Source organism: Pezoporus occidentalis, unplaced genomic scaffold (assembly GCF_034315485.1).
Source record: "Pezoporus occidentalis ecotype Australia unplaced genomic scaffold, CSIRO_AGI_Poc_V1 ctg65, whole genome shotgun sequence".
Taxonomy (NCBI): Eukaryota; Metazoa; Chordata; class Aves; order Psittaciformes; family Psittacidae; genus Pezoporus; species Pezoporus occidentalis.
The window spans coordinates 3073250-3352656 of record NW_026915998.1 but is presented as its reverse complement, the minus strand read 5'-3'; the positions used below and the strand labels follow the sequence as shown (position 1 = coordinate 3352656).

Sequence of the window (279407 nt, the reverse complement as noted above, 5' to 3'; positions counted from 1 at the left end):
CGAACGGTACAATGGACTGTTAAAAACTACACTGAGAGCGATGGGTGGGGGAACTTTCAAGCATTGGGATACACACTTACCAAAGGCCACCTGGTTGGTCAACACCAGAGGATCTGCCAACAGGGCTGGCCCAGCCCAGTCAGAACTGTTACATATTGTAGAGGGGGACAAAGTTCCCGTGGTGCATATGAAGAATTTGCTGGGAAAGACAGTCTGGGTAATTCCTGCTTCAGGTAAAGGCAAACCCACTCGTGGGATTGCTTTTGCTCAGGGACCTGGATATACTTGGTGGGTAATGCGGGAAGATGGGGAAGTCCGATGTATACCTCAAGGGGATTTGATTTTAGGGGAAAACAGCCAGTGAACTCAATTGTATGCTGTTGCCTGCTGTGTAATGCTTTTATAGCCCATCAACTAGATGTCTCCAGGTCACCAGCGACTGGCCCTGACTTCCCTCCAGCCATCATCCCAACAGAGAATGAACTTTGAACATCATGGACCGAATGGACTCGGCAGCATTATAGGGATTGGTCCATGCACTAAGAAAATGATTTTTCCTCTTGGTCTGTATGTATATGGATGTATATATGTGGGAGAGCGATGGTGTATTGAAAAATGTGGGATCTGAGCACGACGTGAATGGTATGGAATAAGGGGTGGATAATGTCCTGGGTTCCGCAGTAGCAGTCATGTTTTTCCTTTGTGTTAACTGGTACAGTGCTGTGTTTTGACTTCCAGTTTGAGAACAGTGTTGGTGAAGCCGATGTTCTCGGTTGTTGCTAAGTGATGTTTACCCTGACCAAGGACTCTGTGAGGCTCATGCTCTGCCAGGGAGGAGGGGAGGCTGTGAGGAAGCAGAGACGGGGCGCCTGACCCGGGCTAGCCGGGGAGGTATTCCATACCACAGCACGTCATGCCCGGGGTGAGGGGTAACTGGGAGTGACCCGGAAGGACAGGGGTTTCCGGGTGGAGCTCGTTTCTCTTGGCCGGTGGTATCGTATTCTCTTCCCTTGTTATTTTCCCTTATCATTGTTGTAGCTGATAGTAGCGGTGGTGATTTGTTGCTGGACTGTTTTTGTCTCAACCCGTAGGAGTTGCACTCTCTCGATCCTCCTCCCCGTTCCTCCGGGAGCGGGGAAGGGGAGAGCCCCGGTGCGGGGAGGCAGGGGGGGAGACGGACACGGACCTCGATTGTTGTCAGCTCGGCACCACTCACTGGGAGTGAGTGAACAAGCTACCTGACTGGGTTTAAACCACGACAATTAACATCCAGGTACATCCAAGGCACAGGGTTGTAACCATGTAGTGACCCAACTGGACTGGTGCACTTGTCCTGTCTGTTGTCTTGAGGCTCTAGTGAGAAGTACCAGTTGAGCCGCCAAGCACAGATTTAAGAAACTAGTTTTAGGCAGCTGATGGATATTGTGCTGGATATCCAGACTGGATATTCTGTTTCTGGATACAGCTCCCAAGAATAAACAACTGCTGTAATCACAGTAAAATAAATAGTTTATTACAGTTGAATAATGTTGGTTCTAATTACAGTATCATTGATGTATTTTTCTATTAGGGGAAGATTTCCACTTATTCTTTTTTATATTTATTTACCCAAAACATAATACTCAGCATGATATTTGCAATTGAGCTGCCGCTGCTCTCTTTTTAATGCCAGTTTTACAGCTGGGTTGTTAGGCAAAGTTGATCTCACATCCTTCCTCAAATCAAACAGGTATCAGCCTTGCCCAGACAACTGCCCTCATAAAGGGGCTCTTCCTGCATGTTCTAGGGTTAAATCCCTTACAACTGCTCTAGTGTCTAGCCTTTTCCAAGGGATTAAAAAGCTTTCTGGATCAGACCTAACAGGCATTCAGCTTTGTTCTCAATGCTCAGCTAGCTGAATGAGGAAACTGAGGTTGATATTTTGGTACATAACTGGCTTTTTTTTTTTTTTGCCAAGGAGATACCTTATGGATTAGCACTTAGTTCTTCCAAGTCATTTTTCCCATTGGCACTGCAGGGGAAAACTGCACTGTTTAAATATGGGACAGGCCAGGAGTTGAATAAGCAACAGCTTTATTTCCTAGTCTATGCTGCTGGCTACCTGCAAAATCCCAATAATGTGAGACTAAGCTGCAATAATATCACATATGCTGGTAAAGGTAAAAACAAAACAAAACAAAACAAAACAGCAAATACCCCTGTTCTTCCTCTCTGCATCTAAGCTCGTGCTGACTGCTCCTCCTCACCCAGCTCCCATACACTTGGTTGTGCAGATGTGCGCTGAGGATGTGGGTAATCCAAGATTGTAACCTGAAACCTTTACAGATACTGCTATGCCAGGAGTGCGTTACATGGGAAAACAGAGCAAGTCTTACTATTTATTCAGGCACCCTATAGTAAAACCAAGCTCAGCAAGAAAAGGACGATGACAACAAATCTGTAAACTGCTGTTTAACAGTGTAACCCCTTCAGCAATGATGACAACACAACTCTATAACCTCAGCAAACAACCACAAGCACAGGTGGGTGAACCACAATGCTACAAGGGCCATGCCTAGAAGGCTGCTTAAAACCTGTCAGACCCTTTCACCCAAGATTCAAGTTCTCTAGGTAAAAGAAAGGGAGTTAGAAGATCATTTATTGATCTCCCATGCCTTTAAGAACACAACCTCTACATGCTAGGACTGACATATTCACCGAGAGAAAGCTTTAATGCCCTTTTTTCCTCCCACCTTTTCTTGAAACTGTTGCTACAGACAGCACCAAGACGTGAAGGGGCTTCTTGATGCACAGAAATGATGTATTAAAATACATCCAAGGACTGAAAAAGTTTGCCTTACACTTGGAATAGATTCCCAGCAGGTAAGAAGGGGAGACTGGTGGCACAGGAGTGCAGCCATCACTGATCCATGCAGGAGAGACAGAAACACATTCAGGGATTTGAGACGACCAGGAGTTTTCTGGAGGTTGCATGGGAAACCGGGAACCAAATCCAGGGTCTGACACCTCCTCTGGTGAAACTGCCAGTGACTTCAAACACCATTGACTTGTAACAGCAAGGACAATTTACACGAGCTGAAGACCTGCCCCCAGGAGTCCTGCCTGGCCGCCTCTGCTCTTACTACTGGAGATCAATGACTCTTACAGGTCAGATTTTTTGTTTTGTTTTGTCAGGCTTAGATTGTTTCTTTGTACACTGCTGAGATCAAATCAATTACTTTCCACTCCAACCATCTGACCAAAGTAATTCTAATGGAGCAGAAAGCAGAAATTCAGATAAAAGAAGGGACAACGTATTTTTCACTGTTATCTTTGTGCTGAGCATGATAAAGAAGGAATGAAGGCTGAAATAAAAATCATTCTTAATAACTCCCCCTCACATAAGAGTAATGATCTTAATTCCCACATTTTGTCTTTGTTGTGGAGATTGGGGGACATGAGTTTAGATGGAAGATGAACCCTGTAAGTCTTCAAAGGAAGAGCACTTATAACAGACATCCTGTTTCCCTGTTAATCATATCCAGGAAAACTATTATTTTGGAACACAAATGCATTTTCCAGCTACCTTAATACCATTTTTACTGTTCAGCCACATGAAAAATTACCTAACCTGTTGGAATGGATTTCTTGACCCACACATAGCTACATTAAAGGGTGTAATTTAATGCAATCTAACTAAATTAGCACCAATTAGGCAGGCTAAATTAAAGGGCATGTCACTAATAAATTTTATGCTAAACATATTACTGATAATAAGCTCACTAAAAATTGCATAATGAAATAAAATATTCTTTTTAACATTGCTCAGTCTAAATATGAACATATAAAAAGTCATGAAATAATGAAATACAGTATGCTAATTCCCAGTTGCCTTTCAGGATAACATCATAGCAGTATTAAAATGCACCGATTATGGTGGTGTTTAAAAACAACGGGTCAAGTCCCACAGGGAAACAGAAAGCCAGGCTAGATTCCATGCAATATCCAGGATCCTGGTCATGCAAACATTCACATGTATGTGCCCAGGTCCTTTGAACTCAGCAAGTCTGATCTTGTACAGCACATCGTGGTCTTGCTGGTGTGTCTGCTCAGAGAGCTGAATCATAACATGTACCAGGGTTTCACAGACTGAAGGCATTGGTGTCCATGTTCTCAGCTATGCCCCAACAAACATCTGGGAGGGGTGTAAATGAGCCATTTTTGTCTCCATTCATTTTCATCCTCAGGGAAGCTCAGAACTCTTGGATGCCCCTCGTTCCCAAGGACTACCAAGGTACTAAATATTGCCAATCAACCTGGTTACATCCCCACTTAATGCACATGTCCTCTGCTGGGTGGACTCAGAGGTTTATGACCCTTTTGCATCTTCTTTCTGACAAAAAATGATCAAAAGGCCAGACAAGCTCTGGCACTTCTATGTACAATTCATATATCAGATATTTATTAATCAGTAATAAAGTAAATCAGGGATAGTAAAGTGGAAGTGACAGCTTTATTAAGACAGACCAATATATCCTGAATAGTAATGAGAAGGGGCTTCTGGAGCACGTTCTCTGCATAATGAGGGCCAACATTAACTAATTAGGGCCCTCAGCATGGTCCTTGCTCACTTAGTTATCTTTTCTCACACAGGTAGTCTAAAGTTAATAGGCCCATTCAGGTGAATAACATTTGTAAAAGGATGTTCTAGCCTCAAATTCCCTGTCTTCAGCTCCTGTGCAAAAATCAGAACCCCAAAAATACTTTGAGGCAGAAACAGAGGTATTGTTTTAATAAACTCAAATAATTCTGTAGAAAACCTGCATTTGATGGATTCTGTTCATGCCATAGGAAAAATAAGAGGCATTACGACACTGTGCAGTGTCCACTGAGAAGTGCCAAAAGCACCTGCAAACTTGGCTTTTCCTGCTCGAGTGCTTCCACTGTTCAAATAGATTTTAAAATAGCTAAGAAACCAAGCCAAACAACCACTGTTACTCAAAGGCTCCTTCCAGATTGTATGAAAACAAACCAGCATCAAAAATGGTGAATTGCCATCTATGCACACTTTACTATATGAGGAACTGAAAAATGAGTGACCTCAGACTGGTGCATATTTTCAGGTAAGATGTTGGCTTTGGAACAAAAGGGACATATTAAATTGTTTTAGGAGTGCTGTGGTTTTATTTTAAAATAAATGAATTCCTGATTTTTAGATTTTTTTCCCATCCAGTCTTTAGGTCTCCACCCATGTGGACACAAATTGCCATTATTTTATTTACTTAATAAGAGCTTTGAGGCTATTACCCCTGCAGGATCTTGCCCATAGGAGACAGGAATACTTCGGTACAGGACGCTTCCATTCATTGCGCACTGTGCAGCATAAAGCCCCAGATGGTGGCTGCATCTCTGCAGTGTTCTTGCTAAAACGAAAGCAGCCCTCTAAACATAGTGCTTGACTATAATTTCAAAAACAATACACAAGTGATTTGTTCTCTTTAAAAAGAATTATCAGTTTGGTTCATTAACCTATAGCCATACAAAAGCAGGAGTCAATTACGTTGCCACATCAGATGTGTGTAAAGATAATTACCCTGAAAAGAAGATGTAAAGGTGTCCATAAAGGCAGTGAAATGTGACCTATTAAATCAAGCTGTAACCTACTATGGGTCAAAAAACACATTTGTAGGGCCAACAGGCTCATGGCAATGGCCAATCTAGCATGAATTCTGCAGGTGTCTTTTTCAAATAAACATGAAACCCACCCTTTTCATCCTGCAATGTTACTGTCCTCTTACCTTCCATACATACTTTACTTGACACACATGCACAAACAACCCACATGTACAAACAACTCACACGTACAAACGACACACACAAATGTCCCTTCAAAATTATGCAGAACATCACACCATGTCTGAGCAGTTAAACAGCAAATAAGACACAGAAAATAAGCAACAGAAAATCCGCAAGGAGCACCATTACCCTGCTGTTTTACCGGGCATTTCACATTGCTATTAGTCTCTCCATCATCTTACACAAAGTACCCTATCCTTAGTAAGTTAAATCTGCATTGGAGTCAATGATCCAAGTCAAGATCTGACCGAGATGTCTATGACGACCGATTAAAATCTTGTAAACATCCTGAAATTCTTATTTCATGAAATTTTCTAATGCTAATTTGAAGTCACTAAAAAAATGCATAAAAATTTCACACGACCTTGTTTGGCTGTGTCTAACATCTGAGTGATGTTCCTTTTGACTGATTCAAACCCCTTCATTTCCAGTAAGCACCTCTAATATCTGAAGAACCTTACTTAACCAGTTTAGATTATATTTCGCCTCATTTGTACTCACTGCAACAAATGTGCTGAAAAAAATCTGCCTTATATCACATGCTAAAAAATATCAGTATTATTGAGACTTCTCAGAAAGCCTCCCCTCTGGATGACTCCAAGTAACCTTCTGGGTTATACCGGGCTTGATTCTGCGTTCACTTGCACCAGAGGTCTAATCAGAAGTAGTTAAAGGGAAGCCACCCGAGTTCTTTCATGGCAATCCCAGGAGAACTGATTCTGTAATTAAACTTGCGAATTTTTAAACAGACGTATTGCATTAATACAGGTGAACAGAACTGAAGCAGAAACACTGATGGCTTGTAAGCAGCTCCAGCACAGCACTGAAGCTGGCAGCAGCATTAGTTTGGGAAGCAGATGTATGGATGACTTATAAAGCTGCTGTCTCCATGATCCTTACTCCAGTTACTTCAACAGAGCGAGGCCAGATGACCACTTGAAGGGGCTCACTCCTGAAGGGGGCAAAGAAATGTGCTGCAATCTATGCAATCCACAAATAAATCATGAGAAACATACGCTGAATCACCAGGGTTAATGGTGTAAAATCCAGATATTTAGGTAAAGAACCAAAGCTGAAGCATTTAGTTTTTAAATGTATTTACATTATTAAAAACATGGATCTGATGAAGTTATCCATGAGGGAAAGAACATATACTCTCAGAAATCATCTACACACAGATGCTTTCACCCTGGACTGGGCAGCTTTGCATGTAACAAAACCCCACCTCTGCCTCCTTCAAAGTTATTATATTTTAACTAACATACTCCATACTCTTTATATCCTTCACGTTCCATAGTTGGCTTTTAACTCTTCTAAAAATAACAGTCATTAAAGGAGGCACAGAGATGTTCCATTCTCTTTGCTGAATCTGAATTCACACCAGCTCTGTCAACGAAGGTTGGCCACAAACCTGTCTGCAGCAGGTGTGAGGCCAAGCTCCTTTCTGGAGAATTAGTCTCATCTATCATATACATTTGTTTTGGGTTAACCAGTACATTGCTCACAGAGAAAGAAATTGAGAAGCCTCCCACCCAGTGCAGGAGAAGTCTAAAGTATTGGTCAGTAAAGTAAAATGATTCTGCAGAGGTATCTGTGGAGACAAATTGCCCACTTATCCACCTTAATTTGTAAGACACATCAGGCATCATATAAGACATTCCTAAGGGAGTAAGTCACCTTCATAATCATCATAGAGGTGAGAATGTTGGGCAAACACTAACTAAAGCAAAAGAAAAAATCGTTTTCTTCAAGGAAACACAATTAAACACAAAGTTCAACAAATGAAGTCTTAGCAAATCCAGTATCCAGTGTTTGCTCTCCTATGCAGATCTCTATCTGCGTACATGGTTTTTAAGAAAAACACACTTAATGTCGTTATGATGACAGCAATACTATTCTCCATGTTCCTTCTTTTTCTTAAGCAATTCCAGAGAAGAAATTAGGTATTGATTCTCTCCCTACCTATGTCATCTTTTCTCTTTAAAAGATTCACGGCTTTCAGGCTTTAGTTCCACAAACCAGTAGGTAGCATCTAAACAAGATTCACTTTTCTGAAAGGAGCCCTGATTGTTATTAATTTTTCTGGGTTTCTTTTTTGTGTTTGGTTGGGTTTTTTTCCAAAGTATTTCTGAACTGCCTTTCTAGAGAAGCTGGGAATTAAACATCTTCAAGTTTCACAGGACAAAGCCAAGCTAGCTGCTCCTTCACACTCACACCAGACCAGTCAGTGATGCTCAAACAGTCCCCTACAAGCCAGGCAACCAATTTCAAATTTCAATCCCCAGCTGACATTTAATGATCTTGCAGAGAGAACAGCGGCTCCAACACACTCAGAGATTTGCACCAGAATAACCAAGACCACCCTGGTGTTTACAATACTGACAAGGTATGGGACAGGTTAAGGTTCAGATCTCTGACTTGAGTTCAAGGGAGTGGGAGCATGCCATCCACATCACAAGTAAGTGCTCTGATTGCCGGATGGGGCATGGTTCCTCATGGCTCTTACACCAAAATGGTGTCCCTCTCCTGTCCAAACAGGTACATGTGTTACACTGGAAATCCCTTGTGCTCCCTGAAAGCATGCTAATCTTTACCATCACTTTGCTGATGTGAAACACCAAAGTGGCATCAGTGGCTGCAGTCTCCAATCTGAGACTGATTAACCAGAATTGGCCAGAGCAGGGGTGTAATACCACCTCTGGTTTACCACGGTTTTACCTGTAAATGATAAACTTTAATCCCAAGAAATTCACTTGTGATATTGGGAGGTCCTGTCCTGTAGAATGAATTCCATCAGAAATAAACAGTTTATTGTTGAGGCACATGTGAACTGGAGCACCTAAGCGGACTTCAGTGGAGGTGGGCTGATTTATGTCAGCTGAAGATCTGCTCATGTTTCCGTAAGAAAAGACAAAACAGACTCTTCTTCTGATCAAGAGGTGGAATTCACTTAATGAGGAAGAGCTAAAATCCATAGAGACACTAATGGTTAATATCAGGTATGTCAATCAAAATCCATTAATGTTGAGTTGCTAATTTGATTTGTGAAATACTGTAACAAAGATTCATATAATTTTTCCATAAGGGATATTTGTTGGATATTAAATTAACCTGGAGGATGTTGTCCTGTTTTCCAACTAAGAAATATATTCACAATAGTTTACTACCCAGGGTGAGTATAGAAGAAAGAGAAAAGTGTTTGGTTTAACATTTGTATTTACTCTAGCTATGTTTCATTTAAATTTACCTTTAGCTTTCTATAAAATAACTTAAAAAACAGGTTCTTGGCAAATTTAATTTCAAAAGCCAAAAAACTTCAGAGTTCTGCTTTAAAGAGAAGTAGGTACTTAACAGACCATTCTGATCCATGAATTCTCTTGCTGGCACAAGGCTATATACATTTTGGTATCATTTGTAACTAGGCTTATGCTTTAGGAAATTGCAAGATGATTGTTTTGCCAGAAGTACATTGCTCTCTGTACAGTTGGCTCTACACTAAATACATCAAAATCACTCTAAAACTTATAATTAAACTCTTTTTAGTGTAACAATAAGAAGGCACTGAAAATTAACTGATTAGCATAGAATCACAGAATAGTTAGGGTTGGAAAGGACCTTAAGATCGCCTAGTTCCAACCACCCTGCCATGGGCAGGGACACCTCACACTAAACCATCTCACCCAAGGCTTTGTCCAACCTGGCCTTGAACACTGCCAGGGATGGAGCATTCACAACTTCCCTGGGCAACCCATTCCAGTGCCTCACCACCCTAACAATAAAGAACTTCTTCCTTATATCCAATCTAAACTTCCCCTGTTAAAGTTTTAACCCATTACCCCTTGTCCTGTCACTGCAGTCCCTAATGAAGAGTCCCTCCCCAGCATCCCTATAGGCCCCTTCAGATGGCATTCCTTCCCTCCAGCGTATCAACCGAACCACACAGCTTGGTATCATCAGCAAACTTGCACTGGATTAGTGAATTAGCACTCAATCCCACTGTCCATGTCACTGACAAAGATGTTGAACAAGACCGGTCCCAACACCGATCCCTGAAGGACACCACTCGTTACTGGTCTCCAGCCGGACATGGAGCCATTGACCACAACTCTTTGCGTGCGGCCATCCAGCCAGTTCTTTATCCACCGAGTGGTCCACCTATCAAATGGATGTCTCTCCAATTTAGAGACAAGGATGTGGTATGGAACAGTGTCGAACGCTTTGCACAAGTCCAAGCAGTATCATAAACAACTACAGCTAAAGACTTAATTTACGTTTTATAGCTACAATAAAATTCTTAATTTGGGAAAGAAATATATGGAAATGGGCATTAATGTGAAAGAGCAGCCCTTCAAGCAACTGTATATATTTATATGTGGCCACTTCTAGGCTTTGGGCAAGTAAGTATGTATGCAGGAGTGAACTCTGGTTTTACACAGAAGACCAGTGCCAGGACTACACTGTGCTGACATAAACCAGACTTCAGGTGAGCTAATACTATCCTGTACACTTTGATCCGCCCTTCTTGAGCATCAGCTATATGATATTTCTAGTTGCCAGTTTATTTCCTTTAGCAATGTTTTCCTCAAAATCACAGCAGCTCATATTTACCATTTTAGGGACTACATTGCACAAACTCTGCACCAAGTGCCTCTGCACTCCCTCATTTAAGTGGGACACTCCCCAGGAGAAACAGCACTAATTTACAGCCCTTCTGGCAGCACTGTGCCCATAGAAATGCTATGGTTTAGTTTAATTTTAACCACACTGGATATTTTTGTTTCAGCTAACATAAAAACTCACTTCTCATTCATATTTGTCAGTATTTTGTTTTTATGTAAAATAATAATAATCATCATGATAATAATAATTCCAGATGTTTGTGTAAAGGCAGCTCATTAAATCACAGTTGTGCACTCTTCCATGTTGTAATTTTCTCAGATAAATTTCCTTTTCTTTAAGCAGGTAATAAATACATAAAGCTTTTCTATCTATATATCTTTTAATCGACTGCAGTCATTTAACCTAGACCCTCTAACCAGATTAATAATAGAAAATGTGTCATAACAATTCCTTACCACAGCATGAATTATCATTATTGTTTTGGCATTGAAAATCCTTTCTGCTACCTCAAATTACCCTTCTTTTCAACAGTGCACAATACATGAATCACTTCCCTAATCCTACATGTTACTGAAAATCACATCCCAGTACAATAGAGCCATCTGACAAGCTACTTTCTGACAGCATGCTGAACTACTGTGGTGGTGAATTCCCAGAGACCCTCTGGATCTGCTTCATTAATAAAAGTTGCAACTTAAAGCCAGAGGAGGAACGGCTCAGAGCCTGTGAGAATCCAGCCAAAGGCTGAAGTTCACATCCCAGCTCTTCCCATCATCCTTAACATCATGGAAACAGTTTTCCTTATGCCAATGAGGTGTTAAGCAGACAAACGTCATTAGAGCTCCAGTTATACCTCTTTTGAAATCTAAAAATCTAAACATATGGATTTTTTTTTTACAGCTGGGGACAATTACAGTGCTGTTTCTAAACACCATGGATGTGTACTTGTACCGTATATATACACACAAGCTCTGATCCTCAGCTGCCTGGTAAATCAGTCAAATTTGACGATGTGAAGCAAGTTGTGCTGGATTTATAGCAACTGAGAATCCAGCCCTCCAGTTTGCAGCCCTACGTAAAGGATGAATGATCTATAGAATAAGGATATAGTTGAGAACTAATGAATTAAAATTTTTATTCTGATACTGACACCTCCAGTGCTGTCAAGCTAGCTCTTTCTTACAGCTACTTCATAAAACATATTTTCTTCCCTGGGACTTGAGCAGCAAAACCTGTGTTCACAGTGAAGCCAGGGGCAAAAATGAGAAGAAACTTCCTCACAAAGGGCACAGGTTTGTACAAGTAGAATGCTTTCAAGAGGAATGTGCTGAAAAGTAAATTAAAATTAGGTTGCATGAGTATTAGATTGGCACAATCCTCCCAGGTGCCTGGCACCTTTAATTTGCTGCTCCAGATCTTGCTCTTCTCAGGATCAAATCCTGGTGTGGTAAATGGTTTGCTCAGTGACATAATGCACACTTACAATGTTTAAATGACAGTAATTAGGTGCCTGGACTTAGGCCCTGCATCAAAAAATACGCTTCCAAACATCTAGAACACGCTAACAAAAAGTTACTGATTACATATCTTATTATTGTTTTTGAAAAGCTATAAAACCATCTGCCCTCTTTAAGATCTTCTAATCAGAACCAACTTGTGCTTCTACCAGACAAGTTATTTAGGCAACTTTTTATTGCAACAAACCAGTGTTCATCAAAAGTGGCATATTTTTAACACTAATTCTAATTATAAGAAGCAGTGCATTTTGTGTGCTTTCCAATTATGCATGAGAAAAGTCAGCGTAAGTGTCCTCTCTTATCATAATTATCTGTTTCTAATTTCAATTTTGGCTATGACTTTGCACTCAGTGATCTAAATGTAAATGTTCCTGTCAGATAAAGATTAATTTGATTTAAGCCCTCTTTGTTCTAATTATATATTCTATTTCTGCTCACCATGCAAGTTTCATTTGAAGCCACATCTGTATTTTATCACAACAATGAAGAAATTCTGTGGTATTTAAAAAGGTAACTACAGGATTTCAGCTAGTCCTGTCAGGCATTGTTATGACAGTGTATGCTAGGACTGTGCCAAATGAATTAATATTTTAGCTGACTAATTTAAGGATTACTGTAATTATTACTTGAGTATTAAAGTATGTGAACTTTTATCAAATGAAATAAAACTTGTTGCCCTAATTGCTCCCTTTACTCCTAAGGAAACATGACCTTTATGGGCTTTGAACCTGAGCACACTGAGAATACTGAGTGATACCCCATAGGCAGAATAGGATCTTTAATATGGAGAGAAGATAATTTTATCTCTAAGAGGGAACATACCTCCCTGGGGCTTTGAGCTACCTGGTCTAGTGGAAGGTGTCCCTACCCACGGCAGGGGGGGGAACTAGATGATCTTTAAGGTCCTTTCCAACCCTAATTATTCTACGATTCTATATTTTCCTGTTTGGAAATCAAGGTTTGGGGGATACTCTGGAGAGATTTCTTTCATTGAGCACATCAACACTGTGTGGGCATCCCAGGAAGAAGGTAAAACAGAAATAATGGGTGGTTAATTCTGCTGTATTTTTGCACTTTTGTGTAGAGTCTCACACAGCCATCTAAATTACACGTTTTGCAGGGCTTGCTCTGCAGGGAAAACTTCAAGGGCATAGGCAAGTCCCAGCTTTGACCAAAATGGGATACAACTCACCAGCCATATCTTCTGACAAAGCTCTTCTGGAGGTAGCAAGAGCCTATGCTTTGGCAGAGGCGTGATTCAAATATGACCATGACTACTGTGTCTGACTTTGCTTGCATTCACATCCTGGAACAATATGCTTTCCCATCAAAACCATGACAAGTGAGGGCTCCTGGTGTCGAGTCAGGTCTCTGGGCACAGCTCAGGGGGTTTCTTGTATGTCTAACATAAACGGAGTTCATATCCCAGCCCTACTGCTAGTAGGATTGGTAAATACTACTGCTTTCACAAAACTTATGGCAACTTTAACAGCATTCAACAGCTTTACTGACACTTGGTTGAAATTGCCCTACCAAATTAAAGCCAGGATACACATGGACACAACCACATGAAGAAGTCTGACTACTAAGACTTGAAACTTTGAAGGCTTCTTTGCAGCATGCAGACGTTGTGGCAGTTCCTTTTCTGCAGTTGCAGAAGTCTGGCTTTCCATCCAGAGTCTGTTTCTAGCTCATCCTCTTAGCTGCTGTCTCCTCCCAGACCTTATTTCTTTCCCCTCTCCTCAGGAACAGCCATACGTACCTACCTGCTGTAAGACTCCCAGAGAACAAATGACTGCACCTAATTTTCAAACTATAAAATCTCTAGGATTCATCAGAAAGCTAAAAATAAATAAATAAATTTATTTGAATATTAAAAATAAGAAATGCTCAGGGCAACTTTACTTTCTCAATAAAGACCCAGCAAGGCTAACTATTATCCAATTAGCGCAGTGGTGCAACATCCCTTTTTAACAGTTTTCTCCTGACATTTTTGTCCACCTCAGAGGGCAACCACTCAAACGACCTAACTACTTGACAGATCAAGACTTAGACACTTACCACTCACTGATATTTAGACTTCCAACTTGATCTGTGCCAACTGCTGTCTTAGATGCTGACTCTGAGCATGCCAAGGCTGCAAGCTGGCAGGTAAGTACTTCTGACTGGCCACTGGCTCCAGAATGTATTAACAGCATCATCTGACTATTTTATGGCATTGAGAAAAACTAAGCCTGAAAGTACTTTTTACACAACATCTCATCACTTCATTCCATTATTTACAAATGCAAGATGGGATGCATACAAAAGCATTATTTGGGTTATAAACAGTTTTTTGATATTTTTTTCATTTATAAGAACATTGCTGGTTTACTTGCCAAAACAAAAATGCACTGCTGGAATATTGCTGTGGTCTCAGCACAGTGTTTCTGGACAAGGGGTGACCTTCTGTACCTTTTATCTGGAGGAATTTGGCCCAGAGAGGCAGAAATCAAACAACATGTGATTCAGCGTTGCTGCAGAACCCGTCACCTCTCATCAGCTCATGATTTAGTGTAACCTGAACAGGGACAGCCCTGCTATTTTGTATAGGAACCAACATGACATTATCCAGAGCCAGGAGGTCATTGGTTTAAATCTCAACTAATCTGATGTGTCAGACCAAAGGCTCAGATTAGGCAGTTGGAGAAAATAGAAACATTCCTCTGCAATTTAATATCATAATTAACTACGGACAAAGGGTACAACTACTTCAAAAGAAATAAAGCTTTAACAACAAAAGATAATGGGTCAAATTTGCTGTTGGTATAAACTGCCAGAACTATGCTGATCTCGCAGATCTCTGCCAGCTTTCACTAGTGGCAAATGAGGCTACAATTAATTAATTTCAGGGATCAAACTCCAATGAATTCTTCATTGCTGAAATAATCCAGCTGGAGATGTGTGTGTGCAGACAAACACTTTATAGTATCATTGCAGCAGTACTTCAGTTATCAAATGACAGACAGTGAGAGGAACAGCAGCAACAGTTTGGGAGTAATAGGTAAATTTGCCTATTAATTTTTAGTCCATCTTTTAAAACCAGTCTGATGCTTATTGCTGCCAGAAAAATAGTCTGCAGACTGGGGAGACAGAAAGGATATGTATTGTAAAGTTTTACTTACAAGTCAAAATACTCCTGATAAACTAATGCCTTTCATTGAAATGGGTTGGACTACATCCATCTGCAGATGAATATTGGCTGCATGTGCTTTCCTGGAGAGAATGCACTAAAATGATTGATCCAGTGATTAAAAGAAACACATTAGTAAAAATGTCTATCATAAATTTATAATGTGCATTTTTAAACAAAAATATCTCTGAATCATTATAAACATCATTAAAAAATGAACAGTGGGAGCAATTTCAGGATACTTGCTACCTTGTCCTGCAGATCCGATTTATCTGAGCTCTTGCCTAAACAGAATGGCCATTGGAGTTTGTCCAGGTTTATCTGGGACAAAATATATTCTTCAGAAACAAAGTCTTGATTCAGGAAAGCATTTAAACACAGGCTAGGTGTGGTTTCAATGTTAGGACCTTGATTTGACAAGTACTTGTAGACTTTTAACAAAAATATAGTCTGCTCAAGTTTAATTTAATAGCTTAAATACTCCAAGTTAAGCATTTATGTCAAGTGTTTGATAGGAGAGGGGTCTAACATGTATTTTTCATTTTGGTTTTGAAGACACGAACAGTTAAATAATAACTGAAACATTGGCAAATGTGTTAGAAAATTTGTATAACAGGATAAAATCCAGTTTTCCCTAGAGCCCTCCATAAACCCATAACTCAACATCAGGTACTTCTGATCAAGAGAATACCTCTGGATTGATACAAATGTAATGGGAATAACACTGACATGTTGCTCCTACCTCCTAAATATATTGTGGGTAAAAAAACACCATAACAAAAGTATCTGGGAACGACTAAGGTTGATTGCTTCTGAATGACCTTAAATGTCTCTTCCTAATTCTACAGCATTGCCCCCTGCTCTGAACTATGGAGTTGCCTCTTAAATTCATTCTTATTTGCAGCAGCAGTCTCCTTTGGCAATTTACAACCACACTTAAAATTTACCCCATAGTGTGTAATTTTCAGTGCAAAAAACATGAACTACAAAGCAGCCACAGAACTAAAGCAGCTAGCAAAATAATTTCTACTCATGGTTTCTCCTTCAGAATTTAAAATACTGTCACCCCAAGGCAGATTCTTTTCACACAGAACAAGAAGAGTATCTTCCATGACTTTGGCATACAAAAAATATAATTAAAAACGCATAGTCTGGAAACAAATGAATTTTGACAGTTTCCTACTTACTAAATCCTTGCTATCCCAGCAGCAAAAAGCTGTATCACCACTGCCTCCCTGATGTAAGCCAAGCAAGATGGCAGAATTACTCATTCCCTGAACTACTCCATCTCTACCTTTTGTAGATTAATTAGAAAAAGGATACTGTGCTTCCCAGGTAAATGGGTGACAGGACAATTGTTCTTGAGATGAACGATATTAACTGCAGCAAACGGCAAGGAAGAAAAAGTGGATTTTAATGCTGTTGAAAATTATGGCCTTAAGAAATGTAGTGGATGACTAAAAGTCCTCTATTCAATGAAGAAATCATTGAGAAGGTTTTGGCAGGATGTCAAAAACTGCATTTAAAAGGACAATTAAAGCAGTATAATGCAAACGCTATAATTAGAACCATATCTGGTTGAGCAACATACTAGTTGTCTTCCAGGCTGTTAGAAGAAAAATTCCCCATGAACTGTTGCCAGTGTTTATTGGCCTATTTACCAAATAATACAGATTTAGCAAGAAAATGAATTTTGTTACTGTAAAGATTAAGTGAAAAAATTGCATGCATCTTTGTACCCTCAAAAATTCTTCTCTGATAATCATTTACCCCCCACAAATAACTTGACTTACATATCCATATGTTTATATTATTTTATGGGGACAATGACTGAAGTCCCCCTTCCAATTATGCAAACTCAGGCCTGCTCCCATTAAGGTGTCAGAGTTCTGTCCAGTTTAAGCCAGCACAGCTTAATTTGCACCAGTTGAGAAAGAGCCCAGAATTTGAAGTGGAACATGGGAAACCTGCCAGAAGTACTACAGTGAGCCCAAATTTCACCCACAGAAAACAAATCAGGGCATCCATATGATGCAGGAACTATGGAAGCAGTAAAATGAGAGGAATTGAAAAGTTAGTGAACACAAGCTTTAAACGGGAGTTTCATGATCTTGGAAGACATATAAGAAGAACATTTAAAGTCAAATGCAAATTACTTTGATGACAACCCTCTCTCTTTGGGAAAAAATGAAGCCCCGATTCAGCACAGTGCTTTAAGAGTTAACCAGGTGGTTGAGCAAGTTACTAAATCAGGCACTTTCAAAACTGGGAGTGGTGTGAGCAGCATCAGCGCTCAGAGAGGACCTTTCTACATGCTCCTCCGAGGAACCTCCTGCAGGCTGACACAAGAGGGGCTGGCACTGACAGAGGGCAGGCAGCAGCCATGCATGTCATCTCTGATGGAAGTGAGCTGCATTCTCCTTTCACCATCGACACTGGCAGAACAACCCTGGAGCTGCCGGGAGCATGGTGGCACATTCTGCTTACTGCCAGCCCAGGCGGGAAGATCCGTTACATGCCGCAATGTCTGAAGTACCTATAGAAGCCCACAAGCCACTGAAGCTCCATGTGCTCTGGGGCATGTCTAATACAGGACTTCAAAGCTTTGAAAAAGCTGAATTTCCTGACGATTATCTGAACCAAATTTCAGAATCTTTTGAAGATGGTTTGTCTCTGCTCAGGGGGTCCCTTTTACAAGGCACTGTGAGAAGTTACAATTGCTTAACCTCATGCAATAATTTTACAGTGTGCTTTCCCTTCTCAGTGCTCTTGTCCCCACCACAGAAATTAGGGATCCCAATGTGCTGGCTATCTGAGAACGAAGGAACATGAGGAACCACATGGAAACCATGAGGAGAGTCTAGTTTTCCATTCTGAGCCTGGGAATTCTGCAGTTTGGATACACTACCTTGTGTTCGATACTGCCTCTTGGTGGAAAAAAGCTGTTATACATTGCAAAGTTTAATTGTTCAGAGAAGCTTCTGATCTGGTCTTATCTGAATTTAAAATAAAATCACATGGAGTTTCTCGTAACATGGAGTTTTATTTCCTATGGGAGCACTTCTATGGAGGAATAGGCAGGGGAACACATAGAACTAGATGCAAATTCCAGTGGTACAAAGAATCATAATGTTCAGCAGAGTGATTATATCGTGCACAATGCAAGCTCCAGCAGAGAAAATCCACCCATACACGTTTCTCCTCCTGAAGAAAAAGCGTAACATTGAGGCTTAAACCTTCCTGGTTTCCCTCTTTCTCCCACTCTGGACTGCATAAATTCTATAGCATATTTTACTTTTCTTTATAGGTCCCAATTGTCTAGGTGAGATAGAGGTTTCTTTCCTAACCCAAGGAATCAGATGTTATTCTCAGCAGTAAAACATTACAAAACAATGGATAGCCTATTAAGAATACATCTCCCTCACAAGCAGTGCTACCCTACAACCCAGACCACAAAGAATGTAAGCAACAAATTTCACAGATACTGTAACCATAGAGCTAAATAATAAGTGTATTACCTTTAGCAATGTATTGCCTTATACCCAAGAAATATAATAGGTATTAGTAAAATACTCCTCTTTGTACATGACAGATTACTTCAGATTATTTCAGCATTATTGAGACCTCTGGAAGAGTAAAAAAAATAGAAAAAAGAAAAAAAGAAAAAGGAAGAAATATATCCCAAATCTGTAAAGGTCAGCAAGTAACTGTTAACCTTGGAGGGGGAGAAATAGTCAGTATTTTTACCGACAGCGCTCCGAGCCTCTTGTAAATCATATTCATATTCACATACTTAAGCATTAATTTACATACTTAATTTCTGACAGGTTGACAACTGTAGTCCTTCTATCCTCTTGGTGTAAAGTAAGAAGTCAATTGCTATTCAGTGTATCAGTTACTGTGGTAGTGCCACTAACTGTATTTTATATAATGTGCTATCTGCAGAAAAGCAGATAAGAATTTGATTTAACATCCAATTAAAAGCCGTCATTGAAAAATTACTTCAAATAAGCCTTTTATTTTCTTTAATCAGTCCTCAATTCAAGCCTTCCTCGGACCTACTGAACCAAGCATCAGGACTCATGAATTTTGATTAAAAAATTTGAGCCCATTTCTAAGTTAAGCAGATTTTTTTTTGTTGCACTGTTTGATAGAAATTTAATAAATCTATGAATCCTTGCCAGCGTCATTTATCATCTTTTTTTCCGCAAGACTGGCCTATTATGCCTCAGCAGTAAATTATGAGGAAGCCAGCAAACCAAAACTTTTCAGTCCAATACTGAAGAAGAGATATAATCACTTGCATTGAACCATATAATTATAGTAGAATATGAATCTCTGAAACATTAGGTCCTGTTTTGAATATGTAATGCCCATGCTTTGAGAGCCTACAAAGATTTCTAGCTGATCTAATATAGCTCAGTTTAGCATCATATTGAACAATTTGCTGTTAATGAAAATGACAGCAAAACCCATAAACAACAAGCTGGGAGACTCAGTAAGAGTTATTAGGGAAATTTCCCTGTCTTTGGAAGAACAGATCAGAAAATCAGTCACCTTTTAGGATTCTGAGTCAACCATGTCCGTTCTGAACAAACACAAGGAGCTTAACCTGGGGCTACAGTCCCTGCTTAGCAGAATAGTCCAGAACCCCCACACTCACTCTGGCCAGGCAGGGTACACACAGTACACTGCATGGATTGCCCTGAAGCTACATACACGTTGGTCAGCTGATTAATACCAAATGTGTGCAAGCAAAGATGTCACACAGCTGCTCTGCAGAGGGTCCAACAGTATCTCATCTCTCCTTTGGGAAAATTAAGCAAAAAAAAAAATCTTTAATTTCTTTAGCCATCAAAAAAGGTGGGGTTAAGTCTGTTTTTTTCTCTCACCTAAGCTTGTTCTTCTGCCATGACTGTAAATGGAATCCTCAGACTATCTTAAGACTGACTTTGTAAAATAATCATACTTGTCCAAACTTCAAGTTTTTCCCTAATATGAAAATGTACTGGACTCTATTCTGGCTAATCCAATGAACTGTGGACTGTGTCAGAAGTGTTCCCTGCTGTAAAGCAAAATCAGTTTCTTATTCTACTTTCAAACCACACTGGGTGTGTGTGAGTCTGATGATATATTCATTCAAAAAAGAAAAAAGCTTGAAAGGAAAGGTTAGGCTGAGCCGTAAGAAAATTAAGTACTAATGCACAAACAAGGATGGATATTCAAAGGGTGAAAACAGAATTTTAAATGAAAAAGCCTGTCAAGTACTCAGGAATTAATTAAGAATAGATCTAAAGTAGATGAACATTCTACTTGAGCAGCCGTAGTATCATCAAACTTTTGCTAATAAAGCAGCCATTTCTTCTGACACTATCTCCTGAAGATTGATATTTCTTACATCATACCTGCTCTACCACCTCTGAATTGAGGACGCATTTTGTGATCCTGTAGTTACGAGTGTGTAAATGTGTGTTATTTCAGTACTATAACATCAAAGACTGCTAAAATTGATGCTCAACTGGGAGATTCTTCTGACAACTGAGCTGCAGGAGACCAAAAGGTCCCCACACAACAGCTGGTTTCACAAATCTGTAATATGACTTCTTTATATATCAAACTCCTGCACAGAAGACAGCAGGTATGAAGTTAGTTTGCAACCGAAGTACCTATCACGTGCAACCAAGTTAATCTTTGCAAATTCAGCTGGTGTACAAACACTGGATCCAACCACTCTTCTGGCACTCCTGGTATAAATCAGTCCAGCCACCAGCCTCAGTTTATTTTACAGATGTCTCTCCATCAGACAGAGCTAGACACAACTGCAAAGCCTCAGAGCATGTCTTGGAGAAACAGCCCAACAGTTCCAGATTTCACAAATACCTGGTCAGGAAAGCATGCAAGCGTCTGGCTGGTGAAAAGCTGCCAATCAGCTCTGCAGCTTTAAATAGTTTAAGAGCTTCTTAAAGTGAAAATAATGCAAATTGCATTTCCCCTGATCCATGGCAGGGAACAAAACTTTTTTTTTTTTTTCCCTTTAATAAGGTTGGTAAACGAAGTGTAACCATACCTGCTAAATTACCTAACTGATGATCTCCTGGCACAGAGAAGGATTTCTGCCCAATAAAAACAAAACTGCCCATTGTGGGACATTTTGTATTAGACTCAGAGGAGTGCAGGGAATAGAGTTTCCTGCCCTGATTTTGATGCTCTCTACAGGAATTGCCCTCTGGCCCCTTGGCAGGAACTCCATGACCCAGCTGAGCTTTCTACTGAATAGCTCAGCAGGGTGCAGGAGCCAGTTGCATGGCTTCACATGGTGCAGAAAGCTGTGGAGCTTTTCTCCTGAACAGCACCTCGGCCATTTTGAAACATCTGTAATAGCTAGAATTCATGGGATGAGGGGGGAGAAGAAGGGAGGGGGGGAGAAATGCTCCAGCTGTTACATCTCTGCTGAATCTTTTTTATTCCCGTCTACTGCCCTCATGATGATTTTGAAGGACACCAAATGGTTTCCATTATTCAGAATGAAATAACATCTGCTCAACAAATATTGTTACTCCTTGGGAAGCACCTCATTCAAGCAGCAGCTCTCTTTACAACATTACAATACAACACACTTTATTTTATACAGTATCCAGAAAACAGTCTCACAGACACACCAGAGAAATAAAGGGGAGGAAGTAGCAATAGCTGCAAACAAAAAGAAAATGAAGATGGTGTTTGAAGAAAATATCTTGTTCTGTAGTTGAAGAAGATGTCCCATACTTGTAGATAGCTCAATGACCTCTCTTCAGTGTACCAGCTAATAAAGAAAGAAGGAAAACTGTCATGAGGAGGTGGCCATGCTGGGAGAGGGTATGTGAGCAGATGGACATGAGGTCAGTAGTGTGGAATAAGTCCAAAGAGATCAGGTTTGAGTTTTATTTAGACTTAAACTAAAAGCTAAGAAAGAGGAATGGAAGTTACTGAGCCCCACTTTCACTGAACAGAAATAAGCTTGGAGAGCTGAATTTTGAAGATTTGACTTCCCATTTCTGATAGGCATGTACAGGATAGGAGCTACCAGCACTCAGCTGTTAATGAAATCAAAATGTCCTTTTTGGCTGCTTGTTTTTTCACAACATATTTGATGGAGCTGACAAACTCAATAATCCAAAAACTGGGTGGCATTTAACATAGTAGCTTGGGTGCTGGCAAACCACTGCCTGGATACTTGCTGGACTGTGCCCCATGACTTAGTCAAATACAGATCTCTTTTTCCAGTTTAATTAAAATGTTAAAAATAACACAAGGATAAGAATACGCCTGTCTCCCTAGTATGGGGACACCTCTATCTGTGTATTTTCATTTGCTACTATCAGCATCATTTGGATGAGGAATTAAAGAGAGAAATACGATTATATGGAGGCATATTCCAGCATTAAAATAATGTAGGGTCACACTTTTTGGCTTCATAATTTCTTTTTGTTCAGGGAACAAATGAATTTAGCAACATTGCCAACATTTCAATTTACTGAGGCTTCACTAATCCTGCAATTCCTCAGCACCTGTCAGAAGGGCACCGAAGGCTTCCCAGGACTCTGCCTATGGAGATGCAGTCATCAAGTTACAAGAGAAAGCACAGACAACTGTACAGATGACCTCAGAAGAGATCTTTGTAACAGATAATCCCAGGAGTTATTTATTGTACTTCTGGCAAGTAACCATTTAACCAGCTTTAGGGTCAATTTTTGCAGTAGAGATAACATCTATCTAATGTGTATAATTTCTGTGTAATCTCAAGTTGTATCATTTGTACATATTTGTGTAGTCATTATAAAGCTCGTATGGTTAATGTTATCTACACCTTCACGTAATGTGCCAGGTGACGTAACCTGTAGTTTTTAAAGACATCATGACATTTACAGGTCTATTTCCACAGCTATTAAAAACTGTTTAGAGGCACATAAAGAAATATACTTAGATTATTAAAAAAAGTCTTTCAAAGTTTATGTTTTTTAAATGTTGATTCTACAACAGTGTGCCAATTCTTACAGATTTTGATTAGTGAACAGGGGACTAATAAGTATTTTACTCAGTAATTCATAGTGGTTTCAGCCTCAAAAGAAAAGCAGAAGACATTTTCAGCTGTTTGAAAACCACAGAATTCTAACATATATTCGAGAAGTCAGATCTTTAACAGTCACCTCTAGCTTTTGTTTATTTGCATGTCTAAACTGTATTTTGAGAGAGGTAAAAAGCCTCAGATGTTATCTGAATTTCCAAAAGATTACTTTCAAAATGCTGTTTTTCAATTTCTGCTATCAAGTTTTACTTTAGATTACATTAAAGCATGTCTGCATGCTATATTATTTCAACATTACCACTGTGCTTAGAGGAACAGCTTAAAAATAATGCGTTTAAGGATCGCTTACTGCAAAGGAAGAAACTTGGCTCCACAAACATAACAATTTAGGCTGCTGGTAACCTCCAGTTCATCACCTAAACAAACTTGCTGGCTGGCCACATCAGGAAGGTGTCTCCCTGTATGGGCTTTAGCCTCTCCTCCATGTAATACCCCCAACAGCAGAGGAACCTCATTAACAGCAAAACCTGGGGACACTGTCACCAAAGTTCACCCCATGGCACTTGCTTGTGCCAGGACACATCCTCTGAGTTGCGCATTGAAGATGAATGAGAGTTTTGGGACAAGACAAAACAGAAGAAACAGTAACTAAAGCAAGGACAGGACACAAAAACCCCACAGAGCAGCGGGAGCAGCAGGCACAGCAGAGGTAGGAACAGACTGACGTTCAACATTCCGAGTCATTCAGATTAATGAGCTCCAGAAATGTGGGGTCCCACTGTATTAATATCCATTACATAATGTGCTTCCTCCCCCTGTAAATAGAGGATTCAGGATGCCTAGGTATAGACAGTCTCTCACTGAAGATAATGGGCCCAAACTGATTTTGGACACAGGTCCCTTTCCCTGGAGACAGTTCCTAATGATGTCCAATGTTACAAAGGCATGACAAAAATATAAAGCAGTCACATTAGCCCAGATAGATCTTTCACAATTACCTTGACTCCTGAAAGAATTCCATCATGTCTTATTCATAAAATTTGTTATTTTTCTCTTTTTGCACTTACGCAGCCTTTCTACTTCACTCCATTTTACTATAAATGGAATATACACTTACTTTTATGGGCACAGCAAACTGTCTTAAATAGAAGAAGCTAATTCCTCTCAAAGGCTGTTCTTGATTTTAGTTTTCTTTCCTAACAGTTAATTGTACCACGAGCGTTTTATAAAATTATACTACTGGAAATTGCTAATAGTGCAAATGCATAATTACAATGGATGTGGATGTTTTCTAAATAAAGGTTCCAATCTGATATTTACTCCTGCTGGAAACTCTGGAAAGGCTTTGCTTCCTATTTGTGCTTGTCTCCATCCAACTAGGTGAGGGTCTGTCCCAAAACAAATTAGTATTTTGTCAGCCATACTGTCAAATTAAAACATTTCTTTATGCTTGTGAGACTGAAAGCCACAATTTTCAAACATTAATTACATTCTCTGGTGGTGGGGAGTGCATACATACACACCGATACATTAAGAAGATGGCAGCTTTCCAAAAAAGCCTAGCAGCCAAAAAAAATTAAACACTAGTAATTTATGAAGAATGATCGAGTTTTAAGAAAATATGAACTTTTTGCTTAACTGCATTTTTTAAATACAGAATGAAAGAAAAATAACTGGGTTTCCTGGCAGAATCTGAAGAGGGAAACAGAGCTTTTGAAACATCCAGGAATGCTTTTGCTGAAACCACTGGTGTCTGATAAGAAGGAGTGCAACAAAATCATTATGTCTTTCTCTTGAGGACCTTTCTTACCCCTGTAACCAGTGAAGCTGCCTGTGGGACACTCACTGCAGGACCTCCTGGACATGCACCACCTGAGAAAGCTCAGGCAGAAGCAAGCACGCTTCCCTATACCACATTAAAGAGCACTAAGTCATGCCAAACGCAGCAGGCCAAGCAATCAGCACAGACAAAACCAGCAGATCCTCCATCCTCACTCCTGGCTGCCTGCTTATGCCTCCACCTGCACATTTTACAACATCATTTGAATCCAATTGAACCAGTACAGCCGTGAAACAAACAGGCAGAGGGGACTGATGGCTCAGGTGATAGGAGCAGCAACAACAAAGCCTGTTAAGCTCCTGCTGCTTAGCTAAAATACCTGGTAAAAGACCTGGTAATAAAGTGTAGAAGAACAGTGAAATAAACGAATAAAGTCATGGACTGTTTTGCTGAGCGACGGGATGAAAGAGATGCAGCGGTGTGTTTACTTGGGAAGATCCCCTGGTCGGGCTCCCAGCCCTTGGTAGACCTGCTGGCTTTATCTCTGCTCATTGGGAAAGGGGAATATGCTGGGCTGGGGAAGGTACACAGGGAACCCACAGTTAGCACCTAATGTGGGTTGCAGCTCTACCAGGATTTTGTTTTTTGCTCCCTGTGCTGCAGGCAAACCCCACCACTAGCCAAACAATACCCACCACACCAGTAATGGTGTCAGCATGGAATAAACTGTTGCAGAAATTAGTCTTGGGCTCTAATGACTATTTGATTGTGGGGCAGATTTGGATCCCTGTACAAGCCTGATTGAGTCAAAGACATTAATATTAACACAGAAGGATTTGGCTGTATGTTTGTATATTTTGTTCTAATAATGCTCCAGGACAAACTCAGAGGAACGACATCTGCAATATTTACAGTGACAAAGTGCTAGCATAATGTGCCTCTCTCGGTGCTGAACAATTTGTAAATGTCTCATTAAAATGTACTTTTTGTTCCTTCCCTCTTCACCTTAAACTGGTTTGTCTCCTTGGTTTTCACCATTTCCTGGGCGAAAATGTCAAATTGCACAGTACCAAAACAGCCACTCTAGTTTGGGTTTTTCAGTTTTTCAGACATCCTTACCTGCACTATTCTGACATTCTGTGGTCAGAAGACTGGTTTTGAAACTCACGTCTTCAGCATGATTTGAAATTTCCATTTTGGCTTATTTCTAGGATGGGCTACTTATAACTACTACAGTTGTCTCTAATAACACAAATTAGATATAATAATATAAGCAAATATTGTACCAGCACAGTTTGCTGTGGTAACATTCTACCACTACATGCTTACACTTTCAGTGTGTGAATACAGGTGAAATGGAATCTTCAATCTATTTCAAAACAATGAGAGGAAAAATGATGTCAGATGCAATCTAAACAAAGTCAAAGAGTAACTAAAAATTACGGAGAAGAAACATACAAGTCTGGTATTGCATGTCCAGCAGTACCTTTAAATGGCTTTATTACTTGCCATCTGTTCTGCCATTTTCCCTTGGTATTTATACACTTATACAAAATTCTTCTTATATATATGCAACATATTCATTTTTACAGTAACAAATCAAATATAACAGCCAAAATGTACTTTATTTTTATACAAAAGATATGACCAAAAATAGAGTGTAAAAAAGGTAGGGATGCAGGACTGTTCTTGACCATTGAATAATCCTTTTCATACGTTCAATAAATGGACCAAGGAAGGGGAGCATGCCTCCAGCCAGGCAGGGTTTTACTATTCTCCCATGGAACATCCACCCACTCTGTTCCCGTTACATTTCTTTGCAGCTTCTGATTGCAGGAGAATATAAAAACTGTAACTAGGTAAGACTGAAATGAAGCAGGGATAGAGCAAAGCCATAAAATTGGGATGCAAACTTTCCCAAAGTCTGAAGGTGTTTGAACCCAAGATTTTGGCTCAGGCCCATCTTTAATTTGAAGCAGCATCTGGCAGGCCAAATGCTTTGCAAACGCTGGCACTATGAAAGATGAAGTCTCATGCGACACAGCATATTGGAAGAAACACTTCCTCCGTGGAGGAAGCCGGGTCACACAGGAATGGTGAATGCAGGAAAGCTGGAAGTTGCAGCTGCACAGAGAGACCCAAGCTCCCAACATCCCTGTGGTGCTCCCTTCAAAGAAGAAAAGACCTCCTGCTTTGGTTCATGTCACGCTTGTCCTCCCTGCTGATCCTCTTGTTCTCACCCCTATTCTTTTCATGAGACTTAAACCCCATCCAACTCAGGGACACAACTGCCAAGAAACCGGCTCTACGTGGCCTGTGTCGCTGCACTCAACAGCCCAGCTTCTCCCAAGCCAAGCGCTGTGTCCTGAACTACCAGAGCCCATTACAGGATCCTAGCAGTCTTTTCATGCCTGATTTTTAAAAGCATTTAGGTGCCTAAGAATACATCAGGATGCCTAAAGGGATTTTCCTTAGGATTAGAAGATATTTCAAAAGTACCTTGAGTCTGGTGTTCCCAGTGACTTGGACAGTCCTGAGCATTTCTGAAAACCTCACACAGTATTATCCACATCCTCACACATATGCACAAGCTTGGTCTTCCAGCCTTAAACTCCCAGTTTCCCACCCAAAACTGACAGATGCTTTATCCTGGTATTTGATCATTTAGTGTTAATTGATACTAAATTATAACCGAAAAGTCTATCTGTGTATTTTAACACTTTGGATGTGACTGAAAATAAGTGGCTTATTAACTGCTGTTAGGAACACTTCACAATAGGATCTGCATTTTTCTAGAACTCTGTAATTAAAGTATGTACTAACGTGACCACAACATTTTTGAACAGCTGGCACATAAAGCTGAAAAAATAATTAGTTTTCAATAAAAAAGTTGCTTTTTATTACCCAGGCAAAGTTCTCCAGTGACTTTTAAGGATCTGCCAAGTGAAATACAAAAATGAAAATAGAGTCTCTATGCTGGCTGTTAGCCAAGCTGAATGAAACACGAATATGCTGATTTGTGCCAAGTATTAGACATGCTGAACTGAGGCAAAGTGGTTAAGTATCTCCCCAGGTTGAATGTTACACAAAACAGTGTATCTCCCCCCAAAAACGCTGCACTCGGGGGCTCACCGCTGTGGCTTTCACTTGTTTTATCCCAGAAGCCAAGAAATGAAAAAGTGGTTCAGAAGACAACTGAAATATTTCTCTACAAGAAGCTGAGACCCTTGGCAGCAAAACCTCTGTATCTGGGTTTAACTGGTACATAATTTGGGGTAGGGGAAAGAAAACCTAGTCACACACAGGAGGTTGCGGCCCAGTGCCACTCTCTGACAAGAGAAGCTGCCCCAGGCTCACCTGGTTGTGCAAGGTGCCCCAAGAGCATCCCCTGACAGCCCCACCACCCTGTAAGCACAGCCCTACACAGCTTCTGTACGTGGAGTAGAGCAGGGATAAGCCTCAAATGCAGCATATATTTTGCCACCTTGGCTTTGCTGATTAAAAAAAAAAAAAAAAAAAAAAGGTGCTTGAGAGTCTTTTTTTATTTTATCTTATGAAATCTATAGTCCCCACAGCTGTATCTGAGAACGAGGGGATGGATCTTACTCAGATAATGGCTTTTTATGTGGTTCTTCTCACTACTACTCCAGCAAACTCTCCTTGCATTTATATCAATGTCTTTAAATACAGCAACTTACACAGAATAATAAGGGAGCCACTAAAAGCAGGTGACTTCATTGGTGTGTGCTCAAACAAGAGGCTCTACAAGGAGCTGAGATCTATGGCAGCAAAACCTCTATGTTTGGTTTTAACTGTTGAATAGCTGCAGGTAGAGGAAAGCAAACCCAGTAACAAATAAAAGACTGCAACCTAATGGTGCTCAGACAACAGGCACATGAAAGCTACAGCAATTTATGGCCATACTGAAAGTCTTCCCAAGTTTCCCAGGTGTCTTAACCTTCCTCATCACTTGACAAGCAGTGAAAAGATAAAAAGTAAGAGAAGCTGTGATTTCTTCCCATCTCTCATTTTATCATTACCATTTAATTCCCAACTACTTAAAGAAATGATCACTTGGAAGCTTACAATTTATCGTTCATGGGTATTGGGAAAATACAGTGACAGTTCTCCCAAGTTACATGATGGAATGCAACTGGCAATTGAGTGCTTATCTGAAAGCACCAAATACTCCATGATTCAAGCCAGGACCTAAAGGTACTTTGGCCCACTCCACAGCTGAGTTATTTTTATGGTAGTTTGTCTACTGATTTACTACTATTGTAAAATGAATTCTAAGATTTGCTTGAACATTTGTGTTTGAAGTTGAGGGGAAAATAGCTTCATTAGCAAAGGCTGAATCTAATAAAACGGAAATAAGTTGTCTGTTCCCCAACCCCCACCTACAAGCTCATAACAATCAGGCAAATTGTGGCAAGTAAGTTCCAAGGATAGGGGAAAAAGAGGCAGATTTGTACTTCATGCTCCAATAAGGACAATTACCATGCTATTGTTAATTTAATATATAAATAAAAGCAGGATGGAAATATATTTCAGAATTCAGGTATTCACAGAACAATGCTAAAGCAAGCCAAACCTGGAACCAGTTACTTCAAAATCCATTTTAATTAAAACACATGGGCTATTTTCAGGTGGATAAAATCACAGTGGCTTCAATGGCAAAAGGCCAACTGAAGCTGCGTTTGCACACGGAGTAACCTGGTGTTAAATCATTGCAGCAAAGGTGCTCTGTCCAAAAGGCTTTCAAGTATCACAAGTAAAATAAGTCTGGGTTGCTTAAATTCTTACAGCTGATCCCCTTTCATGGAAAAAGCCAATTACAGATCACAGATGTCTAGACTAATCCTTTTAAATATCACAGAGGCAGGAAATAAAGTGAAAGTGCAATAAATGACAATTTGTATGGCTTGGGTAGTGGTGGAGTAAGATGGCACATGAAAAACAAACAAAAAAAGCCTCAAACGTACAAAGGAAAAGTAAAAGCTTATATTAACATTCAAGCTCAGTGTGGTAAGACTGGAGACCATGGGCTAGACAGTTCTGATTTACAGCCTGTAGATCCCTTTCAACTGCATGGAGAAAAATTAAGCACAGAATGCCTGCCTGCACTATTGAATTACTTCTTTCTCCTCCTTTCACCTCCTTTCCCTTTATTTAGTGCATTTTATTCCAAGTTTTGTATAATTTCTGAAGTTTATTTCAATCAAGGGAAAGGAAAATTCTGATTTCTAATAGTGTCTGCATCTTTCCAAGGCATATGTCTGGTAATTAGCATGGCGGGATCATTAGCATAAATATACAAAGAAGTTTGATTTTAGAACATGAATACCATTTTTGCTGTGGAGCAATATAGGACAGGTGACAGGCCCAGCTGGGAAACCTCTTTTTCATTTTTCTGTGACCACAAATCAGACATCTTGGGCTCACAGCAGGACAGGCTCTACTGGCAGTAATTGGCACCATCTGTAGCTGTCAGAGCAGTGCCTGGCATTCCAGCATTTCATCTTTCCAGTCAAGGCATTCATCACTAGTCCAAAACTCAGCCAGCTGACACTGAAAGATTAACTTGCATTGATTTGCTTGGATAAGCTCGCCTGTGCCTCAGTTGGTACTGAACGTTCCTGTTTAATAGCCATCACCATCACAAGATGTTTACAAGGTGATTTTCTACTTAGCTTTTTCCATTCCCCTTCTTGGTCCTAATGTGTTTTCAATTATTATAATTTAGGAGATAGTGAATTAAAAGAAAGGAAAGTGAACGTAGCCAGCAATCAGAGTGAGACTTAATGAAAGGATTACAAATTCACAGTGGTGGCTGTTTACTGGTTTTAAATGAGTAGTTTCTCCCACCCCTCTGTGTGTCAAGAGACAAAACTTGTTGATTTGGGGGCTCAGCAACAGACCGAGTCTCCTCCAGCTGTCAGTCTGCATAAAAAACCTAAATGAAACTGTTATTATTTTCAAATGTAATTTTCCAGTACTCAGGTAATTTGGTTTACATTTTCCAGGAAAGCTTTATGGTAGCTATACCAGATGCAAAGTTCAATCTCTTTCTCTTAATCACCTAACGCTATACCTACTTACCACTGTTTTTAAGCCTCTGATGTGTTCAAAATCCAGAGCTTAACCATTCATAGTCATGCAAGGGTCATTACTATTTCAATTTAGAAAGCTAATGTGTTCCTTAGAATGTTTTGGGGTGAATAAACTGCAATCTGAATGTTTCAAATTCATGTCTGTTTTTGCAATTGACAGCCAAATATAAGGACTTTTCACGCAAACCTAAGACAGCAAAAATTTGTGAGTCTTATTTAAACAACCATCCTCTTTCTTGAAAAACAAAGTAAAGATTCCTTTGTGAGTAAAGGGGATTATTACAAGTTTTTTTAATCACCTATTATAACTCTACCAAAATCCTGCTCAGAAATCCCTATTACTTCTCTCTCCTAGTCACCTTCTCATTAGTGGCTTATTTCCCATAGCACAGGTGATGTGTGTCACAGCCCACAGAACATGTCCACATGGGGCTCATTGGTACTTGTAGGTATTTGGGAGAGATACCCACGAATATCACCGGTATGAATAGGCTCATTGGAGCAGTGAGGTACATCAACACAGGCAGAGCAGGGTGCTCAGACAGCTTTGCAGCATCAAGCACCTCCGCTGCTTCCCAAGGTAGGGGGGTATGGCACTGCATCAATGAAAGCCAACTGACACACTGCACTGGGCTACACAGACATGCCCAAAGGATGTCCTGCTCACGTGGCAGCACCTCTGGAAAGAAAAACTGGACAGCAGAGTGTTCACAGATAGCACGCATTGGGAGCGTGTGTTCACGAACAAGTGGGACACCATGGGAAGAAAATGGGTCAGAAAGGGTTTGCACAGCCCAACTGTGAGGTCCTGGGGGGGAATGGGACAACAGATCCATCTGTCAAAGCCCAACGTTTGGCTTTGGGGATGGCAACCTCATCTGGGCATGGGAGCTCTGTAAAAGGATGAAAGCAGACAAAACAGGAGCTCAGCCAGGGGCCAGAGGCTCCAGGCAAAGCTGAACTTGCACTCCTGAAAGTGAAGGTTTTGACCCTGAAAATAGGGTATTTCAGTTAAAAGTGAATATTGTGGCTATGATTAGTGGTGCCTGTCCAAGCTCTGACATAGACTGCCCTGAGAACATCTCACCTTAGAGCCACATGTTAAACTAAGCCTGCAACTTAGTGAGGTTTGTCCCTTTTAGCACACAAAAATAGGCATTTTCTCTCTTTTTGACATGCAGACAGGATGTAAAATACTCCATCAAACAGAAAAGAACAGTAATATTTAAAATAGCTGATAGAAATTACACACATTTTAAGCTTTGTTAAAAGCATTTCATCTACTACAGAACACCCATGAGTGTTTGCAACACATCTGTGGAATAAAATAAAGAGTTGAAGCATAAAACAGTATTAAGTCATCTGGTTTGTAGGGATTTTTGTATTAGATCTTGTTCATTTATTAAGTGTAACGTGATAGTGGCCAGTGATTAATACAGTGTGGTGGGAGTGATGTAACAGGAAAGATAAAAATGGATAGCATAAGTGGAGAAGAGGTTGGAGATGTGGAGGGGGTACATCAGGAGGGTTAGGATAAAGAGGTTAGTGTTTACAGTATCTGAGTGTGACTGATTTCCTTTAGAATGGGGTTTAGGAGGATTTACTCTTTCAGTCGGTGATTATATCCCACAGGATGTCCCAGGTGAGGGGAGAGAGCACAGTTACTGTTTTGAGACAGATACTGCCCGTAGCACCAACATGTTCAAAACATTTTTTTGCCTCTGTGGGGAGTGAGATTTTGGTTGCCTCCACCTGTACTGAAACAGAGCTCACTGGGTTGCCCCACTGTGAGCCTGGCTTGGGGCAGACGAGGCAGAAGGGATGCTCTGTGGATGAGGAGTAGTGCTGAGAAGGGAGTGACTGGATGATTTGTAAATCCCTGCTATTAATTAATGGATACAGCTGCCTTTGGCAAGAAAGCAACCTTAGCTATCAACAGTGGTGACTGACAACGATCTAAAATAGAAGGAATTTATCCAGAAAGTCTCACTGCTCTCAGATACGTGTTCTACCATGGCTGTTGACACCGGTCACATGTAACTCTATTTGGGATGGATCCTTTCTTAGGCTTGAAACAGAAACTGTAAAACTAAGTTGGTAACCATATGTCCTGTAGGAGAATGCTCATGAATTTAGCTACACTTGTGCTCACCGTGCAACTACATTAACACCATATCAAAGAGTATTTCTACTCTAGGGCCTGTGCGTTTCTCACACGGGTCAGATTTTCAAAAGCGTTCAGCATCAGCACATTCCACTGTGGAGGTCTGGCCAGATTTTCAAAAGAGATCCGGTCACCCAGGAACATCTATTGAGTACCTAAACCTAAGGGAAAGGTAAGGGATATTCTGAGCTGACTACATGGTTCAACTGAAATTTTTACGGTATGATCATGGTGATTCAAGTTGCGTGATGTGATGTCAACACACACGAAAAGCACAGAAGAAAGGAAAATGCTCAAGGTCAGCCATGGCAGCACAGTGAGCCAATGTGCTGACAGCCAAAGGTTTTATTTCTAGTAAGCATACTTGACAGGTTTCACCCAGAACAGCCAGGAACATAAAAACCATTGCTGCTCAGAGGGAGGGAGTGGGAACTGCTCAGGGGAATCAGATTTCTGCATAGACTTTAACATATACAGAAGGTGACTAAAGGAATTAGGCCAGCCGAGATTGCTCCAAGGGGATAAGAAGATCCGTGGTGAGATGGAAATGCTTCTGGATTGTTCTAACCCCTCTTTTTCTATACATTTTCAATTATTATTAAAACAAACTGTACTTTTGTTTCCAAATAAAGGCTGTCTTGTTACTAGAGTTGCAGCTGGGCATGTACCCACGGCAGAAGACCCACTGCCCTAACTCCCCCATGATGGAGCATTACATGGAATCAAGCATAATGGAATCAAGCAGCATCTGCTTACTATCAGAGGAACTACAGGAGTAAAGACCTTTACATTTTTAAGAGAGCAATAAAATTATTTTTAAAAGTATTTACATTTACCTAGCAAGCATTAGAATAAATCTACCAACTTTGAAGACACAGTGCTAGCTCACAAGATTTACACAGAGTTCTGAGACATTTGGTGCTTCGCCTAAAGCCTAAGCTACTACATCATTTATTCACATGAAGAACTTAGTTTTAGTTTATTTAAGAGCTTTCCAGCTTATGCAGTCTCAGAGAAAAGCTTCAGAATGTTACCCTTATTCATTTGGAAACCAGAAAGCAAATAATAGCACATAAGATCTTATTACTTTTTTAAATGTCATGATAACTATGCCAGTCTCATGATTTTTTGAGTAAGAATATTTGTCTCTTTCTTTCTTTTTTTTAAAAGTGCTTGTCGGTGCCAACATCCAGTTTGATAAATGGTTGGTTGTAAATGCAGGCGTGGACTTCTGGCATTACAAACCACGTTTTTCAAAATCATTACTGGTCTGTGCAGCTTGATTAGAGGAAGTCCAAGTTGAATTTCAAAACTGCTGAGTGTTTTTTGTGAAACTCAGGCTCCTTTCAGGGTCCCTTAGCTTGTCCTGTTTTCTCCTAAAATAAGCATTTGAACTTGCCCATTGTACCTGAATACATTAGATCCAAGCATGCATTAGAGTGGAGTATAGAACAGCCACACAGCTCTGAAACTCCGAACAAAATAGAGTTCCCTGGAACTGCTGGATTAATCTACTTCAGGTACATTCTGGAATAACATAGCACAATTTTCTTCTCCTTCCAACAGCAAGCTTCTACCCATAAAAAAACACTATGGAAGGATAAATTCGGAAAATCCATAGCACAACCCTAATTTATAAGAGATGAAGGTGTTTGTGTATGTTAAACTCAGTAATAATGATAAGAAAATATTTGAAAACAGAGAGTCTGATACGGTGTTTTAAGTGCTTCACATGGCATAACTTTTATTACGGAGTCTTGTCTGCCTTTCACTACATCCATGTTGTCCTAATTAATGCCAGAAAGATTTATGTGTGCATATAGAGGGAAAAATGTACCTCTATGTGTTTGCAGCCTCACCTGTTATCTTTCCCTTGCCATTATCGAGCAACTTCCCTTCCAAAGAACAACATTTATAGCTCACTGGTAAATATAAGGCAGATAAATTTTGTGTACTGAAGCAACATGAGTACGAAGTTGGTCTGACTCAATTGTATCAAACCAGCTGAAACAGACATTGTGTACACAACCGGCACATCTCTGGTTGCAAAGTTTTCATAAGGAAAAATTCCTCTGGGCAAAAGAAGTCAAAACATTAGGATGAAATACACTAGATCTCAGGAAATTCCTTTGCAATTATTAGGATCTCCACAAAAATGAACCATTAAAAAGCAATCCTTACTTTTCAATCCTATCAGCTATAGCACATCATCATAAGTTTACATAACTCTTAAAACCAGATACAAAATGTCAACAGACTGCAGCTGAATGCACCACAGATACAGAATACTCTTGCAGAAGGTTTCATTAAGTCTAACATGATTTACGGGACTTAAGACACATTGCCTCAAGATTTTTATATCACTGCAGTAAGTACCCCAGGGATGTTTCGACCCACTCAAAATTGTTTTAGCCGTGCTATTACCTGGGTCAGAACTGATGGCAGCATATATCAATTAAATTGTAGCCGTTTAATACCTGCTCCTATGCATCTGGTCACTCAGAGATTCACATCCTAAGATTTCCATACCCTAAAAAGAATATTAAAACAGAGCTTTGGAATGGGCTGAGGTTACCTCATTTATTTAAGAAGCAACCTTAAAGAAATTACATTGGGAGACTATATCCATTCAGATTACAGATGACCGCTCCATTCACCAAGGAGACTGGTAACGCTTCCTTTTTCTGATTACTGCTAAATGTTTTGCTTTGACCACACTGAAGATTACAGTGCAGCACTGTAACTAATTAGGAACAGTGGACTGTAGACTTCTTGGTAAACTGAACTAGTACCACTGACTAACTCCTGCTTAGGATATGATCCCTCATTTTTTAATTATTTTGAATCCTGTTAAACAGAAAGCATTTAAAAAATAGTGCCACTTCAGTATTTTCTCCTACCTACAGTCAGAAATACATCGGTGTTATTTCTGTATAGAGAGGTAACTACAGCTAATGACTACATCAATGTTAATCACTCTGTGTATTTTATATGACATGACAGTAGGGTACATCTGCTTTGCTGCAAGTTGTTAATAATCAATTTGATTGGCACTGAATTTGTCCCTGAAACTTACTCAGGTAGAGGATAAGTGCCCCTGTGACATAATTTTATTATTCAAGACAAGTTTTATCCCAAATTTCTCAGCAGTGCAACACAACATGGTTACAGCTGCCTTTTTAGTAACACCTGAGAGGCTTAATCTCTAAGGTCAGGAATTTTGTCAGGTGTCAAAAGATGAGGAGGCATCTGAGGAACATCTGTTGCTTTCTTCTCTGCTGTAGGAGTGTGAAGGGTTTAGACTGCTAGAAATACTGGATTTGGTACCTGGTGTATGCAGCAGGAGACAGTTTACAGCCAAGTTTACAGCCAAATGACTTTACACTGACTCAGAGAGAAACCTAAGGTCACTGATGTATTGTCTGTGGTCATGCACTTATGATCCATGTGCTACTCTGTACCTGTTACTTCATACAGGTGCCATTTTTAGCATAAGAAAAACAGGACATCAGCAAAAGACAGAGTCAGTCTCTACAAAGCTCTCCTCTGCTTCTTCAAACACTTTGCGTATCTGTAACAGAGTGCCTTACCTGAGCAAAAATAATATGAGCTTTCAAGACCTCTTGCTCCCCACTTGCGAGTGCCAAGATGTGAAACAGGAACAAAGACAATCCAGTGTAAACACTAAAAATGTGGTTAAGCCTCATGATCAAGGAAAGCACTGGGCTTCATAATATTCTGTTAGTGCAAAGGCCTGAACACATAAACCCACTCAAAGTCTCACTTGCACATTATATGGCAATAGCATTTTTACAATAAAGCTATTAAAGCTCTACAAATCCTTAATAAAAGAAGAAACAAGGGCTGTAAGGGCAGAAAGCTACAGGATTTGCCCTCCAAACTTTCCAGTGGGGGAAATCCATCTCTTTTATCATAACTGTGTGCAGCTTTACAGTGGTCCTGCTTCTGCATGAATTTCAGAATACATTTATTAGAAAATTCATTACATGAAACATTTATCCCATGAATAAATTAGAGACTCTGAAATACAGTGCAATAAAACTTTTCCTGCTAGAAAGATTTTTATGGGTGAAATAATGTGAAAATTAGTAACATTAAATATGATTCTCCTTAACCCAGAATAGTCACCACACAATTATTTTGACATGTTCTGGCATACATCATCATAGATCTAGTCAAATAGTGTTACAGAACAGATTTTGAAACCTTTCACAAAGTGTCAAGGAACACACGAAAAAGAGCAGTGGAGAGCTTTCAATCCCAAATTGCTGAAGAGAGCAAATTTTACCACTATATTCAAGAAAAGCAGGATGACTTTTTTTCAGAATGGTTTTAATTCAGTTTTTGAGTGAATGAGCCAACAGTTTTACTCTTGTCTCTGATGTGTATGATACCCTAGCATGGGGAAAACGCAATTAAGGCAAGTCTCCATATGTGTTAAAATATGAAGTGTTGAGGCACTGGATCATTTCTCTACTAAAATCCCCGAAACTTACTATGCATACAAAGCTGCTCTGTGCCATTACATTGACCACAGATAAATGCCACTGACAGAGCATTAGTGCTAGCTTCCTGGGGGCATGATCCCACCACCCTCCTTCATGCCAAACAGGTAACTGCATGTGTTGAAAGAAGATGCCACTCCCCATGGGTGAACGCACACAGAATTTTAAACCCTTATTGGAAGGTATAGTACTACATCAGTACACACTGAAATGTAGTTTCAAGCTAGAAGAATTACAAGGCAGGTGAGATCTCTCCCCTGCTCTTTGAACCTGATCACAGAAAACAACCTCATCTTGGACAAAAAAATCTTACATTTTATATGACTAAAATCTGGTGGGATGAAGCACACTGTGAGGATTTCAACCTAACTTCAGATAGGAGAATCTCCTTATCCTATGCTTTCCCAAGTCTGATGGAACTGCCACATGTCACAGAGCTGCCACACCACACTCAGCTGCTTCAAAACACTAGTGCCAAGCTTGCAAAAGAAGTGTCTCTGCTTTGGAGTGCTTGTTTGTAAAAGAAAACAGTTTTTTCTTTTTGTTTTATTGTGGAAGGTTTTTAGGGGAAGAGGGACTGGATCCATGTATTTTCTTTGGGCATTTCCTTATTCATAGATTTTTGTCTAGTTAGGTGGATCTTGGGTTTTGGCAGACTAACAGCAGACTTTGTTTATTGCCTATTTTGAAGAACAGACATTTGCATGGAGCCTTTCTGGAGGTGTTCCTTTCCAGACTCAAGTGATTAAACAAATGTTTATGAGTATTAAAGTATGTATCTCTCTTAGAAGGGAAAAAACTGATGCAACTGAGAGTACAAGGCTGCAGAGCACCCTGTGCACATCAGCTATTCCAACCCCAGAGTGCATGAGCATGACTACATTCAGAGGAGTTAAATCAGACACCCTTGAATGCTTTATCTCCCTCTCTCTCTGTTTGGTTTCCCACAGCATAACTTTACACATTACCTCATGACATCTTTATAGTGCTGAGGAAAATGATTAGACTCCAGTCCTTGAAAAATCACAAACACAGACTCATTTGTAGCATTTGGCTGCTCTAATTAGCACATCACTGAGGGGTAATGAATAGAAGTCTGTGAAGAAACTTAAAAATTAGTATCACTAGCAATGTTAGAGTAAAAATCAGAACTGTAACAGTACTCACAGGATTTTGGTAATTACTGGATACTCCCTATATAAGGTCTGTCACTTGATCCTAAGGGACTCTAGGCCTTCAACAAGCCCCAGAGGCCCAATATTCCACCCCAATAAATGAGGCTTACAAGGTTCACTCAGAGTTAAAGACAGTATCACAACTCTATTGTTCTTGCTTTCTTTTTTTTTAACGGTGGTTTTTAAACTGCATGGAATTAGACAACCTTCTTTTGTATGTTAATCACTGGACTCCTCCATCTGTGATGAGGTATTATGGTTTCCATGTGTGTGAAAGCATGGAAATTACATCACTCCAGCAACCAAATGTGCAAGGACACATGGATTCCTAAAGCCCAACAAACAGCTGCAGTATCTATGTTAGACAAGGTCCTTTTACCATTTCAACAATCTCAAAGGAATTGAAAGGTGCATTTGGAGAGGTAATCAGAAAGAAGGGAAATGTTTCATGGGATGGAAAGAAACCTTGACCAGGGGCAATGCCTTCACCCGCTCCTGCCCAAGCTCTCAGGCACCATCCACCAGCCCACGAGCAATGGCAGCACAGAGCAAATCTGCAGCGAAATATGTGCACTGTACCCCTGAAAAACAGGGTTACCACAGCAGCCTTCAGGAAAAGCCAAGCTGGCTTTTTGCAGCTTCTGGAAGAGGTGCTGGCCTGGCACTTCAGAGATTCCTCCCTCAGCTAAGCAAGGCTACTTCTTCCCTTACAGAGGGAAGCTTTCAATTCTGACCCATTCGCAACCTGATGTAAAGGGGCTCTGGTCTGTAGTTTATAAAGTATTTTTTAAAAGGACCCTCAGGATCAACAACTTTTATTGCAAATTTCAGTTGCACCATACACTTACAAAGCTAAATTAAGCTGAGGTCTAAGTGTCATGACCCTTTCCTCTTACCTATCCCCTTCTTTCCATCTTCCACGATTTTGGGGTTTTCTCTAAGTGATTTCACTCTTAAAAAAAAAAAAAAAAAAAAGAAAAAATAGAAAAGAAAAGAAACAAGAACCGAATTCTGTATATAAACACTGGCAGCTTTCAGACTTGCTTTTCATCCTGAACCTAATGGGCAAAGAGCGTCAGTGCATTCGCAAGCTTTTCCAAGTGAGCCTAGAGGGGCCTGTTTACCAGAGATCGAATCTCTGGCAAACAGCACATTGCAGCTCTTCAAACAAACTGAAATTATGACCTTATGTTATTGTTTCTCAACAACCCAAACCTTTGATGTAAACTAATGTTGACCTTTCCAGCATAAATTTGACATGAAGCCACTTTTGTCTAAAATGCCCTACGAAAATTCAGCTCCAGTCTTATTGGAGAAAGCCTTTTTATGGGATAATAAATAATAGATAATAAACAACTGGAGCCAATTTAGTCATTGGGATATTTTATTTTCCTGACTGGCTATCATAATGGATCTTTTCTACCTTGGCTTGTGTAGGGCTGTCTCACACAGCACTGTGGGCCCATCAAACCTAAGCCAAACACTTGTGAAGTCAATGAAAAAACTTCTCAACAATTCCAGGTCTTCAGTCTGTGTGTGAAGCCCAGATTACAACTAAATTAAACTGCATAAATCCCATGGACCTCTGTGCATTTTATATATAAGGAGATATGCCCACTGCCCACCTTAGCTTTAGGTGGGTGTCCAAGGTAAGCAGGTGTCTCCAGAAATGAGACCACATCATTTGGGCAGTCAGGCTCCTAACTGAGCCTCAGCAAGAGCTTACTTCTGTCACCTACAGAAAGCACAGAGAAGTGGGCTCATAATATAAGCACCTTTCCTCTATTGAATGGCTGACTCCACTCACTCTTTTTCCAACATGCCCAACGGTGGTTATCTGCACGGCTTCTTACGCTGCCCAAGAGCCATTGATGACTGAGCTGTGTATGTAAACTGCCCATTGTCTTCCAACAACATATTTCATTTTTCATGACTACTGTCTAACCCTTATTGTTTTGCTTATTAATTTGTAAAGTAGAACTAGGGGCTCAACAGAAAAAATGGAAGATAATTCTGTTAATTTTTCAAAGTGCTGCTATTAATATTTAGTGGTCTCCTCTCCAGTTTAGCAGTTTTAAATACCAGAAATTTAGTTGGAGAATCCAGATAAAAAATGAACAACCTTTATGTGGAGTCCATTAACTAATGCTAAATCAAAGTGCCATTGAAATGGAATTAGAGGGATGTGTATAAAAAAGAACACGTGATGAGCACATGGCTACAACATGAATCCATTACGGTAAGTATTCTTCCAGTAAGAGCAAATGAATTCATTCTGACCACACACTTAAAGCCAAATCTATTTTTTTTTTTTTTAAATAAATGTCAAAATATCATCTCACTGTTAAACTAAGCATACTATCTTTTGCTGGGCCAAAAGATTCATAAGACAGTGCTTCAGTGTTAAAAATGTAATTCACTATATACCACTATAATTCACAATATAATTACTATATATCAAATAGTAAGAGCCTCACTTTCTCACACAGATTTTGCACTCCAAATTGGGGATTCCACCCACAGCTAAGCCTGTTACAGTAATCTGTTTTGCTGCATGACACACTCTTAAAGTGTCTGAATTCTTTTCTGCAGAAAGCTTGTGTTGCTTCCCTCTATGCCAAACTGAGTAACTATGAGCAAGCTACAAAACCAAAGTGATGAACCCAAGCATTAAAGGTAAGCTTCCCTGACAGCATCGCATTGCCTAACCTAATAACCGCTTTCAGAAAGGAGCATAACTATCACTTGAAATAACTACCCCATAATATCAAAAATAGTAAGCCTTGGGTTACAGTTTTATTCTTGCCCCCAAACTAAAGGCCATACATTTTCTGGAGAGCAGAGATCCATACAAATAAAACACACACTTCTGAATTTCACTCGCTAATCATAAAGCAAGCCCCATGCAAATCCCAAAACAGCAATGACAAATTTCATGGGTTGGTCATGGCAAAAATGGCAGATTTCACAGCATGACACTGATTAAAAGACATTGACAGAAATATCACAAATAAAGACATTTTAGCTGCCAAGAAAAGTAGGTTTTTAAGTACTGAAGGCTTTCTTTATTAATACAGTTGTCCTGGATGGATATTCCCCAAAGCAGCAAAACAGTCACTAAAACAAATCTGTAGCACAAAAATACTTCCAATTTCAGAAATATTTTCCAAAGGAGATCAGTCTCCCTAATTCTTAGTTTAGATAACTCCTGAATAATGAAGCAGACACCAATCCAGGGTGACAAATCTGAGTCTAGGCTTCCCTGAACTGGCACCTCAAGTCTTTATGCCTATATGACTATGAAGGTGCATTACACCCTTCTGCACAAGAAGAAATACCAAGCCTAGTGTCAGACTTCCCATTTGTTTTAGAGGTATTGACTAATCAGTCATTGCACTGTAGGTCCAATATCCAACTGCTTGTCCAAAATTTAGGAACAATTCAAAGCCACATAAAATACAGCTGCTTTAGGGTTTGTATAAAGAAAGGCTAAAAGTAGCTTGTTTGACTGCAAAACCCCTCTGCTTTGGTGTGAGAGTGGAGTTTCCATCTAACCTCAGAGCTGAACCCAAGAACAACTGAAGCTCAAGTCTCTATTGCAGCCCAGGGGCTCTGGTGGGAACCCAGAATTTGCACATTGGAAAGTCGTGTTCTCCTGCCTCACCCATTTCCTTCCTGCTGTTCTCCTCCATGCCCTGTGAAAGAGGCTGGAGAGAGAAATGATGTTTCTGGAGAAAAATAACCCAAACTGCTTACTATAACATTATCCTGTGCTCTGTGACTCCTTTAGGAATCAAAATTTGAATTCCATGTGAAAACCCGATTTAAAAAAAAGAAAAAAAAATTTCTCTAAGTCAGGGAAAAACATGGTCAAGATCAAAATAGAAATTCCAGGGAATCATAATAATTTTAAAGATAAAGTTATAAATACTATGATACTATGTTCCAGAAATAGGTTTAACAACTCAAAATACTCGTTTCTGAGAATGACATATGCTTCCTTTCAATTTGAGAAAACCGCAATATATTCCACTTATTCACTAAACCACGTGTATTCCAGTCCATTCATTACTGTATCAATTCTTATTCCTAATGTGGTCCTTTACTGCATGTTTCTTTTAGAACTGGAAAGGACATGGTCTCCTATGAGAGCTCAGGACCATGAAGACAATGCAGAGAATTTTGTGAGAGGAACATCAGAGATCATTCCATTTCCATAGGGAAGGATCCATATGGATACTCTGAAAACAAACCTCTTATGGGGCACCTCTAAGCAAGAGAAACTTGGATGTCCTGCCCTCCAAAAAACACAGTGTTATCACCTCAGTCAAGGAAAATTAATGCAGCATATTTGGAACAGGGAATTAACCTGAGGCTCTTACACATAACCGAGGCCCAGAAAAGTACAACATTCACAATATGCTGGCTACTATTGCTTTATAGAATCTCTTATTAACAAATAGCAGCACAAGCCAAAGAAAACTTCATAAAAATTAATGTTTCTAGCACTTGGTGAAGAAACGGAGCCAATCCCTCATGAAGAAACAAAAAATGACCCCATCATTCATTTCTCAGAGGGAGGCAGCAATTTCACGGGGTAGTAGCCACACAAGGGACAAAACTAAGATCTACTTCATCGTTATCTACATCCCTGATCTGATTATCAGTATCTGATCAGATGAAGGTGGTGTTCAGATTTACTGTGAACTTTAAACCCTCATTTAGGTTCAAGACATTAAGTCAACAGGCTGTTGACCAACTGTGGAAAACTACACCAGAGCTGGTTTAAGGTCAGGTGTGGAAAGAAGCACGCACTTCTGGGGTTTGAGTTTTCTCTCTCTTCTCACACAGAACAAAGATTAATTAATATCTATTTCAAATCATTTCACCTGTCAGTCTAATGCTCTGATTCTTCCTATGACAGACCCTGGCCTCTAGCAAGGTGGATTCAAAAATCTCTTCCAAGTATCAGCAGTACACATATGGCATGATGGACATTTTTCAAAGCCTACTGCACCCCTACATTCTTCTTGATTGCTCAACACATTGGCAGTCATTACTGTAGCAACTTATTTCAAGCCAAGAGATATAAATGTCTCTCTGTGCTGACTGGCAGGGTGCTGTAAAACAACGCAGCCAGGCAATCAAACACACAGAGTCAGACTCCCTCTTCCTCCACAGGGAGACAGTAGGTATTTTCAGTGGTATAGCTGGGGCTGATTGTCATCAATCAAGACTTGGATGCCCAGTCCATCCCCACATGTAAGTATGCTGAGTGAAAGGCCAATCTAATTCACAAGGATCATTTGGGCAACTCCTGAAACTTTATTAGATTAACTTTTTGGACAAAACAATAGAAATAATCAGTTCATCAATTCAGGAAAAGATCTCAAAAGTTGAAATGCTTCCAAAATTAGATCTTCTCTGCTTTTAAAGGTAAGCACATGGAAAACATTTGATTCTTATTTATTACCAGTTAAATTTATGTCCCTTATTTCACCAGAAACTACGAGACTTCACAAAAGTGTATCTTATTTCACTGATCTTTAATAACCTGAAAACCGGTAACAGAATCCTATAATGAAGCACCCCATATACTGTAAATTAAAAATAAATAAGAGACCTCAAAGAGGTTTTCTTCAAAAGCAGCTTCGGTTTAGTGTTTCATTTTATATATACACTAGGAGAGACATCTGTAAACATTTCTAAAGTATAATGCAAAGGAAACAGCTATGTTATTATCTATTCTAAGCACATGGTTCAACATTTGTTTATGCAAACTATATAATTGGAAACTCTGTCCATTTTCTGCTTGTGCTAAATATTCTGTGTATAAATACTTTTCATAGTAGATAAATAGGGTTTTTATTTAGGTCTTATCACCTTCATATTACATATTCATTGATTTCTAAACTGCCTTAAACAGCTCTGTAGATGTGAAACATTATGAATTCAGTTCTGGCACCTTGGTATTAAATTTGCATATCAGGTCACGCACCGCTTGACATACATGCAAAATTGCACTGCGGCTATTTTATTACAACCCACAAAAAGATATTCAGAAACCACATGCAGCATCAAAATAAATTAAAATGGATAAAAGACCCAATAGTGAGCCACATTTTTTTTATTGTTTAGTAGTGCCTAAAGCCATTTATATGTTCTAGTCAATAAACAAAAGTTAGACTAAAACAATTTCTAGTCTTTCTGTTATTATATTTTAATTGTAGGGGTGAATATATTTCTTTGTCCCTTTACCAACCATATCCTACTTAAAGTTTGACTTCTTTGAAATTGTGTGCTATAAAAAGTAATGTATATGGATCACTGGAAAGCCTTCATGTTTCTCTGTGCACGTCAGAATGTATACAGACACTGTGTATCAAGAGTCAGACATACAAAGCAATATATTTGTCTAGTTGATTTCGTATCTGAAATGTTTTTGTAACTTACTGTGTATGCCAAGAATGCATTTGCATGGAGACTCTGAATTTACTCAAAGTTAAAAGTGCGTCAGTCAACGCTGTTCAGATATTACAATATCGTCAAAATATACCTACTAACTACATTAGGTGGTTCATCTGCAAATTACCCTCTTTATATTCAGTAAGCTGTAGTAAGACATTAGAAAACTAAATAGTAGGGGACACATTTCCAATTGCCCCTCACTACAGCTCCATTTCACTGTCTGCAGAGTTTCGGGATAAATTATTTGGCATTTCCATTCGCTTGTTCCCAGGCCACACTCACTTGGCTGCTGAGGTACCTCAACATGCCTGCAAATCAGGGACTAAGGTGTATGAACTCACATGAGCAGGATGGTGCCAGCCCCGAGCAGGAGCAGAAGGTCCCAGTGAATGTGGCCAGCACGGCCACCTCTCCCAGCCCTCTTCCCATGCAACAACCAAGAGGGTGGGCACTGTGAGGAGCTATCGTGCAGCTGGAAGGAATTCCCATAAAGTCAACCAGAGCTTGTGCCAGGAGCTTCTGCTGCATGCCCAGTGCCGCAACTGCTTTTATCACTATTTGAAAAGCCACAGCGACCTTCCATGTAGAAGCAGGCAGTACAAGCATCATCTCACTCTACACTGGTTAACAAGTACCTGTGACCACAGAAGGGAGCCCGGCTTCCTCAAGCAGCTCAGCCCTGGACCCCGCACTAGAACCTTGGACCTGCTGCACCCCTGCAGACCTGCAAGGGCTCAGGCAGAAACACGCTCAAAGACCAATGGCTGTGTTTCCCAAGACTCCTCCTAGCCTGCCAGGGCACACAGCAGAGTTGAGTTGACTTTACCCACATGTGTTGTGCTCAACCACTGAAGACCCTTAAACTTGCGAGATCCACTGGAAAAAATGGCTGGGGGGTGTGTGTTTAAGAGATGCAGCAGTGTCTTCTAAACTGTATATTCCATGAAATCAGGGCAACAGCCCAGACAAGGGAAAACCTGTCATTAACACACAGCAAATTTGAAAGTGTATTTTACTGGGCTGGTCTAAACTCAAGCTAACATGAAAACCAGATGGCAGAGCGGCCAGATAAAGTCAGTAACCAGCCTTCACCCACAGAAATAAAGCAGGCGATGCTTGCACTGGTCAGTATCAGCTGCTTGGGGCCTCAACCTAAACCAGTTTCTAAGTTTGCTCTGTTTCTTCTCCAGACATCACAAAAGGAACCTGAAGCTCTCCACTCCTTAAGAAAAACACTTGCTGAACTCAGGGGAAAAGGATCAGAGCCTCATCTGTAGTAGCTGGCAGAGGCAGACAAACCTCTTAAGAGACCTGCTTGACTGCAGTGAAAATCTAAGCTAATCAGGACTACTATCTTTATAGCACAAACCTTAAAAAATCGACATAATATAACAAATTGGTTCAAAGCACTGCTGCAGACCACCATGCTAAATTCCCACATCCTTAGCAGTTTGTAAAAATGTTTAATTTATGTTTATGTATTCTTATTCAAAATGTTAGTTAACAGCCTGTAGGGACCTGGTAATAGGATCCTTTTTTCTTTTTTATGTTTATTAGCTACATTAATGACTGTTTCTGCAATTCTGCTACAAAGACTTGCGTTAATGAACACCAATTAATTCTGAAATGATTTTAAACAAAGGGTGATGAGAATAACCAATCAACCATGACAGTGTAAAGAGCAAGCAAGCTGCTGTGACCTAATTTTTCTGTGTTGATTCTTTGCTGTCAGATTGTATTGTTATTCTTTAAGAACACCTATAGATTTTGCATATACATACTATAATATTGTAATTTTGGAAATGCTCTGTTACTTTTCAACATGGGAAATTACTCCATTTAAACTACAGGTTTCAATAATACTGGCTTACAAACTGCAAACACCTCAGAGGTCAGGCGTATCTCCACCAGCACTAGAAGGAGCTTAGTGGTTTCAGCTTCTTAAAACGGAAGATATGAGGGCTGGCTCAAACACTTGCAAGATTTGGTCTTCCAGACAGAAACATAGCAAAGAACCATCTCTCTAGTTCACACTGTTTAGAGGCATCATATCCATGAATCTACTTATTTATTTTCCCAACAAAATAATTTTTCAGCTATTTAATTCAATTACAAGGACCTCAGTATAAAAAATTCCCTGAAACTGGCAACAAGTCGAGTGATTGCACTCCTGAAATAAAACAAATATGAGTCAAATCTGACCCAAAAAGTAAACAGACCATGCAGGCAGATGTGACTTATGTGCCTATTGAGTGAACAACCACAAAAAAAGCCAACACTATTCTAAATTTAAACAAAATGAACTTAAATGAAGAAATGCCATTTGTATTTACACCTGGTACCTACTTAGGGTATGTGCTTCCATTGCAAGAGCCTTCCATGTAACAAAAGCTAGATATTTTAAAATTTCTATAAACCATAGTATACAAACAGATCAAATTCTACCATTTCATTTTGTAATGGACATACAGCAGGGAATGGACCTTGCTTATTTATGGTTCATTCATACACGTCCTCTTTAGTCCCAACATCCTAAGTGACACTAAATTTATCACAAAAAGTCATGTTTATTGGACAGAGTATAAAACAGATTCAGTGAAATTCAGCAAAAAAGGAGCCCCATATCTTAAGTAACAAACTGTATAACTACTGACAAGCGCATACATGCAATACTACATCTTAACAGAGGAAGCATTCGTATGAATATCTATTGATCTTTGTTTTTCATGACCCTTTGTAAGTAGGATCCTCAGCCACCCCTTTCTCCAGTCCACCTGCCCAGTCACATCTCCTGTGAGCTTGTCTTCATATCCCCAGCCATGCTGGCAAACCTCCTGAGCTTCTAACAGGCACTCCGAAAGTCTAAATCCTGATGAAACCTAAGCCAATTAAATTCCTTAAGTAAGGACCACAAGCTTTGGTGCTGAAGCTGAGACAACTGCCCCTTCCATCCCTTATCTGAGGAACAAGAGCAGGGAAATGTTTATGGGACAATACATGAGGTTCTGCTCTGAGAGCTACACCTGGAAAGGTATTTCAGGTGTTCACTAACCTACTCCAAATCCAAATCCGAGATCAGCATTTAGCCTCCTCTTTGCAACACGAGATGCTCTCAGTTTCCCATGGGGATGTGTTTTATGCCTCAGAGAAGCACAGCTGAAGTAAATTCCTTGGAAAGAAAGGACAGAAGAAGAATGGGACAAGCAGCTCTGGCATACAAATCCTTTTGTTCAGTTCTCTATATGCAATACAGAGACACTTCTATTCTTCACACTGTAAGAAAAACATTCTTCTGAAACAGCACTAAGGGCTGTATGAATTTTACTGGGAGACACTCATATTTATTGCAGTATGCTTCTTGAGTAAAGACAGAGGGCTGGGTCCGCAGAGGCACAAAATGAGATGATGCCTGTATGAAATACAGGCACAGATTGAGGCTATGTTTGGAAGACAGCAATCCATTTCAGCCACCTTCCCTCCAAACACAGATGCCAGCCTCTCCTGACCTGCAGTGCTGGCTGATCTGCGAGTAGGATTCCTCCCTCAAGCCAACACCAAACTATGTGTTCTTGACTTGTACCAGCCCTGGCAAGCATTTTGGTAGCATAATGTCAGGGGGTTGAGAGTGAAGTATCAGCATTCAGCAAACCCGGTTTTCCAGTGTCCATTTACTGAAGTCACTCCATATTGTTGCTGACTGATTTATACTTATAATGATAAAAGATTTGCATTAACATTCAGCCCTCTACAAAGGGTTTATTACTGAAATGCCAAATTAACCATAGCTGTAATGACCCTATTTTATAATGCACACATTTCAGGCACTTTTGCAAACGGTTTAAAAAAAAATGGAGCCGTTAAATTATGCTGCTAACATAATATGAATGTGTCATCACACCCTATCAAGCAATTTCATATCAAACAGAGATGTGATATGGAATTTTGCTGTTATAATACAAAAGAAGGAACTTAGAGAAAAAAGTGCAATACTAGAACAATGATGACCACCTTACATTCCACACCCTGGAATACCTTTCAGTTATGAGAAAGCCTAATGGACAGATGAAAGATAAAGATGGACTGACATCTTATTAGTTCTCTTTTTCTTTGGTTTGTATATATTAAATGGAGGGTCTCAAATTTACCATGTGATTTCAACCAGAAAAGCTGCTGCATGAAACAACTGATATTTCAACCCTAAAGAAACCTTACTTTCAAACACTGAGTCTTCAGGCTTTCCATCATCATATTTCTGTATGCATTATCCTGCTAACAACGCAATATACAGAAAGGACAAAATGTCAGCTCTCGATGGAAATGAACTCACCACCCTTCAACATCCAACAATCAGACCTTGCTTAATTTAAATGTGTTAGATCATCAGTCTATTATTCCTCCAGCTTTTTATAATAATTTCTAACATTGGCCAGACATTGTACACCTGGCTGGAAAATGTTTCTTTTTAAACAATGCAAGAACTAACCAATATGTAAACCTAATAATTAAATTACATTTAGCTGCTGGCCATTGTTATTCTGCACCATTTTCCCACAGAGGGAGCTTTAGCGATCCGATTTTAAACAGCAATCTAGCAGAACACTTTTCATTGCCTGTGACTGTTGCGCACAATAAATTGGCTCACATCAGATTTGACTCTAATTTGGGTTTCAGAACAGTTAATTTGAACTTAAGCACCTACGGAAAGGCTGTTAACAAGAGGCGTCCACACTGGAATTCTTCTCATAGCTGTGCTGCTTACATCACTCAACAAGAGCTCCTTATAGATCTCATACGCATCCTAGCATGCCACTTGCAGTGCTGTGCATGGCACAAAACAACTTATCAGATATTTAACGATGCCAAAGGAAAATAACAGGGATATACACAATGGATTCTTGCTATATGCATGCCAAGCAAAAGTAAATGTGTTTCAAAGACATAGCTACCTTGCAACTCAATCACCCCAGGATTAATTGTACCTTAGTCCTTTATTGTAGCATTTTGGTGTTCAGCAAAGCATGTACAGTCAAATTCTGCCCATTCATAAGTTACCAAGAGATCCATGGAAAATCTAAAGGCTGAATTTCATCATCATTAGCTATTACATTAATAGCACTAATGTCTTAAATCTTAATATTCTGGCTCATTAGCTTAGGTAAAAGACTATCAATGTAAAAGGTGTGTTTTAGCCAATCAACAAAATTTATAAAGGCTTTTGTTTTCTGGTTAGTGCAGACACTAAATCATAATAATTCTATAATTAATAAAGATAATATCATCTAACAATATAAGATCTACTATCACACTGGCTTAGACAGAGCTTAACTTAATTTTACTCTATCGCAGATCAAGCCTGTTATCCCCATCCATATGCAGTTGGTTGATGAACTTTTTTTTTCCCTACCAAAAGTACAATAAATCTAGAAGAGACTGAAGGGAATCTGTGGGTTTGTTGGGTTTTGATTTGTTTGTTTTCAAACATATGTCAGGAAACAAATTGTTCCAAGAAGGGCTCAGAAATTGCTCATTTAAGGGACAATGCTGCCTGGAGAAAACAAAATTAAAAGTATACAGAATGCATCTCAACAACCAAGATACTCTGGTGGTCAGAGGCAGACTCCTGATATTTTGGCACCTCATTAAACATCCCCTGTTGTCTCTGGTGCCTAAATGCGATCACAAAAAGCAGTACAGCCCAGACTGCTAAGCAGAAATCATGCAAACAGACTATCAGAAAGGAGAGTCCACTGTGAATATGTTACAGGTCTAAGTTTGGCTCATTATTATACAGTAAACTAGAGCCAGGACCTACAGTCTAAACCCAAATGTAAATTCTATATAGTTATATACAGAAAACACCGTGGTATCAAGGTAAATTTGTAAATGCCATTTTGAGAAGATTCCAGCTACAAAGTCAAGCATTATTACAGCATCAGTTACAGACACCGCCACAGCTCCAAGTTCTGGTTGTGCGGATTGGGGGGACGTGTGTGCATTTTCTGTTGCCAAGTATAAAGAGTCAAAACATGCCCAGAGTTGTACTTGAATGACTAGGAATAGGAATACATTGCAAAACTACATACTAGATACATTATTAACTTGACTGTGTTTGAATATCACCCCTTTGTCATCCTGCATTGAATTATGAACTTATTTTAACTTCAGATGTATTTAAAATAATTAGCAATAGTAACACTAACATTTTATTTTACAATTAAAATATGTTCCTTACTGTTTTTTCTTGTGTACTTGTTCATTTCCCCCAGACATAAGTAATGTGTAGACAGATACATTGTTTATTTACGACCCCAGTGACAGTTAATGTGGCATATGCGCCTACAATGTTTGACAGATAAAATGAGTTATTTACAGAAGCTGGGTTTATTATGTATGAATACTGAAGCAGCTATAGTATTTGGAAACTTCTCCATTTATTTTCCCAAGAGCTTGTTTCAGTGAAAGTTGTGGTGTTTTGAAGTGGTATATACGAGGACAAGCACAAATACTCAGTCCAGCCCAATCTATAATGCAGTTGTCATCTGTATGTGCTAATTTCAGAGCCTTTTTTTTCTGAATTTATTTTTTCAGGTCTTGATCCAAACACTACTGAAATCAATGACAAGTTCTCTATAAGCAACTGTGGGTCTGGAATTCAGTCCTTTAAAAGAAAATCTGCAGAAGTTCCTCTCTGGGTCTCACTGTTTGCCATAATATGAAGTAGGTACAGATGTATGGGGGAAACAGAGAACACTTTTCATCTATTAAGCTTGATTACAAAGGGTCAAAAATTGTTTCCACTGGAGCCAAAAATAAAAATTACGCTGACTTTGGCAGGAGCACAAATTGATCCCCCTGGAGAAAATGCATTGATCTTTATGTTTTAGTAAATAAACTCAGAAGCTCAGACACCAGATTTTGAAATAATTCTTATACCTCTTTTACTTAAAGCCAAATGTGCAATACTGATGTGCTGTGGGGACTTATTTTTTTTTTGCCCCCAACAGTCTCCTTTACTCCATTTTCTGTCCTCTAGTTTTGGAATGGTTCAGAACATTCCCACAAAACGCTGCAGACAATGTCAGTGATTGCTGCTCACTGCCCTGGGTCTAAACCTGCTGCCTAGGAAGCACAGTGCTAGTTGTGCAAGCACATTATGCAAGATGCTGCAACTTTAGGAGCCCAGTGTCAAAGGTAATCCCTAAGGAGAGTTGTGTAACAGCCACATGCAAAAATGCCAGTGCTGGCTTTTCCTTGTTTAAGTGCTGTTCTCTTTTTTTCTAACCAAAAAAAAAACAACAAACAAAACTCTTTAATTTTCCTGTTATTTTTCCCCAAGCACAATCTCAACGGAGCTGTGTGCAAATTTTGCTTGATTTTCAAATGGCTTTATACACATCCTCTGTGATATATATTTTTATCCTTTATTGTATATATTTTTATACACACCTACAAACCCTTGCCATAGCTATCCAGGCATCAAAACTTTTGGAACCCTTTCAAGGAATATTTGTGCTGCCTGATGTGGGCAGACCTGAGTTATCTCAGCCTGTGTTTCAGGCTGGAAAAAAAACAAGTGTAAACCTGAGCTGAAGCTCTCAGCACAGTTTATTAGCTCAGACACAGAGCTGTGGTAAATGCAGACCTGTGGCTTTTATTCTTTCCTCGGAGCAGAGAAAGCAATAATTCACAAAGCAAAGCTCTGTTCCAAAATACCTGCTATGTTCTTTGCCCAATGTGACACTCAATCCAAGGTGAGACTTTGCTGCAAAGACGTGGGATTACAATAATCCATATGCAAAGTCCAGCCATCACCACTCTAAAAGTACATGAAAAATGGTGAGAGAACACATTTGAATAGCTTCTCTAACATACACAAATACAGAAGCTTTGGTTTTACACCTTATACATGTGCACCATAATCACCTCAAGGTTTAAGAGCAGCTTGCTAACTCAAAGCTTCCTAACAGAAGGTATCAGATTGTTCCTCAGGTGCCAAACACTCAAAATGTTCAGGCTTTTCTATGACAACAGAGTACAGGTTGTGCTGCTGTCACAGCCACAGCTATTTGCAATGTGCATCTGATGGCATGTAAGAGGAAACTGGAGCAGGGCAGGAGTCTAATGCACAGCTTACCTCTCCTTAGAGTGGATGCATTCATGATCTGATCTAAAATCACACTATTGTGGTCACTTCTACCCCCTGCAACTGGTGCAGACAAGTCACAGGAAGAGGCTAAGAGACTTGAGTCAGGCAAGAGAATATTCTCCAGGTTTCCCATGTCCAGGTGGGCACTCCTCCTGCTGCTGCCTCCTCCAGGCAGCCAGAGTCCAGCACCCTGCCTTTGGGTGAATACCTGCCTTGCTCTTCCCTTGCGCTTTTCCCCTTCTCAGGCCTTTATCTTTGTCATGTCCACCAAAGCATTGACGCCTTCACTTTTCTGCTCTTCTACCTAAAAACTACAGTGTCTTCCTCTGTTCTCCTACCTAAAAACTACAGTGTCTTCCTCTGTTCTCCTCCAGCTCCCGAGGCACACAGCTCTGCTCACTACACTGCGGGCCACAAGCCAAGCTCTTTTCCTTCCCTCCTCTGATCCCCACATTGCAGACCCACACCCTTCCCCACAGCAGGGGAGACAGTAAGTGCTGGGAGCCATGGGACACCAGCACTGTGGACAAAGCTTATCTTGCTTCATTTTAAGTGAGACTAAGCGTGAAAGTAGCTACGGGAACAAAGAGGAATTTAAGAAGTAATTGTACGATCCCGCTCAACAAAGGACAAACAAGCAGTGCCAGTAAAAAAATTGAGCATTGAACAGAACAGAAAGCATTCAGCTGAAAACCAGTTCCCTAGGGCCTCACTTTTGGAGGGAGGACCAGAAACAATTGTTAGGGCCTGTGGTATTTGTCTGTATTCAGGGCCAAAATCAGAAACCAGATGCAGTGAAGATCTCCACGTGGCTTTATGTCACAGGAGAGAAGGCAACAACATACCTAATTCCTTTCCACTTTCATCATGTGTGTTCTATTGTGAAACCAAAGCACAGCGCCAGGGAAAGCCTTTTCAGCCTCTGTATGGCAAGTGTGGATGTAGATGTAGCTGTAAGTGGTCATATGACTCTCTATGTACTGCTTATCTGTAATTTTACGTCTGGATTTGTGCATATGCACACACAGAGAAAACAAACTGATGATATTGATGCCAGAAAAACAATAATCTATGAAGTCCACAAAAGCTCAAGCTCAAAACGCAGCACAGCAGTCAGCTTTACTGCCAGTACTTTGGAGAAACAGGTACATACAGAAAGAGGAATGAGATGCAATCTGCAAGAGCCCCGCAAAGAAGAAACAGCCTGGTTCTGGAGAAGCCCAGGCAGAGGCTCTATTAGTTGGGAGTCAGATAATGCACATTCTAGGGGTTCCCCCATGTCCTCTGCCACAGCCTCCTACTGGTGCTCACACCTTCAGTTCCAGCTGCTCTTCATCAGATCTCCTGTTTTGCCAATACAACCTGCCACATTTTTACTTGCAGAGGTGCCTTCAGCCTGGGCTCCAAGTCCACTAGTGAAAACAAACCCACTTGTCTTTCTGTGCCGAGCCCCACACCTGGGACAGCTGTGGAAGCACCCCCACTATGCTCCACTGCCACAGGCTTGGTCTCTGCCTGTGCTTCTTTCTCTCTCTCTCCCCCCGCCATTACAACAAAATACCATGGGTAATCCTAGACAGTGCCAAGTAAACACTCCCGCCGTTATACACAGGCTTGCTATCATAAGGGAGTTATGTTCAAGTGAACTTTTTATTAAGGGCATACACAGAGATACCATCTCTTCTTTCTGCCTCTGGCTGTTGACTTTAAACCTGGAAATCCCACTCAATAAGGATTTCTGACAGCACCTAAGTCCAAGGCGGCTTGCAGTACAGCACTGTACCAAAATAGTTTAAAACCCAGCTTACTGCAATCGCATCTTTACTCACCATGCGGTGCCCCATATTAGCTGATGGGAAAAAAAGTGAAATACAGGGCTTTTACATAGTCAGGATCGCAAGTTGTCCTCGTTAAAGGACAATCCTTACAATGGCTCAGCTGTGAACAGTATTTCCTATGTATTTGACACAAACAGCCTTTTCTTCAGCATCAGAGCTGCATGTCTTCTTATTCCAGCTATTTGTTCTTGAACAAACATATTTATTGTGGCTCATGAAAGGGGAAATCCCTTTCTCTGTTCCCTTCTGTCCTTCAGTGACCTGACATGTGCCTCACCCTAGAAACCAAAATGACTGGAGGAGCCAAGAACATGGCGAATTGTTCTGGGCTCCCACTTCTGAAACCACATGCAAGATTTGTTATGGAAAACCTCCCACACTAGGCTGTAAAAATCCACTCCCTTTTTTATGTGCTTTGTTATGAAAGTTGCCTCTATCACTTGCAGAAGTTCTCCCTTCTCAAAGAGATACACTTAGGCTGTCCCTGCAGAGATGGAGCCTATGGTGAGGGGAAAGCAGTCTTCTCTGTTCTTGCTGCCCCCTCATATGGGTGTTTAAGGTGTTCTTATAGGCAAGCTACAGAAGTCAGTCACCCTTTCTGAAACACTATGACTGTTAATCTTATCCCAGGTCACTGGCACCTATGCTGGTGTCAGAGAATTAAGCTCTATCTATGTTAGTAAGAAGCACAACACAACAAGGGCTGATCTGTGAGGAAGGGTTGGTGCCAAGCAGCCAGTGAACACAGTGTGTATGTGTCTTGGGGAACAGGAGGCGAGAAAAAGGGCTGCATGGCACTAGTCTGACTTCTCCTGAGCACCAGAGAACATCTGGAGCGTGTTACGGGCATCCCTGCAGAGCATCTCTTGTTTTCCTTTCAACCTAAAGAAACTCAGTTGACTTACCCTGAGACCACTCCCCAGTGAACCACAAAGCAACTGGGCAAGATCAGATTTGTTTCCAAAGTGTGCTCCTAAGATAAACTGAAATGCTAACAGAAATGCACTCTTTTCTTTCTAGCACCTGGCTCTTGAAACCAAGCAAAGTCAACATTAATATATTCCTGATTTAGCTAAACAACTGAAATCTCGTTTCTCATCTGAAGTCTTATTATGATTATCATAATATTATTATATAACATACATATTATAGCTGTTTCTGAAAAAGTGGGATGAGAATTATAAGTAAATAGGCCATTTCTCACAAGATCTGATACTGGGAGTAGGGACTTAAAAGTATGTAGCACACTCATAAAAGCAGAAAAAAAAACATTATTGAAATAAATCAAATATCTTCAATATATCAAAGTATAGTAAAAACTGTAGCAAACAATTTTCTTGATGAAACGCAGGTGCAGTTACATTTTAATAAAAAGTGTTTACCAAAACAGCATTTGCAAATTTTAATTTTTCTTCTCTGAAGAACAATAATTCTGTGTATCCCTGCTACAGCCTACTCCTGCTGCCAGTCCTAAATAAGTTTTATTCAGATTGATCATTTATGGCCCAATTTTGCTGCTTCTATTCAAAATCAGGAAACCTCAGTCCTCATGTGGAATTAGTGGAGTTACTTGCACAGCAACACCAATATCAAATGGTAAGACAGGTCTAACCTGGCTGTAGTTTACAATCACCTCCACAGTCCTTAGAGAAGGGTCTGCTCCTAACTCTGGGCTAATTCTGTTTATGTGGAGTACAGCAAATCAAGTATTTTATGTTTTAAGGAATTGGCAAGAGCCAGTTTATCATAACATGGAGGGGAAAAAGCAACAGCAGTTTTAAATACAAATTTAAATGTGTTTCTTTGTATTTGCATGCAGAAGCTTTCTGAGCAAAGCCCCGCCACCATTCCACTCTGCAGAGTCATCTTTTATCTGGTGGTGGAAGAACGAGTCTGTGACAATGAAAAAATGTCACCCATTGGCACACACAGCGCATATCACCCCAGTGGCTTTTTGTGACTCCACAGACCTTAGGACACTTTAATGGTAAAGTTTTGCTTTCAGAAACACTGGCAAAGCACTATATCCTTCACTTCCAAATTTGGATGTGCAAACCATTTGTGGTCCATAACACAGTGCATACTCCTCGCCATGAAACCATGTTAAACAGTGACCTCTGTGATCATGGTTATTGTACAGCAAATGATGTGGTTGCTAGGATAATTGCTTCAAATAAAAATTAGTCTTTTTAATATTTCCCTAGCTAAATTTGTGCCACACTTCATGTCAATGTGTTAACTGCACGTGTTGGTTGGAAGAAATGTTGTTACAATCTCTCCTTCTTCCCAAAGCAAAATATACTGAGGAGTTTTACTTCACAAGAAGGCTGCCTCTCAAAGCTACTCCTGGATATAAAGAGGGGCTCAAAATCAAACATATTCAAGTGTCACTACAACGTGCTAGTAGAAATTATGTATTTTTTGAAATGTTTTTAGTTCTGAGGACATGGAAGTTAGGGTTTCTTGGCATTAAAAAGGATTAAACCCCACAGACAGGTTACTGATGAGGACATGAAGCCTTCATTTAGAATCAGCTCTAAGTAATAAAATCCAACTCCTGACTCCCAACAAGTGACCTGAGGATCTCTACAGTTTCCCAAGTTTACAAAGGGTACATGTCAGTGTTTTAAAATATTTAAAAAAGAATTATCTCAATATTTATATTTAAAATACTGGCAAATGTAAATGGGCGCCTGGATATTTACAAACAGCAGAAGTAACTGCAAGCTTGTCTTGTGGATTTAAGTGTCACAGCTTGTGGCTCAGTGAAATATAACCCAACAAGTTTACACATCTGGGGGATATAACAATGGGTAATTATTCTGAGGAAGCATGCAAGGGAAAGCAGCATGTATTAACTGAAATATGTTTAGACTGGCAGCATTAATTGGTAGTATTAATGGGGATTGGGGCTTATACCTATGATCACTGTCTCCTCTCAGCGATCTTTGCGAATCCAAGCAGAAACAGGCTCATTAGCCTGGAAAGTGACTGAACCTGTACTTACGTTGCCTCTTCCTCCCTCCACTCCCTCAACCTTTTTCCTATGCTCAGTGTTGTATTACAAACGGCTACTTGAACAGCAACCACAGAAAAAGTCAAAATCAACACCTACCTTCTTCTTAAGCTCCCTGTGCTGGATGTACACAAAATCATCCCCACTAATGTGAATGTGGGAGATCAACCGTGGGATGCAACTTCAGGAAACCTCTTGGAGGTGGCTTCTACATATTCTTTTGTCATTCCTCCCTAGGAAAAGAAATAGGTCCTTCCTACTCTGTGGGCCAACTGTGGCCTCTATCCTCAGCTACGAGTTAGGTATCTACAATGCTACCACAGATATCTCTACCTCCCCTTGTGTGTTTTAATTTAAGAGTCCAGTTGCTCATTTACGTACTTAAATAAATTTATGCTGCTCTCAAGTCTCAGCATGAGAGACTGGGAAAAAAAGTCTGCAGTGACCCAGCAGGAAGAGAAAGGCAAAAGTGATTCTTCTACTCACAATGGGAGACCTGGTGTTGGTACTTGCTACATCATCATGATTTTCAAAGGAGAAATTTTAAAACTTCCTTTGGCCTGAGATGAAACTCTCAGCATTTTAAAACTGTTTTTCTCTCACCTTATTAGATGATTTAATGTTTCTTTTAAAATGGGAAATGGTATCACTCCCTCTGCCATAATGAAAGCCTGGTTTAGATTGTTTTATTACACAGTTTTAAGTGCATACTGCTATTGCATTTCATAGGAGTATATATACATTTACCTTTCTAAAACACATAGTATATTATGTTGCAATTAAAAGCCCACAAACTCAATCTGATATTTCTTCATTAATTTATTCCCAAGCCAATATGTATTTTAATGTTCCAAACCATTGCTAATTAACACATGGAAATATTTTAACATGGATTTTGATTAATTCCATTTAACAGTCTAACCAGTGCTAAAACATATGTGGTGTGTCATTTCTTTCTTTTGAGGAAGGCATTGGCATTAAATCTTTCAATCTTCCTGAGCACCAAATGCTAATTTCAGGAAGATTAAATAACAGACTGCAGCTATGGTTTCCTTTCTTTACTTCCCAGAAGGTGAAATGAACATATTTATGTGGGAGGAATTTCTTTACTGCACAAGCCAAAATACAGAAATTAGATCTTTTTTTTCTAGCATTGCTAATACACTAGCAATCGCCTGCCAACTAAATAACTTTAACCTATAGCTGCAGTTCATGGCGAGTTGCCAAGTTGTATGTTCAACTTTCTTTCACTCTTTTTTTTATTAAAGTATTCCCATATGATGTTTTCACTTGCAGCTCCCAAATGTTTTTCCATACGTGAATCGGAGACTACCAGTTTATAGTGGGGTGGCTCTGCTCATGAAGCTGGAAATGCTCATAGAAGACCCTCCTCTGATTTTCACACTTTGAAGGTATGTTATAAATATGATTCACACGGTATTGCTGTAATGGCTTAAAATCTGAGTCTTTTTCTGAGTGCCAACGAACTAAGCACACAGAATATCCACAAGTATGCATGCAAGTTAGTGTCTTGCACATGTAAAAACAGAAAAACGCAGAGCAGGAGGAGGCTGCCTTCTGGACCACAGGTTAATTGCTTGTATATTGCATACAGATTTTCACAAGATGGAGTCTGATGAGTTTAGGAACAGCTAAGCACTTCTGCTCTTGAGATTCCCAGCAGAAAGCCAACCATACCTGGGTACTGTAGTTCTTCTTCCCCCTATAGTGAGTCCAGTTTCCTTGTTTTCACTTCCATTGTCCATTCTCTGCTTCATGGTTAGCATGTTCCTACTGAAAGCTGAAGGAAAGGTTCACTGCATGTTCAGATCACACCTACATCTCCTTCATGACCACCACACCTCTGTTGCATAAGTGATTTTTTCTTCCTATTCTTTCCCTAGGCTTTATCTTACTTGTTGCAATATTCTTTGTAAATCTTGCATCAGCTTAACAATATATGGCACTATCCCTCCTCCTTTACCTTTCACTAGCTGTATTTCAGTCTCAATTGCTAACAGCATTCAGAACAGTGGTTTGTGTTTCACTTCCTGTTACCTCTATGATACCTAATCACACTTTCTGCACCATTCAGCCGCCCGGATTCCTGAGAGAGCATTCCAGTTGTTTCTTAGTGATCTACACCTACCAGATAAAGAAAAGTCTAATATTCTACTTGGCCACCATTGGAATCAGGATTAGAACTTCTCTGAGTCTACACTTACACCCTCTGATTGTCAAGTATTTTCTTTATGCCCCTTTTTATACACTTAAGAGGCATGTGTTGGGTGTAATTTCATAATGTTCACTAAATGAGTGATCCTGGGAGAAAGTCAATTACAGCTACAGCAAGAGTCCCCACTCCTGTTGAAGAACCAGAGGCTGTCCTGAGAAGCCTCAGGTTCAGTCCCAGCCATGAATCACAGAAGCTGCCACTGCCCATGTAGAAGTGTGTGCATTAGAGTCTTGCCTGTACTTGAAAAAAAAGTGACTTATATGTTCTCAGACTATTTAAAACTTAATTCCTCTGCTATCTACAGAGAAAAGAAAGAATAATTTGTAGAAAAGTACCCAAAAGTTATGACAGGAAAGAGCTGTAGGTAGGTTCTTTCAAACTAGCCATGTGTTGCTTTGAAGGTTTGCATCAAGTAAAGTAGTATTTAACATAGCTGATGGGAAAGTTTACAAATGGCCATTCATTCCAGCAAAGAAGGCCAAATGCTGATACCTGCCAATCCTATTCTCAGTAAGAAGCATGCAGGCTCTTCCCAGAGTGAAAACACACATCATAAAAAATTCAAATACCCGCAAATGGTATTTTCTCATCTTTTCTTACATGAGCATTCTTTGTTTTACAATTCATAGAGAATATATTTATTAAAGCAGGTCATCTTCCAGAAAAGTATTAACGAAGGGCGCAAAGGCTCCAACTTGGTTACACCTGCCAGACTGCTCCTAGGAGAACATCCTTGTTAACTGACAACTAAGTAGACTATCAATATCCAAGAGCATCCTTCCTTATGCATTTGTATGCCAGATGGATGGAAGCAAGATGCTGAAAAATTACCAACTAAAAAACATTATTCAAAAAGTACATTACCAGTCAATGTGAAGATACCACAACACTTAACACTGTTTTCATATGGCCTGTGATGTTTTTGTTAAATTAATAGGAGGAAACAGAAAAGATGTCGTTTCAGCTATAGAAAAGCAGCCATGATAGTGCTTTTCCATTATATATCTAAAAAAATTTTCCTCTAAGGGTGCAAAATAAATATTATAACCCCCTGTCCTAGTCATATGCTCCATGGCACTGAGGACTACTCAAATGGGAAACAGAGATTGATAAAGATTTCTGCCTCCTTCTTGATTAAAAAACCTCTACAAATTATACTGGCTATAAGTACCAAAGTGAGTGTCCTACAGTCACACACAAAATCTACTGGCAGAGTTATGAATACACCCTACAGACTCCCCTTCAGATGTTAAATGATACCTCCGTATCTTTGCTCTACCAAAACAAATTCTCCTCCTCCTCTCCCCAAAGCCTTTGAGGTCATTTTACTTTGTGACATTTCCTATGACACCATTGGAATAACAGCATTTCTTACACTTAACTTGGACCAATAACAAGCCACTTACAAGCAGCTCCTCTGGCACTGGGAGCTTTCAAAAAGTGTTGTGGGTTTTCTTTAAACAAAATGAAACAAAGACTTTTCAACGCACACTGAGACTGACTCTTCACAAATAGAGGAATTCTGAGAATATACAGGTTCAAATAGAGGTTCATTGAGATTATTTTTTTCTTCCTCCCAACAAGAAAAGGTTAGAAGTAGCTTAAAAAAACAAAACCATAAAACTACTAACAAATGCACAACGAGAAAGAAGCTATCTAGGCCTTCCTTCCCCAACCCAAGTATATGTGGTCAGTTCTTTTAAGCACACCTATTCAAGTCACTTAAGTGCACTGTTCTGCAGTCTGATGTGAAATGCAAAGTTCCCATTGGTCATAGTAATTCAAAATCAAGCCTAAATACGCTTATTTATGTTTGATTTAGAATAGGCAAGCTGTCCTCTTGCCATCCCTGCAAAATAGCTTTGCTAGCAACTGTCCAAGCAACCGGACAGTAGTCTTTAAAAGGCCACAATAAGAGGTCTTCAGTCGAGTGGTGTCATATGGTCTTCATTTAGAAGTATCACAAGAACATTACTTCTCACAGTATTTACAAATGAAAAACATATGGCTGTAACCTGTAATACTGTAAGAAATACTGCTCTTTGGGTTTGTTTTTTGGCCTCAGACTTTTGAAATACGAACCAAGCAAAGGGATTTCAGCTTAATGCAGGATTCAGTCCATTCTTCTTCAGAGCTCAGTCTGGGAGACAGCTATAGATCTGCATCTGAAAAAAGTGATTTACCCACAACTATGGTAATGTACTATAGCTGGCAACTAAAGTAGCACATATATCAAAAAAGGTGTGGGGGGGTGGTTAATTAAAGACATCTACTTTCTATTTAATTGGGAAAAAAAAAGCTACTAAATTCGCTTTGGTTCCTATAGGGTTTTATAAGTCATACATAAGCCTCTTGCATTTACTGTTTAGGCTCAGTCAATATGGTTATCTACCTGTCAATTTTTTTTTTTTGCTCTTTAATGCAGAAAGAGAGCAGCCTTTTTTATAGCTAGCTCAGAAAGTACTAAGCTAATCAATACATGTGGTGATAATAGAATGATTTGAAACATGTAACAGAAGCTTATCACTTCACAGAATACTGAACCCGTCAAAATATTTTCCTAGAAGTAAAGTGAAAATAGAAGTTCTTCGTTTTTTATTACTTAAGTGGGTGGTGACATAGATGTTGTAGGCCTTTTGGATTTGTTCCTAGCTTTGTATTTTTGGGAAAATTTGGTGCATGAGCATTTGCTACTTTGTAGGAACGTGAGGCCAATTGTGCAGTGAGATTTAAAAACTCTGCCTTGAGAATCAAGCATTACCTTAATTGCCCTTTATTCCCCACCCCTAAACATGTAACAGAAATCCATGCACTGTTCTGGATAACCGTGCATAAGTCTTTCCAGGAACGCATCTTCTGATGATCCTGCAGACTTTAAAATGCTCTGCTTTATTCAGTACTCTCAGTGATTTGTGCTCAAGCCCGATCTGAAAAGTACAGGCTTTCTTTCAGCTATCTCCTGTTGAGTTAGTTGATTTGAAATAATTTGTAAGCATCTGATTCCTAGAGGTTTAAATACACATACATGTATCAAGATCCTGGATTTTAATGCAGCAGAGAGAAGATCAGCTGTTATTGTGGTCTCTAACCTCCACTTTTCTGAAGAAATGCACAGGATTTAACTAAGCAGTTCTCTTTGAGTGGTAACAATCACCTGCCATCATACAATTTAAGTAGGTGGCATTCTACACAACACAAAAGATCTTTGCAATGTCCCAGGCTTACCACAATTTTCCAAACATTAAATGTAAGCTCAAAAATTTTATATATATATAAAAGTGCATATGTAAATACAGGCTAAAGAGATGAGAGTTAATAAGAAAGGAACAGGAAATAATGTTTACAGCTGGAGGCTTTCTATCAATTTTTCTATCAGTTCTAGCTCCAGGGCTGTTCTTATTAATTCTGTGTCATGATATCTGGCGCATTTCTGCATATCCCCCTGAAGTCACACAATGGCCTTATGGCTTTCCAGTTCTGAAAGGTCTACTTCACAATTTCTGACTGAGGCAGCCAAGCCTGGGTGCTAGTGGTTACACTGGGTTTTGCTCAAGGCACCAAACCATTAAATTGTTTGCCTTTACTCTTAGAAAAGACTTCTGATAAGTAAAACAAAGGAGAAGGGTAAAAGAAATCATGAGGATCACAAAATCATAAAGAAATTCTTATAGGTCACAAATGAAAGTTTAGAGACTCTGCTGTCCCCATTTCTCTACCAGAAATGGCCACACATGGTGCAGCCAGGTCTGAACCAGCTCCGTGGGGGTGAGTCAAGATCTGGAAATCACACAACAGCATCCACTCAGAGGCAAGAATGAATCCATGGGTGCAAAAATGCTGCTAACACGTCCGGACCCAGCCTGGTAAGTCTGTGTGAACTTGCCATGAATCTCTACAAACTCAGAAATCACTAAACCACAATCCATTGCACAGTAGAAACATGCCAGCAGCAAGGCATTAACAATGTTGTCTGTTCCAGAGGAGCCGAAAGATGGATGGGCATCTCTGAGGGCAGAATTGGGCCCAGGGAGCGAGCAAAGATTCTTACAGCAACACCTCAAGTGACACAAATTATGTTATAAAATTGATCACTTCCTGACACGTGCCAAAATGCTTCCAGGGCACTCAACATCCTCTTCCATTAAGCCATGATAAATGAGACCATATTTCCGCATCAGCCTGAAATCATCTTTTAAATCTGCTTGCTCAAATATTTGGCTACTTATTCCCCTCCTTCTCCTTAAGATAGCGAAACCTGTCTTTTTCAACTTTGCCCATCCTAATAGGTGCCATTATTGCAGGATCATTACTTAGGAATTTTATTTCTTCACAGAACTCTTCATCTTAAGAGCATATAAAATTCTAAGACAAAAACATTTAGTGTGCAAATCTCTATACATACACTCTATACACGTCTCTATACACACAGTCAGCAACACAAGGACAAAGGAGACTTACAGAACAAATTATGGAGGAGTGCCCCCAGAACTAACTTTCCTACTGCTAGTTTGAAGTTCACCACCATCACCTGGAACAGTGTTAGGATGGAAACCCAGGGAGCAGGAGCAAAATTGTTTCAAGCAGATCACTACGGCTCGATGTGGCTAGGGAAGGTTCATAAATTGATAAGCACCACCAAAGGATCATAAGCCTCCACATTAATTGTATAAAGATTACAACAGAGCCACTCACTGCAGTCATTCTGAAAATGTTATGGGTTTCACAGGTGTGCACTGTCAGTTCTGATTAAGCTTAAACTAAACCAGTTATCTATAATGTTGGATTGGAAGGAGTTTTATTGCTGAACACAGGGTAAATCAAATTCAGGATACACATCTGTGGAAAAACACATAGGGTCAAAGTTCACAGTCCTGACACAGGTGAAAAAAAAAAATCCAACCCTCCAAACTCAGGAGGAGATTTGCCTGTAAGAGATCCATCAGTCTGGCTATTGTCAGATGGTCCGTATTGGGAAGAAAAGTTATTCATCACCTTAACACAGCTTTGGGTTTTCTTTCCCCCTTCAAATTATTGTTCACTCACAAAATGCAGACTGCTTTAAGATTATTATCTGCATTCATTTCTAAAGTGCCTAGAGTTTACCATTTATCTGAACAAAAATGAATTAATTATATACCTTTTTTACTGTACACGCTATAAACTAAAGCAGCTATAGCAACAAGTTCCTAATGCAATTTTTCCATCTGTGCGACTAGGAATCTTTCCAAAAACAACAGTTCACATCAGAGTTTCTTAGAGTTATGCAAAAAGACTGTGGGCGAAGTCCTGTACCCAAAAAACCATTGCTAACAAGTGAATTGATTTCAACGGTGCCAGGATTTCATTCACTCTAAAAATTAAAGGAAAAAATAGTTCTTAATAGTTGATACAAGTTGCAAAAGGTATGTTCCATTTCCAAAAATACTTCTTATTGATGCTGCACTTTAAAGTCCCTCTATTGACTCACAGTGCTAATAGATGGCAAGAGCGAAAAAATGTATTTGCTTTTACAACATCATTATTTCCTTTGCATGCAATTATTTACTTGCCAAACAATGCTAGCGACAAATCGCAACAGACTATGAAGCCATCTACATCAGCAGATTTTTAACCTAAGGTAAAAATAAACAGAAACATCTGTAAAGTAATCTTGTACAAAGCTACGTTTATTAACAAATACAGTTTCTAATAAAACACCATCTGCAAGCAACCCTCAGCTTCCACTTGATATAAATAGGCCTTTTACTGTTTTCAGATGCAGTTCCCAGAAAATTATTCCAAGCTCTACTGCAAAACACATCAGTCTTTGTTGCTGCCTGGAATGTTAATAAATAACATCAAGTTTTTAAATAGTCAAACAAATTATTGGCTTGAAACAATTATTCCAATAGAAAAAGCTGACCTTTTGCAATAAAGTGGCTTAAGAATGCATTGCTCCTCTTTCCTGGTATAAAAATATTACCAAGGAGGGAAATATCTGGGGGGAAACAGAAAGCTATGAAAACCCCATATTGCAGTTCTACTCATATGTATGTTATAAACCTATCTTGCAAAGGTTACTGCTTTAGAAAAAATCAGAATAAGAGAAAAAGTATACAGAGTGTAAATAGGTCAGTTGGTATCCATACTAGACATCTGTGCTTGGAATGGACATGAACATGAACCAACTAAAATGTTCCTCACAGGACTACTGTATTGACCAGCAATACAAAATTCAACAGCTTAAACTGTTGGTAGCAGAGGCTGGGACAGAATCCCAAAATTAAGAGCTCTTCTGAATGCATAAAAGCTTTAATGGGACACATTTTCATAAGCATTACTCAGAACTAGAGGCACATTAATTCCATTAAAAGCAATGAGAATTTAGCAAACTCTGTAAATAAACTCCTTGCTGGTAGAACTATTTAGTACCACTAAATTTGAACACTGCCACTTTTCCTTAGAGCTCAGCACAGCAATCTTTCTATCAAACTAGCTTGTAGCTGGAAATGCAAGATTGAAAACTGCAGATGAACTGAGATATTAGAGTTCTCTGTCCAAAATTCAAGCTGGTATAAATATATTACACCAAAACAGATCTCACCTTTTAATATTCATCAGAAAAGAGCAGTGTTAGTATTCCAAACTGCTTTTAAAACTTCATTAAATATTGCTACTTGGACTATCACAAACAAACTTTGCCAACAGTAGTCATGCACATTCTAGAAAAAAAAGAATGGTTTAGACTGTAATTACAGGAAATGGACCTGCATATTTCTAGTGAAACATATCCAGTGCATGAAATAAGCAGTACTAGAGAGAAGATATTTTAAACCACTTACTTCATTAACAGGAGGAATGGTGAGCTTTGGTACTTTGTTCTTTGAATTAGGTGCGTTCACTTTTCCTTCCAGCAGTGTTCCAAAGGACTGATTTCCATATCCACTCTCAATTTCTATCGGAGGTTTCAGTTCAGGTGAGTCATTGGGTACCTGGTCCTGACCGTCCATAGGCCTGACATAGGCTGTAGGCTTTTGCTGGACCATGCTGTTCTTGCAGTGAAGTCCTGGTGGGAAATTCTGAGACGAAAGACTGTTGTTTGCAGATAACAACGAAGTGGAAGGAAGTGGAGATCCAGGACCATGACCTACAAATTCAAGCTCTGCAGGCGACTTCGAATGACTGTTTTCTTTGTAAGTATGTTCTCCAGGTGCTGACTTGGAATGAGTGTGCCTCCTCGAATGTGAAGATGCTGCCACAGAATTTGCTTCCTCAGTTCCTCCGCTTTTATGCTGCTCACTCTGACAATTATAGAGGTCTTCATACCTGCCCTGGGCCTGGTCATGAGAGGAGCTATGCTTTGTCCGACTCTGCTGACTACTGGATTGGCTTGGCTGGGCCCCACTAGAGTTGTGACCACTACGTGACCAGTCTGTCCTCGACTTTCTGCTGCTCTGGTGACTGTGTAGCAAAGTAGAATTAGATGACAAGGAAGAAGGTGGAGGCATTGATGTCGATGAGTGGCCACTGATCTGATGAGATGGGATCATCCTGTTCCTTGGTTCTGGGAAAAAGTTCTGTTCATTTTTGTCAATGGGTGTCTGTGGGACAGAATTCTTTGGGATTCCTACAAGGTGGCTCTGGTTGGAATGGTTGGTTAACAGGTCCTTCATCTCATCATAATTTCCCAGTGTGTTCTGGACACGGTTTGCAAGGGCATCACCTTTATTTGTCTAAAATATCAAGAAAATAAATGAAGCAAAAGAGTGAGTACATTCCTGATTACAATTTGCTGCTCAGAATAGTTGCCTTAGAAGACAGCAAATGTTAGCTCTTTAATGGTGTCACGCTGACATTTAATTTAATTTCAATTACATTTTGCATATGTTATGTAAGAAAAACCTATCAATAACTGTGTTGAAAGAATCTCTTGAAACAGGCTTGCATGAGTAACACTTGTATACTGCTTCCCATTTTCTTAAATATGCTCTCAGAGAAGTGTCTAAATTGCATCAGTTACGGATGTTAGGAGCAAAATAAGCTGGTTTTATGTCAGAGATGTTGGGCTTGTACATTTCATACCGTGCAAAACATGCATGCGCAATTACTGGCTACTAAGCATTTGAATTGCAATCACACAGTTTATTTAAGTATGTTATTGCTCTATCAACCCCTTGACCCACAGTCCAGAAATAGAACCTGGCTAGTCTGCAATAAACACATGATCTCTTCACTTCAGTGTAACTCCAATTACTTTTCATTAGAGGGTTCAGGTTGACCTGAGGTATCCAGCATCTCAACCTAGAAAACGCTTCTTCCCACTCAAATACTACAGTAACTTCAAGTAAAAGACCATTCAAAAATATTTTCTTACAGAACATAAATAGATACGATTGCTACATTCTTAAGTACTAGGATTCTTCCGTTGTCTGCAGGCTGGTTGTATTTGTGAGTCCCACTTTTCTCTGAATTCCAGTAATAAGTAAACACTGACTCATCTGCGTTTCACTGCTATTAGACCTTTGAAGCATCAAGTGGTTTTTTTTCTTTTTTTTGGGGGGGGTGTTTTTTTTTTTCCTCTTTCACTTGTGAAAAGCTGGACAAATAAGCTTGAAGCTATAATTAACATGCAGCTAATTTCCTTTCTCTTCCTGTTCTAACTCACCCCACAGAGACACAAAGTACCAGCCTTCTTACTGACCTTTATGTTCCACTGAAATGACCAGCAGAGAACCAAAACAACTTATTCCCCACGCTTATTACTTTATAAGACTCAAAGGATAAAACCAAAGCAAAACTATAGTTCCTGTTCAAGCAGACGGTTAACTTCTACACTCTGGAATTAAATGACAAAGTTGTAGTGTATGTAAGATACCACAGGATACAACCAGCTATGCTTTCACTTATGTTTGGGTTTTTTTTCACTCTATACAGCAGTGCCACAGTTCAAAGACGCCCTAACACCAGGCCATAAAGATGGGGAAAGGCAGCACTATGAGCTTGTGCTTGGTTAGAGTGTCACACTTCATTCCTCGATGAGGGATCCTAGGTGCCACTGATCCCATTTTCCTCAAGTATTAAGCAGAAGTTTGAGCGATGAAAAAAATCCATGAATGGATTTCTCCTGAAATATCTGCTTATATTACCCACTGATGAACTAGTCAGGAGATGAGAAGAATATTGCAGAAAGATTTTTTTTTTCCTTAGTACTGCACAGGCCATAAAAAAATGTTTTAAAAAGAAGATAATAATGCAAATTTCCTTTTGCTCATTCTCAGGGATTGTAATATACATTACCATTGCACTGAGGCAGTGATTTAAAAATCAACTGTTCAGTGTTGTTCTCATCTGTATACGTTTTGCCAGTGCTCCTAACTGACACAGTTAATAATCCCAGTCGTGGAGAACCACAACTTTTTTATTCACTAAGTAAGTCCCTAGGTTGGTCATTTTAGTGGCAAAAATTATATTCTAGCTAAGCTAAGAATAAGCTCTTTGTATATGAGCCCTCTCCTTCAACTGGGTTGCACAATGAGCTGTTTGGGCAGCAGCCAAAACCAGGCTCTCTCTGTTCAACCCCCAAATTTAAAACAAGGAGATTCCATTGTGCTTAAGGGCCCAGCAGGAATTATGATGCTAAGTCTAAACACTTACATACTTGTTCTGTTCCTCCTTCTCCAAACACTTTAACTCCTTATGGAGTAGCACAGGGGAAACAGATGAGTATCAAAAAAAGCCTGACCACCAGCCTTCACCTCTGCTTCAGCTACACTTCCAGGGTGCGTTTAGCTTATTTTCCAGAAAGCAAAAGTTTGGTTTTTTTTATTAAAAGGAAAAAAAGAAAGTACTGCCAACATATCATCACTAGAACACTTCAACATCACAGCATATTAAATGGCTCTTGTCTAGATCCTCACAGAAAGAATCAATATTTTAATTTGCATGTAGAGCTTTTCAATCATTTCTGTGTTGGAGGTATCTGATTCTGCCTATTTTCTTTTACATGTCACAATGATAAATACAATTTTGCTTGACACTAACTGTTTTCTGCAGAATGCGAACATTCTGCAGACAAAAGCCACTGTACAAATATAAAGCATTATTATTTGTAATCATTTACTGGGAGCATTAATAAAAAATAAATTTCCAGAAAAGCACAGAGATTAAATTAATTTACACATCCTTAGCATATTAAGTGCACTAAAGCTCATATCCAATAGTTATTGAAGTCAATGGAAGGATTATTGCTCTCTTCAATGGCCTTTGGACTAGACTGCAAAGCAAAAAACACATAGTGAATGCAAACAGTTATTTGACTTACGCTTAAATAAAACTAGAACACGCACAAATAAGACTGGAGTTTTGTATTGCCACCTGAACAAGACTGGGTGTGTAGTGCAGTGTACTACCTGCATTTAAGCTATAAAGCACAACATTAATGTTTTTATTTTATTTACTCAACATATTCAGGGTTCTGGTGAGAAGCAGAGTATTCTTGACAAGTTGGGATACCAGCAAGATAAACACAACATTCAGTCATAATTTGTGGTTGCTCTTTTTTACTTCCAGATCTGGGACAATTTCTACCTTCATATTCTGGATAATTGACTTATTTCTTAAAGGATAACTCCGCACATCTTGCTTTCTGAACAGCACGTTAAATCACAATTTTGCCACCATTAAGGAAATGAAGCATTTTCTGAGAATTCCAAGGTATAAATTATATGCCTGGTTTGTGACTCATGCATAGGAGCCTTCCCCATCATTCTAGGCTCTTGTTAATTCAGGAAATGTACACCTTCCTACCTCTGGTTCTATTGCTTTCTACAAGTATCTGTAATACAATCCTATTGGAAGACCAATTTGCTAGCTAGCTATTATTGCATTCTAGGTTAACAAAGAAAAGAATTAAGGCATTTAAACTTGTAGGTCCAATTTACGAGGGTTTTGTGAAAATTTGCATGAAGCTTGAGGTTTCATAACTCATTCACTTTCTCATGCCTCATAGTTAAACTAACCTCTGTGGGTTAGAAGCCTGAGATTTATTTGTTTTTTTTGAGGGGCTTTACCTGAAAAAGATAAATGATTTAACATGCATAAAAGGCTCCCCAATGGAAATGCTTCCCATTGTGTTCTCTTTCTCAAGCTGACCTCTTCTGAGGCGATTCCTTTTAAAGGCAACAAAAAATACTCCTACTGCTTTCTCTAAACACTCATCTCTGAAAGCCTTTACTAATTCAAAACATTAAACAGTATCAACAACTCAGTGCTAAAATTGCAGCTTGTCTCAGGAAAACTTTGACATTGCTTTTTCAAATGTCTGTTGTCACTGTCTGATCACTACTGCAAAATCAAGCATTAGCAGGTTGCACCAGAGTTCGAGGGCAAGACCTGCAACCCACTTGCACTAAAGGGCAACACAGACCTCGCTGCCCGACCTCCCTGAAATAATGCTGGATGTCATCATGTTGTCAAAACATTGTCATTGTTTCCCCACATGAGACAGCAGAGCTTGAAAAGAACATTTTTATCTTTTAATAAGCATGTACCAATGTATTTTATACACCCACAGATACCTCTTTTCATGTATGTGTACACATTCATATACTACAAGGAATAGACATAGGAACACGCACTTGTCCAAAACCATAATGATCACCCAAGTTTTATTTGACAGAGGGATAGAAAGGAAGATGTTGCAACAGCTAGAGCAAAGAGATGACAGATGGAGGCGGATACTCCACACATCTCATGATACAAAATGGCAGTAAACTCCATGCGAAAACGGACAGGTTTTAATACCCCCAACCTCAGAGCAATCTTACACAGCTGCTAGCTGTTCAGCCTTTAAAACATCAAAACAGCAGTTGTGGTATTCCCTACTCTAATAGTCCTTTCTGGGTTTCTGTGGAAACACACTGAGGAAGGAATGATAAACAAGGAAGGACACTAGGTCTGGGAATAAAAGAAAGGAAAAGAGATATTTTCTGACACCTGATATTCCCAACCTTTCCTTTGTTGCTGTAGTCCACATCTTCCTTCACATCCCTTGAGCTAGCCCCTCTGAGGATGTGAACCTTGTGCTCACCACAGGCCACAACAGTTGACTGCTAGGCAGTGCTTAATCTCCTCCTGTTCCCACTGAGAGCACCCAAAAGAGACAAGATGGGATACCTTGTCAGCTTGCTGTGTGTGCCAGGCCTTGAGCCCCATCCACACAGAAACATCTGTTTGTCTCAAAATGGAAGACGAATTCAAACTGAACGTGCAGCACATCTCACCTCATGGCCTCTTCATTTTATTTTAGAATTAACATGGACAGAACCCCAAGAATTTAATTTTGCACTTGCCTAAGAACACAAATCACTACATTATCCACTAGGAGTTAGATTCAGTTTTCACTAGTTCCTAGGAATCTGTGCTGTGTCTTGTTCTTAGCAATGCTCACCCCTGGTAGTGTTCAAAGGCCAGGTTGGACAGAGGCTTGGGTGACATGGTCTAGTGTGAGGCATCCCACTAGGGGGATTGGAACTAGATGAACTTGAGGTCCTTTCCAACCCTAACCATCTTAGGATACCAAGGAAATAACAATCTATCACTTGGTCCTTCCCCCCCCCCCCCCAGTATAAAATGTAGGCAAGCCCCAGCTTCCCTATTCAGTCTTTAGTTCTCTTTGTTTTGCATATTTAAGACAGATGTAACTGGCTTACATGCAACTTCCTCCTAATTTTTATCTTTCGCAATTTATAATTACAATGCTTTTTTAAGATAGTAATACATTATGTTTTGCTCAATCCCACAGATTTGACAAACTTCTCTGCCAAGCAGGTGAAAAGCAATTTAAAAACCCAATCTGCTCAGGAAAATCACCAGGATGGTCTTTTTTTGTTTTGTTTTCAGTTGTTCTATTTTTGACAAAATGTGTGCTCTGTGTATTCTTGGTGCAAACACATACACACTAACAGATGCAAAATCAGGTATTACCATTCATATTGGGGGTGGGAACAGCGGTGTGGTGGTTTTAGTTCCTGACACAAAATTTTGCAGTGATTTACACTGACCACTTAAAATGAACAACAATGTTTGCATGACCTGCAGGAAATTTCAACAAAATCAGTTCAGAGTAAGTTATTATTCCCACAAAGGTGCTAAAATGTGGTCCAGTGCAGAAATAGTGTATTGATTGGATTTCTATAAAAATAAACCAAAAAGAAGCCACAATCAAACTGTCCTAGTGCAGAGTCCTTATTTGTCTGAATAAGTCTGTCATGGGTGAGTGAAATGCACCTCACTCAAAAGAGAGAAGCAGCAATATGTTTTATTGAGGTAAAATAATAATTTGAGAGAGTTCAATAAGTTTGATGGAATTTAACACAATTTAACAGAGGTTTGCCAAGGTTCAGTAAGTTTGAAGCAAGGTTCGAAAGCAAGGTTTACCATATTGATTACTACATGGAAGAAACATACTAAGGAAAATGACTTAAAATGATTCACACAGAGACTAGAGATGCAAAGAGCATGGAGGACCCTACATGAGGTTCAAAGTGGACCCCCTTGCTTTCTAAACTCCTTTTGGAGCCTAGGGGTGGCTGGTTCCAAACTTAGTCCCAAACTTGGTCAACAGTTCATGTCTAATGGAATTAACCATAAATATTTACACTAACTACACAGATTAGTAACACTTCATATTATTAATTCAGCATGCTATCAATCACTTACCAAGGAGCTTTAGCAGGTAAGGTATCTCTTTGCCTTGGGTAAGGAAGGATCTCATAGTCTCAAGTACAGGATCTCAAACCCTGAGACATCCCTGCTCAAAGGGGAGAGTTACCTGATGTGCAGTCCAGCTGCAATTCGGGGAGAGTTCAAACTGGGCCCATGCTGATGGCAATATTTATAGGGTGAAGTAGCTCGCTACTAGTCAACAGCACAGACAAGATAGATGTCTTTGCTTTAGCTCTGATATCTTGCTCGGTACTTCAGCTATCTTGCATTTCTGAGTTTTGAAACCACCTTTTGAAATACTTTTCAAGACACCTCCGCTCCCTTGCATGTGAGCCAGGGGCTTTCCAGCTCCAAGTTCACCCTAAGGACGTGAGGCCTGTCGCTCCTTAGTCAGCCTGAACCAAAGTACAGCTAGGAGTCAAGTGTAATCTATCACACTCTCCCAGTCTATAATTATTAGGCACCATTTGATAATAATTCTAGTCTTTCCTCCTCCTTTTCGGGCAATTTTCAAAGAGCCCTCATCCTCCCTACAGCTGCTAACAATGTAAAATGGAAAGATGAAGTGGTGGCCTTTCAATGGATGTCACTGATTGGGAGGAGAAAGAGATATGGAAATTTACATTCTGATGAATTCTTCAGGGAATGGCTTACAGAAAATCAAAGCAGCAGAAATCATAAAGGGGGACATCCCTTGGTGATGAAAATCTCAGGCAGCAAAGCTCCTTCGAGAGAATAAGTCTTGTCATAAGTCCCTTTCATACCCTTGTTACGCTCCCCAAAGATTCAGACAGTCTCCCAAAAGACTTCTGTGGATGGTTATGATTGCACAAGAAAGCTTACGAGCTCGTTATCTATAAGAGGACATTGGTTTTAACAACTCAGGTATATTTTCTTCTTAAAAATAAAAGGACCAAGTGCTAGCTTTGTAAGTATGAACTCAATTGTAGACATATCAGCTGCACGCATTTCTACCACAGGAGTTTGCTGTGTGTTTACAGGAAGAAATCTTGACCTGTACTCTAACAAAAACTCTGATCCTGCAAATGATAGCATGAAACGCTGGGCAGAGCGTTCAGTTTGCTCTGCTGCCATGTGCTGATCTGGATAAATAGTGTGTTCAAAAGTGTAACTACCACGGCAGATGTGGTACTTTCTTTTCTTACAGGTGAAGAGAAGCTTTATTGGTATTTGTAAAATGCATTCAGGTAAAAGGTATTCTGAAAACATAAAACACAACAATGCAATTTACCTTGTAGGGTTCCCCAAATAGGTTAAAACCTGAAGCAAAGAGATCTTCATCTTGTTGGACCTCCTGGTTCCTTCTCTCCCATTCTTTCCGCTTAAGCGCACTCCGGTCTTGCTCATAGTGACTGAAGAGGAGAAAGACACAAAAAAGACACATTATTTTCCCCATTATTTAGTTACATGTTCATTACTATCAGTAAGAGCAGCAAAACACCAGAAACAATGCAACTCCTGGGAACAATTCTGAAAGAAAGAAACAGCAACTGAATAATTTACCCAAATGTAAATTTGCAATCATAATAATATGTGAAATTGGGCAGGAGGACCGTCAGTACACTGCTGAAGTGAAAACAGACAAAAATTCTCTTTTCAAATTAAGAGAGCACTATGCAGAAGAGTAAAACACATTTTGATGTATTTGTATGAACTGTCTGTAGAATACATGCGCCACACGCACACAAACACAAACCTGTGCCCACAATGAATGTGTCTTTGCAGAGATAGCAAATGCAAAGTTAGGAAAGCACCACAACACCTTCAAATCCATTTAACGGTGTCACACTTGTCTCTATCCGTCCCATCGCTTCAGTTCAGCCTCGTGTGATTGAGACCACCTAATTCTGTCCCCTGTACTTGTTAAAATTTATGTACGGTTGGATTGTGAATGTCAAGGGGGTTTTAAAATGTGTTTTTGTAGCAGGCTCCCGGAACAGGCTTCAGGGTAGTTGATTCCAGTATCAGATAGTTTTACAAACAAACAAACAGAAAAGGATCTAGCACCTCAGCATAGCAATGGCAAGTGGCACTTATCTGTACGTCAGCTTACTTTGTGCACCTGCCAGACCTAAATGACAAGCTGAGAGACACATTCACTTCTCCCCTGAATAGCACTGAAGTACTTTGGTCTCTTGGCTTTGCAAACTACCTCCTGCTCCTCTGAGGGAAAAGATATAATTAAAAACCTAAAGGAGGGAGAAAAATGGAAAGAGGAAAGGGAAAGATGCACGCTTCAACTTGCACTGACAACCTCTCATGCGACAAGCATAAAGGGACACTTCTGTGTTTTCAGCCCAGATTTGATTTGTTATGAAGCTTTTGGCTCTGCTTTGTGTCAGCTAATTAGCTACCAAATTCCAGACGACAATTTGAATAGCAGGTTCAGCATAAGCACTAACATTATTCCTTATGAGCAGATTCCAGACATATGTGCACACATCCATGCGCACCCTCCATGTACAAATGCAAACATACAAACATACGTATTACATATGTAACAAAGAACACTTAATTCTCCCATCTCTGGCAAGAATGAATTAAATCTCCATAGAGCTCCACTGCACTTGGAAGATAACCAAATATCTACAACTTTTGCCTTTTTAGCTCAGCATGATGTTGTATTGAAAGCTTCACACCGAGAGATATAATGAGGAATGAACTGCACAGTGATGAGGCTTTAACAGTGTATAAAGTCACTGATTTCTGAGTGAAACCACAATTACTAATTTGAAGCACCAGCTAATTAAAACCACAGCTATGTATTTAGCCTCTTGTTATACCTACTGCAGTTTATAATTATGAGGACCTCTTTATCTACTCAATTAAAGTTCTTATGATTCAGGCAGGTTGTGTTTGAACCTGCAAGCCCTGCAGAGAGCACAGGAAAGCGTATGTCTGTTGCTTGATGACTCCACGTATCCTTACACTCATATACTTGGTTTTGTACAGGGAAGGAAAGAAAAAACACACTAATGCCACAATAAGATCCCTAAATACAAAATATTAATTAATAATTGCTTTAAGCAACTCAAGATCACTTGGTTTGGATTGAAAAAGGCTTAAATACGGCTTGCACACCAAATGCAAAGCCACCTACACACAGGCTGAGCTGAATCATTTCCATCCACCTTTTTCTTTCACAAGTTAGAAGGCTGAAAAGACGCCACAGTTCATTTATTTTATTTATTGGTGACATCACTCCTCCACCATCAAGCTCCAGAACACTGTTACAATCATTCTCAGTATTTCTGCAGAAGCTATAGTACTACTTGCTGGTTTCCTGAGAAATTTGGAAGGGAAATTTCTGTAAGCAGCAGTCATTTTATTATATTATATGTGATCATATTGCTGACACAATACTGCAAACCACAAATGACGTGTTCACTAAAAGGTATAGGGGAGCACAAGCCTCCCCCCTTTCATGTCCTAAGTTAAGATTTAAATACACAGGTATGGGAATAGATGCCTACAAACTGTTTCCCAAATTGGTACATGAAGATGAGGACAAGGTTGAGTCCAACTCTCTCCGCAATTTTTCTGTCATAGGATGCTGCTTTAGACCTGGAATAACTCAGCCCAGGAGCAGCAGGAACACTCTGTATTCACCCCTCTCATGGGAGATCTTTCCAGGGAGTCCTTCGAGCAGTGTGACCCACTGACTGCATGACTCTTAGTCTCAACACCAGCAGAGTGGATCTAGTGTAAGCAGGATTTCACGTCCTGTGTAAGTAATCTTTGCTTACAGGAGCAGTCCTAGCCCAGGCACTGCCAGCATCCACTTCAGAAAGAATTATTCATTAAAGTTAGAGCTGTGTTTTACGGCTTCCCAAATGGCAACCTTGGCCCAGAGCTCCAGGGTAAAATAGTGGGCCCACTCAAATCAAGCAGGATCAGGCCACTGAATGCACTGATCCCAGAATAATAGATTACAGGCACAGAACAGGTCTCACCCCTCACATGAGGTTCTAGCACTCTTATCTAAAAGCTAGCTCTGGTCTCAAGCATGCAAAGTATTTAGGGAACCAAGTGAGGCATTTTGCCATACCCCATCTGAGAAAAAGCAGCAAAGGCTCTAAGACTATTGAGATATGGTTTATGACACATTACAAAACCACAAATAAAAAACACTGAAAACAGCAGTAATTCAAAGTGGCATAACCACTTTAAAGGACATTAAGCTAAGCTAAGACATTATTTACAAAGTTAACTGCAAAAGGTTGAAAAAACCGTTTTCAAGCACAAAGTGAAGTATTTCTCTATTAGTGAATGTGTTTACGAAAGTTATATACTCCATGCACCCAAGAAGTGAGTACAGCAGACCCCAATGCTGTTCACCTACCACCAAACTGTGAGCATCCATTTTACAGCACAAGCAAAGCCCTAAGTGTATTGCTACCTCTGCATCAGTTCAAACCTCTCTCTTGTTCTCTTAGCGAGAACAAACAAAAAATAAAGGTTCAGTTTGAACTTTCCACTCACACAGTCACACGGCAGCCTTAAGTGTCCAAAGTATAAGTTCAAAAGGAAGTGCTTTGCTCACCCTGTCAGGTCAATTACTTGGCTTATTTCTCTGCACATGTACTTTTGCTATAGGAATGCTTGACAGGATGCTGATTGTGGCTTTGGAAAGTCAAATATTATAAGATCATACACAGATTAGGATAACAATTTCTTTGGATCCCTGTAATCCAAAGCGGGATGCTGATTAGATCTTAAGGCTGCAGTCCACTGAGAACCTATTGGGATGCTCTCCAGAAACTCTTAATGTGGCCACAATGCAATCTCTGGGACTTATGTTTAATATTTAGTTTAACTAATGTTCTGTGAAATACAGATATGTGATTAGTGGTGAAGGTGTCAGTGAAAACTACAGTCAGATACCAGGAGGAACACCAGAGTTCAGTCTGTCTCATTAGTATAAGAAATACTTCATGACTGTTCTAAAGCCAGGAGAGCAGGAAATCACAAATACAGACTTTCACAAATATTTCTTAAAGAGATTTAGAAGTAAACAGCTGCAGGCCATGATACAGTACCAAAGAAGGCAGCTATTACGTGACAATGTAGTTTAAATACATGAGCTTTATTGGTTTTACCATTTATGACATTAATAATTGAATTTGAATGGGGAAGTCTGTATAAAATATGAGAAGATCAGAAATGGTGAGCAGTAAGAACGTTTAAGAAGCAGATGAGACCACTGATCCACAAATTACCAGCATGCTGGATTTGGCAGAAAGAATAGTAACCATAACTGTATTATAGGTTTGGGATGTTTAACATTGGGCAGGCTGCTAGTGCATTCTGAATAACGGTATTTGATGCTTAATCACAGAATCGTAGAATAGTTAGGGTTGGAAAGAACCTTAAGATCATCTAGTTCCAACACCCTGATCAGACCAGCAGACATCCATTTGTCATCATTCTCAGCTACGGACACCCTAAGAGACAGGGGTGAGCTGATGTGCTGTGACAGGCCAGGTGCTCAGCCTGTATGAATCTGCAGATCATCAGTGAGATCCATGGAGCTTCACCTTTTCACCCTCACCATGGGCCACAATGGCTGCAGGGACAATCTGGACCAGACTGCAGAGAATGGAGCTGAGAGGTGAGAAGGGGGCTAAGGCAGGAGAAAGCAGTTATCAAGGCAAAAGCAGGCATGTGCATAGGTTTTGGACTGGAAGCTAAAAATGTGGATCTGGCAGCAAGAGACGAAGTCAGACACATACTGTCTATAAGACGAACTACAGCAATAAAATTCAGGGCACTGGAAAAGACAGTGTTAGTGTCAGTGGTGAAAGTGAGAGGACGTGGTGCAAAAGATCTGGAGGGAAAAGAAAAAGCCTTTTAGGACAGACTACAACATAGCAGGAGGTTAGAAGGAAGCATTAAAGGAAAGCTGATGAAATAAGACCAACAGCTAAAGGCTGAAACCTAGCATTTGGGGTTTGTCTTCAAGGATGTGCTAAGCCACTGAAGTAGTCTCCCAAAGCGCGGAAGACTAAGCAAGGAAGACAAGAGCCTGAAAGACAAGAGAAAGAGTAGAAGAAAGAAATCAGACCAAATGTGATGGGGTAGTCACTGTGATAGGAAGAAAAAGTAGGAAACAAAAGAAAATTAATTATCAAACACCTAATGTTGCAGAAAAAAAACATGAATGAGAACAGCATATCACTCTGTTGATTCAGTCAAAACAACAAAAGCCCAACAGGAAAAGAATCAATAAAAAAGATGGAGCAGAGAGGATTTATACTAGTGACAGAATACACCCATGGGGACAAATGAACAACATTCAAGGAAAACAGCATTTATCCACAAGTTAGGGAAGAAGTAGTCACTGTTCTCAGTAACTTGTCTGAATTCGTAGAAATGCACACTATGATCAAATCAAAGATCCCCCTGTACTAGTTCTGCCACCCCCCCCCCCCCCCCAAATATCAGATATGCCTAAAAGATGAAAGAAGTTCTCAAACTGAAATGTTTGCGATTTGTGGAAACAAGAAATAAACACAAGCTTCTAAACTAAGACACTGTGGATATAAAATGTCTCTCCCAAGGTTATTTCTTCCTAGCTCTGACTTTGGGATGGAATCATTGCTTGTCACAAGCACTCAAGAAGCCAATTCGGAAACAGGGCTTCCTCGAGAACTAACTCATGTGCCTGCAGAAGGCATTAAACATCCCAAATCAAAAACCACTCATGAATGTTTTTACTTGCATGAGAAATTCAACTCAGGTCCATGAGAATATTCCCATGCTTAAAAAATCACATTAAAATTCGCTTGCTTTTCCACATTAGGGCAATTCTTTCTCAATGCCAGTAAAACTGTAAGGCAAAAGGCACTTCACCCTATAATCAACTAGGTAAAAGACTCCTTCTAGAAAATACATTACATCAGGAATTCACCTCTGTATAACTCCAGATTTATCTCACCATACCTCCACCGATTTCATGTAAAAGCGGAGTATCACAATACTATATAAGGGAAGGAGAACACACTTCCCTGGTACATTCAGACTCTCCCACTATGCACTATGGCGTTTCAATATATTTTTTGCAAATTATAACAAAAAAAAAAAAGAAAAAAAAGAAAAAAGAAGCCTTAGGTCTTAAATTTCATTGCGGATCTTAAAATGTTTTCAGTAAATGAGGAGAATTTCAAAACCTGACCTATAAGCATAAATATGACCAACTTAATGTTGTTAATGTTCCCTGCTGATCTGAAGTCTCTGTTTCACTTAATGATAACACCCTAACCAGGGTGTTGGGCACTTAAAATAGTGAAACTCCTCTTTCTCTATCAGCACTGAACCTACATCTTTGTCCCGGTAATTTTAGTACCTGACAGAGACCAATCAAGCCATAATAGAACAGCTTTACAGCTCCTCACTATCTTTCCTATTTAACATTTACTTTAGTGTTGTGTTCTTCTTCATAGCATGAACAGTTGCTGGAAGCACCTAGCACAGAACATATCCATAACTGCACTTAAAGATAAATGATTTATTTTAAAATATAGAATATTCTGTCTTTGATGTTCAACAGTTCTGTAGACAAGCACTTGAAATGGTCACTGGTTATCTATCCACATGAGCTAAATCTCTTAACAATTTGCATTAAAAACAATGCCATTCCTGTAGCATATTTGATAGGGAATACAGAAGATTAAAGTCGCTGAACAAAACAACACCCAAGAGACCCCTGGGCAATTTATGGAAATTTAAGTTAGAAGGCTAAGGGTTTGGCTCGTATTTGTCATATTCTTCATTCTTTTTATCCCACCCCCCCAAGTACCTAGAAAATGTGATTTTCACTCAGTTTTCTTCTCTTTTTGGTATTATGCAACCCCAAACCTTTCCTTAAATGTGAATTTGGAAGGAACGATTCTGAAGAAATGGATGACAGAGATAAGCTCCTGAATAGTAAGGATATAAATAGATGCCGTTTCAAAGGGGAGCATTTATTGTTTCCTGTATCATAGCACATTGTCTTTCAATATGATTAGTTATCAGTCTGAGTTATCAAAAACTGGGATGAAATAAAGCACTTACACAGTTATGCTTCATTGATGTCAGCTAGGGGAGCATGAAAATCTCCATGAAGTTGGGTAATTGATGTGTAAATCAGAGCTCAATCACTCTGTAATAGAAATGGTCCCACTGCAAGCATGGCTGTTGAACAGTATTGCAGATGGGTGCGCAGGAAATAGAGAAACAGAGGCAAGATAAGACTTACTTATTCAAAATTATAATAACTGGCAATTTATACAATTTTCTTTTCAAGAGCGAAGGGCTGTCAGATATATTTAAATGCAATCTGCAGACCACTATATTTGGATATCGTTATTTGGCAATAATTAACTGTTTCTGCTTTATTAAAATGCTTGGGGACACTGCTATGGATATTTAAAAAGCAAATTAAATGAACATGTTCATCCTTTGAAAGGCAACATGTGTAAATGACATCAGCAATTGTAATTTGGTTAACAATGTGTGCTCAAGGTATGTTTTGGAGTCCTATTACAGTCTTCTTGTCAGTTCAGATTTGCAGTATTGAAAACAGAAAGCAAAACCAAAGGAAAAGCAGAGGAAGGAGGAAGGGAGGGAAGGAAGAAAACTAAGAGAAAAATGGTTATAACCACACTTTCAAAAGGACCTTAAAAGACACACAGCCATTAGAACATCAGTCACATAAATTAGCTTTCCAAAATGCAGCATTTCTAAGAGTAAACATATGATGCATAAATAAAAGAACCAGTTAAGATAACTTCAGGAGGTTATTTCTGTTGTATTTTTTTCTTTTAATAAATGAATGCACATTCTGGCATTAATATGAACTTCCCAGACACCTGGAATCTAGTTATAACTTCCCCTAAACCACGGATAAACTGGAACAAACTTTGATGAATGTGAAATTTATGAACATTTTTGGCATCTAATGAACTACATGGGAGCTGGATTAGGAAGCTTTATTAGACAGGTAATGTGCTGTGACTGTGAGGGGATGCTGATTACTACAAGTGGGTTGAACAGGGAATAAGGTTCAATCTGAACTCCAAATTTCATTGTCCTTACGAGTTTAACAGGATATGACAGTTCCTTCTGTTCAAATTTTTTTGTTGGTTTTAAAATTTTGTTGATCTCCTGGAACTTGAAGTTTCTTCAAAATTCACTGATAGCATAATTCAAATGTACTTCACTGCATAGCTTCCTATTGGCTTCCTAGTTCCCATCAAACTCCACCTGCCCATCAGCACCAGCATTCTATGTTAGTGCTACAGATGACACAGTTTTGTTTACTTGCATGTTATGCATTATTCTTTATACACACCGACAGAAAACAGCATAGTACTGCGACAAAGTGTGTATTTGTACATACATCACTCCCAAGGCATAAAACTAAGTGATGCAATTAAAGATCTGACAATGCTTGTGACAGTTCCTTTACCTGGATACTTCAAATTATGAAAAAATCTTGAAAATTTCCAAGGTTCTTTTTAGAAACATACCATTTTCAAAGATGAAAATATATTTTAATGTATGTAAATGCAAAATAATTATTCTCACTCAACGCGTACAGATCGAATTCTTAAATCTGAGCTGAAAACTATCTGAGTTTTCAGCTTTTTGGAACTCTACTTTTATTTTTACCTTTTTCATATTTATAATTCAAAAATTTCTTTGCTATTGCCACTCAAAACCTTCTGGGGCACCTGAAGGATGCTCCCTTAAAAAGGGAGTCCACACATTTGTATTTTCTTGAAATACTGGCAATGATACGCAACATAGCTAATAGAAATAAATCTAGCCATTAAAAACCATTTAAAAACCATTACAGAGCAATCATTGATTAACATTGATTAACATAACCTTCTGGAAACAGATGAATCAGCAGTCTCAACTACTTGAGTATTTTATCACAGAAGTGCTTCCCTGTTATTCCTACAGCTCTAATAAATGCATTCATTTACTAACAGGCACCTCTACTCCCTGGAGCATTTTCACATGCTGTGCAGCTCTTTAACCACATGTTCTTAAACTTAACGTGTGCTGAAGAATACCACCAACAGGAAAACTAGGAGTTCAGCAGGATGACATTTCATTCATCAATTTTAGACTGAAGGGGAAGTGCACACAGGTCTTTGAGTGCAGTGCACACATACAGACTGATCCAAAGATCCAAACACACAGAAAAATAGTACCATAAGCCTAATATGATTTAACTGATTGTTACTTAGGACACTGTTTGACTAGAGAAATTATCTTCTAAATAAATTACTCTTCTCTCAGTTGAAACCCTATATAATTGCTTCCATTTGTTGTAGTAATATCTACTAGAAAGGAGAGAGATAATCAAATAAATGCAAGGTACTTTCATTTCAGATTCAAGTAAACACACATCCCCTTTTCCGTGCTGTTGTGACATATATTACCCATCTTGGGCACTACCAAATTGCAGGCAATGCAATGAGTTTGTAGAGTTCATAAGAGTTCATGGTCATCAGCTTGGAAAGAACCTAGAATGTTTCAAACTCCAGATTTTAAGCTTTCTTCCACTAGACTGTAAAAAGCCTCACAACAACAAGGTGTTTGTTACACAGCTTCAGGAAAGAAAAATAATATTTTATACTTATTTTTTCTAGCTAGATTCAGAGTCAGCAGGTCAACGGATTATCATAATCATTGGCTTCTAAGTGAGGAAGATAATTCATAACAAATACTGCTCATGTCTCCAGCAAACATATAATATTTATTCCTCATTTATAAACAAGAGTGTAAAGTGTGACAAAATTATTTAACCAAAGCAGCACAAAGTTCATCAGCATTGCTGAGGTTTACATCCTCTCTAAGGGCATAGTTCATCTTCAACTGATGCTATTGGCAATTTTCCCAGTGAATTCAATGAGGGTTGGATGGGACCTAGTCATTTAATAATGACAAAAAAGCCAGGTCTCGTAACACAACCAGCTCTAAGCAGCAGCAACTTGCTGGTACAAACTAGCTTTTCTGTCATATTCCTCCTGCCAACAAAAATTTTTTTACCCACTGCCAAGTGTTTAAAAAGTCTTAAGTACAAACCAGCATGTCAGAGACACATAGCTTCTATGGTCATTATTTACAACTGATACAAGCAGATACCGATTGCATAGACATCCTGGGTTGACAAATGCAAATAAAATGAAATTTAGGATTGTCTTCATAAAAAAAGAAAAAAGAAAACAAAAATTAAATGAGATACCAAATAAGCTTCCAAATCTACCCCACAGGCCATTATCACTTTGAGTTAAAGCACAATTTTCTTAAGTGATGCTAGAGATTGTACACAGAACATCTCAACCAACTTACTGGGGAACAATGAAATCTGCCTCTATCCCACAGTAAGTACTCACACACACACACCCCCCAGGCAGCAGATCCCAGACCTTGTCACTGAGAGAAAGTAAAGTGAATGTACCATGCTTCCTGAAACAACACCACCCTTAAATTTAACTCAACATGGGAGCGCTGTGCTATTAGGGATATGGCACGTAGGTGTTACTGCCACAAGTTTGAAATGTTCCCTGGGATTTGAAAACTAAAAATGAGCACTTAAAAAAGCAAATTCACTTCTTCAGACAAAGCAAATCATAACAGAGTCTTATTTAGACTGGCCAAAACTACAATCTCATGTCTGAAATTACTTGAATTTTTAAGGTGGGTGTGATGCAAATGACTATCCCAGTACTGCAGTTTTCAGCGCCAAATAGAAACTGTATCTGTTTCCCTAATCATGCTTTGAATGTGTTTGAAATCTCACATGTATAACTGACTTCATGAATGACAGAAATATCACAATGAAGAAAATACAGTCATTTAAGGGCAAATTCCCAGAAGAAAGTAAGACCAAAGCTGTGTTTAACCCTCCCACCTCTGACAACAGCCAACCACAAATGCCCAGTTAATCCCTCAAGAAAAGAGCAAAGCACTCCCCGAAATACTGACATTGCCTTGAGAGATTTTTGGCATATGAAGCTACGTGTTAAGTACAAAGGACGTGATGTCTTTATATTTAACACCTCTAGAAGCCTTTTCGCCAAAGAATGATCTCAAACAGAATACTCTCTGGCAAAGAGTTTCACAACACATCTGAAAATTATCACTTTACCTCAAATTAGGTTTATCACTCACATAGGCTGAAAACCTCATTGATTTAACAATATTGTTTGTATTTTACTGAACATGTAAGAACAGAATTCACATGCACCTGGGGGGTACCTGCACTTATAACAGGCAAACAGGCAGCGAGCTCCTGCGCTCTTCAGTGTCTGGACAATCTCAGGCGCACATCCCATAGCAGTATCCCTTGCATTTTCAAGACCAGACACGTGGATTACTGCATCCTCAATAACAGTTATTTATACTCTAAATACTTTGTATTTCTGTCCCCTTCTGCTTCAATCAGCAAATTAATACCACTTATTTTCATAACATGAATACAATGTGCCACTTAACAAAAGTGCATCCTTTTTACATTCCCTACCATCAGCCATTTGTCTAATAGAAATATTATACTATGCAACATGCAAATATTAAAATGCAATGTAAGTTGACTCATATTCACTGGAGGCTGGCTCATTCCAGCACATTTCAGTATTTAATAATAAAATAGTCTACTGTAAAAATATGTAAAATAGCTTCCATCCTGCTTTAATACTCACTTAACATGAGAAGAAAGCGAATGCAATGTTGTTTAAATATTAAACATTACATTTCTTCTTTTGATTATTAAAGTATTATTAAAGCTAAATGAAAATGTGTTTGCAGCCTCCTTCTTCTGAAGTCTTGCAGGTCACTGTTATCACTGATATTTTGTCCCTCTAGCTAGCTTCTTTGGGGGATCTCAAAGCTCGTTTCAGATCAGAGCAAGTGATGTCTGATTATATTGGTGGAAGGAGCAACTGCTGTCAAGAAAAACAACTGGGGGAATGAAAGTTTAAGTGAGTCAATGACGGTCATTCAAGAAGCAAGAGATGGCTGAGGGAAGAAAACCGAGGAGCCTGACTCTCAGACATTAAACTTCACTGTAAGACCAGGTGTAACTTGCAACCATTCATCCACCACTAAACTCTGAGATGACAACCATCAAGTTGAAATTTAAGACTATCTAACAATACTATACAGCAAGAAGGAATTATCTTTATGTGCGTTTCCAGAACACTGGGTCATACACCCGCGAGACACTCCTGCTGAATGTCACTGGGAGAGGTCAGCAGGGCTGTTCTTATTACATTTGTTGGAAGGATGGAGTGTATCGAATGATTTAATTTTGTGTAGTGCCCCACTTACTTTGACAAACTGATACTGCACAGGGCATAATGTCATTAGGTGATTAAAGTACCAGAGCACTCAGCTTCCCACCTCCTTTCATAACAAGTGATACTGCAGCAGGCTCAAAACGGAGAAGAGCTGCGGCTGCAGAGGCAATACAGGCCCAGTAGCATTAAAACACCAACCTCCTCTCACCAGGAACTCCCATTCTGGCAGTGACCAAGAACAAGCTTCCTAGTCTGCCTGAGAGAATCTACCTTCCCCTCAGCCTCCTGAAGCACTTCCAGCACTGGCAACAGCCCAAAACTGCATGTGACCTCCAAGCATCGTGTCCGCGGTCCTCTAACCCCAACAGCAAAAGGACCAAGTTAAGCTGTATTGACAGTGAAGCAACATGATGCAATCATGACAGTATGATGTACTTCCACTTTTCAGCTGGTATTGCCTTTGAAAATAACTAACACTGAGCTCTCCTCATTATGCCAAATGTATTAAAACCTCAGTACCCACGGTAGGAAATGTGTGCTTTGTCACACACACTCTTTAATGTGACAGAAATACAAATTTATGTTTTCTTTCATACAAATACCTAATGGGGTTTGAATAAAATAAAATCTGCACATTGCCATGTGGAAATTAATTTTAAAGAACTGTTTATCAATTTAATTCCTCTGATAGTAACAGACAGATTTATGAGGCAATTAACTAAATATTTGTTTTTTCACATTTCAATTCATTATAGTAAATTAACAATTTTCCACTTGAAGGTCTTACATCCCTACACTGAAAGCCTGAAAAAAGTGTGTAACACTGTGGGTCCAGGAAGAATTCTCTGATTTTACAGTGTAGATTATTCTCCTCACATTAACATACTGTACGTAATTTGAACCCCCCCACATTTCTGTACTACCCAGAACCTGTCATTCTTTAAATGCCAGTTTCAAGCAACCAGACATAAATAAAGAATAATTACAGCTCTAAAGCCAATGTAACATCTGTTCAAGCAAACAATCCTACAGAGACAATTTTATAGCCACAAAACACCTACCTGGGTTAAGACAAGCCTGAGAGACAAACCCAAGTGCATTGACAGATTTAGCCTGGCCTCCTGAGCCACAATCCCTACATCATACAGCATGCCCTAAAAGACCTGATGGAAGGAGCAAAATTAACCAAGCTCAAAATTAACATAAACACCCAGTAAAAAGTTCCTGCAGACAGGGTCAACTGTTACTCTAAGATAGCTCATCTCTGTGGCCAGCACAAATGTGGTTTCCAGTGTGTCAGACAGGAGCGCACAGTGCCTTGTGCCAACAGCCTCTACAGCAATCTGCATATCATTAGCTACAAGCCCCATGACTGCACATGTAGAGCCACATTTCACATCTACCTTAACTTATTTTGATGATTTAAACATTTTAATTAATGATTTCTGCTCAAGGAGGTCATCTGGCCATGGCCTCGTGGATCTCTTCACCATTGCAGGCCGGTTATTAAACACATTAAGTTCTGTCAGAAGACAGAACTACAGCTTTATGTTCTTTTAACTGGTATTGTACCAAATTAGTATCAGGAGGCATATACTCTATGAATACAAAAGCATCTATTTATATGACTCCTTAGTTTCTTTTCTCCTCTGTGTTAGCATTTCTCTGTCTGAACAAAATAGCCTTGGTCCCTCCATACGTCAGCTGGCCTTTATGGAGAGCAGATGTATCAACACTTACTGATCTCACAGGTTTCTGCCAGGTCAACTCATCAAGGATGAATCCTGAGGAAACTGTTCCAACTACATTCCTCAGTTCTGCACAGATTCTGGCTCATTCCTTGAACAGAATATAGCTTGCTCGCTTTTTAAAAATGATTCTGTTAATTCACTGGATTACAGCACAATCACATCAGAGCATTAGTATAAATAGGATTTTTGTAGCCAGATCTGATCTAGAAGATTTAACATTTTACAGGCCTCTATCTCGTAATGCTAACAGAAATCATCAGGTGAAAGAAGATGGAACTGCCTATCACACCAAATGATGAGAACTTGCAATTAATCAGATAAATCGCTCATTTTTTTCCCATTAATATTTACAAATTTGGTAACAATAATGGGGAACAAAGGCTCTCCTGACACATTAACTCAGAACTTCACGCAAACACTAGTTAAGCAGGTAACTGCCACTAGCAATACACATTCCCAATTGAGAAACCGAGGCACAGAAAGATGAAAGCACTTGCTCATGGCCACAGGATGAACCACTGGCAGCTGTGGGAATGGAACCACTTCCCATTGCCCATGTCTTAGTCCTGTTACCTACAACTCCATTAACCTCCCTATTTAATGGTAAGAAGCTACTATTACAGCATCTCTATTTGTACTGTCTACCAGAATATATACTCCCCATGCATCCTGTTGTAAAGGCTAAAACCTACATTGAATGTCACCATTAATACTCTATTTATAGTGTTTGTCTCTTTCTAGTTCTAATGCCAGCACCAGCAAGGTAAGACTTCAATTTTAGCACTCAGGAGGCTAATAATTATCAAATTAATAAAACACAAATGTTAGAGTACTCCAACTGGCTAGTTGAGAGGCATTAATTCTTGATAAATGCTCCCTACATTATTATTTATCAAGTTCGTAAGCACTGTGCCGTATGGCATCCTATCAATCTACCAGGTTAAAACAGATGAAATACAAGCACGGTATTTGAGAACTGTTAAAAACGCAGACAGCAAATTGGTACTGCTCTTTATCCTTTTTACTTTAAAAAAAATAAGTAAAGCAGTAAATCAGTGCCCTCAGTACAGGGCATCTTCTGGAGACTAATGATGGGCTGGGATAGATGGCCCTCACTTGTACTTTACGTTACCAACTCCTCCTATCTGATCATTATTTCCCCAGGAAATGCCTTTTGCTTCAATAGCTTTTACTTTAATAGATCACCAGTGAGAGAAAAAAAAAAAGCATGCACTAGGAATGAACTACTGAACAGCCTCTTGAGTTGCATCTGCCACAATTTGCACATAAAGACTGTACAGGTGACTCGCAAAGGCCTTTTTAATTGCACTCCAGGACACACACACACCCCCTTCCCCCAACCCTTATCATGATAATAAAGGCAGCCAGTGGGCAAAATTTGTGATGCTCCTTATAAGCTTGCAGAGAATGTTTGGAAAGGTTCTTTAAGATGCTTTCCACAAGCTCTCATACATTAAAAAGTGCGGGATCCTGAGCCTTAATTAAGAGCTTCTTTTTAACAGTGTGGATTTCTGATACATGAAACAGCATTAGGCCCCTGTTTTATCTTGAGGGGAAGGGAATGGCAGGAGAGCAGAAGAAAACAAGCTTTCAACCCCCACTTAAATAGCAAAAAAATCCTAAAAGAGCACATGACCAACTCCGCATTCTGTTTTCAAGACACGTTTAATATCAGGATGCTGTGGAGAGGCCCCGCATCACTCAAGTTTCATTATCATTACAAAATATAGCAGAACGCCTTTACTCAGAAGTTTATTATCATAAATAATTAAAAGAAAACTATCCTTATGATATGAAATAAATGAACAAAGTACATTCTAGGAAGCATTTGTTCTAGGGTTTATAAAACAGCTATAGCTGTTTGCTGGCTCCCTACATCAGAAAGTTCTAGAATTTGCAATCACTCTCCTGATCATTAGTCCGAATCCAGAAAATTTTACTGCAGCTGGCTTAAACAACTCATTCTGTCAAAAACAGGACTGTAAGTGCTCTTTACTAGTTGCATATGCAGCGTACATTTTTATGATAACTCAGAATATGTGATAGCAAGATGTTAAAAGAAAATCAAAGCATAGGATTCCTGAGGAAAGAAAAAAAAAAAAAAAGGAGATATTCTAGCTCTAAAATTAAAAGGATTGTCTGATTTCTAATTACAAAAATATGCCAAGGTACGGATGAAACGATTAAATCTCCACAATACTCATGCTAACAGTATATTGTTCTCATAAGCTTGAAAGTGTTGGGCGCACTTGTGTTCTTTGAAGTTTTGCTTTGTTCCTTTGACTTATTTTATGCAGGTCAAAGATCACCATCACTGCACATATCTGTCATTGAAGGATAATAACGCTACAACTCAGTATGGAAGCAGGCTAGGCTGGCATGTTAAACTAGCAACAGACACATCAATCTTGCTATTCTTGAAGACCGTGCAGGTCAGCGCCGGGAGGTTCAAACTCAGAACTAATGATAGTTACTAGTTGCTGCATCTTGATGCACCAGGTTAGGTCTCTCTTCTTTTGAGCAGCCTGTCTCTGTGGACAAGCAAAACAAGACAGGAAAGCAAATTATCCTCCTTATCCAGCAAACTCTGAAAGAACCCTACTGGAGAGGAGCAAGACTGCAGGGAAGCACATGGAGACCTATGGCAGTGAAAAAGAGCTTTCCAGGGAAAAGACTGGGAAATTGGAAGAGTTATCAGCAGTTCAGTAATCACCATAATTTGGATTGGAACTGGAAATACTACTATTATTTGTGCAGTAACACAGAATGTGCACTATTGAAGCAAACCTATTGTCAGCTGAGCAACTCATAAACACCAACCAACAGGCAGGTCAGCATATAATCCCTCACTCATCAACTAGAAGTAAGTTTTCTTGCATATTACTTGACCTTGAAAACTGGGAGTCGAAAAGGTTTTGTTTATACCTAAGAAACCAGTGGCCAGTATGAACACTTGATGCATTTACCTGCCAGTCCTTTGCATGCAGCAAGTATAATTACACAAACCCAGGGGGTTATGGTACCTGATGAAATTCCAATCCTTGTTTTACACCTACCAACAAACAAAATCAAGGTATGCTTACAACAGAGCAGCCATATTCCTGCCTCAAAATGAAACCTGTGTGCCATGCCAAACATAAGAATTTTATACATTAAGACAATGGCATTTCTTAGTGCCAAAACAAGGGGAGGAGAGGTGACATTTATCTTTAGTGCTCATACCTTTACTTGTCAACACAAGGTTGCAGTGTTAAACACCAAAGAGGACAGCTTTGCTGAAGGTTTCTTTGGTTCAGTTGAGCCAGATTTCAGGGAAGGTATAGATGTGCAGATGCGTTTACACTGCACCAGTTTCTTTAATGCCCGCAGCTTACACTTCCCACCACCTGGGCTGCCAGAGAGTAAAATTTAAAAGAAACATACCATGTAAAAATTGCACATGTAAGTGCTTGAGAAACCCAGGAGGCAAATAGATATCTTTTGTGTTGAGACTGCTGCAGTGTTTTAAAGCAAGGAGAGGAAAGGAGGCTTGCAGATGAAACAATGAGCTTAACGGGCTACACTTTTCTCATACAACATGGAAATAGAAATTGCAAAAACGAGAAGAGTGCATTTGTTTCTAGTTCCACTGGGTCATCATCTCCTCCAGGTGCCTAAAGGCAAGTACCACATTCCAGTATACAGTTTCTATTCTTTGAATCCCAAGCAAAGCCCAACAGCCTTGTGGATCAACTTTCCCTCTTTGTGCACCAAAACGAAATCCCTTCAAAATGAAGTGGAAGGTCTCTGCCGACTTAAGTGAACACTGAATCAGGACCCACTACCTTCAAAGGATGGCTTTATTTTGCAGACAGTATTTATCAAAATCACATCAAAATACATAATGTAACAGACAAGCATAACGTACTTTTAGACATGACACACACATGTATATATAGTACCTTCTTTACATAGATATTTCCATTGAATCATTATTAAGAATGTGGGTGTGGGGGGATCTCTTCACCCTCAAAGCACCCATGTACTACTACTATTCCCTTGGGAAACTGCTCAGAGAGCTCAGTACTCTGGGAACCAGCTACAGCTGTGTTATAATAAAGAAACCATGTATGGTTTCACATTCACAATAAAAAACAAATCCACTTAAAATGTGGAACTAGTGAGAGAAACACATTAATATATGTAGGATTTTTTTTTAATGGAAAACTGAACAGAGCCGTCATCGGTTCCTCTGTAACCACAGCACGTAACACCTCAGAATCACTGCTGAAGCGACACAAGGAAAAAAAAGAAAAATAGAGAAATAACTCTGAAATTACTAAAGCCAGTTTGATGCCCAGAACACAGCTGACCTCAGAATCAAACAAGCTGCTGGTCTGTCAGGGCACAAGATGAAATACCTTGCAAGGGTTTAAATTCGAATTCTAGCTCAGGAGTTTCTCTTGATATCAAAGTAGCTTCTTCGGAAAGCAAATGAAGTACATTACCTCTAGTAATGGTAGCCATTTACTCCATGAAAAGCCTTGAGAGAGCTCTCACACAGGACAGCCTATGTTTTATTAAAACCCTTTGTATACTTTTATTTTCAGGTCATATAATGTGAAGGACAAAGGATTCGCTTAAACTTTTTAAAGCATTCTGATTTTATCGAGGATTAGTTGTTCGGATTCTTCAATAATTCAAGCTTCATCCTAACAATATGCTATGTTTAAATGTGAGCAGCATAAAAGCAGAACATATTTACAACATATTTCTACTGAATCCCAAATGCTCAGCACAAACAAACCACTGGCAATACAATCAATATGAAGACCTCACCAAGATCTTCAATTATTCACATTTGTTGTTTATACTAAATAGAATCTCAGTACAATAAAAACTTATTCAATTGTATGGCATGGGGATATAGCTACGTCTGCCGATAGGTAGTTATTCTGCTATTGTGAATGAGAAACAGAAAGAGGGAGACACATGTTCTTTCTTTACTCATGGTTCTACAGTTATATCAAATAAAAAACTGTGACTGCCTTGTGCCCTAGAGTTGGCCAGAAAAGCCAACTAAGCTGTGCATACAGATGCCTTGTTTTGCAATTGTGGTCTACTGTGTATATTTAAAGTAACAAATAACATATATTTAAAAATAAACCTCAAATTAATTAAAATCATGCAGTTATCAAGGTGCATCTATTGGGAACCAGTTGTTTTAACGCTTATTTTGGCATTATACAAAGCAAATACATAACCTTTACCTGAAACACTGGGTAGGATCAGAGGTCATGAGACCTGATCCACAGAGGTCAATACTGAGACATGTTAGGAAACATGTATGACAGAGGGACCAAGAAGGAAAAGCAACTATAGGTTTATTTTGTATTTCTGCTAATGACTGAAAATTCAGGGCTTTTTAGAGAAGTGATGCTTGACACAGAGACATGAATTTCCCTCCATTTGCCAGATGAAACATACTGCTTTGTTTTGCTTCTTCATCATGATGCACTTTTCAGTCTTCTCAATAGGAATGAACAATTCCTGATACTGAACTGCTCAATCAAACAAAAGTGGGCCTCCCCTGCTTAGCTGGTTTATTCCCTACCTCCCTTAACGCTTGGAAAGGATTCAGACAAGAGCTACAAGAGCGTCTGGAAAAACTTGCCTTACAAGGAGAGCCTACAGCTCAGTCTATTTAGTTCATAAAGGAGAAGGTTAAGAGGCAACCTGATCACAGACTGTGAATACTTACATAGGAAAGAGATTGCTGAGAGCAGATGGGTATTTAATCTAGCAGAAAAAGGCGTAACAAGATCCAGTGCTTGGAAGCTGAAGCCAGTCAAATTCAAACCAGTTTATGCAGCATCAATTTTCAACGATAACAAAATAATAACTATTTTAACAACTTAACTAGAAAAGCAGGGGATTCACTGCCATTTGCAGCCTTTAAACAAGCACTGGAAGTCTTTCTTAAAGACACACTACAGCAGAGGGGGTTGGCAAAAGCCCTGATAGAAGGGATGAAATGAAGTCTTCTCCAGCCAAGTAGCACAGCTTTCCCCTGCCTCTGCTCTCCTTTGGGTGGGCTACTCACTTGCTGCTCTGTAGTCGTGCCTGTGGGGTATGAGCTGCTGGGAAAGCTGGACCTGTCATAAATGGCCTCTTCCAACCCCATGACACTCATCACAGGAACACAACAAAACCGCACGATCAGAAGTTTCCAATGTATGCTCACACTGCCATTTTCAAACTTGTGCACAGAAAGATGCTGTGAAGTTCTAAGCAACAATACAGATTAAGATTTGGAAAGGATCTTCAGTGAAAAACATAAAACTCATCCTGGCAGACACAGGAGATACAAAGTGATGCGCCTGAACCCATCAGCATTACACTGGTCCACAGCCAGCCACTATGCATATACATTCTGACCCATCAAAACGTACTGGGCCATTCCATTGCCTTCCCCCCGACAGTCCTCTCTGCACAAGCAGCAGCTGCCCATCTGCAACTGGACAACTGTGAAGGTACACCTTGTGTAACAGCTGTGCACTGCATTGCAACTTCCTCAGTAAGGACCAGACTGACTTGTTTCAGGCAGCAATGCAATAGTTAAATATTTATTGAGTTGCTGGGAAGAATACCATCAAACTAGTTTATATCTTACTGTATTTCCTTCCCATTCAAACTGTATTAGGCTGCATACCATTTTATCACTTCACAATGCCACAAACTACCTTTTAATGAAAACCAAAGCTTTTCAATGCAAAGCCCCGTATCGTAATCCAGAAGAACTTTTCTTATCTATTTCAACAGCAAATCTTTAGTGGCAACCACATGTTATTGTATTCTAGGGATTGAGACTTTTGTATGAACATGCTGATTTTCTCCTTGAGACATATATAATCAGCATTTTGTGCCAAGAAACACTTAAGCCAACAGAGACTTATACCATTCTGAAATGTTGTTGGAATTGAAAATGTGTATTTTGGCTTATTTCCTTAAGCCTGCAATAGCAGGAATTTCTTTGGTTTTTTTTTTATTATTTTATTTTTGACTTCATTCTCAAACTCTTAGAGATTGAACAAAAAGTCAAAACACGTGTTCTGAAAGAAAGCAGCAATACCAATAAAATAATTCGTTCTGATACAGCAGTGCTGCCTAATGAGGAGCCCTCCTGGGATATGGACATTGACCTCAGAAATAATTTGATCACTTCTGCCGTTGTCCATGTATTCTGCACTGTCTACTCAGGAGTAGGCAGCTGTGGAAGTGGAAAGGGATGCACTTTTTTATGTGAGTGGGTGACTATCGATCTTATACATCAGAAACGGAGGAAACAAAACCAAACAAGTGTCTATTTGTGTATTTCAGCAGCTCCCGAATGTCAGTTTACTGCTTAGAGGAGTTCAGGAGTAACATGTTCAGTATTCAGAGAGCATCCTGTCACATTTGCTGCAACAGATATTTTTAACTCCCTTTTGCTCCATATGTAGAATGCGCAAACACACAAAAGAATGTCTTAATTGGTCCTGCTTTATATAAATGAATAATGGGCTAAATGGGTTGAAGAGAATGTCATATTTATCTCTCCACTGAGGAAAGACATCATGATTCAGAAACAGCGAAGCCAAGAGGATTCAGAGCCTTACTCACAAGTGGAATATATATCTCCTGTCAATACATTATGTATTCCATTTCTACTACAGCCCCCTAAAGGCACAAATAGAAAAAAGAGAAGCAAATTCTAAATGTTTCATTTCTGCTCAACATATATTCATGGATGTGAGAGGTTTTTATACTTGCTTTCAGGACTTAGGAATCAAATCTCTTGAGCTCTTTATTTTACAGAGTTTTTGTAAATACTAAACTCTCCAGTGTTAGTTTCATCACTTGGCATTACTATTGCCAAAAGAGATTTTATATTCCTAGGAAGAAAAGGCACGAGTAACACAAAAAAGGCCTAAACTTGCCTTTACTCACATGAGCAATCCCACTCAAACCAGCAGCTCTACACGGCAGCTACAGCATTTTTGCAATTAAGCAAATACTTCTTACCAGGCATGGAAAAGCATTGTAAGCAAATAAAATCCCAAACCAGTAATACACAAAGAACTGGGGGGGGGGGGGGGGGGGGGGGGGGGGGGGGTGTCCTGCTTACATGCTTCCACATATGACTACTGATTGAAAACCTATGTAAACAACATGTGGAAATTTCTGTTTAATCCTCCTCTCAAAAACACAAGCATCACCAAAGAAACTCTAAGCAAAAGCAGGATGTGCAAGACTGGGCTGGTACTTTGATTCTGCTGATTCTGGAAGCTGGTATTTTCAAGTGCTGCCGGTCTGGTTGGATTTTATAATTACACTAAGCAGAAAGCAACTCACCCCGCCAGGCACGGAATCACTTTTAGAGCTGGTGGAAAAGTGGAACATCCCATTTCCATTAATCTGGCTCATACCTGCAGATTCATAGATGGCATTAGCAGAGCCCCGCTTTCAGCCAGAGTGGAAGTTCAGCCTTGTGCTGCATTAACTTGAGCATGACAGAGTGAAAATGCAGGAAGGATTGCAGAAAAAAAAAAGTCATCTGGTAATATTTTTTCAGCAGAAGGAAAAGCTTTACAAAATGTAGAGGTTCAGTTATTCCCAAAGCAGTGTTTTGTTAGTAGCATAGCTGTGCATACAGTGCCATGGCTGGAGGATCTGCCTTGCCCACGGCAAGTAAGGTAAAGCCTCAGGCACATGTAATTTAAAATTCATTCCTACTCTAGCAGACAACTTCAGACCAGCACCTATGTTTATTTTATAAATACAGCACTCTCAATTTGCATTCCTGTGGTCCCTAGGAGCTAACACCAAACCCATCTTATGTTCTAGATGTGTTTTAGGCAATAATACACAATTGTGTCTTTAAAATCCATCACCATGGGTTGCAAAGGATCCCTCTGTGCTCTCACATCAGCCCAAGCCTACAGTCATTTCCTACTGGCCACTGTGGAGCACTTCCCACTAGGCAGTGGCATTGCTGGCAGAAGGTGTTTGCTAGATTGTGCTCAAGCCAATAAAACATGGCCCTCACACTGTGTATTTTAAATACTGTTTCTTAATTAAAATGAAAAGAAGGTTCCCCAAACTTCAATAATTCTGGACTCTGCAGACAGCTACTAAAGGTGAGCTCATGCACAGTATTTGGGGGTGCTAAACAAAAACAATGGGCAATTCCTTCCACCCCCATTTCATTACCTTAGTAGCTACAATACTGCATATTTTAAAAACCAGATAAATGTCAGTAATGACTGTTCTTAATTTAAAACCATCAGTCTGTGTTAGGAGTAAAATTCTAAATCTCTGGGATCAGGCTGCCCCACTACCACTGGCAGTATTGCAGATCTATGATGGAGACTTAATACCAGTTTCTGCTCAAAGCAGCCAACAGCAGAGCAGCAACATCATTTGCAAGACAAATATGAAATTTAGATGGTGAGCCATATCCGTATCAAATTATATCAAACCCTGGTTTCCACAAGTTTATATATGCTTTCAACGAGTTACTGTAAGAAGTAAAGAAATGTCAGCTCCAGGAACTGCTTATTCAATTTAGCATAGTATCAATAGTGAATACTTTTACTGACATTTCAACTAATGTTATTTTTCTCTTAAAACTATAAATCCTGGACAAAAATATGTGGTACAGTCACCTACTGATTTCTATACAGCAGGCTGGTAAGTAAATGGAATTAGTAACTGTAGAAGATGCCATTTTCCAAACACCATTTACAAATGAATCTTGATTTCTAAACGAAAATAAATGCCTGACACACCACAGTAACTAATACACATTATCCACCAGATTGCCCCAGTTGGGTTCTTAACCATAAATAGTCGGACAGCACAAAGGTAAATAGGTGAATTTACTGCTGGATGACTCTGTAAATTACTCATTCAGAACACCTATACCCCAAACTATACCTACAGGCATTTGAGACAAACACAATGGCACAGTCTCAGTAACAAGAGAAGACAAGTGAAATCTGAACTGCTTGAATGTTTGACACGGACACTTCATTTTATTAAACCTTAAAAGTATAAATACTATCATAGAATGTGAAAATTTGCAGTTATCGGATCAGGGATTAATAACAAATATTTCACCACCGTACTGCAAAACTGTTCAGCACAATTAGTCACACGTAAACACCTTAAAAAGCAAAAGAATTAATTTGGGGTTTCATCTGACCAGCAGCTCTTAGAAACTACAAATTGGGATTTCCAGGAGTAAGGCTCACACATCCAATAATTACTAGAAGTCAGTTTGCTGCAAAGCAAGATAATATAAACTAAAAGGACAAGGTATCAAACAATTTATTGTGTCCCAAGGACTTGGACATGACAGTGAAGACTTGTGTAAATCTTTAATTGTTTTATTCAACCACAGTTCAGATACCAAATAGTTACAACTCCACCTAATACAAACGGTTCTGCTGGACATGTTCTTATCAAGCATGCACTAGCATGAGATGTATTGGACACACAATAAACCCCTGTGCACTAAGTCAGGCATAGGAGTGCTCAACATTCAACAGCTACAAGGATTTAAAAGCATCTTTGTTTTTCCTTTCTATAGCTATGTATTTACTGAAAGTGAGACAAGTTTGTGGGGTTTAATCCATTTTAATTCCTCTGATTCAGACTGTATCAGTCAAATTGCTTTGCTTCTGAAGAAGATGGCAGGAGAGCTCAGATATAAAGACAAAGCCAGAAAAGGAAACACAAGATTCAGCCAAGGGTGGTGTATAGTAAAGAAACTATTCAAATTTCCAGAATAATATCTGGTTATTAACTGTACTCACATTATAAGAAAAGATATTATGCATGCTGATGTGACTTAAGATCCCATCTAACCCCTTGGAAAAGCAACTTTCTCTTTCTTCAGCTGCACTTGGCAAGTAAAGAAGATATAAGCAACAGGATAAGTCTGGCTTGTGCTTCTAGGACACTGTGCAATATTTGCTTCCACTGTTCTACAATCAGTTAATAGTGAGCTTCAACTTTATTAGCTCTAGAAATGCACTCAAGAGCTGAGGTGGTGATAGCAGTCTACACTAAACACATAGGCTTTCTTTGTAGTAAACAGCATAAAGGAGACTCCAAGGGTGAATCATTTCAGCCTTAAATGCATTTTAATTGCCTTCCTTCTTCCACGAAGGAAGTCCACATGATCAGACATTCAAAATTTAGCAAGAGGAGCCATGTCCTAAGTCTAAGGAGAAATGTATTTAAAGAAAGGGAAGAAAATACTCCTCTTGGAATGTTTTTCTGTGCATAGGTGTGTTAAGTCCCCACATCCCTACACACCTGTGTGGTGCGACAAATTACCATGCCAGCCATTTGATTTGGCAGTGGGTAGAATCAAAGGTTTTAAAACCTTCAAAATGCAAATGAGCAATGATGCATCTGAAGCCATATCCCTTTGAGTGAAATTCAGGCATCCATCTCATTCTTCGCTCTGGCTTCATCAGACCATGTTTTTGTGTATGCTCCAAACACACCCATGCACAGCCAAACCAAGGGTTTTTTCCAAAGCAGTACTAGCTCTCCATGAATGAATTCCCATGCTGGGAACCGGTCTTGCAGGTCTGTTTCAAACAGAGCGATGCTTCCAGTGGAGTCCAGCTGTCACGATTCTACCTCATGCAGATGGTCTAACTCATTCCTTCATGGGTATTATCCGAGTTGCAGCGGGGGCAATGTGTAACAGACTGAGCTCTTGCCACATTGTGAGAAAGGTAAATTGTCAACAAACATTTCCTACATCTGATATCTTTTGTATGGAGAGCTACGCTTTTAATAAAGAAGCAGCTGCCACTGCTGAACGATTAATCAATACTGGTAAGCTGACATCTTAAGAACTTGCTGAACTAAAGCTTTTCTTTTCCTCCTGCATTTACAAATAAAGTGCTCACTATTTGACTAAAGCCTGTCTACTTGACTGGAAAATATCAGAGTCCTATTTAAATGACATTTGCAGAGAATGAGATTTTATCCTGGTCGCTGCTCCTTATCGCTAATAATAACATCAGATTAGTGGATTTAGGCCAGCCGAGTAGCAATGCCTTTTCTGATCCCTTCTTAAAGCAGTTCTTTCCATCTGTCTAGCCAAGCTTTCCTCTGCTTGCACGGGCCAACGATTAGGTCTTAAAGGGAGCTTCAATTGATACCATGTGGGATATCTATACAGGGGTTCATTGTGTTGCTAAATTCCAGCCAAGACATTTATCAACTCTGACTGCTGCTTACTTCAAAAGAGCAAAACACCTGGATTTTACAGGTATAAACAACCCTAGACCTTGTTGCCTTCTTGAATAACAACAATTAGATAATGCAGTTTTAAAAACACATAATTTGCTTTAATATTTGTTTTCCAAATAAGATATGGGATCAGACACTAAGCTCACATCAAACAATATATGACTCCACCGAGTACTGCAGAGTACTTCAGACACAACTTTGCACATTCAGAATCTGTCCCACAACCTGTCAATTAATGGGTGACTTACACAGTGCAGCTTGTTAGTGACAGCGGGTTTCAATCAGGGCTTCTGAGGTAATGACTGAGCAACGTGGGCACAGACAGAAAAAACACAGCACACACCCCATATACGCTCACAGTGCAGTAAAACTTCTTTTAAGGACAATTACTGGTTTGGTCATCATTGTTTTTATCAGTAGCCGAGTTCAGCAGCATCAGTAAGATGTAAAGCCCAAATGCCAAACACTGTCTGTAAAAATACTAAAGCCAATTATAAAGTAAATATATATTTTATTTCTCCTCCCCTTTTTGTGGTTTTTATTTTAAAGGTCATCTTGCATTCCTAGCTAGGCCACTTACAGTACATTAATAACTGACATTTCCTCTTCTTGATATATAATGCAGGCCTGACAATTGCTGTGCACTAAAGATAAGATGTGAAACCAGTAGTTCTCATGAGAAAACCAGCATTTCTAGATCTTGCAAATCTCCTCACTCCTGTGCTTGTTTAGTTTTTAACAAGGTCTTGCTCATACCTAACCTTGACCAAAAAAGTGTTTCCACATGGCAGTCAGGCTCATGCCAAGCACAGCTACACACAGAAAGTTGCCTGACTTAATCAAGCAATGGTGGAGACATGAAATGAATATTTAGCAAGGTCAAAGTCAGATAGCTCTGTGAGAAGCAGCAATTGCTGACAGTTGAATGAACAGCACACAAATCTGGGATCCTATTTTAATACCTACATATTTTTACTATTTGTCATCCTGTTAACAAAATTGCATTAAAACACAATATTAGAGAACTAAGAACATTTTTATGGAAGGGATACAACCTACTGTATATTTATGCATGTCATAAAGCCCATAATGTATCTTGCATGAGACCATTTATCTTCATTTCATAGGGTCACAACAAGTACACACTACTTTTCCTTCAGGAAGCCTGTAGCATATTGAGCCAGGCATCAGTCATAATAAGAAGCAAAAAGACAAACTTATTTCATTAAAAAATAATGCATGAAGTAAAATGGAGAACTCCAAATTTTTTTAATTAACAGGACTGTGAGCATCACCTATCTTTGAAAACAGCAAATTGGAATTAATCATGTTTCAAGACCAAGTTAATACTCTCTCTTTCTTCCACAAAATGACGGATTGATCTAAATCTAGTTATTTCATGCAAAACTAGGTTAAATACTCTGGATCTTTATGACCACACAGAAAGCATTCTCATACAGCAATTGTATTTCTGTTGCTGGGTAAGCCACAGTAAGTCCAAACGCAAGCTATCAAATCAGGACAGAATCTCTAAGTCTTAAGTACAAAACGTTTGCCTGGTGAAGTTTTCATAGGAACAAATACCGAATTTGCCTGCTTTTTGAATGTGCCCGGTCATTCACACCCAGTAACAGCACCATCTATCACACACACCCCCTTCTTCATGCGCACATGAAGTCACAGCCAGCCAAGGCCAACCTACCCCACTGCACTCACCAGCAGCACCACTCAGACCATCAACAGGCTGCTCCCATGTCTAGTGCCACGACCCCAGCTGCAGAGGGTGGCTTGAACATAGGCTGCTCCTACTACATGGTCTTTCAAGCTCCCTTTCTTGGGGAGCATGACAGCAGCCTATCACATATACTCCAGACACGGTCAGGACTGGAAGATACCAGGCACGTTTCTCCATGAGAAGAGATGCTCATCTCTAGTGTTTCGGAGGTATCTGAGTGTTAGGGTCTCCAAGTCTGCTCATGTGCATGTAACTATCAGAAATTATGCTATTCTTTTTTCCTTTTATATATATTTATATCTATATATATGAATTACCATGTACAGAAACATGCTGGTATCTCAGGATGGCCATAAACCATTCTATCTCTGTGACCATGAAAAACACTGTTAATGTCTCAGTATTCTTGGATAATGAGGAGTATTAGCAGTATAATAAATTATGACAAACATAATTTTAACCTTTTCTAGGTTCATATTTTATTTTGCATACATACATATACTGAAGCTTTCTTATAGTTCAACCATCAATATTTAACATCCCAGTTCAATATCCTGAGTTAAAGGTTTATCCACTGTCTGAAGGTAATGTGAACAAAGGCCATATCTGTTTGCACATTGAAAAAGAGCTACACACTGTCAAACATGGATCTATACAACTGCCAAAGAACTGGCAATAAATGCTGGGTTTAGTGAGAAAAGCTGGTGACTGGGTTTTTACAAGTTGTCAATGACATCTGATTTGGTGAGTCTTCCAGTTCAACACAGACTGCAGCACACCACCACCCCGATTAGACTCTGGCAAGGTTTCCTCCCCCCTCCCAGTTCAGTTTTGTATAAAACCTTAAAGAACTTCCTGCTAGCAAAAAGACAACTGCAGGGTATGTGGTCATACAAATATAATCAGGCTCCTGGGGGGAGCAGAGGTCCTCATGCGTCCATTTTTATGGATTATTTTTTAATCCTCAGGAGTGTGATTCTTTCACACCCCCCTCTCCTATTTTGCCTTACTGCTTAATCAGCTACCGGATGAAACGTACTTCTGTTTGTACCAACTTTATGTCTACTGTAATTGCCCTGAGTTGCAGTTCCAAGAAGAAAAAAATGGATCAAATAACTACATATATTTTGTTTGATTAATCATGAAAAAATCATTAAGGGATTAAAGTGAAACCATTTTACTCCTGTTGATCATGTTCAGCAATTTGGAATTACTTTATGATCCTGATCAATGTAATTAATGAGAATGGCTGTTAATTAGTTACACTAGCAGGTGGGCCACAAAAAACGTATTCTCTTCATACTGCAGAATATCATGCCATTAGAATTTGTGTTGATTCTGTAGCATTCAGAGTAGGAGTTTTAAGACTGCACAGGACCATGGTCTTTGGATTCTCAGCACACACTCCACACACACTCATATGCACACTCTGCCACACAAAATTACTGCCATAAAGGCACCACGGTCACACAGCTGCTTGCAGATTTAAGACCATAACCAAACCTTCTTCTTTTTGCGATTCTCTTCTTTATGACAAGTCCCTACACCGGCTCTTATAGCAAACCCTCCTACTGGTACTTCAGGAACAAAACAGGCTTCAAAGTAACTGGGGCTTCACCCTCAGCATCCTGATAATTCAGTCCCTCTCATCTGGTCCTTTCTAGTCTCTCCCTAAGGAGAGGGCTTTCTTCAAGAGAAATAACCTCTTGGGTGTGAACCTGAGACAGACAATAAAGGTGTTAACTGCTCGGCAGTGCTATGGAGCTAATTAGCAGTACTAAGAGTTTAAGGGAGGTTTTGATTACCATGGGGTCTATGGAGGATCCCCATCCCCAAGGAATACAGGCAGCTTAATGCCCTTTTTTTATTTTTTTTCTCCTTTTCTGAGAAAAATAAAAACTGAATTGCGGTGTGGAAAAATGAGTATTTATACAGTGTGATACAGCTCAGATTTTCATTTCCTGTAGGACCAAAGTAGACAGTATAACATTACTCAAACTGAGGGAGTGGCACAGCTTCTAGAATCCCCCTCCAGCCAACTTACAGATTGGGTCTAAACACAGCAGCAACTGGACAGCATGAACAGTCTCACAAAGGCAGAAACCAGTTCACTGTTTGAAAGACAACGCAGAGAAAGGGAGGTATGGGCACAGTAACAGACTGGGCAGGACAGGGCAAGAGGAGAGGACACAGCACATCTGAGCATAAAACTTCTGCCCCCTTTTTTCCAACAAGAACTTGATGAAAGTCAATGACAGCCCCTCTTGCTCTGCAGCCTGGTTTGTCCAGGCATCTGTAGAGTTTTTGTCCTTCCTTCTCATAATATGTACATGAGCCTATGTATAAAACTCTTTATGACAAGCATTTGGCTACACCTTTTAGTCACACACAACTACACTGCTGTACTAAGACAAAACTACACCTGATAACCATTAAACTTAAAATATTCTTTTCAAAAACATGTGGCCATGAGGTTAAAAAAAAAAACACCTTCATATGTCATCTTTAAATATCAAAATGACAAATGCATTTAAAATAAAGATTTGAACTTACTATTTGGAGATGAAGAACATTCAAGATTAGAGACCCAAAAGGCAGAAGTGGGTGAACAGAAGAGTTCCAAGACATGTGGCCAAGCCATTGCATTTGCTTTAGGTAGGGAAACTCCAGGTAAGCTTGAGCTCCTGATCAATCCCTGACATACTGGGTCAGCCCATGTCGCTGAACTACACTGTTTGTAGAAGGCTTTTTCACTAATAGCATCAGAAAGAAGGCAAGCGCTGTCTCTCTTTAAAAGAGACTGACAGGTCAGTGAATGAAGGACAGCAGAGCAAAACTAGTATTAAGAACCTTAGGGGTGAGCAACCCTGCCTGTTTTTAGCAGGACTCACATTTACAGAGCTCTTCAACAGATGTGACCGCTCATCACTAGGGCCATCTAGGTGTAAGAGGAAAGGCTGTGTTTTAGAGAGAGTGCTCCTCAACAAAAAGAACAAATTCCCTATTGAGAGAAGGAGAGGGAAAAAAAAATAAAATCACCATTGTGTCTATAACATCTTAATGATAATCCCAATGGACTGGATCCAAATTGTAAAGAATCAGCCTCAGTCTAACCTGCTAGTTTCTGCACTAAATATTCCATGTACATAACTGTCGGCTTGAGCCAGTGCATATTGGCCTCTTCAGATGAAAGAAAATTGGTGTCGGCAGCCTCCTGAGCACATTTTAATAATCAGCCTGATCATGGGTGCATGGCAGCTGCTCGATTGATGGTGTTAGACAGCGAATAAAGAAAGATGCCAGCAGTGCCCTCAGATCTGACATAACGAGGGAAACATCAGTCATTTGGCTAAAAGGCTCATAAAGGCTCCATCAGCTGTGACACAGGAGTCTGTCTTATGCAAAGCTAATGAGGAAATGTGGCAGTGTTAGCATTCTCTTTAGACAGTAACAAGTTGCGAGTGAGCTGCATTTTAGATGAAAAATCCAGCTGAAAACAGAGCAGTTTTCATGATCTTTGCTTGAACTGATGTCTAGGAAAGACTGTTAGAAATCGAAAGATTTTGAAAAGGCTTCAGTGCAGCCATTCCCAATCACAGTATCCTGTATATTGATTCCCAATTGATACCATGTGTATCAGTACATGAGGTTTATCTCCTCTGACTAGACTGTGATGATCCTCACCATGGGTCTCTGACTCACACATGCTGCTGTTCCTCCCATTAATACTGGGAACTACTGGGTGTCCAGTGGTCACCAATTAGGAAGGTCTGGGCACAAAAAGGGCTTTATAATTTTCTGTGCAGACCTGAATGGGAAGTAGCGAAGACACAGCTGCACAACTCAGTCCTGCACTGGTCTGCTGCTTTGCTCCCTTCAGGGCTCTGGAAGCAGTGGTTTGGAGTTATCTGAGAACAGTGCCCATCTCTGCTACGTGAATATTTTAAAGCAGTCATCCTCCAGGAGGGTAGAAGCACCTAACCCTGCCCCTGTATTGGGTTGCAGATGCAGACTGTGAGATCAGTATACCCAGGAGCTGTCAGAAGGGCTGCTCTGGAGAATAAGGTAACAGAAGGGAAGTGGGGAAGAGGAGACAAGCAGATGAACTTTCACTTTCAGTCAAATTTCCATTTCTAACAACTTCTTCCATTTCAGCTTCCTAGCATGTTGATATATTACACTAATTATAAAAGTGACCTTCTCCCCTTGTACATTTTTTCTTCCTACCACTGCTACAGTCGATAGATTTACAGTCTAGTTTTATTTCTGTGTATGCCATGAGAGCCATTCCAACAGCAACAGGGCATTAGGAAAAAAACAGTCAAAAGGTAATTAGAAATCTTGCTGAAATGTTATGTTTGTTACGTGAGGATTACAATGAATGATTCAACGAGCCTCAAAGTTCATCCTTAACATTGATAAGTGGGTTTCTGCCAAGAATTGCACAGCTGGTGACAGCAGGGATTCAGGGTTTGGGAGGGACACACACTTCTAAGGTGAAATTGGAGACAAGGATTAGAATCAAGGAAAACAAAGGAGGTCTTTATTCCTGGAAATGTTAAAGTCATTTTTCAGTGGCAAAGGAAATGCCATTTTTATAGCACATACCTAATCTTTCCCTAGTTTTGATAGCAGATGTTTAGTTATATAGGTAGAAAGTGGAACTCTCATGTTAAAACAAAGAAAATGGCCATCAGGTTTTCCGACTTTGCTCCTCAGTCACAGCAGTCCTGCGCTGTCCTGTGCCCTTTTGCGTGCCACTTTATCTACCTGCACCTCCAGCTCCATATTAACAAAGCAACTAGAAAAATAAAATTACACTGATAAACAGGGTTATCTTGGAATACAAAGAGTGTCAAAACAGAGATCCCAGCACAGAGGGACTGCAGACACAGAGAAGTTTCCCCCAAGTCCTGACTTTATATTCTAGACTGTTCCTGTCTGTCCGAAGTTAAGCTGCTAATTGCAGCAGTAATATAGAAACATAACCTGCCTGAAAAAGCCATCTGCTTAAACAACTTCTTTTCCTAAGAGGTTGTCCGCAAGTACTCTCAACTGCTGTAAGTAACATTTCATTTTTCTTAGCGGTCCACCTCAATTGGTTTTTATCAGTCCTCTGAATGACCATTTACAGCAAGTTTCAAAACAATATTCATGGTCTATAGCTGCTATTGAGGTTAATTAATAATGTTTCTGAAGACTGTTGAGATTTTTGAATGAAAGGTTACACACTGTGTACCAGTGCTTCACTGTCTATTAGAGGAGAAAAAAAAGACATGTTTTCTTATGAAAATTAATTCTCTGGCCTCCATTTAGGCCTCTGTGCTGTAAGTTAACTTCATCTAACTGCTTTCTTTGTAGTAGTGACTTACAGATCAGAATACCTTTCCTGGGAAGAGACTGCAAAATTGCACCAGCACTTCAGAGCACCCTGTCAGCATCAGAGTTACACTGCAAATAGTCTAAGTGCACGATTTTCTAACAATAGGGCTTTATTTCTGCTGAAAGTTAATATCACTGAGGTATTTCACTTTTATCTAGCTCCATTTGCACTTCTATTTGCTTGGTAATGTGGCTTTACCAAGTTATACTAATACAAATTATTGATTATTGTTTTGGGACACATTCTTTTTTCAACTTAAACTTTAGAGTTGCACAATTTGTATGTGGTATTTTTCTTGGTTTACTTTCTACAATGTATCTGGTATAACCACACTGCCACTTACTATAATGTTTTAGGTTAGGGTATATACTGCCTAGTTTGTGAGAAGTCAGTTGAATTTTCCCGAGAAATAAATGCTTGCCCTAAAGCCATTTTTGCAAAATACTAAATGGCAAACAATTACAATGCTTATGCTAAGCTCCATGTTAACAGCTGCATGTATTACAGACTGACATACCGAACATTGATACACCAGTGTCTGTGCAGAACGTATTTAAAGCCATATTTCAAAGCTTGTAACATGCCAACATGCAAATTAATAAATTCTTCTTTCCAAATGTCACCGGCATGGTGATTTCCTGCCAGCCTGAGCGTCATTCTCCTGAAGCAGTAACACAGTCAATCTCCTCTGAATCCTATCTCCCCTGCTTCCTGCAGGGTCCCCGGGAGTTTATGATTCATATTCAGAAAGCTGTATGCAGCAGCCTTTTGGGGATATATATTAATGAAGAAATTTTCTCACGCCAGAGCTGCCTCTTTATTGGAGTACGAAGGGTACAGTCTGTTCTGAGCAGCTTTTTAATTTCTCATAATTAACCCTGCCAGAATTAACATCAGAGGCATCACTGACAGCAAATTAAAGAAGCCACATCAGCAAAATTAAAGCTTTTTCTATCTCTCCCTCTCCCTCCTCCCATTTTCAGCCTCCCTCTCCCGCCTTTTTGTGTGTGTGTTTAAAGAAGAAAGTTCTCCAAGTCTGTCAAGACGATCATCTTGTCATTGCACTAAGAGCCCTGCTGAGATAGGTATGATTAGAGCATTTTCAGACTTCCCTGCTGCTAATACCAACCTATTTCAGCTCTTAACTGGCCACGTGCCATGTAGATTTGTGGCAAAGATCCATGGTTTCAGTTTCTTTCACTCTATGAGGTACAGTGGTTCACCTGATCTCCACTGTGAGCTGATGGAACCAAGATCTAAAGCCCACTGCAGCATTCAGACAGTCTCGTCTACTGACAATGTATTAAAAGACAGATCAGCTGCGCTTTGAGCCTCTTTAATCTAGCTTCATACCAGCCCCTTTTACACAATCCTGGACAGATGATGAAAACAGACTATGAACACCAAGATAACCAAACAAACACAATTTTTCTTCTGTTAAGCCAGAAATAAATGTGTTAAGTTTTGATATTCCTGCAGCCACTTCAATGTAGAAATTCAGAGAAGGAGAAAAGGGATGGACTATCAATCTCCTACCTGATTATTTTCACTGCATGTCTGAGAGGAGAAAGGGATCCCAGAGAAAGCCCAATTCAGTGAATGCCATTATAAGAATTACAGTTCAAGCCCACCTGCCCCATGTGAGTGCTCTGAGAATCAAGGCTCCAGAGATCAAGCCCTAGATTGGCTTACACAAATATCTTCCCCCCTCATTTGATCTTTTGGTGAAAACTGACAAATTAATACAGCTGAAAGGTCTAACAAAGGCAAGATATGATAAGACTACTGCTGTTACAGTCACATGTGAAGTTCAGTGATAAACTAAAAATCAGTGCCCTTTATTCATCTATCTACCAATTTTTGTGGAAATCATATTTACTGATCCTCTTATTCCCTCAGTCTAACACAGACTTTCTTTGGCAATGAATGAAACTTGTGATCATGGTCATTTTGCTTTCTGCAGGAAAGAACCTAACCCACATACACCCTTCCACAGGATCATGACAGGAGATGATGATTTCAATAGCCCACAAGGAGAATTTCCAGTGCTACCCCACTACTCTGTACTTGCTTCTTTTCACACTGCCTTCTTCCCAGGGGCCTGGCATTGTACCCTACTTAAAATTTCAACTGCTAAAACGCCTGCCTGTACTTCAAAATGTCCCTGTAAAGAAAGATACAAATTTGGCAGTATATGGTACACAAAATACCTTCCATCGAATACATGGCATGATGTTATTGTAAAATGTCAATCTCAAAAGCCCAAATCCACAAAGCCAGTAATGTTTTCAGAGATTTGATGGCTTAAGAACAAGAGTAGGGATTTCCATCAATAGGGGGTAGAAGTCAGGGAGAACACAGTGGTTATGAGCAAGTATGTGACAGCTAACAGAGGTGCACACACACTTCCCGCGACAAACCACAGATCGCATTGTAAAACACTGCAGTTGGTGTAGCATTGGAAATGTGCCATTGCAACCAGAACGATGATCTGCTGCTTGCATTGTCATCTGACTTGATAGGCACTGTTCGAACACAATCTGTGAGCAATTTTAGTTTGCCACAGAGACCACCAGAGGGTAAGAATCTGCTTTACATTCAGCACTCTGAAAGGTCGCAGCAATGATGGTACTGCAGATTACTTGCAGATATGACAGCAGCATCAGTTGTTTGAGACTATAATATTAAGTGCTTGTATGTGTCGCTATGTAAGAATGCATGCATAGTTCTGTGAGAAGGAAACTAAATAACTGCTAAATAACTTTCTGTATTAAAACTGGGAGACAACTGGATTTTTGCAAAAGTTGTCATTAAAATTACTTCTGTGACTAGGGAAGCATAACAATCCTGAGTGGGAATGACTCTAGGACAGTACTGGTACCACGATTATATCATATCAGTTCACAATGGAAAAAGGAAATCATATATACATATATACACACTATACACACACACACACTTATTATATCACTAACATAGAAAATGAGAAGAGCCAGACATGCCCAGATGACAATTCACCCCAGCTGCTTTTGTGTGAATACCAGAGCCATGGTCCTGAAACCAGAACAGTCAGTTGGACTCATCAGTAAATTGCCTTGCATGCAGCTACAGTCTGGACCATATTCTTGTCCCCCTTTAACTTCTCTAATCGCTCTAAAAGTCTGAAGGACACTGAGCATTTTAATTAACTCCCTGCGACTCTTAGGATCATAGAACAGAATCATAGAATAATTAGGGTTGGAAAGGACCTTAAGATCATCTAGTTCCAACCCCCCTGCCATGCGTAGGGACACCTTACGCTAAACCATATCACCCAAGGCCTCGTTCAACCTGGTCTTGAACACTGCCAGGGATGGAGCATTCACAATCTCCCTGGGCAACCCATTCCAGGGCCTCACCACCCTAACAGGAAAGAATTTCCTTCTTATATCCAATCTAAACTTCCCCTGTTTAAGTTTTAACCTGTTACCCCTTGTCCTATCACTACAGTCCCTAATGAAGAGTCCCTCTCCAGCATCCCTATAGGCCCTCTTCAGATACTGGAAGGCTGCTCTGAGGTCTCCACGCAGCCTTCTCTTCTCCAGGCTGAACAGCCCCAACTTCCTCAGCCTGTCTTCATACGGGAGGTGCTCCAGTCCCCTGATCATCCTCGTGGCCCTTCTCTGGACTTGTTCCAACAGTTCCATGTCCTTTTTATGTTGAGAACACCAGAACTGCACACAATACTCCAGGTGAGGTCTCACGAGAGCAAAGTAGAGGGGCAGGATCACCTCCTTCGACCTGCTGGTTACACTCCTTTTGATGCAGCCCAGGATACGGTTGGCTTTCTGGGCTGCAAGCGCACACTGAAGCCGGCTCATGTTCATTTCCTCATCAGCCAGCATCCCCAACTCCTTCTCTGCAGGGCTGCTCTGAATCTCTTCTCTGCCCAACCTGTAGCTGTGCCTACACTGACCCAGGTGTAGGACCTTGCACTTGGCATGGTTAAACTCCATGAGGTTGGCATCAGCCCACCTCACAAGTGTGTCGAGGTCCCTCTGGATGGCATTCCTTCCCTCCAGGGTATCAATCGAACCACATAGCTTGGTGTCATCGGCAAACTTGCTGAGGGCGCACTCAATCCCACTGTCCATGTCACAGACAAAGATGTTAAACAAGACCGGTCCCAACACCGATCCCTGAGGAACACCACTCGTTACTGGTCTCCAGCTGGACATTGAGCCATTGACCACAACTCTTTCTGTGCGGCCATCTAGCCAGAGATGCTACATTGAGAAGATTATCAACTGCATGGGATTTCTGGGGTTGAGTCCTGAAAATCTTTGGGTAATTATGAGGTGTTTCCATTAGGCAGCAGATATTTACACATCTTTCTGAGTTTATCCTCTTGATTTTATGACTATTTCCATCACTAACATACATCTTTTTAAAGGTCTACAGATGGACAACTTAGCTGGGAGTGCTATAGTGTAATAAGCCAGGAAAGAGGGAATACACATGAAAAGGAACAGCTAAACAATGCTCAGAGCAACTGGGAAGGTATTTAGAGCTTAGTGTAGAGAAATCTCTGAAGCCATTTGTTCTGTGTATGGCTGCAATAAAAGCAAAAGCAACAAGGACACAGAGATGCATCAACAAAAGGCTGCAATACAAATCATAGGAAGTAAGATGACTTCTCTAATAACTGCTTCACAACTGGAATTCTGTCCACAGTTGTTAAGAATCACACATGACAGTTAGCTTTACTGCAGAGGGGGTGCAACTTTAAAAACCTTGAACCACCTTGGCTACTTAAAGATATGTTGTCAAGACAGGCCAATGTGACTGAATTAATTCCTGCTAGGAAAGGACTGAAGTATTTCATTTTATATTAGGAAAATTTTGAATACACCAGAGGGTTGTGGGAGAGGGAGATAACTTGTTCATTACCAGTTTAAATAAAAATACAAAAACCAAGCTGTGGGCATCATTTCACATTTGGAAATCAAGAGCCAGTATCTGCTATCAGTGACAGCTATAAAACTCTCAATGACTTCAATGAAAGCTGCAAATGTGCATCTAATTGAGGAATCTGGATCACAAAATGTAAAGAAAAATCATTTTGCTTAGAGAGTAATGAATATGCCATATTATGTTGCCAAGTAATATTCCTGTCACAAAGTCTCAATGAGTTTATGAAACAGATTGATATTTTTATTAGTAGAGAGTAGATTGAAAGAGAGCAACAAAACAAAATGAGGATGAAAAAAAGGTAAAAGAAAGCAGGCTTACTGGGCCAAATGGCTTTTTCATGTTCATAAATTGCTAAGTGTATTTCTAATTAATTTCCCAATTCAAACAGCTAGAAATAAAATACAGAGGCTTTAGAGTGTGCGGTGAACTCAGGAGAGACTCTATAGACTTGGACAAATAATAGTATAAAATGGTTTATGAAACCATAGGGTTTATGGTCTATAAATAACTTCCACGTATTTTTATTCTTTACACGTACAATATTACTGAGGACTGGATGATAGCTTTTCACTGCTGCCTGGTTGACTTCTTCCACATACATACCCAAGGTAATGACGATATTGATCCTGAAGAGACATTTTTTGAGACAGATAAAAAAGCCACACAACTGAACTAATAGAAAGGGGCTAGCAACTTAGTGGTAAAGCTGTGGTCATTTAAGTGAACGGCAATTGGCTATACAGTTTAAAACCTACATCCTGGTATCTTCAGGGGCCTGGGATGAAGAAGAGAAAAAAAGAAAAGGGAAGGGGAAAAGTAAGACATCTGAAAGATGATTTATGGCAGTTAGTGCCTTTAAGGGCCCCTTAGATAACTACCATGTAAATTTTTAGACATCCAAATATTATTTAAATTGAGAAATATATAAGAGATGTGTATTTGTCAGTGTAAACAAGAGACACACTGAGAAAATGCTTCTGATCTTTAGGACTTACAGCATGCTCTTTTTTGGCTAAGTGTGCAATTCAAAACGTGCCTAATTCCTAAAATCCATATATGTGACACTGCCTGGGTTTCCATGACTACTGCTCTGAAAACCACATTAATTATTCAAGAGGTCCATGCCATTCTCCCTGTGTTCCATAAGGAATGCTGGGAAGCACTGTCTGCCTTTATAGAGCAATACAGATATTTAAAAGGACTGCATCGCTGTCTGTAAATACCACAAATATTTTCTTACAGCACTATGACATCTGCATGACAGGTCCCATAAATATTATTTAAACACTCTAGTACATCAGTACTAATACCCCAAAACAAAACCCCAAACAAAAAAAAAAACACCCTACAACACAAAAACCAAATCCCCCCAAAACAGAAAAACTCCTCAGCTTTTTTTCCTTCTCTATTTCAACAGTTTCCAAAAAGGTGCTTTAATTCTAGTCTCTGTTTATCATCCCGGTATAATCCTATTTTAAACAAAGTCAACTAGCTCACATGCAGCAGGGATTAATCGCCTGTGTTTTTCTAGAGGATATAGTTTCAAATTGTGAAACATTAAATCAAATTTCTCACATCAGCTGTGACTAAGCAGCTGTTTGCCGTATCTGTTGATCTCTGTATATTTTAATAACCATAATCAGTGCAAGGAACATTCTTTACAGATAACGTTATCAAAACACACTGTAACAAAGTAAGGAATGTCAGTGCTCGAGCAGTACATACCACCGCCGACGTCCTGTCACAGCAAAACGGTCAGTGCCAATCACAACAGAGCAGCACTGGCGCATTACAGGGCCAATTACTCAAAGGCAGAGAAGAAAGGGAAGTAGGCCAGATCCTCTGCTCAGTGGAAGCAAGACAATAGAGTTACCCCAGATTTATACCTGTGTGACTGAAAGCATAATCTGGCCCAGCATCAATCTTCCCGACACAGAGTCGCCTGGGATCTCAGACTGGCATATATGTAATACTCAGACAGCCCTTATGGAAGAGGTCTAGAGAATGAGAGAGAAAATGATAGCTTTTCTGCAGAATTTTGTAAGTCAAACCACTATATAAAATGCCACTGCTGAGTTATATTCTAGATCTCAATTAAATGCTCTATATTTATATTCCTTCCACATTTTAGTTGTAAAAAAAATATTATCTATTAATGTCTATATGTTCAGCGAATATTTTTTCTGTTTGAAAAAAAGAAAAACAAACAAAAAACTATTTCTTTTTACTTTCCAGAATCTCCAACTTGCAGCCCTATTAATATTCTCCAGTAACATCTACAGATTATCGGAACATGCTGCTGACCTTTTACCTGAAGCGGGGATTTAAATAGTAAGGATGATTCTGAATTTCCCCAAAGCATGGGTACAGCCTTCCTTTAGTCTTGTCACCACAGAAAAAAAAGCCAAGTGAACAACAGGGAAAACAGCACTTCAGATTCAAAGCTTATCGAAGTCAGACTACCATGAACAGATCCCAGACTGACACTCCCTGAGCATGATCAAATATACAGCAGTAAGCAAAAGAAGTGCAGAAACGTTTTTAAGTCTCAGAACCACGGGAACACACACCATGCCTGTGCATGCCTCTCCCAGTGTACTCTCTCTTTATGGTACTCCTCACACTCACAAAATTTTATGAGCTGGTCTGCATCCTGATGCTGGTCACAGTATAGTGGTGGTGCAGAAGTAGGATCCAGGACTGAGATAGCAGCTCTGTCCAATGATCTCCCACACCCTGCATCACCAACTTACCATCTCTCAACATCTGCCTCCTTCTCCTAATGTTTGCTGGATGAAAATCTCTCCCCCTCTGGCTGTGTACAGCACCCAGCACAATCCTCATCCTCCCGCAGTTTAGCTGGAACGTGAAGACCTTGTTATAATGCTTCTAATACACTATAGATCCAATAATAATTTCCAGTTGCCTATTTCCAGGGTTTGTTTGTGGTTTGTTGGGTTTTTTTATCTTCCTCTTGAACATATTTCACCAACAGGGCACCATCGTTACTATTATTATTTACTATTCATATTGCAGCTGCAGCACCCACAGTGCACATTCTTTATTGCTCCCAAGTTCTTACTTGCCATACAAAGTGCTCCATCGAAATACAGATAAAAAGTAATTTCCTCAAGAGCAAGGTGTGAACTGAGCATACTTAATTGTGCACTGTTATATCAACTGCATAATGCTGCAATAAAATTCCAAAACAATGTGATTAAAAATTATACCAAACGAGGATACCAAGGTGCCATAGCCAGTCAAAGCACATTTATCCAATCTAAATTATATGCTAAGCAAATAAAATAAACATGCAATTTGCTAATTAAAGTGCACTCTCATGTATCCTGTAACCATCATAAATTATACAGCAACATTTAATTTTTTGACTGTTTAGCAATGTTTATGACTGCTTTACTAAATTAAACATAGAATGAAGGGGGCAAATTAGTAGGAAAGCACTGCTTCCCCCCTCTCATTTCCTTTTAGATTTATTTTTCCCCTTTCTTTTTTGTTGTTTTTTTTTAATAATCGTACCTTCCTACAACAGTATTTTAACTCTCCATTTTTACTTCCAAATGTATGTTGCATCCAATTCAATGACAACTATTTGCTTTTGCAAATTTTCTCCAGTAAGGAAGTCAGAACATTTGGTTTCTCTCATTTGAATAATCATTTAATAAGAACACGATGCTCAAAGTCGCCACATTTGGCCAGTGACATAAATGGTGGTGGTTTTTCCCCTAAAATAAGACAAAGATTTTCAACCTTTTCATTTCACCCAAAGCAGCCTGCCCAAATCACAAACGGCAGCTGACTGGCTTCTACTCGAAGCTGAGCTTTCCATCATCTGGAGTCAACCGCTGAAGGCATTCCTGGATCCCACTCAAGGGGAACTGTGAACAGTTGGGGTTTGTTTTCTTTTAAAATACAAGAAAAGTCTCAGACTCTGTTTGCCTGGCAACCAGGTCAGCTGTGTTTCAGACTTCTCAGAAATAATGTTTTATCCAGAATATGGCCAGGTAAAAAGAAGGGGAAGTGGGGGAGGAAAGCAGTGTTCAATCTCCTACTTGATTGCTTTGCAGCTTCTCTGAAAAATACAACAGGATTAGTTATGGGATCTGACTCTTATCCCAGTTTTTCTCTCACCTGTTTTCCATATCACTTCTTCCCTTTGCACTTGCAAGAAAGGCAAAATGCCAATAATTAATAGAGTATGGAGACAAAGTGGTTTATTTTCATAATCATGCCCAATACCCAAAGATTAACATTCCTCAAAATTGTCCATCTATCTGAACTTTAGAGATCATCTACAACTAACATGCTTTTGTAAGTTAAAACGAGAGCAACAGACCACAGGACAACCTTTGTAGTTGGCCAGTGTTACCTCTAACAATCAAACATAAATAAATGTTCAGTGAGATTAGCCTTGGAGCTGATGTTCTATACCCAACTGTTATCTGTGAACTCCGTCAACCACCCTGTACTGCTGGCACACTCAGTCCTCTACAAATGTGGAGTTAATCACAGACTATTTAGCCTTCCTTGGTAGCAGTGCTGCTTAGACAGTTGGGCAGATCCTAACACATTCTGTATTCTAAAGAAATGCAAATCCAAACCAACATACGACTGCCAAGACAATGCAAGAGCTTTATACAACTGTAAAGATAATTAAGGGCAAGAAAATCTTTCAGTTGAAGCCAGCCACCACTCCAGCAAGTCCCAAATGGCTGTATCCAAACAGAGTACAAAAACTACTACTGTCACCACCTTCTTAGAGGTCCGAGTGCTTTGTTGGAAATGTACAAGATTAACATCCTAATGTAGGTAAATTCACTCAAAACTCTTAATCTTTGCAGAGCTGGGTTTTTTTTTCTAGAATATACTAGAAATTAATGCATATGCTAGAAGACATTTGTTGGCAGATGCTCTCTGCACAGAGTGCAGCTTCTAACAACAAAGCAACTGAGGAATACTTTCTCCAAACCTTTTAGTTGCCCTTTAGAAAAATAATATTGTTTCATACATGCCTTCCTTGTACAGCAACTGAGATGAGCATATTTGTACTTTGTTGGCTACGTTGCCTTTTTAATTAGAATTACCTTGCTAGAAGGATCAGTGATTTTGCTGCTCTATGCGCAGTGCTGCTCAATTTGCAGTTTTGCTGCAAGACTTTTTCCCTTAGAAATACTCCTAAATTCCCATCTTCAGTGAAAACTGCCTCTCACTAGAACAAGGAAATAGTTTTGCTATCTAATCTGCCTCCTGAAACCTTGCCTAAAGACAGCTCCTGCTTCATTGATAATTTATTTTTTTGAAAATGGAGGAAAAATGCATTTCTTTTTGTCTTTCAGACCATCCTTTTTCTAATTTTTCCTGCTGACTGGCATTTAATAATATTGCTTCTGCAATGAACAGAAAGAATTACATTTTCTTGAAAACAAAATGTTGCAATTTTATTTTCTTTAAAAGCAATTTCTTCTTTTTACACATGTACAGAGATACGTTAGCTAGAAAATATCCATTATGCCTTGCCCATGGGGGGTGTGACACCATCTCTCAAACCTCTGCTTATGCCTTGTGATGTAAAATAATTTTAAGTACTAGACAGAAACAGTCCCTGCAACCCTGCAGGTTTAAGGATGAATCATATTTTCTGCTCTGTGAATTATGTCTCCATCTGCTTTGATGTTTAGAATTGGAACCAGATCTTGGACTAAGAAAGTTGATGCCAACAGCTTGTGAAGCCAGTGCCCATCAAAAATATGTGGTGGTTTTAAACTGAATGGCCCGTGTCAGTAAGTATTGTCAGGCTGAACACTCCAGTGCAGAGAAACAATGTGCTAATTGAGATGCACAATTCAGGGCTTATAAAATGGATTTCCTTAGCACAGGTGAGGTTCTAGACTCAGTAATATATGTGGTCCAGCTGTTTATCAAATTTAGCACATTTACATATGACCTCCTTCAATCCCTCCTCCCCTCCTGCCTGGCTGAGAAAAATCAATAGTGCTTTGTTGTGGGGTTATGAGAAATTCCAGAAGTGCAAGATAAGCTACTCTCCCTGTTCAACCCTAATAGCCAATGGAGCTCAAGGGAACTCACAATTTCCAGGGCTATGGCTCACTATTTCTGTGTTGTTATGACCTAAGGATATTTTAATGCTGGGAAAAAAATAGTCGTCATCATTTCCAAATTTCTCCCTGCAAGATACTTATATATGTCCTGGGAAGCCTTCCTATGAGGCCTGAACTCTTGGACAAATGGAATGAGATAGACTCCCACCTTTTCTTCCTCCTCCCAACATGTAGCAGCAAACTTACTTTTAAAGTGAAAAACAGTAGCAGAAAGTATTTTCAATTAATTCCCAAATTACTTAGGAGATCCCATTTTATACAAAAAAAAACAACAACAACATAGCTAAGTTATAATGCAGTTCAAGCCCCTTGTTTGTAGAGTGGGATTCTTCTCTGTTTCAGCTTTGTAAAGTCAAAGTAACACCACAGGACTGAATTACTGAATTCTATTACACCAGGTTTCCAGAACATAAAGGAAACCACAGCCCTGCCTGATGACCTCTGCGGGATTTTTGCCTAAGTGATTATTGCAAGATAAAGCCTTTTGATATAAAGAGGAATGAAACTGAATTTTGAAAGAAAAATGTGTAACAGAAAATGCAAGGCAATTATCTGATTACTAGTAGGAAGAGGTACAGAGCCACAATGTATAATGTTCAAGGGATTATCCAGCTTTGAACAATGCTTGCTTAACAGCTGCTACTGAACTGTGGTTTGTGTACTTGGCAGAGAGTTTCATTAATGATAATCTACAGTGTTTACAGCCCATAGGCCTCTAAATATGTTAAGAACCTTTTTTATTTGTATTTTATAATCCTTTTCCCTTATGTTTTATGTTTTTCTTGATATTTTTTGAGATCTGAGGAGGTTTATGTTTCAAAATGATTCATTCGCCTCTGACAACTGCAGAGCAAGATTGCAGTAAATGTTCCCTTGTTATCAAGATTATGTATTTATAAACAGAAAGGAAAACCATCTAAATTCATTCCAGGGTTCGGATCACCACCAGCTAATACATTCAGATGCCAATATACAGTGTTCCATTGTTTACATGCAAAAGTAAATGTCAAACAGAGGTGTCTTTGCCAGTTACCAAATATTCCTCAGTCACTTCTTGGATCCGTCAGGTTGCAGCAAATTGAAACTGCCTTATTTTTGACATTGCATTTGACCTGAGCTTCATTTAGAGGAATCCTGTGATTATTTTGAAGGTACTGTATTGATTAAGACTTAGATTTGCTTTAGAATTTGATTTTCAAATGTTTCCCTAATCTGCTCTTTATGGAAACACTTAGGTAACACTAGGAAAACAGAACATAATTAAGAATATAATTCTGTTGTGGAGGGGATTATGTATTATGTAGTACATTAGGAAGAAGATCATGATTCAAAAGGCAAGTCACTGAGTCCTGGCTGTAATCATTTTGACACACGGTATTTCAGTGGCCATGATTCTCTCGTGATAAAACCAAAGGGGATAATTGCTTCATAGCAATTAACATAGTTAATTTTGATACAGGACAGCACACTTTTCCTTCAGTATTTTTCCCCTCTTTTGTCCTCTCCCCCTTTTTAACATCCGATTTGTGCCCGCTCCCGTTGCAGCCGGTTTCCCATCTCAGAGATGCTCAGTCACCAGGAGCCCTCCTGCCAGGCTGCATCCCCCAGGGGACGTGGCAGTGCAAAGAACCTTCTTCACCCACAGCAGTGCAAACCAGAGACTCCCCATGATGTGTTATCCTCATTCCAGTTGGTACCACAGGGGCAGGAACACAGCAGCTCAAGCCACTGGAGGGTTGGGTTTTTTACCCTGGCCCTCCAGTGTGCTGAGCTGCTGAGCCAGCCTCACTAAAATGTACACTTGAAAGAAATCCTTTCCCCTCCTGATCACTATTGGTTTCTATAGAAACAAGAAGGAATCTGTTCTTCTCTAAATTTTCCCCCCTAATGCTTTTTGCAGTACTGTAGGAAACCATGCATATTTTTTTTTCACCAATTTTTTTCTAGACTCCCCAGCCCTCCATTTATAGCCTCATTCATCCAATTAAAGAACAATAGATTAGATAAAAATGGGCACGGGGTTTAAATTTTAAGCAACTCAATCCCATGCATTAACTATCTGTGGTCAATCCATCTCTCCTGGGTCATTTTATGACTCAAGCATTTCAAAGTAAATATTTTAAAACAACAGTACATCACAAGAGCTAAAAGGGGTCAAGAGGATATTTACTTAACCACTAGTTGACTTTTTAACTTAGAAATATTTCAGCAGTTACTGTATTTAATTTAAATCCATCTCTGCAGCATCCCCATAAATTACTCTAAAACTCCAGGGTTCCCATCCACATTGTGAGTCACCACCCCAATGCCTGCAACTTCTTATTATTTAGATAACTGTGATGTTTGCTTGCTTTGTTATTGTGCCCTTCTCCAGAGACTGCATTTGCACAGGAATTGCTAAGGCTTGTAAATATTGTATCTGCCTTGTTGTAATCACTAGGCAAATACACTTGCAGTCAGTCATATAAAAAAAACTAAGAGCTGTTGAGTCGTGAAAAATTTCTCTAACAGAGGTCTGACTTTAAAAAATTAGAGAAGAAAATCTTTACAACAAGCAGACTAACAGAGAGTACACTAACCAGAAGTGAAAGCAGTAATACAAAGATGTTATTCGGGGTCTGCTGTTCTCTCCGATCAGAGAAGGGAGCAATAATCATTATTCACACCGTGATGACGCTATATAATGCTTTTTTTTATAAAAACAATAATGGGCACTCATTTTCAGTGCACATAAATAACTTCCTTTTATAGTCAACTTATATTTACTCGCACGTTTACTTGGGAAGTTTAATATTCATGCACATACAAATCACTTACTGTAGGTAGGGAGTTGAACTAAACAGAATAGAGGTTGATTATATTAGGAGATTGCAGATGGGACCAAATTGATTCCTGATGTCGTTCTAACACAGTAAAGTGACACCCAGGACAGCTTCTGTCCAGTGAGTCTGAAGGAAGAATTCAATACAAATGCTGGTTTTGCTACAGCACTAGTGTCTGCATCTCTGCAAAGATGACAACGGGACAGTCATGGAGCTGCCATCTGTGAAGAGTTTCTTGTCTTCTAATCCTATGTTAGCCCTGGTGCATTTTTGCTTTAAACAAATTAAAATCCTTCTGCAGGTGCAAAGAATGTTATGAGAGTTGTAAACTGAGAAAGTGCTGTGTCAGATTCATCCCTACTTAAACTTAAGTCAGCACAGAATTCTTGTGCCACTATATATAATGTTGTGACTTTCAGCACCATCTTTTGAGGATCTAGCACAATGATGTGCAGCGCTGAGGTCACCTCAAAGCCCTTGGTGTGTCTGATTAAGGTTAAGGCTTTCACTCAAAAAGATACCTTTTTACTCAAAAACAGAAGAAAAAGAAAAAAGTATTTCTTGTATTGTTTCTTTCAATAAATAACTTTTTCTTGTTAGATTCAAGATAACAGCTCAAATGCAAAACTCAATTCAATGCAGAGCTGAAGAGAAAAAAGTCAGTCATTTTTTTCTTGCAAAACAGTTAGTCCCATCATAGAACAAGCTGTTCAGTATTAATTGTTTTACATTGCCATAACTGACACATTTTAAATTTCTTATAAAAATAATTACAAATTGTTTGTTCCATGGGCACTAATCACACAAGATGTCATCAATTTTCATGAGGTTTTGCTCCATTTTACCATTGAAACACAGTGTCAAAAAAGAACCATTTTCAGCATCAAATCTTGTTCTGCTTTGGAACATTCATGCATTATGCGGAAAAACAGAGAGGGAAAAAAAAGCAAAGCCAAAAAACAAACAAACTGCAACAGTCCCAGCACAGACTCCTCTAAGGCTAACATGAGGAAAAAGGTAAATGACTGGATTGCTTATTCCAGCGCTCAGCAGTCATTCAATGATACACTGATATTAACAAGGATGGAAGTGTCAAATGCCTGATGATCTGCCAAAAAATTGTATGGGTACCTCCTATGCATTTTCTCTTTCTGTCTTTCCAGGGGGAAATAACTCTGTACATCTTCATGCACAGAAACCTGTTTTCACAGACATGTTGGCCAAAGGAGGGGCAGGAATTTTCATGTTGAGAACCAGGAGAAAAACATGTGCCACAGCTAACTTTCACTGTCATATCTAGAAAACATTTAATATGTGCCAAATTTGAAAACAACAGATGTATGGTAGAGTGCAAGACTCACAATATTAACGGTCACTTCTGCGATAGTAGGAAATATCTCTCTGCCAACATCAGACTGTACTGAGGCCTAATTGTACCTAACATGGTAGTGGGGTAAGAAAAGCCACCCTACTGAAATTATACAACTTCTAGAAAGCAAACAAAAACCAAAAAGCAAGCACCCTTTACAAGCAGATACTCTATTCTGCTAACAGCAGAATGTGCCTTTATTCTTTACCTTATTCCCAGTTTCCCTTACATTTAACTCCAGGTCCACTTGTGTGTGGCCATCTCCAGCTCTCCTGAACACTGTTAACTGAAGAACCACCTATTTGCTGTGGCCGCTATTAGGAGATTATGTAGCAAAACAAGAATATCCAGTTGTTGGTCATTGATTTATCTATAAAACAGTAACTGTAAAAATGATAGAAGAGGTTCTGTACAAGACAGTCTTGTGAAGCAGTTTATTACTTAAGCATTAATGACCCGTTTAGAGGTCTTTACTGGTCAGGTAATGACCAGCTAAAGGAGTTAAGGGCCTGAGGCAAAGCACTCTAATAAAACCCTGGATGCAGCATGTGCTTGGTTCCTCCAAATTCTATTAGGAAAGAGAGGCGTAAAGGGTAATGAAAGACATGTCCAAGAAGCACTCATATCAGCCCTCTCATTTTATATTTGGCATAACACACATGGCTTTATTCCAGCGGCACAAATCATTCCTTGTTTATACTACCACCTATCACAGAGAAGAGCAGTAACTACAGCTGAAAATGGGCAGTCATGATGTTAAGGACCCTGCTGCTTTGGGCAAACAAACCTTCCTCCAACTGAAGGAACCAGTCCTTCTATTCGAGCAACCAGTATCCTTTGCCCCTACAGAGAACACATGTTCAAAAGAAAACAAGGGAGCCAATATGCTGACAGACTTTTCAGCCAGTCCTAAATCCTACTACTACTAAATCCTACTATTTAGGATGGAGAGGATTAAGTGTGTTCTATATTCCCATGCAATGCTACTTGACAGTGAATGTCCCTTTGCTCTTTAGTGTTTGCATTATGAGGAATGACATATTAAAACAGGAGTTTAATATTGATACCTCCACTCTGAGACAGAACAGCTGTATATATATATACTTGCCAGTAAATTAGAAGCCAAGGGTTGGAACGGTACTCAGGGCCTCACTCTTGGCTTCAGAGGCAGGTAGAACACTTGGGCCCACATAACCGCATCTCACTATTACAGCCCCACAGCATCATTGATTTTGGTCCTGATTTATGGCATCATTTGTTCTTGATAAGAGCCACTTGCCAGTACTTCTCAGAAAGAAGTAAAATACAGTCTAAGACTGGAAATTAGAAAGAAGAGAAGGTAAGAGACTTAGAACTGCTAAAAAATGTCCAGAGATTCCCGCATTTGCAGGATGAGACATTCTAGGTACAAGCACATTTATTTGCTCACCTTTTATTACTGTCTCATCAATAGCAAAATGAGGATAAAGAGCATTCTGATGACTTAGTCAAAAAGTTATTTAATTTCACTCTCACTTGTATGGCCATAGTAAATTTCAAATGTTTATTTTAAAAGTTACTCTGTAACTTTACATAACTAGTTATAATAGCTTCTTTAGAGTATTTCCAAATTTTTGTGTAAACAGCCTTTTAAGCCATATTCAAGGCTTGTTTCAGACCTTAACAATCCTTCAGAGCCATTGTAGATAATCATATAAAAACAGATTAAGCCAAATTTAAGTTTAACTCCCATACCGAGTAGAAAAATGCTGGCTTCATATGTATCCCTTCCAATTCGTATGTATCCCTTCCAATTTTCAAGGTCAAGTATCTCAGGGCTTTATTGCAGACCATCCGAAGCGATCACAGCACAGTCTAGGCATTTACTGAACTGAAATTTTCCATCAAAAGCAGGCAGAGTAGAAAACATACATCGTATTAAATGGATACAATGATTTCTACAGCTATACACTTTGAAGGCCTAGGGATACAAAAACTAAAATTCAGGCCCTAACTAGAAGTTTATTCCGGGAATGCAGCACAAAGCCTGAACCCAAACCAGGAGATTTCTTAATTTTTTAAAGCAAAATTATAAACTTTTGCAACACAGGGTTAACAACAAAAGTGCTGACACAACAGTAAGTATGTAGTAGTGCCTGCAAGCAGTGCTATAATTAATCTAAGTATACTGTCATTACACTAAATGCTGCTTCTGCAGGATCATTCCATTCGCTTTTCCTCAGATAACATGCAGTTTATTTCCAATCATGTACATTTCCAGCCGTGGCATGATTTGCTAAAGAAACATTAGGTCTTGAAGCAATATCTTAATCAAATCAGAATTTTCTTCTATAAAACAAATCTTTGGCTTTGGGAGAATTAGTAACATCTAATGCCTTAGGATAGAGATGTGAAACTGTGAGCTGAAAAATGCACTGCTGGAGACCATACTCAGCCTGCTTGCTTCTAGCCATTTACAAGTACATCTATCTAACCTCCTACCTACACACCTACACTTTATATGGTCATAAACCACCAATGCAATACCTAAATTATACCCTGAAAACTCCAGGTTTGAAATGGGTTGTATGAAAATTCACCTCATGTGGTTTATTCATTTCTGCAGGAATAGAAGGCTCTGATTCCTTTTGGATGGAACTCATTTAAACAAAGCCCAACAGCAAACAGCTATAAATTAAAGCATTATTGGTATTTATGCAAAGAGACACATGTAAACTGAGGGAGGTCTGCGTAAAAGGCTTAAAAAAGGAGAACTAGAATCTTTAACATGAAAAACTAACAGCATTTACAAAGTTATTAAGTACTTTGTGACCTAATACTTTCAAATACATATACAAGGGAATGAAAAAAAATGGTATCGTGTCTGGAAATCTGTTTATTCACATGTATTTAAGGTTTTTCCCCTACTGCTTCCCACATCCACTAAGGTCATACTGTCTTAATAAGCTAAGAAAATATGGGAACAGAATAAATTTAAGTATTTCACTACATCTATCTGAACCTGGTAATTTATAAAGGATAGACATCTATCCAGATTATATTCACTTCAGTCTAAACTATAAGCTACATTTGAAACAACTGTCTGCTTCAGGAACTTTATAACCAAACTACCATGATTATGTTTACAGATTTGAAGTACAGATACCAGAATTACTTGTTCTTTACTTTTGATATGCAGATCATTTATTAAAGACCAATCAGAATTCTACAGCAAGATTTCTATAATAGCAGTATTAACAAAGAATTTGCATCCTTTATTAATGAAAAGCACTTTGTAAGACTGTTAAGACTCTGCAATGTAGTGCTGGGTAAATTCATATACAGAAACTGACAAAATTCCACAGTATAAGTCAATGGCAAGACTAGAAGCCATGGCCACAGGGCCAGCACAGACCACGGAGCTATTCAGCAGCTTCACCCTTTGCAAACAGCCAAGTTGCAACAGCAAGAATTAGATAAAATATCTTCAGAAGAACATGTGTTTAAAAGGCATGAACACCATCAAGCAGATGCAGCACAATCATTCATGCTAAGACTATTGTGGTGCAAAGTCAAGTTATGTTTCTCCACCAATGAATGTATTTCATCTAGTAACAAAGAATACCACAGTACTCACACACATATATTCAGAAAAGCCACAAAACATGCCTGATAACTACTCTACATTTCAAGAGTGAATAATGATTACAGACATATAGTCCCAACCTATAGCGTATCAAAACCTAAAACAAAGTCATATTAACAAAATAATCATTCTTTCATACCTAAAGATGGCAGTCCACAAATACTTTAATTTAGCAGTAATTTTGCTCCCCTCCTTGTGTTGACAGTGGCATTCAGGCAGAGAGATCAGGAAATTAATCTGGCTGCAAAGTAATTTTCCTCCCTCCCATTCCCACGCCACCCCTGAATAAATAAATAAATAAACAAACAAACAAATAAGAGAATGTTTTCGGCAGGATGATCTGCTTTGTCTGATTCACAACATGACATCCTAAAAGCTAGCACCAGCACAAGGCAGACAGAATAAATGCATAGCTGGGGTAAGGCTGGAAGGCAAGATACCATTTGTCCTGGCAGCCTGTGCATGTGTCAAGATTTCAAGTGAATGAAGAAATTGACACCTAAAACTGACAGTGTCTAGGCCAAGGATATTTTACAGATGCTTAAAAAAATATCCAAGGTTCCTTATCCCTTTTGTCTTTTCAAGCTCCCACTTTAGAAATCCAAATACCTCCGGCTTGGATAACCACACATACAACATGACTGTAACACCTAACAACGTTACCGTGTCCTTGGTGCCAGCAGCAGTAGGCACATCAGACTGTTACTACAGAACTGGAATGGCCAAGCTATGCTTGCTCTATTACAGCTTGTAGGTATACCTGTAGTAAGGAAAATTAGATAACATCTACAGAACATACTTATGGAGCCCACCAATTTGCTTGGTGGAATAATTCTCCTAAATATAGAGACCGCCAGAAAGCTGCTAAAAAGGAAGATCTGAAGCCAATGTTCTAAAACATTCAGAAAAGAAGTGATCAAGGGTGCACTGTCTGTCCCCTGGTGACTGAAGATAGATGCCAGCAGTAAGAGACCAGGCAGTTAAATTGTGTGCCAGGTCACATTCCACCTCTAGCCACACCTGGCTAACCCTCCACATCACTATGTCACAAGCATGCCTGAGAGCATAGATGAGTGCAGCAGGTTTTGGGAGCCAGAAACAAGTTCTCACCTACTGCCTCCACATCCACTTAATCCACCTTCACACTTTTAACACCCTTTTCTCAGCAGTGTGGAAGATCTGCTAAAACCAAAAGGAACAAATGACACTGAGAAACAGCTCTGGACACAAAGCACCCCACTGTGGTACGAAAGTCATGTTTGCATAGGTCCTGATGAACCTTACAGGCAATGCACATGCTCCCGTGTTACAACAGCAGCTCACATCTGTCAGCCAAGACTGTAAGTAGTGATCCTGACTATTCTGTCCAATTCCTATCTGCTAAAAAAACATATAAACACTTTCAACCAAAGACCCAACCAACCCCCTTCAGGTGACTCCCAGGCCACAAGGCTGCAGGATCAGACTTACTTCTGGCGCTGTGACTGCTGCATTTTCGGTTGTGTTGTAGGTCATTGTGTTGTAGGCAGGTGCATGAGGCCGGTTTCTTCAGGATACCCTCTCCCAGGCGAGGGCAGCAGGCTCTGCCCCCTCAGGGTGCCAAGAGCCCCAAAGCCATGCTCTGTCACCAGGATATTACAGAAAAGCCAAAGTACCATTACGGCAGAAACATTTTGTTGAGGGTTTTGTCAGTTTTAAGGAAACAAGATGGGCTCAGATGTCTTGTATGAGACGGCTGTAGGCACTAGATCATTAGTGGGCAGATACAGCCCTGAGTCAGAGCCTTATGCCAGCCCTAAAAGGCTGGAGCTCAAACATCACCGGGGATCTTGCGTTTGCTAGTGGCTAAATCTAGTGATTAGTCAGCACCGAGAGCTGCTGAATCACTCTTCAAAGGCACCTATCTCCCTGCTTACATCAGCGAGGCAGGCACTGCACTTCACGTAAATAGTCTGGGCTGTCCATCTACGGCCAGTACCCTTTTCCCAAGCTTGCAAAATGCCTGAACTATGGTACATAAGCCTGAGCTCTGACTTGCCAGAATATGCATGCTAATAAAATAATAATATCGACATGCATAACAAAAAGAATCATATAACTTTTTATCAGTTGTTCATATATTTTTTGTGATAAAAATGTAACGTAATATTTAACTTCTGTCCTAACAATCATTAATATATTTAAACATCTTTTAAAGTTCTTTTCAATTCAGATTTTATCTCTCATTATTAATTGTTTGGCTATTAATTATTTTGGATTAAATTAATGTAGGCATTGATATTCATAGAAGAAAAATTACACAGGAAGCAGATGAGACAATTAGCATGAATTACTGCAATAAGCCCAAACTCCCCAAAATCTCTGCATCATAAAAAATTGCCTTTGACAAAAAAAAAAAGCAAGATTAAAATCATATTTTCTTACTGTAATTCTTTAACAATTTTACTGACCATGACAGACTTCACCCAGCTAAATCTGAATTCTGTCAACTCTCATTGTAACAAAACCCAGTCTTAGAGATAAGGTGCTCTCCACAAGGGCCAAACAAAAGCAAATCAATATTTTCTACCTAAAGGACAAACTCTGAGTCAGGAACTGTGTGAGGAAAATCTTTAGCCAATTCTTAGAGGAAACTAACTACTTGGAAATACATAATAAGCAATTAAACTTCTTGCTTCAGAATTTAACTGGAGTTTTAAAATGTGGCACTTATTTTCTCACGCTAGTGGATGAAAAGAAGTGTCAGTAGCACTTTAAAATGAGGCACAGAACAGAAAATACTTATGAAATAGAAATATTAATAAAGACAAACTTCTGTTCCTTAGTGATGGAACTGAACAAAAGGCATATTGGTGCACAGTGGCTTTGTCCATGACAGAATTTTGGTATTGTTCAAATATCCACTTTGTCAGAAAATGGGTGTTAAGCCCTGTGCAAAGAATATCTCTGACAATTTTCTTCCTTTTTGTTTCCTTTTTAGATCTGAAATCAATTAAACGATAATTAAGAATTGATTTTGGAATGCTTAATCCTGCACATTTGTGCAATTTTTTAAAGTTGGGGTTTGGTTGTTTGAGGGTTTTGGGTTTTTTTTTGCTTCTAGGGAGATTTAAGTATCATTGAACAAAATCCCCAGAGCTTTTCTTCCCAAACAGTGAGACTTATAACAGAGAGGCAAATCCTACTCTCCCTATTTAGAGAAGTGCTCCTATCAAAGTCAACAACACTGCAGCATCCTTTAAAAGCAACAGAGCTTACACTGTTATCACCCACTGGAGTCAACAGGAGTGCCAGGAGAATGATAAACAGAGCTGTGTTTCAGAAGTACTTTAACACCAAAACAGAGACAAATTAGAAACACTTAGGAGGGGTGTGTATAAGTAAGGTTAATCCAATTCCACAGAATGTTGCAGTTCAGTTCAGATCTCCAATCTGTCCACTCACAGTGCGGCAAAAAGTCAATATATGTATTTCAAGAACTATCAGTAACTTCCCCACTAAATCCTGGTTGTACTACAAACACGTGAGAGTTCAAAAAGATGCAGGTTACATCAAACAAACAGAAACATCTAATATGTCCGTACTTGAAGACTGTGAGAAGGACCTCATCTGACCACGAGAGGGAGAACTGAATCACACACATTGTTTTTTCACATGTAGTTCCATGTCAAATTAAGCTCATAAGAAGTGCATTCACAAGTTCAGTATAGCCAGGTGAGCCACCACATAGCACTGAGATTCCTGCCTTCACACACTTAAGAGAGGGAGAACAAAACCAAATCCCAGGACCTCTCGTTTACTGATGGATACTGAAGCACAGTCAGGGATGGTGAAGTCATGAGGGACACAACATTTGAAAACAAGCAGGGTCTGAGTTTTCATAAGGAACTTAGGAAAGATTCAGGAAAGCTGTAACTGAGACTTTTTTTCAGATTCAGACGTGCTTTGTGGTTTTCACCTCAAAATAAGATGCTGGTGTGTACTCTTGGGGCTACCTATTTCTGTAGTCCCACTTCACGTGTGCCACTTGTGCTCCAACATCTGAGCAAGTGACTAGCTTTTAGACACTAGGTTTAGCTTTCAATGCTCCTGCCAGTTTGGATTTTGCCTACTAAAAAGCCTCCTACTCCTCACATGAAAGATGGCTACAGTTATGACCAGAGCCCCCCAAAAATTTAGAATCTCCCAGTGATAAGTATTTTCCATGAAGAACACGAGACACTGAAACCTGACCTTTTCCTCCAGTCTGCAGACCCAGAGCTTGCTGATAACCCCTTTCAGGCATGCTACAAAGTTCGTATGTTTTTTTTGGGCGCTGTAGAAGTCACAGACTGAGCGATGTATGAGGCTGTCATGAGAGGTTTATGATTATTACATTTATTGCTGCTGATAGCAGTAACTAAGAGCAATCTCCACTGTACAAGGCTTTGCAGATCTGCAATAAGTTCTTATGTTCTGCTTGCACTTCTCCAAGCACAGAAACACAAAGTAATTGAAGTAAATAAATAAATTACAACATGTGGGGTTTTTCACCCAGCTTCAAAACACAGTCCTATTCCTCATTTTTCAGGATCAACCATTACTCATGCTCACTCCTGAGGATTGGCTTTATTTACAAAAGAACTCATAACCATATGACAAAGTCTGTCTCAAAGCCTCCCTATGTTATTTGTGACTGGAATGATCACAGACCATTTATGAGAATGTGAGGCAGCATTAAGTATAGAGCATATTTTGGTTGTTGGCCAGAATGTCTGGACCTTTTACTGTACTCAAATGTATTATGCTAATCTCCACACACTGAAGGGAAATGGGAAAAAAGCTCTGTTCAAGCAAAGAACGTCACAGCAGACGTGACTCGGTCCCAAACCTTACTTGTCAGCAGATAGATCTGGAAACCCCATCCCAAGCCAATAATAGTCTCTTAATCCACTGATGTGTAATGAATGGCTACTGATCTCATCACCAAAACAACAATACAAGATTTACATCCTGCTGCTTCTGAGGCATGCAGTTATTTTTGTCTCTTGTGGTTTGAATTCCTTTTTGGTTTTAGAACATGGCTAAAATCTAATCCTACATACAGAAACTACTTACAAAAGCCAACCTGCATCTGACATGCAACAGCAATACGGGAACACCTGAGCCACATTTACTATGCCACTGCAGCTACAACAAAATTAATGAGCTGACCTATCTGAGGAGGGAGTCAAAATAAACTTCTCCTGTGGAATAGGGAAAGCTTTGTTCAGAAATAGATCTGTTTAGATTATTTCATATTATAAAGTTGCATATACTTAAGCATAGAAGAGGGCATTTTTAAATCCAAGACACAGAAAACCAATTGCCATTAAGTTACTATGCCACAGCAGTACTGAACCTAGGAAAACCACAGCTGACCAGCCCATTTTCCAACTGTGTGGAAAAACCAGCTGCAACTGGATCACCCTGTGATGCTGCAAACAGGCATCTTCAGAACCTACAGGTATACTGTACCTTTGTGGTAATACACATGCCATACACTGTGCATGCATGTATATGTCACGCATATAAATTTCTTTCCTGTATTATCATCCAGCATATAAACAATACCAGCATCTACAGAGGTGTGTATACCCCTATATGAGTTCTCCAAAGCCTGAGAACACCCCTAGCACACAATCAGGACCTGTTTATGGACAGTGTATTCTAGATAGACGTGCAGAATGCACTCAAAGTGGCAGAGCTGGTACGTCCCCCAAGCTATGCGGCAGGGCGGGGCGGGGCTGGGCAGGGCAGCAGGGCTCCCACGTCTCTTCCCTGTCCCTGCAGCAGGGCATGATAGACAGGGCTGGAAGGCACAACCACCACGTCCCTTATCAAAGGGTTTGTTCACAGGCAAAAGGAGAAAGGTCCTGCCCTGTCTGCACTGACACAGTCAAATCCGTTTGTTTAAGTGAGTGCTTTCTGGAAGCTCAAAAATCTGTGAAGAAGTTTTAACGAGTTTTGCAAGTCCTGCTGAAAGCAGAAGTTCTCAATGGACCAAGTAAAGCCAGCCAGTGATACTAGAAAATACCAATACCAGCACTTCTGATAAGCAGGTTAACCTGTAATGCTTCAGCTACTATGCCTGGTGTCACTAACTGCTTCATCCTGAGTGTAATTGACTCCAGGGGAAAACAAAAGCGGGGATTTTGTTTTGTTTTGACAAATCCACTGCAAGGCACCACACTAAGATGCCAAAGGCTACTTTGTATTTACAATGCTGATGATACACACAACTCAGAAGTTTCCTGACCTCAAGTACAAACACAACATGAAAGGTGATACATCAAACTGACACTATCACAGCTAGGGAAAAAAAAAAAAAAAAGAAAGAAAGAAAAGAAAAACACCTCAGATTTATCCCAGGCTTGCCTGCCTAGCATAAATGCCAACATCAAGCTATGCAGGCTTTGTTATATCGCTGCTTAAAAGTTCTGTGAGACAGCACAAGGGCAAAACAGTCCAGAGCCAAACAGAAAGTGTTTCCAAACATTAGATTGCAAGAAGAGGAGGAAGAAACCTGACGAAGCTGGAAAATAACTTTAAGTTCACAGAAGCAACAGCACATTCAGGCCTCCATTACCTTCCCTTCAACTTTGTGCCTCGTCTCGCCTCCTATCTGCAGGCTATCAGCACCCCTCTGTTTATTGTCCCTATACCTTTTTTTCCACCATACTGTTGTGTATGCGTGAGCCCTATCCCCGCTACAGTTTCAAAGGATTTCACGCAAGGCCTTAAAACATGCACCTTACAGAAAGCATCTGAACCCCCAGCTTCTTTTAACTGAGGTGTTAACAAAACCACTCTTAGAAAGCTCAAAATGAAACGCGTTTCCCTCCCCCCCCCCCCCCCAAAAAAAAATTCCTGTTGGTTACCTGGAATCAAACTGTTCCCACACTCAGATTTGAGGTCAACCCCTCTGCACATTTTGGGTATTTTAATTGTTAAGAAAGAGCACTCATCTGTTTTAAGCTGTAACTCAATCAGAACCATCAGCACAGGCCAAAAGCTGCTCAGTGTGCTCCAGGATACTCCAGCACCACTGAGGCAAAAGGGAAATTGTTTTATAAGAAAGTAAAGATAAAAACAGCATTTCACGGTATCTAAGCAAAAGTAGTAGTGAAGGGAAAATTTTGCAGCTGTAATTGTACGTAACACCTGAATGACCCATTAGAAGAAACACATTAAGTCAGTGACTTCCCAAAAGACAAAAGCATTGATCATAAGTGAGCATAGAGTAAAAGCAGACATTTATTGAAAAATTTCTGTAGTGCTTTCTATCTCCTTCCACCCAGCACAGACTGGTCGTGAATATTTTGAAAATAATTAATGTTGATAGCACAGAGGTAGCATTGCATTTCCTCCAAAGAACAGACATTTGAATAACAGAATTTCTAATATGAGCTCTGGATCATAATTTAATTTAACCATGAAACCAATTTCTGCCTTCAACATTTTATGTTTTACAGTATGAAACAGAACATTATTTGCTGTAATGTAGTTTATTTAACCTTAACCTGATGTGGTGCAACAGTGAATACAGATACACTCAAAATGTTAATAATATGACACGCTGAGCTGATTAAAATTTCAATTGTGTTTCCTCCATCCTCTTTGGTAAGTTAATGAATTAATGAATCTTTAAAGGACAGTCAGGGAGGCCTTAAAAAGAAGATGCCTTTTTGAGTAAGGAGAGAAAGTGGCAGATTACAACTTAATGGCTTCAGAATAATGGTAATTTCCCTATTTTCTTCACTTGCCTTAGCTCAGCTAATGGCTTCATTAGTGTCCACACTCTCAAACGAATAATAGAGGACCATGTCACATCCATCTTAGTCACATCACAATAAAACCGTTAAATACAATTCAGCTACCTGCCTTCTGCCAGTCTGTGCTATGAGGCAGAATTAGCAGCACAATCAATACAGAATCCTGTTATTAGATTCTTTTTCTTTTAAAAAGAAATGTATCATCAGGTATAACCATGCACTGCTATTTAACTGTGGTGCAAATTTTATGCTGATTAGATAACTACAGTTACTCAGAAAGGACATAAAACAAGGGGGGGCGGGGGGGGGGGGAATGGGAATCTGCTTACTTTGCACCTATTGATCAAAAAAAAAAAAAAAACCTCAACAAAACCCAAACCCAACCAAAATTCCACCTCTTTATTTGATAAAATTGATGGATTACCTCCAAGTCAGCACAGATAAGTCAAATTCTTCCTGACATCCCCTATACCAAATCATTTCCCTAACAGGGCTAATTAAGCAGCTGAAGACCTCCCTGGTTTAGCTACCTCTGTATTGGGAGAAAAGATTACATTCAACCAATTGAGATTTTTGGAGAAAAAAAAAAAAAGCTTCATCAGAAGGCATGAAAACTGATGCAACAAGTTCACAAACTGATGTTAGAACTGTAAAAACAAATGGGAGTTATGACTTTTTAAATACTTAAAAGGCTTTTAATTTTCAAAGGAGTTGAATTTCAGTTATTTTGTGATCATTAATTTTAAACTGGATTTGAACAGCATTGTTGTTCTTTATTCATTATACAGTTTGGCTCCTCTATGCAACATGAAATATCTGTTCAGGCGTATTTTTCTCATTATATCCATATTTTGTATAACAAACAATATTCTTGATCTTTAACAACAGTGGTTGAAACATGCACAATTGGCAAAATCTAGTGTTCAAGGACAATTATCCTCTACTTTTTATCTATGGAAACCACAGGAGCAAGCTCCAGCTTCTACCTAGCTGAACTGCAGCTGGCAGCAACACACAAGTAATAGGGGAAGGAAAATGGACTGTTTAATATATAAGGAAAATCTCAAATGCTTCAGGCAAAATTCTGTTCTCAGATCCATACCACAGATCCTGACTCAAGCGCTCTGCGCCTTCTTGACCTGAGTATCTAACGCTACCAGAAGCTGCTACGGACATGTAGAGGCAGAAGTTTATTGGATCATACCAATCTAAGGCAGGATTTTGCACAAAAGGATTCCTGGACTGATTCCCCAGTTCTCTACATAACCCTGCCATAACCACATCCAACTGACGTCCAGGAAGAAACTGCTTTGTAAATCTTAGACTACATGACATGCTAGGCATCTGCACTTGTCAGCTGAATAAATTTTTCTGACAACATAAATCTGATCCCACTGAGAAACCTTTTTCAAAATACATTATTGACTAAAAATATTTATATGCAGCGCTTTTCCTGTTAGCAAAGGTAATATATTAACTGCCTGCCATTACCACAGGTAACTTCAGGCCTAAGAGAGAATACTTTTGTATGCATGCTACATTATCTATTTTGAATTAAAGCATGATGCTGATATTATAATAAATCAAAGCTGAAGTCTCAGTCTCAAACAGATCTTGAGTGACACCTGCATTCTAATTTTTTTACGAGCAGTTTGTCAATGATTAGACCATAATGAGAAGTACTGTTTTCAAAATATGTAGCTACAGGTAAGCATGAAATACCCTCTTTTCCTATTATGACTGTTTATCATTTTAGATCTTAGTTGTTATTTTACAAAGGATTAAGTGAATTCCAACAGACAGATAGAAGAGGCACAGAAGATCACCTGCTTCTTGTCTATGGTAGGATTATTAGAATCTCACATATAAAAATAAACTCACACAGCAACCACAAATCAAAACCTCTCAGAGTCAGGCTACCATTGTATTTCTCAGAAGACTTGTTCATAGCTCACTGTGGAAGGATTTACTCCCAGTGTCCAGGCAGTCTTGGCCTAAGGAAATTATCATCAGAATGAAGGAGGAAAGCTCCACAAATACATCTGCCCGTGAGACCTCAGAATTGACTTAACAACATCACGGTAGAACCCAACTTTCTGTTATACATGTACCCTTTAGGGCCCTAATTAATTCTATGACTGGGCACAAAGAGTTTCATCTACCAACAGGGCAAAAACAATGGGTCATAACTCAAGATGCTGTTAAGAGCATCAGCATTATAGCGTTACCAAGCATTGGCAAATCCAGATGTGGATTTGAACAGTATTGCCTGTGCTCTATTTAAAAAAAAAATAACTTTAAACACATCATTAAACCAGAATGTTTTAAAAAATGCAACAGTAATTTTAACATTTATAGGCAAGCTTTTGAGTTCAAAGTAAACTTTTTTCTGCTCAGCGCCCCTTTAAGATTTCAGCATCACTCTCTCGTTCACTTAATTACTTGTAGGAAGAATATCTCACTGCAAGATAAAAGATGCAGGAGGGAGATTACTATTTGTAGGTAAGTTCGTCAAGAAAGATGCATTTATAACCTCCCTGCTTAAACTACCACACAAACCAGTCGCACACAGAGTACAGGTCCCCTCAGAGTAAGCTTGCTTAGCATGCAAGTACACTATCTGCCTAAACTCTGCTTTTCCGATTAAAGTTTTGTATTTAATTAAAATTGTCTTTAATTAAAATGCAAATATTCTAGGACTTTAACAATAAATTGTTTACACTAGACTGAGAAACAGCCCTCAAAGGCTTTGGGGAAAAAATAGTTTCAATTGCAAGCTGCATATTCAAACTTCACTGCTCAGTGAAAATGGGTAAAGATCCTTTTTTTCTCCTATTGGCCTAATCTTTTTTAAACAAATGGAAAGATATCCCAATTTCTATCTAGAATTCACACAGAAAACAATTCCCAAAGTTATTGGCTGTTGAGCAAATAATTAGGCCAGTTCAAAACATCTTTTGTCTTTGAAACAATTCCTTTAACCGATTTTGCTAGGAAATGATACTGACACCACAAAAGAATTGCCAGCTAAATGAATGATAGGCAGAGCCTCTTCTGAAAGTGATAACCACGGGTGCGCGCTTGTGTGCGCGCAAGGATCCATCTGCACTACCCCTTTGCCAGAAACATCCTGCTAGAGGTTCAAAAATAGCCGTTCTGTTTACAAAAGAGAACAGTTTAGATACAGCAGATATATAGCCTGCTCATTTCTTTCTTTAAACACACCCAGAAAGACTCTACACCCTAGGTTTTGATTTACTGCAAGGCAGACTATATGCTCTGCAGCATCAACAATACTTTTCTGTATGAAGTGCTGCATCTCAAAGGTGAATTATGCTTATGACCAACTCATAACCGCCCTCCAGCAGGAATAAAATTGAAGCCTTGTAGTTCATCTGACTTAACCTCCCCAAAACACAACTTTAAAAACATTAAATTTTTTTCCCAGGGAAACTTCAAATAGGGCTCTTAGTACAGTAGTGTAACAACAAAAAAATACAATTATGCATGGTTTGGAAAGAAATCCACTAAAAATAAAAAAGGAAAAGAAAACAAAAAAAAAGAAGGTAACTAGTGCTTGGGAGGTTTTATGGTTCATTAGCAAAATACAGCATTATGCTCATCACCATATCCCTGCTCAAACACTGAAAAGCAGTGATGCAAGATAAATGAGAACATGGAAGTAGCATTTAAAGTTTGAAAAATTCACTTACAGAATCCAGTGGAACAAATCATACATGGGAACATTCTGACTGGAACTCCCATCCAGAATAATGGTATGAATATGACCCCAATGGAAGTTCCATAAAGTATCCTCATTCTCACAGAGAAACTCTTACAAAGACCCACTTGCTATAAATTTGAATTTCCTAAATTCACTGCAGATCTGAGAAACCAAAACGAAATAAATTACCATGGCTTGACACCATCTCCTTCATCACAGTAATTCCAGATTTCAGTATAACAGCCATTACTTAACTTGCACGCCATATTTTACACACTCTTTTACACAATAATTTCTGATCCAAGAAAAGATTCATTTTCCTTTTGTAATTATCTTGTGTCAAAGTCTTTAACCTTTTCGCCTGAAAAGCTAGACCTGGATTCCTTTTGGAAGCGTATGCCCAGAGCTCAGCTCTGCTTGGTGTGCCACCAAAGGAAGACACTGGACATCACCAGACAACAGGAGGTGAGAGCAGCCAGTGGCACACGGCTGCAAAGCAAAGCCACACTGAAAACTGAGGTACAAAGGCAGCTACTGAACCTGCCCCACTTCTGTATGATTCAACACCAATTTCACAGTTTCCTAAACCTGAAGAAAGGCAAATAAATTACCTATTTTTAATAGAGCACACAATCACTTTAACGTTTCCACAAACGTCCCCCTACAGCAAAATGGCCCAAGTACTGCCGGTTCAAGCCACATACGTTAGTGAGTTAAGTGTACTGACCTTCTGGATTTCTCTGTTGAAGAATGTATTACTCTTCAATACATGATTTAAACTGAAAGGAGATTTTGATTAGGTATTAGGAATAAATTCTTCCCTGTGAGGGTGCTGAGGCACTGGCACAGGGTGCCCAGAGAAGCTGTGGCTGCCCCATCCCTGGCAGTGCTCAAGGCCAGGTTGGACGGAACTTGGATCAACCTGCTCTAGTGGAAGGTGCCCTTGCCGGTGGCAGGGGGTTGGAACTGGATGAGTTTCAAGGTCCCTTCCAACCCAAACCATTCTACAATTCTGTGATTCTATGAAATATACCTTAACAAAGTACATCAGTGTCACCTACAACCAATTACCACCACCATCTGCCTTCCAAACACTCTACAGCAAAACCATTTATTGTAGTGAATAAAACCTGTGTCAGCCCAATGTGAAACTGTAAGTACAGCATGAGATCCACCCAAAGCACAGCGGTGCGCAACTGCTGCTTGATTTGCATAATTTACACAAATGAATGTACATTCAGTAATTAGCATTTTGAGAGGAGGCTGGTGTGAGCCCAGGCAGCAGGAGCACACCTCACCCGACACAGCAACCATGTCACAGGAGCCAGCCTCTCTCACAGGCCAAGCAGCAGTCACCCACTTAGTGTTATGGGCATCACACCCTTCCCATAACACCAAGTCAAGACACTTCACTCTGGTGTTTCTCCAATGTCATGATAAAAACAGAGCAATAGTCTTATTAAAATTTAGAGTAACTTAACCAGACACATACACCCTTGCCTTTTCAAATGGCACTTTCTAATCACAGGTGAGAAGCTGATTCCAGCTATGGCCTCACTTAGGGGCAGGCAGCAGAACACACCCCAGTAAAGATCAGTAGATACATCACAGAGGGATCAACTCCATCCCACCAGTCTGAGGGAACAGGCTCCTAGGAGTGCAAACCTCCTCAGAACAGCCTGCCCCCAGGTCTACCCCAATAAGCTATTTCTCCAGTGCTGATGGAGGAGGACAGTTATGTCAGGCAATAACCCTGATCTGAGCCTTGGACCAGGGGCTGTGATCCTCAGCAAGGGACACCAGCATCCCTGACGCTACCACCCATTTATCTTGTCTCACCCATGCATCTGATTTCCTTCATTTTATGGGAACACATCAAGGGCAAGAGACATGATTTTATACTACATGGACTGTTTGGACTTCTTTCCAGCTCAAGGTGTCCAGTAAAATGAAGGAAAAAATACCCTATTTTAAGGGCTACAACAGCGACATTCCCAACTCCTAAGAAAGTACCACTCTGTTACAGGGTCAGCAATTAGTTCTTCCTTTCAGGCACCTTTCCTGCCTGAGGAACAGACTGTTCATTTTTATCCTGTTTCCAATTTACCCACTGGCAGAGGTGCATGAGAAGTCTCTAGCAATGAAGTTGCAAACTCACGTCAGTATAAATTTCCTTTTTGAGAAGTTTCAATCTTGTTTTATCAGAGACCGGCGGCTGTGCTGAGGAAAGCCTATAATGATTTTCTCTTTTTCAGGCTTATTCTAGAATTGCATCTATTTTGGGGTTTTGTTTAGATCTGTCGCAGCTTTCATACCGTTGATCATGTTGTTTTTCTAACCCGCCCTGAACATCTGTTGGCTCTTTCTGAGGCTGCATAATCCTGTGGGTTTTTTTTCTCTTATGTATTCCACTGCTATCAGCTGGCTGTTATTCTGGGTTTTATTTTTCAGCACACATTTTATGCTTTTAATTTTAAAACAGAAAGAAAACCCCAATTTTTAAAAGCACCGATTCCTTCTGGCCCCATTTTACCCTGCACACAAATCCATACCTGCCACTTTTTTTATTCTGCTGGTTCGTTGGGTTTCTTGTTTGTTGCTTTTTAAAAACACCCTGAATCAACATAAAGAAACCAGCTCACAGCAGACCTAAAGGTGGAGTAAGAAGACAATGAAGGATCTTATTTTCTTAATGATAAAAATCAGTACTTCTAAAAGATGCCAGGCTGGCAGCCCTGCAGAGAACAGAGCATACACCGTTTAACCACAAACCAGACACACACACTCTCAGCAGGACCACTGCAAGCACTGAAAGGGGAAATAACAGTCAAACCTTGGCCTCCTCACCGGGGCTGCCAGTGAGAGCAATAATTAGTGCCAAGCGTGGGGGTGGTTTTTCTGACGCTGACACTGGGAACTGTTTGGAGACTACAATTATTTTGCATAGCCTAACAAACAGCGATCAGATGGTAACAGCTTTTGGTCACTACCAGGTTGGACTGCATTCAAACCTAAAAGAGACATGTATCTCCTCAGCCAGCAAGTCTCCTTACCCAGTGATTACAAAGCAAATAAGATTTTGAGGTTGACAAGAGTCCCTTTTAGCAGCATTTGGATTATAAAATTGCTCTGACTCACTGCAGCGCATTTCTCCCTCTTAATTAACAGAGCTGAACTTTGTACATGTCTAGACTTCCTCCTGCAGAATGGCAGATTTTGGCCTTCATGAATATCACTTGAAGTCATATTATTTACAGAGCCTTTATTCATTTCAGTCATTTGTTTCAAACATATTTTCCACAGAAAGAAAAAATGCACCAACTGCTGGGCCATTTAATCCAAACTTAACAGTTTAGATGTTTTATTCAGCATTTTAAAAAGGATTGTCTTAGGGAATTTTATGTGCTGCATTTCTAATGTTAACTTTACAGATTGTAAAGTGCCTTGGGATGCACTAGCATTAAAGGCATTAAGGTACTGCAGGATTTAACCAAATGTGTATTGTACTAAAAAGAATCTTTTATGAAAGCACATACAGATAAAAAAACCACAGTAATGCTAGTGTTTATTAAGAGATGCTCAGATTTATTTCTTCAAGCAAAACAATTTTCCTCCTCCACTGCCACTGGCAAAAAATCCTTTCCCAGATTAAAAAATTTTCCACCAGTACTGACATAAAATTGCTGAAATATTTTATTTTACGGGAAAATAGATTTTCCTATATTAAAACAAAAAAAAAAAAGGTTGGGGCTTTGGTTTCTCATTTCATTTTTTTTTTTTTTTGGGGGGGTTGCTTTTTTGTTTTGGGGCTTTGGGGAGTTGGTGTTTGGGGTTTGTGGGGTTGTTTTTTTCCAAGTAGACAGGCTTTAAGGATTTCTGGTTTGTGGGTTGGTTTTTTCCTTACTATTTAGTAGTCAGAACAAATTAATTAACTATTAATTAGCTTGACTATTCTTACAGGATTTTATGGGTACAAAAAAATAGGATGAATCACACATTTTGATCCACGCTTCCTGTTACTATCAAAAAGTTGCATTTCAAATACAAGAAAAAGCTTGTACAGCTAAATCCCTTGACACGCCTGGAAATCAGAGTAGGCTTGTACACCAGTCACTTATGAGAGAGGATTTAATGTCAGTGGGTGAAGTTCACCACGGCGAGGAGGAACAGCATTAACACAGACAGAGCAGCCTTATCAAAGAGAGGTGGGCTACTGTATTAGGCTTTATCTCCACCCTTTAAATGGGAGGGTGGATTTGATCTTCACCACTTCCCTCCCCATATTCCACCTTTGTAACACCCAAGTATTCAAGCTCTGTGGTCTCAATCCAGAGACTGTTACAGTCTGTTTAAAAAAGTATCAGTTGATTTTAAAAGGCCACAGGGAAAGCCCAAAGAAAGTGTCATGGATTTCAACTCATAGGACTAAACACAAGATCAAAGTTTAAGTGCAGCATATCTATAATGTGTTTCCAAATAAAGTAACACTGCTGGAACTTCTATCACTGCAACATCAGAAGAGAAGCAACAACCACTTCATAATGTCTGATCCACCTTTTCATTAAAATTACATTAAAAATAAAACATGGTAAAGAAAGTTAAAAAGCAGCATCTGACTCCTACCAAGGAGGGAAGGTTTAGTTGTCCTTTGCATTCCGAGTATGAAAGTTAATACGGCATCACAATACATACTCAGAGCTTCAGATCTTTTCTGAATGATGGCACTCTCAAAGGCATTCGTTACAAAATAGTCCTCGAACAGATTTGTTTCTCTAGAGCATCTGTAATCCAAAACATTTCTTACAAATACAGCTGAGAGCATTCATTACAAATGAAAACTTTCAGATGACTGGCCTAAAATCCAATAATACTCTCCTGTTTAAAGAAAAAAAAAGTGGAATTATGTCTTCCAATTACAGCAGATCATAAAACTGAATTAAAGAAGGAAGATACTCTTTTACCTAATGATGCTTTTTTAACTATCTCTCATGCCTTTCAAGCACTATGGCATTTTCAGTTACACAAGTGTTACATTTTGTTCTCACACAACTGTCATTTCAACCCAAGTTCAAAGCCAAATCAACCCATACAACTTGGTTTACATTTCCACTGCAGACATCACATCCCCATCTCTGTCCATTCTTCAGCAATCTGCTTCCTCGTGAATAAAATTCAGACAACACAGGTTAACAGAGGAACAGTTGTCAAGTCACTAAGACCACATTTCAGGGCCTGTAAAATGAAAATATCACTATCCACATATTTAACACCTGGATTCAGCCATATTTCTCAAGTGCTTTATGCATGCATTACTGACAAGAAAAACGGTTTTACTGAGTAACAAGCTACACAGCAGGCTGGAACACAAAACTGTCCTTTTCCTGTGATGGACCTCAAACTGGGAAGCCTGCAAACCCCACTTGCTTCCATCTACTGCACTTTAAGCACCGCTGAGATGCTGATACACATCTAGGTCTTCCCAAACACATATCCACATTTCTACTATTTCCTATCTAACAAAGATGTCCACCAAAAAGGCTGATGGAAATATTTCTCCTCTATGTAACTGGACATACAGTCACCCCTGATTATCAGGCTGCCAACTGAGGCATGACTGCAGTCAGTTAGTTTTACTCTGATGTGGTGTAACGTATAGCTGTTACTACAAATACAGCCCGTTATTTAAACCCAGTGTTTTGCAAACTGCACACCTGTGTGCAGTTTGTGTTAACAACAGAAAAGCAAAGCTGGGGACTCTATGAAGAGCAGTCTTGAGTCTTAGATCTGAATATCATATTGAGTATCACTGACTGAAACTGCAGTCATATTACAGCATCTTTTACCACAACCTCTCTGTCTATGTATTTATTTTACAGTAATCACCAAAACAGCACAAAGTGTTTTGTTATCTCTGTATCTATCTCAATATCTGTAATTACTTTCTCTTTTGAAAAAACTAGGACAGGGAGTTGTAGCCCTCAAAGATTACAGATACCCATCTTCCTAAGCCTGACTAAGCCTAAACACACAACAATTATAAGATGGTAAACAGCAGTAATTGTACACTAAATGTCTTTTTAAAGAGCCAAATGTGCACTTAAAGTTTAACTCCCACTCACTGCAGCTCTAGAACAAACAGTAAATTAGTGAATACAAAACTAGGAAAAAAAAATTTTAAAAAAAGGAAAAAAAAAGAAAAAAGCCCTGCAGCATGTTCCTTGGGCAGGAAGTCATTGTCATTTTTCCCCTTTTTAAGCCAAAAAAAACAAAAACAAACAACAAAAAACCCAACTTTGCAGACATAATGCAGGAGAGCTTCAATAAACCACTCCATGCAGTAAAAGCATGTGATGTAATCTGAAATAAAGTATACTGTCTGGTAATTACCATGCATTGACAGAAAAGGGAGCACCCAGAGAAATAAGCCACCCTCACCCTGCAAATGAGTCCAGCTGCATCCTAATTTCTCAACAGCCAATGTATTAGCTTATATATTTTAAAACAGGGGGTTATTTGCACCTGTATGTCTCAGTAAAATGCAGTTAGTTTCATGACCATTATAAGTAACTAAGGCTTCCTCTTTTCACCGGGACAGGTGGCATGAACAGGGCAGAAAGCACACAGCTATTTTTATTCCACTTGCATCAAAACTAACTCTGAGGTATCACTCCAGCCCCATTCACAGTGAGACTACAGTCCTGAAACTCTTCACAAGCCTTGTGGTAGCCTTTTGTTGGGTTGATGGGATATTGCTTTGGGAGTGTTGTTTGAAGGCGAGTATCATGTAACCAGAATGAATGCAAACTTCAGTCCTTAACAGGCATGATTCAGATTACAGTAGGCATCAAGTACAGAAACAAAGGGGACTGAAATACCCCCGCTCCTTCTGGATGCGGGCAAACCTGAGCACAGAGGAAGAACCTCATCCTGCCAAGGCCTCTTGATAGGCAGGGGACACTGGTTTCCAGAACAGTCTGCCTTACACATGAACATGATGTGGGAGAAAGCGGAAAAGAATTAAAGCATTTTTTAAAGTAATGTAGCTGAGAAATGACAAAAGCCAACTCCTTTTGCAGCATGCTGCAGCATCTGTTACTGTGTGACAGTTCTCCTGACAAAATGAAGAGGTCGTGTGTGCTAATGGCAATGCCTAATTATGGAATACGTAAAATATACTACAAATATTCCAGTATTTCCAAAGAATGCCTGTGACATTTTCCACTAGAGGCATCAATTCTGTTTCTTCCATGTCCATTTCCACATCTATTTCCACTTACAACACTGAGCATTTAAACACTTCTGTTGGTTAGGAAATACCCTCCTCACAGGCAAAAGAAGAGCACTTTAATACTGATACTCTCTTGCTTGGATATATGAAAGGTATCTGAAAGACCTGAGTATCTTCACAACTGCCACACATGCCCCACACCACCTCTAAAGCCAAGTGTATACTACAGTATCCATTTTGCAAATGTGAGAGATGAGGCAGAGAGAGATGATCTGCCCAAAACTCCAACACAGGGCGCCCTCAAACTGGAACTTCACATCTAGTCTACAGCCATCAGATCGGTTGTTACTGCTATTTATTATCTGACATTTATTACTGTAACAGCATCTGGAGACTAAACAGTCAGGCCATACCACTCTGTACCATGTAACTACATGACAAATGACCACATGGGATTTTGCTGCAATATGAAACATGTAAGAATTAATTGTCCTTGCATAAAGTATCACAGAACAAGGGAGAAAGGCAGAAAATATCCTAAAAACCTTAAGCTTTTCTATTTTAGGAGTCAAATCTGAACATTTTAAGCCTCCCCAAAATTTAAGGGTTAAAATACAGCTATTTGTTTTGAAGCATGCCTTCAGTCTGAATACAGCAGCCAAACCAGCCCAGCACCTGTCAAATCTACTAAACTATTCTCTATTTAACCAGAATTTACATTCAGTTCAGTCAATTAATATAAGCCTTATCAGGTTCATGATAATTAGCACACTTACTAGCAGCACTAGCAACAGCAGAAATGGTGTCAAAAAGAAGAGCTTTGTTGTAGTCCTGTTGTTATCAACAGACTCCTATCTGATCTTACCTGGTGATCGACTTGCTCTTGTACTGCCAAGGAGACCCACTTACTTTGCTCTTAAGCCAGACAAATTACTGTGACAAGAAGCAGACTTAGGGTGGCTTCCATTCACAGATCACTTTAAGTACTTTACACTTTATGTCTATTAAACCACTTGCTTTACCAATTTCTTTTGGCTTATCCAGGGCTAAGCTGTTTTAGTTGGAGGGGAAGCTTGTTTTTTGTTTCCTTTTTTTTTATTCCTCCCTTGCTGTTTTAAGTTAACCATGCATGTGTTGCAAGGTTTGTGCCATTACAGTTAAGGGCTCTTGGACCAAAGAATAATTTTAATAAATAAGGAAAAACAGATAAAAAAAAAAATCCACTTTTGCTTTTCTTTGCTTCACAGATATAAAGTGCACATTAACACATGCAGACTTCTTAAGCCAGTAATCAGTTGGAGTAATCAATAAGGCCACTTTTTTAAACTTTTTTTTAAGGTAGTCTTTTAATGGAATTAAATGGCAGGTACAATTTAGACCCTTCACACAGAAGATGCCCTCTCCTTTGTCAGCCCAGAACTTGAAGTATTTTGACCACAACTGTCAAATTCCAGATCACTGTTTATACACATACACATCCTTTTTGTGACTTTCTCTTGAGCTGCAGGGTCATAAGGGCATAATTTACAACACAGAGTAGTGTTTTAGGAAAACACTAACTCAAAACATAATTGCTGTTTTCCCACCAACTTGAACTAAGCCTCTTCCTTTTCTCTTAGAGTAAACTCGGAACTGTTAAGTCACATCATTAGCCCAAATTATTTTGGGAATAAGGCTAAAAGTTAACATTCTTTGATGAAATTAGCTGCTGCTTTAACAATAAAGGGAATATTGTGCTATCCTTTATGTATCACTGTTCTTAGCTATTCAGCATGAGGTAAGACCTGGAAAAAAAAAACCAACAAAAATTGTACTGTGTGGCATATTATATAGGCAGGCAGGCGACTTTACAAAAGGAGAGACAGCATTATAAACCAAGAGTCAAATCAGAATTCGAACCTTGATTTCAGATTCTTGTGCTTTCCAATATTCAAGACAGACCACTAACGTCAGTTTAACATTACCTGGTTTTGTAATAGTAACCACAGAAGTAGGGATAATTTGATACAAACTGAGCTGAACTGTAATGAAGGTATTTTCAGGCTACATTTTTAAGAGCATACTTGAAAGGCTGGCAGAACAATCCAGAGCTCTGATATTTTCATGAGTTCAAAACAATGAGATACTTAAGACTATTCACCAAAAAAAAAAAGGAAGAAGAAAAAAGAGAACAGACAAAAAATGGAGACTTAAAGGTTTCTAAGTGGAAGAAACACATTTTCCATTTCAACTTTAACACTTCACTCCTGACACACAATGAAAATGTACTTGTATATAACCCAGCCATGTCAGCAGCGAAATGAATCTTCAGGCTGTGCAATGATCTAAGAAAATCTGAATGGGCATATGGGAACAGCTCATTTTGCAAGACCTCCAAAACCAGCCTACTGATAAACACCGGAGGGTGCCTGCCTGCATGCATACTCACATGCTTATTTGTTGTTATTCTTATTCATTACTGAGTCATTATTATTATTTAAGTGCCGACAATGCACTCGTGAACCAGAACAGATGCAAAATATCCTGTGCTAATGAGAAAATCAAAGCCTTTCTTATATTAGCAATTTCATATTATTTTTGCCAATAAAGCACAACAGTAATTAATATAGCAATATTTTCTCATTGTTCACAAGTAAAGCAAGTAAAACTGCTTGGATTCTGCTTTGGCTCTCCCCCCTACCAGCACAAAATACAATAAACACTATTGAAGAATTCCTATTAAGACAAACAGCTGCCAAATATAACATAACAAAAATCTCCCATGAATGGCTCTTCTCTATTTATTGAGAGATACAGTCAGTATTCCTCACAGAAAATAAACAGCATGGCACTGCTCTTTCATATTTAAATACTTATGCTGTGTCTTACTACAGTAACCATCTCACAGAATAATTTGTCAGTCGAGTGCTGGATGTTGCATTAGTTTTCAGTATATCATGAAACTGTGGGCCCAGCATCAGCATCAAGAACCATCATTGGTTCTTGAACAGCAGCTAGAACCCTATGTAATCAGTACACACTTTCCAGCCCTGAAACTGTGCTACTACACATGCAAGAAAGCCGAAATACTGCCCTGTAAACAGTTGAACATACAGACAGTGCAAGGTTTGGACACTCTCTGACAGCAGTGATGGATACGTGTTCCAGCCACTTGCAGCTCCAGGATGGCCCCTCCAACAGGCCAGGTTTGCTAGGGGGGAGGTAGCCAGGGAATGCTCCCTTGGCTCCCAAGACACACGTGATGCTCACCTGCCCCAGTGCTGCAGGAGAGGACATGGGAGTTATGCCTCTTATGACTACCCATTTTTAATGCGAGGCCAGAGATCTTGGAGCTGCTCCATGTGTGCAGGTAAACCTGCTGCAGAGGGTATTCAAATTTAGCTGAGGAAGAGGGCACTGTTCATTCAGTAATGCCAAAACTACTTGATCTAAGCAAACAAAGCCATGAATACTGCCCAGATTTAGCCCCCAAAACTGCAGTGTAGGGTGCATCTCTACCTCAGCAAACATTATTGCCCTTTTGAGGAACATTCTTCATCATGGGAATGTAGTCACGACCAAAGGCAATTCTGTGACAAGTAAAGGTTTTTTTCCCTCTATTTCAGTAATGAACACAATTTAGGCAAAAAATGACTCAGCTGTGACTGTACAGTTCAGCCAGCCAATGAACCACTGCTGCAGAGAAAACGGCCAGCAGAGCAAAGAGCTAGGTCCCCTTGTCATTTCCCCTAAAACAAAGCGGGCTGATGAACAATATGTGGTTCTTAAGGCCTTGCTCAAAAAGGTTGCTGGAGTCAGAGACAGGCTCCATCCTGTGCTGCAAGTTGCAAAGGTATAATCCTGTATTAACACTCTGCCACCCAAGGCTTCCTGTGAGGGCAGCGCCCAGCACAAGCCTCCCTGCACACCCAGGCGTTTCCAACCAGAGCTTGCAGGCGGCTCCCTGCTCCTCAGGAGAGGCTGACTACACATTCTATATCAAAACACTCCTACTGACTTGAAGTACGTGGGAAAAGGAGCCAAGACTAAAATGCCAGAGCCAGTAAAACTGCAACATGTACCAACAAATGAAAATGTGAATGAAGAAGTTCCGTCCTCGGCAGGTCCTCAGAAGGAGAAGCAAAATCCTCAGAATCTGATTTTCTGACTAAAAAGGCAATTAAAAGGGCTGGATACTACCTCTCTGCTTGACATCAGAAACCAAGAGAACCTCATGTTCAGAAGACCGAGTGTGGCTGAGCACTTAATAGGACTGAACAGAAACAGCAAAAACCTTAAATACAAATAAAAAAACATCTATGGAAAGATCATCTCCTGCTCTGACTTTAAAGGTCTATGTGAAAACAACTGCCAGTTACAACAGCAGCATCCCGTCAATGACACACATTTAAACTAAAGGAATAAAATATACAAACAGCAAGCCAATATTCTGGCAACAATGGATAAAATTGCCTAAATCTGTAATTTTGCACTAAATATTTAGCTTAATAAAACCAACAACCATGCGTTTGAATTTGAATAATGTTTTAAAAACCACTGTCAGTGTGATAGATGAATGACAGTTGGACAGTTTGATCACAACCAACAATTCACATTGAAGTTCAGATGAATGCCCCATCTTCACGTCCTCTTAGCTCAGCCATAAGTCAACATGTGCTTATCATTAAGCATGCACTTGCGTCCACTGACGTAGGCACACTCCCAGCGAAGTACTGCGTGTACTTACATACCTTGCTGAATCTGGCAATGCATACACACATGTCCATGCCACTAAAACCCAGCATTTTCAGATTTTTGACAGTCACCCCTTACCACATCCCCCATCTGTTCCTGGGTGGGTATGTTCTCCGCAGAACATTTATAACCCCTCACATTACTCCCCCTCCCCAAGCTGTGACGCAGTCTTAACCACAACTTCAAAAACACACTGGCATTATAATATACAAACATGTACAGAAGATATACAGACTCAGACACACCAGGGGATAAAACAGACTGGGAGGAAATGAGGAACTTTATGTTACTGTCTTTTCTAATGAGACAGAAAGTGGCAGATGTAAAGATTTCATTCAAGCGACAATCTCTTTTATGATATGAATAAACTACTAAAACAGATTTAATCCTTTATAAAAAAATCAGATTATAAGAGGCAGACAAAATCACAACTTTATTCAATACGCCATTTTATCCAGCGTGACTAATGCATTATTTGTATGAAGTTAAAGTGGAGCGTTGGAAAGCTATGAAATAAATCAAATGCTCTACTTTATGTAATCTTAACAGACAGATCCCATTAGAATTCTACTATGCATAGCTGTTGGTTAAAATCATTGACCAGTATCCTTATAAATTAATCAACTGAGGTAATGCTGGGTTGGCTGTCATCATTTGCTCGTAATCTACATTTAGAATTCACTTCAACTTTTCAAGCCCTTTGGAATAGGTTTATCAATTCTCTCGCCCTTGCCTCAGACATCCACCTCACCATTAATTGTTTACAAAAGACCTGCTACAATGGAACTGTATCATTTATGTTCTTTCCACAGACATTAGAGCATATATTGACACTGCGTTACAATTAGTTAGAAAGATATTAAATCTTAACCAAACATTCTAGCCTGCCTCAATTTTTTGATGAGACATTTTATCATTGAAGTTGAATCTGCAGGCAGATTGTGTGAGTTTACACAAGCAAGAATCATTACAAAATCTAAAATAACCCTGATCGGGTTGAAATGCATCTAGCAGAACACTCCTGGCTATGGATAAACAGGAGGAAAAAACCTTCTAGATATCAGGTTATTTGAGAAGCTCTAACGTGTTTTCAAACATATGACTTCCGTGTTATGTCTGTATTTTATGCAGTTTTTAGTCATGTTTGTTAGATGTCTGCATGTCATGTACTGCAAGATTCATGAACAGTCTACAACCAGGCAAAATTCTCACACAACAGCTTGTCTTGGGTAATGGGGAAAGAACCAGGCACAGTGAAGTGACAGGGAAGTGTATTATTTATTACCCTGATAAGGGTAACACCTAGTCATGGTCTACAATCCAAACATGCTCTATGTCCTGCCGATGGGGCTGTAGGACTCCAAAAGAGCACAAAGGTGTTTTCCTACACAAATTTCAAAACACTCTTTAATTATGTTCCCTTATCTGTGATCCCTCAAAGTGCGCATTAAACAGTCAGTTCGTGCAAGGGCTCTTTAAAGAGAAAAGGAAAGACTGAGCAGTAACAAAAATATTGTAATATATTGCATAACATTTCTGGAGCTCTACCTCAGAGTAGTTAAAGGTCATCTCCAGAAACGGAGTGAGAAAGCAAAGGAAGCTCTCGCTAAGTATGTTTTAGAGCTCACTAAATCAATGAAAAACTTCAACTGGCTGCAGTGGCCTTTGGCTCAGCCCTCTAGTGCAATTTTACTGGCCTACAGACAACTATCAAAGCCATGAAGACAATACTTGTAAATATGTATGCTACTAATAATCTCCCTAATTACCTTACCAGGATTTCATAAAAATTCATTCCCTTCTTCAAAACCCATTGTTAATTTCAGAACCAAATTCCACCAACACAATCTATTAAAACAAGTATGTTCAAATACCTCCTGCTTTCTGGGACCAGCAATTGTTTTTGCTGTTTTCCCTCGAACCTGGAAAGAAAGGACCTTCAAATAAAATTCTGACTTTATTTTTTTCTTTACACCACAAAGATGTACTCTTCCTAGTGCTTGCTAAATGCAACACAGTAATTTGTATCCCCACATGGTATAAATAGAAAGTATGTTCAGTCTAATAACATATGTGAAGAAAACTTATGCCCAGGGTTAACCAACAAAGCAGCGGTCTGCTAGAAACAAAGGCAGCTGGCTCAAAGACCAACAATGCTTCTGAAAACGTGTAGATGTACTACTCAGTGAAGCATCTAAGACATGACATTTACTTAAGCTGCAGGTGCATATACAAAGCTTTGCTATAAGACCCAGGAAATGACAAGTCTTCTGGAGTAACGAGATCATTCTGTCTCTGAAAGGTGCACGGTCCAGCTGAGAGCTGGGTAAATTATATCAAATATGCACAATGTAAATAAATTCTGCCCTTCGATTACCTTTTCTTGTAGATATGCTCTGCCCAAATCCTACCATTTCTCTTTATGGGCTTGCCTTTCCCCTACTAATACATCTGCCTAGGTTCCTGTCTTGCTCTATCACCATAAGCATTCATAAACATTAAGGGACTTAACCTCATCACACCCCTGCGGAATAGGAAAATATACCCATCAGAGTAGGCAAGCAGTGAACTGGAACTCAGCTGACAGCAGCCCTGACCAATGCAGAGCCCATCTGTAAGTTACTTCACTCCTCTCTTCCCATTCCCCTGTGGATAAGATGGGGTAACTGATGGCAGACTGATGCAAAATGCTTCAGTCTATCAGTAAAATTCTGAGATGTTATTCTTCTCACTTTACAAAAGGAGGCAAAGCAGAGAGACATAAATCAACACTGCTTGGAAGGTCTGTGGCCAGAAAAGTCACCCCATTTTTCTAAACGTGTGTCTGATATCCTCAGCACAAAAGCTGAATCCAACACAGGAGCTCAATGCATAAGCTATGCCATAGAAAATCTGCATCAACACTGTTCGCTCTTTTTGTAGGTAAGGTAGTACAAGCAAGCTAGTGAAGGACTGTATAGCTAGAGGGAAGTTCAGAGTAGAAAAAAAGCGTCTGTGCTGACCCCCAGGAAGATGAAAAAATGAACAGGAACACCAAAGATAACCAACCACACAGCCAAAACAACCAGCCCTCCTCTCTCACGCTTTCCACCTAACAAAAAAGGCAAATTACCAAAGATGTAAACATCATTACCCAACTCTGACAGACACAAAGTGACTTCCCAGTGGCAGAGCCAGTAAGAAAATCCACACTCTATTCCTTGATTTAGCAAACTTAACAAGGATGACAACAACTCTACCAAGTATTACCAAAAAAAGCCAGGCAACTTATCTCCTTCTCCAAGCAACTGCTATCCTTAGCCCTTGGCCAATGCGTCAATCCCTTCACCTATGCCTCTTCAAAGACTTGGTGAAGACAAATGGGCTTTCCAATGTGCAATGAAGCATAAACCCAGGAAAATCAAAGGGCTGCTTTTTGAGTAAATATGAGCTCCAAAGCCATTGTCCTCTCCCACAGAGGAGATCTTACCATAGCATATGCACAGTATTCTTTACACTCTGCCTCCCCGCTGACCACCAGCCCCAGGGCCCAGTCCGCTTCCCATTACAATCAGCTTCACCACACCCACCGACTTGTATTGGAATTCTTTCAAGGACCCTAACTAATGAGTTTTTAAACACTTGTAGACAGAGAAGATAATTCCTCATCATTATTCTTCATAGGAAACACCAGGAAGAATGTCATTCCATTGTTCTACAGGAAAGAAACTGGAAGAAAAATCACCCCCACATTCGAAAGAGCAGCCCAAAGTTTTTATTCATGAATTGGCTACCCCAGGCTATGAGTGTCTCACCTGAGAGTTCAGTATGGGGACCTAAAATTTGTGCAACCTTCTGAAATCAAGGCCCCTGAAATCGTCTTGCACACTGGCCTCTATGCAGACAAAGAGGCTCATAATTAAAAGGCATTTATTTTTCCAAGTCTTGAATACTGCATTCTCAAATATAAACATGGCTACTGACAGCAGTATAGAAACAAACTCGCCTAAACACTGTAGCACTGCAGGATCTTAGCCTCCCTCATGACATGAGACTGAAATAAATGGGAACTGACAACCTTAATGACATTTTGTATTTCCTGATTTTATATTTAAAGCTGTGCATTTGCTTTCTCTACTGACAGTTGTTTGCCTTCTTCTTCACAAGTAAAATCTAGACCTAACCCAGTGATACAGTAAAGGATGAAAAAAAAGAACAAGTAGACCTACATAATGGATTGTTACCCTCTCACCTAAAAATACTTTAAATTAAAAACATTCTGTTATGAAGCCACCTTCTCAGCACAGATCACGAGCCACCAGGTACTGCTCCATTTTTACCCATCTTACTTTTAGGTGTCCATCCCTTTGTAGGATGCAGATACCATCACCTATCACAAGGACCTACACGTGAATGACCAAGAAGAAAACTTTTAAACTACAGCTGAATCTTGACAACAGCCCATGCAAAGCACCATAAGGAAAAGCCCTAATCTCAGTAGTAAGACACCTATCTGCAGGTTTGAGCCCCAGGCACTGAAAGCAATGCAGAGCTACAGAATTACTTATTCCACACCACCATGTACACCCACAGTGATACAAAAATAGCTATTATAATACTTGTCAAAGGAAAAACTGAGTGATTTTTAACTTGGTGCTCTATCTTGTTTTCTTTTTTCCTGCTTGTTAATAGCCCACCCCTATAAAAACATATAATTATGAGTGGGCTATTCATGTCTCACTATAACTGGTAGCACCACGCAGCATCCAAGTGAGGAATCTGAATTGTTGACTACAGCTCCTCACTAAACAAGACTTACACATTGTACGTAGTAAATGGCATTCCCCCATTCTCTGTGTCACCTACAATGAATATCAGCCTCCAGTTGTGGTATCATCTCCCACTCTCCTATAACCTCAGCATCTCAAACTACCTGGAATAAGGACTTATTAAGAATCTCCAGTAAAAAGACACAGATTAATTGCTGTGGTCAAAGAATGAAAAAATTCCCCCAGTAAAAGTTCTCTTCTCTTGGTGGCTTGGATTGAACACATTCATAACATGTCATTAAAATGTGATAGAAAGTTTTACAGAAGAAGAAACTACTGACTAGACCTTTGTTTAAAAGTCATAATAATTTATGGTGTGGATCTGCTATGTACAAGTCGAAAAACATTCTCTTCATGATAAAACAGTTTATAACATCTGGGAAGTTAACTGCAGGAAGTTTTGGTTTATTCCTTTACCTCAGCCCTCTAGTTCCAGATTACTTTTTTCAGCACTACAAGCCTAACCTTGTAAACCCATTGCACTGACCACATTCAACAGCAGTCATGCTGAAATTAAGAAGCAATACACAATTCCTCTCAAGTTTCATTGAGACTGGGCTCCAGTAGAGAGTTTTTGAAAACAAACCCCCCAGCTCATTCCCCAAAATCTTCACTCACAAATGCAGCTTGAATAGAATACCACTTGCCCTTTGTGGGAATCTTTGGTCAAACAACTGTATCATTAGAAGTTATTCAAACTGGAGCTTAAAAGCTACTGACATGCTATAAAATACTGACTGCCTTTCTTCCTCTCATTTTTTATCAATACTCCTGACTAACAGGAGTTAGTCAGGAGTAACATACTTCTGACCTCTGACCAAAGCTATTAGAACAATTCAAATATTTTGATTAGAAAGCATCAATATAGAACATTCAGTAACAATAAAAGGATGAGAAAGCTGTCTTTTCAAGTCACTATTATGAATTCCTGACTGTATTGTATTATGAGTGGTCTGGAAGGTTATACTAACTTGACATATCAGTGGATTTACTACCTTCTTGTTCAATGCTTAAGAATGAATTTGTAACATTGCAAAACCTAAAGTTGTGGCACAGTTTCAGTTTTCAGTGTTAACAGATGTTTGATGGCTCTGTAGAGAAAAGATTCAATCTTTCTTCTCCATTTTTCTTTGCTTTCTTCTCAAAGAAAGTAAATTTGAACTGAACAGGTTCAGAACTGGGTTCTGTGGAGTTTTCCCACGTGCATAGTATTAGGTGGGTGAAAAGTGCCTTGCTGATCCTTGTCATTAGAGAGTTGCTCCACATTTCACTAAGTCTGCATTTTAGCCAAAAGAGGGTCAAATCCAGTACTCTCTAAAGACAAGTGGGAGCATCTCCACTGACATCACTGGCTACTGGCTCAGGCCCAAGCTGAAGGAAGACACAGGTACTTTATGTTATTCATTCATTATATACATTTAACAAGCATTCAAGAGCCCAATCCTTCAAGTGCTCTATACAAACTCCATTAACACAAACTAAAGGCACCAAGAAAATACAGGATGGGGTCTGTTTAGACACTTAGATTTCACATACTTCCTTGGTTCAGTGTATAAAATGTTTCCTACAATTCTTCTAGATTTTTTTTTAATTAGATTTAATATTTTCATTCTTTCTGTCTGCCCAGTTATTTGTACAAACATGTAAAACTGCTGATAGATTTCAGGCAAATGGACGTGCACTATACAGTCAAAACTGACACCAGTTTCCATTACCAAATGCATGGAAAACTGGGGTTTAGTCATTAGTAAAACATGCTGAGTATTTTGGGAGTGATCAAGAACCCAGTTCAGTAAAACTTGAAACCAAGAGTTGTCTCGGTAGGACTGCCTGTGTGCTCAAAACTACACACCTGCCTATCGGCCCTGATGTATTAAGGCCCACGTGCTTTTTCTAGGTCTTAGAATCAACTTTGTCCCTTGCATGATGGGAATTTTGCACGACTCAGATAAAGACAGAATTTGGGCCTCATAACACAAAGAGCTTCACCACACTCTTCCCATGACACTAGAACACACTGTCCCAGTCCTAAGAAGCTCAAAAAAAACAGAAGTGTCCATCCATTCCTTCAGCAATCATTTAGTACATTTAATTTAATTCTTCTGTAGAATGTCACATTTTCCCATTAAATTATTTAGTTAAATTACAGATTGCAATGACTGTCTTTTCAGACAAACAAAAGGAGTAATTCTGCTTGACTGAAGGACCTGCATCACAACACCATCTTTTACTCAAAAAGAAAATCCCAAACAATATAATAGGATTCATATACAAAGTGCTTAAGTGCTCTGAAGTTCTGCCTGGCTTCAGGACAGCTAAACAGTACCTGAAGAATCTACTCCCCATCCCAATTTGTATATTTTAGAAGTAATTAAACTCTTGAATGAATCATTAGGAAAACAATTCAAATGCTATTAAACTGATAGTAATTTTGCCTCATAGGATAGATATGAGCTTAATGTTTGCAAACGGCCAAATTCTTTTAAGATTTACACTCCATGGAGTTCAATACCAGCCAGGGAAGAAATACTAAATCAGGATGTACTTCAAATACAGGTTTTGGCCCAAGACTATTTTTGGTCTTCCTCAGCTGCTTGTTTTGACAGCCTCTAATCCCCCTCACCCACCCACCAGCAGCCACACAATCCATCCATTTACACTTTCAAAGCAAATTGAAAATGAAACATTTTCAAATAATTACTCAGGGATGTCTGTAATACAAATCCATAAAGTAACTGCAATTCAACTGTAATATCCTTACGGAAAAGAAAGGGAGGGGGCGAAAAACCTTACAGAAATCCATTCAAAATGTGCCTTTCTCCTTTGCTAATGCTCCCACCATCATCCCAAAATATAAAAAAAAAAATAAAAAATACAAAAATCAATCTAATCCCCCAAGACTCTATCTACTCTGCTTCACACATTCCACAACACTCTCCACATTCAGAAGACTTTTCACTTAGTGAGCTATTGTAGACCCTGGTGAAGAAACAGTAACTGAGAAGGTCTTCTGCAGAAGCACAAGGCAAAGAGGGGAGGGGGAAGGTGGGTGAAGGGGAGGAAATACCCAAGGCTGGAACTGAAACAGTCCACCCTTGTCTGGAGAGCAGGATCACCCCCTCCAGGTTGAGGAGTACGTTGAAAGTATACGCTACCATGGCATGCAGCATGTTTTTACATTCTTACAGGAGAGGAACCTGGCCCACAGATGGCCTGTTCTCAGCTTTGTCAGCCACAAACAGACCTTTGAACTTTCTATTTATATAACAGTTTAGTGAGTTTAAGCTTCTTCCTGTATAACTGGCAGTTTGCTGGTTTGGCTGTAATTAGGCTACTTGTGATACATAATATGAAAAAGAAAAAAAAACACAACACAACAAAAAACCAAGAGATTTGTTTCTCTGCAGTGAGAAGTCTTCCCTATCACAACCACACAGGCACGACAATACTCTTACCTGCTGAGCTTATTTCCCTTCACCAAGTTTTATTTTATATACCTCAACATGCATTTCCCCCACTAAGCATTTTCTTGACTTCTACTTTTTTTTAAAGATTGGAGCACTTAAATATTAATACCAATGACAATAAACAAAATGTAAACCACAAACCGCTCCACCTTTGTTTGTGTTACTGAGGAGCATTATATTCTGGGGTGCTTGGGGTTTTGTTGGGTTTTGTTGCTTCCCAGCTGCTGATTAATGGCACCACCTTACTCTGTAAGCAGGTTCAAATCTAGCCACATGGTCCCAGGACACCTGAAGATTTCATTTACTTGGTTACCACAGACAAGCGTGGAAAGTGATTTAAAAGATGAAATTTGATTTTTAACAGCAAGTGGTCCCCTTGGTGCACACAGGCATTCAAGCTTTTCATTATATCCATCTCCCTTCCTTTCTCTCTCATAGAATAGCTCACACTAAATGCAAGCCCAGGTGAACATTTCTTGTTCACCCAGGAATCACAGCAGACTTTAGCCTTGGCCCTTTCACCTCAGCCAGCATTTGGATTCATTCAAATTGTTTGGGGTTTTTGGTATTTTTTTCAGCTTTTCAAGCCTGGAAGTCTGGCAAAGCATCCACTGGGATATTCGAGGCCTTATTTTACACATTTTACCCAAGTGTTAACAAAAAACCCCACACCAACCCCTGGCTACCCTCCCAGCTGCATTCTTGATGAAGGTTCAATTAAACACCTCGTGCTTATACTACTGTGATCTCTTGTAATATGGATAACTAAAGGGCTGATTCTGCAGTTTGTATCAAGACAAAGCTCCCACCAATCATCAGGAACGCCAGGTGAGAATTCAAGAACACATGTAACTCTGACAGTTCTTGACAAAATACGTTTCAAGGAGCGACACAAAGACATACCTCCACTGGGGGGGGTGGAAATTAAGAGTATTTTTCCCATCAGCCCCAAACTTTTGGGCAATCATTCTGTGATATAATAAGAATACATTACACCTTTTCATGAGACAAAAAAAAAAAAAACAAACCTCTGCTCAGGTTGTATTTTTTAGCACATTTCACAGAGTGACTATGTTTCTGTTGTACTTTACATGCAGATAATACATAGAAACACAGACACAGACACACACACACTCTGTAGGCCTGAGCTTGCCTTCGTGGCGACTGCAGCACAGATTAGCAGAAGTTTAGGGTTTGCAAGGAATGCAGAAAAGGGTCTGTAACTGCCTTATAAATGCTTGTGAAGCATGTTTTACAAAGGCCAGCATACAGACAGAAGGGAGGAGGACAGTTTCAGAATAAGCAGCAATTCACACATCATGTTATATATACTTATTTGTAAATATTATGAAGTAACCACACAAATATTAGGAAGTAACAGCCAAAAAACCAATAAATCTTGATGGGTAAGCATGCATATTTCTGGGTACACAAAAATGATATGTATAACATATTACATATATACACATGCACATATTTACGGACAGGTGAGCTAAATTCAACTCCGTAAGCAACACAACTACTTGTCAGAAACAGAAATCTTTACATGTACAACAAGATATGTGTCATTTTTGTGGATACACGTAGATTACATACTTGCATATTATATACATGTGTACTTGCACATATTAATTGGATTATTAAAAGCTAAATTCAATTTGATCTCTGCAATGAGTAATCTGTGAAAGCCTGTGCCATACAGAGAGTTTGTGTAGATATCAAACACTTGAAACAGCCAAAGTAAAAATGTTCTTTCCTCATGGACCTTAAAAACCTCTAAAACCAATAAATTTCACTTTATGGAAGCAAGCAAATGGAATTTCTAGAATGAGTGGCAATATGTTCATATTTTAGGGAAAAACAGAGGCGCAAGAGTTCCCTTCTTTCTGATGCACATCTCTATATCCACATAAAACCACAGCCAAATGAAAGTAAGTTATTAAGCAAACATTAAAACTCAATACCTATAATGTTCCTAGCATTCGAAATACACCCACATATTGGTTTGTAACAGCTTCTATTAAATTAATGATGTTGCCCACGCTATAAATTAGGCAAATTATATGCAAATATTATTTGGGTAGTAATACGGTGGTTATCAGTTGTCTGCAAAATAAATTAGTGCAGCACAGTAAAGATAGTGGGGTAGAAGCATAATATTTAATTGAGCACTAATTTTATTGTGATTATTACTTTTAAATAACAACAGCATGGTTATTAAAAAATATAATATGATGGCTTATGTAGAGCTGATAAAACACGCACATGATCCAAAACGCCTGCTTGCAGATTAATATTGATACAGTGTAATTGACGGTTCCAAGGATTTACTCCAGATTGCTGTAAAATGGAACGTGACAGGTATTTGGTTCTGATTATCTTGGATTTGCAACCATAGCTGTTAAACTGCGTTTGGCAAAATGATAGTTATTAACTCAATATATTATCTTTTTCCTAGACATACCTTTGTATTATCAACAAGGTAAAGTAAACCCTCTACAAAACATGAGGTCCAAATGCTCATGCATACACACATATAATCTGGGTGACATTTAGAGATTAGGATCACAAAATACAGTATTTTAGTCTTTTTTCGTGGCAAACTGCACTCTAGCCTAAGAGCATTTAACAAAGCAGTAACCAACCGCTGAATTTCACCGTGCATAGTTGAAGAATTTTATTTGCTACATTGAAAAGTAAAGCAAGAACTGATAAAAACAGCCATAGAATAAGCATGACCTCATTAACCAGCCGGGGAAGCAACTAAATACCTACCCAAATTCTAACTTTCCCAGCTACTTGTCACCCACCGAAAATTCCTTAACATTCACTTTGGTGACAAGTTTAAAATACGCTTAAATAGATGCACCGACCTTTTCAAGGTGTGCGTGTACCTGCAGAGCAATACAAACCTAAAATTCCACTTTTTTTTTTTTTAAATGGGGGGGGGGGGGGGAGCAATAAATAAAAGAAACAGACCGGGGGGGGGGGGAGGAAGAAGAAACCTGTTACAATATCACGGGGACTGATCTTCCCACTTCCAAAACTAACTTCCATAACGCTTCATACAGAAGAGGAAACCTGCAAAACCAGCCCCAGCAGCCCCCCCCCCCCCCCCCCCCCAAAACTGAACGGGGCTACAGCTGAACTGTGCCACACGGCAAAACTACAGTTGCGTTTTCCCCCGTGAAAGGAATATTGTCACTGACAGCAGTAAGCACAACGTGAGCAAAGCCGCGTTCCGGGGAAAACATCGGCTCGGCGGCGCTGCGCTGCCCGGGGAGGGGGCTCCTGCCGCCGGCATCCCGGCATATCCCGGCGCTCCCCCGCCTGCTCAACTTCGCCCCGCAGCCGACGCACCGCGAGGTGTTCCCACCGGCCGGAGCCGGGGCTCCGGAGCGCGGCCGCGGAGCGTAGCCGGAGCACGGCGGCCCCGGCGCGGCTCCCCGCGGGCACAGCGCGGACCAGCGCCCCGGCGGGCACCGGGTGCTTCGCCCTTCAACAAAGGCTAAGGCACCGGGGAGCGAGAAGGGTAGGGAGGAGAGGAAACCGGCAGCTGTTAGAGGAGAGGAGTGGAGAGACGGGGGAAGGGGAGGGGGGGAGAATACAAAATCCCCAAAAACACCCGAAAAAAAAAACCTACCACTGCTGCTCTAAGTCCCAGTCCCTGAAAAAGTCGAATAGGTCCATAACGATGTGGAGGGGAGACTCAGAGAAGTGGTGCCCCCTCCCCGCCCCGCGCCGAGCCGAGAAGCGCCGAGCCAGCACGGCTAGGGCAGCGCGGCCGGCATGGGCATGGGCACGGGCAGGGGCAGCGGCGGGGAGCGGCGGCCGCCGGGGCCGCGCGGAGCCGCCCGGGGCTCGCGGAGCGCCGCCGCCGCCGCCAGCAGCGCGGCTCGGCTGGCTGCCCGGCTGGGAGCGGCGGGAGCGGCGGCGGCGGCGGCCCTGGCGCACGCACACACTCACACACACACACACCCGCTCGCACACCGCGAGGGGAGGAGTCGGGGCGGCCCGAAGCCGCGGCATGGAGCCTCCGCCGCAGCACCGGCGGGATCTGGCGGAGCTTCGCAGCCCCACGCCGCGGTGCGCCTGGAAGTTCGGGGAGGGATTGGGTGGGCAGCGGGGCTTCTCGCCTAGGGATAATCCGAGAGCGTCCTAGCTGCGCTCGGAGAAGGGGAGAAAGAAGCGGGGGTAAGGGAAAGAGAAAAACACAATACTAGAATCGGCACCTCTAATTTAATTGCCCAAGCGAACTTCTGTGAATGAACGAACCGGGCTTCCGCTGACACGAGGGGTATAGCATGGACCCGGCCCGGGGTCAGTTTTACCGGGAGGTGCAGGATGGCGAGAGGGGACACAGGAAAGCCCGGCCCGGTGAGTGAACGAAGAAGTGGCCATCCCCAGCACCCCGGGCCGGCGAGCAGCATCTGCTCCCCGCTGGGATGGCAGAGCCCTTCCTGCTACCCCGTTTTGGCGACTGGTGGGAAGTGGCACCGCTCACCTGCGGGCATCAGCAGGACAGGGCATCCCAGAACGCTCCTGCAGAGAGCATCCTGCTCCCCACCTGCCCAGGAGAAAGCCAACCACAGTTACAGGCTGCCTCACACACACACAAAAGGGGAAAGGGGCCCACTGCATCCTGCATCCCCGAAATCAGATCATTTTCTAACCAGGTTCACACACCCTGACCACGTGCTTTTGTATACAACTGCCTTCTAAACACTAACATATTATGATTTTCCATATCCATTTTATAAGTACAACATTCCAAATACATATACCCGCTGAGCAAACAAGTACATACACTGAGACAAGACCAAAGCTAAGTTCATTACTCCAGTTTTCCACAGGACTGGTTGCACCCTGAACTTCCCTGTGTACCAGCAGGTCTCAGGGACTCCATGTTGACCAAGCGTGAAAGGACCCCTGCTTTGGTGAGGTCCCATCTCTAGAAACATGCCCCATCTCTAGAAATATGTCCCATTTCTAGAAACTGGGAGGCTCACACAGCCAGTCACAGCACCCATCTCTTCTGTCACAGAGGCTCCAGTGAACCCTGTTAGAGGTTTAGCATCTTTATGGGCTTCCTGAAAATTAAGAGACAAATCTAAGATTATAAATGAGATCAGTGACAGAGCAGCTAATGTAATCCACGATTTCTGCCTTCCTAAGGAGTACACAAATGTTTGATAAGTGCTTCTGGGTTAAAAATATTGCAGAGGAAAAGCTGTGGAACTGTTATCAGTGGAAGTCAAACGTGGCAGACTTCATCATCTTAGCCTGGGCTTCACTGCAAGAGTCACATTTGCATCTTGTGTCTATGGGTCCCCCACAGGGAGGGAGCTCAGGCCAAGCAGTGCTGATGATGGTCTGTGCTCGCACCCAGAAAACCCAGAGTGCTGCTTCCCATCCCCGCTGTGGCAGGCAGGTGCACACAGCATTTCCCTTCTAGCACCTCTGCTCTCTTCACAGACTCAAACATGCTGCTCAAGTATCACGAGTCAGGCCCCCTTCTTTTGTTTCTTATTTTAGCATTGTTGTTGGGTTTAAAAGCCCTGTTCAAAATCATCATTTGCGGCCCGTACTTTGAACAACATGGGAGGTGGGGGCACATTTTCAGATTTTTTCTTCAGAAACAGGTACAGAGATTTTGGTTTGGTGGTTTTTTTTTTTGTTTTTTTTTTTTTTTTAATTACTATTAATAAAACCCTAGTCTGTCACCTGATCACTTAAATTCAATGACTCACCTATTTTTGATATCTTGAGCTTGACCCATTAAACTCAACTAAACGACTTACTAAAAGCATTCCGCAGCAGGACTTGCAGGGTTTGGCAGTTGCAACTGCCCCTGTTCCCAGTGCAGGGTCTGATGGCTGCCAGCCAGCCACCCCTGCAGGGTACAGTTCCTCTTCTCCAGCAGAAAGAGAAACCACTTCCCAGCTATTAGTGCCTTCACTTTCTTAAGGTAAACTCTTTAAATTCTTCAGAAACTAGCAAATGCTGCACCCGACGGTCTGCCCAAAAAGGCTTTTAGAGCTCATTCTAGCAAAGATAAGGGCTAGGAGAGCCTGCATGAGCAAGCAAACCTGCAGTTCCCATGAAGGCCAATGGTAGAGATAGTCCTCCTCAGAAGTCACATTTGGCGCCTGCAGCTCAAACACCCCTCTCCCTCAGCTGCACCAGAACGTGTGCACGAACCAGCTATTTGGCAGTCAAGTTTCCAACCCAAGGACACGCCTGGGTGTAGACACCAGCGCAGACACCCAGCCAGGGCCCCACTGCGTGCTGCCATGAGGGCTGGCAGGAGGAGGGACACAGCACACTCCCTGCCAGCGGCCACGCTTGGCCCCACATGACCTCAGCACGCACCGGCTGGAGCAGGAGCAGGCCGGGCTCACGATGGGAGCCAAGGGCTGTGGGGAGCGTGCCAGGGCAGCGTGTCCTCCCATAGCGCATGGCCACCAGCCGCGGGCAGCAAGCAGCCACTGCAGCCTGCCAGCGTGGGGCCAAGAGTAAGCATGAGGCTGCCCCGCTCCCGCTTCAAATAGCAAAGGGGTCATTTACCCAAATTAACAGGAATAGAAAGTTCAACTGCCCTCAGTGTGACCTCTTTCACAGTTACAGTAGAAAACGCAGCTGCAGTTCCCAGCTCCTGCAGCAGCTCTGAACAGCAATAATACCGTCAGCAAGGCCTCCTGGCCCAGCTCACCGCCACCCGGCCCCACAGTCTGCTGTGAAGGGGAACACAGGCTCAGCACAACTTCGGCTGCGGTTGTGCCCATGAGGCTGTGAGTCCTGCTGCCATCGCAGCAGGCGCTGCCCTGCACCAACCAGCCCTTCCCCTGCACAGCCTGCTCTACAAGCCCAGAGCTGGCTTTCCTGCAGGATGCTCCTGGTGGGTGGCTTTGACAGTTGTCCCGGTTTAAGGTTAGAGGAGGAGAAGGCATAAATGCCTGCCCCCCTTGGGCAGCTGCTGCTATGGTCAAGTCTGAGTGGCCATAGGTAAGAATCACAAGGCTGAAAGCACCATACAACCCAGGGAGTTGTGGAGGTTGTGCCAAAATGGCCAGACTTCCCACCTCCTCCTTCAGGTTCAGCATCAGACAGCAGGGCACAGAGTTTGAAGCAGGGAAGGGGCACCCCAGCCTCAACCTCTGTTTCAAACCTACATACATCCCACACTAACCTCGTTACCCACAGGCTTTGCACACATCACCTGTATATGCAAAGAGAGACAAAAGACAAGGAGGAAAATACTGAGAAGTGATAGTGAGGGCCTGGTCAGACCTCTGCTCTAAAGGCAGGGCTCAGCAGCAAGGCTGCAGCAGCCACCAGCCACCCTGTTGTCCCTGTTCATGAAGGAGGAATGTCAGCACTGTGGCCGTGATGGGTCAGCCAAGAGAGACTGAGGCCAGCAGCCCACAGCCACAGAGGCTAAGGTAACTGAACTGCAGCCCTTGTGAGACAGCACAGAAACCTTTTCTGTTGAAAATACTCCATTTGATCCAAAGAAAATCCTATTTTTTCCCACAAAACAACAAGAATAAAATCACAGTTTTCCATCCAGAAAATGTTAATGGAAAATTTGTGCCCAGCTATGCTTTTGAATACAGATCGGAGATATTTGGATTTCTGAGGAAAGGAAGGTCAAGTCATTTTCGCAGTGTGAAAAATGAAGCTAACAGAGTTCATATTTCTCTGTGAAGCAATGATTGATTTTTCTTTCTGTGTCTCATTCATACTGCACTAAACATGTACAGAGAGCAAATTTATAACACCTTAGCTAAAGCACACAAATTACATTAATACATTGAAAATTAAGTTAATATTAGCATCTGTTCGAAGGTAGAACAAGAACATTTAGCCCAGCTCTGTGAGAACACGCTCTTAGCATGAGTGCATAAATCTTATATATCCTAAAGCTTGTATATCAGAAAGAAAAAAAAAAAAATCACCATTGACAGATGCATGTATAAAGTAGGAACTCATCACGTGCTGCCTCTATAGCTAAATTTCCCATTTGGAACTACAGAAGAGTTTTAGTTACTGAATGTATGTTGTTACTCAGTTTCAAGTGCATATGTATAGGTAATCTTTATCTTCTTGCCATCCTAATTGTAATTATCATCTCCATCCTGCCTGAGTGATGTATGTAACTGTGCAGAGCTATTCTCTTAATAGCATTGTTGCTCCTATTTTATGAAACAAGAATAATTTAATACAATGATTGCTTCTGAAAATATAAGTTTTCTTACTGTAAGAAGGGAGAATGTTATCACATACTGATGGATAATCCCTCCTTCAGTGAGTTTTTCCAGACTCCCTTAGGAAACAGGGTTCTTTGGTATTTTTATTATATTAGAGCTAGCAATGGCAAGCTTTTATATATCATACGTTAAGATGTGTCCAGAGCTAGCTGCAAGGACACACTGAATTTTATCACGCTCTGCTCATAGGTGTATGGTGGATGTTATGAGGTCCCACAATAGTCAGATGCAGATTGTTCATAGGGGGTTTCAGCTCCCTCTTTTGGTACCTCTCTGTATGTTGGCCATATGCCACAGCAAAAGCCCCAAGAATGCCATTCGGGTGGCATGAAAGCCCTCCCTAATATATTTGTAAACTAATGCTTTCAAGAGAAGCCCACAGATAAACCAGCAATCATGTTGGAAGTATTGCAGTGCTTAGACTGCAACACTGTGTGATCCCACAGCTTCGCAAGAATGCTTTGCCACTGTCAGACATTAAGTACATGGGGGGGAAGCCAATAATAAAGAGATTCCTGTTTATTACTGCCACTCTGCACATTAGCCAGGCAACTCTTAAAACAGCCAGAATAGTCTAAACCTTCTAAACTAGCCAAGGCAAGGCACTGTATTCAAAAGCTATGAGAAAGTCAGTCCAAACCAAGATGATCTATCAAAAAACAGATGCAAATCAATTGTGAAAAGCAAGAGGGAGTCACCCAACTAGGAATTGAGAGCCCCAGTGGTCAAAAGTACAAAAAAAAAAATCTATTAAAAAAAAATCAAATCCAATTTGATTTTCAAATAGACATTATATTAATGAAGTAGGATTAATTTGATCCTTCTCTCCCATCCTCTCCCCTCTTTTCTTTTTTTCATGTTTTTAAGTTTATGGCCAATACTTAGTTTTGCAGGTTTCAAAGCAGCTGGCTACCTTCTAAGATTTAAGAGACAAAATTTTATTTCATGCTTACCAATTGTAAATGATGGGCCAATGGGAGCAGATGAAGAGAAGCCCATCTGCTGCAATCCCTTCCTTTAACCAGACCAGTTGCTTATGGGCTTAGGATGGCTCTTACCCTCTCCTAACCTGGCATGCAGGAGCAATCCCTGTAGTTGCTTTTTAACTGATTGCATGACCATATGTTCCTTATGAGTGGAACCAAAGCTAACTCACAGCGTAAAACAAAACTACCATACCAACTTTGAAACACAAACACAGCCAGAAAATTGAAGTGCAAAAGCATGGTAAAAAGGCTTTTCACATCAAGTTTCCTTCTTTCTGCCATGTTGCTTTCAAAAGACAGCAGCACTTTGCAGCGATGATGTCTATATATAAGCTGCTGAAGTACTCTCTCGTCTTCAGTGATTTTTATGATGATATTCTCTAATGCACTTTGCAGAAACGTAAGACTAGGCAAAGCTTCCTTTTTATGAAGGAAACAAAAAGAATAATACATGGCAGACAGCATTAGCACAGAGAAGGAATACCAGGCAAGAAAAGTTGATATCTTGTTCCCTTCCTCTTTCCCGCCTTTCTTCTGTTATCCTGATAAGATCACTCTGTTATGTTCATCTCCTTCAACCTCAATTACCTGATCACACTATGTTAAGAAAATAGACTTTCCTGTTTTCTACTAATACCAGAGTACGGCATCTCTAACAAATACGTTCAGAGCAGATCCTGTAGCCATTCAGGGTTAACTACAAGGAAGCAACAGAATCCAAGCACAGCTTCAGTATTTGTCTAGCTGTCCAATACCAAACAAAGGAATTTAATGATAAACACCAAGCATTAAAAAGCACAAGTAGTATCCACATGTATGAAATATTCCATGTGTATAATGAGGAAGTCAGACAAAATTGAAATTCATTTAAGAACAGACTTTCCCCTATTAGGAGGTTGTTAAATACTGACAAAATGTTTCTTTTCTTGAAAAAAAGAAAAAAAAAGACACCCCCCCCTCATTAATATATTATGTCAACTTAATTGCAGGATCACTGTGTTTTCACAAATGCATACCCATTTGAAGGTATCTGGAGTTTTTGTTCACATATTTGCTCAGTTACACAGGATTTTGGGAGCATTTTACTGGTGCATGGGAAAGCCGAAAGACTTGAGCTGGGAGGCTTCTTCCTGCTGTGTTGCAAGAAAACCAGAAGTGTCTGCGTTCCGTGGGCAGACACTGCCAATCATCCAGACATAGGCCATTAGCGGATGGATCCTATAAGCTTATTACATCCTACTTCGGTATGATGTAACAAATGTTATAGTATAGAAAAGACCTTTGAAGTACCAGCCCACATCCATTCTCTGGCAAGCACAGAGTATGAAAGTTACTGGGTTTGGGTATTCACCCCCCTAAGATTTTTACACTAAACAAAAGCCAGGTCTGATATGAGAAAAAGATCGTCAGGCCCACGTGCAAGACAATGATAGAGAAGCCTCCCCATTTGAACTCCATCTGAGCCCTGGAAGACCCAGTGAAACTGATACTCCATACAAAAATAGCGTTAGGATTAGAGCATCCGAGATGGACTTTGAGAGGTCTTGGAAAGGTTCTGCTGAGAACAGTGCAAGACCATTGCAGCAATTTCTTTTCATTCAAGAGATGAATGTCTGGCATATTTATTTCATAAAGTGAGAACCAGTATCCCAAACAAATAGCTAGAATGAGCATTATTCAGTCTTTTTCCTGGCAACCAGCTTAAATGACCGTGTCTTGCTTTTCTGGGAAACCTGCCAGGTGAGCTTTGAAAGGATTGTAGTGCTGACGGCAAAGTCTAGAGAGTTCGCTCCACGCGCTAACCAGAGGTCTGTTAAAATAATCAGGAGGAGGAGGAGGCAGAGGCCTTCATCCTACCCCAGAGGAGAGGGTTGGAGCATAATGGCATTGCCAGGGGGAAACAGAGAGGGCTGTTAAACTCACTGGGGCATGGACTGTATTTTACCCTGTGTTTGTACAGCTCTAGCACTGAGGCACCCCAGAGTAAGGTCATTAAATGACTTAAGCTTTTAAAATCTATTTCTAAAAGTGAGTAGTATAACTTCTATTTACTCCCATCATTGGTCTGGGATGCAATTCCACTCCCACTTTCTTCCCCCCCCCCCCCCATCACTGGTGGAAAACTGCTGCCTTGTCACTTAAGTGGTTCACTTGTGATTCTGCTGTTATAGTGGCTGCGCCTTGTGAAGTCATCTCCACAGCCAGAAGAGGCAGGGGGCACCAAATCATGTTATACCCTTTTGTGATGTCACTACATTCACTGAAAATTAAGTTTTGAGGATAAAAATGAGTAACTGGGCAGAATCAGAATTAATCCAAGCTACAAAATGAAGAGTTGCCAAGTGAAAAATCTGCTGCCATGGCTTACATATTGAACTGATTTAAATGACCTAATTTATGAAAATGCGTTTTAGAATGCCTTTCTGTCATTGTGGAAAACTAGCCCTATAAGAGTCAGTAATCATCGTTCTTGTGATAACATTAATGTGAATTTTCCTATTATATAGTATAGATTATTAGCTGTTTCATCCCTAAGGAAAACAGTGATATTGACAAAGGAAGAATTTCACTGTGAGTGAAAAAAATACACTTGGAAATGAGTTTAAAAGCAGAATGGTATTTATGTAAATATAATGAGAAGATTATAGGTGATCTCCTTGACATTATTCTTCCATAAAATGATGGAAGCATTAGAAATTTATCTGGACTCTGCTAAAATAACTAAATATTGAAAGGAAACCTTAGAGCCAGCTACACTGAGGGGATACCTGAAAAGCCTTTTGTCCACTCTGTGAGGAACAGAAACCTCTTTGTGAGGTACAGGTGATTAAAACAAGCAGTGCTTCTTATAGATAACGGTGAAAACCTCCTCCAAGTGAAGAGCTGCTTGACAGAAGATTTGACCTAAGGGATCATAGACCCTTCTGCTTCTTGTTTTAATTTTAAAGGCCCAGAAGTAACAGTTGAGGTGATTGCTGCATCTCTTTAGCACAATTGAAATAGGGTATACCCATGAATATTATATTTATTTTTTTAAAGTTAGAAGTACAAAAATGCACCACTAAACCCAGGTACAAGAACAAGTCACTATGTCAGTGGTTATATAGTTGCAAATTAGTTTTAGGTACCTGCGTGCCATGGTGGAAAAAATGAAGTCAATTAGGAGCAGAACAACCTACTACAGCCTAAGAATACCAAAAATATAAACAGTATCTGTCACCCCAATTGCAACCTGAGAACTCCATGAAAGATCAGTTGTTGGAAGAAAAAAGTCAACCACAGATCAGTGTAATCAAGTAACTGATTACTTGAATGAGAAAAAATTATGGCTACAGAGATTTCTTTTTGGATTGCAGGGACAAATGCTTCCTGATTCTATGATCTTTCTAAGACCTGCACATATTTACTGATGGTTCATTCAACAGGCCTTAAGAAGAGGCAAAGATTTTCTTAAGTAGGTGCTTGAAATCGCATTGACAGTTTTTAAGGAAAATCAAAACGCTTCTTTTGGTCCTGGTTTATGCTTTTAAGAATGTAGGTTCAAGCATAAGCATTAAAAAATGAGGGCAGGAGCCATTTGGAAGCCTGTACACAGAAGAAACATGACACAGTAAGCAGAGGCAAGTAAACAAACAAATTAAAGGATGCCTAGTTCAGGACAGCTGCTGAAGTTTTCTGCACATTATTTAAATGTCATTATTTTAGATATTCTTTTTGATAAAATTACTTTACACCTCTCATGTTTCCTATAATAGAAAAGCTACGGAGTAGCCGTAAACTGCTAAGTACTACTGCCATTATGCAACATGAGAGAGTAATTTTAGTGGTCTGCTGAGGACTTCAGCTTCTGAAATCCAGTTTTATCACATATATTTCCTCACAACTGGGTTTCATTTTCCTCCATCAAAATACAGACCTATTTGAACATGTTTGAGAATTAGTTATGTTAACCTGTACTTTGAGAGCAGTTGTGGTATTAGATAATAGATATTCATTAGAAGGAACGAGTTTGAGTCATTGAATCCTTTATACAACATTTTTGTAAAAATTTAAACATCATTTTGAGAAGTAGAAAATGTACCAGCCCAGTGATATCTGTCATTACTCGTTTTTCATATACTCAACGTGATTATTCATTACTCAAAAATGACATAGTTAAATGCTAAGTCTTGCTAAAATATTGATCATAATATGTAGGGGCATATAATTTATCTGAATCAAGTGAAATATGTTTTCCTCAGCAAGATGATGAAAGCTTGTCTCATTACAGCATTATTGCTACTGAAGTTTCTACCATTAGTTAGTTTAATGACTCTGTGAACATTTTAATTGAGAAGATCCCTGTGAAAGCTGCTCATTCAAGACACATGGATGGGTTTAGATTGGGAATGAGAGAAATGTGCAGTCATCTGTGCTAAGCCTGAGAGTGCAGGCAGAAGGCAGAGAACCAAGTACAACAAAATACCCAGATCAGGAGGTGGAGAAGGAATTGAAGGGGAAAATGCAAGGTGTTACAAGCTATGAAACATGAAAGGACATAACTTACTGGCAATGTGGCGTACAAACTCCTGTGTCCTTAAATTGTTCTCATCCCCTCAAAAGATTCAGTAAGACCCGTGGAAAACTACATTGATCTTTAAAAATCAAGCCTGATAGGAAAAGGTAAATGTTGCTACTACAAGCCTTGATTTCTCTCTGAACTTTAGAAAGAACAAATTAACCAGCAATCTTGCATCACCTTCCCTACCCGCACGCAATGATTTACGTACATTCAAAGCAAAAAAAAGAGTAAACCACTATTTAGTATCAGCTACATGTACATGGTCAGCAGCTCTATTCAAGTAGTGCTCTAGTAATCTCCCTGTGGATATGAGCTGGGTCTTTATCACCTCTTCTATAAGGTCTTGTATTACTGTTAGTGGGGTGACACCAAAGCACTGATACCAAAATATTTTGTGGCTAATCTTGTTCTTGCTGCTGATAAATTAAGGAAAGTGCTGCTACAGGAGATTATGCTCCCTCTGTATCAGCAGCATAGAAGTGGGGTCATTCCTACCTATACATGCACTTCTCTGAAAATAATCTAGGGGGAAAATGAACACAAAGTAATATTCTAATTTGATCAGAAAAATATAATGGGGATGGAGAGAAACAATTTTATTTCTGCTTCCCAGCTACTGCAACAAAGAAGAGCTTGAGTGATTTGGCTGAAGTCACATAGTTCTGTGTATTTCAGTCTGGATGTCAGAACATAAGATTGAAAGGAGCTCGGGCTCCTTTTCGTTGCTGCTGATATCAGGAAACCCCACAGGGTTTGCGCTTTGAACACATACAAGTTACTTCAGAACATGCAAGACATGGAAGTTTGAGATCTTTGAGTGCAGTCTACCTTCTTCAGTCATTTATTTGCCTTAATTGAAAGATTTTAAACTTGAGACTATATCTTTTTTGTAGCTATCTACAGTGACCAGTGTAAGAGTCCAGCTTTATTCTCATTGAGCTAAAATGATTGTACAGCAGAACTAGTGGTTTTTGTGGAAGCTGACCCAGGGCATAGACAGCCAATTGAAAGCAAGTGAGTAACCAAAGCATGACTATTTACTGTTACACACAGACACACACACACACACAAAGAAAAGGTACCTGGAAGAACCATAGGTGGGTCAACAACTCAAATGTCTCACATGTAATTTTGTGCTGCATGCACATTCTCCTTCTGAGGCCTCTTGTGAGACAGCCTCAGATATAATGTGCTGAAGTTACTAGCCTAGGGCCAAGTAGACATTTGCCTTCAGCAAATGGTTACCCAGAGAAATGTAACAGAACTATTTGAGTAGCCCAGAAAGATTTGTATGAGGTTAAACCAGGCTCACTGCTGGGTCCTGCACTTGGGCCACAACAACCCCATGCAATGCTGCAGGGTTTGGGAAGTGTAGCTGACAGCTGCTGAACGGAAAAGGACCTGGAGGTGCTGATTGATGGACCTGAGCATAAATCAGCTTGTGCCTAGGCAGCCAAGAAGCCAACAGCATCCTGGCCTATAACAGCAACAGCATAGCCAGCAGGACCAGGGCAGTGATCATCCCCCTGTACTCAGTACTGGCAAGGTCACACCTCAAATCCTGTGTTCAGTTCTGGGCCCCACAGTAAAACAGAGACATTGAGGTGCTGAAACAGGTCCAGTACAAGGCAACGGAGCTGGTGATTGAAGCACAAGTGTGATAAGGAACAGCTGGGGTACCCGAGGCAGTTTAGTCTGGAGAAAAGGCAGCTCAGGGGGGACATTATTGGTCTCTACAACTGCCTCACAGGAGGATGTAGTGAGGTGGGAGTTGGTCTCTTCTCCCAAATAAGAAGAGACAGGATGAAAGGTAATGGCTTCAAGTTGCACCAGGGGAGGTATAGATTGGATATCAGAAACAATTTCTTCCCCAAAGGATTATCAAGCACCAGAACAGGCTGCACAGGGAAGTGGTGGAGTCACCATCCCTGGAGGTGTTTAAAAAACATGTAGAGGTAGCACTTAGGGACATGGTTTACTGCTGGATTTACAGCTCTGGGTAAGTGGTTGATGATCTTGAAGGCCTTCTCCAACCTGAACAATCCTACGATTCTGGTCCATGGGAGCATTGCTGCCAGAGTATGACTCTCATTTATGAGTAGAATACAAGAGAAAAGCATAGCAGTTTAAAACTGTCATTTCTATTAGGAAAAAAATGACAAAGGATGAATTTGAGTATTTCTCGGAATGCCATTTTATTAGATGTATCCAAACCTGGAAAGCTTAAGTCTAGGAAAAAAAATAAATTTAACATGATAGGACTCATTCTGAAGAAGCTCACATTTTGAATAAAGAAAATGTTTGACAAATACTACATGAGGAAGATGATTTACATTATTTTCACTTTGTTTCTGATTATTGTAAATAAAAAATACAACCCTGCATTCATTTCTTTCTTGTTCTGCAGTACCTTCACTGAACCTTTCTATGAAATCCTACACATGCAAGATCAAAACAAAGATGGGAAGTAGAATGTGCTTCATTATGGCAAGTACAGCTCATATCCTCCTCCACAACACAATTTATTAGTATCCAATAGAATTATAATGTTTCTCATTCTACATTTTTACAGCAGCATCAAAATATTAAAGTGTGAATTGCAATTAAACTCACACAGTGCTCTTAGCATAATTTCCCTTGTATTAATACTTAACAAACCAAGTTATTGGTGTAATATTACTCTTGATACTGGTTGTCATAAAAGGGATAAAGCCCCCAAATAGTAATAAAGTATATTTTACTGTAGAGAGAGCAGCAGTACAAAACCAACATTATGCTACTGGAGTTGTTAATTTCTGTGAAGGGGGATGTGGAGAGAAAGGCTTTTGACTCAAATTATAGTTTGCAGGTTACTGCACCAACTCACTTAATCTCTCTAAACAGGTAATTTACTTGCTTTCTGAAAGCACCCATGTGCAAGGAAATGTTAGTGCGCTCCAGGGATGATTCTAAGATTGATTGCTTGGCTCTAGTCACCAATAACAGTATGTATTCTACTAAGCCACATTTTACATGTGTCTAAAATCTTTAAAGATTTTAGAGGGGGAAAAAATGGAAAGGTAATATTTGGTTCAGATAACCTCAGTTTATGAGTGTGTGTGGTCTACTTAACTGAAGAATTTCAAAACAGAAGGGCTAAACCACTTGCAAATGGCAATAGGTACATTAACTAGGAGTACAGCAATTGCAGGTGTGATATGCTTATGTTATCCATTAGGAAGTTTGGAAGTTGCATGTTGTATTCTACAGCTGCTCCTTAGATTTACAATTGGCTCATTGAAGAAATTGAGAAATTTAGTGTTTGTTTATGGAAGGAAAAAAAAACAACAAAGCAGATGAATTAAATGCCATTAAACAGACATTACTTTTGTAGGGTTGCCTGGGCTGGATAACTCTATAAAAACATCTGGCAATTGAACTTAAATGTCAAAGTTTAATTTACTGCTGCATCTTTTAGGAACTCACCAGACAAAGCAAACTGTTTCATACTCTAAGTGCTAACCATCATGTAATCAAAAGTGGAGCTACAAGTATAAGTCAATATGTTTGATCAGACTTTGCCTGGTTACTCAAAGGCTGGAAGCACTTGTGGACTTGGCCATTCCTGCTGAAGGTGGTCTTAAAGGAGATTATCTTGACTTATTTCAGGCAGACTCATGGTTTTGCTAACATTCAGTATGTGTTATTAATAAAGGACCCTTCTAGCTGTTGCCCTCTGGACCCTCAGATTCTGGTCCATGCAGTGGACACATCACAGAGCAAAACACAAATAAAGCAAACCTTCGAAAGCTACTGCAAGCTCCAGTCCCATCTGCCATTGATGTCAGATTGTTTTTAACAGCATAGGTTCCTGTCAATGACAACTGCTGATGATAGCTCCTCTGATCTGGGTAGGCTGAACATGAAGAGTCTGTATCACTGCCCACAGAATCAACACAGTGTCTGAGATTTGCTGTGTCATTCACAAACTGCCAAAATAACAGCACCATCACCATGTGTTACACATTTCATATTTTTCCTCCCCTTTTTTTTTCTCCTTCCCCTTATATTTCATCTCCCAGAATTTTAATCTCTCCTGCCTAAGCCACCAGTTACCAGAACAGTGCAAAGTACTCGAGTATGACAAAAAGGCCATTAATTGCCATCAACCTGTGACCTCCCACCACAGGCTGCTTCCCTCCTCACTTGGCTCAGGGAGGTTAATCTTCTAACTCTGTGCTTCTGTACCTGGTATAATAAATTGCTCCTTAGTAACAGCAATGGTGGCATTATTTTGCTCTTGAGGTTTATGAGAACTTGATGACCTGAAGACTACAAAAGTAGTATGGTAACAGTCAGTATGTGTGTATGTATATATAGGTATATAGATATAAAATGGTTAAGTATTCAAGGGTCTAATCCAAACCCTATTTAAACTCAGTAGAAGTTTCAAATGTGGCCCCTAATCTTAAGTGCATCATAGAAAGACCTAGGACTGTGGCAAGGTTTACTCATCTAAGTCTGGCTGAAAGTAAAATTCTCCATTCCTTCCTCTATTCCTCATGGCACATTTCCTAACAGAATAATTTACAGGAAAATGATCAAAATATCATTAAGAAATGTCAGCACTCTCAGTCAAGCTCCTTTCAGAACTATAAGCAGTGTGTGGCAGGCATAATAAAGTCATGATTAGGAGTGTCCTTTAAATCACAGGAAAGGGAAGCAGAGTAGATGTGCCGTATTCCATCTCCAAACAGGCTCTTTGCGTGACTGTGAGCAAGCACATAACTAGCAAATGCCCAGGCATAACTCAATTCTTTACTGCCTGTAAAGATATTAGTACTTCTGCACTACCCAGCAATAGCAATACCATCATCATTTTCTCCCTGCACGTCAGGAGCCACTGACAAGCCAACCCAGAAAAACACATTGCAAAAACTGCTTCCCTGCTCAGCCTGGTTTTGGGGCCAAGCATAGGCAAAGCAGCACCTGAACATAAGAACAGAACATCAGAACAGAGGCTTGTATGATCCTGGACATCAATGATGGACACAGTTACCCCAGAGTAAGATTTAGCTTTACTCTGTGAAATCAAGAATAGCCAAGAAAGGAAAAAGAACCTAAAAGAAAAACACCAGAGAAGATTTGTAATACTGAAGAAATGAGTTCTGCATTAACACCACCGGTTCTCCTCAACCTCCTCCCAGCCATGTTTCTGCTAGCAAGCCCATGCACAAACCAAGGCAGACGTGCATGCAAGAAGTGATCTGTTTGTCCTATGATAGCATTACTCTTATTGGCCATATACCCTTGGCAGCTAGGACAACATCTGAAAAGGATGTTCTCCATTCCTTGCCTTTTTCCTAAAATTAAGTAGTGTGGCCTCTTACTCAATAAATGAATTTAGATAATACAAAACAAGGAGTTTTGTGAAAGTGCTTAATTGTTAAACAGCAGATGAGAAAAAAATTATATACTAAGGTAGCCAAGCACATCTCTGTATGTAGCACTGGGTATTTATGTTGACTGCTTCACATTTAGAAGAAAAAAAAGACCATGAGACAACAGAAATGGGCTAGTCTTCACATGACATTACTCCTGGAAGTGAGCCAGGTATTAACTCCCTCAAAGGACACTCCCAGGATGGATATTTCCATTCTAGAACAAAAGTGCCTCATTTAAGATTCCTTTTGCCTCTTTAGAAACAATAGCTCACCTATTACGTTTGCCAGACTCTGCTAAATCCACTTCCCTGGGTTGACACCTCCTTTATTGTAAGGGACATATTCCTAGATCCAGGTAAAATGTTACAAGACCAATCTAGACATGAATTAAAGGAAAATGTGTGCATGAAGTATATACAGCACCTGTCAGATGCTGTATTATTGGAGATCTTAACTGCAGTCCTGGCCTAGAACCAGTGGATAAAGAGATGTAGAAGCTTCAGTTTAGCTTGTGGCAACTCTACCATGTGTGTACATGCATTGTTAGCAAGTTGGTCACAAAACAGGTACCCAGGAGTGTTTTGGACAAGGAAGCTCCCAACCTTCAGGCACTGTAAAGGAACAGGGTTCAATCCTGTCAAAGGGTTCCCTGTGAGCCAATTTCTTTCTCAAAACAAGACCTGCAAGTCCTAAATCCACCTATGTTTAGGTTGCCAGATTTGAAGCAGACACCAGATTGTTTTACTTCCTATGTTTGAACATAGCAAACAAACAAAAACCCTGAACAACCCCCAAACCACAAGATAATACACATGGGAACGGTGAGCTTTTCTTAAAGTTGAAATGATTCTTTTGTGAAACAAAATACTGCTGTTAGCCCACTCCTGCTGTAAATATAATCAGTGCCAAAAGGTACATTGGCTTTCCTAACCCCATTTGTCCAGCTCAGTCATAAAACGGTAAAACAGCCAAAGCCCAAATGCCAGCTAAAACTGTGGTAAAGCCAAAGGTGAAGAATAGATCATACTGTTCTACCTGGTGGAAAGAGTGCATAAAGGCACCCCAAAAAGATTTGACTTGTAGACAAGGCGAGAGTATTTTTGAGATAGATTGGAATACTTTCACAGTGACTATTTTCTGGTTGTAAAAAAAGACAATGCCCATTTACAAAATATACATTCTGGTGGTGTTACTACCAGCTCACAAGCTATAGTTACACTTGCATATCACTTATAGTGTAGGTTTATTTCCAGACACTCAGTGATCTGGAGATATTTATCACACGCCACTAAACAACTAACATTAGCATCCACTTTGAACAAAGGAACAGTTTTAAATATCTGCATTGATCCAACTTTTTCTCTCTTCACTCCTCTGTTCAACAGACAGAACACTTGTTCTGCTGGACTGTTTATTCCTGGCAAACATGGAACAAATTCTTCTCAGCCTTGGAAAAAGAGCAGCTTGTAGTTATTAAAACAGAAAGAGAAGCAAAAGAAGAAAACTGGATCACTGAGGTGTTAGAAAAAAAACAAATTGCTGGGACCTCATGAAAGAAAAAAAAAACAACAAGAAGATTGTCCCAAGTTTTGTTATAGCACAAACAAGCAGGAAGCATCTTCAAAAGGTAGGGATTGCATTACAGTGCTATACCATGACTTCTCTGAGGTGCCAAAGGGCTGGCATATCCAATAGCTCATGACCAGAAATAAAGAGCAATTACAGCTGGGCACTGGAAAATTGATACCTCTAAATGTATAAACTCTTATGCTGATGCCTCCCAGCAAAGAGCAGAAGCTGGACTGGTGGTTTTCCAATGAAAACTTACATCGTCTGTTTAATTCTACTTTTATTTAATGCTTCTGTCCTTTTTATGTGGCATTAACTGTAATATAATATTGAAGGCTTTGTTTTTTAATGGCATTGTAAGTGTAACTATAATAGTTACATAACAATAATAAATAAAAAATGTACTAGAGTCACTGCAGTGACTAATAAGAATGTTAAGACTGGCTATGATGCATCTAAAGTTCAGTACCTTAGAGAGGTAATTAAGTCCTAAGTTAATTGGCAGTGATCTTATTTCTACACAGGAAACATATCTGATTACCTTGTTTATGCTTAAGCAAGTAACTGAGGTCATAACAAGACTTTTTGGAATATTAGTGATTGATTTGTAATTTCTTAATTAATTTTGATTGACTTTTCAAGTATCTTGTGTCTTAATTCTTTGCTTCTAGGGAGATGAAGCTCTGGCGTGACCGGTGGTAATGTAACAGTTGCCATTTTCTCCATATGAAATGTGTACTTTTCATAAGTCCACCACACTTTTAAGCTGGTATATTACTACAAATCAAGATTTTGTGGAAAACTGCAAATCAACTTACTGTTTTCATTACCTTCACCTGTCATAGGGTACAGAGTAGCATCAGAGATTGGAAATTGCATTTAATTATTCAGACAAGTACTTCTACATCATTTCATATGTTCCTATTGTTAATTGTAGGAATATTACCATTTTATTGCTTCAGGAAATGGTTGCTTTTTAAAACAGTTAATGGATAAATACATGAAAACCAAACCCAGGCAACATTTTGCAGATTAGAATTATAGGGAAGAAACCCAAGCCTTTACAAGACAACTTTGTTCTATCACAGCCTACTCAGCATCTTGAACTTTTTTTAATTGCAAGTGGCTTCTCCCCATATAGCCTTATCCAGAGCTATCCAATAGTGCATCCTTTATAGACTTAAACTAAGCATGGTGTTAAAATTTAGCTCATGGGAAAGAACAAACCAAAAAGAATCTCTAGCTTACTGCATCTCCAGCAAATAAGCTCTTTAGCAGCATAGTCACCTATGCATTGCATACAATTAACAACTCTTTTACGTTGTCTTCTGCCATTTTAGACCAGAATATAGGTACAAAGTAGTGAAATGTCTGTGGTGATGAGTGACACCGCATTGGGATGCATCTGACTAGGAAAGTCAGAGCAGGGTGAGTTGAGTAGCCATTTCCCTGGGGAGAGCCCCTCGCCAGCAGTGCTAATGCATCTCCTGCCAGTGGAGTCCCAGGGGCATGGGTCATGCAACAGGACTTTCTGTTCCCCGTGAACTGGTTTGGGTAAGCTAGATGGACTCTTTGTAAGCAAGCAGATTAACCTAAAGGTAATTAAAGGCCACAAATGACATGGAGGAAATTCATTTTAGACAGTTTCAGAATCAGAGGGGACAAATCAGTTCCAGTAGTACAAAGTTCGAAATGAGGAGTAACAAGACTTTTTTTTAAAGCAGAAGTGCAAATTGGAATGTTAGTGCTTTATAAAAGGCCAAAAAAGTGCAGCTATGACTATTTAAAATTAGTATTTTAAACCATCACCACCCGGGCAGCAAATGGCAAATAGCATAAAATTGAGGCTACTTTTCTGCTGTAGATACAGAGCAGTCCCAGAATGGTATAAATACTTCCCTTCTTTAACCCTCTCCCCTCCAAACTCAATTCTTTCACCCCCCCTTAAAAAAAAAGAATATCCCACAGTTGGGAATTACTGACAAATCCAGGGTTTTTTTACTTCCCCTGTGTTAATGGGGCTGCTCTCACATAAAATATTGTGACAATTTTGAAATTATGCTTTACACTGATGCAAAACTCTATTTGATTATGTTTTATTCCATTGCTGGAGTTTTCTACTGCCTTCAAGTCCCACTTCAGTATCCCTTAAGTACCACTATTACATGCTGTTCTGATTTAGGGCCACATGATTCATAGCAAAGCATTAATTTTCAGTTTTATCAACTACTCAGTATTGAACACTGCACCAAGCACTTTGTCCTGGTCCCCCCTTGTTGCTAGCTCAGTACTTCCCTGGCATCACCCATCACTCCAATAATGGAAGGTGGAAGTTACCCTTTAGATAAACACTTTCCTTATAATGATTATATGGGCTGATTTACTACGGTTGTCTCCTCCTACAGAGTTAACACTAATTTCCTAGATCAAACAGCTCCCAAAACTTACAGCTCTTTGGAGACAGCCTCCCCAACACTGGGGGAGGACATTTATTCACATACACTGAGATTTAGTCCAGGGCCTCATTTGCATTATAGGTAGTTTCACCTCCTGAGAATCACAAAATCCCTTCTATTTTGAAATATGTATTTTTCCACTATCTTATCTGGAAAGCAAGTCCATTCATTTAGGAAACTAAACCAAGATATGATGGTCCTAGTAGCACTGTGGGAAGTTTCAGGAACAAACATGAGAAATTGATAAAAAGCTTGTTTTTTGACCCACTTTCTATCATTTTCCCTACTCCTACACTGAACCTGTCAGTGTCCTTGAAGCCTGAGAATCTGCTATGAGCACTTACCCTTTCTTTCCACACTTAGAGACTAATTTTTAAAGTACTCAGGGTGCATATTTGTTCCACTGAAAAATGAGATTGCTTTTTTGCTTATGTGTACAGATCTTGTGGTGCAAACACCTTCCACAAGCAATCTGCTTGCTATCCACCTGACACAGTGGAAACCCCCTGCACCCAAATGTAAAGTTTCCATGTCTCCCCTCACCCACTTCACCAGGAATTCTGCTTTTCCTGTAGCTCAAAGCAAATCAAGCTAATTAAGAGAATGTTTTGGGGCAGCGCTATCTGTAACTTCATTATCTACTATCTGAAGCAACTCAACCTCCTTTTCTAGAGTGGAAAATATAGTTTTTTAAAACTCACTTATAAAATTCCAGTTTAAAAAAACTGAAATGACTCAGGGTAATCTACAGTTTTAAGAATTAATATACTTTAAAAAGTAATAACTATTGTCTTCTTCATGCTAGATAAGACCTAGGACATCTAGGTAATGGGTGGTTATCAAGATTTTAATATTTATTGATATGAAAATTCAATATAAAAGAATTTCAGTCTCCCTTTAAGCATATTGAAATATTTCCTTAAGGAGAAGGACTAAAGAAAAAACTTTCTCAGTTATCCACAGGCAGAAAGCCTGACCTCAGGTGTACATGTGCCACGCAACAAAGTAGAAGAGCCTAGATTCGGCACAGGGAAGCCAGATGCGCATGTGAGGCGACTCAGCAGTGCTCATTAAGGTTTGCTGGCTGTGATAAAGCACTCTGCCAGCACCGCATCACAAAAGCGTGGCTTAGGATCTCTCAAAGAATCACTATCAAAAGTATTAGCAAAAGTAATTAATAAAAATTCATAATAATGCCACCAAAGATCAATGTCAAGGCTCACTATTATTACGTGCATGAAACATACAAAGCAAAATGAAGGTCGAATTGATTTAGAATGATTTACAGAGACTAAAGATGCAAAAGGGTAAAGGAGGCCCTCCCCTTGAGACACAAGGATCAGAATAGACCCCCTTGCTTTCTAAACTCCTGATGGAGTTTAGATGCAGCTAGGTCCAACCTCAGTCTCAGACTCGGTCAACGGTTTATGTCCAAAAGGTTATACTTGTAATCAATTAGGATTACCTAAAGGAGTCACTGTCCAAGATATCAACAAAAGGTGATATTAATATGATATTGTGGATGTACCACTTCACCACAGATGAGATTTCCACACAGCTTTTGCCCTAGCAGCAGTCTGCAGTTTTAAGGTGGATCACAAGATTCAGCAGTTATCTAAGGTTATTTGCAGTTTAAGGTGGATCACAAAAGCTCACAGTAGTGATTTAGAGAACCAAGATGACAACATTCATGCTAAACCTGCTATAGGGTACCCAAATCGATTTATACACACATGCACAGACACAAAGATTATATATATAAAGATATACCTGTTAAAAATTCTCGAGTTCAGTGAATTATTCACATCAAAGGTCTAGGCACTTCTTAACGGAGGAGGGTTGAGCCTTGAAGACTGAGGGGACTTCACCCCCAGGCCCTGTCATCAGCTTGTGGCAACAGCCCTCAGATCTTCACAAACTGGAGAATTCATGAGCTCTGAAAGGTGTCCTAGTCAGAGGGAGATGCTGTTTGCAGCCTGCTACAGCCCAGAAAGGCTCCAAGGGCCTCACTGAGGGCTGCTGTTTGTAGGGTGGCAAGAGGATTGGCTTTAGTCATCAGTAAAATTCCATCCTGGCCACAGTCCAAGTCAGTAATTACTAGAAATTTTTCAAAACTCCAGTAACAATAGTACTGTTCCACTCAGGCTATGATCAAGGGAAGGAATGTTCCAAGGCTGTCAGGGGGTGACTGATTATCCCACTCTCACTTCCTACATTAGCCAGGCAAAAGCAGTTCCTGGTACAGTCAGTGCCACCTTCCTCCTTCGCCATGCAAGAGAGCGCCTGCTATGGCCAAGGTATGCTTCACCCCCCAGCTTGTTACACAAAGGCTTGACAGGAATTCCTGAGATCCTGGAGCAGCCCAGAGGAAAAGGGGGAGATGTGCAGGAGGAGGGGAGGATGCATCACCACACACAGCCACATGATGCTGGTGTTTTCTGTTTTCACTGGTGGAACTGTGAGCAGCTTTAGGGACCAGGCTTAATTTAAGCTACTTCTGCCACCCATGCACCATTTTAAGGTTATTTGGCTATCCCTATTCTTGAACACAGCAGGTAGCACAAGGTGCTACTTTCATATTGCCATATGCTTTTCACTAAAGTGGTATGATGAGACACAGTGTTAGTAAATTCTTCTGGGCACCTTTTCTCTCCATGCCAAGCCAGCACCTATACTGTTCTCTTCAGGACAACCTGAGCAAGACAATACAATAGAAATTTTTGGTTTCATTATCCTGCACTAAACAAATTTATCTCCAAGTTACAGAACCATTATGTCACCACTTATTTTCCTGGTTGATGCTTTGTGGAAAGAAGACTGCCAGTTGCATTTCTGTAGAGCAAATCTCTCTTTTCTTGCTTAGTCAATGTATTCTCAATTAAAAATATATTAATAGCCACAATCCTCAGCTGTGCTCATTTACAGAAAATAAGTGCCAAATGGTTCAGAGCCTCCTGTGTTGACTTTTCTGAGCAGATATAAGGTCTGGAGAGCACTGCAAGACTCTGCTTGTTTCCTATACAGTACTGAATGCATTGATGCTAACCATTTCCAGTACATTTGGGTTTGTCCCAGTTTTTTAATCACAAACGGGACTTTAAATAAAACTATTTCTTATGGGGTACACAACTCTTAAAACTAATACCCCGCTCAGAAATGCCATGCCATTTATGAGTAGTTTCCTCCTGGTAATGGCCAAGACAAAATGCAGAGGTACAGTGCACAAGAAGTTAAAGCAGACCAGCCTAAAAATCAACTCTGTTGTCAATCATGTGGTATTTAATAACTGGGACTGGGCACTACTCTTCGTATAAACACGAGAGGAAATGCAGGATTATCAGGATCATTTGACTTCAACAACATAATACATAGGTAAACTACCCATCAAGTATAAGCAGTCCAAGGCAATCATTTCATGAAGTGTTACAGCAAACTCATTTTGATCAGCCCTTTACTTGTGTTGTAGGTGAGAGGGGCAGAAACAGCACCAGGTTGTTCTGCCAAAAGTATTATCCAAAACACAAGATGTGAAGACTCATCAGCTATAAGCAATGATCTTGATCAACTTTGAACAAGGTTACAAGTACCAAAACCCCAAACAGCAGCACCTGGGCACTAGATCTTCAGGAGTGTCCCCCATGCTCTTAGGATGGGGTGTCTGTGTTGGCAGCTCCAGGTGAAAACAGTTCTTTTGAAGTTACTCTGGATCAAACTGGGCCACATCTCATTTCTGTTTCCACAAAGAAGCAGCCAGTTTGCCTGCTCCACACTGACTCTGCAGTGCAAGTCAGGACATGAAGCATGGCCAGGCTAGAGCCAATGTGAAACACAAATGCCCAAAGCCTGGACGACGTAGACACCAGGTCCTCAGCACCAGCTGTTTACTCAACCTTTGCTGCAATATTTATAAAGCTTCATGCATACTGTGTGTGGGCAGAGAATTCAGCATGTGCATACAAGTATCCTTTCCCATGCAGAGAAATACTTCTGGGTTTTAGGCTGGGGGTTGGAGTCTTTCAGTGACTAACTTTCTAATTAAAAAGCTCCTTTCACTGTAGTGTTAACTTTCCAGCCATTGTCTCACAGCTCATTTCCCTTTCTTCATCCATGACTCTGCCAGTTCTCCTCTGCCACCCATCTCTTGGTTATTGTTTGATGTTTTCTCCAATTCCTTTGTTTTGTTCAGAGTTTTTGCTTGTGGGGGTTTTCTCCGTTTTTTTTTTTTTTTTTTAGGGGGGAGGAGAGGAAAAAGGGGAAAAGGGTCAGGGAAAGAAGGAATGTTCAGTTTACGACTTGCTGATCTTGTTGTCCAACCCGTTTCCCCCCCATCCAGTTTTCAGTTATTACAGTCATATACAGCAGCGTTCTGCAAATTAATATTACCATTGCTATGCTTCAATGCTTTGTATTTCCAGCCCTTTTAAACCTCTTACTTTAGAACACTGTTGTGCAATAACAGATTGAATAAATGAGTAACCACTTCATATTGCTCTTGTATTTATGAATAACCAGAGAATTTCCTTTTTTTTCCAGCAGTGAATGAAAAATTAGACTTACTTTAAAGGCGCCTAAAAACGTATTTTCAGTTGCTACCAGATGAAATCAAAGAGACAAAATGACTTTTTCTGCTTAAATATTTCATTGATTTTTCTGAGAATGCTTTCCTCCCTCATCCAAGTCCAAGGCATGTGCAATAGTTCCTGGCTATACTGTAAGGCATTCTTTATAAATCTTGACCTGATCAGAGAATATATGAAGTATGTCCCACATTAATGTGAAATGCATTTTAATGCACATATTCTACCTGTGTAGACTAGTGCCCAGGAACTTCATAACAAATGAACTGAATTTGACTCTCTGCCTGACGTGCCTGTCTGCAAGTACTGTGTCTGCTGTGCTAAATTACACCCATATTCTAGCTGCCCATGGCTTCACAAAGCCTCTGCACATTAATTGTTCCATCCAGAAACAAAATTGAGAAAGGCATGTGGGACTGTGTGTGGAGGGGGAGCACGCTTATTGAAATTCATGTATTGCTCTGCTTGATTCCCCAAGCCACAAGCAGGAACACTCAGCCATATGTGGCTGCATCACTGTCTCAGCAAGAGGAAGAACTGGGGCAGGACTGTTCCACTGTGTAGTTTCACTGTTGGTTGTAGCTTTTCGGACAGGCAAGTCATAAACCCAAGAACCTGGCCTGGTGGGTTTCAGTGCTTGCAAACCCTGAGTAAAGCATGTACCTAGAGCTACTGTGGTAATTGTGTACCGATTTAGGCACACTTTATCAGAACCAATATTTTCTGAAGATAAAAATAAAACCTTGTATGTTCTCATGACATGAAAGCAAAACAGACTTATGAGTTCCTCCAAGCAGACAAACTCTTTCCCCTAGACATGTCCAGCAACCTGCCCAACATTTTCATGACATACTTCTTCAGTCTCTCCAAATTAGAAACAGCCAGACATGAGCATTTTCAAATCAAAAAGAAACTTCCTACCTTATGGAAAGACCACACACAGCTACGGCAGCACCCATGTAAGTGTGTATGTACATTTTGGCTCTCAAAAAAGCCATGCACAACCCTTTATTGGTGTTGATCCTTAGAAGCACTGGTTATTTCAGCAGGAAGCTCTGCACAGGGGCCATCCCAACATCAGGGCAGACTTGAAAAGAAAAAAAAAAAAAATCTAGTATTTCAAAAGCCCATTTCTTAATTCTTAGCAACTGGTGTAAATTAGGAGCTGCATTCCAGTTGCTCCAAAATAAGACCACACTAATTGGTTGATACCCTGGAGGGAAGGAATGCCATCCAGAGGGACCTTGACACACTTGTGAGGTGGGCTGATGCCAACCTCATGAAGTTTAACCATGACAAGTGCAAGGTCCTACACCTGGGTCAGAGCAATCCCAGGCACAGCTACAGGTTGGGCAGAGAAGAGATTCAGAGCAGTCCTGCAGAGAGGGACTTGGGGGTGTTGGTCGATGAGAAAATGAACACGAACCAGCTTCAGTGTGCGCTCGCAGTCCAGAAAGCAACCGTATCCTGGGCTGCATCAAAAGGAATGCGACCAGCAGGTCGATGGAGGGGATCCTGCTCCTCTGCTCTTGTGAGACCTCACCTGGAGCACTGTGTGCAGTTCTGGTGTTCTCAACATAAAAAGGACATGAAACTGTTGGAACAAGTCCAGAGAAGGTCCAGGAGGATGATCAGGGGACTGGAGCACCTCCCATATGAAGACAGGCTGAGGAAGTTGGGGCTGTTCAGCCTGGAGAAGAGAAGGCTGCATGGAGACCTCATAGCAGCCTTCCAGTATCTGAAGGGGGCCTATAGGGATGCTGGAGAGGGACTCTTCATTAGGGACTGTAGTGATAGGACAAGGGATAACAGGTTAAAATTTAAACAGGGGAAGTTTAGATTGGGTATAAGGAGGAAGTTCTTTACATAAGGATGGTGAGGTATTGGAATGGGTTGCCCAGGGAGGTTGTGAATGCTCCATCCCCGAGAGTGTTCAAGGCCAGGTTGGACAGATCCTTGGGTGACATGGTTTAGTGTGAGGTGTCCCTGCCCATGGCAGGGGGGGTGGAACTAGATTATTTTAAGGTTCTTTCCAACCCTAACTATTCTATGATTCTAATGGAGAAGGCAGATTTAAGTCTAGTCTTTCAGCTTGCAGAAACACCCAGACTCTCTCTGGCCTGGGCAGGTAAAGCTTTTGTGCACAGTTGGGGGCTGAAAAAAAAGGAGGGCATTGAGCTCCATACAGTTTGTCTGCTCATCTCTCTGAACCTGACTTCTCTGAACAGTCTGACAGGATACAGCCCACAGGGAGGGATACAAGTACAACACATTTCTTTCTGGTTAGATTGAGCTGTGCAAATGCAGATAATTTTCTATTTTAAAATACATTTTGAATTACAATTGTAATTAGGCAAGGAGCTTTCTTCCCCATAATCACTTGAAATGGCCCAAGCAATTTAGTGTCCAAGTTTCATATTCATAGAGCAAATATTAGACTGCCCAGTTACATTATTGAACAATAGATAACAATCCTAGGTCATGCTGTATGTTCTTTTTAAGTAGATGCGTAATATGGAAGATTAAAAAATACATTCTTCTGAAATTATAGGGGTATGAAATTTTTCTGGCTTAGAATTGTAATTCTAACTGGAGAAGGACCCAAATTATTTGCTAACATTTTCAAACCATTGGTTGCAGGACACTGCAACCCTCAGCTGAAACTACTACATATCTTTAAAATAGTCACTTAAAAATAGGAACCTATTTTATCAGACCACTGTGAACCCATTAGGCCAAAACTAGAGCCATAGCACAATACTATGCATGGGAGTATCATCTGCTAATTGAAAAAGTTAAGCTAATATTTGCTCACCACAAAGCAGGAAAAAACATTCTGCCACTCCCATTTCAGAACCATTTCATAAGCAGTCCTTACAAACATCTACTCTGTGATAAATTGTGTCTTCAAGGACCCCAAAAAAACCACATTTTCCATCAAGATACATTTCCTTGAGCCCTTTGTATCAGTTCTGTGTTTCTACCCAACTGGATCCTATCATACTGCAAACTTCAGGCATGCAGCTGCTTTTCTGTCTTCGGTATTTTAAAGAAAATTAAAATGAGACTTAACACTTTTAATTAGATGTTTAATTCATGCTTTTGTGAGCCATTTCCTTCCAATCTGAATTTTGTCACACAACTATAACAGTCTCTCCACTGCCAAATTTTATTATTTTAAATGCTAACTCAGTGTCTTGCAAAGAATGTGTATTGCACAATTTGTTAAAGATTTTGAAAGTGAAAGTCTCGTTTGTTAGTAAAGCAGGAACGCCTAGTAACTGTCACAAGCTGTGGCTGCAAAACTATACCATGTTCAGCACAAAACCCCCTCCAAAACCAAAGGAGCCATTTAAATACATTTTATAAGGGATAGAGTAAATACAAAGTTTAAGGGACTAGTTGAAAGAGCAAATGGAGCAGAACATGGTTCTTACGCTTTGAGTGGAAGCATTTTACCACTTGTGTTTTCAATTTTTAAGAAACAAATGCAGGAATAGTCCTCTAAAACTAAATGAAATGGGAGTCAACTATTTGACAAAGTAGCAAAGAGTAGCCCAGTTTTCAGAAGGATCTTCCTATTCCCACTCTCCAGTGCATTCGCAGAATTGCTTTCCAAATCCTTCAACAGCAGCTGAACATTATTCAGCCAAATGACATCCCCATTAAGAAAGCAACACATACCAGGCTAAATCCCACGCCTTTTCCCCTGCTGCCAGTTATTATTTCTAATCACAGGATGAGGGTAAGCAGGATTTGGCCTGTCCTCAGGCCCACATTATATAAGCTGTGTCTCAGCAAGTGGTGCTCAAGAAGCATTCTCCTCTGCCTTTTTTCCTTCCAACCTCTTATCCAATATATCATCAGTATAACCTACAGGCTGGCACTCTTTGTTTGCTCATTGTCCCATTGCATATTATGGGAGCTATCTTTGTTGTTGCATGTTGCCTTAAGAATAGGCTGCACAGGTTATGGGAGGCAACATCAACTCGCATGTTTTGTGTGAATCTGCAAAGGCATCTGTTCATACTTCCAAAGGTACAGGTACTCCAGCACTATCAGTATAATAGATAGTCATTATTAATAACTACAAGAGATGCTCTGTAGACCAGCATTCCTAGTTTTGCTGCATCTGGTGTTGATGGCCTTAAATGAGCATCCCTGTTGAATCTAGCTGTTCATCCTCTTGCATGCACTTAGCTAACCTGATGATCCTGCTTGCAATTTTCTGAGCATATTGTACCAGTACAGCCTCAGTGCATGTACTTGGGTTAGTCTCTTCAAACTGCAACCTTAAATTGGGATCAACAGCCATGACCCAAGCTCTGAGCTGAAGGCAGCTTCTACTCAATGACAAAGAGTTCTGAGGACTTCCTCGAGAAACTGCTGGTTCTGCCTTGCCATTAGCATCCTGCTTTAGAAAAAGTGTTTCCATGTATATTGTGGTATAAGCAGAAGGAATAACCTTTGGATAGGATGGCTGAGAGTTTTTGTATAGCTTTTAAAAGTGGCCTTCACATCCAGAATCCAGGCAGGCTAAGAAAAGTACAGTTCTGCCCACAGGATATGCTGTGTCACAATGCAGTTTGGCTAAAGCCCTGCCAAAGCAGCTGTAATCCAGAAGTTGTGCTCACAGTCTGGCTCTGCCAGAAATGTTTTGACCTTGTTGATGGGCATGCTTCCTCACTATTCCTCCCTTTGTGCAGACTCTGTCACCTGTACTGCAGCCAGCAGCTTTTGAGCCTGCACTTTTGGATATAAAATTATGAACTGCTATTCTCGCACTGTGGAACTAACACAACAGGCAACAACTGCAGCGAAAAAAAACAACAAAAACAAAAAAAAGAAACCAACAACCAAAACCAACCCACTCTGTCTTTTCCTAAAGCTTACAGCAGGACAGGGACCTCCCCTGCTGAGTATTACATGACTTTGGCTGGGGGTAAATGCTGCCAAAATAACTACCAGTTCTATTTATCAATGTGGACATTCACAACCCAAAGGAAGTTTTATCAGATTATCAGAATCACTAACTGAAGGAAAAAGAAACATGACCAGGCAGCCTGGATAGCCTGAGAACATGCAGGTTCATATCTTCAAAGCATAGAATCATAGAATAGTCAGGGTTGGAAAGGATGTTAACATCATCTAGTTCCAGCCCCCCTGCCATGGGCAGGGACACCTCACGCTAAACCACATAACCCAAGACTCCATCCAACCTGGCACTGAGCACTGCCAGGGACAGAGCATTCACAAGTCCAGTGCCTCACCACCCTCACAGTAAAGGACTTCTTTATATATAACCTAAACTTCCCTTGTTTAAGTTTGAACCCGTTACCCCTTGTCCTATCAGTCCCTAATGAAGGGTCCCTCTCCAGAATCCAGAGTTCTTATCCAATCCCTTCCTATCCTTAAGGTAAGGCAAGCTTGTCATTACCCGAGTGGTCATATTTGCACTGTTTCAGGTACCACATTAAGTCATAACTTGAAAACATCCCCCCCCCCCCAAAAAAAAAAATCATTGTAAGAATCAAATCCATAAATAACGAGAATCTGGATTTCACACCAGGTAACTGTGCAAAGACCTACTGTATCAATAAGGTATTTACTTACATATTTACCTCAGTCAAGTTCTTAGCAAAGAAAGGTCAGAACCTCAGCAGTCAGAAAAGGAGACACTGCATACCTCCTAAGCCCCCAGCAGCAACACACATGTGCACAGGTTTACTTTGCAGCCTGAGGCTGCAGGTGTGCAAGGGTGCATTGTACATACTCATAAACACCTTTAAACGTGGCTTTTTCATCTGAATGGCTGAATTCAGAAACCACTCCAGATCCATCTAAAAGTCTGCTCTCAACAAGGAGCCTAGTTAAATCACTTAAGGGGAAATTGAAATCAAAGATGGCTTTCTGCATCCAGCTGAAACAGATTGTTTAGTGATAACAAAAAAATAACCTTTCAAGTGGGTTCAGGGTTCTGTAGAGCGGTAGAAAAGGCTGGGAGCAGTCTGCTTGAAAGAGAGTAAATAATTTTGTGGGGGGAAAAGTATTTTTCTCTTTTAACACAGCAACTAATGAAATAGCAAGAGTGGTTTACAAGTAAAGCATGCAAACATTAGACTGCTGTGAAATATGCAGTTTGGTAAGAGATAAAATAATAATTGTCTTACCATCAAGACCAAGTCCCTGGACTGCCTGTAGGATCATAATCGGAGTGGTGTTGAATCATCTCTTTTGCATACCTCCATGGTGCACAGCATTCCCAGCATACCAAGAGCTGCATCCACAAGTGGGCTGGGAATCCAGCAGCAGATCCCACAAAACAAGCAAAAGCAGCCTCCATACCAGCCCAACACTACCTTGAAGGCACAGCTTATGTGATCAACAACTTCTACTACCAACTCCTGGCTGTCTCCTCTTTATCTCCCAGGAGGCACTTCCCTCCCTCCCATTAACACCTCCAAAAGGTTTAAGCTAGTTAGTGGCCAGCTGGACATTAATGTGTTGGTATAGGGGGTCGTTAGTACCAGAAGCCCTCCCCAGCTGGATGCATTTGAGGAGCTGTTCCATCAGTTCTAGACTGCCTGATAACCTCGTTGTCACCTCCCCAGGTGGCTGCAGTGAAAGCGCTGCATTTTTCTTTAGAAGGGCAGGAACCTGCAATACAACTAAATACTATCAAGTAAGTTCTGATCCAGTGTGTGGAGACCCCAGGCTAATTTGCTTCCCTTCATAAACCTGAACTTGATTTGCTTAATTTCTTTCTAGATGAACCTGAACGCTGGCTTTCAATTCTCATGGCCTCTTATTTGTTGTTTCTCAGACAGTTCATCCCTCCAGAGACAAATCACAATTACCAGAGACTGAAGGGAAAGAGCCCAAATTCAAATGAATACATATATACATATGTGTGTGTGCACGTGTATATTAAGCTGCTGCCTGTCAAAGGCAGTTTAATGAAGTTGGAGGGAAGCTTTTAAATGAAGTCATGGAGAATATCAAGTGATGTGAAACAGCCTAGTTAAACACAGAAAAAACTGTCCTCCCTTTCGCTTGGCTCCTGATTTATGTCAAGCTGAAATAAATGATAATAACACAAGGTTATTAGAGTTCTCTATGATGTAAATATGAAGTGTATATATTTAGAAATCTTAAGACTTTAAAACACAGATGGAAGCACATCATCCCTAGATTCCAAAACAATTCATTTAAAACACATGCAAAGCACACCAGACTGAGAGAGCATGAGGAATAAAGACCGAAGTCTCAGAACTCTTCCTTCAAAAAGTGATATTAGTACAAAATGGTTTGAAGGCAGATACTGGCCAGTGTATAAAAATGACCAGATCATGTCTAATTTTCATCAGATCTTAAAAAAAACCTCCTGCACATTAGTTTTAGGGTTGTAAAAAGGCATAATGCCAGCAGGGCACAGAAACATGCAGCAAAGGAGTGAGAGCCACCTCAGGAGCCCAGTGCCCCCCCTGCTGTAATGCAGGGCTGTGTGGCAGGGGACAGCTCCATTGCATTGCAATCACCTGGCGAGGAAGCAGTGCTGGTGCCACACGGCTGTGTACATCCGCCCTACGCGTGTTTCTGTGCTTGCCCACATCCTGTGTGTGCACATGGGCTGTTGGGGCTGCCCTGCGGGCAGGATGTCAGTGTGGCCACGGCAGTTTCCTCTGGCCGAATCATTTTCCTCACTTTCTGGTGTGGGAAATCTCTGTAAAAAACTTCTCTGAATACACCTGAAGAACATAAATTTTGAGGGAAGTGGCAGTGCTGATAGGAATTATGCCTGTTCTCAACCTCTTCTGCAGTGAAGCATCCTGAGAGTGAATATATTTGACTATAAATAATAATAAACTTTCCAGAAAGGAAATTAATATTTTCATGCATCTCGATTCAACAGACTCCAGTTTAATTCTAAACCCTTCATTTGAGAAATCAGTTGTGAGGTTGATTATATGTCAAAATATCCAAGCCAATGAAGTTATGGTGGTGCTATTTCAAGAACAAGTAGAAAGTGCAATTTAAAGAGATAAGACCAGCAAAGAACAGAGCATTTGACTGTTTTCTTCTAAAGGTGACTAAAGATGTAATTATTGTTAGTAAAAGCAAACCCTTTGTGTCAGAAAGAGTGCTTACTTCAGTGACTGCAGATTAAAACACTCTAGTTAGTCCTTTTTATATTCAGGAAAAAAAAAATCAGCCCATAAATTCTTTTATACTTTCAGTGCAGATATTTTTGGAGCTGCAGTAAATTTCTCATTACATATAATACACTGCTGTCTGATTATTTTTTTTATATTTTACTTGAAATTATGTTTAAATGGACAGTCCAATTATGTCTGATTTAACGTTCTAATGTAATCCTGTGTGATTACAAGAAAGGTCTTGGGTTATTTAACAAGTGACATTTTGGACTTATTACAAAAGCGATATTGGAAGTATAGGACCTGTGGGGAGCCAATTAAACTTTCCTGGACATCATCTGCTTGTCAATGTCCTCCTGTCACTAACCTGCCACCTTGTCTATGGAAGTAACCAACTTGCAGTGCAGTGGCTGGGAAAGGGGGGTTTAGTTCAGGGCTGTACCCTTTAGGAAAGCAGAAGAGGAAGACAAAAGAAAAAGGATTTCCATTGTTTCCATTACTGTTCTTGTCAAAATGATGATCCTGTGGAAATAGCCTGGCTTCCTTATCTGTGGTATCCCAAGGAGTCAACACCAGGGAGAGACTTACCAAGTAAATGCGTATGTGAATAAATCTTAAAGGTCAGAGAAGCAAACCCAGTATGTACACTGTCACCTGGACCAAGTTCCCTCCCTTTTGTACACAAGTGATGTGAAAGGCGAAATTAATGCTCCCTTCCATTCTCACCGTTTCAGTGCATACCTGTGAGAATCCAGTGTACTGCCAGGCAGAATTCAGCTTGCAAAGTAAGTGTGGCTGGTACAGATGTGTGAGGAAGACTGACCCTAGCTGGGCTGCCAGAGCTCAGGTAGAGAGCTACTAGAGCTGGCAATTAGAAAAGTTAACTTTCAATTGCAGATGAAGCATATTTGTTCAGTACTGGACATGGAAGTGCATGATGACTCTGTTATAGCATCACTTCCAGGAGCAAAACTTGTGCTTGAAAATGGATTTATTGGAATTTTTATGGCTATACTTCTGGTCATGAGATATTGATTTTACAGCTAGAAATAAATGAGTTAAAAGAAAGGGGGAAAAAAATCCTAAGCTTTACTTCAGAGACCAAAGCCACCTCTGCTATAGAAGCCTTTTGCTCATATAGGCATGGTGGTATTGCTCAGTTCTGGTACAGCAGTCTTTATGAAGCCAGGCCATACAAGGAAACTTGTGTATCACTCTGGTAAAGCCACTTTCAGAAGTAAAACAGGCTTCCTAGGAGAAATGCAATTTTAGCAGAATAATTCTGTTTATATAGCAGCTTTCACTGGTGCAATTATGATGACTAGATATTACACTCCTCTTTCTCTGCACCTCAGAGGATTCATTCATGTGCCAAGGAAACCTACAGACCAGGCCAGAAGCAAAAGTTGAGTTAATTAGAATACAGATAAGCTCTTTATGACTTACCTCTGTTTTGCCACTCTTATTACACAAGCAAAATGAAAGTCATCTCATTATGCTAGAAGCCATACCAGCACTCAGCTTCCTGCTACTGGTTTCTAGCTGGAAACCAGCTACAGTAATGGATGTAGTGAAGAACAGGCAGGTACAGACAGGGAGAGATCAAGGGAGCAGCCAATCATCACAGGAAATATGATAATCTTTTGATCTGTTGTTGTATCCAAATCATTTAAACATCGCAACTGGCAACAACAGTATCACATGAAAACCCTCATTCTGCCTCAGCGTGCTTTGCAACCATTTATATTTTCCCTTTCAGCCCTCAGAAATCTTATGCTCATGTTATTTCTTTATTGCTTGTTTGTTTTTCTCCTTTTCACTGCAGACTAGCTCTGCTGGTCCCACTGTCTGATGGTATTAGCACCCATCAAGTTCAAAGCAGATACACTTTTTTAGGGCATTCACACATGAGCTATTTTTCACTCTGGATTCCCTCTACCTTGTTTTGCCCCATAACTTTTCCCAGTGCAGTGATCAGCCCGTCCTCCAATCAGGTTTACAACCTCTCCAACAGTAGTGCTCCATAGGTCAGCCCAGGTTGCTGCAGGATCATGATGATTTTATGCCTCCAGCCTGCCACTTCACACTGCCCCTAACTACCAAGGACTAAGTGGAAGTCCCATGGTTGTTTGTAAACTGGCATGTCTAGTACAGCCAGCAGGCTAGCTTGCGTAGTAAATTTAATGTATTTCATACCTAAGTAGAAGTGTCAACTGTTAAATCCATTCCTTGCTAAAAATAAAAGCTACATAATAAGCCTGATACTGTAGATCACTTTAAACCAGATACTGTAATCCCCACTTGAGACAGATACATGACCTATTAAATTAAACATAGATTCCCTCAAATTGCATGCAGAACCGCTCTCAGATCAGACTGACTCCATTACTTTACCCTGTAAATAGAATTATTGAACTTCTGTATATATTCAGACATGATGTATATAGTCACTTACCAGCTTTTGTATATGCATGTTGTATTAGCAGAGGTGTGCCTTGAAACAAAACCAGTGTTGGTATTTTCAAACTGAAATACCTGATAACAACTCCCTAAATACATAGTAATTTTGTTAACAAAATAGGTCGTTATTTTCTGAATAGGTGACGTCTATGGGAGGTGAGGGGGAAAAAAAGCCATGTATACTAAGGTGCTGGTAAATTATTTTGGACACCCACATTTGAAACAGATCTTAACGACTATGGAAAGCCCCACAGCTTGGGAATGCCTTTGTTTGAATAATTCCATTGAAATCTTACAGATTTTTTTTTTATTCCCTGGGAAAAAAACATATTTCTGTAGAATTCGGAGCTCAATAAACTCTCTTGTAGTTGCATTTTACAACTTTCTAGCTGTCTATACTATGACAATGAAGTGTAGATTTGGCAATTTATCCAACAGAAATGTTGAGAAGAGCACTAAGATGACACCAGGAAAGAAAATAGCCTTGTGACCTGGTCTGGAACAAGGTTTTGATCACACCACTATGTCAACCTCATCTTTTCATGGCTCCTGAGGTGGACAGGAGAATGAGTACTGTCTTCATGTGGATTACTGCAGAAGGAAAGAAACAGGTTATGCATATTTTATGCCTGTGTGACACCTACTTAGTGTGCTTTACCACTTACTGAGCATGGGCTGGACAGTGCATTATATCATTATATACAGGGTTAAACCAGATTACTGCTGAGTACCCACACCCAGTGTTTCACAGCTGCGCTCTCGCTTTGGCACACAATCAGGGCTTTCTTCCAACATAGCTCAGCAAAACTGCTACCTCCATGTCTTGCAGCAACTCTCATTTATTTATTCAGATTTATCACCACACCTATCAAGCTTTTCACTTTTATATGCTTTTTTTTTTCCTTTTTTTTTTTTCCCTGATTTCATTGCCTCAGCTGTTTTTCTGAGGGCTCACAACAAAACTGGGGCTCTTACAACTCTTCTGGAGTGCTGGAGCAGCTCTGGTATTCCCACATAAAGCTCCAAATTGAGAATGTCAAATGGGATCAAATGAATCTGAAAAACACAGCCAGCTGACCGAACAACTAAGCAGGTTAGGTGAGGCCACCAGCCAGGTGGATGCAACCAAATAATGCTCACACTTCTAGAATGAGGGTAAATCAAGATGATGCAGTCTGTAGCAATATTATAAGGGTAGTATTTTCCCACACACTGAAATGAAGCTCTCTTGAGCAATTCCTGCAGTGGATGAGTCATTGTCTGTCTTGGATGGTTTATCCAGAATAATTTCTGTTCAGCAAGAATAGGGAAGAAATCTTACTCTCCACTGCATGTGAGCCCTCATATTTGCCAGTACCGTGCTGATGCTATACCTTATTTTGCTTCACAGTCACACTCAAGTTATACCAAGATGTCTCTCAATGAGTCCGCAGTTTTCCAAACAGTATTTCCATGTTTGGAAGCAAGGAACCTGACTGTACTTTATTTTTGTGCAGGAGGATCTGCTCCTGAGTAGTGTGTTATGCATCAGGGACTGAAGCTATACAGGTAGTAGTAACAGTTCTGTGATTGGGGAACACCAGCTGATGGCAGTGGGAAGTGTGATGCCTTTCTCAGAGGTCACAGCATTGGAGAGTAGCTGTGACTGGCAAGAGCTGAAGCCATTCTTCCATGAGAAGGTGTGAAGCCAGCATATATACTGGTGAAGCCACTTCAGGGATATGCTTCGGCAATAAGACATGACAAGCTGTGAATTAGAGTGCATTAATTCAAGCCTAGCATATTGTCAAGCATGGGGCCAAAGGGCTAAGAGCCATCCATACAACTAGGTGTGAATTAATTCACATTAGTTCACACACTGAAGTGTCTTATTGTGATAATAGATTTAATACTCCTAAAATGTTATTTTAAAATATCTATATATTATTAAGATATAAGACTTATGCCTCCTGAACACTAAATTTTATCTCAATGAAACCATTGCTCAAAATTCTTATTAACCCAGAAGGTCACTCAATTTCTCCTGCCCATTTCATAATAATAAATAGTATAAACTATTCAGACCATTCCATCTCTTTGTTACAGGAACTATCACCATCAAAAGGGAAATCCCTTTTCCTGTATGTAAAATTAATGCTCAAGTATGTGGTTGGATAAATGTTTCCTGCATTTAGATGTTCAACCATATGTTTCAGGATTTCTCTTTGCTAAGTAAGTGCTAGCTATCGTTGAGTGATTACGTGCAAAAACCAAACCAGGAGGAAAGGTGCCTGTACACAAGCTCTAATCAATGAACTTTGCTACCTAACAATTCATATTTCCAAAGTGCTTGATTTGAAATGAAAGTCATTATGGATGTGCCAATTAGTAAGAAAAATACATTGAGCTTTTGTCTCTTGCCAGTGGAGGTCAAGGTACTCTAATTTTAATAGAGTGTCATCCAGAGAAGAGCCAAAAAACAGACTGGGTGCAGCCCAGCCCTGAGGAAAGTCTGTTAAAGCTGATGGGAAATGCCCAGAGTGGGTCAAACTCATTCATTTCTACCAGGAACGAGTTTGGTCGCCTGGGAACAGCTAAATTTTAAATCCATTTCTGGTTTTTGTTTTGTTTTGTTTTTAACTTGGGCTTCCGAGCTGTTTATAAGAGAAAATGATATAGTAAATTATGTAAGATAAATGATACAGTCTGGCAGTGTGAGAAATCTACTATTCGTAACTAATTCTAATTTTTTAAGCTACTGTATGTCATAGCTAAAGCAGCACATGCTATCACTGAGCTGTCTTTGAGATTTACTACTTGTGTTAGTATTTCATCTCTGGTTTGTTTAAAATGTTTGGGGGGCTTGAGTCTGTGGTGCTGTGCTGAGGCTGTGAGCTGCATGTAAAAGGCTGAAAATGCCCTTCTGCAGCTGGGTGGCTCATCACCAGATGGCTCAGAGAGGCCTGCAGTGGAGACAAACTGAAGTAAATGACCAACAGTCATTTAAATGTTTCAGTATCAAAAGACAGCTGTGTCAAGGTGTGACACTGGAAGGCCTTGGCATGGCTGAAGACAAGGTTTTGTGGACCTGAAGGGAGCAAAAGCCGTCAGATCTGAGGCTCAGTACAAAGGCACCCATGAGAATATGCACCCTCCACACACTGGCTAAGCAGACCTGTCTCCTCTTAAGACAGAAGGCTTCCAAGCAAAGGTTTTTACATTTTATTGATCTTTGCCTTTTATCTTCCTCTGCAGCAAACCTTTCCAACAGCACAAACACTTTATTAGACAGTTACACTGTCGTGGCTGCTGTACGCTCCTTACAGAGTACACCTTTTCAATGCCATGCCGGTTTTGCCTTATAAAGCAAGTTAATAAATTATATAGTTATGAGCTTTGATTGCATCACATTCAAACTGCTCTCTCCGAAAGGCTGTGTTACCCAAGATATTAGCGGAGAGCACTGCTCTGACCTCATTTACTGGGCAAGCAGAACACGGCCGAGCCACAGACCCCAGAGCATAGTGAAACCATTGTCTCCTTCCAGGACAAGCCACGGAGCCTGAACCGCAGGAGCATAACCTTGAAAGTCCGTTAGCATTTCAGGCTGTGTTACATGGGTAAGTAGTGAAAGGAGACAGTATCTAAGCATCTGGGAGAAAAGTCTATGACAGGTTTATTTGATATTTTTACTGGAGACTATACAATTACTGGAATACCTGGATTTATTTGAATGGAAGTATTATAAAAATATTCTCTCCAGTGGTTTCCTGCATGGAAAGGAAATTTCATTTTGCAGCCAAAATTTTGTCAGAGGGTCACAACCTCTTTCTCAATGCTGAAAAACTGTTGGAGCTCACCCTCTAATAAAACAAAAGTCTTCCAAAGAGATTAACCCCACGTGGCCCATGATGGTGGGTCCCTCTATGCCATGCACTGTACAGGGCTGGGGTGAGCTTTCTCATCACAACCCTGTGGCATTCTCACCAGGACCTACTCTGGGGCTCGATGCTTGGCAAGACAAGCACAAAGTGGAAATGCAAACATGAAATGTACTTTAACCCTGTTTCTGAAAGCAGCAAGCTCCTGGTGAGGGAATATTGTTCTAATTGCCACACTGGCATGCACTGGGGGGTTTCAAAAAGCATTACAACTACGGCTGAGGAGAAAAGGTACAGGATCTTGACTTGTGCAAAAAGCCAACCAGTGTTTATTTTCTCACGGAATTACTTCTGGTGGTTGCTTTCTGAGTGAAACCTTTTAAACATGCAAAACATGCGGCTAAAACAGGAATTCAGAAGTTCTGGTCTGCACACCTTGAAGTGAAACTGAAAGTTTCGTTTTGGAAATCTCAATGGCCTGGTACAGCCTTTCGTGGAAGCAGCTGCTGTGGCCATCTCTGTGCTACTGTGCATAAGAAATGCAAGTTAGGGACAGAACAAGTTGTTCCCCCTTTTTTTTTCCCGCATCTAAATTGCAAGACCAGATCAGAGCTCAAGTCCACGTAGTCTGGTTTCCTGTCTCTGATAGCAGCCAGAACCAAATGCCTCGGACAAAGGCATTAAGAAATCTCAGTTTTGGCAAAAAGGGAACAATTTAGGCAACTCCCGTCTCCCCCTGATGGGTTCATCTTACTCTCTGTGAGTGGGAAAGTGTTTGAAACTCTGAGGTATGAGCTTTTACATCCTTTCCACAACTCTCTTAGCATTAATTATCATAACTCTGGCACCTCTAAAAACTTGTAACATTTGGCGCTGTGTCTGTAGTAAAGTGTGTTGAAAGAAGAGAACAGGGCTTCTAAAAAAGCTGAGGCACTGCTGGGATTATTGACTCAAGGACCTTAGTGAGGGAACATAACACAGGGTCATCTTTCCCAGTAATAACATGGGTGGTTGACTTCCCAGCATAAGGAAAAACTGGAAAAATTGGAACTCATGTTGTTCTGGATAGAGCCCAAGAAGTTACTGGAGATTTACAATTAGATCATGCAGAAACCGTGGGCTGATTTGGTTTCATTTTTTCAAACAGATGTTGGAGAGGTCCCACAAGAGGTGGTGTGGAGGGTGGCTATATTAGTAACTGAAGTTAAGTGTAGCTAATTCCAATTTAATACTGTATTTTATGCTTTACAGTCTCTTTCCTAAGTGTAAATACCAAGCATATTAATTATTCCATGGTAATTTTCTAGCCTTATAATTAAGTCGTTTTCCTTCAAAAGAACCATAGAGTTGTGACTCAGATTTTCAGCTGCCATTTCTCCTATTGGCAGCCACATTATCTATTCCATTGTCACTGATGGGCTCTTCTGACTAAGAGGGAAAGTGACAGTAACATCTATATCAGATCATCTGGAATGGGCCAACTGCACATTGCATTAAAATATGAAGTGGAGAGCAGTCCTGTGGGGCCAAGGTTAACTGTTCCTTCCCGTCTGTTAATTCCTGTCATTCCTGGATGCAATCTGTAAGCTGTCATGCATCACAAGCATTTGCAGAAGATATGTGAATGACCAAAAGCTTACCACAGCAAGACAAATACAAGCTGTTTTGGGACTATTGGTTAGTGTGGGTTTATACAATAGAATTTAATTCTCTTCGGGGACACCGGAGACTGTCTTGAGCTGGGGGATGGCACGTGAAATACTATCTGATAGACTTTCTCAGATTGTTCATTTTATTTGCTGTCTGATGTTCATTTCTGCTTTCCTGTGCTTGGGTACTGATGGTACCAGCCTGGCTTTACCCAATTGTCCTTAAAGACAATTATTTTTATGTGGTTATATCTTTAATTATACCATACAGTTACCAGGAAGCAAGCAGACTCTTTTTCCCACTGTTCACTAGTAACAAAACCCCAGTATCACCACCAGCACTAAACAGTGCAATCAGGAATCGTATTACTTAGAAAACAATCTCATTTCCTTTTTCCTAAAAAAATTCCAAATAGAACAAAACCAAAGCATGGTTTTGATGTTCTCTGGTGTTTATTCTGTAAATACTGGAGGACAGAGAGAGCCCTAACAGGGAAAAAGATCAGCTGGACAATCAGCACCTCACATAGTTCCCTCTGGTTTCCCTCAAGTCCTGCACACAGAGCACAGACTGAGCAAATCCCACTATGGCTGACCCCATCTTCTTCAACAGACACCTACCAAAAATAAATTCTCCCATGCTTTTGACAACGTACAAACAAGCTTCTCGAAGTTTTGCAGTGGTATCAATGTCCTCTCTAAAAATAGAGCTTCAGCTCTTACTGAGCATAACATCAGGAAACCATCATCACATAATAGTTGTTCAACATGCTGACATGGTGCTTCTCCCATACTCTTGCACTGAAGATTAGCCAACCCTTTCATTCCTCCATTAGTCACCTGTCATATTTAGAAGATAATAACCACAAAATAAGCAACCTGTTGACTCTTGTAGCATTTCAACATGTCTGTACCTCATAGCACGGCTGTAAACTGTTAATATTTGTGCTTCTAAAGCAAAGAACTTAGGAGCTTCTGACACATTCTTCCTGTCCCACCTCAGTGTAGACAGCTGTGCTGCACAGCATCCACTGCCTGAAGGTGATTAAGGGTTGATGCTTAATCAACCATGGTTCTCTTTTATAAAGTTCAGTGGGAACTGAATGTACTCACAGCCTTGAGGCTGAGGCTTGAAATGGCTGAGCTAACCTTTAGACACCTCTGAAAGTCTGCTCTGGTGTGTATTTAGTAAAGTGAAATGAAGACTATAGAATAATCAATCCCTCTATCCTGTGACAGGTCAATTGCTTATTTTAGAACTGTCTTGGCTGGTTGATTATTTAATTTCCTTGAAAGCAAGAAAAATAATCACTGTAGAAGTTGTTAATGTACTCCAGGTGAAATGCAACTGGACTGTTCATTCCAATATTCACGTTAGCCAAAATATGCTCGCAGTTTTGTGTTTTTAGCCTTTGCTTCTTCCATGTCACAAAATAATTAAAAAAAAAAGATTAAATATTTTAAACTATTGAATTCTAATTTAATAATTGACTTGACATTTCAATTAATTAGCTTTCAACCTGAATTGAAATTTATTCCACGGTCCTTTTCTTAATTTGTTATGTTCCAACTTTTCTGTTTATATGATTTTCACCAAATGAAGAAATCATTAACCAGTGCTTTAATTGAATGTTGTGCTTTGTATGCAGCACGCTACAATTGGACTCTGGGTGTATTCACTATAAAACAGCCAAAACGTGGAATTTTACTTCCATTGTTTTGCCAAATTTCAGTACAATTTGGGATTTTCATAAAGCTTTTGTAAAAGCACAGGTTCACATGCACTTACATAATGTTGATGGAATCATAAAAGGAAACTGTAATTATACTGTCAAATTTATTTCATTACTTCTGTGCATTTCTAGCAATATTTAGAGCTGCTTTATTTTTCTGTTACCAGATAAACCCAAGTTAATTGCAAACTGTGTAAATTAAATAATCAGTTACTCTCTACATGCCATGCCCTTTCACAGCTTCTGAACTGTGGTAAAAGAATACCGCTTGCCCTTTGGTGCTACTCCCGGGGATGTTTTGGGTGAGTTATAAATGCCAAATTGGCATTTCAGGCCCCTATATCTAAACCATACATGCTTTCACCACCACATTTCACCACACGGCTGTCAAGGAGGAATGTAGCATTCACTTGGGCTTCACCAGAAAAGCATTCCACTGCCAGCAATGCTTCCATCTTCCCAGAAGTTGATATATTTGTATTTCGCTTTTCCTTAAACTTCCTTGGGGTGCACAAAGCAGATGTTTGTGACTCCTTTACAGGGCACATGCCATGCCATGTTACACTATATTACACCAAAGTTCTCAGGTATATTATACCTGAGTTTGATTTCTTTCTGAGTTCAAAGAAATCCACGTAGCCCACAGTTTCTGCTATTTGGACAGTAATGGACAAGGGGAGCTCTCAGGATCATCTCTAGACCTATTTTGATGGTAAGTATGCACAAGAATAAAAAACACCCATAAGCAAGGGTGATCATGACTCCCTGAGCATATTGCTAGCCTGATCATTGGTTAAGTGGAGAGGTTTGAGCTCTGCTCTTCACTGTTTCATGTTTATAAGCACCACCTTTGTATTTCTAGGAGTACTACACAGCCATCTAATTAAACACAAACCAGTTTTCTTCAATTAGTATTACAGTCAAGTGTTTTCTTTACCTGTGGATTGAAACAGGCATGTATTTTTCATCCCATGACTGCATCTACATTAATGTTCTTGCAGCACAGAACACAAAGGCTGAGTTATTCAGAAGGAGAGGTATGGCCATGGAAAGGATCCAAGCTAATCAAAAGGAAGCAACTGCAATTATATAATCAAACAGTTATATTTTAATTATAATTGTTGCCACAGGGAAGCCCAGGATTACTTTGTGTGATCCTCTGCTTAAATGTTTATTTCTGAAAAAAAAAAAAAATTATAAGGCATCTATGGCAATTTCATTATTAAGAAACTAAAAAGAATCTATAGTTAGCTAAGGGACCAGTGCAATTACCTACATCATCTTTCAGAACAGCAAAATGTAATAATAAGCCACAATGAGAAACTAGAGCCTTAGAAATGAATCAGATGGCACTAAAAGAGATTCACTGACAGGGAGCTCAGGGCTTACTGAGCTGTTATTTATTAAGGGCTAGATTTTTTAAGCTACACTAGTGAAAATAGAGCAACAAAAAATACTGCATCAGAATTAATTGTACAGATTCACTCTTCAAGCAAAAATAGTCTATCAGGAAGTAGTCTTAAAATGAAGCTTGGAGTATACAGAGTTTAATTCATCTCCCTAAATCTCCAGGGAAACCATCATTTCTCTGACAGAGGGCTGATCACAACTCAGACCCCCCTCCTCTCTACAGTCCACATCCCACCCTCTTCTATACAGCCCTTTGGATGGTCAGGGAAACTCCTCTGGAGTTTCCTAGCAGAGCTGTGCAAGTGTGCTTTGATGAATATCCACATTCAAGCTTTTCAGATCCATAAGACAAGCATTTTGACTTTTAACAGGATGGTTGAGTGAAAAGAAGGTTTTCAGTGAGAATCTATCAATTGCCATTGCAATCCAAGTGAACAACAATTCGATTATAAGTTGGGGATGTATCTAATTTGATTTTAGAGTGTTGATGGAGTTAGGTTGTCATTAGGGAGCAGAGCTCAGGCCTTCTCCTGCCCTCACCTCATTTCCCCTTCGATGCAGCCAACACAGGTTATCAACAGGCACCTTGCAGGCCGGCGCCACAGGCAGAGTACTCTGACAATCTGGCCATATTCCACATCCTATCACATCAGAATACAAATAAAACAGGCCTTCATAAATTGTACATGACAACAGAGAAGAAACTTCAAGAATGCACCCCATAGCTTGCAGAGGACTCGTTTTGTCTTTTTGAAGTAGGTTTGTGCTCCACAGAAGGTAAAGAACAAACCAACTATGGCTAACACCTGAAGAAATTGTATCTTTTCTGAATGTGTGGTATATCAATGGGGAAATTAAAACTGCACTGAAGAATGTAGGAAAAAGAGAAGTTTTATTCAGTAGCAAGACATCTACTTCATTTTGGATAGGAACAGCAGAATAACTCTCTTGAGAAAGCTTTTGTTTTATTTTTAGGGTTGCTTTTTGGGAATAAGATTGAATCAGAGAAAAGCATTTTCTTTTATTCTTACCCAAATTGTCATCACTCCCTACACACTTTTACATCAGTAGCATGATTTGGCTGTTCTTTGGTCAGCCTTTTCACAATCCCAGTGACTCATCTTTAGAACTGACCCATCACTGAAAGGCTCTGGCCTCAGGGGAGACATTTCATCTAAGTCCTTTGGTTGGAACAGGATTTTCCACACACTGATTCAGACCCCAATAGGACAGTATTTTAAATCTCCTGTTCACACCCTATCCCCCACTGTACACAGAGATTTTCTCAAAGATAAAAAAAATGATCTGACAATCATGGAAATCCAGACAAAAGAACCACAGACACAAATGTTGGTTGACGAGAAGCTCAACATGACCAAAGATGTGTGCTTGCAGCCCAAGAAAGCCAGCTGTATCCTGGGCTGCATCAAAAGAAGTGTGACCTGCAGATTAAGGCAGATGATTCTCACTCTCTACTCTTGTGAGACTCCACCTGCAGTCCTGTATCCAGCTCTGGGGCCCTCACCACAAGAATGATGTGCGAGTACAAAGATGCTCGAAGGGCTGGAGAGGCTCTGCTATGGAGACAGGCTGAGAGAGCTGGAGAAAAGAAGTCTCAGGGAGACCTTAGAGCAGCTCCAGTGCCTAAAGGAGCTGACAAGAAATCTGGAGAAGGACTTTTGACAAGGGCATGTAGGGCAAGGAGTAATGGTTTTAAATGGAAAGGAAGGGCATTTAGATTAGACATTAGGAAGAAGTTCTTCCCCGTGAGGGTGCTGAGGCCCTAGCACAGGTTGCCCAGAGAAGCCATGGCTGTCCTATCCGTGGCAGTGTTCAAGGCCAGGTTGGATGGGGCTTGGAGGAACCTGGTTTAATGGAAGGTGTCTCTGCATATAGCAGGTTGGAACTAGGTGATCTTTTGACCTAAACCATTCTATGATTCTACATTGAAGAAAAAAAAAATAATTAGAAGATTTAGTTAGATGCAGTATTCATGCAGAAAGGACACAAAAAGAAACGTAATATGGATCCTTAATGTAAATTTTAGTTGCGTTCTGCAATAAGTAAACTTTAGAAACCACCAAAAAGTGCTCTAATAGCAGGTTCAGACCAGCCTTTGTACATCTCATTGCCTTGAGAAAATTTGCATTTTGTGTTCAAAAATAATTGCTAGCCTGAATCTTAACATGTCTTGGTCTGTAGATTAACCTATGCAAGTGCTTCTGCTATTGCTACTGCTGCAAAAACAGAACTATTCCAGGAGGCTACTGGAAACCTTACAGATGGAGAAGGAGTTTTCGGATAGTTCTTAATATCTTATTAACTCCTTAACCATGACATCTAACATATCATCTTCTAAAATCTACTCACAGTGAACCCTTAGCTGTACATCCTGTTCTGCTTCTTATGCAATTGCTTGTAGCTTTACAACTATTGTTTTCTCTTGAACACAGCCGCTCAGAAAAATTATTTCATGCTTATAATATAATTTGTTTTTAAAAAGTTATTTCTTGGCTGAACCACTGCCAAATAGCTGATCGTTTCACTTCGTAGTTTCATTTAACATTGGCTTTATATTACAGAAAGCACACAGAAAAAAAAAACCAACAAAAAACATAGAAGTCTTAGGGCAAGATTTTGCTCACCTTCTTCATATGCAGGCTTATATTACTCTAGGACAACCCCACTTTGGAAATCTACCATATGGAACAGCATCATTTAATTACCAGATAATTACTGCCTTCAACAAGAACCTTTTCTGAACAATATCTGCTCAGCCTGGAGGCCTGGGGGAATAGCAGCAACCACTACAGTTTCCCCATTTTATACACGAGTCTGTGCCAAGCCCAGCACAAACCTTGGAAGGATTTGAGGAAGAGTCGCTGTTACCTCATTTCTGCCATCCCACCCTGAGTGCCAGCTATCAGTCTCTCTGTTCCATCCCCTTCCCCTAACAGTCTCCCTAAACCTCCTCTGTGCACAGAACCAACAGCAGGACCCTGCTTACAAAAGGATTTGAAAATGGTCCCGTTCGAACATTAATGTGTTTCCTCTTGTTCTGTGAGCATCATGGTGCTTCCAAACTCAGTTTTGCTGTCACTTTCTTAATGTTAATGTTATAATTAATGCCACAACATTAAATGTTACCCATCTCCTGGGCTTGTAGAACAACACCCAGGACTTTGCAGATAGGCATTAAACGCATCTTTGTTTGCAAGCTCTCTGTAAGATATGACCTTTCCTCTGGAAATAACAGCCGCAAACCTATCATCCCACATGCAGGCAAAACAGGCACAGCCAGTTCATTTACATAACCTCAGCACAAGCTCTCTTTCAAATCTTTGCATTAGATCGAACTACATTTACAGCATGCTTTTATGATATAATGAGGGACCATATGCAGTTATAGAAACTATAAGCCTTCACAGGGACGTTCTAAATACATTACCCAGCTATCGTGGCCAGTCCGAGTATATAATTTGTTTTGTCTGGTGGTGTTCTAGTAAATCTGCCCATGGTTTGGTGTAAAGGACTGTAAACCATCTGTCACTCTTCAATGTTCCTAACCACAGGCAGGGCACACCTTGTTTCAGCGCTGTAGTGAGAGCACATTTTTTGATGGACAGATACTGAACACTTTCTGAAAGCTGCCTCCCTTCTGAGTGACTCAGGTTGGGATCAGCACTTGTATCAGATTTTAATTTTTCATTTAAGTCACATTAAAAGACATTGAGAAAAAGACCAGGTCACCAGCTGTCTTTTATATCCTGGTTTCACTGACTGTGGTTGGAGAAGGTCTGTGGTATCCCAGAAGTGCTGTTTTACCACTTCCATTACTTTCCCCTCAACAATAAAAGCTGAGTCAGCTTTGATGTTCTGGTCTTAATTGCCACAGCATGTTGTGTCCCACAAGACAGAATATGGCACAACTGGTACATAATTAAAAGAAAAACACCAGGACACTCGAAGGACAGGTTGATACAACAAAAGGGAAAGCAGGCAAGCGGCCACATCTGCTCCTGACAACTGGAGCCTTTGTTTAGAGATTAATGTATATAATAGGTTTGGGATAGAGTTTGAATAAACAGATAATTAAACAAAAGTTCATGAAAAGGTGTAAGGCGCATATATAGTCCATCTTGCCACTGGGGACAGGGCTGCAACATATTGTAAGGTACCTGATCTTTCCAGTGCTTTCTTTCCAATGTTTTCCATGTCACAGGTTTCAAATAAAACCCTGAAATGGGACAGAAAATTAAATTGTCAGAATTGTTTGCTAACTGAAAATGAAAAACCATGAAGCTGGTTCAGGTTAATTCAATATTTTGATTTCAGTCCTTTCTTTTCCCTTCTCCATTCATCTTCTAAGTTAATCACCCAATTTTCTCAATAGAAGATCATTTGTAGTAGGGGCATATTTTGACAGGAATATTTTGAGTTCTGAAATTCCATAAAACTGAACTTATTTCCAAAACATTTTTGATTTGATAGATTGGCATCTCTCAAGGGTATGAAATCAAACACAACACAAAGCTTTATGGAGAACATCTATGCCATACAGTCCCACATAAAGCAGAGAACAGTGTCTGCAGGACCACAATCCTGCTGCACAGGAATGCACAGTGCAGATACCACCCTATCCCTGTCCAACACAACAGGAGACGATAGCAGAGATTTTTAGGGGCGTAGATAAACAGCAGTGTGTTCATAGGAGGTAGATAAACAGCAATGTGTTCAGCTAAATAGAGCTTTTGCCCACGTCTTGTTTTTCTTGGCAATGGATTGGATCATCCCATCCTCTTTAAGGATCTTCCTTGTCCCTTCAGAGGTTCTAAGCTCATTTCTGACAAGTACTGGAAATAACTATTTGCCTTTGTACCCCTTAAAACTGTGCTATGTGAGTCAGTGCAACCACCAACCCAAACGTGGTGTGGCTGTATCTACTTGTCTGTCTCCACAGTCCACATACACAACAGCCCTGTGTCCTGCACGTCTTTTACCAACCCACAACCATGTGCTGCATTTCTCAGCCGAATTCTTCTTCACCTACAGCTTCAAAAGTTCATAACAGAAGATCTCTGCAATAGTTTAGCCTCCCTGGGATGACACAATCAGTAATGGCCACTGACTCCTAACTCGTCAGAGCACACTCCATTTCCATGTAATTGAGAAGCAGACCAAGTTTGCACAGATTATATGGCTGGTTTAATGAAGTTTAGTGAAATGAGCTCATTAATGCAGCTTTCGAAGGAACTTCCATTTTCTACATCGCAAGGCATGATTTTACAATCTTTCAGCACTAACACTAAAATCATGGATTCTGCCATGCTGCCAAATCACAGAGTGCATGTGGAAACTCCAGAAGTTCCTCTAATTGCTTGTAAAATGCAATTGCCATCCTCTACTTATGTGAGACGGGGATGCAACTGGCATTTCCCTAACTGTGGATGGGATTTCAGGAGTACAATGAGGAATGCAGAACTTAAGTTAAATTAAAGAATTGGTAAAACCAGAATGAAACTGAGTTTCTAATGATACCATATACACGCACACACACTTTCAAGGTTTTTAAACACTCCCAGTAGAGTACTTACTGTATGACTTCTAATTTCTATCCCACAGTTGTTTTATCACACCATGTGAAATCTCCCAAGGTGGTTTTGAAAAGAGGTGTTTTCTTAGCTTGTCAGTGCAGCACTTCAGAAAAGCAAGCAGGTGCTGCTGTGGAGGGGAACACTGGAATAAAATGCCTAGCACAAAGATTTCTCATGGCTCTGTAAGATACCCAGGAGTCAATTAACCTGCTTATAGCTTGTTGTACAAAGAAACAATCCATTGTCTTAGACAGAATGGAAATTAATTCTTTCTTCACTCTCTGTTGGCAAGATGGCACTTGTGAAGTTGTTATCAGAACAGGAAATGCCCATTGGAATGATAAAATGTGTCATCAGATCATTGGCCCAGGTACCTGCCTTATTTTATTTCAAACGTGAAGCCTCCTGGAGGTGGTTAAATCTCTCCAGATGGTTGCTTTAAAATAAAGCCCACCTAGCTGCATGTAAGGTAAAACGAGATAAGGCAGGAAGCAAAATAGCTTTGGAGATGGTCATTGTAAGGCCTCACATCATGTCAATATGGAAAACAGCAAACGAAAAGGATGAGCTAAAAAGAAGAGCTTGTACTTGAGAGAAGGTTATTTTCTTGCTGACTGCAAGCAAACAGATGGGCAGGGATGGATGACAGAAAGCATGCTCCTAGTCTTTTTACCATTGCTTTTTGCCATGAAGTTGGGACATTAACACACCCATGTATTAATGCAAAACCAAAAATCCATCAATGGTAAAGAGGCTTAACAAGGTTCCTTTGAAGGAAATGGTGGTAATGCTCTAGCTTTTAAAAAAATTAAAAGCCCCTTGTGAAGAAATTGCATAAGCAGACTCTGTCTGCCCTTACAGCCACCCAAACTCATGGCAGAAGCAACAGGCAACAACTGGGACATTCCTTTTACCCTTCTCGAAAGGGGAGCAAGCTGCAGGCAAATCTTCATCTTAAGAAGGTATCATCCTGAAGCACCTCTTTGTCCTATTGTGTCCCATAGAAACCAGGAAACCCAGCTGGCAGGGGAAGGAATCTTGTTCTGAGGAGCAAGCTTAACCAAAGATAAAAGCAGAAAAGATCACTTTTGCTTTAAAAGTACTCTCCAAAACATTCTTTGGCTAAAATACTGAGGTCAAATGGATAGCCAGTTCACATCAGAAAAGGTAGTAATTATCTTTAGCTCTCCAAATAAGCCTCAATCACTGCTTAATTAAGGCCACAACGTAAATGGGCAGCACTAGACTTCCCTAGAGAGGAAAAGCCCATGTTGTGTGTAGTTATTTCGTTTTCCTAACATGTGCTTTGGTTTATATCCACATACAGGGGCTTGGGGTGACAAATAACATCATTACTGGAAAAGAGTAAACAGCTCACAGAGAATAATTTACATGATTTAATATAGCTTCACTTTCTATTCATAGAGTGTATGTAAACAGGTTGTGATTTTCTCCAATTATTCAATTGAATTAACTTGACAATATGTATATATATTAACTTGTTTACATTCTTTTATTGTGAGGATTAGTTGCAAAACACAATACCTGAGATTTAAGCTCTGCTGGTCCACTGACCCTTTTATTCGTACGAAAGTATTTCTATCCCCTCTTTAGATAGGTTGATATTGAGGATGAGGAATCACCTTTCCTATGTTTGTTCAGCACCCAGAGCAATTTAGTTCCAATCCTCCCCAGAACATGTGTGTCCTACCAAAACTAGAATTTATGAGGACAACTATGAAACTGTTATGAATTCTAATTTCACATGCATTTGAATGCCAGGATCCTAGCATTATGGCATGGATCTATGACCATAATAGAAGAATTACAAAGCAAAAGGTAGAAGTACCCCAAACACTGAAAGGGATTAATGCCTCCAATATTCATACTCCTCTTCACTGGTTAAATGGAATAAAATGTTTGGCATTGTTGCTGGGAAAAAAATGCAGTCTTTCTCATAAAGAGTCGTTCTATCAGTCACTGAGAAATGTGACAGCCACCATAAAACAGAATAGATTTTAAATTATTCTCCTGAGACTAAAACAACTAGCATTTTATTTTCCTTGAACATCTTTGGTGTTTCTGCTTGGTTTATAGAATTTAGCTATAAAATTATTTCTCTAATATTTTTTCTGATCTCTTAAATTTCAGAGACATGGAGGGAAAACGTTGCCCAGCTATCCTAGGTTTTCTTGGGTTTCTGACAGTTGTAGGAAATCGATGAGAATGGAAAGCATAGTGCCAAAGATGACTCCCCCTCTGCATAACCTTATATGCTTGTCACTCTTACTATTTCTACATAAGACCTTCGAATAAATGGTGGAGGAGAAATCAAGAGAGAAAACTGACTCTTATAGTGCTGATGACAATAAACCCCAGAGATTAGTTAGAGTTTATCTCATCACAGATGGTGATCCCCCAGAGGAGACTTGGACCCTGGGGCATCTAAGTGTTATGCAAACACTGAGCAGAGATGGTGGCTGTCCCACAGGGTTTTCAGTCTGAGTAATCGCTTTCTGTACAATTACCCTCGTTCAAGTTTGTCTGTAGCTTAAAGCGTTTTTCAGCATGAACTAGAACATCAGTCTGAACTTCCATGTAGTGATGAACAGAGTTCTTAGTTCGGTGATTACATTATTACTAATACCTTTATTATTATTACTATTAGTAGTAGTAGCAGTAGTAGTAGTAGTATTTCATTAGATTGAAAAGGTTAAAGGAGATGAGGGTCGGCAGGAAGGTCATTCTTGATCTAGGTGCTCCCAACCTTAATTCAGCACAAGCAGGCTACTGCTGTAATTTCAGACAATGTTCAGAAACAGTATAAAGTGGGTAGAAATACACACTGGATAGTATTTCCAGGTGGAAAACTTCAGCTGGGCATTTGTGGTTGGACTATATCTGCTTCATGCCAAACTGTGGGTGAACATTCCCTGTGACCTTGCTGTGATCATGGCCAGTTCTTTCCATTGAAATGGGAACCTCCCTTTTTGCATAATGTAAAATTAACCTGAGAAGAAGTTCCAAGTTTTCACCTCATTAGCTATTTTGGAGGAAAGCAGCTGTATAAAGAAATATATATGAAATCCAGGTTTGAAAGATTTCAATGTCACAGGGCAGTTTCTAACTATGCATTTATCGTGCATAAAACCTGCAATTTTGATACTGCTACGAAACCAAACCAAACCAACCAGAACATCTTCGAGTGTGTGTATTTTAATAGCCCACACCTGTAGAAAATATTGGCAATGTTTTTGAGAGGATGGACAAATTTCTTTAAGTCCCAGGTTGTTCTTCTCTCTCAGCTGCTTCTTCTATTGCTTCTGTTCAGCACCAATTTGCTGATTTGCAATCCCCAAAGACATGCATTTTCTCTTCTTATTTGACTCCAAATTTGGCTGGACCTCAAACCAAAGCCTGTGTGTTCTCTACTTGGAGATTCATTAAGTACAGTCTAGTGGTTCTTGCACCCTGCCTTTTACTTTCCCAGGCCTAAATCCACAGAGGGACTAATAAGCCTGAAGTGGAACATGGGTGGAATTTAGTTCCTTATGTAGAAGAGCATAATTCCTAAAATGTCCTATATAAAGTCTAGCTGGAGTCCCCAGATACCTAAATTTGCATTTCTAAAGTCTGTAGGCATTTAACTTGTCTGTCAAGAAGTGTTGCCCTCCCAGAACAGCACAGTAAGTTAGTACCTCACCTGCTCTCCAATTTGTCAAGCCACAGTCCAGATCACTGCAGGAGCCAGACCCAACCCAAACTAGCCTTAGTGTGCACAGATGTGAATGAGTAGCACCCAAAAGCCGAGCTGCAAAGGCAGCTTTCATTCAGCTGGGTGGTGGTGTCTGTCTTGTCTATACTGGCTCTGCTCAGTCTCTTACACACCTGGGGGTCTGGGCTAAACACCCTTTCAGGAAAAGGTGTTTAAAATTCTCTTTCCCATCTTGTAAGAGTACCAATGGCTCTTCTGGGCTCTGGGACTTGCCACTCTTAAAACAGAGCTACATGTCTGTTGCAGGAAAACATTTCCAGTTCCCTGTTCTAGAGGATGAAAACTACAATATGCATGACTCAGATACCCTGAACTAGGGTAAAACTTTTAGTCTGCACAGCCAAAATTATTCAGACATTTTACATTAAATTATCTTCAGAGAGGATAGAGAAATAATTATATAGGACTTGGCTGAAGCACGGAGTACTTCCCATTGCCTTGGGGAGCTAAGACACACTCTTTGCAGTCGTGGTTGAGGACTGGCGTAAGTAGCTTTTGCTTAATGAACACCCTTCTGAGGTGCCCATTTTTGCCCACATAAAGCAGTTTAAAGCCTTGAACTCAGATTCACAGCTTCCACAGATAGTCAAGCCTTTAAAGACTAGGTGCAGTGATGACAAGCATCCAAGACTGATACTTTATAAAGCTAAGCTTCAGTAGAGTCTCCTTCTCCAGGTAAGCAGTCTTTCTAGTGTTTTCAAGATACAAAGGAAAATGTAACATGCTGTCTCTCTCTCTCTGTTGAACATGGAACAAGATGGACAGGAGTCTGAAAAACAACAGGCATTCTGAATCTATAACCAGATGGGCAGGCACGTCTGGTTCCTGAGTACAGATGCTTTGGGGTGCAAGGAGTGAACAGAAACTCTGAAGTGTTTTGAGCAGAAGCCTGCCTGATCTGTATGTTCTGGTGACTGGGAAACTGAACTACACCGTGTGTGTCCCAGCAGATAAGGACAGATACAGCCAGGATATTCATTAATGCTTCCCCTGAGAATATGGCATAAAGTAGGAAATTCATAAATTGCCCTCTGACACAGTGTTAAGTCCTAAGTATTCAATCCACACATTTTAGGAGCTTGTTGACAAGCTGGAAATAATCCAGAAACACTTTTGCAAAGATTTCAAGACTGCAGAACCCATCCTGCTGTTGGAAACACAAGAAATTCTGGCTGTTTATGTTATGTAGGAAAAGGTCAATGAGTGATTCACTCATGGTCCATAAGTAAGGAGAAATAATCTCTATTTAGGAAGAGGCATGAGTGAAAACACAGAAATTAGGTTTTCATGTAGAGAGGAAAGAAGCTTTTATGTTTTTGGTAGTAAATAGTGACAATAATGGAGTAATACAACTATATATCCACAATTGGAATGAATTCCTCAGCACTTGAATTCTTTAAAGAAAGATTGTCTGTTTTCTGGGATATACTTTTGAACAATATGAAAACAAAGACTGGGCACAGAAATAGATGGGGGCAAGCCTATGGCTCTGTGGTACCAGTAATCTTAAGGTCATGGGAGTGGTTCAAGCTATTTTTAAGAACCTGTGCATCTTTTGGAGAAATCCTCTATTATTTGCACCACTATGCAGTATTCTTTCTGTCACAGTTTTACTTTGAATCTTTCAACAAAACACATGATTTTCCATCTCATTCTCCAAGGCTGTCTTTTTGGCAGGGCTTGTCAGAATTTTTTATCCTCTAAGGATGCCAGAAAGTTCTGCATTTTGTCAAGCTTTGTGGTAAATAACTCAAACATTTACTTTCCTATTTCCCTGGCTGCTTCACAGATAGAGTGCAGGACCTTTTCTCCAAGTCAGTATATCATGTCCTGGATCTGTAAGGCGGCACTAGGAATTATTTGAATGGTTTCTATAGCACTGAACAAGAGATAATTTCAATGAGTAGGACTCGTAAAGTCATTAGTGGCACTAGATAGGCAGTATGGTGGTCAAACAGTCATTCCACCCTCACGATTTCTATGCTACTGCACGTCTGTGGTGTAGACAGTATGCCACATCTCTGTATTCTGCCCAGACAGCCATCGCCTCTGGCTAGTTTTATCACCATTCTGGTAGTGTGATACCTGCCACTTCTGTTATGTTAATTACACATGCATGGTTCAGTTATGTGATACAGATCATACATACAAACAAACAAAACCCAACTGCGGCAATTAAGGGGAACACCAGAGGTGACTTTAAAGAAGATAGAAATCTGTGTTGGAACATATATCACTTGTCCCCAGAAGTTCTGTTGCAGAGCCACAACTGCACGTACCAATGGATCAGTTCCTGAGCAAGAAACACTGCACTTTCAAATGACTCTGCAAAGCAGTAATGAAAATTTAATTTATTTCAATTAAGAATATTTATGAGTTATTGCTTACAAGCTTTTCTAGCAACCGTAAGAGTACCTGCCACTATACAGGGTTTTCTTTGAACTCCAGCTAAGCCACAGTAGCAGGAGGTTATGAAAAGCTACCTGACTGATGTGTTGAGCTCCTGGATTTCTACCATGCTAGGACTGAGTGATCTTACAGCTTAGTAATGACAGGAATGATTACCTCTCAGGATGGATGTAATGCTACATTTCAGGGCTTAGGTGCATAACTGCTTTCCTCTTATTATATCTCCCTTTTGTATTCAATGTATTCTACTCAATGGCACTGCAATTTTCCAAGCAGCTCCTGCTTTCACAAGGAGCCCTCCTAATGACTCTGCCTTGCCTCATTTTCTCCTCAACAAAATGAATAGCTCCCCTGCCCTAAGCAAAGCCTGTTTTTATTTTCCCTTCTTTATTTTTGTGCTTGCTGTGATGGACCTTAAAGGTCTGGCCATTTTCAAAAGTTAATGAATTTGATGCTGAGGTAAAGCTCCATGCCATCAGCCTGGGAGGCTGCAATACCACAGCTATCCATGGGACCCTGGCACGGGGCTCTAGGCTCTGCTGCCTGCACCACATTGCCCCAGTAGTAACTGGATATTACTGGGAAGAACCAGCCAGCATGTGGATGGCTGATTTCTGGCATCTCCACATAAACTGCAGTACACTGTGGGGAGTTTAAGCAGAACATCAGACACGTGGACTCTGGGGCTAGAGGGATGTAATCCGCAGACTCCTGTGAACTGAGTCAGGTAAGCTACAAAGTGCAGTCACTAGCCCCAAACTAAAATCAAAGTCTATGTGAAAGCTGCAGTCATTTCAGACTCGAATCAGTCACTTGGCATGAAGCACCCTCTACCTCAGCCATCCTCCAACATCAGATATTTCAAATACACTGATACTGCCTCCTTGCTTTTTTCGCTGTTTGTTATTTTAAATGTTGTCTATGAGACTTCAGAAAGCAATTCCCATGCTGATTCTCCACAGATATTTATCAGATACAAAATGCAGTATCAGATCTACAAGTGCTGACAGCTCCTTCTGTACAAAGCTGGTTTGCCCTAGTTTGGTAAGGTATGCAAAATTTATTCCTCGAGCCACTTGTTATACAAGACAGGTATTGAAAGGCAGTCAGCATTCCTGGGTACATTCATGATGATGAGGGAAATCCTCCAAGTCGTAGAAGTCATTGGGTGGAACTCAAGCACTTTACTCACTGTTGCACCTTCAAAAATCTCCTATCCTGTATTTTACAGCACTTCATTATTTTCTCTCTTTCCCTACTGTGCAAATTCATAGAATGTAATAGCTGCTATTTTCTTTCCCTGTTCTCCTCCACTAATCGTTATTTCTTCCCAGTAAGCAACATTTTCAAAATGCTAGTATTTGTTTTGTGTTTACTGGATTTTTCTTTTTTTAACATATGTCCAAATAAAAAGGCTGACAGTATAAATGACGCTTGCAACCTCATTTTTGCATTCACTTCATGCAGAACATATTCATACTCACGGCACACTTACTAAAGCACAATATCCCTTTAAATCACTCTGAACATAATATCTTTAAAGCACTGATTAAATAGTCGCCCCTATCAATGTAACTACTGCCTGCTAAGTGTGCTGTTAAATCAGCAGCTCATCAAATGGTCTGATGCTAAAACGTAACAAGTTTCTGATGGAGTTGTGCTCCTTCAAAGAACAAGCATTTTTTTCATCACCCTCTTAGTCACCTAATTTGACTGAGATCTAAGATCCTAATGCATCAATCTTGCTAATTCTCTTGCCAGTACATAAGAAATTGAAGCAATAAACCACAACCTGTTTGTAGTGGTGTTAACATTATTATGTAGTACACCAGCTGACAGGAGCACCGCTTTTCCATTAAACTTCAGCCAATACAACAAGCCTCTAGCTCTTGGGAGTGTCTATCTTGTCATGTCTTTTTTCTTTTCTTCTTCTTTCTAAACCACTGATGACTCATCCAAAGTGCTGACCTTAGACTGACTCTACTCAATGTTGGGATTTGCACTGTAAAACACTGACATGGTCTCTCATTTCTATTGTACTTTCTGTTTGAGTTATGCTGTCATTTATGTACCACTGATGTTAAGACTCCAATGCAAAGAGCAGGTGCTAAATATTCCAGAACAGTCCAAAAAATCTCTAATGCTCTTAAATAAGATTTTCCCTCTAATCTGACTCCTCTAAATGGTTGAACCTTTTTTGATCAAGCATAAGGAAGAAATAGGTAAATAAATAACTCATTCAAAAAGTCAGTCATAAAGCTGAAGTTTGGCAAAGTTACATATACAAATATAAATAACACAGCATAAGATGCAGTGTTGACCAGCTGTAAGGATCACTGATAACAGCTCAACTTTGCCAAACTAGCTTCATCATCAAGAAGGAATTTCAATCTCGGAACTGGACACAAAAACTAATATAAGCAAAACGTCCTTTAAAAGCCTCAATGGAAAGTATATGGAATGAAAACCATAAGACAGGATTTTAGTGGCAGCTTTGTCTGAATAAAGGTGACAGCATTCCAGCCCTTGGGAGTCACAGTGGTGTTGATGCATGGGAGTTCTGAGGGATTTTTTTACCTTTTACATTTGGGGCAGTATTGAGTTGTTTCTTCTTTTCCTGTTTTTTCCATCCTTAACGTTAGTGCATTGTTTCCTCCCAGAAAAAAAATCACTCGTCTTCATTTGCCAGAACATGCATATTCCCCATTGGTGGTTGTTAGAGATACACCACTAGTATATAACTTTCCATGTGAGGGCTGCCATGGTAACACAATTTACTGTATACCAGGGTTAATGTGTGCATAGACACAGAATAATGTGCAGACACACAAATTACTGCTTCCCTATGGACTGCTTCTTCTGGCACTGATTTTGTTGCTGTTGTTGGACACATGCTTTATACATTAAAGATGGAAAAAAAACTCTTTGCATTTGATCTTGTATGCTGACTGTTAGGATATATAACAGAAATGTGTTCTTTACACTTGGAGAGGGGAAGAGGTTGCAAAATTGCCAATGCATTTATGCTCCTGAAAAGCCTGCTTGCAAGTGAAGTAAATTCTGACCTGATCCACGTATTTCTACATATGGCAAACAAACAGGAAACTGTTTATTAAAGGCCCAGTCCACTCACAATGGCAAAAAGTTCTTCATTTTAAATAGGAAAGTATCATTTTGAAAAATAAATGAATGAGGCAAAATAAAAGCTTTGCAAAATATCAATGGGATTTCCTACTCTGCAGCTGTGTGCTATTACCAGCTATAGTATATCACTCAAATGCTGCTTTTAAAGGGGTAACTGTCAGCCTACAGGGATTAAGATTGAGAATTTGCAATTCATCATCTTTATTAGGAAGTCTGGTAGCTTGTCTGCCCAAATTAAATACTTTCTCTATCACAAGTATACTTTTCAATTAGTTAGAAACATGGACTGCATTTGATTTCAATAAATAAACAAATTATAAACTCTTGAGTCTTTATTAATTTAAATCAACAGTTTAAAATTCAGTCTTGCAAAGTACATGACACTCTGAGATATCTTCATATAATTATGCCAACCTACTTTTCCAATTGTCAGTCTCAAACATTAGCTCAATTGCTTCAAATACAGCACAGTTAATGCAGGCTGTTGGCATCAAGCTCCTTTAGGATTTTGCCAGAGAAATCTTGCTAAGGGTGACACGGAAACAGAATCAAGCCCACATGCTTACATCTTATTTCTTTTTTGTTGCCTGAGTGCAGATTTGGAGTTAGGAGTAATGTTATTTTTTCTGTTTAAAAGACTCCCAGTAACTTTCAGAATTGGATTTGCTACCAGCATAAACTGGGAATCTCACTGATGTCTTCAGCACTGTTTATAGCATTCAGGCAACACAAGGGGGCAAGGAGGAAATGAATTAAGAAACAACCACTTTTGTCACAGGTTAGCTGACCTGTGCGTTGGTAGGGAAACAAAAATACAGTGGAGGCTGAAGGAGTGGAGCATGTTTCTTCTATTACAGCCTTTGATGCAATTACTGACATCCTGGCTCAGCTGTCTGCACTGAGAGACCAGTTTAGGCACTGAACACATTCAGCTCACTTTTACACGTGAATATAGCTGCACATACAGGTACTCATGTACATAGGCACAGAGGCGCGTTTATGCATCCATATAGGTTTGTAGGTCCTGGACTCTACAAACCAGGTTCGGCTGCAGTAGTTTTCATACATACAAGCGAAGAACATGCTTCCTGACTGGGCTTGAGAAGGTACAGAAAGTAGCAGCTTTCCTGATTTAGTTCAGCACTGTGTTTCTAAGATGGTTACTGACATTATTGGGTGAGTAATGCAGCTAATAACAAAACCTAATACAATGGAAACCTCTTCTCATCTGACTGCATGTTTCCTGGAGCATGAGCCACAGTCACTTCTAGGAACCTTTGGAAACTCTGGTTTGCAAAGTTTCCATGGGCTTTACAAGAGATTGTGAGATTCTCAAGGGTGCAAGACAACATGCTATGCATCATCATGGTATCTTGCAGACAAGTCACTCATGGGTGCTTAGAAGCTATATGGATGTGGATGTTCAGTGTCAGCCCAAAGCATGCTAATTCAGGTTCAATGCCATACTGCAATAACTATATAGTTTTCATGGCAGATAGAGTCTTAGAAGTGTAAATACCTTCTGCTTTGAGTAGGATTTAGTGTTTATGGAAACCCCACCTTTGATTTCTACTTCATGGTCATATAGACTCGTTTCCAAACCTGTAGCTAGACAACAGCTCTCACAGATTCCCACATGAAGCTTTTTGCTATCTCTGAATTCTCCCAGCCCCTGGCTCCTAAGCAGATCACAGGCCCCTCTGTTTTCAGTACTGGATTCTCCATTAAAGCCAAGAAACGATAATGGCTTAAACTTCAGTTAACGAAACATAACCACACAACTGGATGTATTCAGCTATTGGCACAAAGGAGAGAAAAAATAAATCCAGATAAAATGAGTAAGTGCTATATTGTAGCACTTAAATGACTAAACCAGCAAGGACTAACTGCACATCAGACTGTTCTTCCTTTAGTGAAAGGAAGTGTGCTGAGAGGAAATCTCCTTCGGTAACCATAAACACAGAGTAAAAGCACACATAGGATGCAATGCATTATTTGCCAGCTATAATTGCTTCCTGTCAAATGTGGACTAACAGGCAAAAGACATTAAACTGACTTCTCTCTGGGCTTTATGGAGGAGATAGAAACTTCACGTCAGAGGCCAAGCGTGAAGCATTCCAACCTACCCAAAGGAACAAGCAAAATGAGAGGGTGCCCCAGCCTGGCACTGCGCCAGGGCACTCAGCCTCTGCCTAGGGACATAAGCAAAACTGCCCTGATCAGCAGTGCATGGTATCATGCAAACAGCACCCCCAGGTGACACTGTAGTGGTCTTTCAGTGATTGACTATTTGGGTCAGGCCCCACAGCTGTCCCCAGCTCACAGCCCAACACAGGGGCAGGTTTTAATGTGCAGCACTGGGTTTGAAGATGGAAGCCAGCAGTCAGTTTTAGTGAATTGACTTACAGCAGTTTGGGAATACCGTTAATCTAAACCACATACAAACAGTTCTGTCCTTTGTAGGTCTCCAAACATTGGGTAGAATTTACCCTTTGTGAAAGACCATCACTCATTTAACCATGCCTTTGTAACTTACACATAATACAAATGCACAATTTGTTCCACTTTTACTTATGTGTAACGTGACACGATACCTTCAAATAAGGAACAAGAGCAAATTTATACATGGTTTTACAAAATAACACTCTTCTTTTGTCCGACACTTGCCCCCAAATCCAAACCAGCACCCAAACCAGCAAGCTGACAGATGAGTCCAAACTAAGTCATATTTTTGTGTGCAATAATTGGCTGCAAATTATTAATTTAGTTAAAAGTTTATGAATACCACAAAGAAAGCAGTTTAATTCTTCCTTTTTAGTGCTATAGGAAAATAATGTGGTGGCTTGATTCCATTAATTACAAACAAGAATCATTCAAATGCTTGTGTGATTTCTGTTTTATTACACAGGAGAAATATACACACATGCATTAAGAAGCCCCACATATGACAGACAGCTCTGGCTGAACTTCTTTATTGGCATGATCTGACGTTCACTAGGTGTTTCAAGAGAAATTCCCCACTGGCCTTACTTGGCAGTGGCTGAGGTCATGTTTTGTCCAAATTGTGCCAGGTTCTCCCCAGGCATCCTCAAGGATGCTGGGCCATGGTGGGGGTCTGGTGCCGATCCTTCTAATGGCCACATTCGAAGCTGACAGGAATTGACCGATTTGTATTTTTAACTCAATCTGTGTTTTTTAATTAATTTGTAATTTCATTTTTCCTCCTGGTTAGTTTTTTGAAACTCTTTCCAGTAGTTTCTCTGGGATTTATGAAATACTGCAAGAAGAATGAAAGTAGGCTTTTCAGAACATCTCTGCTGTATATAGTAGTGCATGTGTCTACCTGCAAACACTGCTGTGTGGTTCATATAAAAACTAAAACAAATACATTGAACACATTTCAGGTTAAACATGATTATTCATTATCCCCTTTCCCATGCTCATAGGGTTTTGTCTTAAAAGAACACATCATCTTTCACCAGTAAAAGAAGAGCTTTCCCTGTGAACCAAGAAACTTTCAAACTTCAGGATGGCTTTGGTGCCATTCAGTTGAGGGTTAGGAAATTAAATGTGTAACACCTGAGTTTTTGTTGTGATGTGCTACTACTTCTGCAGTTGTGAAGCCTAATAATAGAGAAATGCTTTCACAAAACAGGTGACTTCAAAATAAAAATGCAAAACTCATTAAACCCAGGATCTGTTCCTAGGAAAAAAAAAAAAAAAAAGCAAAAAATAAGCACACTGTCTCTTCTGTGTGGGTATTGTACATGCTCACCCAATTTGAGTGCTATAAAATTGGTTTAAATATAACAGGCAGGTTACATTTCCAAGCTGTGTTTCCAGAGAGGCCTTTTCAATGTGTCCTCATGGGAAAATCATGACACAGTTTAAGTGGTGACATTTCAGAAAGCAGAAAAGTTGCACAGTATGAAATTGACTGTGGAAGAGATGAATATGCTATTTACCATGATAAGTACTATTTATGTCCAATCATTCAGAATTTAGCCTTTAATGCATGCAAAGGGATGTGTGCTACTTAGGTTGCAATTAAAGGCACCTTAGGCTATTGAAGTGATGAAGAAATAGTAGTAGAAACATGAAAGAACTCTTTCAAGTGGGCTATGAGAGGGGCAAAAAAAAGCCGCTTTTTTTTTTAAGACAGGCATAACAAGGTAGATCAGAAAGCACAGACACATTGCAGACCTCAGGTTCTGGAAGAATAAGGCAACACCAGCAAACAGACTGGTCAATATTGTTTCCAAAAGTACAAGCTATACTCTCACTATTTCTTCTAGGACTACTGAGAAGAGGCCAAAGCCCAGTTTTAGGCTGATAAAAAAACAATTCTTCTCATGCAGAATTTGACTCACTTTCTCAGGAAAATGAAATGCTTCATACTGAAAGTCTGTTTAGATAGGGACTCTGGCCGGATACCCACTCAGGTCTGTACTCCCTCATGTAAATCTTAAGCTGCACAGAGCATGTCAGTGCAGAGCTACCCAGGCAGCAATACCCAACCCTTCCAATTATCTACCCATTCACGAAGGGAAAAAGAATCACATTTACCCACTGCACCAAAACAAAAACTATAATGAACTCCACGTAGACGTGTGTAGCTCTTCCTCAGAGTCATACTGGAGGAAATGAAAGTTTCAGGTTTCAGTTTAAAAATGCACGTTTGCAAACTTGCCCACAATTACAGCCAGAGGTGCTCCAGATTCTCACTCTTTTACAGAAGGGTGCAAGACACACTAAGCCAGGAAAAAGAAGATTGCCTGTGATTCTCCACTCTGCATGGTACAAAATCCTCAGAACCTGAATAAATAGCATCACTTCAGAGTTATGCTACAGCAAGATCATTCTGACTCCAGGTAAACTGGAAGCAGATTTTTTTGAAGCAAACCTGTTTTACAGTCACTATTTTTAATGTCTATACCTGAATTAATTTAATCTGTTTGCAAAAGAACCCTATCTGGATTTCAGAGAATGCTAAAAGAAGGTGATAGAGCTGATAGAGTTCTATGCCATTCATGTCCTCTTACCTACTTGAATCTTCTACAGGCACGGGAAGATGGCAAAAGTGACAAGATGTATACCTAAACCTCAGTGGCTATTAGATATAAATAATTTATAAAACTTTCCTACTCTGTGCCACCCCACTATTACACTGGTGATCTCTAACTAATAGACTGGTGATCTCGGTATAGTATTTGTGGTTACTACATTTGGCCATAGTGTAGAAGTGAGAGCAGCAACCATTAAACCTGTACATGTGAACTCCTGTACAAATGTCAGACTCTTGATTCAGTGTGCCTGAACTTAAATGATGTTAAATACTTTCTTTTGGCATAACGACACAGTACTGAACTTTGAGAAATTCACTTTCCATGCTATGATTCTCAGTAATAGCTGGAATTTACACATCTCAGCTCCACAACTCCTGAGAACAAGAACTGAGAACAAAGCCTCTGTGTAAAACAGAGGACACAGCCAGATCACAACAGAATGTAAAGCTTTTCCTTATTCATTACTACATTATGCAATCTGTAAGAATCCAAGTACTGTGTGGTCACCAATAATAAATAATGGGAGAGGTTCGGTTTTCAAATTGCATATAATACTAAAATTTGGCTAACAATTTTGCACCTGTGTACTATGATTATGTGTTTCCTCTTAAATTTTAGTGTGATTAATTAACATATTAGCATATTTTTATTTAAGGAATGGAACAGTCATATTTTGCTTCATTTGGATTCGGAGGAGACTTTACTATGAAACAGAATTTCTGTTGAACATTTGAAAAATATCACAGCTGGTTCAAAAAGAAAGTGATGTTTTTAGTGGGTATCACTTCAGTAAGAACTAGGATCAAGACTTCCATGAGTTCTGTCTAATCAGCGAATATAAAGTTACAAATTATTCATATACCTGCAAGTATATTCATTAAGCTTCAGCAGGCACTATTTCCCAACAACAGTTTAGATTGCGTAGAATAAATTATGAATGTAACATTCATTAGTTAACATAGATTCCCAATAATATCACACCAACAGTGTTGAAAGAAACTTCATGAAGTTTCATCATAAGATACAGCACAGCAGCATAAAGAAACAGATGAGTATTTCGTTACCAACTGAAAAATAGTTGGAATATAACTGATAAATTTGCCAAGGTTTGCATGCTAGTAATAGTCTTCTCATTTTGTTTAGCTGTATTTAATGGTCACAGTAAAGAAAACTTGAGTGGCATTTCAAAGAGGAGAAGGGATCGTTAGAAATAATAAGTTGCACTTCAGATAGCAGTGAAAGCTGCATTTAAGCTTAATTTGTAAAAGCATTTACGAGACTGGATGATGCTTTGAAACAAAGGCAAAACTCATCAGTGTCCAGAAGCTGAATGCATTGTAGATGGTCATTTTAACCCTTCCTCTTAGTTGAGTTGATCAGAAAATGAAATACTGCAGTATCATAGACTTATAAAACTCTGGTTATGGATCTGTGAACCCAAATGCTTACTTTCCAAAGCTCATGAAGAAAAGAGAGAGGACTGTATTTGAAAGACTGATGCTAAATTCACTAGCACCTCTCACAATGGACTACTCTGCTGTTTGCTATGTACTTCATATGTTGTTCTTCAGTTTGAGAAACAGATGGTGAAAATGGTTGTTCTGCTACAGATTTCTCCTGCAATCTTCTCTTTCTCTATGTATTTCTATGAATGTTTTTCTACAGTATGCCACCCTCTTCCACTTATTTCTTCTGTTCCATTTGTTTAATCTGTAAAGGTGAGGGAAAGAATGAAGAGAGAACACATGGCCAACAGTGGTTTATTGAGAAAAATGTATCATAGAAAGGAATAATAAAAAAGAAATCGGTTATGGTTTGAACATATTGAAATCCATGACCATGCTTTCCTCCCTCAAGCAAGTATTCCAAAGGTTTAGCCAGTTCTCAGGAAAACTCTCTCACGTGCTCATGAATTTATGGCTATTTTTGAAGATTTCAATGCCCAGTGGAATACAGATACCATGGAAAATCATGACTACAGAGGAAGAGACAGGCAGTCTTTCAATCTACTCAGGGTTACTTGCTTGGAAGACTGAATTAATTTGACTTCTGCATCAACAAAGATGCAGTGAAAGAAAAGCACATGAAATTTGCTGGAACTCATTCAAGGCATGCAGTTCCATTTCTAGGCCATATGCCCTGAAAATCACTTAGCAATTTTCTCATATGTAAAAGGGGTTGAGTTAAATCAATCTTGCCCCCAAAGACATCATGAGGCTAAACACAATATTACTTTCATTTAAAAAATATACACCATGCATTGAGAAAATATTGTACTTTTCCTGCAAAATATTGCATTTCTAGTGTGACTAGGAGTCCTAGGAAGAGTGCAACAAAGATAATCTACTATTGATAGTTGTGCTTATCCCATAAAATGTCATGAGTAACACTTTTCTCCTTGATTAATATAGCCCCAAAGGCCTTTGTTTCGAATATCATTTCTAATTATTTGTGGTTTGCAAATGCACTCACAAATAAAGATGAGAGGAAAGCAGGCTTACTGTTTAATGAGTTGGATGGAAACACTGAACTCTAAAGATGTAAAGAATTGGATATGAACACTCGTATCTTCAGTCTAACAATTAGATTTAGTCAGAGGTAGGATTTTCTTCTGTTTAGTAATAAATGTATGTAAATAGCTGTACAGAGTCTCTTTACAGTAAGAAGAATACAAGGTAAAAAACAAAAATGCAATGAAAAATAGAGGTGAAGGTGCTTATTTTTTATTGATTCTTCCTATTAATTCTGTACAAGACGAGTGCTCACCAGCAGCCCCACTGAGATCTGAGAGAGTGAAATCCAGGCTAGGTCTTGAGTTACAATTACTACTGGGTATTTGCACACCAGCAGAGCAGGTTCAACTTCCCTCTATGGGAAGAATTAAAGGCTAATTAAATCCCTGGCCTTTGTTGTGTATAGATTGAAATGTGCCGGTTTAGACATCCTGCACCCAAATTCTGTCATGTAATGAAAAAACAAAGTCAGGACAGAGCAACCTGCAACTGTTAAGGAGAAAATCCAGATATTAATTATTCAAAGCCCAAGTGTGTAAAACACAAAGGGATGGATATCCAAAGCTAGAAAGACTCTCATCTCTATTCTTACGGCCCTGTTTTGCAGCTATCTGATTGGGCTTTATAGAGTGAGGTACTAAAATGCCAGATAGCAGGAATTCAATCAATGTATGAAAGTGTCCACATTGTCACAGACTGTGGCATTCTTTAGTTTACAGAAAAACCCTGACCTGTGGTGTTAGAGCACAACGCCACATTTCAAGCACAGCCCTGTGTAATGTTTTTGCTAAGCCAGAAACATGGTGGAACATTCTAATACCTGTTTCATTGGAGGATGGAACAGCATGGAGGATTTTCCTTCAGTACATCCACAAAGCATGACACAAGGAAGACTGCATGGAACACTTGTCCATTTTTGCTGTGCTGGAGGATTAAAAATAGATAAATAAAATAAAATAAAATAGTTGTCTTCCTACAAAGCTTGCCCTATCTGTGTCCTTAGACTGTCAGAGATGTAACTTTACCAGATCTAGTAAACTTTTCATTATTATTTTTTATTGGTGCAGGAGTGTTACTTCATTTATAATGTGTCCATGTTTCATGTGTTCTTTAATGTGAACCAATTCCTGAAAGTGTCTGTGATCTAGAGCTCACTGTGCAACTACTGGCTTGTCTGGATTTAGCCACACATTAACATCATCAGACTTCACTCAGCTTGCACTGTGTTGCACAGAGGAAAACAGATAACATGAAGTGAAGGCTTCAGGAAATGCCAGGCAGCCATCGTCATAGATACCAAAGTGAGATATGCTATATTAGGGTCCTGCCAACTGAGCACTAAACCAACAGACACATAAAATTACAATATGAAATGCATTTCTAATGCAGAAGTAAAGCCTTTGCTTCTTCTCCAACAAGTTTTACACCAGAGCAATTGCATCTGCTTCTGAATTACCCACACTTCTGTCAGAACATCATCCAGCCCTGAGATGCATGCAGAGGTTAAACAATACATAATGGAAAGGAATGCCCAGACAGCCAACACCTCCACAGCTGCCTTTGAATACTAAACAATACACAGCAGAAACCAGAATATTCCATGTTTGTCTTTAATCACCAAGCACCACTTTTAAAAATTTAAATTCATGCCTTTGAGTCAGTTTTTGTTGCCAAAAGCAACAGGTCTTAACAGATATAGTGTGAAACCTATTGTTTAGAACTGGCACTAACTGTTCTTCCTCCCTCTGTAGCAGTAGAGAGTTTTTCCAGGTATGTGGGAGGCAAGCTGCTTGGAGCCATTATATTGCTTGTTCTCTGCATGATCTCCTTCATTAAATAATCTTTTAATACAATATTAATAGTAATTGCAAGATTACGGTTCAAAATATTTGATAACATCACACTATGCAGTTGAAAAGCTACCGATCTCTTCTCTAAAGCTGGCTGTGGGGGGCAAGCCTGCTGTGGAGCATCACCAGTCCCTTGAACTGAAAGCACTGCAATATCCTTTGTTATTTCCATTCCAGGTCTAGATGTCTCACAGGTGATAAGTGGTACAACCAGCAATGGAGGGCAGAAGGAAGGAAAACAACTAGTTAATATGATTTTTTTCTTTGAACTTTTTAAAAGGACATGAACAGAGAAGGGCTTTTTTATTGATTCACAAAGTGGAGGACAGTCGATCACCTATTAGGAGATGATATTTATGTACCAGTACTTGCATTCATAATGCTTGAATATCTATAGGTATTTTAGAAAAGTAAAATTGTTCAATTTTTACCTATGTTGAGCCATCTGCTTCTGCATATTCTTCATATATATAAAAAATTAACATTAAGGATTTTGCAGCCCTGGATTCTGTGAAGCATTAGAAAAAATGTGCTTAAGTCTACTATTCTGTCTTAGTCAAATATCCATTTTACTGTGATTAGTATTGACTCCTTTTGACTGGTGACTCCTTCAGAAGAAAGAACGAATTGTAGACTATTGCTTACATCAAATATTTAGGCGCAGTCAAACTCTATTCTTCCATTCTCTCCCATCTAAGCATATATCAGTGTTCTCAAAATTGGTCACTTACACGTCAAGAACTGAAAAAAAAAACCCAAACCTATGTCCTTCTCCTCTTTCTCTTGAATATCAGTCTTCTATATAAAGCTTTATGTTGATTCTAACTTTGAATACCAGCAGTAATACTGGTTACAATAAAAGCATTCCCTACCTGCAGAACTAATCAAAAGGTGAAATACTCAAAAAACCTTGCATCAAGGATGACAATAAGATGGAAGAACCCAGGAGGCACACAGAGTGTGCCACAATTTTCACTTACACACAGGTATTGGAAGAGTTCTTGCAAAAGCTTCACAGCAGAACAGAGTTAACCAGTACTGAAGAAGGATCTAAAGCCAAGACCTTGTATGACTGACTACATTAGTCCAAAGGAACTGTTCAAGAAGTGCTAGAAACCCAGGTTGAGGATTACAATATACCTTCCCTAGAAATGCACAGAAACATTCAGAAAGTACATAAACCCCCACTGCCTAATTTGGCTTAATTCAAAATAACTAGTTCAGCATAACTAAGGCTTAGTTCAGCATAACTAACATAACTAGAATAACCTTTCAAAAGGAGCTTTATTTTGGAGTAAGGTAACCAAGCTCTGAACTCAGCAGGCAAAAGTGAGAAGAAGTCTCCAGAGACCATGGAAAGTGATCTGTCCTGGATGGACATCATTGCTGCCTTCCATTTCTGCAAGGCATTCAGCCCTAAATTCTGAAAAAATGAAAGGTTTTTAGAAGCCATTTCATGATAGAGGCTATTTGTGGTCACTTTCCCTCAGCAGGAGAAAGCTGCTGTTTCATTGCTAATATAACCTAGCACTTACCTGCAGCAGGCTTTTACAAAAACAGCTCGACTCTAGTTTTGTTTTCTGATTCCCTGCCTCAAAATAAAAACATGTGAGAAGAGATATGTCCCCAGTTTTCAGAAAGGTGGGATTTGGCAGTGTAGTACACATACACAAAGAGGATGATGTTGAACTGTGCATGGCATTTTCAACCGAACAGTTATTTGGTGTGGGAAAGAATGTGCAAAAGCCAAAAACATGGCTATGGGTCCAGCGTGGCATCGCCAAAGTTGGATCAGTACAAGTAGTTCCATGAATGCAGAAGCACCACCATTAGTATAAGGAATCTGCCAATAGGGAACAAGGTTTTTTAACCACAGGACAGAGGCTATAAGGAAGCCCAACAACAGTGCCACAAAGAAAATTCAGTGAAGATACAAAGGTACAAATTCCAGCCTTAGACCCATGCTGAAGCCTGACCACAGTCAGCATGGTCATGTAAAGTACTTCATCACTCAGACTGAAGTGAGAGGCCCATCACACTCCCTGAGCTATTGCTGACCATAAACTTGCCATGCCTAAGCCACATTGGCTCTACGGGGTCATGAACACTGAAGAATTACCAGCCATGGGCATGCTATAAAATGACTATGAAATAATTTAAATAAAAAATAAATTAAGTAATTGAAAATTGAAGGACAAGATTCATCACTAAAGGAAAATCAAAATCAGAAGTAGCCAACCACCCATGTCCTAGGGAACTTGTAATAACAGTGTTTTCTGCAGGACGTATTAGTTAGAAATTCAGAAAAAATGTAAAATATTTTATAATTTATGTGGTATATACATACCGCTGAGTATGAGGAATTCTTTCGGCATGAAAAGCCAGCAAGTGGCACCTCATTAAACAGGACCTAGACTTAATCTAACTTGGAACAGATAAAAAAGAAAGGATTCATATGAAGCTATCCTGCCTGGGGGTTTAATCTCAAAGCTTTTGAGTATAATGAATGAATTAAGTAGGGCAAGTGATTAACAACAAAGAAGCAATCACATAATAAAAACAGAAATAGTACTGAATTTAGAGCAATGTTTCCATTGTTTATGGACAAGACCCTGCTGTGCTATCGTTACTGTTTTAACTCTTAAAGAATAGGCGAGCCATATGACAACACATGTTCTCCAGGTTCAGATGGAAAGATGTGGGAAAAGGCCATGAGCAGAATACCTAATGGTGCATAAATAATAGACTGTTCGGATATCAATATTTGTATCATTATGATAATAAAATTCAGTTTGTTGGACTTGCCAGTATTTTAAAACATTTTTCTCTTAATGATGTAACTGTGGAATAAACACCATCAAAATTATGATGCTTTATATCACTGGCATGTGCTACAGCTGGTTTGCCCACCAGCCAAAGCAGCATGAGGCACGGTAAGAACAACGCAGTCAGAGCTCAGCACCCAAACCTCCAGCCAGCCCCCCACACTGCTTCTGCAGGCACAGGTGGGAGGCAGAGTTGCGTTTCCTTGCGAGCTTCCTGGCTGAACTAGGAACGAGCACACACTGACAGATCACAGGGCTTTGTTTGGGCTTGTGCTTTTATGACTGTCATAACTCGAATTAAGCTAACTGCCAATTAATGCAAGCTAATTCTCATCAGGGTAAGTATGAGGTGTAGACAGGTACAAAGCAGTGCCCCCATCCCCTCGGCTACACCCTAAGGTAAATCATGAAACACTACAGAGGGTCCACACACTTAGTTCTTATCATATTATCTAGACTGCTCTGCTCTAGACAGTTTCTTGGTGTTCTTCACCCCACCCTAGCATTACAGAGTCCTGCTTAAATTATTTCATTCATGTTAAATCCCATGCTCTAGTTTGAAGAGATCCCGAAGGAAGCCCACTGAGCAGATATCAAGGTAACTCAGAGCCAACAGTGAGAAGACTCAGGAGATGTCTTCCCGGCATAGCAAACTCCCAGGTGAACCTGTGCAACATGAAGGACATATCTTATGGACTACGGCCAGCACAAATAATTACTTCCAAGTGAGCGAGGCAGCACAAAGTCAGCACTTTGTCACCCATCTTTACCTACACAGGCTCAATTTTTTTGAAGCAAGAGGGCTTAATAGTTCTTCCTGGGTCATCAGTTCTTCTCAGAGTGTGTTGAGTAATGTAACTTCTTCAGGTCTCACACACAACAGCAGACAACATAAAGCAGGTAACATGGTGACCAACAGATTGAAGCTTGTGATCTCTTGGGTGCCTGAGTGAAACCTGAAAACACGATTCAATAAATTGTGTTAATAACCAAATAGTGATTTTTACTCTACTAAATGAAGGTACCAGTCCAAATAGTTCTTCAGGACAAACAGGTATCAAACGAATTGCACATAATCCTTCTCTCGTGGTATTAAATGACACAAAAGAATGTATTTTTCAGTGTCTTTTCTTTTGTTGCATTCACAAACAAATGTAGTGTATACTGAAGTACGTCTAACCAAGGGATAGAAACACAAACAGCTTGAAATTTGAGATTTCAAGGCAGAGATGACATGGGAAAACCCCAGATATTCTCAAGGCATTTGATTGGCTCATAAATTTTGCTTTCCATTCACTAAAGATTTCAGGAAAGAGAAAGAGAGGATAAAGGCTGTAATTGATGGTACAATGCCCACAAGCCTCAACAGATGTGATCCCTCATAATGAAGCATGTGGGCCTAATTTGGCATTACTTACTACCAGGAGGATCTTATGCAGGGTATTTTTCTAAATCTATGTTTGGTTGGCACCTGTGTCTTGTTGAAACTGGCATAGCACCTTCTGAGTGGGCATAATGCCATTCTAGCAGATGGGCATGAGAGCAGATAAGATGCCAGAGATCTAGTATTGCATTTGCAACAAACTTCAAGTGGCAGGGTCTGAGGTCTCTTCACAGCACAGCTGAGGTGGGAAGACACCTCTGTAGATCTGCCAGTCCCACCCCCTGTTCAGAGCAGGATCAGCTAAAGCAGGCTGCTTCCAGTTGGGTTTTGAGTATCTCCAAGGACAGAGACTCTGCAGTCTCTCTGAGCAACCTGTTCCACCTCTGACCACCCTCACAATAAAAAAGTTTCTTCTTATGCTTGAATAGAATCTCCCGTATTTCAGTTTGTGCCCATTGCCTCTTGTGCTGTCACTGGCGCCACTAAGAAGAGTCTGGCTCTGTCTTCTTTACTTTTCCATCAGGGAAGTACATTCACACATAATAAGGTCCTTCTGAGCTTCCTCATCTCCAAGCTGCAGTCCCAGCTCTCTTGGCTTCTCCTCCTATGACAGATGCTCCAATCCCTTAATCACCCTCATAGTCCTTTGCTGGACTCTCTCCAGTAAGTCCATGTCTCGTACTGGGAAGCCCAGACCTTGATACAGCACACCAGATGTGGCCTCACTGGTGCTGAGTAGATGGGAAGATCACCTGCCCTGAGCTGCTGGCATTGCTTCTTCTTGTGCAGTCCAGGAAGTTGTTGGCTTCTTTGCCACAAGGGCGTGTTTCTGGGTCATCCCAGTCTAATGAACACAAGGTGCACACTTAAACACACTTAGGCCTAAAATAACTAAATCTAAAAAGTATACTTAATCTAAAAGTATACACTGTGCCTGGGAGATCATGGTCCATGGAGGGAGCGTGAACCAGAGGGACAGTATACCTAGCACAATCCCCATAAGGGTATGCCAAGAGGTGACAGAAGGTGCCAGAATGTAGCCTGCTTCCCAGCTAAATGCATTTCATATGAAAGCCATGAACTACACCTGAAACTGGAAAATACAATAACTGAAACATTTCTAAGCAGTAGAACTGCGTAGACAGTCCTAAACATAGAACCCATAGATCAGACATCACTGTACGAAAATAACTCAGCTTATGCCAATTTACAACAGCTGACAACTAGGTCCGGGACTTTGAAATAGCCTAATGCTTTCCTCCGGTCCTTAAAACCATTAACAGATTAGCTGTCAGGGGCAATGGCACCTCCCTCTAGTACCCATAAAAACAATGTAGTCTTTTGGGAAAGAAACACCAGATATGAGCTAAATCCTATTTTATTAGGAAGATTTAACAACTGAATTAATATTTTATAGTAAATTATTTATTTTTTTTAAGTAAAAATAGGACTTCTCATTTATTTTAAGCCCCAGAATCTATGGGCATAATTTTCATGTTACATATGCATTAAGTGGCAAAAACTGCACTGTGTTGACTGATGTAAGATGTGGACCCAGTCCTCATCCTCTTATATTACTGCTCAACTTCATGAATATGTGAGTAGAGAGAGCTACATTTTATTTTTTCCTTTCTTTGGTGTTTGCTTTGGTCACAGACCTGCTGAAGCAAAGAGAAGACTACTGGACTCCGTAACTATTATTTGGGTTATTTACTGCTTGCTTGTTTGGGTTTTTTAAGTAGTCCTTGGTGCAAAGGATGCTCCTCTGACTGAAGTTTATCCCCTGAAAGAGAAAATAATGCATCCTGGATGACAAAATGGTTTCTGAATGGTATTCTAATAAAACACTGCACCAAGCTCACAAATCACAGAAACAGCATAGATTGAAGTGACCCTGTATTTTGAAGTGTAAGCATAGTGATTTGCATGATATTCACTGTGTTAAGGTTGAAAACATTATTAACATCTTTGCTCTAAACCTAACAGACCAACTGTATTCTAACTGGCACTAATAAAATGTATCATTAGCAAACAGGGGTCAGTAGAAACCACAGCAAGACCATGATCACCCCTACTCATCTTTTGCCTCAGTTTTCAAACTGCAAAAGACACAAATATTGTAAACTGCTGTGATTTCTAGCCTTAGACAAACATTTAAAAGGATTTCATGTAAAGAAACCCAAAGCGTCACCAAGGACAGCATCCAAAGAGATTTCCAGTTACCCCCAGGAGCTTCCAGGGACTCCCAAAGGCTCTTGAGGTGTTCCCAACTACTCCACTTGCCCTCAGGGTCCCTTAGAAGGGTTCTCACTTAAGCCCAGTTGCCCCCAGCAGGGTTCTGGGTTGCCATCAGGGGTTCCCAGTAGCCCCCAGTGGCACCCAGAGATTCTCAGGGGGTTCCCAGTTACTCTCAGTTGCCCCCAGAAAGCTTCTCAGTACATCTGGGGGTTCCCAGTTACTCCCAGTTACACCCAGAGGCTCTCGAGGGGCTCCAAGTTGCGCCAAGTTGAACCCCACAGGTTTTGGGTTGCCCTCAGGGGTTCCCAGTATCCCCCAGGGGCTCCCTATTGCTCCCAGCTCTCCAAACGGTATCTCAGGTATCACCCATGATGAGCACAGGGACAATGGGACCATGGGGACATGGTGTGGCACGTGGGGACACAGTGGACGCACAATCCTTCGCTGCTTATTCCTGCACCTGAGCACCGTGGGATGGAAAACCAAGAGTAAGGAGTCAGTGTGAGCAAGATTCCTGTTCGGGGCTCTCGCTAGCTCCCATCGTGCTCAGAGGAGCTTTACTTGCTGCAGCAGTGCTTGTCATCCCCATTCATGGGGAACCAACGGGAAAGGACTTAAAGTTTGTGCATCAGCGTTCACCATGTCCGAGTGCTCGAGGACACGGAACCCAGCGGAACCCCCACAGAACCCCACTGAACCTCCATAGAACCCAGGGGAACTCTCACGGAAGCTCTATGGAACCTCATGGAACCCCCATGAAACCCCATAGAACCCAACGGAACCGAACTCTCACGGAACCCAACGGAACACAACAGAACCCGTCACCTGGCAACGGGAGACTATAAATGCCCTGCAGAGCACAAGCTGCCAGGGCGAGAGACAAGAGAAGCTGCCCTGCGAGAGAGCAGAAAGAGGTGGGTGCCGATCCCATCCTTCGGGGCTTACAGGAATGACCCAGAACACCTCAAGCAGCCTCACCGGAGCCGCTGCATTGGTCAGCGCCGTGCAAGTGCCGCTGGCTCAGCCGCAGCCAAGAGCTCCGGGGCCTGAAACCCTGGCATCTGCCTTGACTCTTTTAGGGAGAGCAAGGGCCTGTGGGGAGGGGACAGGGGGGAATGGCTTTAACCTGCCAGAGGGGACACTGAGGTGAAACCTGAGGCAGAAGTTCTTCCCTGGGAGGCTGGCGGGACACCAAAACGGGTTGAACGCAGAAGCTGGGCCTGCCCCATCCCTGCACTAGTGGAAGGTGTCCCTGCCTCCTGCTTGCAACTGGATGAGCTCTAAGGTCCCTTCCAACCCAAACCGTTCCATGATCCCCAATCCCCCAAATCACACCCAAATCACCCACTGACAGGGACTTGCTGGTACTTTCTACAGTAACGGAGGCGCTGAGAAAGGAGACGCTGGGCGCATGGACACAAGGATGCAGGATGGGCACGAAACCTAGGGAAAAACATGGCATTTTCCTGGGCGCTTGGACTTTTCCAGTGCCACTTGAGGAATTCCTAGGCCATTTCAGAATTTCATAGAGTCACAGAATAGGGTTGGAAAGGACCTTAAGCTCATCCAGTTCCAAGTCCCCTGCCATGGGCAGGGACACCTCACACTAAACCAGGTCACCCGAGGCTCTGCCCAAGCTGCCCCTGAACACCGCCAGGGATGGAGCATTCACAGCTTCCCTGGGCAACCCATTCCAGTGCCTCACCACCCTCACAGGAAAGAATCGACTGGGTTTATTATGCTTCCAGCACTCAGAGGCCATCCCAAGCTTGCTTCTCTGTGTTCGCAGGCACCTCCAAGTTGTTCCACTCCTTTCCTGCCATGAGCAGGGATTCAATGGTTTATTTGGATTTGTTTTGTCTAGGTGTCCTGTGTGAGAAAGAGCCCCAGTGACCATAAGAACAGCCTTCCTCTTCCTCCTCCAAAGCCACGAGCGATTCCATCCAGCTCTTTGGGGCTGTGTTAGGTACGAAAACCCTCATGCCTGCACTCAACGGGTAGTAGGACGGGAGGGGGCTCCACAGACCTGTGGTCGTGTCCCCCGAGGGGGGGACATCCATGGGGTCCATCTCCTGAAGCTTCCAAGCACAAAGGGTGAAAGGAGGGAAATTTGGGGTGGCAGCTGGTGATTTGCAGCGGTGAGGATGTGCTGAAGGCTCAAGGCCCGTCTTGGCAGAAGGACTGCAATGTTGAGCGGGTTTTCCTCTCTTCCAGGTGGGATGGACTCCGCAGACTCTGGGCTCTGCCTGATGGAAGATGTCACCAGCACTGGGCCGTGAGTGATTGGACCGCACCAGGAATACCACAAACCTTAGGGAAAGGGGCGCTGAGGGAACCACTGCTGTGGGGTCAGCGTGTGGTCGCTGCAAGTGCCACGGGCCGGGCAGGGCTCTCGGTGCCCACCGCCCACAATGACGTTGCCTCCAAACACCCGGGGCCGTTGCGGTGCAATCCCAGCTTTGGTCCCGAGCCGAGCACTGCAAAAACCATTCCCAGATGTCCTTTTCCATCCACGCTCGTGGCCTCAGCTCTTCTTTCCCCGCTCACTCTTAGGCTCAAAGCGAAGCTCCTGCCTCCGCTCAGGGTTTGAGGACAGTGATGCATCTCTTCACCTCTCGCCTTCCTCACCTCCTCTTTCTCCTTACTGCAGGCACATTAACATCGGCGCCCAGTATCAGGCAGAGATCCCAGAGTTTCGGGATCCCTCCCGCTTGCCAATGGAGGAGGAAGAGGACAAAGCCTGGCTCGTCTGGGACCCTTCAACACCGGATCGAGGTTTCTTTAACGCTTTTCTTCCAAAGAACCCCCGAGATGTTCCTCCCGTCACCCCCTTGGTTGCACAGAACCTTGACTTTCTCTTCCCGCTCTGCTTGCAGTGACCGAGCTCCTCAACCTAGCGAGGTCCAGCGACGTGCCGCGCGCCAAGACCACCTTAGAGCGTGCAATGCACTGCCTGCACGAGGCGCGCGGCAACGTCCTGGTAAGAGCGGCTCTTGGGGCGTCATTAACGACGCTCTGGGACGGCCTTTGTGTCCCTGGGGCGAGCTGGAGGCGCTCCCAGGTCTCTGCTCCATGCGCTGCAATCTGGGCTCTTAGCTCAAGGGACCGGTTCTCGGTGCCACAGCCGCGTTAAGGGCCGGTGGAGCACGGACCTGCCTCGGCATGGGAATCATTCCCACACCTTCCCGCAGCCCAGGAGATCCTGGAGCGCTCTCACCAAGCGCTGACCGGGCTGAGCAATGTCTTTTTCCACTCACTTCCACAGGAGGCTCTGGAGCTGCTGCGCCAGGGGGGTCCCCAGCCAAATCAAGACCATCCGCTGGCTGGCTACCATTATACAGGTAACCTCCAGCGTGGGGCTCTGGCCTTGCACAGCTGCTCTCTGAAGGAGCAGAGATGTCAATAGGGCACCGAGGAGCTGTGCTGACATCTCTCTGCCTGCGCTCATCTCCTCTTTCACACCTTGGGGATCCTTCCCAGGTATGGACACGTGGACCCCCCTGGAGCAGCAGCTCTTTGACATCGCCTTCCGCAAACACAACACCGATTTCCACAAACTGCAGCAGGAGGTAAAGCCGCTGGATGCATTTGTTGTACGTGTGTGCCTTCAGGGTTTGCCTCCGGCATCGCCCTCACAGACTGCTTCTCTTCTGCTCACAACAGATTCCAACTAAGACCGTAGCGCAGTGCGTGGAATATTATTTTACCTGGAAGAAGAAGATCAGACTCGGCCACAAAACCGTTGTGATCAGGGGAGGAAAGACCAAAAGGCTGCTAGAGGAGCTGGAGGAGCCTGAACACAAGGTGCTCAGTTATTCCCCACTTGCAACTCTGGGGCAGCAAAGGGCGACTCCACTCCCGCCGCTCAAAATTACCCCAATTTTCTGCTGAGCTGCCTGTCCTCACCATCCCATTAAAGCATTTGGGCTCACTGGTGTTCAGAGGATCTCACCAGGGCAGGCTCGGCTTGACAGCTGCGTTTGTGCTGGATGGAACACGGTCCCATGTGCACGGGCCCTTCCCAGAGATCTGAAGATCCATTTCCCCTTCAGCTCTCCACCTGTTGGGAAGAGAAAGAACAAGAAGGAATATAGCAATAAACTCTCTCTGGTTTACAGACCGTTTGCAGCCCCAGGACGAGGCGCCGTGTTCTGCCCCATCAGAACCTACCACCAAAGGGGCAGAACCGGCGCCAGGCTCCACACCAGCCCAGCGGCGGCAGTGACGGGAGTGGATTTGCCTGCCCCCAATGCCACAGGTGACTCTGGATTTAGCTGCTTCTGGAAACGAGCTGATTTGGGCTAAAATGGAAACTTCCTGAGTGGGGAGGCGGAGCTCAGGATTCCCCTCGGCCTTCCCATGCCTTCCCAACCACCTTCCACCCCCTCCATGCGCTTTGTTTAAACGCTCACCTGCCCAAATCCCCAGCAACAGAAACTCGGCAGCTTGGCTTGAGGCTGATGGTGGAATTGTCAAGAGGAATTACAAATCCCTGCGTGTTTTCCAATTTCCAGGCTCTTTAACACCGCTCGGGGCAGGAACTCCCATCTCAAGGTCCACCGCCGCCAGAAAAAACACCCCACTCCTGCGCTGAGCTCCTCCACCAGCACTGAAATACCACCTGAGGGCAGCAGCCTCCTGGTAGTCTTAGGTCCCCTCCCATCCTTATTTCCCTAGTTCTTCTTATTGTTATTCTTGTTGATGCTATCGTTCCTGTTAGTCCAGCTCAGTTTTCCATTATCCTTTAGGTGTTGTTATTGTTAGTTGTTGTTATTAGTAGCGATAGGATTTAGGTATACCTTAGGAGATAGTAATAGGATTATTGTATGTTAGACAGAATTCTTGTTATTAAGATTAGTATTACGTTGACCTCCAGCTGTTATTATTATTTATTATTATTATACCATCACACGTTATTGGTGAGTACTGGGGTTATCAGTACTACGCCCCTGGACGTCAGTCAATAAACTCTATCACTCTCAAGTCTTTGGGTTTCCCATTCTTACTGGGGGCAGGGGCTGGCAGTGGCGCTGACACTGAAATCCTCACCCCTGCACTATTCCCCATTCCTGTCCAGTGCCTGAGCACCAAAATCAGTCCAATGGAGTCTCGGCGTTCACCACGGCAAAAATTCCCCCTCCCCAGACTCTTCGGCTTTAAGAGGGCAAAACGCACGCCAGGATGCGCTCACACTGGTCAAAGTTGTGTAAAAACCATCTTCTGAAACAACAAAGCGCAGACCCAGTGACTCTCAGTTTCCCCCAGAAAGGTTCTCAGAACATTTTGGGGGTCCTAATTACTCCCAGAGTCTTTTGAGGGGCTCCCTGTTACTCCCAGTTGACCCCCACAGGTTCCCAGTATCCCCCAGGGGTTCCCAGTATCCCCCAGGGGCTACCTCGTTGCCTTCACAAGGCTCTGGCATGCTCCCAGTTCCCCTTAAGGGGCTTCCAGGCACCCCCAGGGCTTGCCTAGTGGTCCCAGGTCTCCAAAGCAGACCTCAGGCATCGCTCATGATCACCATGGTCGCCATGTCTACGTATCCCTCCATGCACTGGTAGATGTCCCCGTACCACGCGATGGCCGCAAGGCCGAGGACTCCAATAGCCCCGAGCAGGTCATCTGCAGATTTCCACCTCATTCCCCAACAGAAGGCTCCTGCTAAAACTGTGCTTTCAGGCTTCAAACTCCTGCCACCATCAAAACAACTTGACAGTAACGGGAGAGTAAAACCATTGCAGAGGTTTTGGAGAAGCAATAAGTGAAGAGCGAGGATAAAACTGAGAGGCTAAATCAAACCAACGGGAGAAACCATCCCAGGGGAATAGAAAAGGGCACCCGTGGAGGTGCCTGTCCTGTGGGAACGAGAGGACCAAGCTCGGACTCAGGGGGATGGATGTGCCATAGGGATGTTTGGAGCAACGGCCGTGGTGCCCGTGGGCAGCATCGGCTCTTTTATTTTCATTTCATCCAGCCCCAAGCACTCCTACAGCCTGAGCCTGAGGCTGCCTTCCTCTGCTTCCAGGAGCAGGTACCTCCATTAGAGAGGTGCTGAGGTGGGAGCCAACAGAGGTGCTGCCCCTTCCTGCAAACACTTACAAAGCAACCCAAAAAGCTGCCTTATCCACCCTCAGCGTTGTCCTGCTCCACTCCTTCAATGCAGATGGAAGCTCTGGCAAAGGTTAGGAGCCCCTGTGCTATCAGCAGTATCCTGCTTTCCTTGCACTTCTCACCCATCCTCCTCGCCCTCCTGGTTGCTTCCCATTCTGCTTCCAGTGCGGAGGGGAAATGAAAACACCATCAATCATCACTGGGTAGAGAAATGCCAGCCTCTTCTTGGGACAGCTTCATCACCTTGCACCTTCATTTCCTCACCATCACAGGCCTGCTCTGTAGAGATTCCCTCATTCTGAGACATTTCAAGCCAGCAGTTGGTGTTTTACAGGAGCAGAACACCCTGCACACAAAAGGTTCCTTGCAGCCCTTCATGGGGATCCCAAACACACACCTTGCACCAGCCTTTCACCACCTGGCTGGCGCTGGCAACAGCCTTGGGCCAGCAGCCCTTGGGATGAGAATCCTCACTGCTGGTTCTTCCATTATGCTGAAGCTTTGCACTTTTCCAGCCCTCTTCACTGTCGTGCTTGCAGTGACTGTGACCTTGCTGGCCACTGCCAACCTGGCAGAAGCAATTTCCCCATCACAACAGTCATCAAACTGCATCTGCTTATGAAAAGAAATACATCCAAGTCCTTAAAGACTACAAAAAGAAGAACCCCAGCTGCCCTGCTGTCTCATTTGCTTATAGAAGTACTTGCAGGCACTTGAGATCTCATCTTGCAAGGTGTAACCCAAATGAGAACTAAAGGCTGCAGGCACCACAAGCAGCCCTTGAAATGATCCTGACCATCCAGCTCCCTACAAGTACTGTCAGCTCCTCCCTGCTGGATTATCCTGCTCAAGATTTTCAGAACATAACACACAAGGAAGCACCAACATGGAATCACTCAGCATATACAACCACAGAGCAACTTAGAGATCCCCATCTGCCTCACTTGTCCAACCCAGATTCACCCCCCTGCAAGTGAAGGGCCAGCTCTGGTCACATGCAGACTTCTCATCCCATCTCCCAGCTCTGCCTGGAACACTTTGCTCCTGAGCACCGACAAGAAGAAACGCCACAAAGCAGAACCACCCACCTGGAGTACTAAGGCAGGCAGGTATCAGAGGGTGAGACAGCACTGTAATGCCTAGAAATAGCCAAACCCACTTTTCCAGCATACGTGTGTGAGTCATAAAACATGGCACTAGAATGAATTTCAAATGCCACATCAATGTTCAAACACAAGATTTTCTCTGTCCTTTCATAATGCTCAAACAATACACGTCTGGCTTGCAGAAAGTTGGCATTTAAGTTGCAAGGATATAACTAAAACCCCAGGCTTTTACCCAAAATGACAGAATAGAAATAGCAATCGCATTTTCAGTTTCTGTCAGGTGAGAATTTCCCCTCCTGTAGGGGCTGTGAATGGCTGCAGTTTGTTAGAGCTGCTGCAGCAAGGCTGGAGAGCGGCTACCTTCTCTCAACCGTTTCCATAGAGCAACAAAAGCTTTTGGAGAAGGAATCCCTCGGGGGCGATGAACTTCATCTGACAAACACCTACATGAAGAAGTGCAACTAAACCCAAGTGCCTCTTCCCCAGTGTTTGCAATGTGGGAACAGTCACAAAGGTTGGGGGTTCTAAACCTGAACCTGCTCCATCTGCCCCAGGCAAAGGGGGTCAGGAGGCAGAGAGAGCTGGGCTCAGTGCCGCTCAACAGCATCTTCACAAACCTTGCTTGGGACTACACCACACATCCCTGTAGTTCCAACCCCCCCAGAGCTCTCATTTCCCCACTCCACCTACACTATGGGAGATGAAGCCCTTGCTATGAAGAACCGAATCTCTCTGCCCTTTCCCAAATCACAGCGTTTGTGCAAGCACCTCAACCCAGACAAGTACTTTAGGGCTGCTGCTACCTACTCGAGTTGTAACTGAGCACGTCAGGGAGCGACATCAATCAAAGAACAGAAACATGACTCCAACTTCAAAACCACAGAAAAACCCTTTCAAACAAGCTGGCACAAACTTCCTTATGTACTGGGCACTGAAGAGGGTTAAATCTGAGCTTACACTGGAAGAAGGTCTGCCACATTGAGAATTAAAACTCAGCACAGACAGAGGTGTCAATGAAACAAACCCAAATCACAGAACCCCAGACTGCCTCGTGCTGGAAGGAACTTAAAGCTCATCCAATTCCAACTGCCTGCCACAGGGACTTAGAAAATGGTTCTATTAGGACTTGTTAACATGTGTGTATCTTTAACAACCACACAATCTCCACTCTTTCTTTCTGCCGAAACAGAACAAAGGACAGTGCTTAAACCATCTTCTCTGGCATCGAGTTTGGTTACAGAATATGCAAGGCTTTCAGCGTTTTCCCTCCGCACTTTATCACCTCTCTTACAGACAGGGCAATCTAACCCAAAGGTTCTACAAAGATAAATGTAGACTTTGCCTCCACTGACAGAAACACTCCAGAAAAATCTTACTGACAGGAAAAGTTTCAGAGCGCTTCAGCAGACAGAACGAGGGAGGGGCACCCATGGATGGGGCTCATTTTAAAGAGACAGCCTTTATTTAAAGGACTTTGCTTTGCAGCTCTTACAAAGTAAACATTACAATACTTTTTTTCCCCCCACAAATAAATGAAAACATTTCAAATTTCAAAGGCAATCCCATCGACTGATGGATATTTTGAAAGGCAAAAGAAATCTCCAACAGAAACAGGCAGCTCCATGAGAACGAGACTGCAAACATTCTGCTCTGTCACTCCAGCTCCTTAAGAAAAAGAAAACTAAGAAACAAAAAGGACGTTTTGCACCCAGGCTTTCCTTTACAGCAGTAAGGCAACTCCAGGAGATCTGAACGAGCTCCTTGGAGATTACAGATACTGCAACTGGCTGCTCCTCATGCTTTCTAACACCCAAAAGGTGCAACGATCCCTTAATCACAATCACATTTCATGCATTAAAAGAGAAAACTTCAATTACAGCTTTTAAAAATATTACTAATAGACTTCCCTATCATAAAAGGTTTGACATTTACAGTACTTGGAACTATTTCAGTTCTGGGTTTAAGCAATTTGCCACTTCAAGAGCTCCGCTCTGGAGCTCACAAACAGCACAACCCAACCAGGGGCAGCAAGAGTCAGTACAAAGTGCAAATCCCAATCGAGAGTGCAGAACTGCACTAGTTGTTTCCATCTCTAAAATAGAAATGAACAGGACGAGCTCTTATATCGTGCAGACAATACATTATAGTAAGCACAGGACAACGGGGGCATTGCACAATTTTAGCTGGCGTACCAGAGTTAAAACCTGTGCCTTTTCCCTCTTCCCCCTCACTGTCCCACCCAATGTCTGCTGGGTCTGGTGAGACCCAGATGAAGAACTGACTTAGAATTAAAGCTGACCTCTTGTTAACCTCCAAGGTCTCTCTTCTCTAACATAACCAAACAAATGCACTTCTTTCCTGCAGACAACTGGTAACCTAAGGAGCTTTCCCAAACTTATTTCAGAGCTCACAGGAGATGTGCTGCCTCAATTCTGCGGGCAGCAAAATAACTTCTAGTTTCCTAAGAGCTCCAAAACACTCTCCTGCTGCTGGAGGGCTTGCTCTCACCACAGCATTACCAAGGGAACATTTGCACATGAAGCACCATTTACAGAGGACGGAGGGTGATGTGAGGAACCTTCCCTTCCTTCCTCCTCCCTGCTTTTAAATGCACAAAAACATACAGAAAGAATTACCTCTACTCAAATCTCTGAAGTATTCACTGTCATCTAGAACATATCCCACAACCGATTTGTTTGGCACTTCAAACCCAACAACTGAGAAATACCATAAGCCACCACTATGTCAGAAAAGAACTTCCTAGAGTTCACTGGACCTTTTTACAGAGGCAGTGGGGAATGCTATAGGGATGTAAGCGTCCCCACTCATTTCAGTTCTTCCACTCAAGTACCCTCAGATTAACATTTGAGCTCTTTCAAAAGTCTAATTTACCTTGCTGATTTATTTTAACAACTAAAGCAAAATTAAATGGATGCACTTACTGGTTCCCGCCCGGCAGCACGGTGCAGGAAAGGTTCCCACAGGCACAATGAAGAGGCAGGTTCCATCGCCAGCTCCTTCAAAACTAAAGATGTGCAAGTCCAATGGGACTTTCTGTGAAGGCCTGCGAAAGTGAGCACGGAATAATGTAAGTATCAGACCCACAGTTATCGCAGGGAGACCAACACTTCACCTTTCAGGAACCGCCTGCATGGAGGCTGCTATTGCAACTTGCAGGCAATTGCCTGACACGCAGGAATATACTGTGACTGCTAAAGCACATCTTAGGGGCTGATCCCTGGTACAGAGAGCAGCAGAGAGCAACTCTGCAAACTCTGTTCTTTCTGGAGTCACTTCAGGTTACAGAAACAGGTAGTTTGGGGTTCGTTTGAAAGACTCCTGAGCACAGGCAAGATGGGTGGTTTTCTCTCCCTAGCTGCAATGAGGGTCTGTAAGGAAAATAGAGAGATGAATTGTGTAAGTCAAAGAAAAAGCTGTGTGCGCCTCTGGAAAAATTAAGGTGATGTTTACTGTCTACTTGGCCTCACAATACAGGGATAAAACAGTGGCCCAGCCTTCTTGTCTCTTCTTTCAGAGCTCACATATCCTGCACTGAACAGGTTGCACAGATGGCAAAGCAAGTCACCTGCTGCAAGATGCTCATTTTATCCAATGAAGGGGTTTGTGTGGAACAGCTGGGAGGAAACAAAGTTCCAACAGATGGCATACTGAATAAATGAACATTCAAGCACAAGAAAGAACACTGAGTGAGCCAGATTTTCCTGTGCAGGGGCAGAAGGAAGAAGTTAGATGCTCTTTTTCTCTCTTGCCGCAGAAAATACATGGACTCAGTCAGAGATCAATATGATCAGACAAAAGCCGTTTATTACAAAGCCTTAACCCCTTAAATACTATTTCTTACATGCACTTACAGTGATTTGGCATATTATGATTGGATGCATGTCTTGAAGACCCTCTGCAACTAGCATATAATTGGTTAAGCACAGGTGTGGGAACTTGACCTCGAAAGCTTGCCAACAGTCCACAGTTCTCATAACTCAGTCAATTCCAGCTTCTTCTTATCTTGCTTGCTTGAGCTTCCTCGGGCCTCTCACAGCCTTGCTGCATCTTTCAAGAATATTCAGAGTTTATGGACCAATTATCCATTCTCCCGTGGGAACACTGTCTCCACACTCTCTCTAGCTCAAGTGTATTGATTCCAGTCCTCCACATTACTGGACTTCCTGTGTACCAATATATTGCTGTGTACTAATATTTGCCAAGAACACAGTCCTTTGGGAGTTTGGTTTAAGCACCCCAAACCATGAGATAGTGTTTCACACTCATACAGAAACAAATACAATGAAAACAGAATGTGCAACCCCTAAAAGGCATCAGCAGCCTACAAAATGCACTATAAAACCAGAGAGACAGCAGATTTTTGAAAATAGCACATCTCCTTTAGGATAACCAATCTAAACGCAATGAGAATTGTACAAAATATGGTAATTTTAGTCTCTGTGTGTCTTAAGCACACTTTTGAAGGCTATGAAATGGAGAGAAAGTCAGTGAATTAAATCTATTGTGAGAAAAATGTCTGAAGAAAAGGATTTCTTTGAATAGGGAAGATACAATTACACATGTTCCATGACACATGCTGGAAAACATAAATATGAGTAGCTTTTGGTTTTTCTTATGAGAGGCTGAATGCATGGAGGAAGGAGGTGGAAAGGTCAAGGAAAGAGAAAGAACAAGATTCCATCAGTGTGGTTCAGCATGTCATCGGGTCGGTCCAACAGCTACAAGATTCATGGCTAATGCTTTAGGGAAGAGAAAATATGAACAAGGTGTCACTAGATAAAACAGAAAAGAACGACAAGATATGAAGAAGGCATACAGTCCTGCCCTTCATCTGACAGAGAAGGGGGCATTCTCAGAGCTTCTCTTCCTTTCTAAGTACCAGGGTAATTTCTTCAGACTGCAGAAAACTGGGCTGCACTGGGTAAAGTGCAGCCTGGAAGAAATACCTCATCCAGACACATGTAACAAAGCTTGCTCTTCTACACTGCACAAATACTAAAATGCCACCTCCACAGCTAGCTCCAGCAAAATGCGTTTTAGACACACAACTGAGGTGATGATCCGAGGCATTAGCAATGGGGAGGTGGTTAAAATCCAGGTTAGTGGGCACTTCTCTCTCTTTCACAGAGCCTCTGAGCTGCGCACTGTTAAAAACGAGAGACTGTAGTGGTTCTCCTCCTCCTAAACATTCCCCACTGCTTGTGGTCAGAGACAGGATAAAAGGTAAGAAGGTTTACTTCTTCAGCCTGAAGCAAAAGCATGTTATATTTTGTTGCAAAGAGAAGAAGTAGATACTAGACCTAGATACTTTCTGATTAAGAAGTCATCCCTTGGCTAACTTTATTCATGGAACTATGCAATTAAGCCTATATTGCATGCAGCATAAGATGCTAATTTTTATTTCATGCTTAAAATACTACAGGAAGAGTGTCAATCTTCCTCTACCATCTGAGATACATTAAACTGAATATTAATTATTTCCAAAATTGCATAAGCTTAGTAATATTCCATATGAGAAAGGCTGACTCTAAAACCTCCTGTCTCGTATGTATTTTCAGTAGTATGAAGTAACTTCCTATTATGAAGTTAATCCTATCTTGCACTGATGCATGATAATAATGAAGTACGTGTTGATACAAACATGAGTGTATTTAAAGCTATCTAAGGTAGGAGAACATTCGTATGAGGAAAAAACAAAAGGCTTTTTCTTTTCTACTTTTTTTTTTTGAAAGGCATTTTTAAATTTAATGTAGCAAAATCAACATCTACTCCTGTTTTCCTCCATTACTTCCATTCCCATTTATCATTTTTTTATTTCTTAAGAAGTCTGTGTGAAACACATACAACCTACCATACAGTTCTAACAATGGTTGTTAGAGATTCTTTACCAGTATCTGTTATCTGCTCTATGAGCAATCCTATGGCATGTGGCTTAAGAAGGGTGTTATTTTGTGCTCTGCTACTCCTTTGAACTGGCACCATAATGTAGGACTAAGAAATCATTATATCCCACTGGAATCCCTTTCTGCAGAAGAGGCAGCGTGCATTGACTATCAGTTACATTCACACCTCATCTAAATGAGTAGAAAAGAACAGAAGGACAGAGAAAGCTCAGAGTTCCCTATCTTCCTTCAAGGCTCCCTCTTTTCCTTCTATACAGCACTGTTCCTTGTATTCTTGGCTACACTGTATTATCATGAGCTCCTTAGGAAAAGACCTCTTCTCCGTATCTACAAAGAAAATCCTTAAAAAGCAGTAATGTCTTGGCTTCACTGTGTAGTTGGTTTCTCCTTGTATGTTCTCACTCCCAGCAGTGTTAAGTCCATGTGTAGTTCTTATTCACAGGAAATCCTTTTAGTGTTACAATGAGGTCTTTGTAGAGTCTTTGGTGTTATTCTTCTGTATTTGCAAAGACTCTTGAATACTGGGCTGTCTGGGACACGGTGTCTAGGGGAATAACTAATATAAGCTAAACGTAAACTAATTTTGGGGAACAAAAGCAGCCTTCAAGCTATATGCAAAGTTACTACAGGCTGTTTTTTCAATGAGGGTGAGTGGAAGTGACAATTCTTTTGCACTTAATGAGCCAGAGTAGCAGAGATTAGAGAAACCCTCTGAATTATTTGGCTGTTGAATAAAAATCCAATTTAAATCTTGTGGAAAGTAAGAGCTTTGGTTCAGCTGTAGAATCAGGGTGCATAAGTAAGGAAAATAAGCAGTCTTTTAGATCAAGTCCCTAAACTAGTAACAGTTTATTAAATAAAAGCCAGTCACAGATAATGAGAAAAAGAGTATGTTAAGAATAAAGAAAAAAAAAGAAATCCTTGGGAGACCAAGAGGTTTTCTCAATGTTACCAACTATTCCATGCAAAACAGTAGCCTTTCTAGAGAAACTGATATGCCTTCCTCCTATACTCCATTGGGCCAGGGCGTCTGAGAAGACAGCAGTTCACAGTGAAGCCAGCACGGCAGCATTGGAAGACATTTTTGCTTGATGGTGTCGCTCAGCAGTGCCCATCATAACTTCTCAATCACCTATGAGATACTCTGTGAGGACCTGAGAAAAAAAAATGCACTGCAAGGGAGTGAAACCAGCAAAACAGCAACAGAAGAGCTAAGAAAAGATTTAGAGTATTGAGGACTCCAGTCAAGTATTCTCAGCCTTTTCATCTTGGAAAGTCCCACTTCTGCACCAGCCAGGAAAAAAAATTTCATTTCTTGTTTTGTTCACAGGCAAAAACTGTAACTTGGCAGTGGTCCATTCCAAACAAAAAACACTGACAAAACTTTGCCAGTTACCACAGTGGTTATACAACTTGGAGCCTATCTTTTCCTCTTTACTTTGGCTGGCTGTCCCTGCAGTCTGCAAGCTATTCAGGCCAAGGACTGTCTACTACTTTAATGACCACACATGCCAACTCAGTGAAAAGGAATGCAAAGCTATTTGTACAAATAAATATTGACTTTTGGCCTTCTTGAAAAGTACGATCCCCTAAATGACAAACTAGTCTTAAAAAATGAAAACACACAAGTTCCTCTCTTAACAAAACAGACAAAAATAACACACACACAATCTTCCCAGAGAGTACTGTAACTGTTAGTTTAGCAGAGCTAACAAAACTGACTTCCTGTGGATTTGTCATCCTTAGAGAGATGTAGACTTTAACTAAAATTGTCTCATCAAGGAATGGGGCATTCACATCCCTCTTCTTTCTGGAAAACATGTCACTGAAACTCAGAACCAAGATCCTATTTTAAGTGGGATAATCATCATGGTCTTTCTCACCATGTACTTCCATTAAACTTGTAATCATACCTCATAGAGGTCTGTGCTTTTCTATTGTTTCATTAAAATAATCAATACACCCAGTTAATAGGAAGGATATAGATTGGGGATTCTATGTCATGGTCTCACCATTTCTAGAACAAATAAGGCTTAAAAATCCTTAAAAAACAACCAAACAAATCAAAACCTCAACCACCCAAGATGGTGGAGTTAGCTGAGGCTACAACTGGTGAGGTTTCCTAAAACAGCTAAGCTAATCTAATGCCAAGATGAGTCCACAGCACCCTGTAGCCCATTATTAAACACAAATCTATAGAGCATATCACTGTGTTCAGTCCTCAGAAGGTAGGTCTTTATAGTGACTGTAAAATTCTCATTAGGCTACAGGGATTCTCTCTTCCCTTTATCTTATTTGTTTGGCTCTCTATAAATAACGAAGAAAAGACATGCTGAATCAATGAGTGATTCAGATTTTGCCTTCAGTGTTTATCATAAGGCATTTATCTACTTTTTGTCTCTGGAGTTTCCTATCCTGCAGTAAATTTATTGTAGTGCTTCCAAGTGATTTTTTTCCTTTCCCTCCCTTCCCCCAATACTCTATTGATTTTCTCATTTTTACAAATAAGCATAGCAATAAATAAAATTACAAAAGCTCAGGACAGAATCATAGCTGAATAAATACACTCATCAAGAATAAAAAATTGTTGGCTAAACTGGAGAAATTACAGCTCCCTCATGTACATTCTTTATTATCAAGTGAAAATACAATTAGTAAAGCAGAAGAATCTCAGAGTCAGGCTTCTTTTTCCCATTTTGTTACTGATGCACTGTGGTCACAGGTGGTGTATTTTAAAGTAATTGGGCAATAAGATGGGGGGGAAATAGAGGTGTTCTAAGTCCACTAGAACCACTGCTTGACAAGGAGGTCATTGCATCACCTTTCTGTCACCATCACAACTCCATACAAGATCAGTGTATTAAATAGCCACCTCTCAAATGCTGGAAAGATGACATTCAACTTCTTAAATTGAAAAACCTAGTTATATAGCACATACAGGAATGACGGATCAATATTCCTCTGAATATTCAACATACTTAGGATGCTAAGTCCTTGTTCCAAAGTATTATGTAATTGTTTTGTAACCTTAAGCACTTACAAGGTCACAGCATTCTACTTAGATGTTATGGCACGAGTATTTCACAGGGCAAGGGAAGAGCCAGGTTAGTACTTTCTACGGTTAGGTTTCTGCTTTCTACAGATAGATTCATATTAGTACACAGTTTCCTAATACGGGGGGGGGGGGGGGGGGGGGGGAGTAATCAAATATATAATAAATGTTTTCTGAAAGCAATTGCTTAAGTCTGTTTCAGAGTCATTTAGGGTGCTGCATATTTTGAATATCCCTACACACCTAGATGTTTTTTTAAGATTTATCCTTTTTAGAGGAAAAAAAAACCAAAACAACAAAACCCAACCAAACCAAACACACCAAAGAAAAACACCCCTCCCCAGCCTTGTCATTTCACTAAGTCTGAAAACTAGTTATGAGAAATATTTGCAAGTAAAATATCTAATAATTCACCTGTTCATTTTCTGCATAAAAAAATCTCTCTAAACGGGTGAAGAAAATATGACTGAAAAGTGCCAATACCTTCATTTCTGTAGTATCCCAGATGTATCTTTTCTATGACAGTAAGTAATATAACATTAGATTTGGGCAGTACAGCATGGAACCGTGGTGGCACAGCTTGTCATGCCTGCTAGCTACGGCTCCCCTGTAGGTGCCCAAGGGGAAGTGAAAAGGGAAAGGGGGGGTGACCTTCCCGCGAGGGGGTGCCGCGCCGGAGCCCCGAGAGGAAAGAGCGCCCGATCCTGCTTCAGCACCTCGGCCAGCTCCCGCGGGACGGGCGGCTGTGCACAGGCGGGGGTCGTGGATGGGTGCACGCTGCTGTGTGTCAACGATCAACACAGCAGACTGCCAGGAGCTGGCCACAAGTCACGCCAGGAACATGACTACTCCTTATGCATCATCCCCCTTTCACTTCCCCCCTCCCCGAGTTGTCCTGCAAAGGCCATGGAGCAAGTAGGATGAATAGGAGAAGGATGGGTCATATTTTTGCCTTGCTCTGGTGTGATCACTGGTTTAGACGATATCTGCACAGCTGGTTCCAGCAGCAGCCTTGCTCAGGAAACACATTTTTCATTCCTGTCATGAGACACATTTGAAGAACTAAAATACTGAGCACCACACAAGGTAAAAAATGAACAACAAAGAAACGTCAGGGAGAAAAAACTAAAGGAAAACATAAAGTGAAAGTTGATACTTGCTTTTTGTGCTTCTCACCCTGGCACAAGGACCACAACACAGTTTGCTTGTGCTTTTTTTAGAGGGAGCAATGATAGGGCTTCAGGACAAACCACAATGCAGCTGGAGGGAAAGTACAGCAGTACTTCATGGCAAGATGCACTTGCTGCAGGAAAAAAAGTCTATAATTTCAGTTGAAAACAGGGTAGGCTGTGGTTGAGAAATTAACTGTGCTGGACAGCAGAGCTAGTAAATGAAAGCTCCATCTGGATCAGGCTGACACTAAAATAAGCTGCAATAAAGTCTGGCAAGTTGACTAAGCTAAGCAAAACTCCCAACAAAAATAACTGAGAAAAACAAATTAGTGGGAGAATTAGAAAACTTGGAGAACATGAAAATCGTGGGGAGCGGTGGTGATTTGCATCCCTGGTGTAAGAAGCAGTACAGGAATTGCATAAATGGAGGAAGAATTCATTGTGTTTAAAAGTACCTGAAACCTAAGTGTTGACAGAATTCCAAAGGAGATTAATATTGCAGAAGTTGCTCAAGCAAAGCTGTGTGGGATGATGGTATGAACAACATCTTAAATGACCTCATCTAACATCAGAGAAGCTGCCTCTGGCATAGGAAATAAAGCAATTGCCTCTGAACAGAGGCCTCATTTGTTTTTGATAAATCTTAATGAGACAGTCAAAACAGAAGAACGAATTTAATGGTATTTCCAAATGAGGATACCTACATCCATAGCCACATTTCAGGAAAGTTAACAGACTCAGGATTTACTACTATATAAAACAGACTCGATTTAAATATGCTGCATCTGACAAGAATACATTACTGCAAGAATAGTCCACTGTAGAGACTGGAGTGCAAGTGTCACTTATTTTATAATCTGAGCATAGAGAAGTTTTACTTTTCCATGCTTGTTCAATTGCTAAGAAGGAATTGAACATTACAAAGCTAATTTTTTAATTCTGCATTTTAATCCAGTGAAGTTTCAATTTATTTTGATAGACTTCTGTCTTTGCAAAGAAGGCCCAGCATATGACACAGGAACCTGCCACTCTACATCAAGAATTTCTTGGAGGCCCTAGAAAAGGACAGTCACAAAAAGTTAAAAGCTGAGGACATTTGGAAGGTTAAAAAAGTGCCAGCAAAAAAAAATGAAGGTGATCTTGCCCAAATTTGGTTAAAGCTTTCAGCAAAAACTATTCAGTACATATCCCACCTTCACGGCAAAAATAAAGTTCTTCAGTCAGTGATACAGGATAAGTTGAAATAAATTTAATTAATTAGATGTATTTGAAAAGGTCATTTTAAAATCACCACAAAGTAGACTTCATCACTTGGGCCTAACCCTGCCCTCTTGCAAAGCAGTGGTGTTCCTAACCTGCCTCAGTCCTCAAAAAGGAAAACTTGCACGAATAAGGAGGATCACAATATGTACTGACAGGTCAGAACAGATTATAACTGGAGGTAAGTTTCAAACCCCCATTCCTTTCTTATATGGGGTACTAAATTGTACTCAACACAGTGGCTGTTGCTGAGAACTGATGAAACACAAGAGTCTCTTTTTGTGAAAAAATACTTTCAAATCAGTGAGAGTAAAAACTATTCAGTGATGTATGAGTAACAACTGACCTGCTTCTCTGCATTACTACAAGAAGCTTTTTTGATTTACTTGAACATCTACCTGGGTCAAACCTGATGCGCTGGGAGGGAGAGAAATCTCTTACTTTCCAGTAGCTCAAGTGATGCGACAGCACAGCATGATTCAGCCTTACCCTCAGCATCAATAAAAAATATCATGGTGGAGGTATTACACTTACATGTAATGCTTGGTCCAATGTATACAATCCTGAATAAGGGACTAGTAAATCACTATCTTCCATATAGGCATCTCTCCATACTGTCTGGGCACCTGGGTTTTTGCACATTATTATGGGTCAGCTCGCAAGGTGAACTCATGTATTGGGACTTTTTTGCCTGACCTTGTTTCTCTGGACACCTGTAAATACAAAGACTCCTCTTTGCTCTGTATTTGTTATTGTCTTAAATTATCCATTTCTTCAGGAATGGACAGATGGTTTCTTCTTTTCCTCTATAAGAAGCCACATGGCCTGTATTCTGTGTTAAATAACAAACTTACCATTAAGAACAGAAACAGCAGTTTTCCCTGACAAGATGACTCCTGATGTGAGGACAGGGATGTGAGCTAAGTCAGAGCTTAGCTTGCCACATGTGTGCCACTATCTCCCTTGTAAAATTCACCAAATCCATTAATATCTCTGGATTCCCAGTTTCCTTTTTAGCACAAAGCTTTTTGCTTCTGGTGGACATTGAGAAGACAAATTCATTAATCTCTGTAAAATGTCGAGAAGTCTGCTTACCATTGGTTTCAGAACAGAATCACCATGAGAGCAGACTGGCTAGAATGGAAAGGGCAAAAATTGTTTTGTTTGGATCCCACATAAGGCATCTGAATTAACAGAACTGATGAAGAGCAAACACCTCTGCTGGAACTGGGAAAGCTGAAGGAGGGAAATACCTGCTGAACAGACCCACAAAGAGTTAAGAGTCTAATGAAAAAATCCCTATGGGTTTGGATTTAATGTGCAGTGACAATGAGGAAATCCATCTGGATGCAAAGCTGCAAGAAATACAAGCCATCAAGAAAGGAGGCATTCGTGCTTTTTGTGAGTTAGGAGTTATTGTATCCAGCATTTGTCATTATACCTTAGATAACATAATTGTTCTCTAAAGAGTTCTCCACAGAGCATGCATAATGAAGCGGGTTTCAAAAATGCAAGCCTTGGTGGGAAGAGAAGAGAGTGCTTCATGGCAAACATGAATGTTCCTTGCATTTCAAAAGGAGCCAGTTCAGTAACTCAAATTCTTACACTGGTAACAGGCACGTGAACTCCTTGGATTGTATTCAAGATCAGGAAGACAATCAGAGCTCTTGTCCTGCATGCTTTTAAATCCAGGGTACTGGTCTGGGCCTTGCAGACATTCCAGCAAGAGCTTAGCAGGGCCAGTCATAGCTCCTTTATAGAAGAATTAGAACTTGCAACAGGCAAATCAAGAATCCAGAGTAAATTAATCAAACAAGTATGGAGTCAGGTCGACAAACAGCAAAGACAAGGAAGAGGAATTCAAGTATTTCGCTTCACTTGCAAACTTTTTGGTGCAGTTGATTTGTATCTCTGTGGGTTTGGGGGGCAAAAAGGACCATTCCTTCCTCTCATGCTTCCAGAATGCAGTTGCTTGCACAGAAGGAGATGGGAGCCATCACAGACCCAGCAGAGCATGTTATTGTAGAACTGAAAAAAGATGAATGAGTCCAATGCTATGAAATCAGGAAAGTTCAAATGACATTGTTTGTGTGAAATGGAAAAGACTATGTTTAATTATATTCATGCCAGGGTGATGAACCGATTATGAGGGAAGCTTACAAGACAGTTCTGCCAGGCAAATCTGAGGACTTTGGCAAGTCATTTAGTCAGCATTGTCCTCACCTGTCTAAAGGAAGTAATATCCTAGTGTCTCAAAGACACAGTGAACTACTTGACTTATAAAGTAATACTTGACATGCTTTGAAACTATAATGTGCTTATTACCATAACCTTTAAACAGATATTTTATTAAACATGTTTTTAAATAGTGCAGCTTAGAGGATGGAATTAGAAAGCAATGTTGAAAAGCAAAGTCAAAACACAATGAACTGCACACTGGTTGTTCCTTGAGGCTGTTTGTGTTTTAAAGACCCCCTCTCAGAGCTGCTCAGTACTTCCCACTGAACACGACAGTGTCCGCTGGTGATTGACACTCAGCCATTACACAGTGCAGTTTTGTCAGCAGGAACTCAACAAAAAAGCAAAGCTGAACACCTTTGGATAAGTGTGCACTCCTTAAAATGGCCATAATTTACTCAAGCCTCTTCCATCGATACTGATAGGAGTAACGTTTTAAGATAAGCCTGCAGAAAAAAAAACTGTAATTTTCTGGGTTTTTTTTTAAACAAACCCTTGTTTCTTTCCCTACTGCTTTTGTGGGAAGAGGAAGCCCCAGGCATCTTACTGCAAGCCCTCAGTCACCCAGTGACTCTGACCTACAGAGCATAATACAGAGCAATCACACCTCAGTGGGGTAGCTATTCAGAGACATTTGAGCCCATACAGGTGAACTGGGTTCCTTGCTTTTTTGGGGTTATGATTTTTGTTTTTCTTTTCATCTCTGAATTCCTCAGTCTGGACCAGATTTTTTTCTTCTCTTTATTTCATGTTTATAATTTCACCTCCTCTTTGCCTTTGTCTCTCCCCTCCCCTCCAAAGGTCCATCAGTCACCACTAGCAGCCTGAGCTGGGAAAGGAAAGCTACTTCAAGGTCACCATGTAAAGAGTTTCAGTGAAAGGGAAGGGAAAAGCAGCTGTAAGTGGCTTCCTGCTTCTACTCATTGTTTAGGGAAATTCCTTAGGAAGGAAGGAGAAAGTACGCATGGAGAGAAGGCTGTATGGCCAGAGGAAGGAGGAAGGGCCATACACAAAGGGCAGTCCATAAAGATAATATCCCACAAGGAGAAAAGAAACTTATTGGCATGCTAATAGATGAGCCCAAGTTGGAGAGAGATAAAGGAGACAGGTGCAGTTCTCCAGAGACAAGTAGCTCCCTTGAGGCCAATCAACCATGAAAGAGGCTGGCCATCTTTGACAGATACCACAGAAGGGAAGTAGGGGATCTGCTACAGTAAATCCAACATGTGTTTCTTCATGGATTTTCTCCATGGTGCTGGAGGAGCAGGCTGCAGGTAGTAGCTGCTCCTCAGTTCAGCCCTGACATGATCACTTGAGCTACCCCGTGCTTCTCCTCGTGCTATTCAGGTGGGTAGACAGCAGGAAAGGAATTTTTGCCATGGAAGCAACTTTGTAATGTACTTCCCCTTCCTTCTGCTTTCCTCCCAGCTTGTAGGTTAGTGATCTGCAAACGAGATGCTGACACCAAAGGAGCAAAGGCAGCAGAGGAGCTGGCTGCATCCCAGCACCAGGCACAGCATCTGTCTGCTAGCACAGGCTTGAGGAGCAAGTCCGTCTCCTGATGTCCAGAACTGCTGCTGTCACCCATCCTTCTCAATAGCAATTCCTGCCATTAACCTTGGGTTTACATGCACTATTTTTATTCCATATTTAAAATAAAACTATGCTAAACACATATTCATTCATATTCAGCCTTAACTGAAGGCTGGATTAAGATGCACACACACAAGGGTAAAGCTAAGTTACTACATACTATTTCTTGTTAGCAGAGTATTTTGTAACTCTGGTGTCCCTAGGTTTAGGATTTTTATGTTTTCTTTGACTATGTGGGCACAGGAGAGGCAAGGGAAGTGTCATATTTTTTATTTTTATATTGTTTACAAACTACAGACTTGCAATAGAGCTTTTATATATCATCTTTCAGAACACATTTTGAGTACTGTTGCTGTTGAAATATTAGGTTTCAGTATCTATCCACCTACAGTCACTTACAATGACACTACCATTCTAGGTACCATACTAGCACAGAATAAAAGACAATCTCTATCTCCAAGAAAGTATAATCTACAGATTACACATAGAATTACACATATCTTTTCAAATATATATTCTTATATTATTGTTGGAGAATTTAGAAATCTTTTTCCTCAAGTGAGATTCCTATAGGTGCCTACAGCACAACAGTGCCATTAAGAGGAAACTGTTAGAAGAATACACAGATTTTTTTTTTTAATGTAAATATTCTTGCACAGCCATAGAAAATACAGATTATTTTTGTCACAGAGGGAAACAATGCGAGTGATTAATAATGTGGACATTCTTGAACTTTCATTTCCTCTTGAGTACTGTGATGTTTGCTTTCCGATTTTAAAGCATCCCTACAGCAACAAGCCTCTCATTTTTAATTATCAATTCCCCACGAAGCCACAGAGGTAAAACATATCTGAGTCAAACAATACCACCCAACTACCCTATTGCACTGTATTGCAGGGAGTCTATGGAGAGATTGCAACACAACAAGAGAGCTAAAAAAAGACAACCCTGGAACCTGAGATAAAGAAGCACTGAGAAAAACAGCAGCCACAAGTTCTCATGGGATGAGGCTTGGCTGACGCTAGAGCAAGAAATACATGAAAGAAACAAGTGAACCGCACCCATGAAGTGACAGCTTCTGTTCAGTGATAAAGACCCAGATAGGCTCTTGCAAGCTGGGTCTCTGCCTTGGCTATTTATACCATTCAAATATGAAAACCACCTAATATATAAACAAGAAGTCTGGAATCAAGTGGTTGGCAATCATCTATTTAACCTGTATAGACTTAAAAAACAGTACACCAACCACATTCTGCAAAGAAAGTTTAACCTGTGATAAAACCAGTTTCTGACTGAAAGGGTAATAATAAGCCTATTAGTGCAAGATGATGGACACAGTTAAAACATAAAATTTTCAGTCCTGATATCTTTGCCCCACCAGTACTTTTGGTGGTAAGGCAAAAGGATCTTGCCATCTCAAGTTTATATTTGCTTATGTATCAATTTGACTCAGTCAAAACCAGCAATACATAAAATGTAAAACAAAATAGTATCATTCACTACAACTTTAATCTGTGTTATTCCTCTAACTGATGCACTGGGGCTCTATAGACACCCACAGCATGAATCAAATCCTTATTTCAGATTATTTCCCTTACCATTTCAACATCACCAAGTACACAAATGAAACACCCTGTTCTCCCTTTAAGCCACAGTTACTGTAAAGGCAACTGTGCACTGGTACTCAGCAGACCATTCACACCTTCCATAGCTTTAAGGGCTAAATGATTCCATTTTAGTGAAGTCGTCATTATCAGCAAGAACTTATGCTTAGATATATTCCTGTAGATCCACATTGGTCTGCTGATGCCTAGTGAAGTTGAAAGTAAGCTGAACTTTGTTGGAGAGGTCTTAAAAGGCTCTTCAGTGATGAAAGGAATTGACTTGTATTAGACATTCAGAGGGGTGGGTCACACACTTATTTGTTCCTACACTAACAAACACAGTTACACACCAACTATTTCATCTCTCTAGACAGTTACACTCTGGATTCAGCTCTGCTCCTGCATGATTTCTTTTGCCTGAACCACCTGACCGTCCATATATAAACCCCTCAGCCATCCACATATTTTTGTTTTGAACCAGTGCTAGGTATACTGGAGTAAGTCTCAGCTGTGGTTTAGCTTCATTTGGTACCTCTGCCCTACACAGGGAAGAGGTGGGTTTTTTAAGCAGAGACCTACAATTCCTTGCCACTGTTTCATTGCAGAGAACAGGAGAGCTCTTGCTCAAATAAGAGAGAATGACCGAGCATCCTGGTACACGGAACTGTGTGGATGTCTAGCCATACAAGCACAAGAAAAGTTGCAAGAGATGAGGTGCACTCATAAGAGAGTGGGAGCCCGAGGAAATTAAATTAAATCTAAAAAACCTCCAGCTCCATGCACTGAGGTTTCCTGTACAGCATAAACATACCTTTCTCTGGATATGGCTAGGTAAACTGCCACTTTTACCTCCAGAAAAACTAAACGCAGGAGTTAAAGGTTTTGGGCACTTACTCTTGATAGGCCCATCTGTCTGCTGGATCATGCAGTAAAAGTAGAGTACTGACTATGTTACAGGGTGAAAAAAAAAGCAAAACAGCATTTGAAAACAAGCCCTTAAAGTACAAAAAGAGTAGTGTAATTAGTAGACATGGTACAAAAAATGATGAGAACTGCAAGATGGGCAGCATTGTAAGGATGACATGATTTAGTATGGAGATTAATGCCTTCTAAAAAGGACAGGATTGAAAGTCAGTACTTCAGTTTATTGATTTTGGCAATGATTTGTGTATCTTACATCTTTCAACAGTATGAATGAAACACTATGGATTTACTGATGAAAAGCAGGCTTTTTGTTTGTAATTTGAAAATTAATAAAAATAATACAAGCAAACTGAAAATAAGGCAAAAATTTAATGCTCTTCTCACGGTTCGTCAAGGCAAGTTTTAAGCCTAGAAACTAAGGAAAACCATGAACCATAAAGACTATTTACAACAGATCTGGCTTTACGCAAGGCAAGGGAAACATAGAAGTATGACATTCAGCAATCACACCTTTGAAATTCAAACCTTAAAGAACACTATCATGTTTTTGTTCATTTTAGGCTATACTCAAAAGTTTCAAATGTTTTCTCTTTAAAGACCCAACTAGCAAAATACACTACTTCTATGAGTACATACAATGCATGATTAAAAATTAATCAGTTTAATTCTTCACTGTGTACTGTGTTTATGGCCCAACCATGATACTGTCCTCATGCAATGCCCAGTATTAATTCTAATCTCAGACTGCTCTCTACTGGTAATAAATTATGTTAAAACTCATTAATATCTGCAATACCAGAGACATGTAAAGAACTGCAGCTGTCATCTATCCTATCTTCAAATCGGTGCAGGAATGAAAGCCTTAAGAAGGTAGCATGAATTTGAAATTAAAAGTAAAATGCAAATGCTTAAGCTAAGAGCTTTATATTGACCCATGATGGCCTTATTCCTGCTCACACTGAATGTAATACCAAAAGCATGCAGCTGTCCCTGATTATTTGGGAGGGGCCTTGTCTTTTGAGCAAATAATTCTTTCTGCACTCAACCAGGATGGGACTTGCAAGAACAAAACATGTTGGCTGCAAGTGGAGAACACAGACAATTTGGTTCTTGTGCTACTTCAGCTTTTCTTGACAGCCAGAGATGTCTGTGAAAGAACTTGAACTTGTTCTTAAATTTTACTTCTTTTTTTTTTTTTTTAAATTACAAGTACCGGGTACAACATGAGTCATTGATTTCTTCTCACAGTTTCATACCTTAACAAACTGTTCCATAATACAGGAAAGCACCAGTCTAAGGCTCTAATGTTCTTCAACTGCCCAGACTTAGCTCTACTTCTTGATAGATTCATAACTTATCTTCTGTATTGCCCTCCCACTTTTTTTGCTAAGATGTTTAATTAACCATTTCTTAACACTGGTGCATATATCATATTTTGGTTTGGTCATCCTCAAGGTCTGAATCTATTGCAATCATTAAAATGAGCCAAAATCTAGAATTAAAAAAAAAAGGAAGAAAAAGCAGAGAAAGCTGGTCACAAAAAGTCCCACAAAAACTGGGTTAGAATAGAAGTACTGGCTGATTTGTTGCCTCCCGCTGCATCAAATAAATCCAGTGCGATAACTGCTTGCAAACATATGGATCCCATGAAAAAAAATGAAAACTCTTGTTGGTCTGGAGAGTTGAAAAGCACTTCTCATCATGGGATCTTGCTTCCATTGAACTGAATTGGATTCAATTCATTTCATAGTCTAGGAAGAATTTTAATGAACTAAATCTGAGTTGCTTCATGACTCTGAAATAATTTAGACAGCGTTTGGGACCTTTTTAAGCTGTGAGAACCTACCACCACACACCACAGCGTTATGTGACACAACCCTTTCCAGCAATAGCATTAGCAGGATTACCCCAGAGATGCCCCCCTACAGCCAACGGTCTCAACAGCTGTGCTAGAGGACCCCTGCTCAGGTGGATGCTTTACCCCACAGTGCTACTCTTAGCTGTGTGCGGGGAATCAAAATCAAGGCTGGATCTTACTATGGAGTTGAACGGCACTTCCTAAACAGAAATGGGCTTCATATTTCTGGTCACTGAATTTCAGAGGACTGATAAACACCAGCTATCACCCTGTTGAAGCAGCTTGTCCCAAAACACTTCTTTCCTCTAGTGTCACGTAAGAATTTGATGATTATTTCCAATTTCATAGACAAAGCAAAACTGTGAACTGTTCAGGAAACATGGCAATGTAGAACAGGCAGATCAGCATTGAGTTACACAGTAACCCATCGCAATACCAATGAAGAAGAACACACTGGTGGAAAATTAAACCCCAAACTCCAGATAGTGCTCCAATCACCAGCCAAACAACTCAGGTTGGAGAATTTACTGCCCAATTATTATGTGACCAGTTATTGGATAGAGTTGACGAATATTTCCTCCACTTTCCTTTGCTGCAGAGTTGGCACTGCTCTTCTGCCTTTTGGAAGAATTGGAGCTCTTGCCAGACTGCTTGGCACTACTCTAATTGACAATTTTAGGGCAGTAAATTAGCAGGGTTTTTCATGTTGTTTTACTTCTAATTTTAATCAGACATACAGCCGCTTGGCACACAAAGCCACACACTCTTCCGTGCAAGTTCACAGTGCCTCCATAAAAATACGCTCATTGAAATGTAACTTAACTTTAAAAGAGTCACACAAAAGCAATGTGCTGACTAAATATGCTAGTACGGTGCATTGAGAGACTGTGAATTCCAATTTCAGCCATGCCAGTCATTTGGCATTAAAATATGCACCAGCTGTGAGTGTTTGGATCTCGATAAGTCAGAGTGTGCTGGAAAGCTGACAAGATACTGCTGTGAAAATGTTTCCAGCCTCTAATCTCTGCTGTCTCCTCTTTTTCATATTTTGCTACCCATGTTGGTGTATAATGCAGGGAGAAATAAATGCAAAATCCAAGGAAGATGTGCATGGGGTGACACCAAGTATTTATAGAACTTGTGAGATAGTGCTGCCACTCACACAGCTCTGGACTCTTCTTTGATGAGGTGTCTCTGGTCAACCTTTCTAAATTGCTAATTTATTTTCCTGATATGAGGAAGAGTTCCGTATTGGTAAAACTCAGAGATGTAACAGTAGGAAAGGGAGGGATAGCGGGAGTGAAATCCACAGAGAGCCCTTCAAATTGGGACACTAGCTGCTGTCAAAGCTGCTGAGAAATGAGTCTCAATGAGGAACTATTTTTGGACTGATTTATCAGTAGAGCATATCACTCTAAACTCCATTTTGAGCAAATATTTCTTTCCCTACTCTATTATTTATTCATATCCACGTTAAATCTCACACACATGCTGACAGAGTCTAACCTGCTGAGGAGGGCAAAGCGCTATGCTTCCCATCTGTTCTACTCAGCCAGCAAGATGCTCCAGATCTTATCCTGCCTTTCTAGAAGGAAAAGCTTCCTCCCTTGTCGCAACCATCTTCCCAGCCACACAACAGGGGTAAGGGAAAGGTGGGGAAGGCTGTAACTTCACTTCAGAGCCTGAACCTTTTGTAGCAGAAAGCTGAAGAAGGACTGCTTAAAAGCAATAAGCCACTGTTCAGTTTGCAGCAATGTTGGCTGCTCTGAGATTGAGCTCAGTACTCTGTAGCAGGTAACCACTCTGTTATCCTCACTTCTCTGGTAGTTGCAAAGAGAGCAACCTGAGCAGGTTGGCAGAACACATGAAACATTCAGTCTAACCCAAGTTTTCCCCCTCCGCTGCTTTGCAAGTAACAGGCACAAAGGAAAGGTGAGGGCTGATGAGTAAAGGGCTAGAACATCAAAGCCATGGCTGAGGACAGCCCTGCTCCAGCTGTGGGAGAAGGACAACCTGCATTAGGGCGGGGGGGGCTGATGTAGGAGCTATAGGACTGCTCCATGCCAGTTTAACACATTCAAATTCTTTACTACCAAGACAAGTCTTGAAAGCTGGCATGATTTTGGCTTCAGCTGAAGGATGGTTTAGTAACATAAAGAGCTCATAAAGCCTCTAGCCTGGGGAGAATTTCATCCATCAAAGTGAGGCAGAGAATATCAGAATCACGCATTTATCCAAATGTGCAACAACATTCCCCCCTCTGGAGCCATCCCTTGTTATTTCCATGAATACAGCTTCAGCTAGGGAGCACCCCCCACACCCTATGTGCGCACACTCATGCTATTTAATATCAATTAATATTTTATCAAAATTGTGAGCAGAAGGACACTAATTACAGAACCAGGCATTAAAGAGGACCTGCTAAACTAGATCCTTTTTCCCCAAATGAGGTCCGCAGAGGAATAATGTAAATTAAGGTAGATGCACAAAAATCTGAGCTAGCCAAAGTTGTGTTTTGTAATCCAAATATCGTTCCACAAATGCAAAGGTCACCATACATAAAACTGGGCAAAACTGAAAAGAAGTAATCTGATAAATCAAATACATGAGGGTCCCCCCACCCCTTCTTGTAGGAGATAAGAAAAGCCTTATGGCCAATGTCTGAAAGTAAAAAAGCAATCAGGTGCAACAGTTACATCCAGAGGAGTTTCCTGTTTCGAGTCAAGCTCACTGCAGGGAAAACAGAGCAAATTAATTACGGTGTAAATCCACAATGAATGATGCAGAAATAGTATGCGATGTAAACAATAATTTGGAAATTCCCAGTTTATGTCAGCACTGATCTGTTTTATACAATCTAAAAGTGTAACTCAGAAAAGATATTATTGTACTAATGAGACTTCTACTTTTTAATCAATGAATAAATTAAAGCATTTTCAAAAGCATGCCAGCCTCATTAATTAGTTCCATTAAAATATAAAAGATGAGTACATACATTTGCCTCACTTTGAGCTTGCATCTCTTTACCTTAAATATCCTACCATGTATTATTACAGGCTTGGCTGGAAATAACATCTATTATTAATATTCCTTGACACCTCTCATTAGAAGATCCTGCATTCAACTGTTTACAATTTATCTCAATTCTAACTATTTGGGCTGGTATTTTCTCAGTGAGCATTTTAGAGAATTTCAGCCAAAGCATTTCTGCTTTTGCCAAGAATGAGATAAGGGAAAATAAAGTATTTTAGAATTTTATTAGAAATGCTAGCAACTGCTTCTTGACCATTAAAACCCCAAAATTAATCCATTCCAAAAAATACATTTTGAAAAGATTTGACATCTAAGAGAAGGCTACTTCATCCCGTCCCTATTAAAATCCATCAGTGGTTAGGAGGTTATAATCTATTCTATTTTTCACAAACCAATTTATTCAAAGGTGGATGAAGTCTTTGATCTTCATTCCTTGCCTGCACCAAACTAAAAGCAAGAAAGAATGAGGATGGGGATACTGCTGACTATCCACTCAGGAACAACTCTCACTATAGGCTCCCTCTTTTACAAGGTTAGGAGCTCCATTTGCTTGTGACAAAGCTCATATTTCCCCATGCAGAGGGTGACAGAGCACTGGATAGCTTCTCCTAGCTGAAGTGAGGGAGATCTCTTTGGATTTAGCTATTTCAGCACTTTGAATCAACTGATACCTCCAGTAGATATTAGGATAATGCCTCAGGACAGAATCGCTACATATTCAGGTCTCTCTTCAGAAGCTAGACAATCACTCAAACCAAACACCTATACGCTATTTTCTGAAATGTCTTTGGATGGCCATCACTCAAAAATGAGGAAATGCTAAATTTAAGCTTGTCTCTGCAGCCGTAAGTCATTCCTCTTTTTGTAAGAATTATTTTAGTCTATATTCCCCATAGGGCCAATTTCATCCAGTGCACAGCAGGAATCACATTGACTAAATGAGCAACAACTCAATAATTCCTCCTTCTGTCACTGTTCATTACTGGTCTAGAGCCTTATTTTTTGCATACTATTTAGACCAAGTTCTAAACCCACCACTGTTTCTGTGTTTGCCACTGCAGTATCAGACCATTTCCAAGGCAGTTATTGACTTACTTTCAGTTCCCTGTGAGATACAGGGGTTTAATATTCTCATTTAGTAGTGGCAAACTAAGTCAGAGTCTTATTTTGTGTGGGGCATAAGTTGAAGGAAGAGTTCTAAAGTAAAAGCCAAATGAGCACAGGAGGAAAGAAAGCCCTATATGTTTAGCTACTGATGACACTCACAAACTGGAGAATTGAATCCATGTCTAACACCACATTTTTACACACAACTAATTGAACCTGCAAAGATGTGGGCCCTGTTATCTGAAAACACAAGATGCCAATAACACTTGTGCACCAAGGCTAAAAGTCTGGTTTGCAAAACTTTACCAGCTTATGAGGACACATGCTCACTTGTAACAATGAAATGTATTGATGTTACTAAGAGGCAGAATACAGATTATTGCACACGATCTACTACAGCCTGATAGACAGTGGTCTGCCAGCAAACATGCATGAGGCTATTTACCAGCCAAGCCCTCAGCTATGCTCCCACCCAAATGGGCACTGGAGTGGTTTGGTCAAAACACTGAGCAACTTGTTCTAGCTCTATCTGCACATTCTAATTCAGGCCATTTTTGAAGGCTGCCCTGGCTGTTAGGACAAGTCTTGCTGCAGCTCCAGAGCCCCTCCTGGCCCATGCAGAAGCACAAGCTGCAGGCAGGGCTGGAGCAGCTGTGCTTTTCATGACAGGCAATTCCATTAAACTAACAGCTGTGAACGGAGCAAGAATTTACTTTACTGTGACTCTATTTTCTGTGATTTTATCTACTTATCTTTACTGAATAAAGCAATTTTAGTCTGATTTTATTGTCTCATCGGTCAGACTTAACAGGTGTCCCAGTTGCAAGAGTTACCAATAGATGTGCATTTCCTCTGAAACAGCAGGAACGACTTCAGACCTTTTTGCTTCTATATCAAACAAAGGGATTCTTTAGAAAGGAAGAATCAACAAACAAATGCTTGCTTATTACAGCATTAACATTAGACATTAATCAATAGGCATGGCAAACCCAGGCCATTGTTATTGTAAAGGTAGAAAGTGCATAAAAACAGAATTTCTCAGAGCAAGCATATAAAACTCTCTCCTTGTGATACTAAGCCCTAGTCTGTGTGGGCTGACAGTACCACCACATTTACTGCATGCTGACAGCTGAGTTAAGAAGTGTAACACTATGATACAGAGGTGTCAAGATTGCTGAAATTAATACTGGGATGTGTGGTGCTCAGCTTGTTGACTCAGCTGACTTAGGTGTGTTAGAGAAGCAGTATCATATGACAGCAGAGGCACTGCAATTTAGCATAAAGTAAAGCTATTTCATTTTGGAAAGATTTCTGTTGCTTTCTTAGAAAATGTATATTTTATACGAGACTTTTAGCTGAAGATACCAGTTTCCTGCACAGGCATATGTCTGTTATTACAGACGGGGAAAATGTAGCAGAGATGGAGCTACTCAGAAGGAGAGCAGCCAAGTGAATGATTGAGGATTCTGAATTACAATGCTCTACCCCCATTCCCCTGCTCTAACCAAGAGACAGTAAGCCTTAGAAGACAAAGGCTTTTTACTGTTGCAGTAAGTGGTATCCGTTCAGAGCTCCTCCCTGTCACTGAGCTGAACAAGAAGATGACAAAGAACCAGGCTATAAAAATAGATTCCAGAACCACCTTTATTGAGAGCATATGCCTACTGCTTGTTACTATGCACCAGAGCTAATGACAGCACTCCCATTAGCCACTCAAGGACACACTAAGTCATTGTGCAAGTTCTGTATTCAGGGACTCCATGGAATAGGATTCAACTGGAGCAACTAAGAAAACATTGCACAATAGCAAGTGTTTAGGGATGTGCTCTGCTACCATCAGACTGTTGTACCACGCTTACTAATGGAAACTGGGAGAAATTTTGAAGAACTGGAACCACTCTGCAAAACTGCCACTCTCTTACTAGATGGAGAAAACACATTTCACTAAGAAACTCTTAGAATTGCCTCTGAAAAACATCCTTCTGTCATTCTCATTTTCTAAGATGAGCTTGAGTCAAGAATGTAACCATCTAAGGAAAAGATGAGTAGGGCTTGCTCCCACAAAAATTAGGGGGCTACACAGCCTGATCAGGTACATCAGAAATGACAACAGACTTGTTAAACACAGACACATTAACACAGGATGGTTTTTCAGTTAATCTGACATGAAGAAGATAAGCGATCAATTTCTTGTTTCTGCTTTATACAGCTAAATACATTATACCATTATACCTTTATATCTATCTATGGCTAGATTTACATATCCCTATCTATATTTAGGTCCAGCTTGGATTTTACTTCTTGGTTTAAAAATATTTCACTGAGCTACCAGTTACAGCAAAAGGATAATTACCAAAAAACCTCAAACATCTGAGGCAGCCACATGTTCAAGCCCATCAGAACATGCATACAGATACTTATTTGCCAGGCTCTGCAACAGTCACATTATGGTTTTAAGGTTGACAGTCATTACAGTCATGTTACCTGAACATCTTGCTTTTTACTAAAGTTTCCATGCACAAGCAATATTAACATCTGTTTTAAGGATCTCTGCTGGAAATGTAGCTTCACACAGCCAAATTGCCTATGCTTCCACTGAGGAAATGGCTATTTATTTTATGCAGCCATCTGGGCTCTAAATAGTATGTTTTGTCATTTGTGGTCTTGTTTTCCAGCATTTCTTGTATGAAATTTGATTCCTTCATAACTTATTTCTTCTGTAAATTACTTTTTTTTTTTTTAGTAATCAAACTTGTGAATGAATGTTTCATAAGACACTTACAACATCAGTTTCAATTCATAAATATTTTGTATCCAGAGCCAAACCCTAATTGCAACAGCTTTGATGGCCTACATTTATTTTATGTGGAATCATATGTAAAAATAATCTTTACAAAACCCTCTCCCAGTCAGATGAATGACATATGTTGTTACAGAATTTAACACTTCAGGATGATACTGGTCAAGTTGTTCGCAAGATTTGAACATAGACCCTTCAGTCTCAGAGCCCAGGCCCCACCTTTTTAAACAAAGGGACTGATAGTAACAACTATCTGCAAAAATAGGTATTAACAAACCTCCAACTACACTTTACTATTTTTGCTTGGATTATGATAGAAATGCAAATACTTTCCCCCCTCAGATTTCCCCTTAATAGATTTCAGCCTCAGTGCTACATGTCACAATCCAGAAAGTATCAGATATCTTAGAAGGCCACTTATGGAAATGATAAGAAATCCTGAAACACAGATGAGAACAGCTGACTTTCCCAATCCCTGTTTGCTGTAGTCACAAACTGGTTTGTATTACATCACAGAGCTCACTGACTGACACCAGGGAACCAAGAACAGGACTTTGGGCATCCTCAAATCTACACAGATGCTCACCAAACATTGGGAGGAACACAAATTACACCACAAACAAAGAGACTATAGGGAAGCACATGGCTAAGCTAGACAATATAAGCTCATTCAGTTTATCTTCCTCCTCCTAGTCTAATCACCAAGCAGAACAAGCAGCCTGTTCTCTCCCTTCTTCACCAGCTATGCTATATCCACTCCTATAAATCCTAAACGTAGGTTTCAAACTTCAGAAGACAGAGAAGAGCATACTGCTATCAACTCCCTAGAATTGATAGGTTTGTTCCACTTACCTTGACCATCACTTTTTATTTCTTGTCTTCCTTAAAACCTCTGCATAATCCATACTGCTTCTGGTCTCCTATCTTGTTTACCTTCTTTTCACTCAGGTGCAGGTGGCCTAATCATCAGGTTCATCATCTTCACCTGGATCAGCCCTTAAATGGTAAATGGCTGCTGGCAAATGTTTTCCATGCAGCAATTTCAGTCTCCACCCCCAAGCTATTTCTTCAAACCTCTTCTTTCAAGAAAACTTTCACATAACCAATATACCTTCAAAGACAAGGTACCAAGGATTAATACAGAAAACCCGAAGTATGTTATATTCAAACAGAATGCAAAAAGGAAGAATGCATTGAGTAACTTAAGATTATACTTAGAATCCAGAAATTCCACAGAAGTCTTTAGATCAGTACTGGCCTTCTCTGAAGCTGTCATGGGGTTTCTTTTTCTACAAAGCACCACTCAGTTTCAAAGTGTACTCTTCTAATCTATCAAACTGCGACCAGGATGGAAGGAAGAGGTTACCACAAACCCAGGGAAATGTATTAATAGTAGCTTTGCCTTACACTGCTGCCAACAGGTCCACAGCATTTGTAAAGAGACAGTAAAATCTGAAAGGAGACAGAACCCTTTTCAGCTGGTTGTCTGAATTAATCAAGAAATAATTATTCTTTCCTCTGAGGCTAAACTCAGATAGACTGGCAGGATTCTCCCCTTGCTCAGCAGAAGTAAATATGAGTAAAACAGGTCTGAGGAGCTTTGCCACTTTAGAAACCTTGGCTGTAGAGGAAGCTCTACCTCCCTTCAATTTAGCCTGTGACATAAACCACAGGTCTCTTAAGTGCCTGAGTCCTTTCATTTAACTGGAGTCATTTTGCTCAGGAAGGTGACAGCTAGGAGGAGGTTAATGCTCAGTGAGCATCTGCGTAGATGGTCTAGTTCACACACTAGAAGACAATTAACAGCTAGGTGCAATGTGAAAGGCACTGGTTGGAGATATATATGACACCTGGTTCAGGCAAGTGCTATTCCCATTCACTGGGAAGCATGAGCAAATTCTCCCTAAAATAAAGTAGTGGAGGAGCAAAGACAAGATTCTCTAGCTGACTGCATCTGTAACTTGAGGCCAGGACTAGAAAACAACTTCCCTACCCTGTAATGCTGAGTAAAACCAAATTTTCTTACCAGTTATAGAGGCATATTAAAGCAGTTTGACCACATGATGTACTAAAAATAATTATGGTCTACCCCTCTTATTCACAGCAGTCATTACATTGCTATCTCTAAAACAGGCTTAATAACAAGGTGGAGATTGAACAGGAAAGAAAAAGTTGTATACCTGTCTCACCAGTCACTGTTTCCTATATGACCAGGATACTGATGCGCAGAGAACTGAGTAATGGAGAGAGAATGAAAGTGCAGAAGGTCGTGCTTAAACAAGAGGGGACTGATGTCTGTGCTTACACTACACAAAAGCAGCAGTCTCCTAAGTAAGGTAAATGCATTCAAGGTGGTATAAAAGAAAAAAAAAGAAAATATTTTTATACCATTAATAAAATCAAAAAGAACTAAACCCAGTGTTTATTCCATTATTATTTCATCCTTCGTAAGTTTTTGGTTTTGTGTATGTTTTACTATAAGGTACGTAATATATTCATGCAGTAGCAGGGGCACATGGCTAAAAATATACAGATAGGGGTACATGATAAAAAAGTCTGGAAACCCAAAGGACTGGTCCTGTAGGTAGCACATCATCAACTCTAAAACTAGAAGTAGTGTTGAAACAGCAAAACAGATAGAGCTGATCGATGTTAGAGTAACTTCTGCTTGCACTATAACACTAGGACCTGAACATCCTGCCCTGAACATCAGCCCATACGGAGATCACAGTAAAATGGACAACTCTCTGGACGATAAAGATACAACCACAAAACAAGGAAAACTCAGTTTCTTGTTATGCTTCTTGCTGCTGTTCCAAATAATTGCATAAATCTGAGATTCATGCTGTAATGACTCTAACCTGTCAAGATGAGCTACAGATGATGTTTTAAACTTACCACAGTATTTCATGCAGACTTTGCAAATTCTAAGTATGTCACAGCATGAAGCAAAGAGAAAACCAATTGTTCTAAGAAAAAAGTTTGTTGAAGAATATAAAAATTGTTGCAGTTGACTATACTTTGGGTTTATCCCTGCATTCTTACAGGAATATATTGCCTAATTGATAGACCATAACAGTTGATTTAGAGCTGTTAGATGTATTACACAAATATGTGGTTAAGAGCTCTTTAATGCCCACCAGTGTCACTGCAGGCCATATCAGCTGCTTTGGGGCTGTCAGCCTAGTTCGTCACAATCTATTTTAGTTTGAACAAAATCTCAACTACTGCATAGTTGCCAAAGCACAATTTAAACTGATGGTTTGGTGCCATAGCTGAGCACTGTTTGAGCATGGGAGGTGAAATACTGAAGCAACTAGGAAGAACAGGCATCACTATCATCAGACAAATCACAGGGGACTCAAATTCAAAGTTAATAACAGAGATGCTTGCCATGTGTTTACAGAGGACAAACAATGAGAAAAGATAGGATGGGAGACATTATTTCTCTGTTTAGCTCTGTACTCAGCTACCTTAAAAACGTGTAAGGGATCATTAATGCAACATTTACAGTTAAAAAGCAAAATTTGCTTGTTATCCCACCTTCCCAGCTCAACTGCCTGCCGCCAGAACGCTGGGAAAAGGGGTGCAGCCCAGCTCATCCATTGCAGCAATAAGTTTGGATTTCACCAGCACATTGAGAGCTTCCAGCACAGGAACTCAGTGGAGAGTGATGCCACCTTCTCCTGTCTCTTGGCCTTTTAGCACGTAACATTAACTCTCCTCTGCCCTGTAAGGACAGGCAAGCGGTTGAGAAGGTCAGATATAGGCACATACTTTTACAGGTAAGAAATGTATGGAGCTCAGGAAGTAAATTTCAATTGTTTTAAAATGTGGGCAAAAGCTAATACAAATGCTCAGAAACCCAGCTAGCTGTCTGTCTCTACCAGTCTCTCTGTTCAGAATGTGATTCTCTGTAATCATGTCAAAGAGACTTTTGCTAAGTACTGAGGGAAAAGTGGCTTCCCTTGGTGAGGGGAGGAAAATGCCTGTTGCTGCAAGCTATCCATCATCTTAAAAAAGTCCAAGATGTACTAAAGCTCCCTAAATTTTTATTCCCAATAGAGCCAGATAAGACCAGTGTTTTCTTGACAGGCACTCCTCCCATGTCAAAATCTACTTCCCAGTACAGTTTTGCAGACATCCACCTGCCTGCTAAGTTGGATAATAAATAAATGCCCATTGTGTCTTTATTGGAAAAAGATTTTTTTCTTGCTGCTTTTTTCTTTTTCCTTGCACATTTGGGGAAAGATGCCCTTCCCCCACCCCCCACCCCTCCAGCTAGGAAATAGCCATTTTGAAGTAAGACCTTAAAATTGATGATTTTGAAAGTTTTCCCTATTGCCATGCTGTTCTGCTCCTGCATTCCTGTGGTGCCAACAGATGAAGTTGTAAGCCTGCTCGCCTCCCTGCATCTAATCCTGATACTACTCAGCAGCAGGGAAGGTGGGCAAATGTTCACTAGCAGTTGTTGGCAAAGAAACACAGCAGGATTTAAACTGGATGATGCCACTGCATGTGTAAAACAACCATTTGAGCAAATGCTTCTAGTAGCATCCTCAACCAGTAAAACAGAATTTGCTGTTAACCTTTTGCTTCCTAGCTAGCTGCACTGATGAGTTTCGATTAATTGTAGTCATGCTCCATTTAAAAACAAAAAACAAAACCAAAATAAATAAAACCACAACAAAACCAAAACAAGCTATTGATAAAAACATACAATAAATGCTTGCAGGAGTTCCTGCGACAGGCTTTCAGGCTGGTCATACGTGGTCACATACAACAAAAATAAATTGCAAAAGCCAAATGAAAGTAAGATTCTGTTGCATTCTGGTAAAACGCACCATGTCTTTTTCACAAGGTTATTTTTCCCATGATCTCCCTTCTCTTCCTTTCCAGCTTGCGCAGCCTGGTGTTTAGTTGATGTACCCCAGCCCCAGATGTTTCACGGTTTAAAGCATAGTTGTTTTATAGCATTCTAGGACTGTTATGAATGAGGAAGACCATAACAGTGATTTGCCATGCTTATCCACTATTTAAAAGCTAGATCTCAATCACCTACTGTGTCATCAAAATAACTGGTCAGCACCATCCCGATAACCGTTTTTCCCCAGGCTCTCAGGTTTCCTTGCTTCTGATAACTGTTCATACAGACCATGAGAGCTCCCCCTCCTTCAAACTGAGCTCTATCATTCCTTAAAGCTATCAGTTTTGTATCTGAAAAAAAAAAACAACCTAGAAATATCAGCTAACAATGCACCCAATGTTAGGAACAGGAATTAACTTTTTCCTGCCCTTCCTTGAAGAGCATGGGAAAAGATGCATCACATAGCCAACCACAATTCTTATATGCTTAGTTACTGCAATTTGCAAGGACATGTTTAATTGAAGAAATTGCTTTTCAATAATACCTACCTGGAGCACTTAACTGAAGCAGGGCTCCCCGAACAGGAAATGTATGCAGAAGCATTTTGTATGCATATTATCTCCTCAGATGTCCTAGCTGTCCAGCAACTACTAAGCACAGGATGTTTGTTATCTGCACTCTTTTTGTTGGGTTAGTTCCTCCATCCCACATTTAGATCATGTGTATTAGCGCTGGATCAAGTACCTCAAATAAGGAAATGGTAAAAGCTTGGAGAGCCAGTAAAAAGCTTAACAGGAGGCTGTGCAGAAGTGCAGTGCTAAATGGCAAGCCAAGCAGATGCATCAGAAAATTCCTTTTCTAAAAGTTCTTTTATCAGTTCACTTCAACTCAGCTGATGAGCTGCACTAGGTGGAATATTGAACAGCTCCAGCCTTACAGACTCAAAAAATCATATACTTGAAAATCAGGGGGATGGGATGCAGCAGGATGGTAACACTCGTAGCCACGCTCCCTCTTAGAGGGCAGCTCTTTGTAGAATTGCCATCATCCTCCCCACATTGCCTGAGTGCCACCTGACCCTACCAAACCCACAAAGCTACCAGGATAGCGACGGTGGTGGATATTACAGAGACAGGGCTGCTGCAGAGTGAAGCTCTATTCCACTTACCTGTACACAGAACACACGCACATGCTCAAAAGATTTATCCTCTTGGATGGGAGATATACATAGGATAGTGGATTCTGTGAAGAGGCAGTGTAGTAAGAAACATGCCTTTTGGGAAGACACTTGGAAACGGTACAGTGGAATGCAGAAGGAGAGTACAGCTGTGGACAGTTTTTCACTTTCATGTAGCAAAAACATTTTTTATTCCTTCCAATTTTTTGTGATAACAAAAAAGTTTTGGAGCACAAAGATCAGAAGCAAAACTGAGCTTGACAGAGCCAGCCGCTCCACTGGGACCTGGCAGGAGAGCATGAAACACTTCCTCCAGGGAGACCTTTGCATTTCATTTTAGCCGTGCATCCAAGCTTAGGTCGGCAAAGGATCAGAAGAACCATAAAGTTTCAAAATTGCATCCTTTACACGGAGACAAGCTGGGAAAATATTTGTTGAGCAATGAAGTACATTCTCCTTCTGTATCTGCACAATCTTGCATTGCATGAATCTCAGCTGGGTAAAATAGGCCTCAGAACTGAACCTCAAGCCTTCAAAAAACATGAGGCAAATCCCCAGTCACAGGGATTTTGCTTAAATACAAATCTGTATTTGGGTCTGGATTCTTGAGCTTTATGGTTCAAGTCTGTTCTCTCACTATAACTCTGAAGTTTGGGTTTCATTCTATTGTGTTTATTTTTTCAGTTCTATTCTCATGACTTTGAAAGCTTTCTAAAGGTCAGACCAAGAGAAGTACCAGATATTGCCACAATTGCCTGCAGTGCAATGCTAGCATTTCATATTGCTTTAAAGCTTTCCAAAACCATCTCTTAGTTTTACAGACTGTGGTTACAGGTGCGAGTTAGGTTTCAGAAGGAACAGAAAATGAGACAAACCCTTTGGCATTAGACATGGTGCAGGCTCCGGGTGGTGTGATGAAAGAGCTGTACTACTGCCGAAGCACTACCACAGCTCCTGGCTCTAGAGTAGCAGCATCCGCTCTCAGACACAGCTATTGTGCATTTGGGGCAGGTTGCTTAGCCTTGTATTTATTTAATCTTTGTGAAGATAAAGCGGGATGCTCCACTGAGAGCTCTTTTGTTTCAATGTGTATCAGTTCAATAGGAGGGAGAACAGATCTAAAGCCACCAGCAACAGTTTGTATACTTTGCAAGTCTTCTAAAGCCTTGGCACCATATGCTGTATTATGTTGTCTTTTTTCCTGAGTGACCATTGCTCTGTTGTACACTATCTGCCTTTTTGTGACTTGATGAACCACATTGTAAAAGGTAGAAATCAATAACAATCTCCAGAAACCAAAACCACTGAGGGAAAAAGATTTTCCTGCAGCACCATCTTGTGGTCCCTGATTTTAGTACTGAAGGTGTCTCTCCGTGGGACTGAGGGTGGAAGGTTTCTGCTTTGTGGACTTGGGAACAGCACCCAGCTGTGAGCAGCTTCTCTCAGTATCCACAAAGGCACTGTGAGAAGCCTTATAAGAATGCTTGTGCCTTCTTGCAGCTGACCTGGGGCCGTAACTGAGATCTTTGAAGGGATGGAAAGGACAAAGGAAAATTGAGTTTGGCTCAGCAACATGCAGTTTGGTAGAGAAGATACACACCAGCAGTTTAAGCACTGGGGAGACTACATGCTCCAGGTAGATGTGGGGTAATGCCATGCTCAAATTGTTCTGTAGTATGCTAAAGTGCAGGATTAAGAAAAATAAACCAAATATTATGAAAGGGATCTGGATCAAAACATCCACATTTATGTGAATCTCAGTACAGTTAGCATCACAAACAGGCCTGTGAATGAATATCTGTGATTTGATCCCAAGGTGATAATCTTGACCTGCAATCATAATGAAACAGCTATTACAACATCTGAGGCACAGATAGCAGTTATTTATGCAGTATGCATGCCTGACAGCTGTTGATTCAAGGAACTGTCTAGCTACTATAGAAATTAAAATTTAAAATCAGAGCTTTTGTCTTCTCCAACTGAAAAGCAAGACTTCCAGCTTTTTAGAATATCTTTATAACAAAACTGCTACATGGAAAAGGGACAGGGCCCAAGTCCACGCACAATGCTCTTGACTACTGTCTCACTAGGGGAAATATAAACTCTCGCTTTTCCTTCTCCTCTTACAGTGCATA

At 40.4% G+C, this 279407-nt stretch overlaps 2 protein-coding genes across 8 annotated transcripts; one reads left to right on the top strand and one right to left on the bottom strand.

The window, feature by feature from the left end:
* Nucleotides 1–42545: 42545 nt before the first annotated feature.
* Nucleotides 42546–193778, bottom strand: AFF2 (ALF transcription elongation factor 2). Of its 7 annotated transcripts, none has more exons than XM_062640401.1 (4): nucleotides 193626–193778; nucleotides 75628–75748; nucleotides 67493–68383; nucleotides 42546–42662 (listed from the first exon to the last, which is right to left on the bottom strand). In XM_062640401.1, exons 1-4 carry the CDS (start codon nucleotides 193724–193726, stop codon nucleotides 42561–42563), a joined length of 1215 nt encoding a protein of 404 aa, XP_062496385.1. In that variant the 5' UTR covers nucleotides 193727–193778; the 3' UTR covers nucleotides 42546–42560. The 7 variants fall into 7 exon arrangements, with proteins under 7 accessions (XP_062496385.1, XP_062496384.1, XP_062496390.1 ...); XM_062640400.1 differs by lacking the exon at nucleotides 42546–42662 and adding an exon at nucleotides 65448–66487; XM_062640406.1 differs by lacking the exon at nucleotides 42546–42662 and adding an exon at nucleotides 65448–66487 and having other exon boundaries at nucleotides 193554–193776.
* A 46544-nt stretch (nucleotides 193779–240322) lies between these two features.
* Nucleotides 240323–241175, top strand: LOC134174995 (zinc finger protein 541-like). Its single transcript, XM_062640409.1, has 3 exons — nucleotides 240323–240429; nucleotides 240715–240790; nucleotides 240930–241175. Exons 1-3 carry the CDS (start codon nucleotides 240394–240396, stop codon nucleotides 241121–241123), a joined length of 306 nt encoding a protein of 101 aa, XP_062496393.1. The 5' UTR covers nucleotides 240323–240393; the 3' UTR covers nucleotides 241124–241175.
* The last annotated feature ends 38232 nt before the right edge of the window (nucleotides 241176–279407 follow it).

Coding starts and splice junctions, on each gene's coding strand:
- AFF2 (XM_062640400.1), bottom strand. CDS start 193,726: ATGGAGGCTGCTTTTGCTTGTTTTGTGGGATCTGCTGCTGGATTCCCA. Junction 75,749..193,625: donor GAATGCTGTGCACCATGGAG/GTATGCAAAAGA, acceptor TCTCCTCTTCAG/TCACTATGAGCAAGACCGGA. Junction 68,384..75,627: donor TATTTGGGGAACCCTACAAG/GTAAATTGCATT, acceptor TTGATATTTTAG/ACAAATAAAGGTGATGCCCT.
- LOC134174995 (XM_062640409.1), top strand. CDS start 240,394: ATGCACTGCCTGCACGAGGCGCGCGGCAACGTCCTG. Junction 240,430..240,714: donor AGGCGCGCGGCAACGTCCTG/GTAAGAGCGGCT, acceptor TCACTTCCACAG/GAGGCTCTGGAGCTGCTGCG. Junction 240,791..240,929: donor GGCTGGCTACCATTATACAG/GTAACCTCCAGC, acceptor GATCCTTCCCAG/GTATGGACACGTGGACCCCC.